The sequence below is a fragment of the Vicugna pacos genome, chromosome 32, assembly GCF_048564905.1.
Source record: "Vicugna pacos chromosome 32, VicPac4, whole genome shotgun sequence".
NCBI classification, from domain to species: domain Eukaryota; kingdom Metazoa; phylum Chordata; class Mammalia; order Artiodactyla; family Camelidae; genus Vicugna; species Vicugna pacos.
The window spans coordinates 10272994-10543976 of NC_133018.1; the positions used below are offsets into that span (position 1 = coordinate 10272994).

At 49.5% G+C, this 270983-nt stretch overlaps 6 protein-coding genes and 2 long non-coding RNA genes across 16 annotated transcripts; 4 read left to right on the top strand and 4 right to left on the bottom strand.

Annotated features, from left to right (window-relative positions):
- Positions 1-2049: 2049 nt before the first annotated feature.
- Positions 2050-22732, bottom strand: FOXN4 (forkhead box N4). Of its 2 annotated transcripts, XM_072952803.1 has the most exons (10): positions 22637-22732; positions 21723-21811; positions 10701-10846; positions 8719-8843; positions 8512-8622; positions 8069-8196; positions 7361-7457; positions 5627-5834; positions 3392-3784; positions 2050-2309 (listed from the first exon to the last, which is right to left on the bottom strand). In XM_072952803.1, exons 2-10 carry the CDS (start codon positions 21806-21808, stop codon positions 2050-2052), a joined length of 1554 nt encoding a protein of 517 aa, XP_072808904.1. In that variant the 5' UTR covers positions 21809-21811; positions 22637-22732. The 2 variants fall into 2 exon arrangements, with proteins under 2 accessions (XP_072808904.1, XP_072808903.1); XM_072952802.1 differs by lacking the exon at positions 22637-22732 and having other exon boundaries at positions 8512-8625; positions 21723-21808.
- Positions 22216-97047, top strand: MYO1H (myosin IH). Its single transcript, XM_006204899.4, has 32 exons — positions 22216-22239; positions 60721-60882; positions 63422-63537; positions 64805-65003; positions 65871-65951; positions 68386-68565; positions 69546-69644; positions 70551-70664; positions 71004-71075; positions 71760-71879; positions 72834-72901; positions 73324-73429; positions 73894-73974; positions 74709-74800; positions 76618-76712; positions 79266-79312; positions 81044-81124; positions 81798-81903; positions 82482-82599; positions 85415-85528; positions 86499-86575; positions 88011-88079; positions 89916-90000; positions 91132-91291; positions 91882-91965; positions 92686-92779; positions 92980-93035; positions 93831-93966; positions 94347-94417; positions 94575-94672; positions 95276-95375; positions 96372-97047. Exons 1-32 carry the CDS (start codon positions 22231-22233, stop codon positions 96393-96395), a joined length of 3114 nt encoding a protein of 1037 aa, XP_006204961.2. The 5' UTR covers positions 22216-22230; the 3' UTR covers positions 96396-97047.
- Positions 97048-97133: 86 nt separating this feature from the next.
- KCTD10 (potassium channel tetramerization domain containing 10) lies at positions 97134-121348 on the bottom strand. Of its 2 annotated transcripts, none has more exons than XM_006204758.4 (7): positions 121255-121348; positions 115158-115371; positions 106794-106963; positions 104098-104184; positions 103718-103770; positions 102273-102468; positions 97134-99876 (listed from the first exon to the last, which is right to left on the bottom strand). In XM_006204758.4, the coding sequence occupies exons 1-7, from the start codon at positions 121255-121257 to the stop codon at positions 99658-99660; spliced, it is 942 nt and encodes a 313-aa protein (XP_006204820.1). In that variant the 5' UTR covers positions 121258-121348; the 3' UTR covers positions 97134-99657. The 2 variants fall into 2 exon arrangements, with proteins under 2 accessions (XP_006204820.1, XP_015095139.1); XM_015239653.3 differs by having other exon boundaries at positions 104098-104187.
- A 111-nt stretch (positions 121349-121459) lies between these two features.
- On the top strand, positions 121460-168852 carry UBE3B (ubiquitin protein ligase E3B). 4 transcript variants are annotated; one of them, XM_072953713.1, is made up of 29 exons: positions 121486-121783; positions 124801-124902; positions 126187-126368; positions 126539-126659; positions 128007-128066; positions 128578-128682; positions 130150-130246; positions 131546-131631; positions 132503-132585; positions 138150-138255; positions 138553-138673; positions 139640-139817; positions 141677-141840; positions 142999-143166; positions 145888-146059; positions 147525-147643; positions 148280-148394; positions 149144-149243; positions 152120-152239; positions 156602-156778; positions 156908-157018; positions 158998-159168; positions 159276-159413; positions 159805-159870; positions 161659-161717; positions 164095-164277; positions 164746-164857; positions 165600-165692; positions 166632-168852. In XM_072953713.1, exons 3-29 carry the CDS (start codon positions 126208-126210, stop codon positions 166821-166823), a joined length of 3378 nt encoding a protein of 1125 aa, XP_072809814.1. In that variant the 5' UTR covers positions 121486-121783; positions 124801-124902; positions 126187-126207; the 3' UTR covers positions 166824-168852. The 4 variants fall into 4 exon arrangements, 2 of the variants coding, with proteins under 2 accessions (XP_072809814.1, XP_015095141.1); XM_015239655.3 differs by lacking the exon at positions 158998-159168 and having other exon boundaries at positions 121503-121783; XR_012066489.1 differs by lacking the exons at positions 158998-159168; positions 159805-159870; positions 161659-161717; ... (2 more) ...; positions 165600-165692; positions 166632-168852 and adding an exon at positions 158358-158414 and having other exon boundaries at positions 121460-121783; positions 159276-159370.
- Positions 156147-159224, bottom strand: LOC140691033 (uncharacterized). The gene is made up of 2 exons (XR_012066490.1): positions 158996-159224; positions 156147-156369 (listed from the first exon to the last, which is right to left on the bottom strand). It is a non-coding gene; the product is annotated as an uncharacterized lncRNA (long non-coding RNA).
- A 12403-nt stretch (positions 168853-181255) lies between the features above and the next one.
- Positions 181256-191879, bottom strand: MMAB (metabolism of cobalamin associated B). 4 transcript variants are annotated; one of them, XM_072953582.1, is made up of 10 exons: positions 191689-191705; positions 190388-190449; positions 190182-190299; positions 188517-188610; positions 185850-185907; positions 185293-185365; positions 184954-185051; positions 184538-184602; positions 183555-183614; positions 181256-181682 (listed from the first exon to the last, which is right to left on the bottom strand). In XM_072953582.1, exons 3-10 carry the CDS (start codon positions 190222-190224, stop codon positions 181583-181585), a joined length of 591 nt encoding a protein of 196 aa, XP_072809683.1. In that variant the 5' UTR covers positions 190225-190299; positions 190388-190449; positions 191689-191705; the 3' UTR covers positions 181256-181582. The 4 variants fall into 4 exon arrangements, with proteins under 4 accessions (XP_072809683.1, XP_072809682.1, XP_006204822.1 ...); XM_072953581.1 differs by lacking the exon at positions 191689-191705 and adding an exon at positions 191105-191619; XM_006204760.4 differs by lacking the exon at positions 190182-190299 and having other exon boundaries at positions 191689-191879.
- Positions 191880-192032: 153 nt separating this feature from the next.
- MVK (mevalonate kinase) lies at positions 192033-211396 on the top strand. Its single transcript, XM_006204761.4, has 11 exons — positions 192033-192183; positions 193127-193218; positions 194046-194193; positions 197340-197484; positions 199387-199542; positions 202014-202117; positions 202683-202728; positions 205978-206068; positions 206457-206573; positions 209608-209761; positions 210531-211396. Exons 2-11 carry the CDS (start codon positions 193141-193143, stop codon positions 210680-210682), a joined length of 1191 nt encoding a protein of 396 aa, XP_006204823.1. The 5' UTR covers positions 192033-192183; positions 193127-193140; the 3' UTR covers positions 210683-211396.
- A 9725-nt stretch (positions 211397-221121) lies between these two features.
- LOC140691006 (uncharacterized) lies at positions 221122-253552 on the top strand. Its single transcript, XR_012066447.1, has 3 exons — positions 221122-221266; positions 228982-229051; positions 253290-253552. It is a non-coding gene; the product is annotated as an uncharacterized lncRNA (long non-coding RNA).
- Positions 253553-270983: the final 17431 nt, after the last annotated feature.

Below are 270983 nucleotides of genomic sequence, written 5' to 3' on the forward strand. Positions count from 1 at the left end.
CCCACCTTGCTACCTGCTCTAACCCAGGCAAGCACCAAAGGGCAGCTCCAAGGAGCATCGCTGAGCTCGGGCTCTGGAGCCTGGCACACACAGACTCGGTCCTGCCTTTCCCCTGGACCCCAGGTCCTGCCCCACCTCTCTGAGCCTACGCCTTCTGAGCAATAAGCGGGGTTCACATCCCTACCTGAGCAAATGCCCATCCAGAGCCTGGCACCGAGGGACAGTGACAGGTGGTCATGCTTATTTTGCTGATAGTGACAAAGTCCTCCCCAGTGTCTGGCACAATGGGAACCTGGCATCAGAAGACCTGGCTTCAGGGTCGCCTCTCTGGGCCTCGGTTTCCCCATCTGTAAATGGGGTCTCTGCTGTGAGGGGTGCGTGGGTGGCACTGTCGTCCTTTAGCTCCATTCACCCCACCCTCTGAGCCACAGAGCTGCCGTTCGGCCTTTATTGACAGAAGACAGTCCTCCCACACTACGTTACATGGTCTCGGCGTCGCCCCAACGCTGGTCTTCACGAACAATGACCCAAATATCTCAGCCTCCCGGGGGTCACATCACACAAGGCATCTGAGCAGTGCTGGTTGGATGGGCAGCACTGGGCTGTGTGTCACAATGGTGATGCTCGGCAGAAAGTTCCAGAGTTAGGAAGAAATTCAAGATGGTCCTTCAAGACAGGCCTGAATGCCAAAACTCGCAGGTGGCTGGCTGCCCTGTTGATTAATCAGAAAATCCTGGCTCTGGGTTTGGGCGCCCGCAGGCGTAGGAACCAGACATCCAGTTGGTCAGGAGAGGACAATGGTATATAAGCCACCGCTGTAGTTTTCTGTCTCAACTTAGCTGGACGGTCCCTAGTTAATGCCTCTTTTCCCAGCCTGCTCACCGAGGTCCCCACTAACCCGACTGTCTGCAGAACCCGCCACTTGGAAAGTCAGTCACTGGCAACTAATGGGGGAAAAGACATAAGCAAGGTCATGGGGCAATGAGACAGGCCACCAGGTGCCCATTAATACTCTGCATCGCGGCTTCCTCAGCCCGAGCTCACTGCGTGGCTCAAGTGTTACCTGGTTCACAGTTGACTTTCTTACCATCGGGAGTGTCTTAAAGTCTAGAACAACCCTTCCCCCCACCACCCCTCCATTCCCACCCTGATTTGAAGCCCCCAGAACTCAAAACTCTGGTGCCTCTCCTCTTAGGGGCACATGGCAAGAGATTCAAATCATGGCTGAACAGTTGCAAAAATACTTGGTCTCTAATTGTTGAAAAATAGGATATTTCCCAGTATCAACAGTGCTTGTTTGCTCTAGAAACCAGCCCCAAGCTGCAAAGGGCTGAGCAGCTAGTTGGAGACGTGACTGATGGATAATTTGGGGCGTTAGGATTGCCAGGATCCGGGAGGGACCACGGCATCTCGTTCCAGGGGCCACGGGCTGGGTTGGAAGAGGTGGTGTGGGTGGGATCCAATAAATATAAATAAAAGTACACAGAGTCACTGTGCCCGGCGTGGCCCAGGGACTTGCTCTAGGAAACCCTAGCAGACTACGGGAGAAGGGGGCCTGGAGGCCGGCGGGGCGGGTGCCCGTTTCAGAGGTCAACCTGCTCTGGTCTAAGAGAATTTTGACAGTCAGCCAGCCCCACTCCCCAGCCTCAGGGCCTGTCTGCTGGTGGCTGAGACAGGTGTTTCATCCCATAAGAATAAATTAAAGGCCTTCCCGCTGGGCGTTTCTGTGGTGCACCAGTGTGTCCCAAAGTGGGCTGCAGGTGGTCTCAGGAGCCAGCAGGGAAGCAAGCTAGAGCAAACCTGTTCTCAGCATGACCAGCCCTCAGAGGAGTGTCAGGGAGATGGGGGAGGCCAGGATGCTTGTCCACTCTCCTCTGTCCTTCTGACTTGGAGAGGCTCCAGAAGCTTCCCGGGGAGGTGAGGTTCAGCCAGCAGCCTCACCAAACATCCAGAGGCCTGTGGAAGGGTGAGAGGCCTTTCTTCCAGGAGCACCTGGCTTAGTGAGCGTCCTTCTGGGGCCCAGGTCCTGGGGCAGGTGAGGCCGTCAGCTCAAAGCAGGGCTATGGGCTTGTTCCCCGGGGTGCCCAGGTACTGAGAGGAGGAGGTGGCGGCTGACGCGGCCATGCTGTCCGGGGTCGAGTACGCGGCGTAGAGACCAGTCACTTGCAGGTCTGGGAAGGACTGGTCGCTGCCTCCGGAGACAGGGGTCAGGCCCGAGGGCCCCAGCTCACAGCCAAGTGGGGAGTCTCCGAAGGCCCCCAGCGTGTCCAGGCTGAAGCCCTCATCCTTCATCTCCTCCCAGAGGTTCCCTTTCAAAGACAAGAGCATGTGGGTGAGCTGGCTTCATGTCAGACAGACCCGAGTTCGAATCTTGTCTTAAGAGGCAAAGACCAAGTGTGGGCTTAAAGTCATGTGTTTCAGGGCCACATGGAGGAGCCAGAGTGCCAGCCCTGTCCCTTCCCTCCCCACTGGGTGTCCCCGGGAAAGTCACTTCCGTCTCGGAACCTCAGGCTGCTGGGAATGAAATCAGGTAATCAGAGACTCCACCTCCTTGGACCAGAGGCTTAAACAAGGGGATGTGTGGGAAGCACTTAGCCCCCGTTAAGCGGTATCATCACGGTCAAAGCCAAGGTTTCCTCGGCATGTTTTATTTGCACAATAATCCAGGGGGAGAGGCAGGGTGGTTCAGACATACCCATATCATAACTAACTTACTGACTTGCTCACTAGCTGACCTGCTAACTTGTCCTTTTCCCTCACTAGTCATGGAACTCCTTGAAGGCAGACGATTTCTCGGCCGTTGGCCGGCACATAGTAGGTGCACAGGTGTGGGGGAATGGATGGGCCCTGAGCCTTCACTGAAGGCTAACTTCCCTTGTCCATTCATTCATCCATCCATTCATTCATTCATTCCCCGTGTAGTGAGAATGACCACGTGGCAGGCAGTGGGTCAGAGTGTGACCTGGCATGAGGTTGGCCTGTGCCAGTTGAGGCAGTTACTAGTTGAAAGACTGAGGTCAGAGAGACCTGGGTTGAAATCTCGGCTCTGCCACTTACTAGCCGGGCAGCCTCAGGCCAGTGACTTCTCTTTGCGTCGGTTTCCTCATTGGCAGAATGGGGACAGGAAATGGTAGTGACCTCCCGGGACTGTTGCCAGCTGAGATGGGCTGATGCCTCTGAAGTGCTTGGCACAAGGCCTTGCATACAGTCAGCGCCCATTAAATGCTTGCTGTAATTCGCTATGATTAGGTCGTTGGGAAGTGTTCGTTGAAGGAACAAACTGTGGGGTAAATGCAGGCAGTCCCCCTCTTCCTTGTCCTCCTCGATCTTTCTTGCCCCCCCCAGTCTACCTGTACCCCTCTGTTCCCATCAGCCCCTCCTCCAGCCTCACCCTGCAGAGCGAAGTCCATGATGCTGGGGTCCAGGGCGTCCACTTCAGTGTTCATGTCAGTGCTGATGTTGAGGAAGTCCACTGGAGCCCTTCCCATGGCGGGGTTGGGGAGGGGGCTGGGGCTCAGGTCCGGCAGGGCATGCAGGGGTGGGGTCTGGGCCGGGGCGGGAGAGTCTGGGGCAAGATGTGCCTGGGGCTGGACCTGGTGGTGCAGGGGGACTGATTGCAGGGACAAGGTCATCAGTGGCTGGGGTGGGAGCTGGGAGACGGCCAGACAGCTGTGGGCCATGGCCACCGTGGTGGCATGGGTCAGCACGGGGGCCTCAGGCTCCCCTGGCTTGCCGGAGCGTCGGCAGCTTTCTGGCCGGTCCGAGATCAGCTTGTCCAGCTCCTCTGCAGGCAAATGGGAGAGGTCACTCAGCAGAAGCCACCCTACAGTTCCTGGCCTGGATTCAAATCCCAGTGTTACCACCTGTGTGATTTTAGCAGCCCTCTTGGACTCTCTGAACCTCAGTCTCTTCATCTCCGAGATGGCACACACACTTTACATAAGGTTGTGGAAATGTAATGAAATCACAAATGATGTAGGGACTTTATGGAATGAGAGGAGCCTCAGAAGACATTGGCTCCTCTCATTGGGACAGCACCTCATAGGACAATCCTGTGACCTAGAACTTTACTTAAACCTCATAACAGCCCTACAAGAGGGAGATAAGGCAGAGATTACAAATTCCACCAGCCTGGGACAAAAGTTATTAACACACATGGGGCCCTTGCCACTCCCTGCTACTAAAGAGACATGAAGAAGCATCACTGGATTAGAAATTGGATCCTCCTTCATGCTCTTGGATATAAACAAGACTGAAATTACTCTTAAATTATTTTTGATGGTTGGCTTGTATCTCATGGACTGTAACACAGATTTGAGACTGGACCACTAGGCTCCCAGGATCTATTTGGGTTGCACCCATTTTAGAAGCAAGGATACTTAGAATCTAGAAGGTGAAACTGCCTGCCCAGGATCTAAGTATGTGTCAGGATGGGCCCTGGGTCTCAAGTCGAACCCCAGAGCTTTCCATGGGGTGGGCATCATGCTGTACCCCCTCAGCGGAGGGCCTCCCTGGATCCTGCTACGTTCCTTCTCTTTCTCATTGAATTGTTCCACAGACCCAAACCTCAAGCACCCAGATAGCCATAGGGCCAGGCCAAATATCCCTAAGGCTGGGTGGGATCAGCCTTCCATGTCCCTCTCTCCATTCATGTGTCACTTGTCTGTCCTCTGCTTCACATCTCTTAATTAAAAAAAAAAAAGGTGCAGCATTTTATTCTAATATAAAAGTAATTCATGAACAGGGTAGAAAATTTGGAATGTAGAGGTCATGTGAAGAATATGAACATTATCAGCGGTCTCCATTCACAGTAAAGATTTGTTTCTTCTAGTCTGTGTGTGTGCATGTGTGTATATGTGCAAGTGTGTGTGTATATATTTATAGATTTATACGTGTGTGTATATGTGTATGTATATATACATACACACACTATACATAGAGATGAGTGTGGATATAAATGCATCTTAAAATGTGATCATGCTGTGTGTGTAGATGCATAAGCTGCCTTTTTCCACTTATTGTATTGGGATCATTTCTTTATGCTCCAAAAATAGTTTATCTCTAATGCTTGCACGGCATAACATTTATATCTATTTAAATAATCCCCTAGGTTGCTTTCAATTTTTTGCTATTCAAAATAACTTCATGATGGATAACTTTGTTCATACACCTTTTGCTCCAATCTTTGATGTCTTCTGCATAAACGGCCAGAAGTAGAGTAAGTGGACCAAACTGGGGGACCAAGTTTGCAGGGTTTTGATAGATTCCTTTGCCCTGGAGAAGTTTCACCGCTGATGTTCCCACCCATTGTGCAGGATGATGCCTATTTCTCCACATCCTAGCCCACACTGGGTGTTATTGTTTTATTATTTTTGGAATCTGCACCAACATGGTCAGGCTTTCCCATGGTGGTTTCGTTCGGAATTTCTAGGGAAGAAACCAGGATTGTTAGTGAGATTCAATAGCTTTCCGTATGTTTCTGACCAGACCCTTCAACTGACTGGGAAGGGGAGGGGAGGAGAGGTGTATTTCACAGTGGGAAAGGGGGACGGTCACCAGGCAGAGCTGGGCGTGTGTGTGTGTGTGTGTGTGTGTGTGTGTGTGTGTCGGGGCGCCCGGGCCTCACCGGGGTTGGCCATGCTCCGGTGGATGGCGGCCAGGTCCTTCCTCTTCCATTTGTACATCTCCTCCTCCATCTTGTCGATGCGGGCCAGGTTCAGGGCCCACAGGCAGCCCTTGCGCGAGGAGCCACCTGTCTTGTTCTCCACCTTCTCGAAGCACTTGTTCAGGGACAGATTGTGCCGCACTGAGTTCTTCCAGCCGTCGGGCGCCGTCTATGGGGAGAAATGGGCACGTGGGGGACCCCCTGCAGGGATGTCCCTCTAAACCTTCTCCCTCCCGGGGGATCTCAGCCTCAGGCCTGGAGGGGCAGGGGGAGAATGTCAGTGTCCAACACTCAACCTCGAGCTGGGAAGACAAGAGAGAGTGGTGGGGATTGTGGCACGTGGAGGGTGGCGAGGAGGGGAGTGCACCCTGATTAAAGGGGCCGCCACACTCAGCTCTAGGCAATGGTTACCACACAAGGACCAGGCCCAGGGCTGCTGGATCTCTCACCCTCTCTCCTACTCAGGAAGCAAGCAAATGGTGATACTTGGATACTGGGTAACTGGTCGAGTATATTAAATGCTGATCATTTTTTCCTTGTTGATACAATTTTCTGTTTTTTTTTTTTAAGTATAGTTGATTTACAATGTGTTAGTTTCTGGTGTACAGCACAGTGACTCAGTTCATATATATATATATACACACACACATATACATATATACGTATGTATACATATATGTATACATATATATATACTTTTTCAGATTATTTTCCATTATAGTTTATTACAGGATATTGAACATAGTTCCCTGTGCTATACAGTAGGACTTTGTTGTTTATCTATTTTATATAGAGTAGTTTGTATCTGCTAATTCCGAACTCCTAATTTATCCCTCCCCCCCTCCCTTTCGCCTTTGGTAACTAGATATATTTTCTATGTCTGTGAGTCTGTTTCTGTTTTGTAAATAAGTTCATTTGTATTATTTTTTAGATTCCACATAAAAGTGGTATCGTATGATATTTTTCTTCCTCTGTCTGACTTACTTCACTCAGTATGATAATCTCTAGGTCCTTCCGTGTTGCTGCAGATATAAAAACCAATCATTTTTAAATGCTCAGACTTTGTTGTTAGGTAACCAGATACTGCCGCGCATCTCATGCCCTATTCATTTCATTCTGTCTCTCTCAGACACACACACACACACACACACCACTGTGCTGCAACATTTCTGCTAAGGACACTGTCCAGGCCAGGGACCCCCCTACAGCTTGGTACTCTGTGATCACCGTCGCCTTTTTCCTCTTTGATGCCAACAAGGATAACATTACTAATGGCCAACCAGGTGCCAGGAGCTGCCAGCGCCTTTACATGTGGATCCTCACTAACCTTGCCAGCTGGCTGGGCATTCTCCCCATCTTACAGAGAAGGAAGCTGAGGCTCAGAGCGGTGAAGGTTCTTGCCGGGTCTGTTTTGCATCATTATATTTTACTGAGTCTGTGCTGAATAACTAGGTTGGCCCTCTATCCTTTGCCCCCTGAGATACTTGGTGAACTCCTCTTCATCCGTCAGAGCCCAGCTCAAATGTCCCCTTTGTTTCTGGATTTCTTGGCCCATGTCTGTGTGAGTGCACATTGCAGGTGTCTATGGAGGACTGAAAGGGTGGCCCAGTTTGGCCCAGGGCCAGCCCTGGGTTGGCAGTGCCAGGGAGAGTTCGGGGCAGCTCCAGCACCCCTACCCTGGCTGGGACCCCTCACCTTGAAGTAGGGGAAGTGCTCCTTCATGAAGCTGTAGATCTCACTCACGGGCAGGCTGCCTGTCTTGCTGTTCTTTAGGGCCATGGCGATCAGGCAGCTGGAGGCAAAAGGCAGGGTGGGGCAGGCCAGGTGTGAAGGCATCTCAGGCTGACAGCCCAAGATCCTCTCTGCCGGGAATTCTGCCCTGCTGAACCCCACCGGTACTAACCCCTACATACTCATAGTGTTAGCCCTCAATACCTTTTCCTGTCCTCCGTCTTTCCCACCCTCTGCCCTTCTCCTCAGTCCTGAGTGCAGCCATAGGTACTGATTTGAGAAACCTTGTCTTTTCCTCTTTTAATCCTTCCCATCATCAGTGTCTGTAGGCCTTAAGATTTTAACAAGATTTCTTACCCGCCTCCCCTTATGAAGTGCAAATACTATTATTCTGATGACTTTTTACATCAAAGGGAACTGAAACTCAAAGAGGCCAAGCCACTTCCCCAAGGCCACACAGCGTGTGAGTGACAGAGTGGAGCGCCAGGCTCAGTGTCTGGAGTGGGTTCTCAACCCTGGGTGTTGACAGACCACGTGATGGCTTTTCTTAAAAATGGGTCCCTCTGGGGGTTCCCCACTCCCCAAAAGCCTGGGCCACCACACCCCGCTGTCTGGTGCCCTCACACCTCTCCTCCCCCAGCCCCCCACAGTCCTGGCCCCCCGGGACCTCACCTGTATGAATAGATGGGCTTGGGGTAGTGTTTAGGGTGCAGTTCCTGAGATGAATGAACAGCCATGCGGGGCTGGGGGTAGGGAGGCCGTGCACCAAACGGGGAGCCGTACAGGCCCATGGGAGCGCACTTCTCATAGGCAGGGACGGGGAGGGTGGCAGAAGAGATAGAGATAGTGAGAGAGAGCAGAAGTCACTCACAGTGACCGCACCCCCACCCAGTCTCGAAAAGCGAGATGCAGGGTTTACACCCCAGCAGACAACCTTGTCTCTGCCCACTGCAGGGTTCTGGGCGGAAGCGAATGAACAACCCCATGACGTGGGCCTACTGGAGAATGCTATTCCCGTGTTCCGGGTGGGTAAACTGAGACTCAGAGCGGTCCTAGGCCAGCCCAAACCAGGAGGGTCTGCCTTTGATTCCAGGGCCCCTCCAAGCCCCCGGTACCTGCTGGACACCCGGGTGTAGCGGGAACGGTGATTGGGAGGTGGGAGAGTACAGCTGTGGCGGGTCCTGCAGGCTGGATGAGGGCTGGCCCCCCACAGGGAACTGGTTCATCTGCTGGGCCCGGGAGAGAAGGAGACAGAGAGTTGGGGGAGACCCCAGCCCTGGAGGACACCCCCCTCACTCCCTGACCCCTGTGGTGGCACTTACACTGGCTCCATGGTTGGCCATGGGGCCCAGACCCAGCACACCTTGGGGGGCCATGCCTGCTGGGCCGTGGAGCAGGGGACCTGGGGCAGCTCCCATATGCAGGTCAGCTGTCCTGGCCAAGGCACCTGCAAGAGGGAAACATAGAGATGCCTGGGCTGGGGGATGGTGGCTGACGGCAGGGACAGCCCAGTCCCTGGGCATCCCCAGAGAATGGAGCCACCCCCACCCTTGGGATCAGGCACATAGTAGGTGCATGGCAAATCACTTCTCTAGGTATATTGGTATAGAGTGGGTTCTTACCAGCTGCAGGTTCCTACCTGCCCCTCTGCCAAGGATTAGCTCAGGAATAGCAGATGTACCCCCTTCTTCTGTGCTGGACCTGGGACAGACATTGCTAATCTATCACAGATTCTCCCTACAACAGCCTGATTTTAGGCAGCCACCACCAATCAAAGAAAGGATTGTCTTGATGTACAAGACAATTCTGCCCTGGCCTTCAGCTCTCCTCTGAGTTCTGGCTGCCACCTGGGCCCATCCTTTGTGCCTTGAAGGGTCTGTCTGCCTTGTCCTCTGTCTCTGACCAGATCCTCAGCTCCCCGAGAGCAAGGACCACATTTTATATGACTCAGTGCTCCTAATATCTGGCAGAGTGACAGGCACACAGGAGGTGTGCAGTAGATGCAGTGAAGGAAGGGGCTTCCTTATTTCACAGTTACCATCTATTGAACACCTACTGTGTGCAAGGTACTTTCTGCATGGTGTCCTCATAACACCCCATCAGGGGAATTCTGTTCTCTCTTCATTGCAGATAAGGAACCAGGTCAGAGGGGAGGGCACTCACCCAAGGTCACACAGCTTGGGGTCTAGAACCTTGGGGTTCTAGATCAGAAATGGACAGACTACTGGCCACCAGGCCAAATCAGCCCACAGCATATTTTTGTAAATAAAGTTTTATTGACACACAGCTACATCCAGTCATTTACAGATTGTTTGTCTGTGGCTGGTTTTGTCCTGCAGGGACACGCTGAATCGTTTCAGCAGAGACCACACGGCCTCCCGGGCCTAAAATACTGAGCAGCCCTTTACAGAAAAAGTTTGCTGACCCCTGCTACTGATGTTTAAGGCGAGAACAAGTTGTCCAGTGAAAGAAATACTCCTAGACATTAATTTTTCAACTACTGGTACTTTTTAAAAATTCAAGTGTAGTTGATTTACAATGTTGCGTTGGTTTCTGGTGTACAACATAGTGATTCAATTATAGGTATATATATATTCTTTTTCGTATTCTTTTTCATTATAGGCCATTACAAGCTATTGCATACAGTTCCCTGTGCTCTGCCGTAGGGCCCTGTTGTTTTCAACAGTTGGTGCTTTTAATGTACTGCGGTGTTTGTTTCTGGTGATAGGTTTTCTTCAACACTTTCCACGTCCCTAAACGTTTAGTCCTCTTGCTATGACTGCAACTAACTGCCATTTATTGAGCACCTACTGTGTGCCGGGCCCTGTGCCCAGCACTTTCTTTGAAGAAGTCAAAGTATGTCCGTGAAGAGTCAGAGAGCAAATCTTTGCGGCTTTGCCAGCCACATGATCTCTGTCTTCTTTGCTTTTTCATAGCTCTTGAAAAATGTAAAAGCATTCCTAACACAAAGGCTGGACAAAAACAGGCCAGCGGCTGCACGTGGTTCTGGGGACTGTAGTTTGCCGACTGCTCTAGGGGTTCGGGGTGTCCCAGGGAAGGGGGAGGGTCTGTCTTTTCTGTTCACTGACACCTGAGCGCACATCGGGCCTGACACACAGCAGTGAGCAAATGAATGAACACATCCCTCCGAGGAAGGCAGGAGTCCCATTTTACAGAAGGAGAAACAGGCCCAGAGAGGGAGAGGGAGTAACCTGGCCAGGGCCACACAGCAGTGGTTGTCAGTGCTGGGTGTCACCCTTCCCCAGCACCACCCTCACACCACCCACCTCGCCTCTGAGCCTACCTGGGTGTGCATGCGGTGCACTGGGGCCTCCCAGGTCCACGCGGCCACTCGCCATCTGCTGCAGTCGTGGCACGTCCACGGCCGTGAGCCATGACAGTGACTGCAGGTCCCCAGGAAGGTCGTCATCGCTGGTGGAGGCCAGGAGTCTGCAGGGAGGAGCAGGAGCTTGAGTGGGGCGGGGAGCTCGGGCCAGCCCCTGTGGGGGGCTCCCCTACCTCTGGAATCACCCCCTTGGTCTCTCCCCTCCCCAAGCCATTCTAATCTTCCAAGCTGCCCATCCCCAGGGATTTCCCTTGAGCAGCCAGCTCGCCCATCCTCAAATCTTCCCTTCATTTATTCACTTAACATGTTGTACTTGGTTCCCATCCCCCAATACTCAACACTAAGGTTTGTTGAGCACTTACTATGTGCCAGCCACTGTATCAATTCCTTCACGGGTATTAACTCATTGAACACACCCAGTCACCTGATGGAGGCAGGTGTTATTATTCCCATTTCACTGATGGGGAAACTGAGGCTCAGAGCACTGAGTCACTCACCCAAGGAACAGGAAGTGGTGGGGCTGGAAGCCGGGCCATGTGGCCCGATGCCTGAACTCTTCACCGTGACCCCAGGCAGCCCCTAGAGGGTCCAGTTAGTATCCACGCTCACCACCCCTCAACCCATTCATGAGCGAAAACATTGCTTTCTGTGGAAAGACAAAGCCTGCCCATCAAGGATACCAGGCAGGTACCCCAATTTGGGGTAACTGTGGCTCCCCAGTGCCCTTGAAGTCATGCTCACCACACGCCCAGCAGCATCTCGTCCACGTTGTAAGGTGGCAGCAGAACTGTCAGGAGCCCATGCTAGGCCCACCACGCCTGCCACCCGGGGCCAGATGAGGCCCTGCTGGCCACACACTTTCTGGTCTGATGCCCAGAGGCCCACTGTCCGAATTTTAAACTCCAAGTTTCAGAAATAGGCATCCTGGGTCCAAGTAGAGCCGGGGTGAGAGATGCAGCCTGTGGCTTTTCTCCCGCACGTGACAGTGGACCCTGCGGGGGCATCCGTCTCTACCCACTCCTGCCACCTGCATGGCTGCCCCAGCCGGTGTTCCCTCTCCTCCTCTTCCTCCGTCTCTCTTCCCCCCTCCTTCCCATCTCGCCCGCTCTCTCTTTCCCTGTGTTTTAGGGCCACAATTAGCGTTGCCATGGCTCCCGCTGCTCGGTTGTCGCAGGGCCTGGGCCCTCAGCCCACCAAGCTGGCATCAGGTGACGGCCTGGCTGCCCCAGCGATTGGCTGCCTCGTAGGAAAACAGGGCCTGGAGATGATTTGAAAACCCAGCCGGCCCGTGTTGGTGGCAGCAGTTGGCCTGGCTGCTGTCCCCTGGTGGCCCATTGTGTGACAGACGACTGTTGCCCCCGTGGCACGTGGTTCCTATTGTCCTGGGGTCTCCATGCAATTGTTTTTACAGCCCCCCCCAGCTGCCGCCCATTCGACCCGCTCATAACTCATCTGGACGAGTGACAGCCACGGGCCAGGCCTGGTGGATGCCATCTGTCCTCTCGGGCCCAGGGAGACCATGGGGTGAGGCTGAGGGGCAGGGCCTGGTGTGCCGCCTGCCGTCGGGGAGCCTGGCCGGCCCCACCCCGCCCTCCTCATCCCACAGCCCGCCGACCTCCCAGCATCTGGTGATGCAAGCCCCACTCCTGCCCAGTAAACTGCTGTAGCTCCCCACTGCCCTTGCTGCTCTGCCTGACACTGAGGCCACAGGGAGGAGTGAGGATGAGGCCCTGCTGGCAAGTTTCTTAAGGTGGGGGCCCCACCAGCGCCCCCAAATGGTAGGAAGAGGGGCTTGTCAATCCCCAGTCTCTCTGGTGGTGGGAGAATCTGAAAGGCAGTACACCCACTGGTTCAGAGCGTGGGCTCTTTAGGGGGAGGGTGTAGCTCAGTAGTAGAGCGTGTGCTTAGCATGCACGAGGTCCTGGGTTCAATCTCCAGTACCTCCATTAAAAATTTTTTTTTCATAAATAAGTAAACCTAATTACCTCCCTCCCCTAAACAAACAAGCAGACAAACAAAACAAAACAAAAAACAAAACCGCGTGGGCTCTGGTTCTAATCCTGATTTTCACTTCCCTGTGTGTCCTTGGGCTACTGACTTAACCTCTCTGAGCCTCAGTTTTTGATCTGTACAATGGGGATAAATAAGAGTTCCTATCACATAGGATATTGTGAGGATTAAATGTATTATTGCTTATCAAGCCTTGGAACCATTTCTGACTTCGCTATCATTAATGTTAATATTAATGATAGTATTAGTCAGGTCCTCAGGGACCAGAAGTACACTGAAGCTCTGGGCTGTGACATCAGATGTACTTCCAAACCTCCCTGAGCCTCAGTCTCCACATCTGCCAAGTAGGGTAACAGTGACAGAGGCAAAGCACTCATAAGAGGCTCTTAGTGAATGTCCATCCTCCCCCTCTGCCCCTTCTCTCTCTGACGAGGCACCCGGGGCTCCCTAACCCCCCCCCCAGACACGTCTTCAACCCACACACTCATATACCCATCATCTCTGTGTCCCCACCAGCAGGGATGGATGTTCAGAGCCACTGAGTCAGGCTTTCAGGGGATGAAAGCAGTTAACCCAGGCTCCCCTCGGCCCAGTGCTGGGGAGCCATGGCCCCCGCCCCACCCTTCAGCCAGCTCAGGTGACCGTGCTTTGACACGGGCATAGCCCATGCCGGGCCCTGGGGTTGTTCCCACCTCCTCCAGCACACCTCCATCGAGCCTTCCTCTGCACCTGCGTACCTTGCATTCTTTCACAAAGGATGCCTTTCTTTCTCCTTCTCTGGATCTGTCAGCATCCCCCCACCTGCACCCCCATTTCTCTGAGGCCCAGGGAGCACCCTAGTGGGCCACCAGCCTCCACCTTCTCCTGGACTTGGCTGATGTCCCCAGAGAGGGCAGGGGCTTCACCCCCAGGTCTGGTGGGGAGGAGGCTAGGACAGGGTCTGCGTCCACTGCTGGTTGCAGGCGGCCTCAGGAGAGCCTGATGCTGAAGCAGGAACCTCGCACCCACCCCCTGAGGGACGAGCAGTACTCCCAGGGCGCATCATGATGGGCCGGGCATACAGTGGGTGCTCAATAAATACTCATGGATTGGACAAGTGAGCAAACAGATCTGACTGTCCAGATGCCCCACCCTCACTGCCCTGGCACCTAGGCAGGGGGTGAAAGGCCCAGCTTAATTTTATTTAATTTTATAGTTAAATAAAATTGAATTTCATTACAGCCTGTGGACACAGTTTGGAGTGAGTGAGCCCCTGGGGTGCACCCCACCCTGAACTGAAGTGGGTAACACGACTGATCTTGTGGCATCCTCACAAGAGCCTGATCAGGTAGGGATGTTACCATTACTGCCATCCCATTTGGCAGATGGGGACACTGAGGCCAGGGAGAAACAGGCCCATCTACACTGGGTTGATTTCAGCCCCACCATCCTCTCTCCCTGCCTGCAGGGTATGGTTGAAGAACTCTGTTCTGTGAGTTCTAGAAAATGCTGACACTGTGCTAGCCAATAGGAAGCCACATGTGGCTACTGAAATTTAAATTCAGTAAAATTATAGATTCAGTTTCATCACGCCAGACACATTTCAAGTGCTTGGCGGCCACACGTGGCCAGTGGCTGCAGTACTGGATGGCACAGATGGGGAACACTTCCAATATCATGGAACATTCTACGAGGTGGCAGTGTTCTGGAACATTCTTTAATCTTGATGGACAAATCTGCAGTGTTTTTGCCTTGCCTTTTTTTTTTTTTTATAGTGCCCTCAGGTTTTATTAACATGCTTGGTCTGAGTAACTCATCTCCATTTCCTGATGGCCAAGTAGGATGCTGACAAGGCCCCTAAGGCAGCTCCAGCCATTATGGCTCCGGGGAGGCCGGCCACCCACAGAGCCTGGGCGTCTGCAGGAGACCTTGAGCACTTCCTGAGCTTCTCTGAAGAGTCCCGAGTAGCTTGGAGTAGAACCATGGGACCCTTGCTAGAAATAAGGCAAGGTAAAAACAACTGGGTGTTTGATTTGGATTTGGACATTTTAGGGGCTGATTTCATGGAAGGTTAAGTTTTATTAGATTTTGTTATAAAAGAGTCATCCACCCCACCCCACACCAGCAAGGAAGTTGGGGGAAAGGGCTCTGTAAAAATGGGAGCCACATACTAAGGCATCTCATGAGGTAGTGAGCTCTCTGTCCTGGGAGCATTCAAGTGGGAGCCAAGGGATGACCTGTCTGGCCCCTGTTAGATGAAAGATGAGCTTAAGCAACCTCCAAGATCCCTTTGGATACAAAGACCCTGTAACTCCTGGGAGCCGTCTGCAGTTAAACACCCGGTTGCATTTCCGAAGTTCTATCATCTTGGACAAGCCCCTTCCCTCTCCAGGCCTCAGTTTCCCCATCTAAAGCAGTCGTGGCAGAGGAGAAGTTCGCTCAGGGCCCTCGTGGCCCAAGGGCTCTAGGAAGGCAGAGTAGCACTCTGGGGAGGAGCAGGTGTGAGCCCCAAGGCAGGCGGGCCTGGGCCTGAACTCTTCCTGGCTGTGTGACTGCTGCCCTGGGCCTCAGTTTCCCCGTGTATAAAATGGGAATAATAATAGCACCTACCCGTGGGGGGCTGAGGAGAATGTAAGAGTTCACTTAAGCATAAGATCAAATGAAGCACCTAGTTTTCTGCTGAAAAAACAGGTTCAACTATTAGTTCCCTTTAGGACCCCTGAGGAGGCATCTGTCTCAAACCAAGTGGGGGATTTGCCACCAGCAGGGGGTCCTCATTAGTCAATGGAGAGCTTTGGGGGCAAAACGAAAAAAAGACCTAGGGAGCATGCCAGGGTCTTCTTCTGAATAAAAGAGATCACGCCCTACTCCCCGCCCACACAAGACGGACTTCTCTCCAAAGCTCTGTTACATCCATCTTTTCCATGTTAAAAAACACACGCACACCCCTATGGGGCATCATCGCCCCCTTTCACAGGTAGGAAAGGTGAGGCCAAGCCAGGTGAATTCGCCTCAGCAGCCTCCTGGCAGTGGCCCCAGGTACCTGCCCCAGCAACTCCCCTGGGCCCCAATTTCCGCACCTGGAATGCAAGGGGGTTGAGCCCATCCCAGTGTCTGGGGGGGGGCCACTGAGACACACAACCCCTAGGGCCACCCGGGGTGGGGGACTTCAGAGGTGGGCAGCCGACCTCTGCTGGGAAGTGGGATGCTGAAGGGTCCGGTCCCATTCGGAAGGAGTCGCAGCGTGGTGTCTGAGAGGGGGCAGACCCTGCTCAGGAGCGAGTGGTACCTTGGGGCCATCAGTATCAGGATAATGCTCTGTCATCAGTGCAGTAATGGTGTTGCCGATTTTCAGGTGCCTACTATGTGCTCATCACTTGACCCATGTTCCCTGTGTGCCCTTGTGAGTTTTGCTCTGAAGGCGCTGGGCTTATCAGAAGGCGCGGGTCCTCCCATCCCATATGGAAAAAGCCTGTGCCCAGGGCTCACGCGTCCCTCTTTTTGTAGCATTTCAGTGTAGTTGGTTATGGTGTAAGCTCTGGGGTCTGCCACACCCGGCTTTGAATCCTAGCCAGCCACTTAGAAGCTGTGAGATTTGTCTGCCATCAGCTGCCTCTCTGAGCCTCAGTCTGCTCATGTGTACAATGAGGGTGCTAACCCCTGTATCCACCTCATAGGGTGTTGTAAGGACTGAAGAAGATAGTTCTGTTGGAGGGGGGCGCCTGGGTCATCACTGCATTGCACGGTAGGGTTCATATTCATGTGAACATCCTCCAGGGAGTATGAGTTCAGCATGAAGAGGGCTCCGTGGAGAGGGTCACCCACAGAGTATCCAACACTCAGTAAGCATCTGCTTCATTCCACAAATACTTCCTGAACTCCCACCTGCCACGCCTTGTTCTGGCCGGCAGACAAAACTCTTTCTGTCCAAGGAGAAAACTTTCTAATTGACCTAGGGATGCACAGGAGGGGAGGTCTGCCCCATGACATGCCCACCTTCCTGCCAGCCCTCTTAGGTCTGGACCTCCCTTGTCTCCTGACAGCCTGTGGGGTGGCTACTTAACAGACCCATTTCACAGATGGGATGGTTGAGGCCCAGAGAGGGGAAGGGATACCCCTCAGCCTCTCAGTGCATGGTGACAGGGCCACTGGTTGGGGGACCCTGCGGTAGCCCCGGGCAAAGCAAGATACCACTGGAGTCCATGACTACCATTCTGCACCAGCCAGGGGACCAGGCTGAAAATATCAGTTAACAATAGCCGGTGGGGAGGGTATAGCTCAAGTGGCAGAGTGCATGCTTAGCATGCACGAGGTCCTGGGCTCGATCCTCAGTACTTCCTCCAAACACAAATAAATAGATAAACCTAATTACCTCCCCACTCCAAAATATTAAAAAAAATAGCCTTAATTGATCAGCTGTGCTGCTGGGGGGATGGAAGATGAGCCAGGAGAGTGGAGTGCTGGGCGAGTAAGCCCGGGGAGACCTGGATTCCAGTCCTGGCTCCACTCTTATTGCAGGCCTCTGTGCAGGTGACTGAATGCCTTTGAACCTCAGTTTTCTCATGTGTGGAACAGAGGTGATCACAGGGTCTGCCTCTGGGTTCAGGGCACGTAAACCACTAGAGGGCATGGTTCAGTGTTTGGTTTGAGTGCTAGGCAAGTGTTTGTGGAATGGATTTCAGACCCAGCAGTCAGAGTCACTTTTCAAAAGGGACATCAGAGCCTGTCAATGTCCTTAAAACCCATCGGAGTTGTAAGAGTTTAGCTCCCTGCCACAAACTGGCTCTTGGCTATCTCGTTCCTGATCCCCTCTGCTCTGGTAAACCTGGCTGTCTTTCAGTTCCTCAAACATTCTATGTTCTCTTTACACATGCTGTTCCTTCTGCCTAGGATGTTGTTCCATGCACTTATTCATGGCTGGCTCTTTCTCATGCTTCTGGTCTCAGCCAAAAAGTTCCCTCCTTGGAGAGGCTCTCCTTGGCCACCCCCACCCCTGGTGGTCCTTCCTTTGGTTCCTTCTGGAGAACATTTTGACAGTTTGCAATGAGGTATTCGTGTATATCTTTCCAATCTTTCTGTTCTAGGAGCACAAGGGCAGGGAAGCCCTGTATTTTGTTCAGCACCTGGCACAGGGCCTGGCACCCTGTGGGCATTTATTACATACCTGCTAGGGTAGGAAAGGGAATAAGGATCCTCCTTGACTCCAGCCCAGTTCAGCTCCAACCCATCTTGCATCCCCCAGTCTCTATCCATTTCCTGCCCAGCCTCCCCCAGACACCGCCTCCCCCAGGAAGTCCTCCTAGACCAGTCCAGCATTTCCCAGTCTTTCCATCCCCTGAAATGACATGGCAAAAACTCCCAAGATCACTCGTTAATTCTCCTTGGGTGTCTCTGCTCTTATTTCCCCCTGCCTTCTAAGTCCAGAGCCCACATTTAACCCTTTATTTCCTGTCTTGGTGTATGTGTTGGGGGTTGCTTAGAGTTGATACAGCAGTTGTGCCATGGAAGGAACATCTATTGTGGGTTCAAATTCTATCTTAACCCCTTTGGAGCTGTGTGACCTTGGATAAGTCGCATCTCTGTGCCTCAGTTTTCCCATCTGTAAAATGGAATAATAATATAAAAGTAATAATTATATTATTATTATTCCCACCACAGAGGGCAGCCATGAGGATGAGATCAGATAACCTGTAAGACAGGGCCCAGCACCCAGCAGGTATTGAAACCTCGTTTCTTTCTTCTCTCCTCTGGCTTTTCATGGTCACTAGGAGGGCGTTGCCCAGAAAATATTGTCACAGCAGGGAGTGGTGTCAGATCACCATCCCCGCGGTGCAGAGGCACATCCACCGTGATTATAACCAGGAGGTTTTACCTGCCGTCTCCAGTTGGGGTTAGTAAGAACTTGTTACATCATCACAAACTGTTTTAGTTTCTGGTCCAACCTTTACACAAAAGGGATTAAGCATTTCACGGAGCTGTTTATTTAGCGAACATATCTTTTGTAACTGTTTACAGGAAAAAGCGAATCAAATGCCATTTTAGCAAGCTCAGAAATCCCCAGATGGGCCAAGAGTGAGTGTAACGTGAAATGATTTGATTAGGAATTTGGAAGAGAATCTTTCCTTCCTAGAACTTGGCTTGGGACTTGGTGTGCATGCTCATGCTCTGTGTATGTTTCTGGAGGTGGAGACACAAGATCCCAGAGGAGGGCTGCACCCCAGAAAGGCTACCTCTCTCATTCCTTGCCCATCAGTAGCCTGAGGAGCTGTTCTGGACACCCTGAACACCCTAAAGGGTTGTAAAGATGTTGAGGTGGTCATTGCCCCTGCTAGATGAAGCTCTCCACCAGCAAGGAGGTTATAATGGGTAGAGCTGCTCTGAAATGGGAGTTAAACCATTCCTATACTCTGTGCACTCAGAAGCTTAAGAGAAAAGGCAGGTGATCTGCCTCCCCTGGTCCACAGGACAGGATTTTGTCATCACTTGAGTGTGAAGCTTCCCTGAGTTTCTGTGGACATGCTATTTCTCACGTGACATTTGTCTATCCATCCATCCATCCAATGAGTATTTATTAAGTATTTACCATGTGCCCGGCACTGTGGCTCACTGATGAGAAGACCATTGTCCAGAGAGGGAAAGGATTTTGCCCAAAGTCACCTCCTCTTTTAGAGGAGGAGCTGCAGGTTTCAGGAGTGAACACTTGGCATGAGGATCTGTAAGGATAACCAATGAGCTGCATGGCCCGGGGGAGCCTCAGTTTTCCAATCTGTAAAAGGAGACTGTTGGATCCAACCTCCAGATAAGGAGTTAGCAGGTGCCTGGCACACAGTAAGTGCTTAATAACTCTCATGATTTCCTAGCACCTTGAAGAGTGGATTCCCTCCTAGTTCTGAGCCAAGGGAAAACCGACTAACCCATGCTGAGCAGGAGCTGTTAGCCGTTGCCCAGGTCAGGGCTGCCCCCATCCCCCGGCCCCCAGCGGGCTGGGATGCTGCTGCCAATTTGCTGTTGAGGCCCAGCCACTGACTCCCGACAGCTCCCTGGGGACAGGGCTGCCGCCTCCAGCTGCTGCCCGTCCAGCCCCCGCCCACCCTGCACACAGCCATTGAAAGTTAACGGCCAAACTCAGCCCCTGGGGATGGAGGCACAGGCGGCTGCGTGAAGCGCTGCATGGGGGCTGGAACCAGGCTGCACCAGCGGCCTGAGTGGTCCTCGCAGCCATTCTCTGGAGACGTGGGAGGGGGAATGAGAAGCCCATAAACTCCTGGGCTATTATTTGGAGGGAAAAACAGGAGTGGTCGGAAGGGGTGGGGGTGTCGCTGCATAATCATAAAAGCTCCCTTCCATGGGAAAGCCCTCTTCCCCAGGACTGACAGTCACCTCCCACTGACCTGTGAATTGGGCTCTCTCATTGCTCCGTTTCTCAGATGAAGAAACTGAGGCACAGAGAGAGAGGGGCAGTGACTTGTCCAGGGTCACACAGCTGTAAGGTGGTGGAGCAACTTATTCTGTTCCAGTGCCTGTGACCTTCGCCAGTAAGACACAGGGGTGGTGGCCATGGTACCCTCTGGTTGGGACAGCCTAGGGTTCAAGTCCCCACTGTACCCATAACTAGCTGCATCATCTTGTTAAAGTCATTTAATCTGGCTGAGCCTTGGTTTCCTCATCTGCCAAATGGGCACAAAGGTGCTACTCTCATGGGTGGTTGCAGCACAGGGCAGGCAGGTACTAAAGGGTTAGGAAACCACCAGCTATTATTATCATTATTATTATTATTATTGCTGTTATTTTATTATTCTGCCTTCTGTTTATGCTGTTTAACACAAGAAAACAGTCCTGAATCCATGTGAATAGGAAAGGCTGGACCCCTAGGATCTACCCGGAGTTGAAACTGTTATTGAATCTTTATAACAACTCTATGCAGTAGACACTATTTCTGTCCCCATTTTATGGATGAGGAAACTGAGGCTCAGAGAGGTCCACACAACCAGAGAAGCTGGGGTTCTAACTGACTCCAGAGCCAAGCTCCTAACCCTTTTGCTACCGTCACTCCACCTGCTGTAATGTAATCCTTTCCAGCAGAGAAAGGAAAACCAGAGGTCTTTGGTTGCGCGATCTTGGGAAAACCTTTTCACTTTTCTGAGCCTCAGTTTCCTCACCTGTACGATGGGGGCTCATCAGAGCAGCCTCCCAAGCTGGCCATCCAGTCAGTGCCCTCAACTGTGTGCCTGGCCCGCATCTAGGGTTCCAGCCCTGTCCACAGCTATCTCTCAGCAAATATTTGTTTGAATTTGTGACCTCTTCTGGGTCTCAGAAGGCAGCCTCCAGGCCCACCACCTCCCTCTAATTGGAGGCTGTGGTCTTCCCCAAAGGCACGGCTGGTGAGTCGCAGTAGCCCCGGGAGGCCAGACAGCCCCTGGGTAAACAGGGCTGATCTGAGGTGACAGCCGGCTCTTCCCAGGCCAGCCCCTGTCCTGTCCCCACTCCATAATCTGGGCTGTGCCCCCTCAACCCATGGACACGGTGCTTGCCTTGGGGGCGGGGCACTGGGAATCAGATCAGGCCTTCCCTGGCTCAAGAGAGAGAGGCCCCTGGGATACTTGTTTCTCCTCCTCTGTCTCTTTGCTGTGTGACCTTGGACAAGCCCTTTCTCCTTTCTTGGGGGGCATTTCCTGGAGTGCTGTTAGGACCACTGGAAGAGAAGGAATAGCTGCTACTGTCATCTTAACGTCCACCCGGATGCCCAGTCTCTCACCCAGGGAAGGGGCTTCTCTTGGAGGAGAAGAAAGAGTGCAGGCTTTCAGTGGTCCCACTGCCCAGAACACAAGCCATACACTCTCTGAGAGACCACCTTTGAAATCGAGACCTCCTGCAAAGTCACAGGATTTAATATAACCATGGTTCTTGGGCAGTTTCAGAAACCGTAAACAGCACAGAAACACTTTAAACACTTACAATATGTATGTCGTTCGTTAGTGTTGAAGCCCTCACCTGTATTCCTGTGCAGAGGGGTGGTGATTCTGCGCTGAGTTTCGAATAATTCCTGACATCGTAGATGAAATGTCACTTTCTATCATCTCCTTGGGGAAAAGACAAGCAGAAAATAGAGCTCCCATCAGCAATGATGTGGACAGGGCAGAAAACCCATAGTTTTCCCACAACTCAGGACAGAACTCAACAGAACATTTAAAAAAAAAAAAAAAGGCGGGGGTACTAGGGGAGAAAGTACTAGAGAATTCCTGGGCGTCACAGGTCACTTTCCCAGGCAATTCTACGGGTTTTAGAAGCAAATGAAGAGAATGGAATGAAATTCCAGGTTCTTTCGAATTAATGGGGGAAGGGCAGAGGGGCAGAGAAGGGCTCTAGATTCCAAATGTCAAGTCTTGGAAAATGTTGATTTGCAAAATAGGAATCAGAAAAACCTGATTCCCTTCCAAGTCTAGTACTTTTCATCCGCAGCTCTCTTATGGCTATTTTGGAGATGGAAAAGGACAGCTTGATGTGTCAGGTACGTTTCTCTGGGGAATCCAAATTCCCCTTGCAAAGGGTAGTTCCCCGCAGGGATCCAGCCATGGAAATGCCTTCAGAAATGCCACATGCCCTTGCTGGAAAACCATCCCCACTACTCCACCTCACACCCCCATTCCTGCTACACACAAACACAGCCTTTAAAAGAAATCTTCCCTAAGTTTCTCAAACTCTGAGCCTGAAACGAACACAGAAACCCACTAAACACTCTCAGATCCGCCCGAAAAGTCATTCAAGGACTCCTGGAAAGGAGAAAAGGGGAGTCGAGAGAGGTAGCCCCCGCAGAGAGAGACCCCTGCTCCGGGTATCCCCCCAGGAAATGCAATGCAGGGCACTGCCCGGGAGGAGGGAGCAAAGCCGACCCTGCAAGGCGGTACCTGGAGCCGATCCTCGCCGGGCCGCCGCTGCAGGCGCTCCTGGGGAGGGTGGGGGTTTCGGAGGGGGGCTCCCTCGCGCTCGCCCCTCGCGTTCCGCAATTTGGCCGCCGTCGCAGCTCGAACCGTTTTTAAATTTCCCTCTCTGGAGCTGTCCAGCTAAGAGCATGCGCAGTAGCCGTGCGGGGGGATTTTCCCCAAGGGTCAGTTACAGGGCAGGGTCAAGGGGATTGCAGCGGGCGTTTCTCAGCAGCAGCGAGCCTTGCGCGCCCCGGGGCTCCGGGTGGGGTGTGGCGCAGGGGTGGGGACACCCCTCTTCAAACTTTGCCAACAGTGGCCGCAACTGCATGCCCGCGAGCATGCGTTGAGGAGCAGTGGGAGGGTGATTTAGGCAGTAAGAATTAAGTTGCAAAAGGATGCTGAGTGCATTAAAACTTGCAGTCCGTCACTGCCCAGGGAAAGGAGGTGGGTGGCAGCGGAGATCCGTTGCAATCCCTTCTATCCCCCAAAGAGGGGATGGGCCAGGAGGCCGAGTCGTGGCCCCAGGTAGACGCGGATTCCGGCCACCTGTCCCTTTAAGAAAGTTGCGCCCGCGCGGCTTGGCGCGGCGCGCGGCGGGAGGGGGCAGCGGAGCCGGGAGCGCTCGCGCCGGGCGCCTCCACCTGCGGGGACCGCTGGAGGGGGCGCCGGGCCGGGCGCGGCGGCCGAGCGCGGGGGCGGCCGGGGTCTGCGCGCCGCGCCCCCCTGTCCCGCGTGGAGAGTGAGTCGGCCCGGAGCGAGCGTGGCGGGGCCCCGTGGCCCGGCCCACGGCCGCGGGGCTCGGGGTCCCGCGCCGCCAGCCGAGCCGAGCCGAGCGGAGTCGTTGGGGACCGCCGCCCGCCGGTGCGCCCGCGCTCCCGCCTTCCCCGCCGCCAGGCCCGCGCCGCCCCGCCCCGCCCCGCGCCCGCCGCGGGAAAGGTGGCGCGGATGGCGGGCGGCGGCGGGGACGAGCGCGGACAAAGGTCCCCCCAGTCGCCTCAGATGGGCCTTGACGTAGTTTGACCCCCCGAGGAAGTCTGCATTTTCGGTCCCCTCCCTTTTGAGCAAATTATTGGAGTAATTTGCAATGATAACAACAATAATAGTCACGGCCATCCTTTATTTATTTCCTTATTTCTGCCGCCTCATTTATCCCTCGCACCAGCCCCGTAGGGGTTAGGATGGTCCCCTTTTTGCACGTGGGGAAACTGAAGCTCTGGGCGGTAATGAGTGGGCCAGGACGCACGGGCAGACTCGGGGTTCGAACTTAGGCCACGGGGACTGCACACCCCCTGCGCCTGTATGTGGACGTTAGACTCAGGTCTGCACCTCTGGCCGAGTCAGGCTCGGCATCCTGAGATTCTCGAGGCTGTCTTCACGTTGTTTATTTGTCCCGTAGCGGGCAGGGGAACCGCGCCTCCGCACCTGTGGTAGGGAAGCCTTTCCGACCCTCTGTTTCTGTTCAAGCAGCAGCCAGGGCTCCCTAGGCTGGGTGTACCTGGATTTCATTTTTCATTCAGGTAGGCTGGGACCTTGGCGCTGGTCCATGTCCCCAGTGTCTTTCTTGTAGCACCTGGTCGCCCTTACTCCTTTCTTTGCCAGGAGTAAATAGATCACCTTGCATTCTCTAGGGGGAAAATGTAATTTACAGATGTTAGTGAAGATCATGGTCATGAAACTTCGGCAATTTCCATCTCTCTCCGACCTGCATATATTGAAACTGTGTTTTGATCAGTTATAAAGGTAGTTTATATTGCTCTCAATGTCCCTGAATGACCTACAATTAATTCAGGGGTTAAGTTGTAAGCATTCAAAGCATTTGGGTTTATTTCTGTTAATCCTTAATGGAGTTGTCAGTAAATTGGGGGAGGGGTGACTTGACAGCCTCCTTTTGAAGTAATAGTCCTTTGTATTTCAGGTATGATTTTGTATCTTTACAGTGGCTTGGAAAGAGTCTTCTGAACCTTGATGGATTCAGTAAAGCTTGGAAAATAACAGGCAGACAGTCTGAGTTCTGTAGACTTAGTCACTATGGAAAAGAGTAGCAAAGACCTTTCACTAAAGGACAAAACATTTTTTAAAAATAGAGATTCAGGATGTTCTGGGCAGCCCTCAAACCTCAACCCCCTTTTCCTTGGGAACTTGGCTCTTCTGTGTGGATTTTTGGCTGGTGACTGTATCATTTCCCTAAAGGGTTGAGATTTTGAGTTCTTTGCTTCAGGATTGCTTGGTGAAAATATTGCCCCCCAAACGCCTACTGTTAGAGTTATTCAGAAAACCGTGGTAACTTAGCAGAAATTCTTCTTTTGTTAGGTTAATGTAGTTTTCCCTTTTATAAATGTATGGTATTTCTCAAGCCTGATGAATTATAAGAGCCACCTGGGGTGAAATTAGAACTATAAAAGGGAAGAGCTGGGGAATCCTTGTTTTTTAACAAGAGTCTCAGGTGAGTCTCTGATCCAGTAAGTGTGGGCACCTGTACCAGGTGAGCACCTTACCTTTTTTAAGTAAAAGAAAGTGAAATTCACCTGTTTTCATAGGTGTATAGCACGTTATCATTTGCTTCTGGCCTCGGAGAGCCTCAGATTGGTTCTGAATTTGCACCCGCTTCCCTGCCAACAAGATTTCCAGAAGGCTCAACAGAAACCCAGTTCATCAGTCTTCTAATTATACAGGAAATGCAGAAGGAAGCAAAAACAATAGGTACATGGCTTTTCTGTTTACTCTCTGGTTTGACGTAGAAAAGAATGTTCCAACCTGGGCCAGTATTTCTGAAGTTTTGGTAGTTGAGTGGCATACATATATTGTTTGCCTGGTCTTTCCAGAGCTCGGGTGCCCAGGGCTATGTAAGAAATGTTTGTTTATGATATTGATGGTGAGCTTAAAACCAACACAGTCATAACTGGGAAGACCAGTTCCTCATATGCAACAGTGTTGATATAGAAGGATTGAAAACAGCTAACTGGCTTAGCAAGTTTAAAGCAGATTTTGTTTGACCAAGAAGAAGCTCAATTTTATTTCAGGCTGTGACTGTTTCTCCTTTGTCGTAAGTTCTTGATTTTGGGGGGGCTTTGCTTATTGTTCTGATTTCTGGTAGCGAGGAGTCGAAGGGAGCATGGTCAGGAATACATGATTTGCAGCAATAAATCAGCCCTTCCTTTTCTCCACTCTGATTCACTGGCTGGCAGAGTGAACCACAGGGCTTCTCTATGAAGCAGAAATATCAAGGCGCTTTTTCACAAATGACCTCTCTAGGCCACAACGCCCTGAGCTGTGTCTGACACACAGTAGCTACTTTAAACCTGACTTACAGGTTTAAAAAAAAAAAATTGTTTCTTGCTTTGTCAGTTGCTAAAAACTAGTCAGGTGGCGTTTTCCCATAAAAAGAAAAGTTCTCACCGGAAGGCTTATCCAGTTGTTACTCCCCAAGGTTCATGCCACCTCTGAAAGTAATTTCTGATTCTGATTTCCTAAGATGTTGGTTCCACGTCACTGTGAAGCCACTGTTTGGTGTCTAAACACAGCTTCTGCAGATGGGAGTGCAGAACCCCGGGCATTGGTCTCTTTTGCTCCTGTTGGCATGACTGCAGAATGATTCTTCGGGCTTGCCTTTGTAGAGGAATTGCTGCTTATCATTGCTGGCCTCCCTCTTACTTAATCAAAGGATGCTAAATCCTTGGATGTTTCCAGGAGGGGAATACTGTAAGGTTTCTGTATCTTGATGATATTCTACTGCCTCCGCCCCCAGATCAATCAATCACTGTCTGGTTCTGCTCCTCAGAAAGGTGGTTGATAGCTAATAAAATTTCACTTTTTAATGAGTGGGACCCTTGAATGTGTTCCAAGCAGGTTGTTGAAGCTCTTCCTTCTTCCCTTTTTTTTTTTTTTTAATATATTTTATCTTTTTAGGGGGGATATAATTAGCTTTACTTATTTATTTTTAGAGGAGGTACTGGGAATTAGGTTTAATTACTTATTTTATTTTTAGAGGAGGGACTGGGGATTGAACCCAGGACCTTGTGTGTGCTAAGCATGCACTCTACCACTTGAGCTACACCCTCCCCTGCTTCTTCCCTTTATAATAACCTAATTTAGTTGTTGCTTTGGGCACTATGTCTCGGCATTTCTTTCTGAAATTTTTTTTTCACTTGAGTGCTTTTTTTTTTTCTTTTGAGAATTTTTTGAGTGTCAGGAGGATAAAACTCAGAGACCTTTTCGTCTGTGATGTCCCAAAACCGAATTGAGGTCACCAGGTTGTAGGTTCCAGGGCTTATTTTTAAGGAGGATAAGGAAAAACTTTCTAACAAGAAGAGCATAAATTGGGAGTTTGGGGGTTTGTAGATACTAACAACTGTGTATAAAATAGATAAACAACAAGGCCCCACTGTAGACCACAGGGAGCTCTACTTAATACCTTGTCATGGCCTGTAATGAAAAAGAATATGAAAAGGAATATATATATATATGTATAAATGAATCACTGTGCCGCACACCGTCAGTTAACACAACAGTGTAAATCGACTACTTCAGTAAAAAAAATTTTTTTTTAAATTTTTAAAGTAAAGTAAGTTTAAAAAAAAAAAAGAACACTCCGAGGCCAGCCTGTCTCCTCTGATGGTGGAAAGTGCCCTCGATCTAGCTGTTGATGCAGAGACCGGCAAGAGGTAAAGGGGTTCACAAACGAGAGACAAGTCAGCTTAGACCTCTGAGGTCCACCCTCTGCCCAGATTCCATGAAATTCTACTCTTCATTCTTGAATTTCAGTGCCAAGTCCATGTACATCAGTGGCAAACTTTCCGTTGAACGTGGACAATCGAGTTTCTGTTCCTTTAACAGATGACCACATTTGAAACTACTGGCCAGTTGTCCTTCCATTCGGCTTCAAGTTTAAAACCACAAAACAAAAATTTTGAGACTAAAACGGGTTCCTGGAATGAGAATGTTTTAAGAAGCTGCGTTATCTCTTGGCTTGGTTATCTCCATTATATTGATGCTAACTGATGCTCATCTGGCCCTGAAAGACTTTTGAAATACTTTTGGACTCAAAAAAGACACATCAGATTATTTGGCGTAATCTTAACCTTAAACATATTTTATTTGTGGAAAGTAAATAATCACAATCATTTTAACACAGCAGCCGATATAAATTTGAATATTTAGAACCACCCGTTCCCTGCAGACTCTGCAAATGTGGTGACAGCCCCCTAGGAGGAGCGCTTTGTAGTGGCTCAGCTGTGAGGCCAACCAGGGGTCAAGTCTCAGCGCTGTCCCTCCCTTCTGAGTGGCTTTGGGGTAAGTTATTCCCATAACTTTGTTTCCCCACTTCTAAAAAAGAAACATGACAAGACCCATCTTTCAGGTCTGCGTGAAACTTGGAGATGGCGTTTGATGTACAGAAGGTGCCCAAGCCAACCAGGGCTGTTTCCAGGTGGCTTCGTGTTTCTTAGAGTTCTCATTGCTCCGTAGCTCGATTCTCTGGGAGAAACAGAGGAATCAGTGGACTTACTCTGGGAAGCGGTCTCAACTTTTTAAATCAATGGAGTCTGGATTTACCATAGTTCTCTAGTCATCTGAAGGGTTGGACACAGCCTTTTTCTGGCATCCGGGGAGGAACTAGTGTAGATTCCCTCAACTTAATGCTGTTTTCAGTACTAAAAAAATATCCAAGGCCTTTACCTTCTGCCCCAATTCATAATCTTACCCAGTCTAAGCCCTTACCTTCATTTATCCACCAGGAAATGCCGTTCCGCAATCACCATTTGGGGAAAACTCTTGCCCCTAGATTCTGCACTTGATTTAATCTGCCTGCTGTATATACTTTGTAATGTGTGTGTATTTATTTTCTCAGATTGCACAGGGTATATTGCTCCAGCCTCTAGATCTATGTTATGGCTGCAGTTAAGTGCAATTCCACATCTCACCTGAGTCTACGTTATTAAACAGAACTATGGTGATCACACTGGACTATATTCTGTTTTCTTTGCATGTCTTTTTCTATTGGTTTCTGGCAGGCATCCTCAACCAGGGGTCTGCAGGCCCCACGCAGGCACAGACAGACTTTGTTTGGCTCGTGGGCTTTCTTTTTAAAAAAACCTTGAATTAGAAGCCAGGCTGTAAAAAGTCCTTCAAGCTGGGATTTCCAGCTTTTCTTGAAAAATCTTAAAAATTGACCACACTCGGCCCACTGTCCCCAGAGGGAGCCCTCAGCTGGGATCGAATGCAGCTGCCCCTGGTTAGAGGGACAGTCACACCCTCTCAGGTTTGCCGCAGCCTCCACCACTCCTTGTCACCCAGCCCCACGGCCAAGGTCTCTGCCATTTGACTCTGACCATGTTTTCATTGGTCTTTGTTGTTTTTCTTACAATAGTGAAGACTATTGTAAAGTGGTTTGTGTGCCCATGTTGCTAATTAAACCCTCCGAAAGACTGTCAGTAGCTAGTAAATCTAATGAGCTATCCTTTTTGGACAGCTTACTCTGCTCAACTTGTGCTAAGTGCTTTGCACATCTTTCTTGGTCCTCACAATGCTGTGAGGTAGGTGTGATTATGCCCATACGAGAGATGAGGAATTCTACCTGATGGCAGCAGAGGATGGAGACATGATCTGCAGGTCCCCGTCTTCCTACTTTTCTGCACTGAGTGGCTTCCGATGGACAGGACAATTTAGACACCTTTTTTTTTTTTTTTATGATGCATGGCTTGGGACAACGCGTGTCCCACTGGTAAGGATTCAGCTCCACCCCCAGAAAATTGCTGGTTCCCATACTGGTTCCATAAATGTCATAGACAGTTAGTTTCTGGGGTAGATCATAATCAAAATGGAATTGAGCAAACTTTGTAACAGTTGAACAGGATCCAGCATCTCAACCATCTGATCCCTAAAAGGGAACATTTGACCCCACCATAAAATGTTCAGGAAAATAAAATTGCTGTATTCGTTTCAATCTAATGGAAAGGCTTAAAGGCTTCATTCTTAGTAAAGTATACAAAAATGGCTCAGTGTTTGGGATCCTTGCCGCAATCAGTCTTGATTACGAGTAACATGCTCTTTGGGATCCTATATGTTAAAATTCATAGCATTACAACTTTTGGAATAACACCTTTTGCATAACAGACTGAGACGTGAAAGGGTCCCTCTTAAAAAGGAATACATTCTCTGCACGCTTCAAGCCGGCTCTTTTTAATATCACAGACTGATTTCTGAGGCTCCTCATTTGTCTACCAAAAGCTTTCAATAGTTCTTTGCCCAACAGAGAATCCAAACTCAGATTTTTTTTCCCCCACAAGCTCCTTTATTCTGCGAACACCAAACAGCCCTGAGTGGTTTTAAAAGACTACTCAGAGAACGCTTTGCCGTTCAGATCCTGTCCCCCAGTAACAAAAAGCAATGTGTTCCCTTGCTAAAACCCCCTTCCCAAGGTTCTGGACTGGGTTGCTTTTTCTCCCCCCATATCTCTTTCTATTTGTGTCCAAAGCAAAGTGAATGTAAAACAGCACACAAACTTTCCGCTTTTTATTGCAAGGTAACAATCCTGGCTGTTTGTTTTAGAAATGGTAATGTTGTATCATTGTAACAAATTATACTTAAAAATCATTTAGTGTGAAATTGCAGATTAATCCCATAGGGACGGGGTATTAACAATCACCCAGCCCTTTGGAGCATACAGATGGTGAATCTGGGATTTACAATAGGAACAATCGCTGATTACATGCATGGGTGTAACGGACAAAAAGACCTCCACAACTTCAGCCTGGGGAATACGGTGGAGGTCCTAGCGCCTGACTTGTTCGGGATGCCCAGTCCCTAAGAATGCCTGCCTGGGTTTCATCGCCTAGGCTGTGTGAGATTCTGCAGTGCCTTCTGTGTGCTCTGAAACCTACTGGGTGCCTATGCAGAAGGCTCCTCCCAGTGTGCTTAGCTTTACCTCTTCTAAATTCCATTAGAATGTGTGTAAAGAGCGACTTCACAGTGGCAGGCAGTGGGAATTTGGCAGATGTGCCCAGTGGAGAGAACTCATTATCAAAACCAATACCTGCTGTTCACTGATCTCCAGGAAGAAAGTTGTCGTGGACTTGGGGCTGAGGTTGGGGCTCTCTGCTTCGGAAATTTATCTGCACCAGAGATGAAAAGGACTCCTAAATACAACGCCCCTGATTATGAAACTGTCATTCTGCCGAGTCACAGACTTAAAACCCCACGGCATGCTTAATGCTGACATTTAAAATGGCACACTTGTACACACAGTCTTTTTTTTTTTTAATTTATTTTTTGTTTAGGGGGGAGGTAATTAGGTTTATTTACTTATTTATTTGTTTTAATGGAGGTACTGGGGATTGAACCCAGGACCTCATGCAAACTAAGCACGCGCTCTATCACTGAGCTATGCCCTGCCTCTTAGACACAGTCTTGAATACAGCCCACATTACAGCAGTTGACCAGCTAAGTTCATTCTTGGGACTTTGAACTAAAGAAGTAAGGGTATTTTCTTTTATTATATTTTTAAAATAAATGTTCACAAAATTTTAAAATCAGAACATAGCCATTTCAGTGGTAATTTAGATTCATATGTAACATCTGTATGTAACAACGTAAGTTCTCCCCCCCAAAATCTCTGGTTTGATTTTAGCTGCAAAGGTGAGAAATAACTTTCCAATCAGGAAAATAAGTTGTCTCAGGGAAAACAAAACAAAACAAAACAAAACAAAACAAAACAAAACCCAAAGCCTGAATGCTTAAAAGAACTTAAGTCTCTTGGCTTTTTAGGACTTGTTTCTCAAAAACCAAACAAACCCTTTTATCCAAATGAACTGTTTATGCTGCGTATCCTTTCTCCGAACACTGTTGTGTTACAGAGCTCAGAACAGAAGTGCAAGTGAATGCTGTTTTCCTGTCTGGCTGCAAAAACTATTTTGCTTTTAGGCATATGCACCCTACGTGGATTTTATTGCTTTTCCTGAACCTGGGGATTTGTAACAGTGATGGGCGAGCTGAGCGATAACGGCCATGTCCTCTATTGGACCAATTAATTACCCTCCCAGAAGGGTTTGGCAGCCCTGTCTTGAGGGGATGCTTGTAAGCTGCTCAGGATTATTCCAAAGATGCTTGGCAACTGGCCCTTACTTCAGTCCTGTTTCTCAGGCGCTGGGTTGGATCGTGGCTTGCTCAGAATGATCAATGTGGCCTTTCTTGTCACCATTATCAATGACATGAGTAACGTGGACTGAGGCAAGACTCATTCCTTGGACAAAGTCTGTCAGGTTATGCTCTGTCACATTCCTTGTTGGGGTTTTAGAATTCACATGTTAAGTCACCAATACCTTAATTTATCCACCTGATTTTCTCCAGTCTGGACAATGAGAACAGCAAGCAAAAAAGAACTGGGCTGTTGGTGGGAGAGGGGCCCGGAAGGGTGGGGGTTGGGGTAAGGTGTCTGTAAAAACTTGTGTCAGTGAAATACACTTCACAACACTGTATTATATAGTTAAAACCTTAGTAGATCTCATGTTAAATGTTCTTTCTACAATAAATAAGTAAGAAGTAAGTAAGTAAATAAATGTTGTTATATGCTGCTTAAAAAAATACTGAATTAATCCAAGATTGGTTTTTTAAAGCTTTTGTAAAGTCTAATTGACAAAATTACAAGATTTAAAGTGTGCAGTGTTGGTGATTTGCTCTGTGTATATGTTGTTAATTAACTTGATTCCCTCCATCAAGTTAATGAAAAATCCATCAGCTCACCTACTTGCCCTTTTTGTATGTGAGAACATTTACCATCCACTCTGCAGCAAATTTGCATTATACAGTGCAGTGTCATCAACTGTGGTCGCTATGTTTTGCATTAGCTCTTCAGACCTGATTCCTCTTGTAGCTGAAAATTTGCACGCTTTTACCCTCCATGCCCCCTGCCCCTGGCAATCACTTCACTCTCTGAGTTTGACATTTTTTTCTTTTTTAGATTTCACCTATAAGTGATACCACGCAGTATTTGTTTTTCTGTCTGGCTTATTTCACTTAGCATAATGTCCTCTAGTACCATCCATATTATTGCAAATGGCAGGATTTCCTTCTTATTTAAGGCTCAGTAATATTCCGTTTTGTGTGTGTGTGTGTGTGTGTGTGTGTGTGTGTGTGTGTGTGTGTGTGTGTATAGATATATATATATTACTGAGTTTATCCATTCATCTGTCAACAGACACTTAGGTTATTTCCGTACCTTGGCTACTGTGAATAATGCTGCGAGGAACGTGGGGATGGGCTCAGGAATCTCTACAAGACAATGATTTCGTTTCCTTCAGATACAGAACCAGCAGTGGGATTGCTGGATCGTATAGTCATTCTATTTTTGGTTTCTTGAGGACCCTCCATACCGTTTTCTTCGTACAGGAGGTGGCTGTGCTAGTTAACATTCCCACAGACAGTGCACCAGGGTCCCTTTTCTCCACATCCTCGCCAGCATTTGTTATCTCTTGTCTTTTTGACGCTAGCCGTTCTGACAGGTGTGAGATGATGTCTCATGGTTAATTTGATTTGCATTTCCCTGATGATTAGTGACGTTGAGCATCTTTCCACGTACCTGTTGGCCATCTGTTAGGTCTTCTTTGGAAAAAAATGTCTGTTCATTTTTTGTTTTTTGGTTTTTTTTTTTTTGGTTTGTTTTTTGCTCTGAGTTGTGTGAGTTGCTTGTATATTTTGGATATTAAACCTTTATCAGATAATGAGGTTTGCAAATATTTTCTCCCATTCCGTAAGTTGCCTTTTCATTTTGTTGCTAGTTTCTTTTGCTCTGCAGGATTTTTTTTTTTAGTTTGTTGTAGTCCCACTAATTTATTTTTGCTTTGGTTGCTTTGCTTTTGGTATCAAACCCGAAACATCATTGCCAAGACCAGTGTCAAGGAGCTTATCCCCTATGTTTTCTCTGAGGAGCTTTACACTTCTAGGTTTCATGCTTAAATTAAATGTAAAACTAAAAGTGTAAAACTGTAAGATAGGAGTCCAGTTTCATTCTTTTTATGTGGCCATCCAGTTTTTCCAACACCGTTTATTGAAAAGGACTGTCATTTCCGCACTGTGTGTTCTTGGTGCCTTCGTTATGAATTAATTGACCGTATCTTTATGGGTTTATTCCTGGGCTCTGTTCCATTCTGTTTGACTATTATGGCTTCGTAACATAGTTTGAAATTAAGAAGCATGGTACCTCCAGCTTTGTTGGTCTTTCTCAACATTATTTTGGTTATCAGGGTCTTTTGTGGTTCCATACAAATTTTAGGATTTTTTTCTATTTCTATTTCTGTTAAAAAAAAAAAAAGATGCCATTGGTATTGATAGGGATTTCATTGGATCTGTAGTTTGCTTTGGGTAGCACAGACATTTTAACAAAACTAATTCTTCAGTCCATGAACATGAAATTTCTTTCCATTTGCGCATTCAGTTTCCTTCAATGTATGATAGTTTTCAGCGTGCAGCTGTTTCACCTCCTTGGTTAAATTTATTCCTAAGTGTTTTATTATTTTGGATGCTGTTGTAAATGGAATTGGTTTTCTAATTTCTCTTTCTGATAGTTCATTGTTGCAAAAGACTTTAATGGAGTATGGTTTCAAAACCTTTTAAGGTCTCAAAAGAAGGCAGGAATAAATGGAGATACACCTTTTCACAGATAGGATAACTTATTTATGGTGGTAAAATATAAATAACATAAAACTTACCATCGTAACCGTTTTTAAGTCTACAAGTTCTGTAGCATTGAATACATTCACACTGTTGTGCAACCATCACCACTGTCTGTGTCCAGAACTTTTTCATCTTCCCCAACTAAAACTCTGTACCCATCAAACCCTAACTCCCCCAAGTCTCTGGCAACCACCATCTACTTTCTGTCTGTATGAATTTGACTTCTTAGATGCCTCATGAATGTGGAATCATACAATATTTATCCTTTTGAATCTGGCATATTTCACTTAGTATAATGTCTTTAAGGTTTAGCCATGTTGTAGCATTTTTTCTTCCTTTTCAGGGCTGAATAATAATCCAGGGTGTGTGTGTATATACACACCACACTTTTATTTATCCATCAATGGACATTTAGATGGTTTCTACCTTTTGGCTGTTTTGCATAATGGTGCTAGGATTATTAGTGACTGGTTGAGTTCCTGCTTTGAAATCTTTTGGGTATACACCCAAACGTGGGACTGCTGGATTGTATAGGGATTCTCTTTTTAATATTTGGGGGGGGGGGACTTCCATACTGTTTGCCACAGCAATTGTACCATTTTACAGTGTTCCAGTTTCTCTACATCTTCACCAATACCTGTTGTTTTTGGTTCTGTTAATACTAACCATCCCAACGGGTATGAAGAGATCTCACTGTGGCTTTGATTTGCATTTCCCTCATGATCGGGATGTGATGATAGAGCATTGTAAATATGTCAGTTCGCTTTAATTCATTTGATAGAATTCCAATCAAAGTTGTGATTTTGCACACTTAAGGCGTAATGCGAGTGCAGTGGTGCTGCTACGTGAACAAACAGGGAAATGGAATAGATGAGAGACCCAGAAGCAAGTTTCTCTGCCTGCCCAGTGAAGGTCTCAAACTTCACAGTACATGTCGGTCACCTGAAGATCTTATCAAAAGGCAGGTTCTGATGCAGGAAGTCTGGAGCGGGGCCTGAGATGGCACAGTTCTGAGTGTTCCCAGATGGTGCTAAAACGGCTGGGGCCTGGGCCTTACATAGCAAGCAAGGTTCTACTTGGCAGAAGGGACACCGCGTGGCTTCCGGGGCTTGGTCAGAGACGCAGCTGCCACACGGCGTTCTGCTGCTTGCGAGAGTTCAGCTGGCCTGGGTGCCATCAGTGGGTTCAGCAGGGTGTGGAAAGCAATAGCTGGCCTTGGGATTCAGTCCATGGAGGTCCGTTAAGCGAGGATACCCCTCATTGTTCTGGTTGCTACTGGGGAATAAAAAAAAACACCCCAAATTTAGTGGCATAAAACAACCACGCTTTTGTTATGCTCACTGATTCCGTGGGTGATAAATTCCAGTAGCGAACAGTGGGGTGGGCTTGTCTTTGCTCCTCGCTGTCCGGGTCCTCGGCTGGGAAGACTGGAAAGTTGGAGTGGGAGTAATTTGATAGGTGGCCTTAAACCGTCGGAAGACTCAGTCACTCTCACGCCTGGCCCCTGGCTGGGGAGGCTGGAGGACGGGGGCTGCCAGCCAGAAAGGCTGCAGTTGGCCTCTCCACGTAGCTGGGCTTCCACACAGCATGGTGGCCGCAGGGCAGCCAGGTGCTGTGCTGGCGGCTGTGTCTTTGACTTAGGACACCGTGTGGCTTCTGGGGCTTTCTGCCACATTCTGCTGGTTCCACGTGAGTCACAAGCCCACCTAGATTCAAGGGAGGAATTAGACTCCACCTTCTGACAGGGGAATAGAAAGATCTAGATGAGCAGGTGGAATGAGAGATACTGTTGTGACCATCTTTGGAAAATCCGATCTGCCAAACTTATTTCCAAACCTTTGTTTTCATCTTCATGGTTAAGATAATTTTGACAAAACACAACACCTTTCCAATATATCTCTTATACAGATATTAAAGTTGCCATTTTATTAGAACTTACAATCTTGCTCAGGGAACTGGGGGTGAAGATGATGGATTCCCATTGAATCTTTCGAAATTTATCAACCTGAGAGTGCCTTAACTCTCTCTTCTTTAAGGCTTACCCAAGACCAGTTGCATCCTTGCTAACTGTTCTTCGTTATAGGGTAAAGATTCTGCCTAGAAAGTGTTTCTGTGCTCTCTGAGGTCCTGTCCACTTGCAGCAGACTTTGCCACAAGCGACTCATCAGACACCTTGGGCACAAATTGCTTGCCTGTCTGTACCTGTCCAGGTGATCTTCCCCACCTGGTGAGTGGTTGCATCATTGTCCCAGTTGCCCAGGACCCCAGCAGTTTGTACGTTCCTGCATTACTTCCTGCTGCATTCCTGCCCCCCTACTTCAAACCCATCACACCATCTTGGTCTCTCTTCTCCCAGTCCCCACCTGGTAAGTCTAGTTGGCAGTAATGTTCAGTTCCATTTCTTAGTTGTGCCAGATTATATACGACGTTTAGGGGGAGACTAGGTGAAGATTATACAAGAACTCTCTGTACCATGTTTGCAACTTTTCTCTAAGTCTACACTCATTCCAAGTAAGAATTGCCAATGTGTGTGCACGTAGAGACACACACTTAGACAGACACACTTCCTTTCCAGTATTTTTTTAAAACAATTGTTGACATGATATGGTCGTTATTAAAAACTTTTTAATATCAATAGTCACCCTGTTTGGCTAACAATGTAGATTTGGATGTGGTGGGGTTGTAAGTGGCTGCTGAATGAACGATTTGCGGGGTGATTCCTACTTCCTTATTTAATAACTGGATTCGTAAGGGCTCCTTAAGCCTGAGTGACCCATGCTTTGTTGCCAGGCCCTATCCCAATGACCCCTACCAAGACCCCTGTCCCAATTCGTCTATCAGAGAAAAATGAATCTATTTCAGGAGCTATCAGCCCTCATTATCCCTAATTGGGTCTGGCGGCTGGAGACAAGCCTCATTATTTTTAATTGGGGCCCATCGTTCTAGAACAAAACGCCACCCAGTTTCATGCAGATCATGCCTGGATATTTGCTTGCAAGTTCAAAGTGAAATTGCATTGTGGGATTTCCAGGAAATCACACTATGTTTATCCTTTTGTTTCACCTGGCTTTATAGCTGCAGTCTGGGGTTGTTAAACCCAAAATAATCATTGGATTGGGACTATCTCTGTTGATGTCAGAGGGTTGTTTTTGAGTTTTTTTTTTTAGCTTGTGCATAGTATTAATAGATGTTTTTTCTTTCAGAATGAATGAATATTATAATACTGGACACGATTTGACAGATTGCTCACTTAGGTATCATTTAAATGCTGCTTTGGGCATGGCGGTATGCCATGGATAAATTTTCCTTGTTGAAAGGGAGAATTTTTTTTTTTTGGCTAATTTTTCTCATTTACTATAAAATAATTCTTATATATATAATATAATGCTATACGCTTTAGTGTTTCTTTATTGTTACCCTGATGTTGCCAGACCATCATCGGTCAGCACCTGAAGTAGGAAGTCCATCTTCGAAAAGATGCAGGCATGTCTGTCACCTGTTGATGTTTGGAGTTTCCAGTTGTCCCAACGTTCGGGGGGTTTTAATAATCCATGATGATAGGTAAGGGCTTCTTTGACCAGCTCGGTTGACTTGAAAAGGCTTTTTGAGGACTGGTTTCCAACATGTTGGAGGTAGAAGATGTAAGATCCAGCCTGAGTCATATCTCTTGATAGAGTGTGCCCATGCGAGGTGGGGGTCTCTGAAGTCCCCAGACTCCTTGCCAAACATTCAGATACAAAGTCTGGGCCCTCCTCAGAGCCGAGAACTTCTTGGGAGAAAAACAGACACCCCCCCCCCCCCCGTGGAAGGAGAAGGGCCAGGACAAACCTTCCACGCAAGGTGGAAGGATCAGCATGGCAGAGGTCAAGTCCTCCAGTCCCTACGCGATGATTTTTACCCTCCTGCCCTCAGCTGTATAGCCTAGCTCCTGTTTTAAAGCTGAAGATGAGTTGCTTCTGGGCTTTTTTTTTTTTTTTTTGGCAGAGGGGGTAATTACATTTACTTACTTATTTTAATGGAGGCACTGGGGATTGAACCCAGGACCTCGTGCACGCTAAGCATGCGCTCTACCACTGAGCTCTACCCTCCCTCCAGTGTGCACCTTAACTGAGGAAATTTGCCCCCTTGCAGAGAGGAAGAAACGTAACCCTATGTTCTCTAACTTACGGGAAAACAGCTCTTTTCATAGTATAAAAGGAATCAGATGGGAAATAACCCTACCACATACGCAACCTCACCAGTATTCTACAATACATTTTTTTCTGTTCCCTTTGATTTTTTAAAAAATCAATTAACTTAGGTTCTTTTCCATTATCAGTTATTAAAAGATATATAGCTCTCTGTGCTATTACAGTCGGCCCTTGCTGCAAAATCATTTTCTTTCTAGCCTCTTTTTCCCCTCCAGTGCAGGATTTAGTCTAGGGTCGGGTTTTCTGTTTAGTTATCACCTCTCTTTAGCCTCCCGTAACCTGGAACTTTTTCACAGCCTTCCTTTGTGTTGATAACACGGACATGTTGGAAGAATACAGTCCCTCTCACCCCACTTGATTGATAGAATGTTGCTCATCTTGTGTTTGGCTGATGTCTTCTGGCGACTCAGTTCTGGTTATGCATTCTTGTCCACAGTACTGCAGAGGCGATCAGCTTCCTTCTCAGGGAATTGAATCTGGAGACTCACCGTGTCCCTTTTGCCCCTTGTTGGTGATGCTAACTTTTGGCTCCGGTGGAGGTGTTATCTGATTTCTCCACCGTCTAATGACCACTTCCTCCTTTCTGTTAATATGCAGTCTGTGGGAAGGCATCCTGCACCTCATCGAAACTTCCCCCTCGATTCAATACCCACTGAGGATTCTAGCTTGATTCAGTGTTTACTAAGATGGTGGAAATGCTGGTTTAACCTCTTAAATGTTGCCTGAAGACAATAGAATAGAAAAGAAAAGAAAAAGTGATGGAGGTTTTTGTTCTGATTATACTGGAACCTGCTAAACAAGAACTGGCGACACTCTCCCAGCATCCGGCACAGCGGTTAAGGGTATCAGCTTGCATGTCTACCCGATATCACCTCTTACTAGCCCCGGGACCTTGACCTTGGGCTAGTTACTTGGTTTCTCAGATCTGTAGCTTACTCCTCTGCAGAATGAGGTTATTCATACTTGACTCAGAAGTTTCTCATAAGGTGTGATGGTTAATTTTATGTGTCAACTTGACAGAGCTAAGGGATGCGCCCGGGGAAGCTGGTAAACGTAATTTCCGGGTATGTCTGTGATGCTGTTTCCAGGAGAATTAGCATTTGAATCAGTAGACTGAGTATCGATCACCCTCAGTAACACGGTTGGGCGTCATCCAATCCTCTGAGTGCCTAAATAGAAGAGAAGGGTGGAGGAAGGATGAATTTGTTCTTCTCACTTGAGCTGGGGCACCCATCGCCTTCTCTCCTCGGACATTAGAGCTCCTGGTTCTCAGACCTTTGGATTCAGACTAAACTACAATACTGGCTTTTCTTGCCCTCCAGCTTACAGATGGCAGATTGTGAGCTTTCTTGCCCTCCATAATAACGCGAGCCAATTCCTGTAACAAATTTCCTCTTGTGTGTATCTACATAGCCTATCGGTTCTGTTTGTCTGGAGAACCCTAATATGTAAGAACTAAGTGCAGAATGTCTATATGTTGTTTGGCACCTATTGATTTCTTAGTAAGATGATAGCTGTCACTGGTTTACACCCCCAGTAGGAAAAGGCTGGGGGGTTCATATTTTTACCGTCTAAACATATTCAAGGCAATTATGAATGAATCATGTGAGACCAAGGTTAGTTATGTTCCAGTTCCGTCTTGAATATATTATCTTAAATCCAAATAACAGTGGGGTTGGAAGGAGGAGAGCCAGCCGCATCTGTGTGAAAATGTTTAGAAATAAGCTTTGTTTTAAAATGTGACTTTTCTAATGCCAGATTAGAATGCCTGCTTATGTCATTGATTACCATAAAAGTGATAACAAAATACCAGTGTATTTCTGTATATTAGCAATGAGCAACCCAAAAACGAAATAAAGAAAATAATTCCATTTACAAAAAGTATCAAAACAAATAAAATATTGAGGAATAAATTTCTTAAGAAGCATAAGACTTGTGCACTAAAAACAATACAATATCATTGAAAGAAACTGAAGAAAGCCTAAATAAATGGAAAGACATACTATGCTCATGGATTGAATGATTTAATATTGTTAAGATGGCAATACTCCTAAAGTGGTCTACAGAGTCGGTGCAATCTCCATCAAAATCCCACCTGGCTTTCTGCAGAAATTGACTGACTGATCCTAAAATTAATACAGAAATGCAAGGAACTCAGAATAGTCAAAACAGCCTTGAAAAAGAAGAATGAAATTGTACAACTTCCACTTCCTGATTTCAAAGCTTACAGTAGCTACAGTAACTCAGGCTGTGTGGATCTGGTATAAGGACAGACATGTGGATCAATGGAATAGAATTTAAAGTCCAAAAATAAACCCATATGTTTATGATCACTTGACTTTTTACCAAGATGCCAAGACAATTCAGTGGAGGAAAGAACAGCTTTTCAATAAATGGCGCTTGGACAACTGAATATCACATGCAAAATAATGAAGTTAGACCCTCATATCATATTTAAAAATTAACTCAAGTGTATCAACTAAAATATCTCTTGGAAGAAACATAGTTGCAAATCTTTGTGGACCTTGAATTAGGCACTGGTTTCTTAGATATGGCAACTAAAACACACAACCAGAGAACAAACAGATGAATTTGGCTTCATTGAAATTAAAAACTTTTGTGCTTTTAGGACACTATCAAGAAAATGAGAAGACAGCCTACAGAAAAGGAAGAAAATATTTGCAAATTATCTATTAAGAGTCTGGTATCCAGAATATATGAAGAACTTCTACAACTCAGCAATAAAAACACAAATAGCCCAATTTAAAAATGAGCAAATGATTTGAATAGGGCATTTCTCCAAAGGACATATACAAATGGCCAACAAACACATGGAAAGACACTCAATGTCATTAGTCATTAGGGAGTTGCAAACCCAAACCTCAATGAGATACCACTTCACAGCCACTAGGATGACGAAAAAGAAGAATAAGAAGTATTGGCCAGGATACAGAGAAATTGGAAGTCTCATACGCTTCTGATGGGAACATAAAATAGTGCAGACATTTTGGAAAGCAAGTTTGGCAGTGCCTCGAAAAGTTAAGCATGGAGTTGCCACAGAACCTAGCAATTCCATTCCTAAGTCTGTGCCCAAGAGAAATGAAAACATATGTACAGAGAAACTTTTACATAGATGTTCATAGCATCATTATTCACAATAGCCAGAAAGTGGAAACTATCCAAATGTCCATCGGTCGCGAGTTCAGGTTTTTAAGCATGATCCGGTGAAATCCTGGCAGGGATTGAAATAACAAGAACTCCAAGCTGAATCATTAGGCGAAAAAAAAAATCAAATTGCAGAACTTTATATACCACATGATAACAGTCGCGTAAGTGTGCATGTATGATCACACCCCTACACATACATCAGCACTGTACTTGTTATGGGTACTTACGTAAGCGCATATATACTTAGGAAAAAGTTCAGAGGGAAACAGAGCAGGATAGTAATAGTGGCCCCTTGCAGTGCGGGGCCGGCAGAGGAGGTGGGCTCAAGGACATCAGTCTTCGCTACCTCATCAGAACTGGCACTTAGCGGTGCCACTGGTACCAGGCACCCTTCTAATTACCTGTATTAAAATCCTTGTAACAGCCTGGGGAGGTGGTACCATAATCCTCCCAAGTTTTAGTGAGAGGAAACCGAGACCCAAGAGGTAAGCCACTTCCCCGTGGTCCTCTAACATCCAATAGGGATCCAGGCAGGGGGTATGAACCCAAGCCCCTGCTCCATAGAAGTCTTCTAAATAGAGAGAATCCAACCTGACAAACATAAATTTAGTTCTAAGCCTGGAAGGGGCCAACTTTGAGCTTCACAGCAAAGACACCTGCAATTAACGCTGCCTCCGACAGCCTGTATGTTGTGATTTTTTGATGAGGAGGCACGCATGCATTATATTTGCTTCTGAAAATTAATAATAATAAAACAAAAACAAAAAGAAATCTGGGGATGGCCAGAGTCTCAGTATTATGTATCCTGACAGTCAGTTTGCGAGGATGTCCAGTTTTCCAAATGGGGCCAAGAGAGCATTCTAGGAGGATTTCTGCTGAGCTGGGTCTAGGCTGGGAGGTCCAGGGAATTTTTATTATTTCTGCGAAGCTCACCGAAGGACCTGACAGCGGCCTGTCAGGGACGTAAGTGACTAATCAAAGATCAGCAGTAGCTGTAACGTAATCTCGAGGGAGGTCCGGTTTCCAGTTCTTATCACTTCCTAGCAGCCCTGTGTACCCACCGATGGGCGGCCATAGGATGCAGTCACTGCCTCCCGTGATAAATTATTAACACGGCTCTGCCCAGCGAGGTAGAATCACCTCATACGTTGCTTCTGAGCATCATGCGCTTGCAGGAGCATAAGCCTGTGGGAAGCAAGCTTCAAATGGCTTGAGAGAAATAACCGATCTCTTCCATGCAAGATGGAATCCAAGGTAAGGTGACTCGAAGGTGGCCTCAGGGTGGCGTCCTGTCTTCTCCCTGGAGCCATCTAAACACAGGACCTCCAGGAGGCATGGGGAGAGCATGGGGCTCACGGATGAGATTCTGAATTTGTTTGATGAAAATTTTATTTAAGACCATCTTTAGCCGCCGCCTCTTTTGTTGGCTGTGGGGTGTGTGATCGCCGAGAACCACAGTGCGGGCCGTTACAAATTCATTTCACATTGAGCAGTGCTGTCAATCACACATTCTGTATGACGGAAAGTCTGTATTCTCCACGTCCAGTGTGATAGCCGCTGGCTGCGTGGGACTGTTCAGTGCTTGCAGTGTGGCTAGTGTGACTGGGGACTTCTTAAATTTTTCTTGATTCTAAGAGCCACAGGTAGCCAGTGGCTACTGTGTTGAGCAGCACAGGTGAGACCTTAAATGATAGATGGTGACCCAATAGTGAAAATCGGAGGTAATTTTTGCCCTTAGATGCAAGACTACTTGTAAATTTTCTTTTATATCCCAGGTAGATGGTGTTTATTCTTAGATGTGGCAACTCCAAGTTATCCCAGGTTGAAAAAAAAATCACCTTAAGAAGCAAACACTAAACTATTTTCATTGGCCTATAGACAATGAAAAAAAATTCTCCTGGGGTGATGGACGACAGAATTTGAGTGTCAAACCTATTACCTTTCTCCAGGAGTTAATTAAAGGCATGAAGATCTCGAAGGGCAATTTTTTTCTGTCCCCCACCCCCCTTTTTCTGCATAACCGTCTCATGTTTTGACGATTTAGGAACCATTATTTGTTGAAGGATGATTTCTTCTTCTCTTGACAGCCGAAGAGGTTACCGAAGCATTTATAGTTGGAATAATTTAGTAGCTGGCCCCAGAACCTTCCAGGACAATGAAGAAACTCTAGCTACAGTCTGTCATCAAGCCATTCAGTCAATTATCCATTTCTGTAGCACCCAGTACCGTCACCTTGGCAACCGGGAACTCTAAATGGCCCTGTCCTTGACTGAAAGTATATTTGAATGCCCAGAGCTCCTGGCTTTACTTGCCATTCCTGCATTATGTCTCAAAGGAGGAACTCGAGAAAGCATGATTCTGTGGGAGAAATAATTTGGTTGATGGGTGGAGAGATGTATTCATTGTGGATCACATCTCGCGGAGGAAATGTCACAGGTAGACCTGTCCTCAAGCAAGGTCATGTGTGGCATTCCCTTTTGTCATGGCCATATGAAATTCAAGTAGGTTTATCTGTATGTAGTTGCACTTTAAAAAAAAATGAAGAAAGCTTTCCTACCTTAACTGGTGAATTATTTCCCAGATTCCCTTGGTAAACCATTATTGGAATGAAATACTACTCTGTAAGGAAAAAGAGCAAACACTGATTCATCCAACGACTTGGGTGGATCTCAAAGGCATCGTGCTGAGTGAAAAAAGACAATGTCAAAAGGTTATATACTGCCTGTCTTCATTTGTATTTAATTTTCAAAATGACATGATTATAGGGACAGAAAACACATTCCTGGTTGCCAGGAGTTAGAGAGAGGGTGGTCCGTATGGAGCATAACCTTAGGGATAATGGAGCGATTCTGTATCTTGATTGTCATGGTGGTTACATGAATCTATACATGTGATAAAGTTACACAGAACTACATACACACACACACACACACGAGTGCATGTAAAAACTAGTGAAGCCTGAATAAAATCTGAAGATTGCTCTAGTGTCAATTTCCTGGTACTGAAGTTACACTTTATATTACCTTTGGAGGACTTGGGTAAAGGTTACATGGGATATCTCTGTGTTACTTTCGCAACTTCTTACGAGTCTATAATTATTTCAAAATAAAATGTAAGACTTATTTGGAAATATTAGACGTGGAGTCATTTAGAAATGACCTCAGAGGGAGCTGGGTTTGATGAGCGAAGCAAAACGAGGAGCTGAAGCCACATGAACAATGATGCTGATAATAAATGAGCACTTGTTTCATGCCACTTGACTGGGTACCATCCATATATGGATGTTTCCATATGCTGCTCAGTATATGCAAATCATCTGGGCAGTTGCCTCTTTCCTTCAGGTTAAGTAGATTGTAGGGACTTGGTCAGCCATCCGAAAGCTCTCCTATCACATAAAAAGGAAGAGACTCGTGACTTACATCCATGTTCAGTGTTTAGAGAGAATGGCTTTTACCATGTCTCAAAAAATCAGTACTTCGCCATGGTTCAAATGTATTTTGTAATTTTGTACATTTTTGTGCCTTTATGATACATCAGAGTCAAAATGCAATAGGTAATTAAAAAAACCTTTTTATTTTTAAAATATAGACCATAAAAAGGTACAGAAGTTGCACAGAGGAAGTCCCATGTACCCTTCACCCAGTGTCCCTCTGTGGTTACATCTTACACAGCTGTAATAGAGTATTTAAACCAGGACAAATGACATCGGTACGACGTGTGTGTGTAGTTCCATGCCATTTTATCACATCTGTAGATCCATGGGACGAACAACTGCTACAATCAGAAGTATTTATTTTTATGCCAGTGTCTTAAGTGCTAATTGATTAAGCTCATTGATCCTTTAATAGACTTATTCTTCTGTTTGGTTAAGATTCTAGAAGTTTCTCTAGAAGATGGGGGAAGTGGCTTCGGAGTAATATTCTGGGTTCAGAGAATAATTAAGTTAGCTAGGTGGCTTCTTAGATCTCATTTCCAATAACTTCATTTTTAATTTTGTTCCTAATTTTTTCTGTTAGCAATTTTGGTATGGCTTTTTTTTTTTTTTAATGGAGGTACTGGGGATTGAACCCAGGACCTCGTGCATGCTGAGCATGCGCTCTGCCTCTGAGCTGTTCCCCTCTCCCTCCTCATACACATATGCACAGGGGTGGGAAAGGCTAGAAGGAATATTTCAAAAGGAAATCAGTGGTCGTTTCTGAGTGGTGGGATTATGGATACTTTTCGTGGTCTTAACTGGGTTTTTCCCAGAATGTCTGAAATGAATGTGTAATTCTTTTATAGTCAGACAAGAAAGAAAAGAAATAGCATCTTAAAGAGCTATATTTATGGGGGAGCGTTTCACATTTGTCTATTTAATGAATGTCTTTTTTTTTTTCATCCTCATCTTCCTACTCTGTCTCATCATAAATCCTTCCGTGTTAATAGCAAAATTCTGGAGAAGTACATTTTAAAAAATTATACATATTGATCTTTAATTCTTGCATGTTCCTTGCATATTTGTTCCCAAGGGGTACATGTGCAGTGTCCCCCTTCCCTCTTGTCCCCTCCCCCTTGGGGAGCCCTTTTCTCAAACCTAATAGCGATTAGAGTTTGCTATCTCCAGTTTCACATTTGTGCTGCTTCAGGGGGGAAATGACAGTTTCCCCTTACTTTTCATCTTTCTTAATTTAAAAATTTCCCCCAGATGACTGGGACTTAACGCTGGTGTTTTTCAAGCAGTAACATGTATTCAAGTGATCACATAGGAATCTTGCTAAAATGCAGATTCTGACTCAGTGGTTCTGGGGCAGGGCCTGAGACTCTGCATTTGTGACAAGCTCCCAGGTAATGCTGATACCACAGGTCCTCAGACCACTGTGTCGAGGAGCAGAGTTATAACCGTGGTCCCAGGCTACCATCATTGGATGACCTGGGGTACGTGCTCAACATGCAGATTCCTGGGCCCACCCTCCACATCTTCCTGGGCTTCACTAGGAGAGTCTCCTGCTTGTTAGAGTCTGAGAGCCACTGCCTTAGGTTTAAAAGTGATTTCTAAATGGGCTGGAAGTCACAGCCATTTTTACCTGAGTGTTCTGTAAACACCCCTCTCAGGATGGGGAATAGTTTAAAAAGCCACACTGAAAGTTATCTGATTCTGGGCCATCTCTTAGTTTCCTCATTGCCCCAGAGGGACGTGGACTGAGTGGAGAGGAGCATCCTGTGAAAATTCCAGGCCACGCTTTAGCATTTGCCGTTCCAAATAGACTTCAGTATAATCTGTGGTCTGTATCCAACGTCCGCTGACTGTTTGCAAGGCTCCCAGACCGTGAACTATCATTCTTTCCAGGGAGAGACAGCTGAGGATGCCAGGAAGATTATCCTCAAGGCAGGAAAATGCCTCTTTTATAAGTTCATCTGTAAACTCAGGGAAACGGGACTTCAAGAAAATTCCATGGACTTCAGGAAAGGCTAAAAATAATTAGAATGGATACCCTCCATTCAAAACTGCTGTGTTGTGCCCCCACATTCTTTGTGGCATTTGTAATAGTTAAGACACAGAAGCAACCTAAGTTGCTTGATGAATGGATAAAGTGTGTTGTGGGGGTACAGTGTAGCTCAAGTGGTAGAGTGCGTGCTTAGCACGCATGAGATCCTGGGTTCAATCCCCAGTACCTCCTCCAAAAATAAACCTAATCACCACCCCCTCCACAATAAATAAATAAATGTTTTTTTTTAAATGTGGTGTAAATGCATAACAGAATATTATTCAGCCATGAAAAAGAAGGAAATCTTGCTGCTTGTGACAACAACGTGGACAGACCTTCAGGGCATTATGCTCCATGAAACAAGTCAGCCAGAGACAAATACTCTCTGAGATTACTTGCATGTTGAATCTTTTTAAATTGAACTATAGTTGATTTACAATATTGTGTTAGTTTCAAGTGTACTGCAAACTGATTCCGCTTTTTATACATATATAGTCTTTTTCAGATTATTTCCCATTATAGTTTATTACAAGATATTGAATGTAGTTCTCTGCTTTATACAGTAAACCCTTGCTGCTTATCTACATATAGTGGTGTGTATCTGTTAGTCCCATACTCCTAATTGATCCCTCCTCTCCCCCTTACCTGTTGAATCTTCAAAACAAAACAAAACAAAAACCCAAGCTCGTAGATACAGAGCACAGATCGATGGTTATCAGAATTGGGGGTTGGGCAAAATGGATGAAGTTGGTCCAAAGATACAAACTTCTGGTTACGAAAGAAATAAGTCATGTAACGTACGGTATGGTGACTATAGTTAATAACACTGTATATTTGAAAGTTGCTCAGAGAGATCTTAAAATTTCTCATCAACGAAGAAAAAACTTTGTAACTATGTGATATGGGTATTAACTAGAGTTTGTGGTGATCTTTTCCCAACATATGTAAAAATCAAATTATTATATTGTACATCTGAAACTAATATAATGTTCTCTGTCAATTACACCGCAATTTAAAAAAAAAAGTGTATGAAGGAAAAAAAAAAGTGCTGTAAACTTCCAAAGGTCTTTCTTCTAATATTTATTGATTTAATTTACTTACTTATTGTTGGGAAGTAGTGAAAGTGATATTTTTCCGTCCTCTACTTTATGCTGAAAAATATATGCTGTTACGTGGCCATTTCTTTCCCCGCCTGCAACTCCCTATGGGGCAATTAATACTCCGTGAACTGTTCTCATTCTTACTAGGAGACCATCTAATCCGTAAGGTAATTTAGAAGCATTATTCTGTTTACTGATATTCATAATTATGCACATTCATGGGTGATTAAGAGGCTGCATTTGGATAATCAGAAGCTAACAGTCTTTTTGTCGTTCCTTGAAGAGATGGTCCATCATTTCAGCCGTTGAGCAAATCAGATGCATAAAAACTTGCAATGTGATGATGTTCTTATCACTCAAGTTTGATCTTTGTCGTCTCTGCAACTGAGACCCCCTTGAATCAAAATAGCAGACCGCGCTTTCTTTCTGGATGTACGTTTGGTTTCAATTTTAGCTGCCACTAAGTAGTGTCATTCAGACTTGGGGACGGCACCTTCAGGGAGTTCAGCACGTCCACGTTCGTCTGCACGGAGCAAGCGCTCGTTAAGTTCTGTGCGGGAAACTGCTACCTGCTGTCTGCACGGTTGATTTTTTGGTTTGTGTCTGGCGAACAAAGCAGCAACAGGGCTCTGGAAAGATAATGTTTCCTCTAGAGTTCTCAGCCACCTTATTTTTCGACATCTAATAATGCTGGATATAAAGAAGACCTTGATGTGGAAGTAACTCTGCTCCGCGTTTGAGGGATGGATCCTAAACAATGACACTTTTATTTGGAAAGTGTTATGTTTGCAGTTCCACTTTGCTTCTCTTGGTGCGTGAAGTTTTTACATAACTCTTTGATTCAGAAGTCTGGTTCCTAAGGAAGAGAGAAATGTGTGCCAGACAGGATATAGAGCAGGGATTGGCCAACATTTGTTGTTGTTGTTTAGGGGTGGGGGGGGGTAATTAGGTTTGTTTGTTTATTTTTAACAGGGGTCCTGGGGATTGAACCCAGGACCTTGTGCACGCTAAGCATGCGCCCTACCGCTGAGCCATACCCTCCCCCCGGCGAACATTTTTTATAAAAGGGCCAGATAGTCACTATTTTAGCTTGTGCGGTCCATACAGTATCTGTTGCAGCTCCTCAACTCTCCGTCATAGCACAGAAGCAGGCGCAGAAAGGTATACATGATAATCATGACCATAAATAAATATTTATGGGCACTGACCTTTGAATTTCATATGATTTTCTCATGTCTTTTAAAAAATTGTTTTTTTGTTTGCGGCAAAATCCAGCAGCTGTCTGGATTCGGCCCCCTGGCCATAGTTCGCTGTATTCTGACATAGAGCATCCAATCTATTTTGTCTTTAGCATTTCATGACCACTGACGGGGCCTCTGTGACTGGCTTCATGAGGAATTTTGCCTTCTCCTTCAGTACGCACTGATGTTTATCTAGCGTGCTCTTGCTTTCTGACTCTGTGACCAGCGGCCGTGTCTGTAACACATCAGGATGATAATCAGAAGTAAATGTAACGTGCGGACAGCAGGATGGCTGTAAAAATAACCATACGGTGACATGAGTCATTTCTGAGAATCTAAGAAAGCCAGGCCTCTCTGTGCTGACTGGTTTCTCATCGGTGTATTCTGGAAGCATCCCTAGGCGGTATTCTTCATGCAGTTTGCAAAGGAGAAATGACACCAGGGGTGTTTTAGATTTTCACGTATTCCTGTATGATTAGCTACATCTTAATCTGGCCAGGCTTTCAAGACTGGATTTTCCCCACCACTTTAGGGAAGGACCCTCTGACGTTATTTTATTCTGTTGAGGACTTTTGAAAAAAAAAAATGGTTATAAGTATTCCCAGCTTTTCCGACAAACAGGCTCCTGGGTCTTCAGGTTGGAGAGCTGAGTTACATTTTTAAAGGTATAGACATTAAAGAAATACACACACAGCCCATCAGAGTTGGCCTGTGGTTTCTCGCTGATGTAGCAAATGTTTCGGACTGTTGTTATTCAAGATGGTTTTCGGTGTCCGTGCCCGGGAGATGGCCCTTCACTAGGGGAGGGTGGGAGGTGACTGGGGAGCCCCACTAACTAACAGAACTGCGGGCCGGATTTCTGGCCTGAACCCAGACGTTTGAGCGCCTCATAGCTCATAGGGAACCTGACAGGCAATTGTATTATGAAAGCTGACATGCTGAATGGACCGCTTTTAACGATATTCTTTACCTGTCTCTTTGTGTTAAAGTGGGAACAAGCAAAGTAGCAGAGGAGAGAGTCGATGGAGGCGGGAGGGAGCTGGCAGGTGGAATAAAATATCGGGCGGGTTTCATGTGCGGAGCCTGATGTGGACTGCGTAACCCGAAAGGGTTGCACAGAACAAATCTCTTTTGTTCCCTGTCATCTTTAAATGAGTGTCAAAGTAGGCAGGGGGGCTTTGACCGTTAACCGCACAATTTAGCCGGCCTGTTGTGTCCTGCGGGCCCCACCTCCTCGGAGTTTCTCAGATTAGAAAAGAAGACCCCAGCCCCTTCTAAATGGGCCATCTCTTGTTCTTTGTGTCCAGACTGCCCAGTGTGAAATCCGCAGTGACGTTAAATGTTTTCTAATGAATAATTACTGAAAGGAAATGGAGGACTATATGTGTAATGGATTGTAGCGCATTAAAATGTTTTATTTGGTGCACAAAAATGTTGTCCTTCACGAGCACCATGATTGTTGCGAAAAGGCCTTTGTGCCGGACCTCTTTCAATGGATTATCCGCAAGCGTTTCCATCCCAAATGGGAATCAAAGGCCGCCTTTGGCAAACTACTGTTTTTCAAGATGGCAGCCATGAAACATATTTAGTATTTAAAGTTGCGGGCTTTAAAGGAATGTTTGAACTCGGGAGATTTTCTCACTTGCTTTCCCCTCTTTTGATTTGGGAAAGTGTAGCGGCTCCCCCCGCCCCAGCCCCGACCTCTGTCCTGCTCGGGCAGCCGGATGGTCAGCCTTTACGAGACTCTCGGAGCCTATTTCTTAGAAACAAGCAAGAGATCCCAGGAATGGGTGGCTGGCACGTTATCTCTGAGATGAACTAAATTTTTTCCCCCGTGGATGCGTGTAGATAAATACGAGACTGCAGGGAATTTCAAATGTCACCTTGCCGTGAACTTATTAAGAATTTCCCAGTGGGTTTTACTGGGGAAACTGTTGGGATCTGAGTGGCTATTCAGTGTCTAAGCATTGAGATCCTTGGGTCCGTGCGCCAGCTCTAATCGGTTTATGGCCAAACTCATGGGAGTCTCTGTGCTGCTTGAATTGGTGCGGAGATGTCAGTTTCAGAGCTTCAATACTGTTTTGTTGCCAGTAAGACAACCACCATCGCAAGGGTCTTCTCTCTCTTTCCCGGGGGGGTTTGCTAATAATACTAACGAGAGAGAGCTGGAGACAGGAGAGCTGTGGGGTTCTGATGCTCGTGAGTGAAATTTTTCTGGAAGGTAGAATTTCCTAAACTCTTGGGTCATGTGCCCAGTAGAGGGTAATGTGTTTGTTCTCTGGAAAAAGTCTCTCTCTTATCTAGACACATCCGGGGGAAAAAAGTCTCCGTGGGATTCATCAGATTGAAGTATTGTTCTAAGAAAAACACCAGATGAGCATTTCTCACCTGTGAATTAAAGATGTCGATAGAAGTGGGTCTCTACCTGAAATCCTTGGTGGTTTTTAAGCTTTAGACGTGAGACGCAGCCACTGGATTCTGTGTTTGAGGAGAAACAGATGCAAAAGTCATCACTCTTAAAAGGTACAACAGAGCACTAATCTCCTTTCCAACATGTGAACATAACTTCCATCTCCCAGGTCTTTCTCTCTTGGTTTATCCTATTGACCTGGTCTCCACAAGTCTCACTGATGTTCCAGGTGAAACAAGACTTCTCAGTGAGTTGGTTTTCCCAGCGACAGTTTTATAGAGAATAAATGAAAGGCAAATGTGGAGTTCCTCACAGGCACTGCTTGTCTACATTCTTTGCCTTGAGAGGAAACACAAAGGAACTAAGACATGAGGTTTGAAAAAGGCTTTTTATTGTGGGATCTCACCCAGCTACTGAAAAGTGCATAATATGCCTCGGTGAATTATTATAAAACACACAGTCGGGGGATAGCGATGACTCTGACCGCCTATCTCAAGGACTAACTGAAATTACTTCCCCATTCCCCCTGAGAATTTTCATGGCTAAGCAGAATCTTCAGAGATGGTTTTAGGGGGAAACTGCGTCCACGAGATTGCTGGCATTCTGATTAAAAGCAACTTTCCTTTTTGTTACCAAGGCTGCTGCCCCCAAGATCATCCCCCTGCCCCTCCCTTGAATAGAAACCAATTACTCTTCTCTACATCTCGGGAGGCAAAGAGAAGTAACAAGAGCTGGTGAGTACCAAGCTGGCCCAGTATGGCGGCAGTTTTGACGCCCAGCAGACCTTGAGCCTCATTATATGGTCATTATAATGTATTGGCATGCTAAATGGCGCACCCAGCCAGCACCATGACAGTTGATGGTTGCCACTACAACAACTGGAAAAGCCTATACAAGGACGGGAAAAAAAGGCGATTGGCTCCAGCACACCCAGAGGAAAGACATAATGGAAGAAGCTCCCAGTGGAAGTCCACGTGGCCCAACCGAGAGCTGCAGAGGTCTCCACCAGCCATCCTGGCTGACGGCTCCCTGCTCGAGCACTTTCTTGCCTTTCCGTCTTTGGAGCCATAGGGCAGCTTTTCGCCTGGTCCCTCTGCCTCTGCTGCAAATTCTTTCACAGCCAGCGGCAAGGACTCACACTTCGGTAGGCTTCCTAATGTAGCGGCCTCACCATCCACTAACAGTTACCCCAGACACCCCTCATGCGCCTCCTTCACTCCACTCCCTTCATACCCACTAAGAGAATCAATCACTATTTGGATTTTCATGACTGGTTTTTGAATCACCCATTAAGCATTTGCAAACAAAAATAACAGCTTTTTTTTTTTTTAAATCAGGCTAGTTTCACAAAGTGGAAGCATCTAGTTCAACGGGATGAAGTAGTGTTGGAGCACTGAAATAGATACAGAAAAACACTTGCATTTCCTACGCGAGAGGCCAAATTGAGTAGAGAAAGAAGGAGTTTGGAGTGACTCCCAGCTCGACCCCTTATGGGAACTTCGTTATTTCTCATGATTACTGCAGCCATTGTTATTTTATTTTACCTACTACTTCTGGGGAAGGGGACGGTTTTTTATTTGGTGTAATATCTATAATTGCCTCATATCCTCACAACAAATCTGTTAAAGACACATTGTGATCTCATGTTATACAGGAAGAACCAGAGGATTCTACTGATCAGTTTCAAGGAATAAAAGTGCAGACAAGTGAATTAATTTTGTTATAGAGTCAAAAGAAACTCAGAGGGATCCAAGAAGAGGTAACTAGCATGAGTCCTAGATACTATAAAGAAAAAAATGCATTTTTTTCATAGTCAATCAGGTATTTCTCTGCAGGAAAAATTCCATAAGCAAAGTCAAAAGACAAATGGCAAACAGGGAAAAATATTTACAGCACATGGCAAAGGGTTAATGTCCTAACATCACAAAGAAGTTGTTCAAATAAAAGACAAAAGTAAGTTTTCTGTTAGAATCTAAGGAAAGATATGATTGGGCAGATCATACAAAAAGAAATACAAAAGCCCCAATAAGCTTATGGACATAAAAAGTCTGAATTATATGCAAAAAGATGCTCCCTCTTGCTTGGAGTTCATGAAATGTTCTGTCTCCGTCTATGTGACTGGTGACAATTTAAAAGGCCCATAATATCAGGACTGGAGAGATTTGGGGGGAAAATTGCATTTTCACACCCAGTTTGTTAGAGGGGAACTTGGAGTGATCTTTTTGATGCACGGTTCCTAAGCTGGCTCTCCAAGCTGTCTTTGGATCCAGCAGTTCCTCCATGGCCAAAGGCGCCCACCAGGACCCTCTAAAAAGAGCCCAAGTTACGAATGGGAGGATGCCCGGGACAAATGGTTTGTGACCCTAAAAACTAAACAACCTGTGTCCATCTGTAAGAATGCTAGCTGCTCAGGGTCAAGAATGTTTTTCTGGCTTGTTCACTAATGCACCCCAAGCAAAGTGCCTAGAAAAGGACCTGACATGTAGAAGGAATGCAGTGCTTGTCAGAGGATAATTGAAGGTCATAAACAGTGAGAGAGATCTATGCAGTCATTAAAAAGAATAAGGTCGTTCTTGCTGATATAAAAAAGATATCCAGGAGATTATATATATACATATATAAAAAAAGGAAGATGCTGTGTGCCGTGTATTATGTGGTTCTGTCTATATAAATACAAAACTCAAATGCAATACATTTTCAGAAAGGATGCGCACTAAACAATAGGAAATGTTTGGCCAGAGGGACTGAGGTTTAAAGAAATGAGAAAGGCTTTTGCTTTTATTTGATTTCTTTTTGGACCATTTGACGTTTTAAAATTGGACAGGTATTAATTCTTTTTATATATAGATTTTTTTTATTGAAGTATAGTCAGTTTACAGTCTTGTGTCAATTTCTGGTGTACAGCACAATGCTTCAGTCACATATGAACATACATATATTCGTTTTCATATTCTTTTTCACCATAAGTTACTATAAGATATTGAATAGAGTTCCCTGTGCTGTACAGTATGAATTTGTTTATCTATTTTATATATATTAGTATCTGCAAATGTCAGACTCCCGATTTATCCCTTCCCAACCCCCCACCTCCGGTAACCATAAGTTCGTTTTCTGTGTCTGTGAGTCTGTTTCTGGTTTGTAAATACGTTTGTCTTTTTCCTTTTTTTAGATTCCACATATAAGTGATATCATATGGTATTTTTTTTCTCTTTCTGGCGTGCTTCACCTAGAGTAACAATCTCCAGGTCCATCCATGTTGCTGAAAATGGCATTATTTTTATTTTTTAATGGCTGAGTAGTATTCTGTTGTATATATGTACCACATCTTCTTTATCCAGTCATCTGTCGATGGACATTTAGGTTGCTTCCGTGTCTTGGCTGTTATAAACAGTGCTGCTATGAACATTGGGGTGCATGTATCTTTTTGAATTAAGGTTCCTGCAGGAGTGGGACTGCTGAATTGGACAGGTATTAATTCTTGAAAGAGGTTGTCTGTCTCTTTGTCTCATGCGCATGTGTACCATGGTCTGATGGGAGCCAGGAAGTTATCAGAGAGTTGGTGTCTGTCTGTATGTTTTTCTTTCTATCCCTGGACTGCCAGTTGATGTCTTTGCATGTAAGTGGGCTAGCATGGCCAGCAGTACTGTTTCTATAACCGTGCGATTCACTTCTCCGTGACAAAATGAATTAAGCCTCATAGGCTCTCTCATCCAGATTCCCAGGCTAGATTCTCTCTTGCCCAGTTCAGGTCGGTCTCCCCCAGTTTAGGTAATACAAATACAAGGTACAGAATTTTAAAGGCACAAAGAACTGTACAGCGAAAATTAAGCCTCCTTTTCCAGAAGCAACCAATGTTGCCAATTTCTTGGGCATCATTTCAAGGAGATGTCATGAATTTATAAGCATGTATAACATGAGCTAACACCCATGTATGTATATGCATGTATTGTTTTTTCTTAAAGATGGTAGCAGTCTATTCAGAAAATTCTGTACCTCAACAGTGTTCCATTGTACTGCATGCACCGTAATTTAATTTACCCCCTTCCCTATTGCTGAATATTTGGATTTTGTCTATGTGAGATCATATATAAAAGGATATCTATAAGTGAAATCACAGCATTAATGAATATGTTTTATTGATTTATAGAAGCTCTTTATATATTAAGGAAATGAGTCATTTGTCTGAGATGTGAGTAGCAAATATTTTTTTCCAAAAATTATTTTTATCTTTTGACTCTGCTTATGATGTTTTTCCTAGGCAGAAATTTTTCTATGTAGTGGAATTAATCAATCTTCTATAGCTTCTGAATTTTGTATCATACTTAGAAAAGCATTCCTTCCTTCACCTATATTTTCTTCTAGTATTTTTTTTTAATTTTATTTTCTAATGTTTGAATCTTTTATCTGACTGGAATTTGTTTTGCTGTAAAGTATAGGGTAGATGTCCAACTTATTTTTTTAGGGACCCATCCAGTATCCTCCCACTAATTTTGAAAGTTAAGTTAATAAACCTATAATTTTCATACAGTAAAATTTATCCTTACATGAGCAGATCTCTGAGTTTTCACAGTTGTGTGATATCATATATGGACTAATTCATTTTTTACCATGAATTTGAAATGCCACCTTAATCATTTAATAAATTCCCCCATATTTATGGGATAAGCTCTGGCTTTTCTATTCAGTTACATTGACTTGCTTGTCTATTCATATACCATTGAATTAATGTACCTTTATGTTTTAATATCTGCTAAGGCTGATGCCTTCTCATTAATCCTTTTGTTTCAGAAATATCCTGAATATTCTTCTTTTCCCAAGAGAACTTGAGACTCAGATTATTTAATGCTCCCAAAGTTATGCAGTATTTTAAATAAGATTTTATTTAATTTATAGATGAATTTAGTTGAATAGCTATTTTTATCATATTAAATCTTCCTATTCAAGAACATAGTGTGTCTTTCCATTTGTTCAAATCTTTTATGTTCTTCAAGGGCATGTTAAAATTATCTTTATATAGATCTGGCACATTTGTTAAGATTATTCTTTTATTTCATCTCTTTTTATGGTATTTTAAGTAGAGTTTCTGCTTCCACTACATCTTCTACCTAATAATTATTTGGTTACATTAAAGCTATTGATTTCTGATTATTAACTTCATATTTGGCCTGAATTTGCATATCACGTATGATTTTTGGTTGATTTTCTTGGATTTTCCAGGTACTGGAAAGAAAGAAACTTTGTGAATCTCTTCACCCTCCCCCCAAAAAGATCCGACTGCAATAATATTTGTGGGTGTAGCTCCAGACATTACTTGACTCCAGCCCAACCCCAATATAATATGGGCTGTTGACGATTCATCAGCAGATTTTTTTTTTTTTTGCGGTCTTGTTTCTAATAATCATGTTATTAACACTAATGAAGACAGAAGCAAGTACTCACAGAGCTGACATGGTGTCTGGCACTGTTCCAAGAGCTTTCCATGGTTCTGCTCAAAGCAACAACCCTATGAAGTAGGTACAATAATGGTTCCATTTTACAGACATGAAACAGAGAAAGGGACTTGGAGAGGTTGAGACTTTCCCAAAGTTCTCAGGAAGCGACAGAGATGGAATTTGAACCCAGACAGACTCCTGCTCCAAGTCCTTGCGCTGAATCACTATGCTATACTGTCTCTCTCATACAAAAAAACAAAACAAAAAGAAAAACAAAAAAAACACACACACTTTTAAAATGGAAATATTTGGAATTACTAAAATATTGTTTGATCTAAATGCATCATTTCATCCTTAGCATGTGATTACTCATTCTAGCTCCATTTGGCTAGTGTAGGGAGACACCTGGTGGTGATTCTGCTTTTTAAAACCTTCTCATTATGGAAAATTGTAAATATACACAAAGTAAAGAGAACAGTATAATAAATCCCTCCTGTACCCATCACCCAGCTTCAGCAATTATTAACATTTTGTCGTTCTCACCTCCACCCATTCTCCAGCCCCTCCCCATTGATTATTTTTAACAGTTCTTATTAAACAATTAACATGCATCAAAATGCACAACATTGTAACAATTTATCTTGACAAATAGATACACCCATGTAACTCACAGCCCCATCAAATTAGGGAGTGTTTCCATCACTCCAAAAAGGTCTTCAGCCAGGCAGTCCCCGCATCACCAGGCAACAATTGTGATTTTCACTGTAGATTAGTTTTGCTTGTCCTAGAATTTCATATAGATGGAATCATACCGCATGCAGTCTTTTGTGTCTGAGTCCTTTTGCTCAGCCTAATGTCTGTGAGTCATGTGTGTCATTGTGCACACCTGTCATTTCTCTTTTATTGCCGTACCCCTTCTATTGTATAGATGTTCCACATCCATTCTCCAGTTGCTAGGAATTTGGATTGTTTCCAGTTTGGGGCCATCATGAATAAACTTGATTTAAACTTCATGTTCAAGTCTCTTTGTAGACATATGTCTACATCGCTCTTATGTAAACACTTAGGAATGGAGTTGCTGGATCAGAGAGCAGAGGCATGGTTAACTTCATTAGACCCTGCCAGACCTTCCCCCAGTGATTCTCTCATTTTACCTTCCTGCCAGCAATGTATGAGAGCTCTGTCTGCGCATCCTCGAGAACATTCGATGATGTCAGTCTCTTTCATTTGAGCTCTTCTGGTAGCATCTTTCACTGAGGATCTGATTTGCATTTCTCTAATGACTAGTAATGTTAAGCACTTTCCTATGTGCTTATCGACCGTCTCCCTTCCTTTGGGAAGCATCCATTCAAGTCTTTTGCCCAATATCTGTTGGGTGTGACTTTTTATAACTGAGCTGTGAAAGTCTTTTATTCTAGATACAAATTCTTTGCAGGTATATAGCCCATGAACAATTTTTGCCAGTCTGTGGCTTGCCAATTCATTTCTTTAACAGTGTCTTCTGATGAGAAGATTTATATTTGATGATGTCTAATTTCCTTTTTCTTTTCTCCTCTTACAGTTATTTCTTCCTGAGTCCTAAGAAAATTTTTACTTTTCTCTGGATGTGAAGATACCCTACTCTTGTTTTCTCCTAGTAGCTTTATCGAGCTAACATTTCTATCTAGGTCTAAAATCTATCAAAAAGTAATATATATTAACTATACATACTTATATACACATATATAAGTATATATTTTATGTAGTATAATACATTATATTGTGTTGTATATTATATATATACACATACATATATAATGTATGCACTGTGAGGTAGGGGTTGAAATGCAATTTTTCTTTATAGATATCTAGTTGCTTGTATACCATTGGTTGACCTTTTCTGCACCAAATTGTTTTGGTACCTTTGGCAAAAATCAGTTGATATAGTCTTTTTTTTTTTTTTTAAACTAAAGGTCAGTTTATTCAGAGAGATACATACTCCATAGACAGAGTACAGGCTGTTTCACAAGGCAAGAGAAAGGCCATGCGGTGTGGGGGTTGAGTGCTCAGCTTAAAGTAAGGGTAGATACACACCCTGTAGACAAAGCGCGGTCTTGGAAGGCGAGGGAGTGAGAGGCCAATATGCAGTCTTGGTCACTTCAAGAGGTGTGAGTCCTCCTGCTTTTTCTTTTGCAAGGTATTTTTGGCTATTCTAGGACCTTTGGATAGCCGTAAGTGCCAGGTGTCCAGTCACTGTCTCTCAGGTCCGAATTCACCCTTCAGTATGTGCTCTGGGATAATGAGGTGGGCACCTTAAGGAGTCGATTTCTCCTTGAAGTGGGCTTGATGTTCACCTTTGTCAGTAGAAGGCACTGGAAGGACACTGCAATTGCAGAAATTTTCTCTGCTTGGCTCCTTTTGCTGTTTTGCATTTCCTTGCCTTTCAGCTGCATTCAGCTGCACGGTGGGACGTGGGTGGGACATACACTAACTGTGTCCCCAGAGCACAGAGTCCCCTGGGCGCTTTGCTGCCCTGGCCTGGTGACCACCTCGGCACAGTCTTCCCAACACAGACATCACCCACCCCAGGCCTTCCTACTCGCAGTAGTTCCGCAGCCCCTCCGCACACCCTCCAGCCTCCGCATACCTGCGTCCTGCAGAGCTGTTTCCCATGGCCCTCCCAATTCAGACAGGGCAGCACCAGCTCTCCCTCCCAGCGGTGATCTGACTCCCTTTACTCATCTGTCCTGCTGCCTGGTGATCGTGGACCAGCTCTGGTCCTAGTATCCCAGCAAAGTTCTCCACCATCCCGTGGGCTGCAACCAGCCTTCTCCAAGGAGGTCTGAAGCCCAGCCTTTGGAAGGAGAGCCTCCAAGTTTGCCCTTCCTTGAAATACCCCTCTGTAACAAGAAACTCTTTCTGACCAAGCTTGTCATCACTCACCTGGGAATTATATGGCACCTTTAGACAACTAACATTCAGTGAGTACGTGATGGTCAGGAAAGTGGGCTGTGGGACCAGGCAATCTATCCTGGCTCTGTCTTTTAGCAGGTCTGTCTTAAACACATTTTACAATCTGTGTGTCCTCAGTTTTCTCACCTGTAGAATGGGCATCATAACAGCACTCCGTAGGATCAGAATGAGGACAGACAGAGATAATACATGTCAACATTTAGTGTAGTGCCCAACACAGTATATGCTCAGTTCCCGGCAACAGCTGCTGTTAACATTGTTACTGCTTTTACCATCATTCCTTGTAGCCCTAACCAGATCACAAATGCTTAATGAAGAGCGCATAGTTCAATCTCCACTCTGCTATCCCCCAGGGTTCAGGATCCTGCTAGTTCCCTATTAGACGAGCAATAAAAATTACAATAAAAATAAGTGAGTTGCTGAGGAATGTTCTGTTTCCTGTAGAAAGAAGAAGTGAGGCGGAAGCAAATTCGTCTGCACATGGAAGGTGCGCTGACCGCCCGGGACAAGGTCGGGGTGCAGGATTTTGTGCTGCTGGATGCCTACACCAGCGAATCTGCTTTTCTGGACAATCTTCGCAAGCGTTTCAGCGAGAACCTCATCTATGTAACGTAACTCATTTCTCAGATGTCTTTTTCTAAAGTGGTGGTTCCCATCTTGTCGTCGGCCTTGGTGATCGTGAGCAGTGTCACTCTAATTAAATTAACCTTGAAAAGGAGGTGTCGAGGGACCACTGCCAGGGCACTGTGATAAAGACCTTTGTGACTGCCAGGGACAGACCCAACTTAAGTCGGCCTAAGCCCCAAGAGTTACTGCACTGACCTATGTTAACTTTAGGGGTCAGAAATAGATCTAGGGTCTCGGATGCTGTCTTAAGGACTCTTTCCCGTCCCTCTGCTTTCTTTCGTTATCTGTTTCCTTCTGGGGCAGCCTCTCTTCGTGGTGGCGAGATGGCAGCCAGCAGAACCAGGCTGGTATGTTGTCCTCTTAGAGCTGCTACTGGGTGGGGAGAGAGTCCTCCTGGAGACCGGACCTTGGTTGGCTCTGATTGGCCCGTCTTGGGTCATGTGCCTGTCTCTGAACCAATCCCCATAGGTAGGAACGAGGAATATTCTGATTGGCCAGAGTCTTCCCCAGCCCACTTCTGGAGTTGAAGGGTGCGGCCAGTGCCCCCTGACCGCTTGATATGGTCTGGGAGCTAGAGAAGGTTCCTCAAAGGAATCTTTTGGAAGAAGGGGAACTTGATGGCAGGCAGGCAAAAATAAGAGATGTGCACCACATCCCAGAATTCTTCAAGGGTCAAGATTGCAGCCCTTTACCAGAACTCTGCCCAGGTTGGTTGTCATGTTTAAAATTAGGTTCTCCATTTATCACCCCAGTTTGTTTTTTTGTTTGTTTTTGTTTTTAAATTTTTTCCTGTCTTTATTCTTTTTTTCTATATATATATATATTTTTTAATTGAAGTATAGTCTGTTTACAATGTGTCAATTTCTGGTGTACAGCACAGTGCTTCAGTCATACATGAACACACATATATTCGTTTTCATATTCTTTTTCACCATAAATTACAGTAAGATATTGAATATAGTTCCCTGTGCTATGCAGTATGAACTTGTTGTTTATTTATTTTAGATATATTAACCCCACTCTGGCTTGATTGGTCCATTTTCAGGTAAATTCCTCTAAGGGTACACTCCACAGTGTTTGTGTGTGTGTATGGAGGGGGTGTTATTAAATTTATTTAATTTTATTAACTTTTGCTAAGAGTAAATGAGGTGATCAGAAGCAGTTTACAAATATTAAAAAATAAAAAATGTTTGGTAGTTATTTTGTTTGTAATGGTACCCATGACGTAGTCTGCATGTGGAAACTGAGGTTACCATGGGAAATAAGCAAAGTGCTTCTGAGATTATATACTTGTCATCGTGGGAATAGGTTTCAAGGATACATTGATTTATGTATAAGCAGAGGAGAAATATATGGTTTGGTGAAGTACAAGTTGGGTGACAGGATCATTGGAAATAAACAAAATGTTTCCAATTTGAACAGATAAATTTCAGAAACTTACGTTCTACCCTGGAAGATTTCTACCAATTGGAGCAATGTGGAATTTTAGTCGAAATACTCATCTGTGTTTCGGTTCTCTGTTTGTCCTACACATTGGAAACAACAGTTGGAAAGATTGGAGCATAATTTAATGTAGAGCTGAGTACTACCGCCAGCCTTTGAGACGCTGAAATGAAAAGGAACAACAAACTCAGAATCTGAAAATACCAGATGTATTTTTAAGGGAGCCTAAATATTTATTTTTTTATAAGAGCTTAGAACTTTTATTCATGAGTGTATTCCAAGAAGCTTTACATGAGCGATTATATTACAAATACAAGTACTTCAAACACTTGAATATCAACAGAATCCAACACTGAGATCTAGGGAAATACATGCCAGTATTTTGCCAGTGTTTTCCCAGTTTTAGGTGGCGAGGGTGTACACGCACTCTGCTTTCACTCAGTCACTGGAAGGACCTTTGTGAAACATGAATCAGTCAGATGGTGGTGTTCCCCACATAAAGCTGTCCATTTTACATAACAGTTCAGGGCAGGTGTTTCATTTCAGGAGCAGGAATGTTGTCTCCAATATCCATTGCATTGGGAAGGAACCCCCAATTCTTGACCCCCTGCATGATCTCAACTCATCCCCTCCGCAGCATCCTCACTACCGCCTTGCATTCTCTCCTCCCTCACTGGCCTCCAGTGCAGAGGCAGCCTGCCACACCTGTCCCCTCAGCCTGAGATGCCCTTCCTGCCCACTGTCATGACTCACTCCTCACCCTTCAAGTCTCAGCTCAAAGAAGCCTCCCAAAGCCCACAAGCTAAGGGGGCCTCCCTTCATTGCTCACTCACTCACTCATAACCCCACTTACATCTTTCTTAACACACTCAGTGAGGCAGCCTTGATCCCTTGGTTGGTTGTCTGTCCACCCATGCCATGTAGGTTCTGTGACAGCAGACTCCCTCCTGTCTTATGTATCATGTTACAGCCCCAGCACTGGATTAACATGTGGGGATCATAGCATATGATGGTCTTTCGCTGTAGCCATTTGCACCCTGGAATTCCTCACTGGTACTTTGGTCCATTCCTCTAGACATATATTGGGACCCTCCTTGTGTCTGTGAACCCATACCAGGAGCTCGGAATCTACACTGTGAGCCAGATGGAACTTTATCAAGGGGTCAATTTCTTTGAACTGCCACCACATGTGTAAGTAGCACCCGTGGGGTCAGCAATAGGAGTATTTTTCTCTTTCTGCCTCTCTTTTTTTTCCCTCTCTCCCTCCTCCCCAGGCACCTACCACCCTCCCACTCATTCACCTATCCATTCATCTACCCATCTGTACACCCACCCACCCACCCACCCATCCATCCATCCATCCACTCATCCATCCATCCATCTACCCATCTGTCTGCATCCTTGATGCATGCTCATTAGGTTCTGTACCTCACTTAAACTGCTGCCTTCTTCTGAAATAAGTCTTTCAACACAGTGGGAAAACATCAGCAGATCATTATCAAATCTCAGTTTAAATGTGATGAAAAGTAGAATCTTTGTATGGCTGCTGAGAAATCTAAGAGTGGCTAGAGAGGTGTCTTTTCGGGGAAGTGGATTGCTATAGTGCCATCTACTGGTGCCTGAATATCATGGCAGCTGAGGAGAATGCCCATTGGTAGGAACTTAACCAGGGTTGCAGATCCATTCTGCAATTTCCTGCCTATTCTGTGTGTGACTCAGGCTTTGCTGAATTCCCCAGCTCCTCTCGCTGGTTGACTTCTGGGCTAATATTTAGATTCTCCCTTCATTTTTCTTGGTGACTCCTATTCCACCTCCTAGGGCATTTATGAACCCTTCTGCATCACCGCCACCAGGGATTTCTGAAATACTCAGCTTTCAAACTCAGCAGGATGCTAAGATTATACCCTTGGGAGATCTTCATGCTTTGGTTTCTAATCTTGTAGCTAAAGCCCTTATAATAGTTCTACCTCTTGGCCTAAAGTGGAAAGTTTTAAAATCTTTTTGGTTTTCTGTCTCTACATTCCTAGCACTTTGAAGGAAAGGAAACATGAGATCTTATATCTATTGAATTATTTAATATTTAGACAAGATGTTATTTCCACCTACAATTAATAGACCATCCCTTGGGGATGTAATTTAGTATCTAGCTTATTCGTATAAGAAATGTTGATAGATTTTTACAGATGGGTAAATTTTGAAAAATATTTTTTATTCCTGCTTAAATTCTTTACCTCTTCTACTATTAGAGTTTTGATATCTAGTACCCTTCGTGTGTGCTTAGTCAGTGGGTCATGGTGGAGGTTCGACACCTGTCTGAGCTCAGGGTCTTGTACCACAGCCTGGATATGGCTTCCTGGAGGCAGCGTACTTTGTCCTTCCGCACTGGTGGGAGTCGGAGCCAAGTGGAGTAGCATCACAGCCACTTCACACTTCTGTTTCTGCCTTGCTTCCTCCCCAGCTACGCCGTGGCCGACAACGCTTACCGCATGATGTGCTCCGAGCTTAACAACCACTTCATCCTCATTTCCGGGGAGAGCGGGGCGGGGAAGACGGAAGTCTCCAAGAAGATTCTCCAGTATTTTGCAGTCACCTGCCCAATGACCGAGTCACTACAAATAGCCCGTGACAGATTACTGCTCTCCAATCCAGTGCTGGAGGTAAGCGGTCTTTGAAGACCTAGGGCGGGGAGTTCCAGGGAGGTCCCTAAGGAAGAAGAATTTTCTGGGAGTTAAGAAGAGGGGTCTCATGGGCAGTATTGGGGTTAAGGGCGTGACCTTGAAGTCCAACAGTCATGGATGCTAACCCCAAGGCAGCCACGCACCAGCAAACTTCCACAAGTCACTCCGGATCCCGGAGCCTGTTTCCCTCCCTGTGGAGTGACTTGACTCATAATACCTCCCTCTTCGGAAGTTTTGAGGATTCAACGAAATGAATGCGTAAAAAGCACACAGCAGATTTAGTAAGCACCAAAATAAAGCTCTATTATTTATTAATGTTTTTACTATTTAAAGTCGTTTTGATGATCATTTCTACGGTGGTAATTCATTGACTTGCGAGATGATTTTGAACAAGTGCCATTCTCCTGTGTTTCTTTCGTCCTTTGTGTAAAAGTTCTTTATGATTGAAAAGAATTTTCCCAGTAGACCTTCAGGCTCAACGATTTACCTCTTTTATATAAGGAAGGGCCTGGTGCTGGGGGCCGTCAGGGGTGCCTTCTAGAACAGCCAGGGCCTCGGGTCCAGTCTGCTTCTCCTTAGGCTGTTTCTAATGTATTCCTAGATTTGATTCTAAGGAGAAACCATTTTTCCCTTTTCTCTGGGTCCAACCCCAAGTATTTGGCATCAAATCTTCCATAGTGTCCCCTTCTTAGAAGACACAGTTTGGCTTTCATTCTTGGCTGTCCATTCCCTCCTCCATTTTCATAATAAGCAAGTCATTTAGGGTCAGGAGTCTGATGAGCACAGTGAGCTTCAATGACAGAGAATGACAGTCTGGCTCAGCCTCCCCTCTCTTTGTATTCCAAGGCTTTTGGAAATGCCAAAACCCTCCGGAATGACAACTCCAGCAGATTTGGAAAATACATGGACATACAGTTTGACTTCAAGGTACGCTGCAATTCCTATCGCTGGTTCATGGGGACCCCTGAACGTGCCAGCAATGGAGACCCAACCCAAGGCACTGTAAGTGGGGGAGGAAGGGCATTTATTGGCGCAAACAGTTTAAAAAAAAATCCAAGATCAGTGCTAGTTTTATGAAATGCAAATAAAGACCGTGATGAGATACCATTTGATACCTTCTCCACGGGCAGGAAGTAAGTCTGGTGAAGTTGTGGCTCATTAGAATCTCTCAGCGTCACTGGTGGGACGTACATTGGTGCAACCCATTTGGAAAACAATAAATCACCTTGTGGCGTTGAAATCACATAATCTAAGATGGAGCCATTCCACTCCTGGAGATATTCGTACAGCTGTGCAGGCACGCCCACAGCAGCACTGCTCATGATGGTGAAGGGACTGGTAAGACGTGCTGTGTGCCAGTGGGATGCCATTTCTTACCAAGCTTGAAAACATTCGAAAGTAAACAATACACTGCTAAGGCGTACATAATTACACGGCATGGATTCACAAACTTATTTGGATAGGACCAGATAGTAAATATTTTAGGGTTCATGGACCATACAACTCAACTCTGCTGTTTTAGCATGAAAGTAGCCCGAGACAATACATGATGAATGAGTGTGGTTGTGTTGTACACAGAATTCAAATGGGACTCAGGCAAGTGGGAAGGGTAGACCAGTTCTCAAAGACATAATTCCAAGTGACAAAGTGACACTGAGGCTGGAGAGCAGTAGTCGGCTGAGCATTGAGTGTAATGAGGATGAACTGGCTCAGGGTTTCCTAGAGGCTGGAACTCCTGGTGGTGTGTGTGCATCCACTTCAAAAAAAAAATTTGATAGCGATACATATTTTTGAACTTTTATTGAAATCCAGCACATACTGAATGGAAAGGACACAAACCATGAGTAGAGAACAATATATTTTTACATACGGACTTTCCGTGTAACCACCACGCAGATCAAGATATAAACATTTCTAGCACCTAGAAACTTCTACCTTTCTGTGACAAGGCCCCCCCGTTCCCAAAGGTGATCACTGTTCTGATTTCTGTAATCACAGATGCATTTTGCTGGTTCTTGATCTTCATATAAACGGCATTATACACTTGTTCTATTCTGTGTCTGGCTTCTTTCAATCAACATGTCTATGAGGTTCAACCATGTCGTTGCATGCCACACTTGTTCATTTTGTTTTGTTTTGTTTTTTAAGTACTGTCGGTTACAGTATGTCAACTTCCGGTGTACAGCACAATCTCCCAGTCATGCGTACACTTGCATGTATTCGTTTGCGTATTTGCACTTGTCCATTTTTTGACTAAAGGACTTTTATCACCATGTATCTCTTATCCTGTGATGGACAGTTGGGTTGCTTTCCAATTTGGGGCTATTGTAAATGATGCTCTGAACATCCTGACACTTTTTTGGTAGACCTAAGCACTCATTTATGTTGGTTATGTACCCAGAAGTGGCATGGCTGCGTTCTTACCAGCAATGTTATGATAATTGATGGCAGTTCCAGTTTCTCCACACTCTTGCCAACATTTGGTATTGGCAGTCCTTTTCATTTTAAGCAGTCTGGTGGGATATAGTGGCTTCTCACTGTACTTGAAATTTATATCTCCCCGATTTTTAATGATGTTTTGCTCACTGGTCACTTAAAGACCCTCTTACAGGGAAATATACACAAAATGTTATGATAAATCGCAGAGAAAAAAATGTGACAATGAGTGTGTATATGTCCATGAATGACTGAAAAATTGTGCTGAAATTTGACACAACATTGTAAAATGATTATAAATCAATAAAAAATGTTTAAAAAAAAAAGACCCTCTTGTGTGTTAAAATCTTTTGCCCATTTTCCATTGGGCTGTCTATTTTTCTCTTATTCATTTGCTAGTGTTCTGTATATGTCCTGGAACACAAATCCTTTAATGGATACGTTATTTAACAATAATTAAGACAGTGTGGTATTGACACAAGAATATTAACTAAGAGGGTTATGGACAGAATAGTCTAGAAGGACACCCTCCCCACCATATATGGTCACCTGACTTCTGACCAAAGCACCACTGTGATTCAATATCAGTAGGATTAGCTTTCCAATTAATGGTACTGATCAACTGGAAACCCATACGGGTAAAGAGATCTTTGGCTCCAATCACTCCATATGCAAACATTAAATAATGATGGATCACAGTCCAGAATGCAGGCGGTAAAACAATCCTGCTTCTAGACAAAAACGTAGAAAATATTTTCATGACTTTGGAGTAGATAAAAATCTTCCCAAATGGAACCCACAAAACACTCATCCTTGAAGATGGATAAATTGGACTGGACCCAAATTCGGAATTTGGAAGATACCCCAGTAAGAGAGCAGCTGGATTACTGTCACCTTTGCCATATTTTTTTATTCTCTTTTGAAGGGCATTCCTGTAGGAGGGCGTATCATCAGTTACTTGATAGAAAAGTCTCGAGTCGTCCATCAAAATCACGGTGAGCGGAATTTCCACATCTTCTACCAGCTGCTGGAGGGCGGAGAGGAGGAGCGCCTTGCCTACCTGGGACTTGAGCGAGACCCCCAGCTGTACAAGTACCTCTCTCAGGTTGGAAGGACAAGCACCTGGCTCTGCTGGCTCTTTGGCGGGGGTTTGCGGGGGATCAGGCGTGCTTGTGGGGGGCCTGTATCATCTTGGTAAAGTAACCAGTAGCAAGGCGAGTGGTTCTCAGCCCTGGCTGAAATTAGAATCGCCCAAGGAGTTTTTTTTTTTAATTAATTAATTTTTAAACTGAAGTTCAGTCTGTTGCAGTGTGTCAGTTTCTGGTGTACAGCATAATGTCCCAGTCGTGTGTGTGTGTGTATTCATTTTCATATTCTTTTTCATTAAAGTCTATTACAAGATATTGAATATAATTCCCTGTGCTATACAGAAGAAATTTGTTTTTTTTAATCTATTTTTATATATAGTGTTTAACATTTGCAAGTCTCAAACTCCCAAAGTATCCCTTCCCACCCCTTACCCCTAGTTACCGTAAGATTGTTTTCTATGTCTGTGAGTCTGTTTCCGTTTTATAGATAAGTTCATTAGTGTCCTCTTTTTACTTCTTCCTTCCTTCCTTCCTTTCTTTCTAGATTCCACATATGAGTGATATCATAAGGTATTTTTCTTTCTCTTTCTGGCTTACTTCACTTAGAATGATGATCTCTAGGTCCATCCATGTTGCTGCAAATGGCATGATTTCATTCTTTTTTATGGCTGAGTAGTACTCCATTGTACAAATATACCACAATTTATTGAGCATAGGCATATGAGAAAATGCTCGGTATCACTAATTATCAGAGAAATGCAAATAAAAAATCCCAGATTTTTAAACAAAGTTCCAAATAAATTTGAAAAAAGCAGCAGGTGGCAAGTTGTCAGGTGCTAGACAGTTAGAACACAATTCATTTTTTCACAGTTCAGAACGCTGAAGAACTAGCTTTCTCATGCTTGTAAAGAGAACCATTTTGATTTAGGAATAGGTGTTTACACACCTAACCGTCCTTATAAAAATGCCATTAAGCGACCCGATTCTGTGTTAACAGGGTCATTGTGCCAAAGAGCCATCTATTAACGATAAGAGCGGCTGGAAAACTGTTTCCAATGCCTTTTCCGTCATCGATTTTGCTGAAGATGACCTTGAGGTATGGGCCCTGAGGGCGGAACTGCCAGTAGTCAGGCCTGAGCTTGAGGAAACCATCCTGGTTTCTTGGTGAGTGAGTGCACAGTTGGGTTGCCAGATTCCACAAATAAAAATACAGGATGCCAAGGTACATTTCCATTTCAGATAAACACTAACTTTTTAGTAGAAGTGTGTCCCAGCATTGCACGGGACAAACTTAACACTAAAAAAGTAGACATTTGCTTATTTGACATTCACCCGTGAACTGGGCATTCTGCATTTTATCTGGCAACCCTAAATTGTCCCAGTGTTGTGTGACAGCAGGTGTCATGTTTCCTCTTCCCTTGAAACCCAATCTCAAATATTCAGTCGCCTAGAATTATAGGAATATCATTTATTGATGCTTCTGTATTGGAACGAACTGGACCGAACTGTAGGATTGATAAACATTTTGCTTTGGTATCTTTTTGTCTTTGGGGAGTGGGATCGTTCAACTTCTGACCTTTCAAGGACCAGAATATAATATCTGGGGCCATGGTACTTGAACGTTAAATGGTTTATTGGCAGGGGGCAGGGGAAGATAGCAAAATAGCAGTGTCTTGTGCTGGAGGTTGAGTGAAGCATCTTCCCAGCCTCCACCGAGGCTCTTTCCCCCTTCCCTTAGTATCTGAAGTGGCTAAGAGCAGGGAGGGGATAGCTCAGTGGTAGAGTGCATGCTTAGCATGCACGAGGTTCTGGGTTCAATCCCCAGTCCCTCTGTTAAAAATTAAGTAGCCGAATTCTGGGGAAGGAGGAAACCCATTCTGTGAACTCAGGGCTGGAATTCGGGAGGGGCGGTTCCCCTCGGGTATCTCCTCTGATGACATTTATCAATTAGGCGGCCACCGTCTTCTCTCCCCGCCCTCCTCACCACTTCCCACGTTCCTAGAATCTCTTTGGAATTATTGCCAGTGTCCTGCACCTGGGGAACATTTGTTTTCAAGAGAGCCATCAAGGCTGCGCCACCATACCAGACACCCACGAGGTCAAATGGATCGCCAAGGTGATGGATGGACCACTTTGGAAGAGGGTGGGAGGCAGGGGGGTGCCCTTTCAGAGGTGGAGAGGTGAGGGAGAGGAGGGGGCACTGGATGCCCGCGCCCCAAGTGGCGAACATCATGTTCTCCCAGCTGACACTGGTGAAGGGGTTTAAAGCACATGGGGGTGGGCGAGGGAGTGGGTAAAAGCCAGTTGGTCCAAAGACTGAATGTGGGCTGTTTTGCATCAAAGCATAGTTAGCAGTCAGGGCAGATAAGTCAGGGCCTGAAAACTCCACAGACTCTTTACAAGCTAGCAAGTGACGTTGGGTCCCTGGATGGCATCTTGATTTCTGCTTATTCAGCTCCTAGGGGTCCGCCCGTGGGTCCTTCTGGAAGCTCTCACCCATAGAAAGATTGAAGCCAAAACAGAGGAGGTAAAAATGGCTCTGGGTGGAAATGTGCCCCCCCTTCCTCTCCACCCACCACTGCTGCCAGCAGGATGGTGGCCCTTGGAGAGGCCAAACCCCTGAATCCTGCCCACCCGGTCCTGCGTGGTCCAGCTTCTACCAGAGTCTCCTGCCTTAACCTCCCCATCCCCCAACGTCACGCCATCCTGAGCGCGCCACACCTCACACTCGCCCTGCCTTCCCTCTGTGGGGTCTTTGCACCTGCTGTTCCCCCTGCTGGAACACCCTTCCCTATGCTTTATATAGTTAAGTCCTCCTCATCCTTCGGTTCCCAGGGATCACTTCTTCCAAGAGCCTTCCCTGCTCACCCCACCTCTGCCTTCAAGCACCATCTGTATCTCCTTATGTAGCACTGTGACTCTCAGCTTGAGAGCAACACGACTTTTCTTTGTGTGACTCGTCGAATGTGCCCCGCCAACAAACGTGAGCCCCCAAAGGCTGGAACAGTTTGCCTCGGTCGTGGCTGTATCTCAGCCGCCCCGCACGCTGCCTGGCACTCAGGAAGTAGCTGCTGCATGAACAGCGCAGGCGGGAGGGACATCTTCCCCCCGCAAGTATCCTTCCCGTGTCATCATTAGAGGCGAGCTTGCAAACTCAGGGAGCTTTTTTTTTTTTTAACCTCTATAATGATACACCCATCATCCTTCTCAGGTGATATGCCCATTGACGCTAGAACTCTCTGCCTACGCTAGGGACGCGATGGCGAAGGCTGTTTACGGACGAACATTTACTTGGCTGGTCAACAAAATCAATTCCTCCCTAGTGAACAAGGTTGGTCCACGCATAATTGAGTGCCTTGCTCTCACTACCATGTAATGTTTTATAACCAACATCATTACTGTAAAGAATTTGTGAGAATGGACTGTAAGCTCCTGGTTGGCAGGGATGGTGTCCTTTCCTGTGTACATTTTCAGCGTCTAGCGCACAGCTGGCTCACAGAGATGCCCGCTGAATGATCTCTGCCGTGTGTCCGCAAGTGTGGGATGCACACTGTTTGAAATATGCCAGGTGGCTTTAAGTGTACGCAGACACTGCTCATTGTAACAGCAGTACATTTTAACGTGTGTAAGAAAAAACCAGACGACTCCTTTAAACTCACCGTAAGGTCATGTTTTCTTTTTAAGTGGAAGTATTTAAATAAGGGGGGGTTTATTCGAAGCTGGAAATTAAGGAAATGATATGAAGACATGCGGTACATGGATGTGATGAGACTCTTGGGCGTCAGATCTGGAGACACTGACTCAGGACATCATACAGAAGGTTAAATTGTGTCTCTTTAAAAAAGAAATAGGCATAATCTCTATAAATGGCCATCCTTGCCTCACAAAGCTTGGTCCTCTGTTTAAAATAATTCCTAAAGTACGTGTCTTCTTTCCTGGGCAACCCTGTCTTCCTGCTGTCCGTAGATTTCTTTCTCTCTCTGTCTTTTGCATTGAACATGGGCTTGGGAGGCTCAGGAGGGCTGAAAGCAAGGAAGTGAATCAGAAGAGGAAGGTCTCACTGCTTAGGTGATGGATACAGAAGCTGGGATGGGATCTGGGGGCGCTGCAGGCAGGAGGAGCAGGCTGGGAAAATTATTTCTGCTCCAAGGTCCTTCTGTGAGCCATTGTTGGAGAGAGAAGGCACGAACTTTATAGCCAAGCCCCACTTTGAGGGCCGCTGCCAGGTTTTGAGTGACACGGATTGAACAACCTAACAATTAATGGTGTGTGTTACTTTGACTAGGATGTCCCTGGGAAAACTGTGATCGGATTGCTGGATATCTATGGGTTTGAAGTCTTCGAAAAGAATGGGTGAGTTTGTCATTACCCACTGGTCCTCTGATTTACAGCATCTCTGATGTTATTGGAATTCATTTTCCTATTCCTAGAAATCTCCAGATTTGCACAGCCCCTACTTCATAGATTTTTCTAGCAGTAGACTAACCATAAAAAATGCAGATGTCTTTTAGCTCTGAATCTTCTCATCAATTTATGAAATTATTTGATTATTAATGGCTTGGGTTTGTCTGCATCCTTAAAAATAAGTAAATTTAAAAAAAGATTTAAGAAACACATCAACTAAATGCAATATGTGGACCTTGTTTGGATCTTAATTTAAATAAACTAATAGTTTTTTTTTTATTATGAGACAATCAAAAAAATAAGTAAATGCAATTGTTTTTAACTCAGTTTACTCACATAGCTTTAGTTACTTAAATCTTTTGCATCTCTAGTTTTGAACAGTTCTGTATAAATTACTGCAATGAGAAACTCCAGCAGCTATTAATTGAGAGAACCCTAAAAGCGGAGCAGGCAGAATACGAAATGGAAGGCATAGAGGTAAATATTTCAATGTTTTCTCCTCATTTGATTTCTTAACCTAGCAAAACACATTTACCGGAGAAATTTTTTTTTTTGGAGATTTTTCCTAATTCGTATTAAGAATTGTTTTTCACTCCTTCTCTGCTTATTTCCTGGGAAATTATTTGGATATTCAGCAAGTATTCTTCATAATGTTAGAGATAAAAATCAGATTTGGAACACAAAAGTTGGAAAATCAATGTAAATCACTCAATCATCCATTTAAAAACTGGAAAATAATCTAAAGGAAATGTATCACCAAAAGGGAAAGAGCCGGGGAGGGATAAATTAGGAGTTTGGGATTAACAGATACACATTACTGTATATAAAATAGATAAACAACAAGGACCTACTGTATATAGCACAGGGAACTGAGGGAAAAAAAAAGAAGTTTGCTCTTCTGACTCCTTCTTGGAGAATTTCTTCCCTCTTTGTCATTTTAGTGGGAGCCAATTCAGTATTTCAACAACAAGATCATCTGTGACTTGGTAGAAGAGAGACACAGAGGAATCATTTCCATTCTGGTGAGAAAATTGATACTGACTTGGAGCCTATTCAGTGGTGTCTACAACACATGGGAGAACTTTTTCCCAGGCTTTCAAAGGGTTAAGAATTTGCAGATACTAACTACTATATAGAAAATAAATTAAACAACAAGGTTATATTGTGTAGCACAGGGAAGTAGATTCAATCTCTTGTAGCCACCCACGGTGGAAAAGAATATGAAAAGGAAGATATGCATGTATATGTATGACTGAAACATTGTGCTGTGCACCAGAAATTGACACAATGTTGTAAACTGACTACTTCAATTAAAAAAAAAAGAATGCAAAAATTAATAAACAAATAAACAGAGAGAGTGGAAGCCCCTGGATTATTAAAGAGTGAATCAGAAAGCATAGAAATACCCTCTGTAGGGTTAAGTTGGTTAAGATTGGTTATGAGACAATGAAGCTGAGCGTTTAAGCTGGTCCAGGAAGCTGCGAAGTGTCCCCAGGAAGGCTTTGGAAGTAGGCATTAGGTGGGTGGGAGAGTTGACTTCATGGGATTTCTAGTCCATCTGGTTCCAAGGTTCCCTGATGAGATCCGAGAAGCGTAAGTGATGGATTACCCCCTCTCCCCTTGAAAAGCTCACCCAAACTTGTGTGAGATGGTGCATTTCAGTCCAGTGCCTTCTGCCACAGCTGGTGAGAGCGTTTGAACTTGGAATTGATGGAGTGTGGGGCTGTGAACAGAGACTTCTCTTTCTGTGTTGAAGGATGAAGAATGTATTCGTCCTGGTCCTGCTACAGACTTGAGTTTCCTGGAGAGATTGGAAGAGAAGGTGGGCAAACACGCACACTTCCAAACGTAGGTATCTTACTTGCCAGGCTGTTGTCTGGGGCAAGGTCACTGTACAGTTGACCTTTGAACAGCATGGGTTTGAGAACTGCACAGGTCCACTTATAAGCAGATTTTTTTTTTGTTTCAATAGTAAATACCGCAGTACACGTGATCCCATCCCCTGTGGGTTGAATCCACAACTATGAGTCATACACAAATTTTTGACGACGTGGAGGTTGGCGCCTCTAACCCCCATGTTGTGCAAGGGTCAACTGTATATCCATTTTCTCGGGTATGTGGGCAGTGCTCTCTGAGAGCACAGCTGCTGCTTCGTACATAGACATATCATTATGACACGCCACCTGCACACATTTTGTTGGTAGAAGTCAAGCTCAAGTGACTTCCAAGTAGAATTTTTTTTAATTTTGTATCTTTACTCATCATCATTTCATTTTTGGACGTGTCCACATGCATGAAATAGTCTTTTTTTTTTAAAAAAAAATTCAGGTACAGAATACATGCAGTGAGGTGTGTAGATCTGAATTATACAACCAGACGAATGATCATATTTGTGCCTACCCACATCACCACACAGAGGAAGCCACAGGGCACTGACAGCATCCCAGGAAATCAACTAGAAATTGACCTTAGTCTTTGAGACGAGGAAGAGAGAATTTAAGAGCGTGTGCTCTGGAGTCCCAGAGACCTGGTTTTGAGTCCCAGCTCAGCCACGTATTACACACGTGACTTTGGGCATCAGGGTCCCTGAGTGTGCGTTTCGTCTTCCTCGCGATGGGGATATTCACATACCTGCCCTACAGCACTGTAAACAACTACGTAAATCACCTGTTGCAGCTTCTGGCCATCGCAAAGATTCAGTCAATGGTAATGGCTTTATCAAACCTGTTGTAGAATATTGAAGGGATAAGTAAACTGAATCGGGTAAGTATACGGATCCAGAGGGGAAAAGCAGATTGTAGTAGCTTCCCAAATGGGATAATACGTGGCCGTGAGGATGAACAATCTGCAGTACATGCAATGATGTAGGTAATGTCATCAAGAGGAATTAGACACAAGAGAGTACTTACCGTGTGATTCCGTATCTGTAAAGCATAAAACCGGGTGAAGACAGCCTATTCGGCAAGATGCCAGGTTGTCCCTGGAGACGGCTCCAGGTGGCGGGTTCTCAGACACTAGTCACGCTCTGTTTCTTGATCTGGCGCTAGCTACACAGGTGTGTTCAGTTTGCAGAAACTCACTGAGATGTGCACGTAGGATGTGGGTGCTATCAATATATGTGTGTATATATAGATACAAAAAAAAGTTACAAGAAAGTATGAATTGCCAGAATCTGAAAAACGATGTTTCATGAGTATTTTAGTCTCTCCACATCATAAAAATATGAAGTAGTAAAACTGGGTTTGAAGTGGAAGTCACTTCATTGTAGAAATGAACGTGTTTCTTTGGCTCATGTATTTTTTTTTTTAAATCCTCCCTGCTTATGAGAAGGAAGGATCTAATTTTAGACAGACCTCGGTCTGTAGTCAGCTGAAATAGGTGGCAAGGTTTTGCTAAGCAATTGTTTGCTTTTAAATTTTTTTAAATGAGGCTTTTAAAAATGTTTATTTATTTTTATTTTTTGGAGGGGGAGAAAATTAGGTTATTTATTTACGTATTATTTTAGTGGAGGTACCCAGAATCAAACCCAGGACCTCAGGCGTGCCAAGCACACACTGTACCACTGAGCTATACTCTCCCTGACTCCTTGCTTTGTATATTGTTGGTGCTTTGCATTGCAGTGAAGTAGAAAGGTTCAGTGTGTGTCTGTTTCTGTCCTGCTGTAGCCGGAAGCTGGCGGGTCCCAAGGGCCGAAAGAGGATTGGCTGGATGGAGTTCCAGCTCTTCCACTATGCAGGGGAGGTCACATACTGCACCAAGGGTGAGTGTCCATGGGGGGGCCGGAGGAGGCAGGTCACAGGTCACAGCCACGCAGGTGCCCCCGCCTCCCCTGAAGAAATGCTGCACTTCTATCTCAAACGCCCCCCAGCCCTGCATTCAAACATGCCATTTAAAAGTCTTCTGAAATTTTTATTTATTACTTTCACATATAACCACTTTATTGAGATAATGTATATACCATATATTTCACCTTTTTAATTCCCAATTCAACTATCCAGTGTTTAGCATATTCACTGTGCAGCCATCACCACAGTCCATTTGAGAACCCCCAAAAGAAACCTTTTGCTCATTAGCAGTCACGCCCCCATTTCCCCGCCTCTCCGTCTCCCCTCAGCCCTAGGCAACCAATCTATGTTCTGTCTCTGTTTCTAAGGAAATAGATTTCCCTATTCTGGACATTTCATAGAAATGGAATCACACAATGTGTGTGGGCTTTTGTGTCTGGCGTAATGTTTTCAAAGTTCATCCACACATACACACACACCTGAACAACACAAACACATACACATCTGCATAACACAGATTGCTATTTTGTGTTTTCTCTTTTGCACTTTTCATTTAACGGGTATTGGCGGTCGTTTGGATTCCAGTGAACGTTCATTGAGCAGTTACTCTGGGCCAGGCAGTCCCGAATGCTTCACCTCTGTTGCTCCTTTAAACCTCACACAACCCTGTGAGGTGAGTAGCATTGTTACCTGCCCGCCCTACTTTTAATCTATGAGGCGCTGAGCTCAGAGAAGTTAAGGAACTTGCCCAAGGTCACACCGCTAGTAAGTGGCGGAGCTGGAGGTCAGACCCAGGCCTCTTGCCTCCAGACCTGCATTCGCTCCCCGTAGCAGCAAACAGACTCCACCTCATTTCATACGGAAATCTCCAGGCACTCCCCATGGGGCTGTCCTGTCATCTGTTTGATGGACTCCAGGTGTTTCCAACTTTGTCTCTTGTAAACACAGCTGTGTTTGACGTCTTTGTCTATTTCGCTTGGCCGGTTTATGCCCATTATACACACAGGGTAAGTTCCCATGGCATTGCTACGATAAAGGGTCTATCAGAAGTTAGTTTTTACCACTTCTGGGTATGTACCCAAAAGAACTGGAGGTAGGAACACAAACAGGCATTTGTACACCTATGTACGTAGGAGCATTATTCACAAAAGCCAAAAGGTGGAAGCCACCAAGTGTCTATCAGTGGATGAATGGATAAACAAAATGTGCTTATACATACAACGGAACGTTATGCAGGCTTAAAAAAGGGCAGGGGATTCTGACACCTGCTACGACATGGGTGGACCTTGAAGACATTATGCTACGTGAAATAAGCCAGACACAAAAGGACAAATACGGTAGGAGGACATCACCTACTTGAGGTGTGTAGTCAAAGTCAGAGACAAAGCAGAAGAGTGGTTATCAGGGGCTTCGGGGAACAGGAGATGGGGAATCCATGGTTCACGGGCACAGAGTTTCCGCTGGGGAAAATGAAGAGAGTTCTGGGCATGGGTAGTGCTGATGGCTGCGCAACAGTGTGAGACTTAATGCCACTGAGCTGTACACTTAAAAACAGTTAAACTAGGGGGGAGAGTATAGCTCAGTGGTAGAGCACATGCTTAGTATGCACAAGGTCCTGGGTTCGATCCCCAGTACCTCCATTTTGAAAAATAAGTTAAAAGAAGACTGAATAATTAAAATGGTAAATTTTATATTATGTATGTTCTGCTGCAATAAAAATGGTAGCCTTCATAACTCCAAATTGTCCTCTAAAAAGGACAGTTGCATCTTCAGCTTTTTTGACGCATATCTTTTTTTTTTCCTTGATGCATATCTTCTTTAGCTGGTTTCAACTTTGTAATGCCATTTAGCTACTGATTTATTTATCAGCTGACTCGGTTTTAAGCGAGCATTTATAAGCCAAGTTTTAAAATGAAAGAAATGGAAATGATGTATCTTCCTTTGTGCAAAGATGCCATCGGGTACCACCAGCCCCGCTGCTTGTTTGATTTGTCTCAGTGGTGGCGGTGCTTTTCGCATCCATCTACGTCATCTCACCTGGCCACCCTTGGAACTCAGCTCCCTCCCCGTTGTTTCAACATCTTTCCTTATCTGTGTCGTTCTTTCCTAGGACACACGCACAATACGTAAAGGCTCTCCATGCCTGTGACAGCTCTTCGGGGTTTAGAAAGTAGGGTGTAAGCCATAAAATCGGTTCTGAGGACTTCATTCTCAACTAGGGGTGGGGTTACCCCCCAGGGACATCTGGCAATGTCTAGAGACATATTTGGTTGTCACAGCTGAGAAGGGTACAACTCACATATGGTGGGTGGAGACCAGGGATGCTGCTAAGCACCCTACAATGAGCAGGACAGCCCCCACCACAGGGAATGGCCCAGCCCCAGATGTCAGCACTGCCGAGGCTGAGGAACTCTGATCTCATCCTCAGAGGCTATTTTTTTAGGATTTCCTTCCGCTGTCCGTTGCGACGGAGTCGTGCATTTAGGCAAAGCCATTGATTCAAAAATGTTTTATTCCATGTTTTACAGGATTCTTGGAAAAAAACAATGATCTCCTCTACAGACATCTGAAAGAAGTAAGTCTGAAACTTAACTATATGTATGTCTGATGGTTATAAGGCAATCACCCCATGTCACCCCATGATTTGGGGGTAGGTTTGTCCTAGATTCTTCTCTTCATTGCATTATGTGAGAACTCAAGTTTGTCATGCCTGGAACAGACATTTAAGATCATCTGTATGAGCCCTTGACTCAGCAGACACATTTGGGGCTGGAGGGAGGGTACAGCTCAAGTGGTAGAGCACATGCTTAGCATGCACGAGGTCCTGGGTTCAATCCCCAGTGACTCCTCAATAAATAAACAAATAAATTAGAAAACCCTAATTACCCCCCCCATTTAAGATTTTTTTTTCATTGTGGCAAAATAGACATATGTAACAAAGTTTTCCATGTCGGTCATTTGTAAGCGTACAGTTCAGTTGTGTCAAGTACCTCCCCTTGAGTTTTTGCACAGTCCATCTCCAGAACTCTTTTCATCTTGCAAAACTGAGACTCTGTCCCCATTAAACCCTAACTCCCCTATTTCCCCTTCCCCCCAGCCCCCGGCAGCCACCATTCTACTTTCTATATGAATTTCACTACTCTGGGTACTTATATAGGTGGAATTACACATTGTTTGTCTTTTTTGTGTCTTTTGGTTTATTTCACTTAGCGTGTTGTCCTCAGGGCTCATCCATGTTGCTGCATGTGTCTGAATTTCCTTCCTTTTTAAGGCTGAATAATACTCTAGTGTATGGATATAAGGGAAAAAATTTTAGTGTCAAATTAAGTTTTTTTTAAAAATGTAGATAATTTTGAAAATGTAAGCACAGGAGGAAAACGCAGAGGTTGTATCTACAAAAGTTGGTGTTCTTATGTCACCAAGTCCCTCTCCTGAGAGCCAGCTGCTCTAACCTGTTTGTTGTGTATCCTCCCAGAGCTGGTACAGACCAAGATGTGTGTGTGTGTGTTTGTGTCCCATTTTCTTTTCTCTTCACACAATAATAACACCCTATGCATGTGGTCCTGCATCTTGCTTTTTTTGACCTAACACCAGATCTTGGAGATCATTCTTAAAAAGCTGGTTTATCCTGTAGAAGCTGGGCTGGACTGAAACACTTATTGCTTCACCTTGTCAAGGGAAAAATCATCAGATGGCTTCCCCACGTAGACAATGGGTACAATACAGATATTCCTCAACTTACAATGGGTTACGTCCCAATAAACACATCGTAAATTGAAAATGTCATACGTTGAAAATGCATTGACTACACTTAACCTACTGAACATCATAGCGTAGCCTCGCCCACCTTAAAGATGCTCAGAGAACTTACATTAACCTAGAGCTGGGTACCTAACACAAAGCCTATTTTATAGGAAAGTGTGGAGTATCTTGTGTAATTGAATACCCTACCAAAAGTGAAAAACAGAATGGTTGTGAGTGTTGCGGTGGATCGCCCTCATAACCGAGTGGCTAAGAGGCCTGCTTTGCTGGCCCAGGAAGAGGTCAAAACCCAAAATTCGAAGCATGGTTCCTACTGAATGTGTATCACTTTCACACCACGGTAAAGTCACATTGTTGTAAGTCGGGGGCTGTCTGTATCTGAACATTTCCCTCCGCATTTGGTTGTGTTTTTTCCCCTCTACTTCTTCAAGTGCTCCCAAGGCAGGTGGCTCCAGTCCGCCGCGCACCCTTAGGTGAACGTTCCCAGAGACCCTGATTAGTGATTTCTGAAGCAGCAAATGTGCTCATTGCTCTTTTCCTACAGGTGTTGTGCAGGTCCAAAAACAGAATCCTGAAGGAATGCTTCCTGGTGGCTGAGCTAGAAAACCGGAGAAGGCCGCCAACAGTGAGTTGGGAAGTGCCTGTGCGAAATTGGAAAGGTGGCCAAAATCACCCAGAGGGGGCAGTGGCTTTAGTTACATGTACTTTTTCAGCCGTCCTCTCCTTTTTCTGGAAGTATCATCCTCTAACAGGTTCTACTAAATATATACTTTTCAAAGTTAGCCACCAGTGTGTTCATCTGCAGACATTCACTGAGCACCTACTGTGTGTCAGGCACTGTGCTGGGCACAGGGGAGTCTAGCGATAACAAAACAGGGTACCTGCCCTCACGGGCCTTACAGGCTAGTGGGGATGGTACAGGAAGATACCATCAAATAAAGAAGTTACAGTAGCACAAGTGTCATAAAGGAAACCTGATGACAAGGAAACAGGACGGTGGTGGAGGGTGACTGGCTCAGCGGCGATGTCGGCTCCTATGAGGTGCGCACTGCATATTCACTGAGTGAGAGAAGCATCCTGGAAAGATGTTTGTGCAACCTTGGCTTAACCAGACTGAGCCTGGGCTTCTCAGGCCGGGGCATCCACAGCCTTCTCTGTTTGGGCAAAACAGTTCATGAGAGGTGAACAAGTAGAAGAGTCAGTATGTCAAGAGTTTGGGTCTGAAGGGCCAGAGTCCAGTCTTCTCTGTATTAATGGGGAGCAGCACCACCTGCGTAGCTCATTCTCTCTCCCTGCAGGTGGGGACGCAGTTTAAAAACAGTCTGAGCAGCCTTCTGGAAATTCTCATCTCTAAGGAACCTTCTTACATCCGTTGCATCAAGCCCAACGAGAGGAAGGAACCCGGTGAGTTGTGAATCGTTCTGAGCCCTGAGCTCAGGGAATTGGGGGTGGGAGGGAAACCAAGATGGAAGTGGGTTAAAATCCTAAAACCCATCACAGGCCTGCTCCTTGTCCTCTGTGTTAAATAACAGGTTAGTGAACAGTCTTCCAAGATGGTCTGTGACTTGGGTGTTTTCTAAGCACGTGCCATGGTCTCATAACAAAGTCGTACAGTCGAAGGCTGACAGAAGCCAGGCAGGAAGAGCAAAGAGTATAACAGCCTGGGTGTAAGGCAATAGGGAATGGAGGGGACTGCGGCGAACGGGAGAGGGCACGCCCTGTCTAAAAGGGCAATACTCCTCCCTTCCGGCCAGTTGTTGCCATGTGGACTCTACACCCAGAATGGCCAGATCGCATAGTTTTCCAAGAGAAACCAGAAATTCAGGTTTTCCAGTAAAATCCTCGCATTAAAAGAAACACCATTAGGACCTAAGAAACATGTCTGTGGCCATCTGGTCCAGAGATCGTTAGCTTGCAGCCTCTGGTCCGCCTCGGTTGAAACAGGGTCCTTTACCGTCACTCTTCCTTCTGTGTTTCCCAAGGCAAGTTCGACGACTTCCTCATACGGCATCAGGTCAAGTACCTGGGGCTGATGGAGCACCTGAGGGTGAGGCGGGCCGGCTTTGCGTACCGACGGAAGTACGAGCATTTCTTGCAGAGGTAGAGTTTGTTCTGCAGATCTGAAGCCAGCGCAGCAAGTGCGAGGCTCTGGGTGTGGCGATGAATAAAAGGCCGTCCCCCGGGGAACTCAGTTTGGTTTTTAAGTGCTGTGGCTCTGACGGTGATGAACACTGACATTTCAGAGAACAGGAAACTGACTCAGTTTACCCTTCCTTTCACTGCGCCTCCTACTTCTTGGAACCCAGGAGGCTTGCAAGGCCCAGTGCACAGACCTGCCACCAGGGGGCAGGCGTGGGCAGTGCTCCGGGTAAGCAGCTTTTGAAATACAACCATCTCCCCGCCACCACGCACGTGCTTTCTATAACTGTAAGGTTGTATTTCAAAAGAAGCCTAATGTTAAGTTAAACTATCAAATCGCTGATAATCAGCCATGGGGTTGAGTAACAGTCCGTCCGTTGCGTGGTTATACGGCGTGTTGTGTATCCGCTCCTCTGTTGATGGCCGTTTGGGTTGTTTCCATTACTTGGCTGTTATGACCTACGCTGCAGGGAACAGTCAGGTTCAAGTTTTAGTGGGTCCGTATGTGTTCACGTCTTTGGGCACACACCTCGGAGTAGATTACTGGGTCGGAGGATAACTCAGTGTCTAACTGAGGAATGGCCAGACTATCTGCCAAGTTTTGAGGGGGAGGGAGGAGGGGGACCCTCCTTTACATACCATTTTTGCTTATCAGCTAGCTGTCACTCATTCACGCTTCTCATCCGTTTTTCTGAATCTGACCTCTGGTGAGGATGGCAGGAAGTAGTAGCCACCGCCCACCGCACCCCCCAAAGACACACGCACTTGAGGTTCCCATCTCACTGCAGGTTTTTGAACTTCATACATCTTTTTTCTGCTCTGCCGCTCTCAGGGGCTTGTGTGTTCTTTCTGTAAATCCTAGTGAGCACTTGCTCTGTACCAGTGCCGTCTGAGGTGCTGGGTGACAGCAGAGACCAGGACAGACCCCGTCCCTGCCTGCATGGGGTTTACTTTCTAGTGAGGGAGGCTGGCAGTAACAAGGAGATACAGGAGGTCAGGTGGGGATACATTCCTTGAAGGAGAATGAATCTGGGTTGGGGAATCAGTGATGTGGGAGCGCCTCTCCAAGTGAGGAAGGGAGCCGAGAGGGTATCTGGGAGCAGCCACCCAGGCAGGAGAGCCTGGAGGTGGGAACTGGGCAGCCTGAGGACCAGCTAGAAGGCTGGAATGGATGCAGGTCCGTGGCCCAGAGGGGAGACATGAGAGGTCCCTGGGAGTGGGCTAGAGATGCCTGAATGTGTGCAGCCTATAGGGCACTGCTTCCAGAGTTGAAAAGGACAGAAGTTACTAGTCCCGTCACCTGCAGGTGTTTAAGGCATCTTCCCACTCCTATGTAGACAGCCTTGACGCTATGTGCTAGTGACAGGTGTGGACCACACAGCTGGGAGCAGGGCCTCAGGCCATACTGCGTTCCCTGGGGTTGGCATGCGTCTGTGCCCTTGTGTGTGTGGAAAGACAGAGGCGGGAACTCAGGGAGGAACAAGTGACACCGAACGCCTGTCTTAGTTCAGGCTGCTGTAATGCAGCACCATTATTAACAACAGAAGTTTATTCCTCACAGTCTTGGAGGCTGGAAATCTGTGATCAGGGGGCCAGCACAGTCAGGTTCTGGTGAGAGCCCTCTTCTGGGTGGCACGCTGCTGTCTTCTGATCACACCCTCTCCTGGTGGAAAGAAGGCACAGGAGCTCCCTGGGGGCTCTTGTAAGGGCACTGATCCCAACCACAAGGGCTCCACCCTCCTGACCTAATCACCTCCCAAAGGCCCCTCCTCCTAAAACCATCAGGGGTTAGGATTTTTCTACATGTGAATTTTGGAAGAGAAGGACACGAACATTCAGTTCATTGCAATGCCCTTAATGGATCTGCTCATAAAGTATACAGTTCCAGGAAGAGAAACATGTTCTCCTAACAGTTTAAAAATTGATTTTGAAATAATACAAACCATGTAACAATCTTAAAGGGAAGCAGCACACTAAGAAATCTGTAGCTAACATTTTTTTGAAGTCTCAGACTGTGCCAGACACTCTCCACCAAATGATCTCATTTCAACCTCGTGACCACCCCACGAGGGGGGTCCTGTCATCATTCACACTGCAAAGTGAGGAGGTGAAGCGGCTTGTCCAGCCCCTGAGCTGGGCTCCAACCCAAGCGGTGCGGTTCCGGGCCAGCGTCTCCAGTTGCCTTGGTCCACAGGCACTTCTGAATTCTGCATTCACTTTTTCCATTATAGTACAGACATCATGGTTATATTTATTGTAACCACATATGAGAAAAACCACATATTCAGCATTGTATACTGAATCGGGTTTTTAAGTCAATGCTGGGTCCAGAATTACCCTTAAAGAATCTCTCCTCACTCACCAAGCGTGGTACCTTTTCTTCCCATGCTGGACCACATTTGTTTATACATTCACTTGCCCGCTGATGGACGTTTGGGTGGCTTCCACCTTTTGTCTGTTATAAATAATGATGTTCTGAATGTTCACGTAGAAGCTTTTGCGTGGATGTGTTTTCATGTCTGTTGCATATATACCTAGGCGTGGAACTGAGTTTCTTGGGTAGAGTGTCTGGTGACATTACTGTTCTATGAAGATAAGGTCAAACGTCACCCCCTATTGGAACAGTTTCTCTTTTTTCTTTCTTGTCGAGTGCATATTGTTAAATTCCAGGAAGTTGGTGTGATGAGTGGCTGGCACGCCCAGCGGAGCGCGGCCGACCTCCAGGGGAGCTAGTGTAAGGTCTGCGGCTTTCTAGGCGTGCGTCTGCTCTCCTTAGGTACAAGTCCTTGTGCCCAGACACCTGGCCGCACTGGCACGGGCCTCCAGCAGAGGGCGTAGAGCGGCTGATCAAGTACATTGGCTACAAACCCGAGGAGTATAAGCTAGGGAGGTAAGTGGCGGGGAAACCGCTGTCAGAATGTTTTGAGCATCAATCCGTGTCCATCTTGAGCCTGGAGAGTCATTCTTAAGTTTACATAAATGTCTTAGCAGATACTGCTATCCGCTCAATTTCAATGCAGCTCTGTAAAGAAAATTTTCTGTGTGTCTCCTCCACTCTCACTCAGAACACTCCATCACACTCTGACACCAGCTGGGTGTCCCACAATTAAACTCACTTCTGACACCATCTACCTGGAAATAGTGTCAGGGGTGTATCTGTCCCCCGTCCGTAATCTTAGATGAGAAAGTGGGTTCACGCGGAGTGGTGCACTGCTGCACCCTAGTGGCTGCCCTTGGAAGTTTCCCTCAAAGGCCGTGACAAGCAATATGAGATCAATATTTATAGTTTATCATTGCTGGTTGATGGAATCTTCTCTTAAACGTAGACCCATATTCTTTATCCTCACTTTTTAAAGCCCAGGGAAATAACTTTGGGTTACGGTGGAGTATTAATTTCCCAGGACTGCATAACGAATTAACCACAGACCGGTTGGTTTGAAACAATGGGAATTTATTTTCTCACGGTTCTGGAGGCTGGGAGGCCAAAATCCAGGAGTCTAGTAGGGCCATGCTCCCCGTGAAGTCTCTCTGGGAAGATCCTTCCTTGCCTCTTCCAGCTTCTAGTGGCTCCTGACATCCCTTAGCTTGTGGTAGCATCGCTCCAGTCACTGCCTCCGTCTCCCCGTGGCCTTCTCCCCTGTGTGTCTTTTTCTGTTTCTTACAGGAACACTCTCATGGGATGTAGGGTCCACCCTAATTCAGTTTGATTCCATCTCAATCCTTACCTTCGTTACGTCTGCAAAGACCCTAATTCTGAGGATCTAAGTGGACATGAATTGGGCGGGGGGGGGACCACTATTCCATCCACTACAGATGGTAACTGATCAGTTAATAATTAAGACTTCTTTTTCCATTTCTAGAACCAAAATATTCATTCGCTTTCCCAGAACTCTGTTTGCTACTGAAGATGCCTTTGAATTTAGTAAACACCAATTAGGTACGTTTTTGTTTGTTTTTCTGCCCTGATTTCATTAGAATGTGAAATGAACAAGCTTAGCTTAGGAAGCATTTTAAACATGGGTGTTTGACGTAACGTTGGAAGCATCAGTGGTAGAGCGTGTGCTTAGCATGTACAAGGTCCTGGGTTCAATCCCCAGTACCTCTATTTTTAAAAAAAAAAAGGGAAGTACTTGCTTTGGAAATCCAGAACAAGATACGGGATTATAAAATACAGGGGAATTTATACCTTAGTGGATATTTGGAGGGCTGTCATGGATGCTCGTGGAAACTTAAACACTGCAGCTCTGCCCCATTTCTAATTTGGATCCAACTCTCTTGGTGCTGCATCAGGACCTAAACCCACAGAGTTCATCTCTCTCTTGAATGAAGGTTTTAAAAGCTTCATTTGTATAAGTCTCTGATGTTGGAAGGTGGAGCTGCAAAGCCCACAGCCAGAGTGTGTGTTGTGAATGGTAAATGAGAAAAGTTAGATGGAAGGAAAGTGCAAAAAATCAAGAATCAAAACTACAGGGGGATACAGGCTTCTTCCCCCACTGAGCTCTCAGCTGGCCTGTTGAGACAAGCTCTGCTTGAGTAATCTGAGCGCTTGCTGTGTGCCAGGTGGCTTCTGAGTCCTTTGCACTCATGATCTCATGGTATACATGTGGGGATGCTAAGGCCCAGAGATGTTGGTAACTGGCTGAAGGCCACACAGCTCAGAAGCAGCAGAGCTGGGGTTTGCACGTGTGTCGGCCTGGCTTCAGGGCTGGAGCTCATAACCACTGTGCTCGGCGGTCTCAGCTTTTGACCCCTCTGGCAGCAGGTAGCGGTCACCAGGATCTGGCTCATGGGTGGGCGCTGAACTCAGGGGGCCTGAGTCAGCATTTCTACCCAGCTTCCAGGGGATGTGCAGGACCCTGGAGGAGCTTAGCCTGTGGTGGGCCCCCGTCACTGTGTGGAGGAGGTGGATGGAGAACAGAGCAGCTACAGGGCAGGTGTGCATGTGGTCTCGCAGCCCTGCGTTCACGCTCCTGCTTAGCAGTTGCGTGGTTGCTTCACACCCAGCCAGTCTTCACCGCCTGGGTCTGCGATCCGCTTTGTAAAATGTGCTGGCTGGGCGCTGGGGTGAAGATGCAATACAATGCCAAGCACAGAACCAGGGACCAGCGAGCCCTCTAAATGGTGGCTCTGTTTCTTCCCTGGGGGAAGGCAAGAGGGAGCAAAGAAAGGCAGCTCCAGTTACTGGTCAGCCCTGGCAGCCAGGCTGAATGGAACCTGCCCGCTCTGATTTCTGCCTGTCACATCCCATGGCTTCCTGTGTCACCCCTCCCCTGCACGCCCCCAGGGCCACAGCTGACATCCCTTGGGAAGGTCACAACTACAGAATTGCACAATGGGAAGGTATTTCACCAAAACTTTTGTTTCATTTTAAGTCGCGAGAATCCAAGCCACGTACAAAGGCTGCCGAGAAAGGAAAGCATATGTGAGAAAAAGACGAGCAGGTAAGAAGTGAGCGGGAATCCCCCGCTGGCCTTGGACCTGGGGGCACAGGACCCTTTGAGCATCCTCTCCCCCTGCCCAGCCTTGGAACCAGGGTTCGAGGCAGCCATGGGGTCCAGTTCCAGGACCTCATCTCATTTTTAATCTGCTGATCAGAGATAACACTACAGCCTCATTTGTCCCACAGACATGTTCTATTTGATCCACAATATACGCATGTGAAAGGATAAATTTTTTTAAAGGTGACTAACAGCAGAGCCCCTACCCGCTGTCCCTCCCCAGTGACTTCTCAGCCCTTGCCACCCCTCACATACACCACTCCTCTGAACTGTGCGTTTATCATTTCCTTGTTTTTTTTTTTTAAATTTTACCATCTGTGGATGCCTCACTGAACAATATATTTGTAGGCTGGCATGTTCTGAACTCCATAGAATTATACTGTGCATGTTTTTCTTTTGTGACATTTTTGTTTTGGAAATTCAGCCAGGAGATGTGCGTGGATTGTTACTCATTGTCACAGCTGCATGGTTTTCCACCATTCGCAGGGGGTGGCAAACTTTTTCTTAAAGGGTCAGTCTGGCACAGCTACTCAGCTCCACTGTTGGAGCATGAAGGTAGCTCTAGGCAAGACGTAGATGAACGGGCACAGCTCTGTTGCAATAAAACTTTATTTACAAAAACGGGCGACTGGCCTGAGGGCTGCAGTTTGCTGACCCCTGTGCGCTGAGTATACACAACTGAGCTGTTCCACTGATGGACACTGGGGTTGTTTGCAGTTATTTGTTTCTGTAATAAACAGTGTTGCCATGAGGAATAAAAGAAAAGCATTCTGAATATCATAAATAACTGAAAAAAATCTGAAAAGCATTAAAAAATTAGAAAACATCAAAAAAATTTTTTTAAATTGGGAAACAAGCAAGAAACCTAAGTTTTGTGTCTCCACTGACGTATCCCCATTTTAAAAATTTGAATTATAGTCCATTTACACTATTGTATTAATTTCTGGTGTCCAGCATAGTGATTCATTTATATACGTATATATATATATATATATATATATATATATATATATATATATATATATGTATTCCTTTTTATATTCTTTTTCATTATAGGCTATTACAAGGTATTGAATACAGTTCCCTGTGCTGCACAGTGGGACCTTGTTATTTTATATATAGTAGTGTGTATCTGCAAATCCTGAACCCCCAATTTATCCCTGCCCACCCCCTTCCCCCACTCTTGTAAGCGTAAGTTTTGTTTTCTTTCTTCCGTTTTTTTTTTTTAATTCCACATATAAGTGGTATCATATGGTATTTCTCTTTCTCTTTCTTTACCACATATAAGTGGTATCATATGGTATTTTTCTTTCGCTCAGTTAGTAAGATGATCTCGAGGTCCGCCCTTGTTGCTGCATGTGTCATTTTTTAGCGCAGAGAACTAGATAAACACGGGGTGAGACAGAGGGAACACAGGGGTGAGACTAATCTGCCGTTAAGGGCCACTCCTGTCCCTCAAAAAGACCTTGGGGAACTGACCCCATGGCATAACTTTGGGGCTTCCCTGGTGCTGCCCGGCCCCCTCTGCACCTCTGTCACCGGGCTCAGCTGCCCACCTGGGTACCTCCAGGTGGAAACTGACAACTCTCATCCACTTCCCATCTCTGGGGCGAGCGGAGTGCTCGGTGGCATCTGCGCGCACGCGCGCGCACACGTGTGTGTGTGTGTGTGTGTGTGTGTGTGTGTGTGTGTGTGGAGTGGATGAAGAATGCCAGAAAAGGCTCTGGTGTTCAAACACGATTGTGCTCACCTTCTAATGCCAGCAGTGAACTCTTTCAGCCATTAAACTTGAAGCCCACTGGCGTGGCGTCCTGGCTCGGAAGGAGGCCCAAAGGAGACGGTGGGCTGTGCGGATTATAAGAAAGTAAGTTCTCAGTTGGGTACGGTAGCGGGGAGAGGTCTCTAAATGCTGCTGTGCTGCAGGGGGTGGTCGGGGGCTTGGGTGAGGTTCAGCTTTGTGCAAAAGGTAACCTTCCCTTCAGGACGTCAACCCTTAGGAATTCCGTTATGTGTCCTTCCTCTTTTTTTAAATTGAAGTACAGTCTATTTACAATGTTGTGTTAGTTCTTGGTGTACAGCACAGTGATCCAGTTACATATATGCATATATATTCTTTTTCATTATACGTATTACCTGTTGTTTATCTATTCTGTATATAGTCGTTTGTGTCTGCTAATTCCAGACTCCCAGTTTATCCTCACCCCTTTCCCCTTTGGTAACCATAAGTTTACTTTCTACGTCTGAGTCTCCTTCTGTTTTGTAAGTAAGTTCATTTATGTCATTTTCTTTTTAGATTCCACATATAAGTGATACCACATGATACTTGTCTTTCTCTGTCTTAGTATAATAATCTCGAGGTCCATCCATGCTGCTGCAAATGGTATTATTTTATTCTTTTTATGGCTGAGTAGTATTCCATCATATATATATATAGACCACAACAACTTTATCCAGTCATCTGTTGATGGACATTTAGGTTGCTTCCATGTCTTCGCTATTGTAAATAATGCTACTGTGAACATTGGGGTGTCAAATGCCTTCTGATGCCAGGCAGGTACAGTGAGTCCCATGAGCTGGGATAAGACAATATGGCAGGGTGGGGATTGTGGCAAACTGGAAAGCTCAACCCACCTCAGAGGGGCAGTCACTTCTCCAGCTTTAGCTGACTGCTGCCATGGAGAAAGGCCAGACCAGCATTGCCAGATCTTTTGATTATTTTTAAGGAACGGTAGAGATCTGGCTTGCACATAATACCTCCCAATTTTTGTTGTTGTTGTTGTTGGCAACGAATTCAAGTTACTCAAAAAACAAAACAAGACACAAAATAGTGTGAGTGAAATAAAACACCTCTTTGGGGCAGATCAGGCCCGTGGCCCTATGGGGCAATCAGCCCCATAGACCGTTTTGGCCTCCACTGAATCAAACAAGTGGGCAGAGAACACAAGTCTCAGTGGTGAAATGGGCCAGAAAACGAGCAAAACTCTCTCCTGTGTAGGTTCCTAACGGGATTCATCAATCGCAACAAGCCCCTCTGTCCCGACAACGAGGAGTTCATCGTGTTCGTGCGTAAGAATTACATCCTGAACCTTCGGTATCACGTCCCAAAGAACATCTTGGACAAGAGCTGGCTGAGGCCTCCTGGCATCCTGGAAAATGTGAGGAGGGCGCCGGGACTCGTGCTGCAAGGGACTCAGGCACCGATGGACCCGAATTTGTGTATTTCTTTTGCTGCCTCCGCAAACAAAGCAGTTCCTTGCGAGGGTGGTGCCCAAGGGGTTTAACTCCTCAGAATTCGTAACATCCTCTCTGGAATTACAACGCCACCGGCGGTCTGTTTATGCAGAGCACTTCTGAATGGTTACTTTCCCTGAGGTGGCCTTTCAGGTGGGTTTAGGGACTGCTGCCCAGAACAGTGTTTCTTAAAAGATGCTCCGAGGACCCTCTGTGTTTGGAGTGCAGAGAAGGGGCTGCTGTAAGGTTGGGTCCCAACCCGGGCCCACTGGGTCAGCATCCCTAGAGACCTCCTGGCCAGCTCCTGGTGACTCAGACTCATCCCAGTTTAAGGACCACTAGTTTAGCGGTAGCAGAAAGTGAACACAAGACCAGAGAATATTAACCCTGTACTTTAAATCAAACTGAATTCAGCTGTGCTTTCGACGCTTCTGTTGTGGTGGCCGCAGCCCACGACGGGAGCGGGGCAAGGCGAGGCAGGCAGGTGGATAAGAACCGTGTGCTCCCCACACAGGCCTCGGAGCTGCTCAGGAAGATGTGCACGAGGAACCTGGTTCGGAAGTACTGCCGCGGGATCACGGCCGAGAGGAAAGCCCTGGTAGGGACACGGTGTGTGGGCAGGTGGCGGGATGGTGGGGGGCAGGGGGGTGCCAGCCCTGCCCATCATTTCACCTGTAAGTCAACGGTCACAAGAGGCCCTTACATTATACTCATTGAGGATTAAACCGCATGCAGACCACTTAGCACAGAGCCCTCGTTAACTGACAGCTGTTAGAAGTAGCGTCACTTGCGATGTTACCATGGGAACACCCTTGGGCTGGCCTCTGGGCTGCAGAGCACGCAGGGCGCCTTCTCTGCTGGAGGTCTGGTTTTGTTTATGCTCGTCTGCAGACTTGCTCTGTAAAGAGCTACAGGCTCCTATCGTGGGCTTTGTGGGCCACACCACGCCGCCGCAGCGACTCTGCCGTTGCAGCACGCGGGGTGCCGGGACACAACCTGTAGGTGGGTGACTTGACTGCGCTCCAAAAAACCTGACTTACAAACTGTACTGGATTTGGCCCGTGGGCTGCACGGGACCTCTGACCTAGAAGAAACTGCTCTCTGAAACTCTGAAAATGCCGCTTCTGGGCAGCCGGTGCAGGTAGAGACCAGCTTAAGCATCAGTCCAGTCTCTACCGCTGTAATTTTAGAGCATTTTGGTCGAAGCCAGGAATGTGTTCTGACATCCACTCAGGAGGAAAGTAAGCACTAATGTGGACCTCTTGGCGTCCGTCCCAAAGAACCTCATGACTCCCATTTTGTAATTATGAATTACCAGATGCAGCAAAAGGTGGTGACCAGTGACATATTCAGGGGAAAGAAAGAAGGCTATGCAGAAAGCTTAAACCAGCCCTTTGCCCACAGTCGGATAGGTGAGTCCAGTCTTCCATCTACATTCTCACTTCCCCTTTTTTGACCAAAGTCAAAGATGGTTGACCTGTAGCGTTTCCCGACAGCTGCTTCCCAGGTTGAGGTCTTGGTCACACAGGGTCCCGAAACTAGCAGGTGCCGGTGGCTTCTGCCCGGGGGTGGTATGTCACGGTAACTGGCTGTGTTCTGGTTGCCTCCCTAGATGAAGGAGACATTAATCCCAAAGTGCTTCAGCTCATTGGCAGTGAGAAAATCCAGGTAAGGAAGTGTGTATCCTGGCCGGAGACAGGGTCTCCTTTCAACAAGAAGGGTACGTAGAGCCCCAGTTTAAATGCAGCGGTGTGCTGTGTCGAGCCTGGGTGGGCCAGCCTCCCAGCTGTGATGCTTTGGGTGTTAAGATTATGGGGACTGAGTGACTTTTGGGTACCTGTTGCTGTTCTTAAGGTCTTTATCTGTCACTCTAGCAACTGGTTTTCTATGAAATTGAGTGAAATGCAGCCATAAACTCAATCATGAAACATTCCCTGCTGGAAGCGGCGTGGCAGAGTTGCCTGGGCGCCGACGTGGGCTTGGCAACTTAGCTGTGTGATCCTGGGCGGGTTACTTGGGCTCGTGGTGCCTCTGTCCTCCTGTGAACGGGGAAGGTGGAGGAGTCAGTGGTGTGAAGTGCGTGGCTGCTGCCTGGCATGCAACAGCTGGTGACCTTGGCTCCAGTGGTGGCTGTCACTTTGGTCCCCGGAGGACACCTGTGACTGGGCTGGATCACCTTCTGCTGGTGAGGGCCTGACCACCGCCAGCGGCTTCATCCCTGCTGGCTGCTCAGAGCAGCCCTGAGAGGGAGGTGGCCGTGGCCTTGAACTCCTGAGAAGGGCAACGCCACAGGCAGAGCCAGGGTTCTCAGGGGAGAAGAGCCACCGCTGCAGTCTGCCTGAGCCCCCTCTGTTGGGGTGCTGGGAGCGGCGCTGGCGGAGTCTGAGTAACGGGGGGCTCGGCGCTGCGCCCCCTCCCCCGTGAGGCAAGCTTCCCTGCGTAGTGACGGTAACCTCCTTGCAGTACGGTATCCCGGTCATTAAATACGACAGGAAAGGCTTCAAGACCCGGCAGCGGCAACTCATTCTCACTCAGAAAGCGGCGTACGTGGTGGAACTGGCCAAAATCAAGCAGAAAATAGAGTACTCGACGCTCAAGGGTAAGAAGCAGGCAGTCCTAAGACAACTCACAGGGTTCACTGAGCTGCTGGGCGCACCGGCGGCGCAGTGGCCCTTCCCTGGAAGGCCTGAGCCAAGGGCGCCCGCAAAGCCCTGGGTCTCGTGTTCTGACGTAAATGCCCACGGTACCTACGCCCAGCATCCAGGTCGGGCAGCTGTCAGTCACCTTCAACGGTGACCTGTTGCTTATTCAAAAGCACAGAGCCTTGCAGCCCAGACACTGACTGCTGGGTGTGCCCTCCATCCTCGGCCCAGCTGGGAGGGGACGGCGTGGGGCTGGGAGCGCCCAGGCGGGCCTCTGTCCTCTGTACGAACATCCAGCTGTCCAGTTCCTGGCCCCTAACTTTGGATCTGTCTTCAGGTGTCTCTACCAGCAGCCTCAGCGACGGAATCTTCGTCATTCACATTTCGCCAGAAGACAACAAGCAAAAGGTAACTGATGGCCCCCGCGGTGCTGGGGGCTAAATGAGGCAGACGCTGCCAAAGTATTTACCTGCCTCAGGGAAACCTCAGTTGTAAAAGAGTTTTTTTTTTTTTTTCTTTTGAACTGCTCCCACTGAAACCACCGGGCCTCTCCTTGCTGCCTCAGGGGGATGCCGTCTTGCAGTGCGAACACATATTTGAAGCAGTGACTAAGCTCGCCATGCTGGTTGAGAAGGAGAACATTGTAAATGTTGTTCAAGGAAGGTAGGTGGCTTCTCCTGTAGCTCGGGAAGTCACCCGGTGTTAAATGTTCGTTATGAGCAGATCCAGGAAGATGACAATATGTTCATTGTCTCACCCCTGCCTCTCCCTCCCCGAAATACAAGCCCTGCCTACCAGCAAGGGGTTGGGTGCCCTTGCTCTGGCTGATAAAGGACTTTCTTCCCTCCTCACCCCCTATGACTTCAGCTCCAGAGAAATGCAGTCAGCGATCACTAGTTCACCTTAAGGGAACGAACAGAGGCCGTCCTATCACCTAGTGTTCAAAGGAGGTGCTTATGTTCCTAAGGGAAGCTGTCACCCAGTGACAGGGGGACCTCGGGGCCAGAGGTGACAGCCACACCTCTGCTGTTGACGCCTGTGCAACTGACCATGCTAAGCTGATCTGAGAGTAACTCCAGGCAGCCACCCCAGCTGCAGAAACGGTTATGTTCTGCTTACTCAGATACGCGCTAAACCTCTGGAATAAGACAGGAATCTGACCTGGAAACTAGTAAGCTTCATGGGGGAATGTCTTTTGCAGACCAAAAGCTGAGGGAGAAAAAATTAGAGAGTATGTCGGTAATTCATCACTTTGTGTATTTTAAGTTTACAGTTTTATATTGGTCCTGGAAAAGAAGGCACCATAGTTTTTGACACTGGACTGGAAGAACAAATCTATAAAGATAAAAACGGACAGTTAACTGTGGTGAGTGGCTGTGTTTTGGGAGGGAGGGGTAAGCAGTTTCAGGTGAGACTATAGGTTAAAATTCTACCAATTGCAGCCCTCCTGTAGCTTGACTGGAATCACACTCTATAGTTTATTTCTCCCTCAACTCCTGATTCTACATTGAAAAACAGGAAGAACTGGTACTAGAGGCATGGAGTCACAAACACTGAATGAAAAAGGGAACAGTTTACCCACCGTATTTTGTGGATGGTGAACCGGACGTTGACGGTAAATTCCTCCCAGTATTAAATGTCAACGCCCATCTCTTCACTGGATGGCGAAGCCCTGATGCCCTGTCACGTGGTTCTCAAGCGAGTCTCCACATTGGAAACTCCTGGCGAGCTTCAAAAAAATACATTTGTGTCTCACCACCCTCTCTGCCCCGTGATGTAATCAGCTGGGGGTGAGGCTGGGCTCACATAACGGTCCCAGGTCCAGTGAGCAGAGATTTGGGAACCACTCCCATCTTAAGAAGGTCAAGCCTGGGTTCTCTGTGCTTTGCCCTCCCCTCGAAAGCTTGATCCAGTCTTGCTGGGAAATATTGAAAGCCGAGGGGGCTGAATCTCTAGGATGTATTTTGTATTATAAACCAGGTAGTTGTAGTTTGCTACAAACTGATTAAAAAGTGGTCTAACAACACGGAGTGTCCCACACAGTTACCTATGAGGCTGTTTCGTGGATGTAAACAGTACGGGTAATCGTCCCTGAACACACTTTACTACTCTGGGGACAAGTTAAACTATTTAAGTGTGATTTTTAATGTAAAATATAAGGTGGTTTTTCAGTTTATATGCTGTCTGAGAACTGACACCCTGCCCTCCTTCCTGGCGGGCTGAGGCTGAAGCTAACAGATTCCCAGACCGGGCTCGTCTGGTCGGAGTGCGTTGCTGCCTGCAGTCTGTCTGCGCTCACGGACGGACGGCTGGGGTGGTAACTGCGTCCTCCCAGCTGAACCTCTCACATACCCTCTCCCAGGTGTCGGTCCGAATGAAGTCCTGACAGAGGATGCCATCTAACCTCTCCTGTCACTGTTTCTGCTCCGACTGTGGAAAGCACCCAGGAAGTGGGATTTGATCCAGCTTGGCGACACCTGCAAGCGAAGGTTACATACAGCAGCTCCAGGAAATGGATCGCCCCTGAAGATACGGAGTGGCTTCTTCTTATGCCAAAGCCCAACCCCTCAGGTGCTCCGTGGCACTAAATTGAAACGTCCTCTTAAGGGAGCCAACCTCAGGTCACCCAAGGGGTGGTTTTAACATCTCCAGTAGGACCTACACTCTGTGCGTACTTGAACCTGTCACTCGGGATAGGGAGAGGGGAAAAGGGGGTGACTGCCCTTGAGGCACGATGAAGTTACAGTCTGAAAGCATAAAGCTGCAAAATTTGAATTTTGCTTTAAATAAATGGAAATTACTTCAACACGTACCCAGCTCCTTCACGTCCTTAGGTCAGGTGGTGAGCTGTAGCTCTCCCCACCCCAAATGTTAAATCAGAGGTGACACCAGCTGATGGTCCGATTTTTCACAAACTCAGGGGCATTTTCGCTTGAGACTTCCTTTCAGTGTTTAAATTCAAACCTTACAAAAAAAAAAAAAAGACTCATCTCTTTCACCCTGAGCAGCTTTCAGGTGATAAAAGTCGAAGGTGGGAACTCTGCCCTCTGCTGTAAACTGCATTGCAGTTCAGTGGCTGGACTGTGCTGGGCGTCTCTGAAAAGACCCAGAAAACAGATGGAAATAGAAGCGTTACACAACCTTTATTTTACATATGTCCAGAAATGCTTGTACAACAGTGACTACGTCTAAAGCTCAGAGCATTTTTTTTCCATCGTACAGAGAGACAAAAAGGTCCAGGACATACACGTGTTACAGTGACTCTGGGTGGAGCCCTAGACAGCACACCCTCCAGAGGGAGGGGCCGGGGTCCCTGGCCAGCGACCACCCAGCTCAGCTCCTGCAGGAGGGCGGCGCTCAGACCTGTCTTGGGCTGAGGCCGCCAGGCACCCATCAAATGACTTATTTGAAAAATCCTGATTACAAGGGACCCAAAGCTATTCCGCTTTTTACACTGTAATTTATTAGCAGGTAATAAAACTTTACTCTTTACCAAATCTTAGGCCAGTGTTTTACTTGGATGGTTCTTAAATGGAAATATTGACTTTTGTTTGCCCTTAGTGCTCATAAAAGAAATTGGCTCCACGTAGAACATACGTGATAACAGAGCTTGGCCCAGCCAACACCGTCGGCTCCTGGCTGTGTGCCGCTAACAGCATCGCTCACCGTGGAATGTGTTACGAACTCGTTCATATCCCAGGGAAGCAAAGACTCCAAGCTACAAGTTCAAAGTTGGAGGAAACACGGAAGTAGAGAGACGGCCAGAGAAACATTAGGTCTGGGGGTGCAGAAGCCCCAACAAATCAGACTGCTCCACAGACTCACTCTTCACATAAACATTAAAAAAAACAGATTTATGCCACAGCTTTTCCCATTCCTACAGGAAACATCAGCATTGACATTCACTTTCTAAAAAAGTCCAACCCAAACAGCAGGGTGGATATTTAAAACTTCAACAGTATAAAATGTTTATGAAATAGTACTTAAGCCCCCCCACATCCTTGTTAGTGCTTTATAAAATCCAAATGGCCTAATATGAAAGTTTCCCACATAACAGATTAAGAAGCACCTACCCTATCCGTGATTTTTAGGTTCAGTCATGATTGTTTGAGGGTTTTACTGTAGGCTTTGCTGCTGGATACAAAATAAAGGCGTACAACTGTCACAAGTAGGGCGGTGCGCAAAGTATGAGCTGTAAAAACCATTTCAAAATATAAACTCGTTTTTTTGGAATACACTGTGTCAAAGGCCGCCTGTATTAATACCTTTGGTATAAAACAGTAACTTTCCCTTGAAGAGCAGACAAAATCCATCCACTACCTTGCACACATTCACATCTCCCTCTAACTACTACACCTAGTCTAGTCTCAACCACCCATATTCGTCACAACTTCCCTTCTGTCCCGTCCCGGGCACAGAGGGGACTGGGAGGTAGGTAACCGGGAACGTCCGTCCCACATGGGCGCTGTGCAGACAGCAGCCCGACCCCACGAGCACACATCCTCATCCAGTCACACACATCCCTGAACCAAACACTAACTCAGACACTGACCAGACCCCACAGGATCTGCACATCCTCCCCCTCTGCTTGCCGATGGCCACACTCCACTGTGTACAAACCAGAGGCAAAGACACGGCAGGGATCTCCAGGTGAGGGGCTGCGTTTACGGCAGGCAGCCATCCTGAGGCTACTGGTTTGAGGGGTGGTGGTCCGGCTGGACACCAGGACAGAGAGTCTGGGGCCACAATTTAATTTCTTCTAAACAAAGGACAGGGCGTCTGCTTGGGGCAGTAAGCCCCACTTAACAGGGAAAAGGCTGAGGAGGGAAGAATGGATCCCAAAGGGGAGTGGTGTGCGCGCCATGCCCGTGGGCAGGCCTGGGGGCCTTCCCGGAAGAGAGCGGTCAACGGGGAGGGCGGGGGAGGGGCAGGAGCCAGACCGACCCGGGTCCCCACAGACACCAGACCACAGATCAGCCCAGGGGCTGACGGGCTTGCCTCTTCCACACAGCTGGGCACCTACAGCTCTGCAAGCAACGGCAAGTGAGCGGCAGGAACCCCCAGTGCCACCCCCATCGCTGCAAGCTGCGGTTATTTGCCAGCGAGCTCTAGGTGTGGAGCCCGCGGCGGGCCGGGCCGCTTGTTAGGCGGTGGAGACTGCCGGGGCTGGCGTGCTGGGCTGCAGGGCTGTGAAACAGGGAGATCGCAGACACCTCAGGGGACCAGCAACTACAGGACCCTTCTCAGCGCCGACAGACTGAATGAACCCCAGAGGGAAGGCTACCCAACAAGCTAAAATTAGAAGTCAACATCCACAAAAATAAATACTGCAAACAAGCTCTCACTTACGCGTCACCATTCACACCCTTCCTCTGAGAGCCCAGACAGCCCAGCTCACGGGCTCCTCGGGTTCTCGGGGAAGCAGAGACCTTGGACCCAGCTTGTTCAGCGGCAGGGGTGCATTCACCTGGGTAAAGACAATCCATTCACCTGGTCAAGAAATACCAAAATCGCCATCTGGCTTGTTACAAAAGCATCTCTGGCCTCCGAGGGAAGCGAGAGGTGCCTGGGGCTGGAGGATCTGAGTGCACAGCAGGAGGAGGAGGGCGGAGGAGGGCAGAGGGGGCAGCGCGGGGCCCACTGCCCGCTCACTGGTGGAGGTGGGCCCGGTCGTCCGGGCGCTTGATGTGGATCCGCCGCACGCGCTCGATCCGCTCCCGTTCCTCATCCTCGTCTAGGTGGTGGGAGCGCCCGGCTGCCCCGCCCGTGGCCTCCAGGAGCGCGTTGTCAGGTCCCCGGCCATCCTGGGCCTCGTACAGCAAAATGTTCAGGGTCTCTTCATAAATCCGGGCTTCAGGGAACTCCACCTGCATCCCCACAACACACAAGGCAGGTAAGTTAGCGTCACACACCCCACCACCTCTACCGCCGCCGGGAATGCATGCAGGGCCGCCCAGCTAAACCAGGACCCCAGGGCTCCCTAAGACCGTCATTTTTCAAAGCTGTTTTTACTTTCAACAGGCAACACTTATACATGGCACTAAATTCACAATAAACAACAGGGGTATAGTGGAACAGGTCTCGCTGCCCCCTCAGTTTCCCTTCCTGTAGACATCTACGTCATTTTCAACACACTGCTTCTAACAGACAGAGCTGTACCCTCGCACACGAGCCACTCCACACCGTAAAGCAGCCTTCTTTCCCAACAGGGACCAGCTGGGGACCCTCATGAAATGGACACGACAGCTCCCGCTCAGTAAAGCACGTGTCCGCTTGCTGCCCTCGGGGGTCAGGCACCACGAGCCAGAGGAGGGCTGCCCGAGTGGGCCGCAACGACTGGACCCTCACCATAGAGGGAGTCAGTAAGAATCGATAAAGTATGTGAAATGCTGCCCCGAAAGGACGCCAATTATGCAAAAACTCAAGTGGAACGCCTGGAGTCACTTAAGATGGCAAAACACGAGCATCAGCTGCAAAGCACAGCTCCCAGAAGTTTGAACAAAAGGAGGAGGATCCTGTTTCTACAGGGCGGCCACCCCAACACCACCTCCGTGCACAAAGGAGGCAGCCCTGGGGGACAGGAAGCAGAGCGCACGGAGCCATGGAGAGGGGCCCGGGCCTCGGTCCTGGCCCTGCCACCAACCAGCTGCACAAACATGAGCTCCGCTAGCTCAGGAAACCGGCCGCAAACCTAGACACAGATCAGACCGCGCGGTCTCTAAGTGCCTTCGCTCCCTGCTAAGCTCTAAAAACACCAAGTCACTGTGTTAAAGTTTAATCAGTGTGATGATTGGCTTCTAATATCCAAGGGCAGAGGCACTCCACATATATAAAAAACCAAACTGTGACAAAATGGGGAGTCAAGTCACAGGTGAAATTCACAGCCCTAAAAAAAAGTTCATTGTGCAGGGGAGGTATAGCTCAGTGGTAAAGCATATGTTTAGCATGCACGAGGTCCTGCGTTCAATCCCCAGTACCGCCATGAAAAAACAAACCTAATTACTTCCCCCTCGAAAAATAAATAAATAAATAAAAGAAATAAAAACAGTTCATGGGCGAAAAGAGGCATGTGTCTTGCTAATGTATTAGAAAGAGGGAACGATTCTGTTCCCCACTACCTTTGAAAACAAAAAAAGAACCTCTAAGAGTTTTTCCCTTCCTGGCTCCCTTGAAACAAGGTGTGTGTTTTAGGATATGTTCTAAATACTGAACAAAATGTTTTAAGAAGTCTGAACTCTGGTTTCTACTTCATGGTCTGATTTTCTCTCATTTGTGCTTTGCTTTTGAGGCTGCTCTAGGATCACATGGAGCTGTGGGCTCCAAGGGCTGCAGAGCGATAGTAACCTGGGCAGGTGACCCACGGATCTGTACGAAGGTGACCCGATGCATGGAAGTTGGCCCTCAGGAGACCTACCGTGTGTGTCCCTGATCACCAGATTTCCCCTCGATAGGTTGAAAAGGAAAACGACAGAGTGCATGGTATGACTTAAAAACACACAAAACCAGACCGAAGGAGGGCAGGCAAGCAGAAGCCCTAAAGGGCGGGAATGTCCGTGAACAGTGGACCCACTCTCCACCGCACTTGGCGGTGTGATCTAGCTTTGCAGAACAGTGCAGTGACAGGCCAAGGGAGAGGGCAGTTCCACTGGCTTGGGAGGAGGACATAAAAATGGATCCAGAGTCTGGATCCATCAGGGAGTCGTGTGCTGGGAAGGCAGCCATCGAGGTTCATGAGGAGGGCCGAACGGGGCCTGTAAGGGCGGAAGGCAGCTCCAGGGCAGTGGGTAAGACAGGAGGACAGACAGATGACAAGGAAGTAGCAGGTCATGACAAGGTCAAGATCTTGAAGGCAGCACTGCTCCTGAGGAGCGAGATGGACGTGGCCTGGCAGGAAAGGATGTGGCATGGGGGACACAAGGAGCAGCATGGGTGTCGGAGCACCGACCGCGGAGGAGAAGATACCGACAGCGGGTACACACGTGTACCAGGTCTGAACCAACACTTATGGCAAAGGAACTCGGGTGCAGCACGATCATATCTACTTACTCAGCATCAGAAAGGAAAGGCCATCATTTTCCCAAGATCTACACCTGGATCTCTCCAGGGCCCAAGAGATAATATTTTAACAATGAGAAATAGTGAACCAAGGAAAGCATTTTTCAGGCCTTCCCCTCTTTGAGAGTATTCTGCTCAAGTGGAAAGCAAAGTTGTGCAAGTACAGATCTCAGACCAGCCACTCAGAACGTCCTCTGGAGGCCCTTACCTTGGTCTGTTTCTTCTCGGTGGCGTAGACGATGGAGGTACAGCAGACTTCGGCTATCTTGCGGCCCTGGCCATAGAAGGACCAGCAGCAGATTTCGTCCCCGATCACATCCTTTATGAACAAGACCCTTCCGTTAAAGCGCAGAGACAGCTTATCAAACAGTTCGATGTTTTTCAACATATTGTCATCAGAATTGCTGCAAAAGAGCATTTGATAAGGTGATTACAAGCTGGTATTAACTGCCACCACCGGTGGAGTGTTGGCACACACCGGGCCCGTTGTCCCCACCATCTCTTTTCATCCTCGCGATAAGCCCGCAATAGAAGCAACTACAGTCCTCTTGCTCAAAGGAAAGAGAGGGTCAGAGAAGTCAGGAAAATCACCGGAGGCCAAATAAATGACAGAGAGAACTCCGGCCTCTAAGCCTGTGCTCCTAGCTGGGTACCAGAGGGGCCGCTCCCCTGTGCAACAGCCAGAGATGGAATGCTGGGAACGCGGGGCCTGCGGGCACAGGCGCCAGGTGGGGACACTGAAGGGGGTCCCCCAAGCCACATGAGTAGCCGAGTGAACCACCCAAGGGAGACTTTATCCTGGGTCCCTTCATGGGTCTTGAGTAACTGTGTCAAATACCCCTATATCCCTTAAGCTCCTGACTTAGAGCCCCATGTTCCCAGGAGCCAAAAAGCATTCTAGAAACCCATCTATACCGCTACCGGGAACACGGAATGGTGTAGCCACTTGGGAAGACAGTCTGGAAGTTCCTCAAATGATTAAACCTGGAGTTACCACATGACCCAGCAATGCCTCTCCTAGGGCATCTACCCAAGAGAAACGAAAACGTGTGTGTGTGTGCACGAAAGGCCACAGCAGCATCATTCCTCACGGCCCAAAAGTAGAAACAACCCAACTGTCATCAACTGATGAATGGATAAAACGTGGTCTCTCTGTACAATGGAATATTATTCAGACATAAAAAGGCATGAAGTCCTAATTCATGCTCCAACACGGATGAACGTTACACTAAGTGAAAACAGCCAGTCACAAAAAGCAACCTATCGTACGACTACATTTATATGAAATGTCCAGAATAGGCACATGCATGAAACAGAAAGCAAAACAGCGGTTGCCTAGGGCTGGGGGAGGTGGGAAGGGGCAGGGAAATGGGGAGCGACTGCTAATGGGCACAAGGTTTCCCTCTAGGGTGATGAAAATGGTCTAAAATGAAGTGGTGGTGGCTACACAACTGCGTATAGTAGAAACCACTGAACTGTATATTGCTAGAGGGTGAGTTTTACGGCATGGGTGAACTGGGTTTCACACCCCTCGGGGCATTCTAGAGGTGCAGAAGGACCATTCTCAAATGAAGGGAGCAGGGCAGCTGGGCCCGGCTGGTGCGCGTGGCGGTTTTACTAGCGTGCGGATTTCTTTTCTGGCCAAGACCTTACCTGGTATATGAGTATTTGTTGTTACTTCTGTTGTAGAGCAACTTCACGGCTGGCTGTGGGTTGTTTTGAAAAAGGAAGGAGAGAGTTACTCGGCGTGCAGGTGCATGCAGTGAGCCACCGACCTCCCGTGGTGCTGGGGCCCCGCCCTCGGACTCTGGAGGCAGGTGAGCAGAGCTCGCAGCTGGCTGGGGTGGGGCTGGAGGCAGAGACCGCATGACCCAACACCAGGGGCAACACAAGATGAGCCGTAGGTTCCCATTCCTGACCTCTTCTGAGGCCTTGCTCAGGCAATTACACATGGTTTTCTTTCAAAACTTATTCAGAAGAACCTCGGTCATTTTGGGAGCAAAAGAAATGCCACAAAGGTGCCTCCAACATACCTTATTTGAAGTCGCTATAAGTTTCTGTTCTTCCTTAGATGAGGTGATGACAGGAACTTTGCAGAAAGGCTCATAAGTATCTTTGTTCTGCTGGAACAAAATGTGCTTTCAGCCTGGGGGGCCTGCTGTTTAAGCGGGGTCGGGGGGCGTTGCTGTTTAAGCAGGGGGGAGGGGGCCCTGCTGTTTAAGCTGGGGGGGAGGGTGCCTGCTGTTTAAGCGGCCTGCCAGGCAAAGACAGGCTCTGGTGAAGGGAGATGGGGCAGCCATGGCTGGGAAGAGAGGAGGACTCCTAGCACCAGTGAGTCAGGGTGGGGGCTGACCTGAGGGGAGTTCTCCAGTGCACCTGCTCTTTGCCCAGGACTGTTACATGCCAGGGTGCTCGGTAAACACTAACAACAATGACACATTTTCACAACCCAGGGAGCCACTCAAAAATAAACCTTACACATGGCAGATGATATATGACTGCATCAAAGCTCCTGAAACCCCATGGCAGCGACTTCAGAGGAATAAAAAGGTATAAGCCCATAAGGAGAAAAAGAACGGGAGAAGTGAGGTTGGCAGGCAAAAGATGCCAACAATTCAAGGGTGGAAATCAGATCTCAGGTGAGTGATATGCAAGGAGGAGGAGAAAGCAGAAACCTAAGTCAGTGGATGAGAAAGAATTCTGGAGACTTTCCACGAACAGCTCTGAAGGCTGGTGGGCGCAGGGCAAGAGAAGAGGACTGCTGGCCAGTCGGCAGAAGCACTGGTGAAACCCCCAGTTGGACCCCTGCCCAACCCGGGCCCCTTCCCACCCCCAGATCTCAGAAGGCAGCCAGTCAGGTTTATACCCACCAGGCAAGAGAGTGTGTGGAGGATTCCTCTACAAGAACCAGCTGTCCAAAAAGAGGCTTACAGATTCTGACATGGAGGGTTCCCACTTAACATCTGCCACTGAAGCCCACTGGACAATAAGGACCAATACATACAGCCTGTTAAGAGTCTTACTCTTAAATTTCAACAGACCAAGGACCATCAGATTATTCTTGTAAAGGCTCTCAAATATGAGACCAAAACAAAGAGAAAAGGTAAGGGAAGGAGTCACACAATGAAGGCCGCAGAAAGAAAGCTTCAAGTAGCATCATCGGACAGACACGAGGAGATACCGCATCCTATGAAACAAGATCAGCCTGCTATATGAAAAGAGCACTCAAAGGACAAGAGAAGGCTCTTGGGAATTAGAAACACGATGGCAGAAATGAAAAATTCAACGGAGGGTTGAAAAGACAAAATTGAAAAAAACCCTCTGGGAAAACAGAATGATAAAAGTGACAGAAACTAGGATAGTCCTGGAGGCTTAACCTCAGACTAACAGAAACCAAAGAGGGAACCCAGAGGGCATGTCTCTAAGACAAAGGTGAAGTAAGATTCCCTGCTGTGTCTGAACAGACCAAAAGGAGACGAGGTTTCTGAGGATTTAACGCTGAATTAGGGATACTACTCAGAAAACCAAGTAGACAAAAAACAAAACAAAAAAAACAATGATGCAATCACTAACTCTGGCAAACTGAAGTCACACAAGAAAGGAAATAATCACTGTATACTCTGTGGCTCAACTGCTAACGATGTTTGCATAATCCAGTGGGAACTCTGAATACTGATTTAACCAAAACTGTGATAAAACGACACAGGGAGAAGGCACATGTGCGTGCCAAGTGTGGTAGTGGTTGGGGTCATTCATGAACTAAGTTTTAATTTTCTCTAGTAATGCAGGTAGATAATGCTGAAAACCGAAATATCAAATAAATAGCATAAGAAATATGGGAATAAAGAGAACTGATGCGAGAATTAAGAGGCCACTTCAGGGGTGGGAGTGGGTGGAGGGCACACGGGAGTGTTTTTGACATTAATCTTGCTTATAATACTAACTTGACTTTTTTTTTTTTTACCATAGTTTACTTATGTATTTATTTATTTATGTTTAATATAACTTGACTTCTTAAATGCTTTATGTGCATTATTTTAATAAAGAAAGTGAAATAAAAATAATAAAGGCCACAACATTGTTAGATTTACAGTAGAGGCGTTGTGTGCAAACGGCAGTTCCCTGGGGAGCCGGGCATTATGGGCACCACTCCAGGGTTGGGGGGTACACAGACACGCGGCTCGGGGGCGGCACAAACAAGACCTCCCATAGACAGATCCGATTCCCATGACAACCCAAAGGGACTCCTCCGATGCTCTGCCATGTCTTAATTAGCCTGGAAATCAATGGCTGCGGGCTGTATCCAGAAGCATTTTGGTTTTGTAGGGACTTTAATCACTGGACTGACCCCCGTGGTCCTGCCCCAGGTCCAGCAGAGGAGGGTGTCTGTCTGAAGGGATCACGCTGGGCTCTCAACAGTGACTCACCGGACGAGACCAAGTCCCAGATATGCCCAGAAAATGGATCAAGTTTTATATCCCATGGCTCAACACTCAAGGGCTGCAACGCACTCAGGACCCAACACCACGGGGCTGAAATAAGCCCAAGAGCAGTCAGGTGGCCTAAACATTCCAGGGGAGCCTCTCACGGGGCGCTCTGGCCAGAGGGGAGAGGCCCCAGGTTAACTCATTAACTCACAGCAGCTCGTGGAGGGAGGACCCACCCTCATTTGCAGAGGATGAGGAAGGCAGGTGGGTCGGCCGATAAGGGAAGAAAGGCTGACACCTACTTGTAGGGCTGCCTGGCACTCTTCCACCAGGCCCTGCACCAGGTAGTACTTGGCTTCTGCCAGCAGCTCCTCGATCTCCCGGCGACTCTCGGGCAAGGGGACCGCCCCGTCACGAAGGTAGTTGAGTATCGTACCAAAGTGCTTCCCGCACCGGTCAATGAGGATCCAGCCTGCGGTGGGAGGAGTGGGGGGTTTGTTACCTGGGTGCTCCTTTTCGAAGGCGCTGAGGACTGGCTCCCTCCACCCCCTAGGGGAGGACAGGGCCACAGAGGGGGTTGCCCACCTACCAGCAAAGGCCCAGATCCTGCTGGCCCCGACAACCACACCCTGGACTCATGGATCTTGGCCTCTTTCGGATGCCAGGGCCCCTGGATCCTAAAAGTATGTTTCTAAAGTCCCCTCAAAAATCCCTTTGCCAAGAATATCCTAAGGGGGCCTAGTGCACCACACCCAGATAAAACGGTCCAAATGACCACATCCCAGTGACAGGGAAAAGGCTTCCGGAGTGAAAATACCTACTCCCTTTTCCAACAATGCTTTCTTCAAACTCCCGAATAACAGAGCCACTTCTAAGGAAGCAGAAGGCTCACTCCCGCAGACTGTGTCCTCTGGCTCCCAGCGGTGACCCCCAGACACTCACCAGCACCACCACAGGAAGTCCCATCCAGAACCCCCCAAACAAGCCCTTAGTGGCTAATGACAGCTATCAGAGATAAAATGGTAAACCAGACAGACGCTGCCCTCCAGCAGTTCAGTCTAACATGGGGGGGCGGTGTTTGCATTTACGAGCTATGGAAACGTGTTCCAGCTGCTGACCAGAATCAGACACGGTGAAAAGTTCCTGGGGGTTGGGGCAAGGCAAGCCCTTCTGCTTCTCAGCATCCTCTCCCACCTCCCATCTGGGCACTGGCCTGCATGCCTGCTACTCCTCCACAAGACTTCATCCATAGCTTTTCAAAATTCCTCCACTGATATGCAAATACTATTGTGAGGAGGAAAGAGGACTGGAGCCTGGAAAGAGAAGGCGGTACCAGAAAGGGCAGTAGGGATGGAACAAAGATCAAGTACGTCTCAAGAGAAAATGTGAAGCTAGGCAGACAGCGAAGCCCCAGCCATCCGGACCAGCAGGGCCACCTCAGGAAGGGGCCCCAAGTCTCCTGCTGCACACTGCAGGGGAGACACCGCCAGTGCCCAGGGCAGCGAGGCGGCTTACACAGGAATCAGTCATTCTCTGCCCCCCGCTCCCCTCTGCTCTCAGTTTGGGAAAAGGGCCACATTTCCACTCCTAAGGCCACTGTGTCCTCCTCAGTCCTCCCCTCAGATCCCGGGCCCTGGATCAGCAGCAGAGGCCAACCAAGGCCAAGAGCAGCCTTGACACCCCGTCACATCCAGAGTCAAGAGTCGGCCCACCTCCCCGAGATCCAGCCCTGCCAAGTGTGCTCTCGTGTTTTGGTGCAATAGTTGTGCTCTTTGCCACAATCACCAGGACAGTCGATAACAAAGCCATTTCCACGCTCCCCTCCAGCAACTACTTCTCCAGCCCACGGTTCCTGGGCCTTTGGATAAAGGTCTGATGTCGTCCCTCCAGAGTCTTCTGCTTGGTGCTTACTTCCATGCCGCGATGGTTTCCTAAGTACAGTGGGGCAAACACAATGCAACGAGTGGCCTGGAGTCTAACTCCGGTTCCAAGGAAGGGCGAGGCCTTCACAGTGTCATAAATGCCCTCACCTGACAGCACCACTGACCATCATCCTCTGCTTCTTTCTCCACTTGAGACCACAAAGCATGGACTTGGTACCTGTCATACAGCTCAGGTGCCTACAGGGGCCCTGAGCAAGCAGGACAGCCAAGGGAGGGCAGGCAGGCGGGCTGAGGCCGGTCGCTGATCAGAGCACAGGCCCGGCCCCCTGGGGAACGGGGCTCTTTCTGCTCCAACCGAGAGTGGCCAGGCAGTAACGAGGCCCAAGGGAGCAACAGCCTCTGATATACCAGGCAAAGCCAAAAATGCAGATTTCCCGTGAAATCTCCTAATTTTTAAAGAACAGTAAGCTAATTTTTTTTAAAAGCTGGTCCTTAACCCACCGTAGGGCAGCCAAAGCACAGGGCCTACATGCTACCAGCTCATGAGCTCTGTGTTACCCCGGACCATGTGCTTTTCTTCCAACGCGCTCTCAAGGACAGAAAGACTGTATCATCTTCCCAACAGTTCTTCTTGAGGGAGGCGCGTTCTCCTGCAGTTTCCACGGATGAAAACAGAGGCACAGAGAGGTTCAAGGACGTTCCCGAGTTGAGGAGGCAGAACCAGCCCACAAAGAATAAGCAAGAAACTGTAGGAAAACTCCTTTCACCAGAGTTGAGAAGTCAGGTAGAACCTCGGTCTTTGGGAGAAATGGCAGCGGACTCTACCCTGCTGCTCCGGGAAGAAAACGTCCTCATCTGCCTTTGATGCGTGGACAACCCTGCTGCTCAGAAAGAACGAAGGCCCCTGAAATCAATTACCCAAGTGAGGTCCAGAGTTTCCATAAACGAATAGGCAGACCGTGACACTGGGCTCCGACTCAAGAATGCCGCCAGGAAATGCTTGCGGCGAAGGAATCATACTTTGGACAAATAAGGGCAAAAAAAAAAATTGGGCAGACCCAGGCACACTCTCCATGAGGTTTCAATTAGCATTTTGACTTCAAAATAGTTTAGTTGCTTTCAAAGCAGGAATTGATCCCTTTCAAAGAGCTCCAGTCCCTAGCATGAAGAGCTAATGGAAGCCAAGCAGCTTCTTGCTTGTGGGGCGTCCTTCCTGCACCAGGAGCAGCTGGGCAGTTCAGGGAGGCTGGTGGGGTCAGGGCAGACGGGGGCTGGAGAGCAGTGCGGGGGGCGGGGGCAGACACAGAGGCTCCCGCGGGTCTGTGCTGGAAAGCCAGCTCAGCGCCTACGTGCTGGGTGACGTCGGAGTCTCACTTAACCTCTCTGTCCGGAGGTTTCCTGTTCTAAAAATGGTGCCTCAGGGGCTGGCATAAAGGTAAGATGAGAGAGCACACAGGAAGCACAGAGCACAAGGCCAGGGCTACTGGCAGGACTCAAATCAGGTCTCTGACGGTCAGCCTGACACACGACGTCAAGGCTGGAGAACAGAGAGGAGTGGCTTCCAGAGGCGACGTGATCCAGCCCCAGGAGGGAGTCTGCCCGGCTCTCCCATACCTGGGAGGAGGCTTTTCTCAGGGGTGGGCGTCTGGGCCGTGGGCTCGCTTCCTCCCAGCAGCAGACATGTACTTCCTCTCTCCTTCTCCACCCCCCACCTCCTCCAGGGAGCCTTCACTGACCTCGCTTTCACCACAGTACCATTTATATTTTTATAGTCCTCAACTTTGTTCATAAGTCGCCTAAGGTACTTGTTACAAATTCAGACTCTAGGAAGCCGCCCCATTCCTGAATCTCTAGGGCAGGGTTCCTCTACCTTTCTCTGCACTACTGACATTTTAGGCTGGGTAATCCTATGCTACAGAGGGACAGTCCAACATATTGTAGGCGACATAGCAGCCTCCCTGGTCTCTACCCATGAGACGCCAGTAACATTCCCACCCCCAAAATGACACCCAGAAATGTCTCTGGACATTGCCTATCATCCCTGAGGGTCAAAAATCTCCCTGGTTGAGCACCACTAACTGAGATAGATCAAAGACCTACATGTAAAAAATGACGTAAAAACTGAGGTATCAAAAGACACCATCAAAAAAGTCAACAAGTCAGATTGGGAGAAGATATTTACAACATAAAACCATGAAGAAAACCGGAATTTTCACTTCTACAAAGCAATAAAAACAGAAACTGGGAAAATGTGTAAACAAGATAACTGTCCAACAGCTAAATGATGAAACACAAGTGACCAACAAACGTAAGATGTTCAACACACTAGAAATAAGGAAATGTTAAGGAGGGAGGGTATAGCTCAGTGGTAGAGCGCGTGCTTAGCATACACGAGGTCCTGGGTTCAATTCCCAGTACATCCATTAAAAGACATTAGGAAATGTTAAATAAAACAACAGAGTACTGTATCACAGCCATCAGACTGGCAGTAAGTAAACGCTGACAGTGCCCAGACCCTGTGGGGAGTATAAATTGACACAACCGCTAATATCTAATCAAACTGAGGCTATGACCCCCAATTCCCTTCCTGGGAATAAACTCTAGGATAGAGCTCCCACTGTGGGTTAAGACCTGAATGCTGCAGCCCCTGGGGTGGCAGGCTGGCTCTCTTCATTTACCAAAGTAAAAATACAACTTTCTGGGCGTGCCATGGTGTGGCCAAGCTTGGGAAGCACGGCCCTGGAGAAACTCGCACATGCAACAGGGACAGCGTTTAAGAATGACAATCTTCCTAACACTGAATGCTGGAGACCGTCTAAATAACCATCATAGAACACGACCCCATAAACCGTAGGATACTCCTAGCGTGGAACACTCCACTCCAAGAAGATGTCTGAACTCGTGCTATCTTCTTAGGGATCAATCTCAGAAGCGTAAATGCTAACAAAGCAAAAGCAAAAAGCCTGCAAACTATGCAACACCATAACACCGTTTATATAATGTTTAGAAATGCACCAAGCCAGGGGAGGGTGGCGCTCACTGGTAGAGTGCATGCCTAGCATGCAGGAGGTCCTGGGTTCAATCCCCAGTACTCCTATTAAATAAATAAATAATAGACCTAATTCTTGCCCCCCCCCCATTTTTTTTCTGTTTAGACACCATAACATCTTTGGAAAAAAAACAAAAAACCTCCAATGAATCACTGTTTAGGGACCTCAACAGCTGTAGTAAAGTAATTGATGGGAAGAGCCAGCCCACTGGTTCTCAGTCCCGGCTCCTGTAGCTCTTAAAGTCCTAATGCCCACCACATCCTGTCCGGTTACGTCGGACTCTGGGGGCCAGGGCAGCAGGAGTCAGCTCCAAGGGCGACCCACTCTGCAGCCAAGACTGAAATCCACCCCAGGGACTCCACAGTCAGGCTACTTAGCGGTTACCTCTGGAGGGGAGAGCGGCCAACAGAAGATAAAGAGAGGCCCCGTCGGGCAAGGGCGTGTTTTAGTCCTTGTCCAAGTCGGGGCACAGGGGAGTTTATTACATTATTCACAGTTTAAACGCTTTCACCATATTTCAGAGTTTTTGCAAAAGGTAGAAGGCCTGGGAAAGATCTCAGGGAAAGGGGTGATGCGGTTTTCCCACCTATTACACTGACTTCCCCACTGGTTTTCTAGGGAATGTGTGCTGATACCTGGATTAATGACACTCTTCTAACCTAGTTCACGTACTTCGTCCTTACATACTCCATTAGCAAGAAACCAGCCGCCATTCAAGGGGGGAAAGTACTACACCAAGCCACAAGGATGAAGCGGGTAACTGCGGGTGAGTGCCAGACAGAACTCGTACTCCCAAAGGTGCCACATAAACCCACCTGCCAACGACGATGTTGACAAGGGCTCAGGGAGAAATTCAAGCACTGTAAGAACTGAATCTTTCTGAGAAGTCTGGGCCTGATCCCTGCCAGTGGCTTCTCAGAAGAGCGACCTCTGTAGGGGTAACGTGGAACTGCAGCACTCTCATTCCTCAAGGCCAAGGTGGGCCCCACGTGCTGAGATGGCTCCCCGCACCCCCCCCACCGCACTCCGCCACCCTACCGCAGGGCTTCCCTCCACCTCTACCTCCAGCCCAGACAGGACTAAAGCAACAAGGAACAGCTCCCATTCAGTCTCCCCAAGTGTCAGGCACTCTGTCAAGGGCTTTCTGCCATCTTCACGTAATCCCCATGACAACCCCGAAAAGCATTATCATTCACAACTCTGAAATGAGGAAACAGGCTCAGAGAAAGTCACTCGCCCACTGCCATGTCACCAGGGAAGGGCAAATGAGCCTAAATTAGCACAAAGCCCAACAAAGAAACAGCTCCATAGGTGTGACCTGGGACTGTTATCAGGTGATAGCGGGACACAGACTCAGGTCCATCTCACTCCAATACCCACGTTCTTCTCAGCTGAGGAACTACACACACAGGGTATAAAACTCAGATGGGCAGGAGGGCACAGAGTGCAAGAGAGTCTGCCCCCAACCTGGAAGCCAGGGTCGCCTCCCCAGAAGCAACCAGTCCCTCGGGCATCCTGCAGAGATTTCTGGCAACAGAGCGCATGCTTGTTGGGTACCTTCAGAGCCCTTGTCCTTTACCAGCACACAGTGCTGCTGGCTTCCCTCACCTGGATGAGCTGCACCTGGTGTTCTGGCCGGTCTGTGGCAAACCACTGCCGCTGACAGGCTTCCTGCTGGGAGGCCAGGGTGAGCTGTGTGACGTGGGCAGACTGCCCCATTTTGTAGATCGGAGGGCGTATGCAGGCTGCGAGTCAGGCTGTGCAGGGCACTCGCCAGGGGCTGACAGGACTGCTCTGCCAGCACAATGCTGGCTGGAAGGCTGGACACCCAGCCTGACATCCCAGTACTAAGCCAGTGGCTGGGCCACATGGCCCAGGGGTGGGACCCACACCAAACCACGGACAGCAGACCGAAAGAGCCAGCAAGTCCTCGGTACAGCATCAGCTTTTCTAGCTCCATAGCTTTTGAAAAAGCATCTCACCTCTCTGAGATGCACATCTCTCACTCACCAAGCGGTAACAGCAGCAGCCGCCCCTCAAGGGGTTAAGGTGAGACTTGAATGAAACACCACCCATAAAAGGCCACACCGTAAGCTTTCCTCACCGATGTGAAGGTGGGGTGATGGGGGTGGGGGGGGCTGGAGTGCTTGTGAAAACCACTGGGGTTCAGAGTGTCAAAGACAGCACTGCTTCCCCAGAGATGCTGTGTTTTCCAGGAAGCACCAGGAAAGGACATCCTCCAGCAGCTGTTTAGAAGCCCGCGCCCGCCCCCTGGTTCCACTCCCCTGAGTCTCCAAGTTGGGGGACAGGAAAGCCAGCAGGCTCTCTTCTGCCACCTGGCATCCGGCCACCAAGGCAACAACTTTCAAGGAGACGAGGTTTCCTCGCTGCTTTCGAAGTGACTCAGCCTCAGCCCCACCAGAGACTGGGGAGGGCGGAAGAAAAGCCACAACAATCCTGGGTTCTCAGATAAGGTCTGTTTCCTTAGGCAGCTGGGGTGCCATTGTCTTGATTTCCACAAATACTCCCGGGCAATGCTGGGTGTGGCCCCGCGGAGGGGATCCTCCCACTCATAAAAGGCTCTGACCTCACTCACCTGCTGCTGGGCTGGAAACCCAAGTTTCCAGGGAGCCCAGAGAAGCTGAGGTACAGGCCTCCAGCATGGCCTTCTCCGGGACACAGAGGATAGGCCTCAGCCCTCTTTGGATCAGAGAACACACTGTGCCACCAGCCTCGGGCCCCTAGTCCCACCCACTGTGTGAAAACCTGCCACCCTCCTGGGAACTACCATCCCAAGAAAGGCAGACACATGGGCGTAGAGGCCAGCCTCAGTAACAGGTGAGAGAGGGTCAAGCCAGGCTGCGGTCTGGCCTGGTCCTAAATTAGCTCAGGCCAAGGAATGAAGGAGGGGGCCACCTTTAAACCCCATGGGACCTGCCCCATAAACCCAGCCAGGAAAGGATGTTCCCTCTAGGAGGTTCTAGCTTGAGGGGAAGTGGTTATGGCAAGGGGGACCATCTTAAATAATTATTTGCCCTTTACTAATGTGACTTTCCACAAAAAAGAAAAAAAAATGCATTGAATATACATATATTGAGCACTTACTGCGAGCCAACAGCCCCATGGGGTGGGTATCACTGGGCCCATTCACCAGATGAGGAAATGAGACAGTAACAGATTAAACCACCTGACCGGGGCCACCAGACACTAAAATGGGGAGCTGTGACTCATATACAGGTCTGTGAGTCTTTGTCAGGACCCCATCCTAGGAGGACAAGGGTCCAGAGAAAATGCTCACAGCTCTGTCACACATGAGTTTCACTCTGACGTCACAGAATCATCACCGAGAGAACTGGCAGACAGCCAATTAGGACACCAGGTCCAGCGTCCATTGTCCAGAGCTGAGGCCTGGGGCAGGGGAGTAACTTTCTCAAAGTCACACTGCAAAACAACAGTGAAGTCAAGTCTGTGATACCTCCCCCACCTGCAGCTGACTCTTACTCATCCACAGGTCTCAGCTTAAAAGACACTTCCTCAGGGAAGCCCTCCTTGACCACACCCCCGATTAGATCCAGTCTCCCTATTACTCACTCTCAAGGTTCCCTGCATGCCCGATAACACTGAGCAGGACAGAAAACCTGGGCCTGAGTGCACTGCCTGTCTCTTTGGATTTCTGAACTAGGAGGAAGCCCTCAACTGCAGGCACGACCCCGGCCCTGGATGCTGGGCTTACCTTCACTGTCGGTGAGCACTTCCATGCGCCCGCTGAACATGGCCTTCAGCATGGTGTCCTGCTTGGTCAGTGTCTGCATGGTGGTGTAATACAGGGCTCCGCCCACGTTCAGTTTCACGTACTTGGAGCTGGGGCTGGTGCCCTTGAAGGAAGTGGTGCGGGTCGCAGCCGCTGGCACCGCTGAGCTCACCACACTTTCTCCTGACATCTCTTCCTGCCAGGGGACAAGACACGCGGTCAGCAGGGTCATGGCGCCAGGCCTGGCTTACTTCTTTCAGCCAGTGGGCTGCATCTGGCCTCCAGATGTGTTTTGCTTAATCCAAGTGTATAGTGCATTGAAAACAAAGTTTTTCCAACACTGACAACTCGGAAGAGTTTACAGGAAAATCTGGATTTCTGGCTTCTCTTAAAATCAGAGGCCAACGAGGCTAGCAGGGAAACAAGTGGTGGGAGCTGGGGTGTCAGATGACCCCTGGGGAGGGGCATGCATCCCCTAATCTGCCCCGAACTCCACGCAGACAGCCTCCTACACTGACTTTACCGGCAGACCCTGCAGGTTCAAGTCTGCACCAACTCTTGTGTTACCGGGACTTCCTCTGTGCCCGCTACTTGTATAAATGAACACCCTGGCTGTATTCTAAAACAGCCGAAAGCACTGCCCAGGTCTCTGTTTCCTTATTGTCATGCACCCTGGAACAGCTGAAAGCACCACCTTTCAGTTGAATTACAGATGAAAACAAGCTTTTATGAAATCGAATGGGATCTCAACTACCATCCCCTGATAGGGGAAAAGTATTTCTAAGCACTCAACAACAGACATAAAAATTCAAAGCAAGTTATTGCAAAGTTAAGAGACTTCTTTAGTGTCACCTCAAATAGTAAGATCTGAGGACAGCCTCCCTAATAGCACTGCCAGTTATTGTGACCACCTCAAAGACACAGACGTAGTGCCTGGTTTAAGCAGACATAGAAAAGGAGACTGGTACCTGGCACAGGTGTACTCAAAGAAAACATTTCTTGAATAGGTAAAATCCTATAGCTGAGAAGATGTCCAAGAGGAGGCTAAGTCCTCACTGAACCTGGGGCACAGCACTGAGAAAGCAGCCCGTGACAGCCAGCAGCTGGCCTGGCCCCTCTAGCGAGGCCCCAGGGTTCCCCCAGAACATGAATGATTTCACAATACATCACCGTCAGACAAGGCGGTCGGATCAAAACACAAACGAGGCCACTCTGTAATTATGCCTGAACACACAAAAACAAGAACATTGTCCCTCCTGAAATGATCAATAAGAACCATGGCTGCTTCTTTACCAATTAGAGCGTGAGCCTCATTCTATCCTCCCCGCTCCAAGGAATTACTAAGACCCAATCAGAGAATCAGCCCTGTTTCCCGACAGCATCCAATACAGAGCAGAGCCCCACTTCCCTGATTTCACCCCAAAATCACCTGTCACAAGCCCGAATCTCTTTCTGAGATGCCCCACAGGTCTCCCTCAATGCATCAAGGAAATAAACCCAACTTTGTTTGACTACAGACATGCTCTTGGTAGTTCCACCTGGAGGGCACTGACAAAACAAAACTTTTAAAAACTAAACCCTGATACTGGAAAAGGATTTTTAAAAAAATCCTTTATGTCTGTCTGTCTTTTTCAGCTCTCCCACGATGAACAGGTATTATGTTTATAACTGATTAAACACAAATGTTATTTTTTAAATGGGATAAGGGGCCAATGGGTGGCAACCTGCCATCCACCGGTAACAGCAGAGACAAGGGCCAATTTGCCTGACCCTCCACCCCCTCAAAAGAGTAGCCTGGAAATCACCCAGTGGGGAACTGGTGTCAGGGCCCTGCAGAGTGTCAGAGGAAGAATGGCCTCCTGGAGAGAAAAGTGTTTTCTCAAGAAACTGTTTCAGCTTCATCTAGCAAAAACATCACAAGGTTTGCAGAAGCTCAGGCCTCGCTCACCTGCGGTCTCTAGGACCTGATACCAAACACAAAAGACAGAGGCCAAGAGGAAGCCGTGGCTCCTCCCTCCCGCCTTCCTTTGAAATCGGTCCCAAAGACCTGACACTAACAGTTACTATCAACCATCTCCACTAGAAAGACATGTTGTGTTGTCCATGGGTGACAGAAAGACCTGATGGGAATAAAGAATTTCTGAAAACTTTGAAGACCTGGAAGGGGGTGAAAAAGCTTATAGTTACGGGTTTGCGTTTTTGAGCAGGTGGGGATGGGTTAGTTAAGAAAATTTGTCCCTAGATGGAAATACCCTTTTCTGATCTAAATTTACACAAAAATAAGTGTTTTTGGAAAATGGTGTATTTTGTACATTTTGTAAGGCACCTACCATGAAAGAGACCAGAAAAAGTCATAAAGGACACTTCTATGTATTGTACTTTTTTTTTCTTGCTTTCTGATACCTAATTTTTAAAGATAATTTGCATTCAGTTAAGTGTATTTTAAGTGTAGAGTTTGATGAGTTTGGTCACTTTATGCATCTATGTAGCCCCACTCCAGTCAAGACAGAACAATTCCATCACTACATAAAGCCCCTCTAAGGCTTTCCCACTCCTCCCTTCCAGAAGATAATTTTAATTTTGATCAACACATACAATCACTTAAAATCCGAACAATGCTGGAGGACAGCTACCATTCTTTCCATCTTGTAGATTCTGATACCTGGGCACACAGACATTCAGTCACTTCCCAAAGTGCACTGGTGACAGAGGTGTCTTGGTGACAAAGCAAGTGAAAGATGCGGGCAAGTCCTGCCTGGCCTCAAGCCCATGATCTTATCAATGAATGTGCTCTGTATATATAGAGCTATGACTTATAAACTGAGTAAGAAGGCCCCACCCCTCCTCCAGAAAGTACAAAAGAGCTCTGAATAAAAGATGGAAGGCCACCTGTGGTTTAGAGCTTGGTTTTGGAAGGCAGACCTGAGTTTAAGCCCCCGGCCCCCGCCATCTACCAGCTGCAGGAGCCTGCAGGAGCCATCTGTCTGAGCCTAGTCCGGGCTGTCAGGTGGGGACCACCGCCACACCTCCCTCCCAGGGCTGCGGGGAGGGAGGCCACAGAGAACGCTCAGCCCCGCCCTTGGCTCAGAGCAAACACTCCAACACGAAGCACTCAAACTATGATTATCTGAGAATGCTCTGAAAGTCTTAAATTATCTTCTCTTTGGAGATCATTTCCAGCTCTGTTGACATTCACTGAATTACTAAAAGATAAAAGTAGAAACCATCCTGATTTAGCTTGAGACTCAAGAATAGACAAAGAAAGCCCTGAGCCTTTCTGGAGCCCACCCTTTCAAAGGTCCATCAATACTAGGAGAGGCCCTTGGAAAAAAGGTTCTGGCTGTGCTCACATCCCTAAGCCTGAGTCACAGGGAGTGGAGGACACAAAGCAGCAGACAATGAGCCTCTCTCAGCAAACCTCTCCACGGAGGACTCCCCAGCCATCCCTGCTGAGAGTCTGCCTTTTAACTTGCTTTAAAGGCTTGATTTCATTATTAACGAGGCTGGGGAGGTGGGCAGGAGAGAGCAAAATTGGTAATTAATACTTGAGGTATTGGTTACCAACTCTATTCAGTTTATTCCAATTAGATGAAGAAGTCAAAGCTTCTTTCCCATCTCCCTTGAGCACACCGTAGAAGGCTCTAAACACTAGCTTTCCACTTAAAAAAGAATACTGATGCCTAGGCCCTATCCATGGAAATTCTGATTTAATTGGTTTGCTGGGGCGGGGGGGGGGTCCTGGACAATAGAATTTCTGAATTTAAACTCCTTAGGTGATTCCAATGTGCAGCCAAGATTGCAGCCCACTGTTCCAAAAGCTCTATGTAGCCCTCACTCCAATCAGGCTACATTTAACTTCATGGTCTTGGGAGAAACTCCCCAACCTCTTGCTCAATGGGCCCTGTGAGTTCCTGACCACACATAAAAACAAACCAAACCATCAAAAACAAAAGCAAGCCCCTATTTCTCAGCTTCAGAATATAGACAGGAAGCAACTCTATGCAAGCTTAAAACATAAAAATCAGCCCCAGGGGAAAAACCCTTGACTTGAAATGAGACCCAGGTAAGTACAACAGGGAAAAAAAAAAGGCCCCAAATCTGTCACTCTTGGAAATTTCCTCTACATCTCTCTGTAGCACTGTCTCCCATGTGTGTATGGTCTGAACGAGTTTAGCAAACCTGGACCACAGTCCTGTGTGATGTTCAGACAAACAGTTTCACTGAGTCTCAGTTTCCTAACTTGTAAAACGAAGTTAAAGCCATAATCTTCACAATCTCTCAAGGAGTAAATGGGAAAGTATTTCGTGTGGTTTCCCTTCTGCCTCTCAATATTTAAGACCAGAGGTTCCCAGCTCTGGCTGTACTGGAATCACCTGGGTGCCTTTAAAAAGTACTGCTACAACTGGCTTCACTGCAGAACAATTAAGCAAATTGGGGAGGGGCCGAGCAGCTCAGAAACTACTGTTTAAAGAGCTCTTCAGGTGATGCTAATGTTCCGCCAGCGCTGAGAGCCACAAGGCTAAGGTGTTTCTTTAACCAGCTAGATCTAAGAGTCACTGCCTTGAGGCTAATTATAAACTGGTTCCCCCTCCAAACTGAGGGAATTTCTACAACTCTGAAAAGTCTGCTGTTTCATTTCAACCAAACTAAATTCAATCAGATACATAACTGTAATATCATTTTGCATCTAAAACTTAACTTATAGGACAGCGACTGCTATTTCCAAGCGTTCTGGTGATTACTTTCTCTTCCTGTGCTGAGCACACAAACCACTGGCCTATTTCTCTGAACAGTGTAGTGAGTAAAATGTTTTCGTCAATCCCATTTTTAAGGGGAGAAAAGTATCACAACTATTACTCCCACTCCCCTCTCATTACATATCCCAAGTCAAGAAACCATTACTCTTAAGCTCCTGCAGGGCTTGCTGAAACAGACTGCTTGGCCCCACGCCTAGACTGACTTTATGATAGGGCTAAAAAATTTGACCATTTCTAATTAGTTCTCAGGTGATGTTGCTGGTCTGGGGAACCACAGTTTGAGAACCACTGGTTAGAGCCTTCTTCCTTTCAGGTGGAACTTATTTTGCACAAAATGGAGCCATCCAAAGACAGAGGTTGAGTCATTTTTTCTTCAGCAGTGGCCTTGGGACGGATATTCCCTACAGGCTACACTTACCAGGGAAGAGATCCAGAACAGACAAGTAAAAAGAGGGTCTAGGTTGAACTTTGGTCATTCCTACCCAGAGAAAAAGAGGTATTCAAGGAACAGACCCTTGAAGGATTCCAAGCACAGAGAAACCTTCCAACAGCTAGGAGACAGAGTGAGGAACCCCAGCTCCTTAGGTGTAGCCATCTTGGGCTTCAACAGAAGTGACTACGTAAGTATTCAGGCTCCTATTAAGGTGCTGGTCTCTGTGGGGAAGGTACCCTGGCACCCCTCTACAGAGTCACCAGCATCAAACGCACACCTGCCCTCCGGCTCCCTCTATTTCTTTCCTCCACTCCACTGGACCGTGTATTCAGATGCACCTGGAAGCTCCTTTGCCACTTTCCAGAAACCCAGCAACTCTTGCACAACTTCCAAAATACCCCAAACGCGCCAATCCAAGGAATCCCACTTCGCCCTCTCATAACCTACCCATTCTCCTCCACAACCCTCTCCATATCCTCATTTTCTACCCTAAAAGTCTGTCTTCAATGACATCTCTTTGTTCTCTTGACAATCACCAAATTTCACTTCCAACAAACACTAAAGACTTAGAGATTATTCCCCCTACTCACCCACGCACACACCTACTCCCCAAGCCCAGACGACCTTATTGCCAGGAACTCCCACCCTCACCCCCATCCCAGCGCGCGCGCGCGCGCACACACACACACACACATACACACACTTCTCCACTCAAAGCCCTTCCCCCAACCCTCGGCCTCGCCCCCATCCACTCCCCCAACCGCCTGTCCGCTATCGCGACAGCCCGCCACCACACCCCCTCCTCTCGGTCCCTGCCTCCTCTGCTCTGCCTCTGCCCCGCACTCTCGGCCTCCCAGAGACCCCAGTCGGTGGGCACCGCCCTCCTTACCATGAAAAGCCGGAGGACGCCGGAGTCTCCAAACCCGGACTGAGAGAGACAGGAAACACCCAGCTCGCGTGAGCCGGGGCGGAGGCGGGACGTGGGCGGGAACTTCCGCTGTCTGAGCCCTACTTCCGCCCCGCAGAGAGCACCTTTCTAAAGGATCCGTTGTGCTCCTAGATATGGGCTGATTTCCTTCCAAACTCCCCGGCTGGAGTGGGTTGCTTCGCCTCTCGGCTATGTCAGGCATTTATCACTCTCCTGAATGCTCTGCTTTTTCAGCTTCTAGAGAAGAGGACAAGGTGCAGGGAGTTTTTCCTTCCTGGACAAAGTAGCCCTACGGAACTGTTGTTTCCCGCTGCTGGATAGTTTCCCGACGGAGCCCTCAGAGAGAACACCCCGGGGCAAGATGGCGGTCGGGCCTGAGCTGCTGTCCCGGGCCTGGGATACCTCAGAGGTATTGGACTGAGGCGGTGGTAACTGTAGCTCCGACCCCGAGCGCCGGGACATCGAGTGGATAAAGGTCTACGGCCTGCGGGTAACTAGTGGGAACGGGATCGTGGCTTCTCCGGGTGTTGGGACCGAGGACTTTGAGGGAGGTGGTCCTAGGGCCGGGTCCCTGCTTCGCCTTTTTGTAGGGGCAGGTGCTGGGGGCTGGCTTTTGGACTCCCCAGGGGACTCTCCGTGGCCTTTCTGTCTCTGAGGCAATAAGTCTTTATGAATGGACTAGTGCTGGGTGAAAAAGGTGTGTTATTTTGGTTGTTGATGCCGAGGAAAGACGCCGGGCCTCAGGAATCACCCAAACCGGAGTTCTAATGCTACTCACTCTGACCTTGGGTGAATTTTCTCCCTTCTCTGAGCCTCGGTTTACAACTCTGTAAAATAGAGTAATTAGCTCGTTTCACAGAGCGTGTTGTGTAATTTAAGTTTTATTACCGTGCCTGACACTCAGCTCTCAGTAGAAGCAGGTGGTGTTAGTGATATCAATAAAGAAAAACTTGGTAGTAATTTAACTCTAACTTAGTCCCACCGGCAGCCTTGCATTCTCGACTTTCTTTGCCTTCCCTGGGTCTTTGTTTCACATAAAATAAATAATTGCTTTGGAGTTAAGAGATGGGTTCAAATTTAGGAGCCTAGTGACCTCTGACAATTCATGTCCCTCTCTACGTTTCATTTTCTCTGAGTGGAGGTAGGATTGATAATGGCATGCACCTTGATAGGCCATACCCTTCAATAAATGATAGCTATTAGTCATAGTCTAAGTCCGGTTGCTTATTGTTAAGGAAATTAAACTATTTAGACCTGATAGAGCTGTTAAAAGAACAGAGGTGGTTAAATACCTGTACAGTGTCTGATACGTGGTCAGCCCTTGGCAAGTGATGATGGTCATTCAACCTGGCTGTCCAGCTATTCCCACTATGAGCAGAGAATTCTCTTGGGCTCAGTCAGCAGTTGGCATTTATGGTGCTTCACCATTAGACAGTCCTCTTGGGACCATCATGCTTTTTCATAGTTCTCCATTGAAGTTGGCCTCATCTAGAAAAGATTTTGAACAATCTCATGGGAACATAGTCATAGAGAAGAGTCCTGTCTCTTAATGCTAAAATACTGGCTCTGCCCCTTACTGATGGTCTAAATTGGACTATGGGAGATTTATATATACACACACATACATATATATATATATAAAGTTAATGATCTTATAGGGTTGCTCTTCTGGTTAAATGAGATCACATAGAAGGGACTTGACAGGCAGTGCGTACTCAAATCAACATGATTCCTTTTGCTTTTCATACCATCTTGGTTATCACCATCTCTTGTTTCCTCATCTTTCCACCAATATCGTTGTTTCCCTAACTGGCTTGTAAGCTTTAGGACGATACTGTAAAGTTCACTTATATGCTATCTGCTTTCAGATACTCCGTATGAATATTTTCCCATTTACTCCTAATTACAGTATCCTGGTGACTAAATTGAAATAAAGGAAGGGTAAATTTTTATCTAATCCTTTTAGCAACTCTAGGAGGTAGGTACTGTTATCCCCTATTTACAGATAAGGAAACTGAGGCCTAGAGAGGATAAATGAGGTAGAATCAGAACAACAACAAAAAAAACCAAGGCCTATTTTGTCCAATCCAAGGCTTTGTCTTCTACCCACAGCCTTTTCTTTGATTCTCCAGGGAATTTAACAGAGTAAGTAATAAATACTTCATGATGTGTTTTTGTTTGATTGATGAACGATAATAGAGACTGCAGGCAGAGGAGGTTAATAAGAAAGAAGTCAAAAACTGTAAACTATAGATCCTTATGTGGTGTAAACAGAGATGAGCATATAGCATTGCCGAGGGGATGATAATCGCTTATCCTACAGGGCTCCCTGGGAGAAATGTACGTTTCAGGGTAATCTTTAGGTACTCATCGTTTGCATTCAGTCTCCTGTTTTTCTGTTGGGAAGAGGCTCCCTCTTTTTCTGCCACACCTCACCCCCCACCCCGTGAGGGACTGTCTCCCTGTTAAGGAAAGATTACACCACTGTGCTCATGGCTTGGGCCGGCTTGTTTGCAGCTCTCAGGAGCTTGAAGCTGTTACCCAAGCTAAACAGGACCAGGGCTTCATAGCCCAAGTGACAGGACTGGTGACTCTCAGTGTATCCAGGAATAGGAGAAGCTTTAATGGGTGAGAAGTGTTAAGGGTCCCAGAATTATTTCCTACCCAAAGAACCATAATGACTGTACAGATGAGGGATTCTGCCAAAGAGTTAAAATAAAGAAACCTTTGTGTCTATACAATAACATGCTGAACAGGCTTATTGACGTGCACGCCGTCAGCCACCTCGAAAGGTGCCTGATATATGTCATCTCCTTCAGTCCTCGCGATCAGCCTCTAAGCTGATTAGCAGAGAAGACACAACAGCTCTGAGACATCTCCCCGCAGTGCACGGTGGCTCTCTCCAGCTCTGTGTGACTCCAGAACATGCATGCCTGTCACAGAGCCATGTTGCCTCACCACGTGCCTTCTGTGGTGAATCCAAAAGAGACTTGTTAGGGAAGCAAAATTCCCACAGCTCCACTGCCTCAAAACAACCATTCTTAACGTGTTGTATTTCTCCCAGTTTTGTATCTACATGTGCACGTGCATTTTTCTTTTTCATCATGTAATTGGGATCATGTTGGTTCCCAGCCAGCCCCTCTTTCATTTCTTTAAGCATAAACATGTTTCCAGGTCACTAAAAATGTCAAACATAATTTACAATGGCTTTTCCACATTCCATCCCCTCTGGCATTCTTGGTTGCCATTACAAAGTATGTACAGCTTTAATTCGGCAGCTTCTTTGGCCTTTTTTTTTAACCTGTTCCCTTTAAACTATGACAGGGAAGGTACTGTCTACCATTTAGATCCAACATTAACTAAAGAGGACATAGGTTTTTTTTTTGTTTGTTTGTTTTAAACCAGAGGCACTGTTTTTATTACTTTTTCTCAACAAGAAAGATCTATGATGCTCTACCTCTAAAACCTGAACTTCAGTCTGGACTTTTTTTTCTTCTGCTTCTCCAGAAAAAACAAGCTCCTCTGAAGAGAGAAGCTGCCCTCAGCTGTGAGTCCTGTGCAAGATCCTAATGATAACCTGGCATTTCTGCATCACAGGCAGATCCTCGGGTGAGCGCTCCAGACCTCCACTGCTGGGCAGAGTGAACGGTTCCAAAGGCTGATACCTTTCTCTCTCCTGTCTTTTCATGCTCCCTCCTGTGATCAAGTGAAAGTTTCGAGATAGTCTTACTGAAAGTTGGTCACAATCTGCATGTAACCTGTTTTTCTGTGGGGAAGAGGCTCCCCTCTCTGCTCCTTCTTCCCTGCCCCATGAGGGACTGTCTCCATATTCATTTATTTTGAGAATCACTCGTGAAAGACCCACATGCTGCAAAAGCCTTGTTAATTAACAGATGTGAATCAGTGTTGAAAGGGGCCACAGAGGCCCCTCAGTATGTTGACATAGGGGGCTCCCCACATGAGCTTTTTATTCTTGATGTGTTCATGTGGGCACTGCTTTGAGTGAAGTAACCCAGTGAAGAGCTGGTTTTCCAGAAGGGTGGATTTCTGAATAATTCATTTCAGTGCTTGTGTCATCTGGGTTGATGGACCAGTGCTGTGTGTTCTAGGCTTATAGCCAAAACCATACCTTTGGGAAAAGACAGTTACCAGTGATTTTGATTAAAATCTATCTAATGGATAATTTAGAGCCTCTGTCCAAAAAGTGCCAGTCAGTGGATGGGAGCAATTCTGCTCTAAAGTCTTCATCAGCCCTTGGCAGGATGGGAACAGTAAAGACAATAAGTTATACTTAAAACCAAACATACTCGATTTAATGGGTTGTCTTGCATTCTGGAATCATGCATCTTTGGCTATTTTAATGTTTTGATGGCCCTTTAAAAAAAAATGTCAGGCTTCTTTTGTGCTAGGCACAAAGTAAGTATCAATAAATATTTGTTAAGTGACTGGATGAATAAAATAATGATGATACTAAATAATTATGTTTGATGTTTTTTCCTAGAGTCTTTCCTTGGCGAAATAAAAGTTGACTGCTCAGTGAAATATGCAGGAACCTTTGACTTAGAGGATGCCTGCTTTGAATTAGAGCTTTTTAGATGAAATCGATTCATGCTTTGTTTATTCATTAAAGGATTACAGAGCCTGTACCTTATGCCAGGCACTGTTTTCTTTCTCTTAAGAAAATGTAATTATTTAATACAAGAAAAAGCATCGCTGGTCTGGGGAGTTGCACAAAGGGACCTGACAGGAAGCTGGGACTCGTGCCAGGAGAGCTGTTGGCCCTTTAGAGGGTGCCAGCGGTGTCCTGAGTAGTCAGCTTTGCTCCTGAGCCTCTTTTCCACGTGTGTTTTTCACATAATGACCCACATCAGCCACTTGCCATTTTCCTTGTAGGGTTTGTGCACGTTTGCAAGCATGTTCACCGTTTCACAGACCTCGAGAGCATGGTTCATTGACAGAGCCCGTCAGGCTCGAGAGGAAAGGCTCGTGCAGAAGGAGCGGGAGCGGGCAGCCGTGGAGATTCAGGCCCACGTACGGAGTTTCCTCTGCCGGCGTCGACTGCAAAGAGAAATCCGGTGGGTGTAAGGAACCCCTCAGCACGTTTTCTCTTGTACCCAAATAATAGCAAAAAAAAAAAAAAAATATATATATATATATATTGCAGTTCTCTTAGAGTTCTTGAACAGCCTTCCAGCTGTTGTAAGCTCCTAGTTAAAAATGTCTTTTTTCACCCTTCCCTCCTTAGGAGAGAGATTGATGAGTTTTTTAAAGCAGATGACTCTGGGTCCAGTAAAAGAAGCGCACTTTGTATTTTTAAGATCGCCAGGAAACTGCTGTTCTTGTTCAGGATTAAAGAGGATAATGAGGTAAAATAATAATAGCAAACACACATCGTGCTTACTATGTGTCCATTTTTTAAAAATGAATATTTTATAAATATTAACTCATTTAGTCCTTACAGCAGCTCTGTGAGGTAGGTTTTGTTACCCCCACGTCCTGCCCCTTTTATGTACTTGGAACATGTTTTGTTGGGATCATACCCAGCGCTGGGGACCATTACAGTCCTTTTCACACTGACTATTACTCACACTTGTCCTCAGATCCAAACAAGAGGCAGGCAGATAAGTGAAAGGAGCCATTTACGAGACAATGAATACAGGCCATAATAAATGGCAGCTGACAGGCAGTGGTGGTGAAGACATCGGGGGTGGGCTGTTGCTTGCCCATCCAGACAGGTGGCCGCTCCTCAGCTCTAGCCACCGGTGGACTGATAGTCTGAATTTTTTTTTTTTAAAGAGGTGTTGGAGATCTTTAACACTCAGTTTTCTAATTTGTAAAAATTGGTAGCTAGTCCTGCAAGCAAACAGAACATGCTAGTTGTACCTTTGGGATTAGAGTTATCAACCTAGAAAGTACCATTCCAGGGAAGCAGCTAGTTACCTGGAGCAGAACCAACGATCCCATTGAGGAGCACCTCTGTCTTCTTGGGGGTTAGACATCCGTTACTGCTAAGCTTCACATGGTGCCAGACCCTCTTCTGGGCACTGGGGCCCCAGAAGGAAATAAGATGGGCAAGGTCTTTACCCTCGAAGAGCCCGAAGCCCAGCAGGAGAGGGAGGGGTACGCTGGCAGTGAACACACGGTCACGCAGACAAGGACAGCCAGGTGCAGTGGGGTGACCCCCGTTTGCAGAGAAGGAAACTGCAGCTTGGTATGGTAAGGCGCCCAGGGCCACACCACTTTTAAGAGGGGATCCCGGGTTGGTATAGCCAGAGTGTAAACTGGGTTCCAGTCTCCACTTGTCTTCCTTTTGCATTTCAAGGTGGCAGTGATGATGTGACAGTTTGTGAGTTAAAAGCAGGTATTCATGGTGCTCACAGAATGGCAAACGGCTGAGCACAATTTAGAAGACAGCTGCTGGTCCGCAGGAAGCCAGGCCCAGCTTGTCAGTTTGATCTTGTTTTTCAAAAGGAGCCTCGGTCTAAAACACGGGTCAGGCTTATCCAGCCTCTGGGCCACCGGATTAAGAGTCTTTCTTTCGCCTTTCTGGTCCTCAGTCTCCACACCTGTAAGAATTAAATAGGATCCTGACGTGAGTCATCGGGCATCATGCCTGCACATGCATGCATGCTGGGTGCCCACCAAACTTCTGCTACTTTCTCGTTTCTCCATTCATCGTGGGAATTTAAAACCCCCGTTTTGCTTCTTTGCAGAGATTTGAGAAGTTGTGTCGCTGCATCCTGAGCAGCATGGATGCTGAGAGTGAACCCAAGGTAAGAGGGGCAGGAGCTAGAAAGTCTCCCATGAGCTCTCAAGCCAGCCTGTTTGGCTCTGAAGGTTCCTGTTGGATGTTCTGACTGTTGTATATGACTGCGTGTCTTCACACACATGCAAATAAGTAATGGATCAAGGGGGACGGTGTGGCTCAGTGGTAGAGTGCATGCTTAGCATGCACCAGGCCCTGGGTTCAAGCCCCAGGATCTCCATATAAATAAACAAAAAATAATTTAAAAAAAAAGTAATGGATCGAAAACATTAGCAAAGTCCCACTGATTTTCTTTGTCTCTGTACTATCCAAGAAGCTGTGTTCTGCTCTTGCCTCTTACTGAGGGTAGTAAATTCTTTTACTAGGTTTTTACCTTTGGGTTTACTGTTAAAATAAGTCATGTTTGCTGCTCATTTATCCATTCATCCCCATCCCCACTGCCTTATCCGGCTCTGGACCTGGGTCATTGGTCCCATTCAGGTAAGCCGCCCATACGTTGCTCTTTTTCCTGCTTTTAGGTATGGTACGTGTCCCTGGCTCTTTCCAAGGATCTCACTCTCCTATGGATTAAACAGATCAAAAACATTCTGTGGTATTGCTGTGAGTTCCTTGAGCAGCTCAAGGTAAAAAATAAAAACAAAACTGTAAATCTATCCTTCCCATCTGAGACCTGTAGAATGTATTGTCAGGGGCTTTGTGATTCCCTCCGAGGTGACACCTTTGTGATCTGTCAGTTGGAGTTTGGAGCCCCTGTTCCTGGAGAGAGTGAGTTAGATACTGTTCCCACTATGAGCCCTTTCTTCACGCACAGCATTTTGAATATTGACCTCCACTCACTGCGGGCTTGATGCCGGGGAATCTGTTGTTTTCCTTTCCATGCTTTTAGTATAGTGGATGCTTCATTGTTTGTATTATACTAGTCAGGCCTCTTGTTACAAGTGCAGAAACCAAATGTGAGTGCAGCTGGTCATACATAAGAGCTGAGCAAGAAAGAGAATATTCTGCTGTAGATTATGTTCCCTAACACGGCAGCTGGGGGTGATGAAGCCAGAGTTTTCCCTCTCGTTCCTTTCTCTCGTCGGTCCTGCCCTTTGAAGGCACCTTGTTCTCTCCCGCTGGAATCGTGACAGCCGGCAGTTCTGGCCCCATACCTTTTCTCTGTCTTGACCAAAGGGAAAAGGGAGGCTGTCCCCACCAGTTCAAAAATCAGGAAGGACTCATAAAGGTCCAGTGGGATCCTGAACTGGTCACAGTGGCAAGACGGGTGGGGTCCTGCCACCGGCCTCACCTGATCCTGTGCCCACCCTTGTGTTATGGGCAGGTGGGTGGGGGTGTGAGTGTGCACAGACAGCGAGGGTGAAGTTTTGGAGCAGAGACTTGGCAAGGATTCGGGTAGCTGAGCGACGGAGCAGATGTCCCCAGACCCCCCAGTGATCCATTCCCACACATTTCTCTTGAGGGGCTTGTGAATGTCTCTCTTGGCCTTGACCCAGCAGGCACGAATTATAATCATGATTATAGTCATAGCCTGTGTTATACAGCATTATTTGTACGCCAGGCAGTGTTCTTAGTCCTTTATATACATTAATCCATTTATTTCTCACAGTAATCCAATGAGGAAAGTAGCATTACTGTCCCTAGTCAACAGAGGAGGAAGCTGAAGTACAGGGAGGTTAAGAAACTTGCCCAAGATCACACAGCTAGTAAATGGTAAAACCAAAAGTCTGAGCCCAGAGTCCTTGTTAATGTTCAATTGCATTTCTGTTCTGTGGCTCCAGTGTACGTTACATACATGCATTAAATATGTAAAAGCATACGTATAGCAAGCCAGCCCTGGTCATCTTGTTTTCTAAGAATTCTCAATTCTCCATTCCCAAGAGTATTTCAGATTCTGTGGTCAAACACGAGTGTGCCAAAATCCCCGCCATGTAACTCCTGAAGTGGTCATTCCCCTGGAGAAAAAGAGTAAAGACTGACTTGTAATCCTCAGTCCCTTGTTTGAGCCCGAGCGCTTTCGGAAAAGTTGTGAAATGCTTGCTCCACTGTCTTGGGCTGGAGGGTCTTAATCTTACTGTCTTTATTGTTTCTAGCCTGAAATTTTACAGGACTCCAAACTCATCACACTGTACCTCACGGTGCTTGTCACGTTCACAGACACTTCAACATGGAAAATTCTCCGGGGAAAAGGTCTGTGCGACTTGCTTCAAAAATCTTCCCTGAGTAGCATTTCCATAGGGAGTTTGGGGACTTTCTCACCTTTTTGAGAAGCGTTTTGCCACCACAGGCCTCGGGGAAGACCCCGAAACCACACACACGGGGATGCCCTTGGCCCTTCCTGTCACACTGCACTGTAGTACCCAAAGTACGTTCAGTGTTGCCTGCTCCAGTGTCTCCCATCTTGGAATTTATGTTTGAGGCCCAGGCCCTCTGATCTCATTTGTTGTGACTCCCGCAGCACCTCAGCCTCCAAGTGATAATATTCCCTTAAGCCTTGTCATTTCATTTAGAGAATGTTTGGCAGTAAATAGTTGTATTTTACCCATCAAATTTGCATGGGAAAGCTGCCTCCTTCCCTGAGTATTGTCCTCAGCCTTCTGTGTTTCGTGTGTTCACTTCATTCATCCACGAGTGGCCTGCTTTGTGCCAGATACTGTGTGGGCCGTGGAGATCCAGGAAAGGCCAGTGTCCTCCAGTGGCTTTAGGTGCTCAACTACTGCGTGCCCACCCTTCCTCATAGAACTTGGCAGGGGGTGGGGGCGGTGCGCAGGGAGGAGACAGGCATTAAAGAGAAGCAGATATAGGAATATGTGTGCATATACAAGTGGTACGTGTGAATACGTACGTGTCATGACAACAGTGTGGTAAGTGGTGCTTGGAAGGAAGAGCACAAGAGAAACGAGAGTGTCCAGTGGGGCAGGGAGGCCTTGCGTCGTCTGGGGCTCCGGCTCCCCTGAGGAGGTGATGTCTGAGCTGAGAGCTGGAGGGAGAGTTAGAGCTGGCGGAGTGAAGAGGAGGGACAAAACTTCGAAGGCAGAGGAAACTGCCTGTGCAAAGGCTCCAGGCCAGGAAGGAGGGTTTATTTTAAGGCATTATCCTGGACTCTGGTGGGGAGTGAGTTCAAACTGGGTGCTTTCTGGGTCCTGCCAGGGGGCTCATATCCCACCGGGGAGAGGAGGTAGCCACAGCAAGGAGAAGGTGCCAGGCCCTCTGGGGGGACTAGAAAAGGTGCTTCAGGAGCTTGGAGGCTGGGGATGTTACTTCTGGGACGATAAAACCCGTCACCTAAGAGGTGACACTGGACCCAAGCCTGCCAGAAAAGACGGAGTTCCAGAGATGCGGCATCTCCCTGTGCTCTGGTACCAGACGGAGGGGAGCAGGAAGGCGAGCCAGGGGATTGCTTGTTTCCTTACGGCCTGCAGCACATAGCACATAAACTGTTCACCTTACGGCCAGAGGTTTTTTTCTCAGACTCTTTTCTTTGTTTAGGTGAGAGTCTTCGACCAGCCCTGAACCACATTTGTGCAAATATAATGGGACATCTCAACCAGTGTGGATTTTATTCTGTGCTGCAGGTCTGTGACCCTATTCCTAAAATGCGACCTCATTCTCCAGTACCTGCACTTGGATTTTTACCTCTGGTTCCGGCATACCAGCTGCCCTCCTCACAGAAACACGTTCTGCAGGAAAGGCTTAGGCCGAGCTTCCTCTCCTCCTCCCCCGCCTCGAGACACTGGTGGTTTGTGAAAAGGGAGGACGGTGACTGGGGTCCCTTTATTGTGCTACATCCTTGGCTACAGAGATAATCCAGCCGCTTGAAACTTAAACTCAGGAAGGAGTCCTCAGGACTCATTTCCGCAGGTTCCTTCCTGGTTGATGTCTGGATTCTCTTTCTGGCTCTGTGTCCCCAGACAGCCTTCCATCCACACAGCATGTTACCTGTGCCAGTTCATACATCCAGGGAGTTACCAGAAATCTAACCAGTCACTGTTGAAAAGGACTTTGGAATTCTTGAGTGTGCGAAGTGACGTTGACTTAGTCCTTCCTCCTGCCCAGTACCGAGATGGGCCCTTTCCTGGTTTGGTTTCATTCCCTCCTCACAGCAACCCCGCGAGGCAGTGTGGCAGCCAAAGGTGGATTATCAGCAGAGCGTCTCAGTGGGAGCTTCTGCCTGACACTGTAGCTCTGAACTGCTCCTACAGTAATTGAGGTTTTAAATCTGGTATTTTTATCAGCTGTGAATTTTTGCTTAATTGTGTATATTTTTTAAAACCTGAAGCCTCATATTTAAAATCGAGAGAGAGCGGTAAGGTGAACGTCCACGCCCATTACTTCTCTTTCATTCCAGTACAGGTTTTTATCTGAAGCACTCACTGTACATTTTTTTATGGACAAATGAATATAAAGTTGGCATTGCCCCCTGACCAGTTACCATGTTCTTTTCAGGTGCTATTAACCCGTGGCCTGGCGAGACCGCGGCCTTGTCTGTCCAAAGGCACTCTGACGGCGGCCTTGTCCCTAGCGCTGCGGTGAGTAGGTAACCATAGCTGAGGAGCTGGCGTGCCTCTGAAGCCGCCTCCGCCTGCTTTTCTCTTCTCTCGTTGCTTGTATGAGGGATGAGCTTGCCCCCTTTGTTAGAATTTACAGGAAGTGTTGTTCTTGGTGACAGTGGACACATCTGTGTCTGCTCTGCTGCTGAATCTTCCTACCCCTGAATATTTTTGCATCCTGGTTTGAGGGAAGGTATTCAAAATGATTTGCTTTTATTCTTCCAGAGGCCAAGCGTAATCATTTTTCCTTTTGAGCTTTTAGTTGATAAAAATAAAGGAAACGTTAAGAGCTAGAAGAGGCCCCCAGCAAAGGGCTGGGTGTGAGAGGATTAAGGGAATAGCGTTGTGAACACGGGTTTAGAACGTTAGAATTTGGAAGACCGGAGAGGATGTGATATTTACCTTCACTTAGTCGTTTGGAGATGTGTAAAGTACTTAAGATGTTAAATATTTCCTAATTAAAATCATACTGGCAAATCTGAGAACCACCAAGTGTAAAGAGCTATGCTTGTTAGTGAGTCCAGAACCTTCTTTAACCGTTGAGAAGAATAGTAACTTGGGGAGATGTTAATCAGATAGCTTGATAATCTTAGATAATCTTAATCCCCAAGATAATAATAACTTGAGAAAGGAGCATTGTGGTCAGACCAGCTTAGTAAAGCTGCCTGTCTGCCCCTCCTGCTGATTCACAAGGCACCTTCCTGCTGAAAGCTCTCAAGTCCCGTGGTAGCAGATTCTTTGGGCTTATTAACCTGACATTGACCTGACCCAGACACATCTGAACATGGAATACTCTTGTGCAATCTTTAGAAGGTGGAATATGTCTTAATATTCCATGTAATCATGGGATACCAGTTAGAAAAATGATGGCCTATATCATAGATTGGCAGACTTTTTCTGTAAAAGGCCAGCTAGTAAGTATTTTTAGTAATGTGGGCCATGCAGTTCTGTCACAACTACTTTGCCACTGTAGCCGCCAGGCAGCCATAGACAATACTTATGCAAATGAGAGTGGTTGTGTTTTCCAATAAAACTTTATTTACAAAAACAGGCAGTGTGCAGAATTTGGCCTATGGGCCATCCAATCCCTGGCCTAGACTGTGCTTTCCAGTAACCACTAGCCACATGGGGCTGTTTAAATGGAGTATTATAATTAAATAAAACTAAGAATTCAGTTCCTTGGATGCATTAGGCACATTTCAAGTGCTTAGGGGCCACACATGACTATTGACAACTGCATCAGACCGCACAAATTTAGAACATTTCCATCATCACAGAAACTTCTTTTGGACAAGGCTGGTCCACAGCAGCACTGTCCAGTAGAAATATATGAGAGCCACATTAAAAAAGTCAAAAGAAAGGGGAAATGAAGCTTAATGATACATTTTATTTAAACCAGTATATCCAAGGTATTATCATTTTTGCATGGAATCAAGACTTTTCAATTATTTATTCTTATTAAAATTAGATAATGTAAAAAATTAGATAATGTATTAATTTTTCATACTGAGTCTTCAAAAAGTGGCGTATATTTTACTCTTACAACATAGGAATTTGGACTAGTCACATTTCAGTTGCACAGTAGCCAGTGGCTCCTGTATTGGACAGCTCACCTCTGGAGGCTCGACCTTCATAACAGCAACAGAATCCAACCAGTTATGCGATAATTAGTAATAGAAGTAGCACAGATGATCTGGTTAACAGTCATACATTCGTTTCATACTTTGAGAGGAGTTCCGTAGAGCTGTATTTAATGAGTCATAACGTCTAGGCATAGACAGGTTTGCCTTGAAGCAGGTTTACTGCAGCTCCCTTTCCTGGGTCCCCTTCGAGGCAGCTCATTCCAGCAGCATCGCCTGCCCTCTCCTCTGTCAGAGGCAGTGGAGGGTCAGCCCACAGACGCCTGCACTCAGGCTCAGCAGTGGCTCCGTCTCCTCCTTCAGCTCCCAACGGCACAAGTCATCCTTCTCCCTCCCCCGATGTGGCTGCAGCTCACACTTGATTCACAAGGAGGGTCACGTCTATCATTCCATCACGTTACTTCTCCTTTAAGAATGTGACAGCATCCATCATTTTAAGTTCTTTCTTTCTGTATGTCAGAATCCATTGACTCGGTTGTTAAGGCCAGGCTGCTCTAAAGCCTTTTTCTTACACAGCGTACTTTTTTCCTCCTCTGGGTATTTGTTCATAATTGAATATGACCAGGACCTTTTAAAACAAGGTATTCAGTGGTTTTGTCATATAAGGATATGCTACCACTGAAAGTCTGTAAAGTCGTAAGTGATGTGTTTAGATGTGATCACCAAATCTTGTAATACAAATAGTTACCATTCATGGGCCACACATTGTTTTAAGACTTTATACACATTAACTGTCTCCTCACCACATTCTCTTATCTCTGTTTTATTGGTGAGATAGCTAAGGCCCAGAGAGGTTAGGTCACTTGGCCTTGGTTGCACAGCAGGGAGTGGCAGGCCCCAGAATTAAACCTGGGCTGTTTGACTCCAGAGTCCACTCTCTTTACTTCTTATTTATACTTGCTTCACATGTGGTATACATTTTTATATTCTAAGATCAATATATATTTCTTGAATTAATGGCATGTGGAACTCTTCCCAAACTTTCCCTGTTCTGTTTATTATCCAGGCCCCTTGTTTACACAGGTCTACCTGCTCGCCCTGGTTTCTGTTTTTCCCCGTGTGCCTGTCCAGCAACCTGGTTGCAGCGCGAGCTCTCCGTTGGCCAGAACTATGCAATGAGTGTCTCTTTTACCCTCCTCCCCACTATGCTTTACACTGTTGCCTGTGTAGAATGTGTACCCTGTTAAATGTACAGCCAGCGGTACATTTATAGAATTTGACGGGCCTTACCTGCAACAGCTGTAAGTAAGTTCAAGAAAGATCTTGATGACTTCATGCAGGGGAAGTAGATAATAGGAAATTGAGGGAGACAGAGTGTTTGTGTATGTGTGATCTTGTGAAACTGGCCTCCTGTGAGGCTACCCTGTGTCCTCACAGTGTCCCCTGATGCCTGGCTCTCAGTTGGTCAGGCTTGTTTGTTACTTGTTAACAGGTCCACTACTTAGGAGTGTGGCTCAGGGTGGAATCCTTCTGGTCCTGTGAAAACCCCCAGAGAAGGCACCTGCCCTTTATGCCTCTGTGATGATGCAGTCACTCCTTTGGAAGTGGGAAGTGACGAGCTGCAGTTTCAGCAGCGTTCTGCTGTGGTGTGCTGTGTCTCTGTCTAGGGAATTGTTTAGTCTTGATTTAAATCTCTGGATAACATGTGGAAAAGAACTTGATTCTCTTTTAGGGAATTCTCTTCTGTCCAGCTTAGCTCAGAGAATTTAGCTTGGCTGGCCAGCCCCCTAGACAAGTAGTTAATGATGCTTTGAGCATTTCAGCCTTAGAAAATTTTCTTGTCCCAAAAATAGTACTCTTGAAAGTTAAAGTTTACAATATAGATTCTGGCAGTCTAAATACCAGAAGCATGTTTGCTCATTGCTGTTGGAGCACATTAGCTAGAAGAGATCATTTTTCCCCCTGTCAGTTGTTCTCAGCATCTATTTTTTCTCTATATGGGCCTCTGGGTGTTTTTTTAAAGTAATAACTTCATTGAAGTATAATTCACGTATCATGCATTTCACTCAATTAAAGTTCACTGAGTGTTAGTGCATTGACAAGAGTTATGCAGCCATCACCACTGTCTAGTTCTAGAACATTTTAATTACCCTGAAAAGAAACTCCATACCCGTCAGCAACTCCTTTCCCCACTCCCCAAGGCCCCCAGGGGCAGCTCATCTACTTTCCCTTTGGATGTTCCTGTTCTGGACATTTCATGTACATGGAATCCTTCGTTACATGGTCTTTTGCAACTGGCTTCTTTCCCTTTGTGTTTGTCTGGGTTGTAGCGTGAATCAGTTCTCCAGTCCTTTTTACGGCCAAACAATGTTTTGTTGTGTGTGCAGGTCACATTTGGCTCATTTCTACTTTTTGACTATTACGGATAGTGCTGTGAACACTGAGGCACAGGTTTTCAAGCGGGCATGTATTTTCATTTCTCTTGGATGTATTTCTAGGAGTAGGATTGTTGGGTCATGTGGTAGCTCCATGCTTAATTTTTTTAAGAGCCGCCAAGTTTTTCCCAAGTGGCTGCACCATCTTGTATTCCTGTCAGTAACCTAGAGAGTTCCAGCTTCTCCACATTTTTTAGCCGACACTTGTCTTTTTCATCCATCTTAAAGGGTGTGAAGTGGTATCATTTTGATTTGCAGTTCTCTGATGGCTAAGGATGTTGACCATCTTTTTATGTGCTTATAAACCATTTTGTTTATCTTTATTTGGAGAAACATCCCTTTAGATCCTTGGCCTGTTTTTAAATTAGGTCATTTGTCTTTTTTTTTTCAGAGAGTGTCAGACAAACTTTTATTAAATTATATTTTAGAGGAAGGAGACAAATGCATAGCTGCCATCTCAAACACCTGAGAAGTGTCCCTAATTTCTTTTTTTTTTTAATTGAGTTATAGTCAGTTTACAGTGTTGTGTCAATAGGTCATTTATCTTTCATTGTTGAGTTGTATGAGTTCTTTATGTGTTCTGAATACAAGTCTTGTAGCAGATACATAATTTACAAATATGTCCTCTCATTCTGTTTTTTTTTCCCACTTTCTGGATGGTGTCTTTTGAAGCACAAACGTTTTTAATTTTTAATTGTAATTTTAGTGTCATACCTAAGAAATTGCCAAACCCAAGGTCACAAAGATTTACTCCTGTGTTTTCTTCCAAGAGTTTTATAGTTTTAGTTATAAAACCAGCATTTAGGTCTATGATCCATTTTGAGTTTACCTTTGTACATGGTGTGAGGTAGGGGGTCATTATTTTAATAATATTTATCTCTTTTTCTGATTATGGGAGTAATACATGCTTATTGTAGAAAACATGGATCTAAGAAAAAATATAAATAGGAAGAAAAAAGTGTTTCTCATTCTACAACCCAGAGATACATTGTTAACAGTTTTTAATCTGTCTTCCTTATTTTTTAACTTATATATTTAGATGTTTGTGTATACGAATTTATATATTAGTATCAACATTTATTTAACGTCAGTTACTTAATTGAAGTATGAGTTAGTGGTAAATTTTCACACAATAAACACATCCATGTAAGTAAGCACTGCCCCAATTGAGAAATAGAACAGCAGTACGAACATTCCAGGAGCCCTTCTTTTCTTCCTTTTCAATCACTAAACCCCTCCTTCTCCCATATATATGGTTTCTTATTCTGCTTTTAATTTTTCTAGTTGATTATAGCACGAGGACTCTCTCACGTCAGTAAAACTTCAGGGCTTTTCATAGCTGCATTATAGACTGTGCTGTTGCTGACTCAGCCCTTCCCCCAGTGGACGGGCCCATTTTGAGCCTCTATTTTTCCTAGAAATCCTGTGAAGCGTAATTTCAAGGGATTTGGGGGTGTTGGTAGGGTTGCTCTTCTGTTCCGGGTTCGCACGCAGCCGTGTCTGAGTGAGGCCATCTGTCTGTGTGCAGCCCTGTGATCGCTGCACAGTTTTCAGATAATCTGATCCGGCCATTCCTCATCCACATCCTGTCCGTGCCAGCTCTCATCAGTCATCTCAGCACGGTGACCCCAGAGGTAAGTGGGCTCTGTGAGCTCCCCCGATGTCATTTTTGCCTTTCTCCCTAGAAATTGGAAAGTAAAATGCTTTCTCTTCTAATTTCCACCTGTTCTCCTGATGTTTCTTCTAAATCAGTAGCCACTTTAGACACACTGATGTTGGGGGCTCAAAATATAACGGTTCTCGTCTTTGTTCATTTTCTATTTGGTGACATGTTTGCTGGCTAGGAGGTAATCTGCAGGTGATCAGGTTCATGCTTTGGTGGGAAATTCTTTTTGTCAGCTTCTGCTTTAACAGTCTGCAGTTGTTTGCAGCGCCTCACTGTTTTAGAATCTCACGACATGCTCCGTAAATTCATCACATTTTTAAGAGACGAAGATCGATGCCGTGATGTGTGTGAAAGTTTAGAAGGATGCCATACACTTTGTCTCATGGGTGAGTGTCTGTGGCTGGAATTTGATTGTGTTCTGGGCGTCAGGAAAAGCCCAGGTTTTTTGCTTTCCACCCTTCTGGAGACCACGAGCTGGTTAATGGGAATTGCTTACGATAAAAGACATATAATCAGATAGACAGTTAAAGTGAACACATGAAATTGAAAATCACATGGAAACTGTATCAGCCTGGCAGACCAGCTGAGTGACGGAAAATGAATGATGAATGTCGGCCCCTGGCTTTCTGGCAGCCAAAGGAAAAATGAAAACACGATGAGTTGCCTGGATAATTCTCATCTCCAGAGAGAAGGGAGAGCACAGTTGGGTGGGGTTTAGATCAGAGTAGGGTCTGCAACATCTGTTTTATAGCATTTTCATTTAGATAAAGAAAGAATTTGTGGATAGAAGCATTTGAAACAGCAGAGGTACATAGTTCTCATTGCCTAAATAGAAGAAATTTATTTTACATAGAAAAAGTTTCTCTGGGCTGCATTTTAAGGGAGTTAATGGTAAGAATCTTCACACAGGACATAGTAACTTTGGTGAACACTGAATGACAGTGATTTTCCAGGACTTTCAGACATTCTTCAAAAGGTCGTTTCTTGTATTGACCCTTGATTTTAGAATCTTGGTACAATAAAGTGTTATACCAACTTAAAAATCTGTATGCCTGACATTTTGCACGTTACTTCATATAATTCCTCGCATCCAGTCTTACAGATGAGGAAGTGGTTGCAAGAGGTTGGTTGAGGGTCACCCAGCTCGTCTGTGGCAGAGCCAGGATTTGAGCTGGGTCAGCGTGTTTTTAAGCCCTGCACCACACTGCAGCCCTAGCACCGATGGTCCCCTTTATGTGGAATTTCTTCCTGCATGGAGACGTGGCCGCTGAGCCCTAGGCAGAGAGCAGGGCGGGGCGGGTGACGAAGCCCGTCTGTCTGGGCCCCTCACACTCAGCCTTCTCTCCTTGTAGGCAACCTCCTGCACTTGGGCTCCCTCAGCCCCAGAGTGTTAGAGGAGGAGACGGACGGGTTCGTGAGTTTGCTCACCCAGATGCTCTGCTACTGTCAGAAGTATGTGTCCCAGAAGAAGTCCAACTTGACCCACTGGCACCCTGTCCTTGGCTGGTTCTCCCAATCCGTGGACTATGGGTGAGTCCCCAAGGCAGAGCACTGTCTCTCTTGTCTCCTCCTGCCTCTCTCCCACCACTTCTCCCTCTGTCTTTCTTGCTCCAGTTGTTTTGTTTCTTATTACAACAGCAGTATATATATATATATACTTCTAAAAATTGAAGTACAATCAGTTACAATGTGTCAGTTTCTGTGTGTGTACAGCACAATGTCCTAGTCATGTATATACATACAGATATTCATTTTCATATTCTTCTTCATTAAAGGTTATTACAAGATACTGAATATAATTCCCTGTGCTATACAGAAGAAACTTGTTTTTTTTTAATCTATTTTTATATATAGCGGCTAACGTTTGCAAATCTCAAACTCCCAAATTTATCCCTTCCCATCCCCTTTCCCCAGTAACCAAAAGATTGTATACTATGTCAACAGCAGTGTATATTATTGTACAAAATATAGATAAGGCCAAAAAAGAACAAAAACTCTCCATTAATGCTATTACCCAAAGGCAACCTGTGTGAACATCCTTTCAGCCTTTTTCCTACCTATAAATATAATAGTTCTTTCACAAAAAATGAGGTCATATTGTTTTTTATTTTGTTCTTTTCCTGTAGTAAATTATGTACCTTGTCTATCAGTACCACTTCTACTGATTGCCTAGACAGCCATATTTTGGAGCTATTAAAATAAGACACATGATTCAAAGGGAATAGAATTCACCTCAGAACCTTTTCAAGAGGTAGAATGTAAATTTAAATTTTTTAAATTAAGAGCACAAAAATATTAAAAAGGAGAGAGATTAAGAAAGGTGGCATCACAAATTTGAAAATAAAATGTGCACCCTGGGCTGAGATGAAGCAGGTCTTGGGAGCTGAGGCAGCTGCAATGACTGTTTTCCTGGTCAGATATCTGCCTGGGGCCTGGGGTCCCTGGCAGGGAGGGCCCTTGAGGCAGAAAAGTGAGGGCCAGGGAAACAAACTCCTAGATTCGCTCCCTTTAACTGGTACCTGAGTGGCATCAAGTTAATGTTGCCAGCTGGTGCCCCTGGAGACTGCCCATCTGAAGAGGCTAGAGCGTGTGCTAGAGAGTCAGGAGGGACATTGTGGGGAGGGATGTTGGGGGGCGAGATGGGCAGAATTGTGCAGTGGTGAACAGCCTGGTCTCGGCTCCACTGCCTCTTCACTGAGGGACCTTGGACAAGTCGCTTCACCTCACTTTCCTCATCTGAGATATGGGTGTAATTTTCACAGCCCTCTGATAGGGTGGTCTCAGAGGACTGAATGCAATAATGCAGGTAAAGGCTCTGCCGCTAGACCTACCCATGCTTGGGGGAGGGGGGTGGCTGTCACCACTGTGATGCTAGAAGACTGGGAGCCTTACAAGGTCTGGAACAGGGAGGTGATGAAGGCTGGTTTCAGGAAGGTGCATCGGGTGCTGGGGGTGGAGAATGGTGCACTCCAAGGCAAGGAGACTCTTAGGCTGGTGAGTCATGGAGCCGGTGGGCCAGGCCTGCAGGCCAACTACGAAAAGGAGGACAGCACAGTTGGCCTCAGACAGCTTTGTCCACTGGGTGGTAACCAGGATGGAATTCAGATGAAGAACAAATGGAGGTTGTCTGGAAGGTGACTAGGACACGTGGAGCTGGGGACCAGGGGAGAGCAGTGACACTGCTGGCCGCATAGGAAGCCTGGGTGGAGCGAGAAAGACGTCCGGGCGTTAAACATCCTGGCCTCAGCGGCAGTTTGCAGATCCCACTTCTTTATGATCACATTTGCCCTGCTGAGTGGCTGTCCCTAGCTACCCCTCCGAGTGGCCGTGTGGGCCTTCCCTGGCTGTCCGTCAGGTGGGTCTGACGCGCCCGCTCTCCTCTCTCCTAGCCTTAATGAGTCCATGCCGTTGATCACCAAACAGCTGCAGTTCCTGTGGGGGGTGCCTCTGATCCGGATCTTCTTCAGTGACATCCTGAGCAAGAAGCTGCTGGAGAACCCGGAGCCAGCCCATGTGCAGCCCGCGTCCCCACAGAACGTGCTTCCCGTGAAGAGTGAGTGGGGGAGCCGGCTGGCCCGGGGCTCTCCTCGCCCGAAGTGCAGCCTCCGACTGCCCTGCGTGCCTGCTCCCCTCTGTCCTGTGACCTCCAGCTTTTCCCACGAAGATTCTGAGACTGCTTAAATCAGGTTCCCATTTAGCAGAACAGTGACAGGGAGTCCTTAGGGACGGGAGACGAGGACTAGGGAAATGTAACTGGGTGAACAAAATCCAGGTCATGTGTAGAGAAGGTCCACAGGTGGTCCCTGAGGCCCACCATGCTTGTCTCTGAATGTCCGCTTGGCTCTGAAATTGTAGTAGCCAAAAATGAAAAGGGGTTGGTGGACACTTTTTTCTCGTTAATAGAAAGGAGGAAGAAGACTTGTTTCTTAGGGGAGGTAGAGCTTTTCTGAGTTCCTAATCATAAAAGACATCTCCCACGTGGGGCTCCTTATACAGGGGACAGTGGTCACTGACCAGGCTACCACCTTGGCAGCGTCCCCATCTCAGGGTCAACAATGGGTTCCATGGAAAGATTTCTTATTTCCTACTCTGATAAAAGGAAGGCAGTGACGTTAACACATAATTCAGTGCAGTTACCTACCTGTGACAGATTTCCAGGTTCAGGGTGGCTTTTCTTCCGCCACCCAGTGTGTCACAAAGCTCCATCTTACTAGCTGTCACTGAGCACGGACTCAGTGTAACTTCAACAGGATATAAATGGGAAGGTGTAAAACCAAAGAAAGGTGCAACCCCAGAGTGAATGTGAGCATTTGATGATGCCGCTGCTCCTGCCCTCTAAGAGCGCAGGAAACGGAATCAACCAGGCCCCCCCCACCCTTGCCCCTTTCCCCTAATATAGTTTTCAGAAGTTTTACTTTCGTGGGTTCTGAAGTTAATTACTACGATAAAAGAAGCTGCCATGAGAATCAAATATGCCTGGCTTGTTTGGAAAAATCTTCTGATATTCTGAAGCAGTCTTTAAGTTCCAACTAGAAACCTGTTGTAGTGTTTTTCTAATTTATCCCAAAGAGATGGTGTGAATCAAAGCAGCCGTCACCCTGTCTGGCTCTGGCTGGAAATTAGGAGCTTTACTAAGACGCCCTTCCCTTTCCAGGGTGGGGTTTGGCAGGTGGCTGAACTGCTCACACGTGCCTTCTTTTCTACGTGCCAGCTCTCTTGAAGCGTGCGTTTCAGAAGTCCGCATCAGTTCGGAACATTCTCAGGCCTGTCGGGGGTAAACGTGTTGATTCCGCGGAGGTCCAGAAGGTCTGCAACATCTGCGTCCTCTACCAGACCTCGCTGACGACACTGACCCAGATCCGGCTGCAGATACTCACAGGTCTGGAGTCCCCGGGCCACCGCTGCCATCTCTCATGTGTGCCAGACAGGTTTTCCTTAGAAGAGGCTGATTTTTCTCCTGGCTTCCTTGATTCAGAAAATAGATTTTGAAGGATAGTTTTGAGTTGTTCTTCTTAGAAGTCAGTCTACCTCAGTTAAATAGCTCAAGCTCTCACCTCAAGCCTCACACTTCTGGTCCATTCCTGTGACCTCGCTTTTATTTTCATTGTGAAGTATGACTTGCTTTTTTTTTTTTTTAAGTTCTTTTTTTTTTTTCTGAGTAGAAAACTGGAAAAGACAAGGAAGGAGAAAAAAGAAAACTTAAACTGCTCTTAGCCCCGCAGCCCATGATGACCACCTGTTCCTGAGTGTGCACATACATATGTATTTAAATTGAAATACACATAGTTTTATCCTTCCCTTTCCGTTAATCACTTTATTGGCATTTTGTCATCTCAAAAGCTCTTTAAAAACCTGTTTTTTATTGGCTACGTAGTGTCTCATTGCATGGATATGCCCAGCAGTTTCCTTTCTAGCCGAGCAAGGAAGAAAGTCCTCACTGTGAGCAGAGATTCAGGCATCAGGGCTTGGAAGCTGCAACGCAGGACTTGTTAGTCTGAATTGGTATTATGAAGACAAAAAGTCCGTAGGCCTTGAAGCTGTTTACTCCATAAAGGGTTAAGAACATGTCTATTGCAATTTACATCTTTTTAAGTCAAACTGCTGCATCTGCCTTTCCCACTACCTTACTCATCTTCAGATAGTTATAGAGCACCTGTACCTCCCAGGCATGTGGACCCTGAGGGGAAGAAGACAGCCAGGGTCTGTGTTCCCAAGGGGACTACATTCTAATAGTAGGGAGATCGGTCACAAGCAAGGGGAAAATGTATTTAATATAACGAAGGGCACTGTGACAATAAAAATAATGAGAGACGTCGAAGGCCTGGACTAGAAAAAGGTTTCTTAGCTGTAGCACTGTTGACGTTCGGGGTCAGATAATTGTTTGTTATGGAGGGCGTCCTTTTCTGTTGTAGGATGTTTAGCAGCCCCTGGCCCTTACCCACAGATGCCAGCAGCACCTCCCCTCAACTTGTGACAACCATACATGACTCCAAATATTGTCAAATGCCCCCTGGGGGGCAAAATTTTCTCTGGTTGAGAACCACTGGACTGTAAAGATGGAAGCAGGAGGGTTTATGATATGTTGTAGAGGCTGAGTCTACGTGTCTTACTGATGGATTTGATTTAGGGGAGTGAGGCTTCAAAGTTTCAAAGATGATGCCAGATTGCTGGCCCAAGCAATTGTACGGATGATGGGGCCGTTTGCTGAGCTAGGGATGACCAACTTGGGTCAGGGCGAGGCTTGTGGGCATTGAGAGTTCTTTTTGGCTCTGATGAGTGAAAGGTGCCTACTAGGCCTGCAGCAGAGATGCCACACCCCATCCACGAGTGTCCTGTGTGAGGGCATGAGCAGAAAGGTGGTGTGGAAGGCCTGGGGCCTCGGGCCGCTCCCTGAGAAGCGTGGTGCTCTGAGAGTGGGCATCTTTGTCTTGTTCTTGATAGCAGAGGGAAAGCTTTTAACTTTTCACAGTGGTGTAGCTGTGGGCTGGTCATACATGGCCTTTATTATATTGAGGTACGTTTCCTCTATACTTACTTCATTGAGAGTTTTTATAAGAAATGGATGTTGAGTTTTGTCAGACGCATTTTCTGCTTCCATCGACACGATCGTAAGATTTTTATCTTTCATTTTGTTAATGTGGTGTATCACGTTGATTGGCAGGTGTTGAACTGTCCTTGCATCCCTGGAATAAATCCCACTTGATCATGGTGTATGATCCTTTTAATACATTGTTGAATTTGGTGTGCTAGTATTTTCTTAAGAATTTTTACATCTGTGTTTATGAGGGATAGTGGCCTGTAATTTTCTTTTTTTGTGGTATTCTTGTCTGATTTTAGTATCAAGGTAATGCTGGCCTTGTAAAATGAGTTTGGAAGCATTCCCTCCTCTAGTTTCTTGGACGAGTTTGAGAAGGATTAGTAAAATTCTTTTTTTCCTATTTGGTTGACTTCACCATTGAAGCCACCTGGTCTTGGACTTTTGTTTATTGGGGGGTTTTTGATTGTTGATTTAATGTCTTTACTAGTAATACATCTTCATGATTCTTTCTTGGAAGGTTGTTATGTTTCTCGGAGTTTCTCCATTTCTTCTAGGTTGTCCAATATTTTCATGTATAATTGTCCACATTAGTCTCTTATGATGTTTTGTATTTCTGTGGTACCAGTGGTAACATCTTCTGTTTTGTTTCTGATTTTGTTTAAGTTCACTGATCCCTGATTTAAATGATAAACAGGCAAACCTGGGTTCTGTGCTGGGCTCTGACTCTTACTGGCTGTGTGATTTTGGGCCAATTCCTCCACCTCCCTGTGCTTCACTTTTCTCCCTTGTGAAATGGAGATAACACTGGTTTTCATAAGGTGGAGAGAGGATGGTGCCTGTAAAGCATGGTACCTGGCACATAGTGAGCATCCACTGAATGCTAGGTGCTTTGACCATCGTGGTTCTCATGGAGATGCTTTTCCTTGTAACTGCACCTTTTTTGTCCCACACACATTAAATGATCACAGATTGGTTTAAGTGTTTTATTTTCCCAGTGGCTAGGAGAGATAAGGGACCGGGTGGAGCCCCACCTGAAGCTTGGGTTTCTCTGTCCTTTTCCAGGTCTCACTTACCTTGATGACCTGCTGCCCAAACTGTGGGCGTTTATCTGTGAGCTGGGGCCCCACGGAGGGTTAAAGCTCTTCTTGGAATGCCTCAGCAGTGACACTGAAGAGTCCAAGCAGCTCTTGGCCATGCTGATGCTGTTCTGTGACTGTTCCCGGCACCTCATCACGTAGGTTGACGGCTGCGAGGCTGCATTCTTTTCCTAGAATGTGGAGAGACCAAATTACAGTGTCAGCAAGGAAGCAGTTGCTGATGCAATTACTGCAAATGTTTGGGCCTGTCCTTTGACGAATTAGACAGGACGTGTACAGAGTGGGTGGCACGTAGTAGGGCTTCAGCAATTTTTAGTTCCCATCCTTTCAGGGCAGCTGGGACAGTACCACTCAGTGTGGGCTTTGGGATCTCCTGGAGCTGGATTCAAACCACACCTCAGCCATTTATTTACTCGCTGTGCTAGGTAGTTAACTGGAAAATTCCAGAACCAGGGTGCAGGACCTGGCTCAGCCAGTCACTGAGACACCCTGGGCCAGCGGGGAAGGGGCTCTGCCTCTCTGGCTGAGTTTCTTCATCTGTAGATGGGAATTCATAGCACCTGCCTCTCAGCCCTGTGAGAAGATGTGGAAGAGATAATGCTCACACAGTGCTGGCAGAGGCCCTGGCACAGGAAGAGCTCGGTATGTGTCAGCTGTCCTTCCTGTCATTATTGTCAAGCTGACTGTGGGCAAGTGGCCTGACCTCTCTGAGCCTCAGTTTCCTCAGCATAGAATGAGGACGATATTACCAATCTGGAGAGGCAGTAAAAGACAAGGACTGTCAGGAGCATGGTGCCTGGCACTGTGGGAAGTTAACACACGTTAGTCCCATTCAGTTCCTTTTCTTTAAGCTTATGTGCCTACTTGTGTACTTGGGATTCTTTTATTCCGCTTTTTCTCCAGAAGGTTGGTGAAGAATTGTAAGATAGAATGGACCTCGGGCAGTTACATTCAGGTTAGAAGGCGCTGGCCGGAGGGGATTAGGGACATGGAGGTGGCAGATTGGGTAAGAATCACAGAGGCAGGGCTTAGTGAGCAGCTGGAGGCGAGAGTGGGGGTCCGTAGGGGCTGGTGAGACACCCTTTAATTGCGGGGTCGAGGGTGACCCTAGAGTGAGTCAGGCTCTAAAGTGAATAGAACAGTTATAGGAAATTTTCAGATAGAGCCACATCTTAGGTGGTTCATTTATTCCTATATTCTTTCAGCCATTTATTCATTCACTCTCAAATATTTAACAAGTAGCTACCAAGTGCTCCTAGTGTCTGTTAGAGTAGAGCTTTTTATTTTTTTCTTAATTGTATTTTTTAACTTTTTACTATGGCCAATTTCAAATAAATAGAAAGTGGGGGAAATAGTACAATGAGCCTTCGTGTGCCTGTCACCAGCTTCAGTAGTTATTACCAACTCAGGGCCATTTTTGCTTCATCTCAACCCCCCAGATTATTTTGAAGCAAGTTCTAAATATTATATCATTTTATCTGTAAATTTTATCTGAAAGGTAAAGCTTGTGTCTTGACCTTATTTTGTCTAGTAAGAGGTACAGATTTTCTTTTCCCGCCTTTTCTCAGTGGGAAATTGTGAATAATTTTCTGTCTGATTTAGGATCCTTGATGACATCGAAGTTTATGAAGAACAGATTTCATTCAAACTGGAAGAGCTGGTCACCATCTCCTCTTTTCTGAATTCCTTTGTGTTCAAGATGATCTGGGACGGAATCGTAGGTAAGGTGAAGACGTCAGCCATCACTTAATTGATGCCACACTGGGGAGTTCAGAATCTGAAACATCAGCTGATTCTTAGCCTTACTACCTGTCAGAGTTCACTGAAAATGCACATTCTTCACATAATTAGAAGTTTTATTTCTTCATTCTATCTGTGACCTCTTAAGATAGCAGTGTGGTGATGGAAGTCTCACTCTCCTGGGCATCCTTCAGGATTGGCGTGCACGTGTAAAGGATTATTCATGAGGATTAATTTTGCCCTGAGTCTCCTTTTGATTCTTTGAGTTGATTTCCACGAAGGTGAAACATGTGCCTAGTCACGCTTCAGGTTACAGTCCACCTCTTGAAGTGTCTCCAGTTGTTTGTACAAAGCTTCGATTGAAAAGATCCTCGCCTGACCCACAAGTGGGAGGCAGCATAAGTGATTGTGTCTAAGAAATTCCCAGATCCTGCAGGCCCATAGAATGTGCCCAGGGAGCCTTTTAAATCTGTTGGTTCCGTATAAAGTTCAACATAAGGGAGATGAAGGCGTCGCTGGGCCTGAAGGACCGCGGGAGGAGACATGGGCTGTCCTGCCACCCCCTCCAGTTCTGATCAGCCCCACGACTGTGCCTCTCCTGGTTGTATGCCCCACAGAGAACGCCAAGGGCGGGACCCTGGAGCTGTTCCAGTCCGTCCACGGGTGGCTGATGGTGCTGTATGAGCGGGACTGCCGGCGGCGCTTCGCCCCTGATGACCACTGGCTGCGAAAGTGAGCTCGGGATGCAGAGGGGTTTGTGGAGGCCCGAGTCCCTCTACTCCGCTGCCGGCAGCGGTGCTGCCTGGGTGCTCAGTGCTCATGTTTTAGGGCAGAGAGGAGTTTGCCCCTCTCTTCATCCTGTCCTTTCATCTGCCTGAGGAGCGCTGCTGTTCCCATGAGGCACCTGTCAGGACAGACACCTCGCAGGCTCGTCTGTTAGGACTTACGCCAAAGACAGTAGAGCTCCATAATGGCGACAGAGCCCAGTTGCATTTAGCGGATGTTTCTTGTGCAAACTGGGGAGAGGAGTTCTTTCAGCTGAACTAAGCCACAGGCTAAGATCATTAAATGGCAGTTTCTATCAGCAGAATTAGCAGGGTAAAAACCATAGCTAGGTTTTTGGGAGGTGGGGTGGGGAAATCCTCTTGCAACAGCTAAACATAAGATCATGTCTGCCCTTTTTTTCCCAGTGACACATCAACTCTTAGGTAACTCATGAAGTTGTGGCCCTGGGTGGGGACTGGCACATGTTTTCTGTAAAGAGCCAGATGGCCAGTATTTTAGGCTTCGCACACCAGGCAGTGTCTTTTGCACCAACTCAGCTCTGCCTGAGACAGTACGTCATGGATGGGTGGGATGGGGTCCATTCAAACTAGTTACAAAGACGGGTAGCAGGCTGGACTTGGCTGCAGCGGGCTAGCCCTGCACTAGAGAATGGTTTTCTCATTTTATGATCCCAAACCCATGTCTTTGATTTTAAGGGATCTCAAACCCAGTGTGCTCTCCCAAGAACTCGACAAGGACAGAAAACGGGCGCAGTTGATCCTGCAGTACATCCCGCACGTCGTTCCTCACAAAAACGTGAGTTGCGCCAGAGCTGGGCTCCTTATGCGTCTTTCTGTTCCACCACGTGATTCCTGACTGTCCGTCTTCCTGAGAGCGACTGGGAAATGAGTAGATGAGATGGTTCATTCGGTAAATGCACGTGCTGCTTGGCTCTGACTCTGTGCCTGGTGTTGTGCTAAGTGCTGGGGGTACAGACGGTGTGAACTGGCAGTCCGGGTGCTGGGCTGCATGCTCTGGGGATGGGTGCTGTGGGCCCCCAGGGAAGGGGGTCAGGAGAAGGCTCCAGAGGCAGAAGTGGACAGTGTTGCCGGGCCCCAGGTGAGAGAGAATATGGTGCTGTTCAAGAACCAGGTGGATGGTCTGGAGAGAGCATATAGGAGCAAGTCAAGAAAAAAGGCTGAGGATGTTGATCGGAGCTGCAGCCTCGTAAACCAAGGGCTGCAGCTTGGATTTTGTCCAGAGCCGTTGGAGAGTTTTCAGCTTTGGAGGCACCTGTCAGCTCTGCTTCAGAAACATCCTCTGGCCGTAGCGTCGGGGACTGGCTAGAGCAGGTGTCATGGCAGACTGGCCTGGACTCGGTGGCCACAGGAGTAGAAGGGGGATCAAGAGATTTTTAAGGAGGTGGCATGTCTTTAAAAGAGAATAATGACATTCAGGAGAGGGAGAGGAGTAATGCAGAGGATGCTCAGGGTTTGGCTTGGGTGCCCAGATGCTGCAGAGAGTGATTCCCGGACGAAGGAGCACAGACAGGAGCCAGTCTGGGAAGCTGGTCAGGTCAGCTTTGCACAGGTAGCACGCGATGCGTCTGCAGCTCCTCAAGACCAACAGACGTGTGGGTCTGGAGCTCAGGGGAGAGGTCTGAGCTGGAGGTAGACTCGACACACAGACAGCACCCAGATGGCCTAACTGCATTCACAGGTGGGGACAAGGTGGCCAGGAGCCCGAGGGAGTGGGAAGACCAGAGGACGGAGGCCGGAGCCCAGGCCTGCGTTCTCTCATGTGTTACCGTCATGCCATCTGCCCTCTACGCTGGACCTCTCCCTCTTTCTTGATCTCACTTGAGTGGTTGGCTTATATAACGCCTTTATCATTTTCATTAACACTTGTAAAAGCCTTCACTCCACCCGCTTCACACACAGCACTTCACCCTCTGCGCTCTTTTATGTTGCTTTTACACGTTTATGTGCACTCCATCTCCCCACGGGGACTTGAGGCCTCTCTCTTGTTCTGGCCTAGAAGCCTAGCGCCACGTGCGGCGGGCAGGAGCTCTGTAGTGTGGTGGTCTGTGCGTGGGCTCTGGTCCCCCATCCACCAGCTGTGTGACCTTGAGTGACAGTTTCTTCGCCTGCAAAATGAGGGTAACGATCCTTATCCGCATGTCCCCTGTGGTCACCAAGGTCTTCTCCCCGTGAGAGCTGGTTAAGGTCGCCCCACACCTTCTTCCACACCCCACGGGAACCCACAGCCTCGTCCAGTCTGCCTGTGATTCCTGGGAGGCCAGTGTTCCTGTGGTCGCCTCTGTAGTTCTGCCTGTGTGTCCACTGTCTCTGCCCCGTACTCAGCCTGGATGTGAGGCTCGTCCTCTGCGTCACGTTCCAGAAAGCAGCACCCCTTGTTCAGGTGATCACGCTAAAGATTTGGGGGTCACAGGAAGCGATTGTGCCACCTGGCCCCACACCCGTTGAACAACTGCTTGTCTCCGGTTCCCGTACCGCGGAGCAGAGGCGAGAGTGCCCTCCGTCCGCGTCACCAGCCTCCCTTGCTGTTCCTCAGGCCACGCTCTCCCTTTTGCGTTGCCCGGATCCCCGAGAGCTTTGGCCATTACTCAGAGCACGTCAGGCCTTATTTCTGTAAACCAGCCACATCGCGCTCCTTCGCTGGGTAGTCCCTCCGTCGATGCATCCCCCTTCTTCCCAGATTGTTGGCGATTGCTTTTTCCGGTAGGCCGTGTTCACGTCAGAGCTGGTGGGGTGACCACGTGAACGTGCTCTGGCCGCCCCTGGAGTACAGCTGGCCTTGTTACTGACGCCGTCGTCATCGTTACTGTTACCGCTGCTCTTATTCGTAGTTAACGACGCTCTTGACTTTGAGGGAGGTTTACATTTTTCAGAAGGCAGCTGTGGCTGGAGTTATTTGTCCATTCCGCTGCCATGATTTGGGTGCCGTTCCTGCGGTGGTTCTGAAACCCAGGATGGGGTCAAAGGTCATGCTCTCCTAAAGGGACTTGTCAGAATCTTGAGAATGGGAGGGAGTTTTGTTTTTGTTTTTAATTGAAGTGTATCAGTCTGCAATGTTGTGTTAATTTGGTGGGGGGCAGTTTGGTTTTTTGTTTTGTTTTTTTTTTTTGGAGCAAGTTCTTTTTAAATGACTGTTGAGAAATGTTACTGGTGGGACTGCAGTGTGCTTGAGGACACAGAGGAGGCAGATTAAAAAGTCAGGGACCTTTATACTGTAGCAGCATTTAAAATTTTTCTGACAGTGAGGAAAATTCCCTTTGAAACATTTCTGTTTTTTAAATTCATGATATAAATGTCCTCTAAAGCAGGCACGGCTCTATCAGCAGCCCCTGTAACTCGTGCTGCCGCCAGGTTTTTATGGTGGCTCGTTGACTAAACCAGGTGACTGGTCATAGCTGGGCTCTGGCTGCAGCCAGACCGCCCCTCCCAGAACCTCTCTCCCTTGGCACGTATTCGGCTGTACTTCTCATTCCCAGGAGCGTTTTGGGGGCAATGTTTACTGTTCTCACAGGACACTTCTAACCTGTAGCTCACATCAGAGTGGCCCGTTGTGGGGGCCTCTCACATGCTTAGATTTCGTTGATTTTGTACAGTGTGCCCTGGGTGATCCTCAGTTGCTGACCCCATTTCTGGTCTCCCCTTCGCTTGTTCCAGAGAGTTCTCCTGTTCCGCAACATGGTGACCAAGGAGAAGGAGAAGCTGGGGCTTGTGGAAACCAGCTCCGCCTCCCCTCACGTCACGCACATCACCATCCGCCGGTCCCGGATGTTGGAGGTGAGGCGCCTGCGGCAAGGCAGTGTGTTCTGTGCGTGTGTGTCTGTTCCCTCTGAACTGTTCTTACTGCTCCGGGACCCAGTGACACTGAAACCAAGGCTCTGGGGGCAGGAAAGGGCCCTTTTGTCCTGCCACCTGCTCTGAGAGCTGCTTGATGAAGCCTGTCCTCAGTGCTGGAGACCCACAGCGCAGCACCTCCCTCCCGTGACCCCACGAGGGCAGAGCATCAGACGATTTGTGCCTCTGAAATGAGGACAGACATTCTCGTGTTGGTGCCAAGTCCATTTGTCCAGGCAGGCACTTTGCCCAGACTCCAGTTCTGAGCCTGGAGGCTGGAAGCGGGGGTTAAATTACTGAGCTGTAATGGGAAGTCCATCCATCACAGAGCCACGAGTTCTTTGTGGACATAAACTTAGGAGAAGCACGTGAAGTGGCTGACCTTAGCCAAACCCAGCGTCCAGGGTTTCCACTGTGCGGCTGCTTCACGTGAATGAGAAATAGGGGCCTGTCCTCACAGTACTGTCCTCCGTATGTCAGGAAATTGTCATAACATATCGATTCTATTGGAACAATACCTCGTAACATTGTCATAATAAATGTGTGCAACTGCAGTGTCCCCGTTATGTGTCCACAGCCTCCCCAGGGTTGTGCAGTGCACAGCCTCCCCGTTTGTACTGCTCCTGCACATGTGGTGACTGAGCCCCAAGCACCCATTCCAGGAGCGGCTTGGCTTGATTCGTTTGCCCATGTTTACTCCTTAGACCTTTTATCACACACCAGCCACGTTCTGCAGTGTAGGACAGTCACAGGATCCCAGGACAGCACACGGCCGCATCGCCAGCCACCAGCAAATGAGCAGCCGCCCTTCTTCCCCACCCAGTTTCAATTTCTCCCTCATGGCATTTGTACCGTGTTTGTGGCTGCTTCCTCAAGAGGTTGTCTCAGTTCTCTGACCACTGGTGGTTGACACTGATGTCTGCTGGGGAAAGGCAGCGTGCTGTAAACAGATGATTTTGACATTCTTAAAAGTAGAGATAAATGGAGGTGCCCCCAGGGGCGCCACTGCCATGGGACTGAGTAATGCCAGCTGGGAGTGTCTCAGCCCAGGAGCCTTTTGTGTGTGTGCTCAACAAATAGAATTATCCTCCACTTCCACTGCTCCCTCCTGTTTTTCTGGAAATATAGCCCTTGGATCAACCCCATGAGTGAGTTGATAAATGACAGCTGACAACCAGCGTCAGCACTGGGGCATAGGAGAGGGTAGGCAGGCGGAGAACACGTGCCCCTAGGAGAGGCCGCCTGACCTTGGCCATGTGGAGATTTAAGCTCCATAATGCTCTGGCTTTTTAAGAGAAGACCAAAATTCAGGGTTTTGGTGAAATCCCCAGACTTTGTAAAGTACCTGGAAGGCCAGAGAGCACCTGTCTGCCCACTTGAATTCGTCCTGCAGGCCACCAGCTTGCAGCCTCTGCTTTGACTCGAAGAAGGAAAAGCCCAGTTGGAGAACTCCCTTCTCCAGTACTTTCTTCGCCCAGATGCACCTCTCCTGCCTCTTAAACGCCTCCATTCCAGCGCCTGCCACCCTGACTCCCATGTGGCCAGCACAGCGGGGAGTCTGAAGTCGGGGAAACTGATGTCTCCTGAGAGCTGCAGAATCCCCGACTCCCTTCTTAGGTGTCTCTGGGAGATTCACCAGATATCCACTTAGCCTGGGCCTGCTTTTTTATTTTTATTTTAAAATTTGTGTGTGTGTGTGTGTGTGGAGAAGGCAATTAGGTTTACCTAATTATTTATTTAATGGAGATACTGGGATTGAACCCAGGACCTTGTGCGTGCAAAGCATGCGCTCTGCCATGGGGCTGTACCCTCCCCTTCCATGCTCTTTTAAACGCATCCCTCAGGGTCAAAGGAGGAATGTTTGCTTGGGTTTAGGCAAAGTCTGTTTTCCTCTTTACGTTTCATTGCAATAGATCATGTCGTGAAGTTGATCACTGGCACTCATATTGAATGAGGAAGGCAAGAGGGTCGTTCATTCAATTACCCAGTGGTCCTCCCGATTCAGTGGTTTGGTTATTAGAACTTGAGAGCCCAGTGGCCTTTGCTTGATTTGGACTCAAGGGGGCATCAAAAAGCTGATATGAGACTCCTTTTTATCCTGTCCCCTTTTTTATGGTTTGTACTGAAGGTGGGGCTTCTGTATTAGGCTCCCAGGTGACGGTCTAAAGTCCTGCAGGAAGGCCTCCCCTCACAGAGGGTGACCGGGGACTGGAATTCCAGCAGAACTAATAGGAACCGTAGACAAACCCTTGCCCTGTCAAAGGCAGGACTGGGGCCAGAGGAGTCACTTTGGTGTCAGTGACAGAGCTGGACCTGGAAGCTGGCTCTCCCGTCCCCAGGTCAGTGTTCTGTGTCTGCTCTTTGAGATGCAGTAGAGAAGAGGAGCGCCCTGTCCCCGCTCCCATGGGGCTCAGACAGAATTCTCTGTGCAGCGACCCCAGTGCCCAGAGGGCAGGGGTGCAACAGGAAGTATGTCAGAGGAGGCAGGCAACAAATTCCTCTCTACGTTTCAGAGGGGAGGCTGAAGTGGAGCTGATCCAGCAAAACTGTGATCTGAGTCCAGCCAGGATTCCTGGAGCACCTGCCGTGGTCTCGCCGCTTGTTAAGTGGGTTCACCTGCGCTGTCTCATTTACTCTACTTGACAATCGCGCACCTCCCAATGCGTGTCAGCGTTAGGGAGGCAGCACTTCAAAGCAGAATAGAGGGAATCCTGCAGGCGAGCAGGGACATGTTAGAATTCTCTCCCCGTCCCTGACTTGATGCCAAGATAATTATCTTAAATTTAGGCAGAATGATTTAAATCCTGCAGCAGCTGCATGATGACTTCCTGTTTTTCTCTTCTTTTCATCTAACTTAATGGTTTTTGAATTTCATGTGCATAAAAAGTACTTTTCAGGGTTATGTGATCAAAACCATGTCCTTGTTCCTATGGGCGACCTAGGGGACTTCAGAGGTCATTTTTTTCCCTTGCTCACTAACTTTGGAGCCCAACTCCGAAGTTAGGTGGGGAGCCACCGTGGCACAGTCCTTTGGGTCAGTAAGTGAGCACAAGGGAAGTGGGATCAGCAGGAAGGCAGCAAAGCTTCCCCAAAACAGGTCTTGCTGTCCTGGCCTCATTTGCTTTGCGACAAGGAGCCAGACTGGCAGACGAGTGGGTGCTGCGGATGTGGTCTGACATCAGCAAAGCATCTGGGAGCGCTGCCTTGTGACGGGAGGAGAGATGCGGGGTGGCCTCAGTAGGATGTTGCAGCTGATTCGTCACTTACGTGACAGTAACCTAAGGCATCAATTTGACCCTGGTTATGGATCCTCTCACGCTGGACCAAAGGACTTATCCCTGGGCTGTCCTGTTCTGCACTGGTTTTTGTAATCACTGCTCTGAAATGGAAACCTATGCAGCTTGCCTGTCAGCGCCCACATGCCCGGAATACATTCAGTGACAGAGTCAGGATCCTGGAAGACCTCAACAGGTCAGAATCAAGAAATGACTACACATGGTGATTTAGTGGGAGAACCCTGAGGTTGGGTCCTGGAGTCTAGACAGGGAGATGGGCCTAATGGCCGCATGTCTTAAGGGAGCTGACCGCAAGCCAGAGGTTGTGCTGAGGGCTCTCCCCGCCCTACTCCTGCCCTCCTCCAGGCCCAGCATCACTCCTGCACCCATCTCCCTTCTCCTGCCATCCCTCTGCTTTGCTTCTGACAGAAGGCTCTCCCTGAGACAAAAAGCTAGCCATGTCACTTTCTGCCTGAACTCTTCTATAGCTCCCTATCACCCTCAGGACATAACTTAAATTCCTCAGCATGACGCACAGCCTTTCACGATCTGGGGAAAGCTACCAGGAGCCAAGCAGTGGGGCGTACTTTTATTTTTTCTTATAGCATTCTGTAAATTTGATTGATTCGGTTTTTTTTTTTTTTTTAAACTGTGAACTAGAAGAGTCTTAGCTTTAAAATACAGGCGATCTCATCTCAGTTTCTTCCATCCTTTGTCTGGTGGCCAAGAGCTTGTCATGACTCATCTTGTCTGATTTCTCCGTCTCACTGCTCTGCATCCTCTGGAGGGCAGTCTCCCCTAACCAAAGAGTGGTAAAAGTCACATCCTCAAAATGAATTTTTCTTTTAACAGGCTCTCACTGAGAAGCAGGTGAAAACTGCTTGCTCTTCTCACACACCCATGCATCCTGACACACTCAGTAATGACACTCAGAAGGCTTCACCCAGGGGAGCGGGAGCTCTGAGGAGGGAGCCCTGAATTATGCAGAGGGCCTTGGGTTCCTAATGGGCTATCATTCTGCCCCTGGCAGGACGGCTACGAGCAGCTCCGGCAGCTCTCCCAGCACGCCATGAAGGGCGTGATCCGCGTGAAGTTTGTCAATGACCTCGGGGTGGACGAGGCAGGGATTGATCAAGACGGCGTTTTCAAGGAGTTCTTGGAAGAAATCATCAAGAGGGTGTTCGACCCGGCACTCAACCTGTTCAAGGTATTTAAGGGGAGCAGGGGCGCGGCTGACAGCAGCCAGATTCCTGGTGACAGACGAGAAGTGAAGGCCTGGGCTTGCTCGTGGCAAGGCACTTCACCTCCCTGCCTCTGCCCTCCTTCTGCCTTGCAGACAACCAGTGGGAATGAGAGACTCTACCCTTCGCCCACGTCCTACATTCATGAGAATTACCTGCAGCTCTTTGAGTTTGTGGGCAAGATGCTGGGGAAGGCTGTGTATGAGGTAGGCACGTTGAGGAGCGTTGAACTTGAATGGAAAATAAAATGGTGTAAGTGCCTGAGGTATGTGTGCAACCAGGCAGAAAGTGTCAGCCACCTGTCGTTAGATAAAGTCAAGGAAAAAGAGACGGGAACCAAGATCACTGGGCAGAAACACTGGGTGCTTTCCACGCGTTATCTCATTTAGTCCTCTCAGCAGTCCTGTGGGGTGCCTGCCGCTGTCCTGTTCACATCTGATTGAGATAACCGAGGCTTAGAGAAGTCCCTGGTCCACAGTCTCATGGTTAAGAGGGAGAAGCTAAATTCGAACCTGCCGGCGCCAGGCTCCCAGAGGCGCTGTCCAGTTGCAGAAGGGCAGCATCTCATAGGGTTTGGTGGTGGTTAGCATTGCTCTTGGATCTTTGGTTATCTGAGCGAAGGCTTTGACGTGGGCCTGAGGTGCCTGGGACTGGGGAATGGAGCCCACAGCCCCTGGCCGAGACCGGCCTTCCCCACTCACCATGTGACTGCCGGACAAGTCGCTGTGTTTCTTTAGACCCTTGTTCCTGTCAGTGAAGTGGGGGTAACAGAGCTGGGTGATTAGGGCGCTGGGGGTGATAGATGAGGTGATGCAGCTAAGACACCCCCTGTGGTGCCTACACCTGGTCACAGGAGACGTTAGAGCTGCCTTCCTCACTGCTGTTAGGAGGAAGGGGCTCTGAGTGTCCCCTCCAGCTCCCTCCATCAGGGCGGCATGGACTCCACAGGCTCCTGATCCCCTCACTGCTGAGGAGGGCACTTGACTCCCTGCCTTGAGGGCCCTGCTCCCCGGGAAGGAAGTGAGGCTGTAGCTCAAGCTCAGCAGCAGCCCGTCCTTGTGGCCTTCGCAGCGGGCTCCAGAGCCCAGAAGACTGTGCCCCCCGCCCCGCGCCCCCAGGGCTGGGCCCTGCCTAGCTCCCAGTCCAGGCGCCCAGGAGGCGGGCAGCGCTCACCTCACACAGCCCGGCAGGGGTTAGGGGGACCAGGATGCCTTCCAGATGCAAAGAGCCCACAACACAGCTGGGGCAGGCTGAGAGGGAGGCTGTGGGGGGCGAACATGCTTGGACTACTTGAATAATCCCCCGTTCTCTCTGTGTAAACAGCCCTGGTCCTGCTATGATGATGTCAGGTGCCCCATCTGAGTCCAGACACCTGGACCCCCTCCTGCCCTGGTGGGGTGGCCTGGGCTCATTCTCTGTGCTTTTGTTTCTGCGTGTGCAAAATGGAGACAATTTCTCATTTGATTCCCCTTTAAAACAAAACAAAATAAAAAAACAACGGGGCCCTGCTGGAGCATATGCCATGTTTTTCCTTTGACCGTGTAGTTGTGATGAGACGTGGAGGAGTCTGGGCCAGCTGAAAAGCGTGACTTCCTGGCTTTTGTGAGTGTCCCCCCTGTTTCCTGGGCCTGGTCTCTGTCTCCTCCCTCTTCAGCAAAAGGACATCCTGGGCCCTGGGGAGCAGCTAGTGTTAACTCGCTTAACCCTCGTGATCCTCTGGGACAGGCTGTCCTAGAATTTGATTGCCTCTCCCTTCTAAATCTCTCCAGCACATACACCCTTCTCCACCCAGAACAGCCTGCCCGCAGTTCCTGGTGTTATGTAACGGCTTCCTGGCTGTATCCCTGCTTCCAGTCCATTCCCCCAGGAAGTACATATCCGGCACTTACCTGCTGAGAACCCTTCCAGGGCCCCCTGCTGCCCTCAGGATAGAATCCAGACTCCAGGAGGCTTATGAGCACTTCCTGATCCGGCCCTGCCTGCCTTCCCAGCCTCTTCACTCACCTCCGTCCCACATACACTGTGCTGTGGCTGACAGATCTATGTTCCAGCCCTGGAACACACCTGGGCCTCGTACACATGGCCTCGTGCTCCTCTCGGTCTAGCTCAACTACGTCCTCCTGGATGCTTTTCCCACCCTGCCCGTCAGATTCTTAAAACAGGCTGTGCTGGTCCCCACTTACAGATGACAAAGATCAGATGTCCTCTGGCTTGGCAGCCCCAGAGCTGGAATTTGATCCCTGAGCTGTGCGGCCGCAAAGCCCAGGCTCTTAACCATGGTGCTGTAACGCCTGCAGGAGGCACTGTGTGTAGGCGACAGGGAGGTGTTGCTCTCCAGATTATGAAGCGTCTAGAGGTGTCCTTGGTGCCCTCGGAGCCCCCTCTGCAGCCTGAGCCACCCCGGTGAGATGACCAAGACGGAGCACTGGCGGCAGACGACGAGCTCCTGTCTCTCTCTCCCAGGGAATCGTGGTGGACGTGCCCTTTGCATCCTTCTTCCTGAGCCAGCTGCTCGGGCACCACCACAGTGTCTTCTACAGCTCTGTGGACGAACTGCCCTCTCTGGACTCCGAGTTCTATAAAAACCTCACTTCCATTAAGGTCAGTGTGGAAGGCGGATGGCTTAGCTGAGTGCTGGTGTGAACTCAGCACAGGGAAGGCCCTCGAGATTCAGCCTTATCCCAGCGTTGTGGGTGGGATGAGATTTCCTGCTCTGGTGAGGGGACCTGCTCCATTCCAAACTGAGGATTATGACTTAAAGACGGGGAGGAAGCCACCTGACAGGCTCCTGTGTCCCCTTCTGAGCACTTCCTCCCAGGACCGACGCCACAGCCTCCTTCCTCCCAGTCGTGAATGGCCTTTTCCTCTGCTTCAAGTTGTACGGTCATCACAGTGGTTACAGTCCGAGCAGATGTCACAGGAGGGGAGTGTTAAATTCTTCAAGGACACAGCACTCCTTGGCCCCTACATTGTCCTTTCTCTATTGCTTTAGCGGTACGATGGGGACATTGCTGACCTGGGCCTGACACTGTCATATGATGAGGATGTCATGGGTCAGGTAGGTGGGCCTCTGTGGCCAAGCTTTCTTCCGCCTTCTTCCATTGGCTTCCTGAGACCTGCCCTATTCTGGGTGTTTTCCGCAGGAGACCCACAGACTGGGGCTGTCTGTCTGTCTGTCTGTCCGCTCTTCTCCTCTGCCCCACCCGGCCGGGAGGGAGCGCGCTCCACTTCCCTCCCCAGGTGATCCAGCTTCGCCTGCTTGCCCCCCAAGGAGTCCCCACAGAGACTGTGCTCTGCTTCGAGCTCACTTCAGGGTCGTTCCTCATGGTCGTCCCCCTTTGTAACACTGCTCTGTGTTACCATGGTGAGGATTAGCCGTTCCAAATGGAGGATTATGACTTAAAGACAGGCAGGAAGCCACCTGACAGGAAGGGCCTTGAACAGAATCCTGTCCTTGCGTCTACTCTGCACAGAGAGCGGAGCAGGGAGAAAAGACCCTTGAAGCCGTGATGGCAGAGGGCTTCCCCCAGACTTTCTTCTTCCCGCTTTTCTCTTAAGGGTCCCCAACGCCGCCAGTTGCATCCCCGCACACCTGCGTGAGCCCGTGTGCATAGGGTCTGAGGGCTCCTCTGGCTTGTTGGCGTGGGGCCGGCTTCTTGGAGCCTCAGAGAGGTCACTTGGTCCCCCTAAGCCACATTTATCTTAAAAAGTGCTATTTGCCAAATATGAGTCCTTCCTGGGACCAGTGTCACCAGATGCTCTCTAGACACTTGCGTGCCCTGCCCTCCTCCCAGAGAGCCACCGAGCACACTGGCAGGATGGGGCGCTGGGACACCTGTGAGAACCTGATGTAGTTACGTCAGCCTCAGCTTTCCCCAGTCGTCCGGTCACAGAACTCCTCTTTCAGGGAAGGAATGCCATCTCCCAGACTGGTTCTCCAGATGAGAGCGCACAGACCAGGTGTTCCCTGGAACCCTTTGTGGGAAACACCAGGCTAGGCGATCCCTCAGGGCCCACCCATCCAGCTTTAAAATCCCGCGGCGTGCCCCGAGACATCATAGCGGCGGGACTAGCGGGCACTGGTTTCCCTTCCTACCTGCTTCGAGTTACAGTGTATCATAGTAGTAGAATCTTTATTAAAATTCACTTTAAAATTATGCATTCTTGGATTTCGAAAGTTGAGGAAAGCAGTTGATCTAGACCATCTTCAAATCTTTAATCAGATTTGAGCCTTCTCCCTGACATTCTCAATTTTCTGTCCTGACTATAAAAATAATGCAAACTTCTGACCAAAAATTCAGCTCCAGTATGAGTGGAAAGGTGAAAATGAAAACCACCTAGAGTGCCCAGTGGCGAAGAGGGCCCCCGTCAGCACGTGGCCTGAGCCCTTTCAGGCTGCTTCTCCTTGGACACGTGTATCATTTTTTGTAGAAATGATACCATTTGATGCATCCTGTTATATAAGCTGCTTTTTCCCCCCACCCCTTCAAGAAATACACATTTTCACCTTATTTTTAATAGCGGCACAGCATTCCAGGGTATGGTTGTCTCAGCTTTTATATAACCGTCCTCTGGTGCTCTTCGTTGCTTACACTTTCCCCTCCACGACACCCCAAAGCCTTAGGACAGATGTTTGCAGAGAGAACCGTTTGTACAGCTCACACAGGGCCTGCTTGTGGATACCTAATCCCCGGCTCTTTGTGAAAATGATTGTCCCCAGATACGTCTCATCTTCATTCTGTCTTCATTATGGATGTTGGCGTCGGGCCCTTTCATCTTCAGGAAGCTTTATTTCCTCATTAGAATTCTCTCGAGTAATTGTCCCCCCTTCCTCTCTCTCCCCCAGCTTGTTTGCCATGAACTGATTCCTGGAGGGAAGACCATCCCTGTTACAAATGAAAATAAGTGAGTATAGCAATTAGATTTTTAAGGTCACCACTTGAGAAGACTTCATTCTGGCTCTCCGGGCTTACTTTGAGAATTTATTAAGATAGATTGAAGTAGAAAGAGGCCATAAATATCATAATGGAATTTACTGGTTACAGTTCATAGGCCGAAATCGTATTAAATTCGATTTGCAAAGTAAGAATTGACAATTCATTTTTTGCAATAGCACTTCTGAGGTCAGAGGCACCCGGGCCGCGGTGTTCCTAGGAATTCAGTGACAGCTCTAGACGCAGACAGATGGATTCTGAGCCACTGGGGCACACAGTCCTGAACCCAGGAGGCACGGAGGCAGAAGACTCCTTGGAGGGGCAGGTCATTTTGGAATGATGGCATGTGGCAGTTGTATAAAACACTGGTCTTGAGAAGACACAATGATGAATTCACATGCAGCAGACGGGTCCTTAGACATGGCGAGGCTCTGAGGCCCAGCAGCTATTGTCACAGATAACAGGCTTTTCGGAACGTATCATAAATGTCAGCCTCTTTGGTCCCTCGAAGCAAAGCCCCTTGATGCGCATCTCCACCCAGCCCTGTTCTCACCTAATTAAAACTGTAGGACCTGGCAGAGGAGTAGATATTGGCTCTTTGTCACTCTTATCAATCTTCTCCTGCCACCAGGCTCAGCTGAGCATCTGAACTGTTAATCTGAGCATCACTCCCTCAGTGACAGGTGAGAACTTAGTACCAACCCAGCAAGTCATTTGGATCAGATGCACGTCACAGCCCAGGGTCCCTGAGCATCACCTCAGGTCGGATGGGTCAGTCGCGCTCTTGGGGAGCTTTTATTTAGGCTGTCAGCGTAGTCAGGAGAGCAGACCCGATTCTCATCATGACTGAAATACACCAGTTTTGACTCTTGGCCACAGGGCGTTAGTGTGACGGCCGAGAAAGAACAGGGAACACAGATAGGGAGGAAGCTGCCCGGGGGTGTAGGAGAGCAGGGGTGGATCCTGTGCCTACCTGCCGTGTGCCTGTAACCGTCCCTTCAGAGGGCTTCACCGGAGAACACGTGTGAAATAGCTTCTCGGACATCTGGCTCAAAGGAGGACCTTAACAAATGAAAGCCATGAACAACGGCGTCTCAGATATATGATCCCTCGGGGTGGCCCTGCTTTACCAGGCGTTATGGCATGGGATGATGACAGGAGCTGTATGTGCAGCAGCCTGAGACTGACGCAGCCCGTGTTGGAGTGAAATTCCTGTCCTGCCGGCAACCTACATGGAAAGTCATTTCACAAACTCTTGCATGTTCCTAGCATGAAACCCAAGCCTGAGGGCAGGGGTATTCAGTTCTGCAGACTCTCTTAAAAGGCCTGGCAACGCCAGTTCCCCCTCCTGCGGGGTGATACTTGATCTTGCTCTCCCTGGGTGGTACCTGGGAAAGTCTTTCAGGCTCCCCCGCTCTCTCTTTGGGGAAGATGGAACGGTACCATCAGAACAGCAGCCTCCCTCAACGCGGACATGAAAGGAGTGGCAGTGATAGAAGAAGTTGTATTTTAAGTGTTTCAATGTGCAGGTTTGCCACTGGAAAATTTTTCTTAAATAGGGATATTTTCAGGGCCAGTAAGTCAGAGCTGAGCCTTGTGGGGTAAAACTAGACTGTACTAATTTGGAATTTTGAGAGTTGGACCTGGGCTGGGCTCTCATCTCTTGAGTAAACGGTTTGCTAAGAAATCAGTAAAGCTGACAAGCCCGTCGGAACGCATCTCGCCCGGTCAGAAGCACTGTATTACATCCTGGAGCTGTAGATGAGCTCCTTGTCTTTATAAAAGCAGACCCGGAAAACCGTCTGCTTGGAACTGTTGTTAATGCTCTGAGTTGTTCATTGAACCTAATCAGCGAGCTGCATTTGGTTAAAACTTTTTGCAGTCTTACCGTTTCATGTTCTAGATTCTGTCCGGTCTAGCAAGGTTTTGATTGAAGTTTCAACATGAAACAGTTTTTCTCTGGAGGACTGAGTAATACCTTAATTGGTTTACGTCCCAAAGGATGAAATTAAATCAAAGTCCCTTTGTACTAAGAAGGGCCCTCTCCTTAGCTGGAGAATGTCTCATTTTGATTCTTGACAGTGGAGTGTTACCCCGATGTCTGATCCGCTGGTTTTTGGGAGGATGCGTGCGCTGACGCCCTTGAATGCTAACGCATTCACAGCAGCACGCCATGTGCCAGCCAGCAGAGCTGTCGTCCATGTCACCGTCGTCGTTCTGGTGAAAGACTCCGGTGCTATTTGTGCTTTTGTAAAATGGTTCAGAACTGACTAGACTCATCTTTCTGCCCATTGGCAGCTGCCTGCCCTGTCTTATTAATTTCCATTGTTTTCTCTTGTTGGCTACAGAATTAGCTACATCCATCTGATGGCCCACTTTCGAATGCACACTCAAATCAAGAACCAGACAGCTGCCCTCATTAGCGGATTCCGTTCCATCATCAAACCCGAGTGGACCCGGATGTTCTCAACCCCTGAGCTCCAGCGACTCATCTCCGGGGACAATGCTGAGATTGATCTGGAAGATTTAAAGTAAGGAGCGAGTATGGGGGCGAAGGCGAAATTCTTAGGCCTCCTGGAAAGCAGGCTGCTCCTTTGCTAGAGAGTGTTCAGGGTCCCATCTCCAGATGTCCTCCTCTGCCCTGGTTCCTGGGTGAGTTGCTTTGGAATAAAAGCTCAGCCCTTTGTCTGCCTGGAGCCCAGGAAGTGGATGCAGCTCTTGAGGACCACAGGGCTCTCCGAAGTCTTAGGAAACAGTCACAGGATCTCCTGTCGGCTCCTGCTGGGGAGCAGCAAGGCCTGTGCACCAAGTCTCCACCCATTTAGCTTCCGGGGACCTGGGATTATTAAGGCGTGAACTGCTGGCTTAGGAGAAGCTGGCTGTTACCCAGGCCGGCCAGAACACAGAGTACCGCTTGTCTGACTAAATTCCCTGCCTGCCTGTGTCTGTCGGCGCCCGTCGGAGTGTGTGACTCAGCCCATTGTCTGCATTGTTTTCAGGAGGCACACAGTGTACTATGGTGGCTTTCATGGAAGTCACAGGGTCATTATCTGGCTCTGGGATATCCTGGCGTCTGACTTCACGCCCGACGAGAGAGCCATGTTTCTGAAGGTATTTTATACATTGCCTGTACTCGCGGTCATGCGTATGTAGATGCTTTCATAGACCTAGGAAGCCAGATGGGATACATTACACCGGGAAAAAGTGAAATTATTAAGAGGTTCGCTTATCCAAGGCAGGGTACTGAGCCCAATTTACGTCTGCAGATGGCACCACACCTGCAGTTCCCTGTCCTATGTCTGCTCTTTTCTGCGGCTGCTGACGGCCCAGGGCAGGGTAGGAGGACACAGAACTGTTGTACAAGAGTGCGTGTGACTGGGCTTTCTTTCAAAGTAACGACAGTAGAGCGGTGCGGCTTCCCCGCCCTCTGATTGTCCTCAGTGCCAGAAGGGTGACCACCCCTGCCTCCTTGGACCAGCCCTGGCTGGCAGCAGGCCTGTGGAGCTGGAGCTGGGCAGGGCACAGACTCTTCTGCCTGTGCCTCCTCATCCTTAAAACTGATCAAGTCACACAGTCCCCATGGAGTGATGAGATGAGGTGGGTTTGTGAAGAACTCCAGACAGTGCTTCTAAATAGGATCTGCTGCCTGGGTCAGCTGAGAAGGAAGCCGTCATTGTGGTGTGACCCGCACCTGTGCTCCCTGCACCCTGGCTCCAGGCCTCCCCCTGCCACCCTTACTGGCCAACCAGCTTCTCCCTCTCCCGTCCTCTCCGGAGCTCTCACTGCATCATCTCCCCCTAACGACAGGCCTTGGTCAGCCCTTCTCTGTCCCTGACCCTGCCTTGTGTTGTAGTTTGTGACCAGCTGCTCCAGGCCTCCGCTCCTGGGATTCGCCTACCTCAAGCCTCCTTTCTCCATCCGCTGCGTGGAAGTGTCGGACGATCAGGTAACTGGGGGGGAGGAGTCGGCCCGTATCGGTTGCTGTCCGCTGCACCTGCTGGGTGGGGCCCTCACCGCACACGGGTGAGTGGCGGGGGGAGAAGGGGCCGTGGTCCTCAGGCCAGGAGAGCAGGCTGGCTTCACAGAGGGCGCCCGAGGAGGCGGCTGCTCTGGGACCTCAGCTCTCGTGGAGGTCCTTTTCTCTTCACTCCCTCAGGGAGGAATACTTGGGGGCAGTTTTAGTAGCTACTGGTCCGGCTGGGGCTCCGGGTCTGAGAGGCAGTGCGGGAGGGGGTAAGGACGCGGGCTTAGGGACTCGACAAGCATGGGCTTAAATGCCAGCTCCTCCACCTGCTGCCGGTGCGCCTGGGCCAGCTGCCTCACTTCCTCCTGTGCCCGGAGAGGAGGGACGCCCTCCGAGTTCTCGTTTTCAGTGTGCCGTGAGCCTAGCCATAGTGACTGCTCAGACGGCAGCTGTTAGAAGTTTCTCATCTCCCGTAAAAACCCAACAGCCTCTGAGCGTAGCTGCCATCCATGATGCCATAGTCTCTGCTCCGGTCCCTGCTCTCAGGTGACACTGGACCATCCTCAGCACCCCCTACTTAAGGAAGGCTGCCCCAAGTTACAGCTTGCCGCAGGCCACAGCACTGGAGAGGTCTGGGAGGAAACGTTGAGCTGCATTCAGAAATGTTTTGTTACCAAAATATTTTTGCAGTATTCCAGCTCTTTGAAAATTGATTTACCGATAATTAGCGGTTAACCAGAAGGCCCTGTTTCCAAGCACTTATAAATGCAGGCTTCCCCTGCGAGGGGCTTGAGGAGCCAGGCTTGTTTCTGTGCACCCAGCTCTCCAGGCTGGTTGTCCTCCTCGTGGGGCCCGCTGGCCCTCTCGCCCGGCACCCACACTGGGCACCCCCCTACCCGAGGCTGTGGGATCTGCTTGCAGGACACCGGGGACACCCTGGGCAGCGTCCTCCGCGGCTTCTTCACCATCCGCAAGCGGGAGCCGGGCGGCCGTCTGCCCACCTCCTCCACCTGCTTCAACCTGCTCAAGCTGCCCAACTACAGCAAGAAGAGCGTCCTCCGGGAGAAGCTGCGCTACGCCATCAGCATGAACACGGGCTTTGAGCTCTCTTAGCGCCTGCTCTCGGGGACTCCTGGGCTCCTGGGGACCCTCTGCCCCGGGAGGCGGCGTTCCCCTGGGAGCACAACCAACAGGTCAGGGGACAGCGGCCCCCAGAGCCTCTCTATAGCCATGAACTCCACTGAGGCCTCAAGAGCTTTGGATGCACTTGACGACACTACGCAGCCTCTCCAGGCGACACTAATGGGAAGAGAGTGTTGACAATAAACCTCCAACGCTGCCAGCACTGGTCCTTCTTTCCTGCTTCCCAGGGGTCTGCAGCCCAGGCCTGTGATGGCATTGGGGCTCCTCTTTTTGATAGTTTGGTCTTTTTTGTGAGTCTTTTTCTTCCTTAACTTTCTGAGCGAGCTGCACATGAACAAGTCCCAGGAATTCCAAGGATCCGTAGTGGTTTTCGGGACATGAGCCTGAGGGCGCGAAGCCTAGCAAGAGTGAGAGGCCCTCCTTCCGTTTCTGAAAACTTCTCAGGTTAGGCCTCACCAAGCCTCTATGCACCCACCAGAGTCTCCGCCTCCGTCCTGTCCACGCTGCTTCTCTCGGGGCAGCCAGGCCCACCTGCTCCCCGGGGAGGCAGAGGCGCCTGCTGGGAAGGTCACAAAGCACGGGACGTTCGGGGTGCCACTCCCACCTCAAAGCCACGCATTCCACACGGTGGCAGCCCCCCTCCCCGCTCTCACCTCGGATGCTTTGAATCCTAAGCAGGCCAGGGAGCCCCCACCAGCTCACTCCCATTGTGGGCATCCTGGATTTGGGGGAAAAAAACTTGGCCCTTAAGAGCAGCTCTGTTGCCAGAAGGCAGCAGCTGTTTCCTCAGAACCTGCTAATTCCCAAGGGGCGGCTGCCTTTCCCCTGCTTGTTTTCTGCACGTGTTGTCCCATGAGGATCAGACACCAGCCCAAGGAAGGAACCTGTCCCGTCTGGGCAGTGGCTTTACTCCGTAGACTGTAAAAGTCCCAAGAAACTTGGGTCTTGTTTGTCGTCCTTCCTCGGCACTGGGAACGCAGGAGCCCTTTGCGCTGACGGAGGCTCATGGGGCTGAGGAAACTCACAAGCCCTCCGGGTTGGTTTTTTGGTTTTTCACTTTGTTTTCTCTTCCAACCCATCATGCTCTTCTGTCGTCATTCTTCACCTTTATCACCAGAACTTTACTCTAGATCCAGAGACTTGAGGCAGAGGCCACGTTAGTGATCTGTTTTGACAGCCATCCACCCTCGCCCACCTCCCCATCCCACTTCTGGTGCATCCTCGCTACCCAGATTGAAGCCAGACTAGAAACCTGGTCCCTCCTCCGCCCTGTGGAGCCGGCATAGGGCTTGCAGCTTTCGTCCAAGCAGCGAAACACCTTCCAGAGAGAACCTTAATGTTGGCAAAGCAGGCAGGACCTGTGTCCGTGGCTTCCAGCAGCAGGTTTCAGCCGGGTGCTGGCGTCCTGCCCAGGCCCGAGCCGGGTGAAGTTAGAGCCCTTGGGCTTCCAGAGAACAGAGTGCCTGTTACCTTGATGGAAAGACGGCAGGGAGTTTAGACAGACAGGAATTTATTATGATTATTTAAGATTCGTTAGGAACCTCTCATTCTGTGGACTTGCCACTATCTTTAAACACTTGACTCCTTTGAAAATTTCTTCTGAACGTGCGTGTCATGCATGGAGCAGGCTGGCATGTTTATACTGGTGGCTAAAGGACTGTCAACCTGCACAAAGAGGTTTGATCCCATCACAATTTTCATTCCCTAGTAGTCAGCCAGTGTGCGACAGGAGAGGAGAGTGGTTTATATGCACCAACATCAACTTCGCGCTTTTCTTGAGGAGGGGTAGTGTATAATTTCATTTATCTTCTCTCCAGCAGCTGGAGGGACTGCACTGTCTAAAACACTGAATCTGTGCTGTTACACCTGGTGTTCACCGACACCGTGATGGCTCTTGAGGGTTCTAAAAGGTTGTGGGTTTTTTTGTTTGTTTGTTTTCATAGATAACTTATGGATTAAAATGTGATCAAAGGCTTTATTAAATTTGTACTTCAGCACAGTGGCTGTGTTCTGCTTCTTATCTCAAGGAGCACTTTCTGATCGTCTCCTGGGAGAGCTCAAGATGAGGCGTTGGGGGCTTAAAGAGCACGGAAGCTCCCACAGTGGGAAGGAGGCACGGAGGACACAGCAGCCGGCCAGGGCTCCCTGACTCACCCAGGCCGGCAGTGGTTGGCAGTTTGTAGTATTCACTTCTGATTTTGTTTTAAGAAGTAACACCTTTCAGGTAAAGTTCAAGTACCCTTAGCACCCTCCACGCTCCCTTCCCATCCTTCACATGCACTGCCCACGGCAGCCATCACCCCAGGTTACACATTTTACACAATTACTTAAAGAAGTGATAGATGTTTGCTGAAAAGAATTCAGTTAATTTAAAAGTGTTTGAAGTAAGATTTTACAGCTACACCCGGGTGTGCTCAGCTTGCCTCCTTTACTGAGAATCGTGTTTGCAGGACACGCCGGCCGCGTCTTGTGTTCAACAAGCGCAAGTTTACACTCAGCAGAACACCCAGCTCAGCTCTGCCAGTCTCTCTTGCTCCTCCTGGGGTGGCCTTGGCCCCACTATGGCAGCTGGGAGCTCCTGTGCGTTCTCGCTGCCGTGGTTGGGGCACCTGAGGATCTGAGCATCAGGAAAGAAGTCTTAAAAGCCCGACAGGCCCTTTTCCAACAGTCAGGCCACCTGGGCTCCCGAGGGGAATTCATGCACGCGGACCTCCTCCCACGGGGCACTTCTGTCCTGCGAAGGGAAAAACCCTGGAGTCCCCAGATCCGCCCGTGGCCTCCAGCGTGAGACCCACACACCTAGAGAACTAAAGCCTCATTCTGTGATACTTCGGCTTTTAATTACAAGTTAGCACCGCAAAGAGAAAGTCTGTCTTTATAACCAGGAAAAATAAGTGAGTTTTTTAAAAAATTATTTAAAATGACCATTTTAATGCACTGACAGAACTTGCAAGTGCCTGAGAATGTTCAGGTGGAACACAGTTTGAGAAACACTGGTCACCACTGTTTCTGACTGCATTGAAGCCATCAGCCTGCCTTTGTGCTGCTGATCAGCAGGTAGCACACGGCTGCCTGTGTGAGGGGCACGGACAGGCGGGTCATCCCTAAGCCTGGCTAACGTGTGGATCCAGGGCTCCCTTCGACCAAAGTCTTATCTCGTGGAAACCTCTTCAGTCACTAAGAGTGGCCGAAGAACTGTGAAAAGTGGTCTATTCGGTGCGCTTTTCCCAGGAGCACACACACATGTGCAAACACAGTCCCTCACTTCCTGCTCTGAGTCAGCCTGGGGCGGCCTCTTGGGGGGTTTCTGGGAGGCTTGGTGCTGCTGCCCGGGCTGAGAACTCAGCAAGGCGGGCTGTGTGCCCAGCACAGCTCCCGGCTCCGAGTCGGACTCAGATACCAGTCCTCTTCCTGCATCTCCTCACCTTTCACTGGACGAACACCGGGCTGCCCACTGCCTGTTGCCCGAGCTCTGGCCAGGCTTCCAGAGTGACTGCTTCTGGGGCTGCTGACAGTCACAGCAGGGTGACGGGGGATGACATGGAGAAGGGCCACCTGAGATCTCTGCAGAACGTGTGCGGGGCGCGGAAAGGCACACCCGCTTCCCTACACTGGCTGTGGCCCTTCAGCCCAGAGGGATGGGACACGAGCAACGAGTTCTCCAGCCAGAGGGATCCTGGCCCAGGTGTTTCCAGGCTTGTGTGGCCCTGGGGTGCTCCCAACCACCACACACACACCACCCACCCTCTACACCTACCTACCCACCCAGCCAGGGTAACACTGAGAAGGGGTTGCGCTGAGTCCCAGGCGGGATCCACGGTTCTCTCCAGCCTTTGGAGCCCGGAGTCCAGACTGAAACAGCCTCCTCATTTTAATCATCATGATGGTTAACATTTGTTACAAGCACGTGCTTAACAGATGGCAGCTGACTCCAGGGCCCGGCTGAGTATTTACAGATCTAACTGAGGGTGCTAGAGAGAGCTCAGGCTTGGAGCCTCTGGAACTGGCTGGGTTCATGTGCCAGCTCTGCCTTCTACTAGCTGGGAGGCCAGGGGTCCGGCCACTTGCTTCCCTGGGCTTCCATCAAAGAGGGAGAGTGGCACCCACCATGGCACGCAGAAGGAGGAGGAGGAGGAGGAGGCCTTGACGTCCTTCCAGGAGTTGTCTGTTTTCCACCTGTGGCGCAAGGAGGCTCCTGCTGACATCAGCTGAACCCTGAGTAGCTCCCGCAGGGCTCCACTCTCAGCCCCGGGTGTGCAGCTCCTCCTCTGCCCGAGCCCTGACCGAGCTCCAAGCTTCCACATGCACTTAGGTGCAGCATCTCCCCAACCCGGGACTCGCAGCAGCTTTCCCTTCGTGGTTCTCTCAGCCCTTGAAAAGTGGATGTTTCTGAGCAGTAGGGACACTCAAAGGTTAAGGGGGTCTGGAGTGGATCTGTCGGTTTAAAACCCCCCCACCAAGAAGCCAGAGTGCAGGAATCCACTCAGTGACAACAGAAGAGACCCTGCTGAAGATGGGCCCCCCTGGGAAGCCGCAGAGAAAGCCAAATCAGAGCTTCCCAAGCACTTACATGCACCCGAGTCCCCAAGGAGATCCTGCTTGGCAGGTCTGGGTGGAGCCCCGCCCCACAGACCACACTGTGAGGAGCAAGGGTCAGACTGTCGTCCTCCAAGGCCCAGCTGTCAGGCAGGTGGGCTGACCCTGAACTTGGCTTCAAAAACTGGCTCGGATCAGGTGAGTGACCCTGGGCAAGCTTCCAACTCCCTGCACCATGTTTCTTCATCAGTATAATCACCCCAGTAATAGTAGTATCTGTCCTGAGTACTGTGAACAGCTCCAGGCAGTGGTGGAAACATGGGCCATGGGGTCAGACCAACGTGGATACCAGGCCCAGCCCAGCCACTCACTGGCTGCGGGAGCTTTGGCCACTGCTGCAAGCCTCACTTTCCTTATCCAAGAAATGGGCATAATGGGTCTCATCTTACAGAGCATCTTTATGGTAACGGGACAAGCAGTGCGTGGGGGTCAGAGAAGAGGGGGCATGTCTGTTTAGGCAGAAAGGGGCCACAAAGAATGTGTTCCTCTTATAAAAATGTTTTTATTGAAGTATATTTGATTTACAATGTTGTGTTAGTTTCTGGTGTACAGTACAGCACAGTGATTCAGTTATACATATATACTTTTTTATATTCTTTTTCATTATAAGGTTATTACAGGATATTGAGTATTGTTCCCTATGTCATACAGTAGGACCTTGTTGTTTATCTATTTGGTATATCGTAATTTGTATATGCTAATTCCAAACTCCTAATTTATCCCCCTCTTTCCTCTTTGGTAATCATAAGTTTGTTCTCTATGTCTGTGAGTCTCTTTCTGTTTTATAAATAAGCTCATTTGTATCTTTTTTTAGATTCCACATATAAGTAATATTGTGATGTTTATCTTTCTGACTTCATTTAGTATAATAATCTGTAGATCCATCCGTGTTGCTGCAAATGACATTATTTTATTCTCTTTTATGGCTGAGTAGTATTCCATTGTTGGGGGGGGTCTCACACACACACACACACACACACACACCCCATGACTTCTTTATCCAGTCATCTGTTGATAGACATTTAGGTTGCTTCCATGTCTTGGCTATTGTAAATAATGCTGCTATGAACACTGAGGTGCATGTATTGTTTCAAATTAGAGTTTTCTCTGGATATATGCCCAGGAGTGGGATTGCTAGATTATATGGTAAATCTTTTTTTAGTTTCTTAAGGAATCTCCATACTGTTCTCTGTAGTGTCTGTACCAAATTACCTTCCCACCAGCAGTGTAAGAGGGTTCCCTTTTCTCCACACCCTCTCCAGCATTTACCGTTTGTGGACTTTTGAATGAGGGCCATTCTGAGTGGTGTGAGGTGATACCTCATTGTAGTTTTGATTTGCATTTCTCTGAGAATTAGCAATGTTGAGCATCTTTTCATGTGCCTATTGGCCATCTGTGTGTCTTCATTGGAGAAATGTCTATATAGGTCTTCTGCCCATTTTTTGATTAGGTTGTTTGTTCTTTTGTTATTGAGTTGTATGAACTATTTATATATTCTGGAAATTAAGCCTTTGTCAGTTGCATTGTTTGCCAATATTTTCTCCCGGTCCGTAGGTTGTCTTTTCATTTTGTTTATGGTTTCAAAAGGATATGTTCTTTTATTTCACTTGGAAAGAGGGTTTCCCCTTTGGAGACAAGAAGGGAGGCATTTGGGGCAGAGGTAGTGGCCAGACCAAAGGTGTGGAGGTGAACGGCATGAGTTAGAACACATCTGTCACCAAGGGCGGCAATGGAGGGCATCACACGGTAAATGGTAATGGCAGTAGCTGCCGTCCCCCGGGACTTCGCCCAGGCCCAACACGGCACTCAGCCCTCTCTGCACCAGTGGCCACATTTAATCCACCCCAGGGACTCTGGGCACTGGGAGTGTAACCAGTCCTTTCTGCAGATGAGGACACAGAGGTTCAGAGAGGTGGATTCCCTGTAATAAGATCACACAGCTAGAAAGTGCCAGAGTGGAGATCCGGCCCTGTGCCTGTGTGACTACGAAGGCCCCCCTTCCACCTCCACTAGCGTTGCGGGGGATGGCAGAGGCCGCCCCTGAATCTCTTCAGGACTCTGTGAGCGGGAATGACTCAGCTCCAGCCAGGAACCTGTCCTCATTCAGATCACGCAGGGGTCTTTAGGTAAATTCAGAGAAACACCAGGGGGAGAGAGTAGATTGGGCAAGACCCAGAGGTTATTCTTTCATTTATTCATTCAACAAATATTTTGGGGCACCTGCTGCATGCCAAACACTGTTCCAGGCACTGGGATACAGTCTGTTTTGGGAGAGACAGACACTAAATAGGAAACCAGTAACATTCCTAATGTGTTGAAAATAAGACAAATAAAGGCCGTCACGGAGATTGTATTCTGCGGGGGAAAAGTAAGTCCCAAAGGGAAATAGAGGCATGACTGTCCAGAGAAGGAGGAGGGGGCGAGTCCCCAAACACAGCAAATCTCCACCAGACGGTTCCTGCTACTTTCAGGGCTTCTAAAGCCTGCTCTGGCCCCCAGGGCAATGGGAAGGATTCGGGTTCTGGAATTAGACAGAATAGGATTCAAATTTAGCCATGGCCTCTTCCTCTCTGTGACTGGGGGCGAGTCATCTACCCTCACCAAGCCTGCAAAATGGGGGTGATAATTCTCACGTAGGGTTGCTGTGAAGTTGAATGATACATACATGCAGTGCCTAGCATAAGTGAGCACTCAAATATACTACAAATACTTGATCACATCCTGGCTGCGTGCATGCATGTGTGTGTGTGTGAGCATGCACACGCAGAAGGTGGGTCACCCAAGCCAGCTCCTTGGGGATGGGGACTGTGCCTGCCTGACCCTCCAAAGTATTCCTTTACAGCTTTAGCCTCATCCTTTCCTCCCTTCCTCTTAGACGTTTATTAAGACACCCAGTAATAGGATACCCCTGCTTCCTTGAACCCTCCCCAAAGCACCCAACACAAGCCCAGATTCTCTAAGTCCTTTCTAACACCCTCTTCCTGAAACACCCTGCAGTTCCCAGCTTTGTGTGCTCTCTCGTTGCAACAAGACAATCTGCCTTTGCTCAACTACAGGTGCTTTCTTTGGCTGGAGGGCATGGTACATGGGAAACCCAAAAATGTCCGTCCCCTTAAAAAATGCAGTTGTCTCAACTAAACACAGCCCCGAAGGGAGGGCAGCTGGACCTGGTCGCTGGCACAGCAGGATACAGCCCTGGAGGGAACTGAGAGAAAAAGCAGCCAAAGGAAGCAGCTTCTAGAACTACAGCCCCTGCCCCTTGGAGACCTCTCCTCTGGCAGGAGGAGGGACAGATGGACAATTGTGGCGAGGTTGGAAGTGGGCTGGGGCAGGAAGTGTCACGCCATTTCTCACTGGCTTTCATTTTAACTTTGCATGTTTTAATGTGAAATGTAATTACAGATGCTGAATTACAGTGGCGAGCTTGTCAGGGCTAACTAATCAATCAGTCAGATTTATAAGTATTTTGGTTCTTGGAGATCTATGACCCTAATGTGTCATCTCAAAGCATGAAGAAATTCCTGTCCTGCTGGTTTGCTCTCTTGGGGAGCTGTAGGGTTGGGAGAACCTTAGGCAGCCTGAAGAACCATACCTACCTCTGAGGTCCCACCATTTTGAAATCTGTGTAGGCTTTGGCGTAGGAACCCAGAAATGTCAGGTACACACTCTTCCACTACCTCTGTGGGAAGCCATGGCAGACATTACTAATGGATTACCAAACTCCTTCCTGCTGAATCTGGATCCAGCCTCAGGCTCCTTCTTACACAGCCCCACACGCCACCACTACCAATCAGTTGGAATTGGCATTTCTTGCCCATCCCTGGGATAAGCTGCTCCCCTGTCTCAGCGGAACAGGGCTGGGGAAGGAAGCTGGGTTCCGCTCTAGAAGGCCCAGGTGAAGTACTGGGTTTTCAGCTTGCTGACTACTGCACATTGGATTCATCACTCTACCCGAGGGGGTGCCAGTTTGTCCAGGAAAAGTGAGGGTGATAATCCAGGATGAACAGCCATATGTCAATGAAATGTGAACGTCCATTGCCTACTCTCAAATTCTGTACAAGTTAAACATGCAACAGAGGAGAAAGAAGGATGCCAGCAATTCCCAATATCTTGTGAAAAGCTGGCATGATTATCCGCTGGGGGCACCTCGGCGGAGCCATGATCATTTTTCTTCCCTCTGCTGTTGCCCCAGAATGGAAGCCAAGCGTCCACATTCAGGCTGCACAGGGGCTGCACTCCAGACAGCCAGCTGTCTCCAACCAAAGGAACACAAGGCGCATTCCCCAGGCTTCAGGACTTAGGAGGGGCCCCGTGGCTTTGGCTACTGGTGGATGCCTTCCCCTTGGGCTGCTCTCTTGGCTCCAAACATCCCAAGGGAGGTAGATGATTTATTACAGGCAGGGAAAGCAGTTGTCAGTTTCTTTACACTTTTTCAATCATGTTTATTACACAAGTAAGCCTTTGTCAAATCCAACGCAAATTCACTGTAAAAAAAAATTAGAAAATTGAAACAAAAATAAAGTTAAAATCACCCAATAATCCCGAGATTTAAAGATAAGTATTATTAACAAACAGAACAGATCCTTGCATTTTTTTTCCCTGTGGTATACAAACACACTTTTTTTTCAAGATTTGGATCATTCTATACATACCATTTTATAACTTGGATTTTTTTTTCACTCAATAGATAGTGAACACTTTTCCATAGTAATAAATACATAGGCACCATCATTTTCAGTAGCTTTATGATATTTCATATAGTCCCTTATTATTAAATATTTCTTCTTTAGTCATTAACTCCCTACTGGACATTTGTTTCCAATTTTTCTTTGTAATGAGCAGCATGCACTCATGATAAAAAAAAAAAAGAAAAAACTCTATGACTCCACTGACAGATGTATTTCCTTCGGAGAAATTCTCAGACATGGAATTGCTGGCCAGAAGGATGCACATTCTGAGGACTTTAATAGGCGTTGCCAAATTGCCCTCCTGAAAGGTCGGACCTGTCTCCAGTCCCCTCCACAGCGGAGAGTCAGCGTTTCCCTCTCCCCGCTGAAGTCTGCAGGTGGAGAACCACACGCTCCAAACTCTCTCCAGCTGCCAGTCCTGCAGCACATCCCTGAGGGCTGCAGGAATCAAGTTCCTCCCCTCCCACACCCAAACCCAAAGCACCCAAGAGAGCCCATTGCCAGGCAGGATCAGGGTCCTGATGCCACCCAGCATGTCCACCCACAGACCCTGACCTCCTCCCCTTCCACGTAGGTGCCTGAATGTCTTTTCTCGGGGCCTGCCGCCCACACCTTGTGACGGGACGGCGCACTTCTGAGTTATCGGCAACCTTATTTCCTTCTACAGCTCCTACGGCGTTAACAGATGTACGCCCGTCTGAGGCAGTCATGCGGCAAGAGACTTTGGGGCCAATCCTTTCCGTTTTGACAGTGTGTAATCGAGGTGAAGCCATAAATTTTATAAACAAGAATAAACGACCCTTAGCAACATATGTCTGCTCGACCCTTCCAAGGTGATCGTAAATAAAAGCACCTGCTGGCTAGGGAGGGACGTAGCGCTGCAGATGGCCGCAGACGAGGGCCGGAGGATCTGTGCTTTGGGAGTATCTGGTGGGGCTGGGGGGAGGACCCCCAGGTCCTGGGTCAGCTGGACGCCTTATTTAATCTGTTCCCCAGGCTGCCTTCGTCCCTGTGCCACCTGCTTCGGAGAGGTAGCTTGCAGCATGGTCCTCCAGTTTATGGTCCCCTCGCCTCCTGTGCCCCGCTTAACTGTCGATCACGGCCTCTGTCCCCCTGTGGGACTCTGAATACCAGGCTTCTTGTCCCGGCTCCTCTGCTGCTGCCCACAGAGGGCCCTCGGGCGTTGATCCCTTTTGATCCTCACTGTTCTATGACCGGGTCACCCTCCCTTTTACCTTGGCATGGTGTTCCTGCAGCCACGTCCGCAGGGCTGACTGGGCCCAGCCCCCCGGAGGCCTCCCATCTCCCGCAGGCAGGAAGTCTAAGCAAACCAGAGGCACAGCTCAGTGCCTCTGCGCTTCACCTGGGCCTGAGCTATTTGAAAGTGCTTTGAATCTGATTCAACTAGAGCTACAACTGGGTTTTTTTGGCCAGGCCCACGGACATATTTCCTGAACCTTTGGAAGTTGGTGTATTATCCCCAGCAGTAACAGATGAGGATTCAGTGATTATGTGATTTCTTCAGGGTGACTCAGCTAGGAAGTGGCAGAGCGGGAACTTGAATCCAAAGAAAAACAAAATAATAATAAAAACCAACTGTAATAATAGCAGCTAACATGTGACGGGGCACGCTAAGCCTTTTAAACTTTGCCTCATTAAACTCCCCCCGTGGCCCTGTGGAGTAGATGTTTTTATCATTCCCATGTTACAGATGAAGAAGCAGGTCCAAGAAAGATGGAAGGGCTTGCCCAGAGTCATGACACTAGAAGGTGACAGAGCTGGTCTTGAACCTGAGTCGGCCTGAGGCCCACACCCACGCCATGTGTTTGATTGTTGCTCACACAGTCTTGCAGGCAGCAAACGTCCTCCGGCGGCCTCCCCGGCCGGCTCCAACACTCCTTCTCACACCGCGAGTCTGGAGCCCTGCACACCCCGCCACGAGGCCGTCCAGCGGCCTTGTGAACGGACTCGCTCCTGAAGCGGCTGCTGCCCTGGTTCACTTAGAGCGGTCGGTCTTCTCCTGGGCTTCCACAGACTTCCTTAGATTGGATGCGGATTGTGTGCACGTGTGTGCGTCTGTCTTGGGAAAGGGTGCATCAGAAGTTTCTGACTCTGTGGAGTAGGAAAGCACTGGGACATCCCCAAAGTCCCCGAGTGTCCCCTGAACTTCCAAATCCTGTGTCCCCAACCAGCCCGTCTCCTGCCTCTGCTTGTGCCCAAGCGGTGTCTTCCACGATGGACTCCCAGAGGAGAAAAGTGACAGGCCAAGGCCATTGAAAACCGCGCCCAGCTGGGCTGCAGAGAATCCAGTCCTCTCCCTGAGCAAGATCGGACCAGCATGGGTCCAGAATTGCCAGCGAGACTCCTGGGCCCGGCCTGAGGGGAGGGATGTGCCACACATCCCCCCCGGGCACTGATTTATGTAGCGTTCATGTGGAATTTATTAGACAAAGGATTTTATTCAATTAAACTTGAAATGCATCTGGCTTCTTAAAGGTTCAGTAGTGATAACTGGGACAGAGTGATCATAAAACTGGATGGGTTGTCGCAGGAAGGTGTGGGGGAGGGAAGTGGGAGATGAGGGTGACATTGCAGCTCACGGGAGATTTGGAACCGGGGACGTTTGTCATTGGGATGTGTTACAAGTTCGGGCTGCGAAAATTACTCGGTGAAAAATGCACGTTAACAATAGCCATGAAATATCAGTTAAGGGAAACTAGGTTGAGAAATGAGACAGCAGAATCTATTAGGACCTGACATTGTTCTCGGCGGCCCGGGTCGTGATTAAAATGACTGTCAAGTGGCGGTAGGGGGAGGCAAGGAGCCCTGGGCCCCGAGTCACGGGGCAGCGTCCTAGGCCCACATCTTGGAGCTGACTCCCTGATATAGGTGGTTCCCGAGTCTGTTTCCTCCCTTCCAAAGAGGACAGAGAGGGTGCCGCCCTCAGGGTTGCTGTGAGGTTTTAAACCAGATGATGTCTGTGGAGTCCCTGACCTTGGGCCTGACACATGTCAAGCCTTTGACAGTGCCAGCCGGCATTATTATCATGGTGGCTTCTTGCCACTGGAATATCCTTCTGGCTGTGGCAGTAGATCCGATCCCAAGAGCCAGACCTGGACCAGGGGGAGGCAAGTGAAGCACTTTCTTGGGTGCGAAATGTATGGGAGTGCCCCCCAAATCCAGGTAGCAAGAGAAACACTTTCATGCAATATTTTAAAAAATCAAAATTATGTCCCCTAAAATCTCTGATCCACAAGATATTACAATTATAAATGAAACAGCCTGCTGTTTCTCTCCCAATGTGTGTCACTGTGCCACAGGGACAGTCATTTAAAATGAGGGTGACAGTGGTTACAAAACGGCTCGCTGTACAGTAAGGGGGAGCTTTGGTTAACTTTTCCTGCTGGACTGGAGACCCGGGAGGATGTTTTGGTAGGTGTACAGGGGGAATACAGTCTTCCTTTTGCTTCCGGTTCCCACGTGGCTGTGTAAGGCACTGTGGAGGAGCAGGCATTTCAAACCAGCCCGTCTCCTGGGCCCCTCAAGCAGGCTTCCTCAGTTCTCCCCAGGTGGCGGCCCAGGAGACACCCCTGCCTGCACGTTTCTCGGGGATGTTTGCTGGTGGAAAGGAAGATGCAGAGGGGGCAGGGCCCGGGAACCCGGGGTTCCCAACTGGCCTGCGACAGCCCCTCCCGGCAAGGGCTGGTGGGTGTGGGATTTGGCAAGAGGCAGAAGGCCTTGTTTCAAGATCATCCTGTTAGGATACTGCAATTGCTCAAAGAGCTCCTCCCGTCCTTTGCAGGATGTTTGACCACGGCGGGGACTGCAGGGCTGTTGCTTTATTATACACGTCTTGCTTCTTCCGGAAAGGTGTTGAGGTGTGGGCAGGATTGAGGGACGATGGATTTGCTGCAAGCTCTTGGAACACACTCCTCCCCGGCCCAGCCTGAGTGCCTGCCTGGCAGTGAACCGCTTCAAGCCTGTTCTGTACTGTGTTCAGTTTTGTTCACACCAACAGAGCGCCTGCCCTGTACCCAGCCTGGCACTGACCCCTGGGCGGGGCGGGGCCATGTCCCGGAGGGTTTTCACTTGTGCTCACGGTCACCTGCATCATCTCGGCCACTTGGCCCGAGGCTTAAGAGGGCCACTGCAGCCTGCCAGGAACGCAAGGACCCAGAAGGAACGAGAGAACATATTCCTCCAGCACAATGAGCAGGCAAAGTGGTGGGAATAAAAGCAGAAGCAAGCGCAGAACTCATTTTAATGTTCGCTGACTTGCCGGCAAGGACAGCTGGAGTGACCAGCCTTTCCAAGCCTCATGCTAATAAGCAGGCGCTCAGGAAATAAATGATGACCCGACGGGGTTCACCAGGCATTTCCACCCTGACAGTTAGCAAGGGCCTGCCCTTCCCTAGTCACTTCCTGCAGTTAGCAGCGTGGAATCTTCAGGTGCTCGGGGCTGCCTCCTCGACCTTCATAAGTATCCCCCTTCCCAAGGACACAGCTGGCACTGGCAGTGCCATTTCATGGCAGGAGGGCGCGTGGTGACAACTGAAATGAAATACAGCCGTGGCCTGGATCTCAGAGGCATAAACCAGTCAAGTGCAGCATCAGAGAAGTCACTCTGGCCTGGGTCAGTGTCCCTGGAAGCAGAAGATCTCAGCGCCTCAAGCTGAACACGGTCCACCTCAGACCCTGGACCCCACCCCGCTGGGCAGGGCGTGCCCTCCTTAAAGCGGCGATGCCCCTCTCACCGGGTCTCCGCTCCTTGATGGAGGAAGAGTCCCCTTGAGGGAGGGTTCTCCGGGCTGCACCCCCGCCGTGTACACACTTCAGGCCAAGTGTTTCCAAGGCCTCGCCTGTCAATCTGCAGCTGTCCTCCCCTCATGAAGATGGGTGGCTCAGAGGTGACTAAACTTCCCAGTCCTGTCTGCCTTCCCCTTTATAAATGTGACAGTTAAAGCCCCTTTGGCACAGGTAAGTCACAATTACATTTCCGAGGGCCTCTGGTACTGTTCCAAATCCTCACACAACGAGCTGGCAGTGGAAGGACCTCCCCTCTCTCCCTCACACACACATACATATGCACACACACGCACACACATGCACACGCACACCTCAAGCCTTTTCCACTTTTATTCTTTTTTCTGTGTAGCTCCTCACTGAAGCAATCACTTCATCTTTCTTTCCTGCAACACTCAATTCCTTCCCACTTCCTGGAAGCCCGAGGAGAGCCCAGGGGAGCGAGAGCAGGACCTCCCTCAGCCACAGCTCCTGAGGGAAGTGGCGAGGCTCCGAAGGGAAGCCAAGTCTGGATGGAGGACCAGCCTCCGGCCCCGCTGGGTTTGGTCTTCAGGAATCAGGACACGGAGGGCAACTCTCCTCTTCACCGCGTCACCACGGAGGAGCCTGCAAAGCTCCTTTTTCCTGTGATTTCCAAGTGCATCAGGCTTGGTCCGACGGGTCATTTTTCTTGTATATTGTTTCTGGAATCCCCTCCTTCATGGCAGCGTATCTGGCTAACGTGAAGAGATAGTCGCTGAGTCTGGAGGGGCAGGGAGAGGCAAACACAGTGATGTGAGCTGAGACATCAATGCTAACTAGGTTGTTCCTCTATGAGCCTTCAAGGAGGACACATCGGTCCCGCGCCCCCAGGAGCATTGGGCGGGACGGTGGATGCTCAGCCAACCTGGGCTTAACAGACGGCGTGTGAGGCCAGCTTCTGGGAGAGCCCAGCACCTGACTCTGGCGCCAGGGCTGGGGCGGTTCCTGCAGGACCAGGCTGCTATCATGCCTGACCTCACAGGGCTGGCGACTCTGGGCCACTCACTGGTTTCTGCACTTTCCAGTGACCAGGACTGGCGGCTCCCAAACTGGGGCGTGCACACGAGTCCCCCGGCATCCTGGGGCTGTGCAGTTCTCATTCAAGAGGACGGGCTGGGCCAGGCCTGGGATTCAGCAGGTCTACACTGCACCCAGGGGATGCTGGCACTGCTGGTCTGAGGACCCCACTTCGAGGAGAGGGGGCTGGGCGCAGGCTTCTCAGCCTCACCACCTCTGGCATTCGAGATCATCCCCTGTGGCTGGGTAACTCCTTGTGGCGGGAAGGGGCTGTAGTGTGCATTGCAGGACACTGGGCATCACCCCTGGCCTCCACCCACTCGATGCCAGTGGCGTCCTTACCCAGCTGTTTCTAGGCATTGCCAGATGTCCCAGTTGAGCAGCACTGGCCTGGAATGTTCTAGCGGGCTAGACTCTGGTGCCCCTCTTGCTTCTTTCTCTGACCCACTGGTGACGGGGCCTCGGGGCAGGGGTGGGCGTGGAGAGAAACCAGAGAGGGAGAGAGCCTGCCCCTAGGGAGCTGGCAGCAAGTCCACTGAGTTGCCGCCTTTCAGCTGTCCTGTGCTCGTTTCCCTCTGAGGCCAGCTCCACGCCAGGTCCTGCTGGAACCTACCCTGACCCATGCCCCTCCTGGTACCAGGTCCCCCTCCTCCCGATGTCTGCTGTCTCACTGCGGGGGAGGGGGAGGGGGAAGGGGAGTGGAGGACACTGCTCCTGCTCTGAGTGTCCCCCCTCTCCCGCCCCAGGTGGTCATGTGCTACTTTCTTATCTGCTGGGTGACGCCTTCCTTGCTGAGGGAGTGAACTAGCTCAGCCCACACAAACTATGTGGGGCCACTGCTGTGACATGAATGGAAGGGTCCCCCCCTCCCCTTGGGCCCACTCCCCTCCGAGGACGAAAGCAGCTGGTCAGGACCCATCAAAGGCCACACCATGTCCCAGAGGGAGGAGAAGCCAGAGTAAGGGGTAGACCCTGGCCGGGAGGTCACTTTCTGGACCCTCAGGTCAGCTTCTGAGGTCCCTCAGCTCTCACCTCGCCCCTGAGCCCTGGCCTGGCCCACACTGGGGTTGCACAAACCGGGGCTGGAGCAGGACCCGGTGGAGCAGGCCAACTGCGGGGCAGCAGGAGCCCTTCCTGGGCCGGCCTGGCTCCCTGGGTCCTGCGCTGATGGGCCCGCGCTGGCTGTGCCTGGCTGCCTCCTTCGGTTCACCCTGGCCTGGGGCCTTGAGTGCAGGGGAATTAAAGAGGGTCTTACTCCTGCCGGGGCCCCCTGGTCAGTCACCACCACGGTACCTCCAAGTGGACCCCTGCTACCGCACCCGCCGGCCTTCTGTTCTTATGTTTGTTTTTTTTTTGCTGGTTTTTACAGTAGCCTGTCCTGACAAGTTCTTCCCCTCACTAGGGACAGGGACGGTCCCCACTGTGTCCTCAGCTGCATCCCCTTGCCCAGCACAGCCCCCAGCACACAGCAGACGCTCAGTGGATACGAGGCAAATGAACGAGAGAATGAGCCCTGTTCTGTTGTTACCTCCCACGATGTGCCCACTTTTTCAGAGAGAAAGTCTTATCTGAGTACCTGTTTAAGAACTTGGCCACATTTGCATCCGTCTCACCTGTCTGGACAAGAGGCACGACGCTGGAAGAAGGAGACACAGCATCACACTACGTTCTGGGCTCAACACGCTGTGGGTCCCCGGGCTACATCCCAAGCCAGCATATCCCGACCCCACTGCCACCTGACCGCACGGCCTTGCAGGATCTTTTAGGGGTCCCTCCTCTCCCTGATTCTGAGTTGGAGGACTGGGGCTGCAAGTGGCTGGAGAGCTGGCAGCTTCCACCTAGGCTCCCCACGGCCACGGGGTCCCTCTGGGCCCTTTTCCACCTGGCAGCCAGCACATCACCCCATGGCTCAAAACCCATCAGTGGCTTCCAGGAAAAGGCGGAGCCCTGAGGGCACAGGAGGCCCTGCCTGGCCTGGCCTCGCTCAGCCTCCGGCCTCATCATGCCCCACCCCAACTCTGGACCCTTTCTGTGCTTTCAACACAGACTGTCCCCTCTGTCCTTGCTGCCCCCTCGCCCTGGACACTGTCCACCGCCCCCCCAAGGCTGGGCCACTCTGGCACCGAGCACCCTCTGTAACGGCCCTCATCACCGCTTGGAGGTTTGGAGCTCTTTCATTGATTCTGCTCGGCTCAGAGCCCCTCCCAGGAATGGGAGCTGGGACACAGGGGACAGGAGTCTGCACTGAACGTGCTTCTGAGCTTCCCACCACGTGAGTGTTATTATCATTACAAGTAATCATCCAGACCCTCCGGGCCTCCCCCGCCCTGTTCGCAGAAGCCGCTTGCTTCTGCACCGGCTCTGATCCGGATGTGCGGTTACATCGCCTGTCATCTGCCTGGTCAGGGATCACTGTCTCCCCTGCTCAACGTAGGGCTCTGAGGACAGGGACTAGGTCTGGCCTGGCGTCCATCCGGCACGGGGAGGGCGCCAGGAGGTGTGTGGGTGAGCGGCTGGAGGGCCCGGCTCTGACCAGGCCCCCGGCCCTGGCCCCCTTACCGTCTCTCGGCTCGGCGGCACACGGCCCGACAGAGGTGCAGGGCGGAGCTGCACTTGCCTCCTGACTGAAAGGAGAAAGCGGGCGTTGGCTGGAGCAGAGGGGTGGGCGGGTGTGCCCACTGCGGACAGGGAGCTCCTCGGGCAGATGGATGGAAGGATGCTACACAGGCCCCGCCCCCAGCGGGCACTGTTCCACCTCCAGGGGGCCCTGCCAGGACGCACCCACAGGTATCCCCCCTCCAAAGTGGGTAGGGCTGGGGAGGGACTGGTGAGGGTGTGGAGGGGACCTGGGGGCTGGGGGACAGCTTCTGTCACTGCTGAGAGTTAGGGATGGACTGAATCAGTGCCTGTGTGTGTGCCTTGGTCAATACACTTGGCCTGCAGCCACCCCCAGGTTGAGGCGATCCGGTACCTACGGGCAGGATGAAAGCCGTGAGAGGGGGCAGCTGGCTGGAGTATCTGTCGATCCACCGCTCTAGCTCCAGGATGGGCCCCTCCTCAAATGCGGCGAGTTCTGCGGAGCCAAGAGGAGGCTGCTGCTTCAGGAACATGAGGGACCCGCCCCCTGTCCCTTCCGCCCAGGTGCCCCGCACACCATTCCACTGGATCAGAGGGCCCTTCCCTCTCAGGTTCTGCAGGCCCGGTGACAGAGGACCCCCTGACACTCAGGAGACAGTCCCCCCACCCCCTGCCCTCGGGCTGAGGCCCCCTCTGGGCCCGCTGAGCACACACAGCAGGTTCAGGGAGAGAATTACTTAAGTGAGCTTCCCTGGCCGAGGAGCGTGGTGTCGCCAGGGCAGAGCCGACGTCCTGCAGGGAGCACTGGATCTGGGGAAGGAACAGAAGGCGCAGATGAAGACCTAGTCCCGCGGGCCAAGCGGGGTCACATGAGTCCATGTGCGGGGGGCACCGACGCCCCGGCCAGGCAGGTGGGGCTGTCAGACCTCTAAGGAGCTGGCATTAGAGGCTAATGAGCAAACTCTGCCTGAACCTGCAGCACAGCCTGCCCTGTTGAGAGGGGACCTGGCTCCCTTGGGGACATCTGGGTGATGCAAGGGTAAGAACAGCCCTGGGTTGATACCACTGCACTTTACATCTTCCTCCCCGAGTACAAGCCTCACCGCTTGCCTGCAAAGGAGGGTGATGTCTGTACGTCCCCATTTTACAGATGAAGAAACCGAGGCTCACAGAGGGCGAGGGACTAGTCCCAGGTGACACAGGGAGGAAGTGAAGGTCAGATGACAAATCCAGTTACAGCCACCAGGCCTTGGGGGTGAAAAATCCCAGCTTGGGGTGAGACAATGTTACTCACTTTCTGAAGCTCTTCAGCAAATGGGTGGCCCTTTTCCATGATTAATTCCATAGCAAACCTATGAGGAAAAAGGAAAAAGAATTTGCTGCAGGCCCCGTCTTGCTATAAAGCCACGCATGCTCAGGTGACAGGCAGGCTAGCTAACTGAGCTGTCATAGGAAGGGTGTCATTTTCCTGCCGACAGTCAGAACAGTGAGGGGTATTTGTTTCCTCACTGCTCATCCAGTCAACAGCTCCTCTTTGAGTGCCACTCTGGCCAGGTCCAGGCGATTCAGTCTGAACCGAAGTGACACAGACCCTGGCCAGCAGGAGTGGGAGACATGAATTGGATACCACATGGCTGAAAGTGAAGCTGCAAACTGAGGTCAGTGCTCTGAAGGAAAGGGCCAGAGTCCTAGGAAACTTGGCCTTGATCAGGGTTCAGGAAGGGCTTCCTGGAGGAGGCGATGCTGGAAGCGGGACTCTGAAGGCTGATTAGGAGTTCCCTGGTAGGGCCAGGTCGGGCAGGGAAAGCAAAGTGCCCCTGATGCAGGCCAGGACCCTGGCTCTGGCCACCCTCGGAACCCTGCAGCCCCTTCAGTCTCAGTCAGGGTCCTGGTAGGGAACAGTGGTGCGTTCATAGGGTTCCCAGAGGAAAAGGGCCATAACAGAGTGGGGAGGGTTGTGGGAACTAAGGATGGGTGGCAAAGATGAGCAGAAGCAGGAGCCTGTGGGGGTTGGGGAGGAGGGGGAAAGGCACTACTGACCCTGGAGAAAGCTGGATGCTGGGCAGGGGCCACCGCCAGGAGCCTGGCAGCTGGGACAGAGCCGGCGGACAGCCCAGATCCCGCCAGAGCCACATGCGGCTGGGGACGGGGTAACACGTATCCCCCACCTCTCACTCCCATCCGATCTCCTGCTGGTGCCTCCCGTGGGCTGCGCCAGAGGCAAGAGACAAGGGAATCAGGGTGAAACCATCACCAGGGGATGAAGGCCAGCCTCCCGGGCACAGGAGAATGGCTTTGACGGGGCAACAAAGAACTACAGCGCATCTTCTAGCCCATCTTACAGTCAGAAACTAAACAAACACACATGGAAGCTGTCTAGTGTTGGTCTTCCCCTCTGGATGGCAGGGAGGGGGTCTGTGGGCTGGGACAGGGGTGGAGGCCTGGCACACATGAGGGATTCGTGGACATAGGCCAGCTGGTGCCCCTCTGTGCTCACTGCAGCCCAGCTCCTATCACAGGTAGCTGCCCCTAGAGCATCTGTCTGCTCCACCCTCCGCACCCCACCCGGGCTGAGGCTCCCTGCTCAGCAGTGGGGGACTGGGGGCGGGGGAGGGCTCGGAGATGCTCCATCAACATCTGACAGCGGGAGAATCCACAACTGAGCTTTTGCCAGCCTCCTGCCCCACGTCATTTGAGAGATGATGGCTGGCTGGCTTGCTCATTCTAAACAGCCGATGCTGGATCCCACCTTCCTGCCCCTCTGCCCACTTCATCCTGTGTCTGCCTCCCCTTCCCACACACACCAAGCGTCTGACTTCTCCACTCTGCTGGCAGACGACCTACACCTTCCACTGTCTGTCCTGCATATCTCCCTTAGGCCCATCACTGAGAAATGGCAGCCATGGACAGGTAAGTTTTAATAATTAATAATAACAATATCTAGCATTATTATTACTGGTGCTAGGCACTGTCCTAAGGGTAAAACATGGAATTATCTCATTTAATCCTCACCAGAAGCCAATGAGATGGATACTATTACTATGATCATTTGACAGAACAGACAACTAAGGCTCAGAGAGCCTAGGTGATTTTCGTGAAGTCACACAGCCAGTCAGCTATGGGAGAGAATTTGAACCCAGATGTGTCTGATTCCCACGACCTTCACCCACAAGGCCACATTAGAGCTCGGAACCAGTCACTGCAGCTCACACTGTCAACAGCTTGCAGAGCACAGTGAACTGTACTTTGTTCTCAAATATTTGCTGCCTCCCCACCCCCACCCCTGCTGCTGTCTGATGTGTCCATGTGCCTGGCTCTGGCCAGTGAAATGTGAGCAGATGTGATGTGTCACTCCATGGAAGCTTTAAGGGCCAGTGTGGGCGTGACCATGATCTCCCTTCCCTCTGCCCCAATTCCGTTCCAGGCAGAGGCTGTCCGGCCAGCCCAAGTCCCAGAGTGAAGGCCACATGGAGCAGAAACACACCCGACCCACCAAGAGGATGAAACAGCCATTGGTGGTATAAGCCATGAGATCTGGGGATTGTTTGTTACCCCAGCATGGCCTGGCCGATCCTAATCCTGAGCCCACCTTCTAAGCTCTGACCAGGTATATGATTATTCAGAAAACAAGATTCACAAAAGGAATCACGTCTGATGCACTGGATACTGTGCTCAACTCACCTCTCACTTAACATGTGCACCTCAAAGGCACGCACATACTCACGAGGACAGCGAGGGAGCAGGGACAGAGGGGTGAGGGACCGAAGCCGGCACGGAAGCAGACGGGAAGGGCGTCTGCAGCCCTGCAGCCTTGCGGAGGTGACCAGCTGCCCCTGCGCCGCCAGGACGAGGCGGGTTCGTCAAGGGCTGGCAGCCTCTAGGACTGGCCGGTGCTCTGGAGAGCCGCGTATCAATCACATCCGCTCAGACCCAACCTCAAGGCCAATCCCATCTCCCTTACCCAATGGCTGAACTTAATTCATCTGTAGTTCCCATGGCTTCAAACACCTGGTCATCTTTCAGTCTCCTTTCTCCAGTGAAGGTGCTAGAAAACCCTGTGGAAAATGTTTTGCCGCTGAAATTAAAGATTTTTTTTCCCTGATGTGCTCTTTTAAAAAATTTTCCACTCGAGGTATAACAAACACAGAAAAGTGTTCAAATCATAAGTGGACAAGTTGATGAATTGTTAGTAACTGAAATATACCTTTGTGATCAGCACCTCGATCAAGAAACGGAATATAAGCGTCACTCTAGAAGCCCCCGTGTACCCTCTTTCAGTTACTATCTCCCAAGGGTAACCACTGTTCTCTTCTTTCCTGATATGCTTTCATTTGAAACCTAAAAATCATGGACTAACCATCCTCCTAGGGAAATAAAACATGTACATGTTGTATGCACACTATAATGACATTTCACATAAAATCCAAGTCCTCTGTATCTTTACCTAGGTCACATTTCCCACCTTGCTCTCCCAATCACCGAGGAAGAGAAAACCTGCTCCTGACAGCCTGGAGCTGGCCCGGCACCATTAGACTGGCTCTGATGCCGCCAGGCACTGGTCCGGCACTCACAGGTAGGCTGTGAGCTTCTCCTGTTGAACACAAACGATTTCACAGAACACCATCAGACAGGCCACTTTATGACTGGGACGGATTAAGACCTAAACAAGACCACTCCATGATCATGCCTGAGCACAGAACATGGTCCAAACTAAAAAAGGTGACCAAGCGTCCCCCTTTCCCAGCTAATGTGACTGCTGCTTCTTGATCAATGACAGCTCCAGCCCTCTTTGTCCCTTGCACCTTCTAGATAAAAACTATTAAGATCCCCAATGACCATCAGCCCTGCTTCCTGACAGCATCCGATCCAGAGCAAGGCCCCACTTCCCCAAACTCTCCCCAAATCACCTAATACCAGCCCAATCTGATAGATCTGATGATGTGCCATCTCCCTAGTTGTAATGAGTTAACAGACCCTTTTTGGGGGGAGGGTGTTAATTAGGTTTATTTATTTATTATTTTATTTTTTATTTAACTGATACACTGGGGATCGATCCCATGACCTTGTGGATACCAGGGATGTGCTCTACCACTGAGCTATACCCTCCCCACCTTGACCCTTTTTTATTTGACTAGACTGTCCTTGGAGTCTTTGGCTGGAGGGCATCATCCCTGCCTTCTGTTTGTCATGCCTTTCCATCTTTTCTTCTTTTTATCGTGGTAACACATAAATAAAAATTTACTCTTTTAACCATTTGTAAGTGTACAATGGCATTAACTACATCCTAGGCATGTTTTTAACCTTTTTACTACATAAAATATACCCCCAAAGCAATACATACTAGTAATCTGCCTGGTTTTACACTTTAGAAAATGATACATTCTTCTGCATCTTTTCCTATACAACATCACATTCTGGTATTTTTTAAATTATCAAAGTTAATGTATGCTCATTACAAAAAAATAACAGCATAGGATAAAAGTGGGTGCAGGAAACAATGAAAACCTGCCTGTTCATTCCCCTCTCCCACAATTCAATCTCTCTCCTGGGTAATAAATAGTTCAAGGTGTAACCTTTCACAATGTTCCATGCATATCTGGACACACATATAAATACACACACATACTTTGATCCAGTGGACTCCAATTATTTGGATTCTTTTGCAACATGCTTTTATCACTTAATATATCTTGGCCATCTTTCACTTTACATCACATTTTGATCTGTCACATAGTTTTTAATGTCTGCAAAGAATTGGAGAGAACTTTACGGTGGAAACTGCTATTTTGGGAGCCTGTCTTTCTTTGCATTTTTCACCTGTCCCCACCATACCTTTGTCTCCTGTTTTAGTGTAAATCTTGGGGATCTTGGGTGTCTTCGAGGAAGGCTGTGGCCTAAGAAGAAATAGACATCAAGAGGTGGTGAGTAGGGATGGTGCAAACAGTGGGTCACCGCCTTTAGTGGGTCACAGCTTGCTACCCGAACCCTCAAAGGCAGCATTTACCACCCTCTGCTGCGATCTCTTCTGCTTATATATTTCCCCTCCCTCTCTCGTAGTTTTCAGCACTTTGTGGGCAAGCTCTGTGTCTTGCCACATCGACAGCTGCACAGTAGCTAACGTAGTGCATTGCTCAACACAGATGTTCAATAAACATCGGCTGAAACAATGTACTGATCACTCCCCATATTCCCTGCACTGTGGTATGTGAATTACTGGCATTATCTCCTGGAATTATCCCTGGAATCTCTCCCAAGCCCTAAAGGGAGCCGTTATCTATGACCTTCATTTTACCGTGGAGGAATCTGTAGCTCACAGGATGAGATTCGCCTTCCTAGGGCACCCAGGGAAGAATTAGTAGGGCTGGGGTTCTTGCCCAAGACTATCTTACTCCACACCCCAAATTGTTACCGCTGCTCTACCCAAACTCTGATCCTCTACTCCACCAAGTCAGAGCCTCTTAGTGGAAGAGAGGGTACAAGTTGGGGTAGAGTACCCAGGACCACTTCCACACCATGAGGCTTCAAACATACTCCAAAATGAAGAATTACCAAAACAGGGTTCGAAAACTGGCATTTTCAAGTAGCAACATAACACCTTTAATGCAGACTTCAACATTAAAATGTGACATTAAGAGGTTATTCCAGGTTAAATTACTGGAGCTATGAAATACATTAATCCATTGTTAAATTAGGTTCTGAGATCCAGGAATGGAGTGCAGGTTTCAAGTTATATGATGACAGCCATCTTTAGATCGCGTTGGTGTATCTCTTCGTGTTGGTGTATCTCTTCGTGTTGGTGTATCTCCGCCTCGAAAAGTATACACTGGTTTGGAGACAGGTCAAAATCTGAATTGAGGCCCCTCCTGATTGTGAGGCCGGGCAAGATGGTCTTCCTGGCCCACATGGGCTATGCCCTGTCCTGACTGATGCTGGGCTTCGTTTGGACTTGTCTTAAGCCAAGAAATCTTGGTCTCCCGCTTCGAAGGTGCCCACGTTGCCATGGTGACGTCAGGACTAAAAGAAGACGTTACCTGGCAATTGCTGCGGCGCCCTCCCAGTGGTGTGACGTAACCATGGCGACGACAACACAATTTACGACAGGTATCTGAACTCCCTCCCAGCCAGGCACTCACCTGTCCCCGTCTCCCACGCCCTGGGGGCCACGGCTCTGGAAACGGGGACATAGTAGCCTGCGGGCACCGAGGCACCCGCGCAGGCCAAGGCGACCTCCCGGGCCCCAGACCGCCATGCGCCAGGCCTCTGTTCGAGAGCTGACCCCGCCAGGCTCCCATCCAGGTTGCGGGATGACTCCACCTACCGCCGGCCGCGCCACCGCTCAGCCACCATCTTCCATTGGTCCGTGGCTCTCGCCCCAGGGCGGGGCACTTCCAGAGACTTGCTTTCCATTGGTTTACGGAAGGAGATGGGCTGGGAAACCCGTGAGGACTTGGTTAGCAACATCTATTGGTCAATACTCAAGCCAATTGGCAAAGGAACTCCCGGTTCGCTCTCTCTGATTGGCTGAGCTTAAGGAAGAGTCCGCCTCCCCCCCAACCCCGGCGCCCGGGCGCTCGGGGATGGAGCTCCGGAGCGGCCCAGGCTCGGGAGCAGAGGGGCAGTGGCAACAGGTGAGAGGTCGGGGTGTCGGGGCCGGGTGGCTCGTGGTCCAAGGCTGAGACCTAGGACGACCCTGGGTCGGGCTCCCGGCTTCTCTGGCTCAGTTTCCCCAACTCTGAGATTCCTTCCTGAGGGGTTGGCTACCTCAAGTCTGACAGGCGGGATTTTGAGTTTCGGAAGCAAGCAATAGCTTTCCTTGCTCCGAGCCTCAGTTTTCCCCATTAAGAAACGGGGATCACAATAGTACTTAGCACACAGTGCGGTTCAGGTTTTATAATGTTGAGATAATGCACGTAAAGCCTTAAATGGATGGTAACTTTCCATTATATAAAAAATCTAAAATAGGCACACCATACACCCAACAAGTCACTTTCTAGGATTTTGTCTTGTAGAGATCCTCGCTTACGTGTGCAAAAAAAGGTGTGTAACAGCTGTTTTCTGCAGCCTGTTTATAATTGTGACAAGCTAGAAACAGCCTAAATACCCAGGAAAGAGTCCTTTCTGGTCCTTGATTTTATTTAAATTTCCACCTTTTATAGTACTAATAGTAAAAGCTGGAAGCAAGAACAGAGCCAGTAATAAGAAGCTATCCATAAACAAGTGATTATGGTGAGCCAGACACTGCTAAGGGTTTCCCTTGCATTAGTTAATTTAACCTTAAAACCCGTTGAAGTAAATAGAGTTATTGTCCTCGTGTAACTTAAGAGGAAGCCGAGGTTCATAGCTATTTGAGGGAGTTCGCCAAGATATCACTAGGTAGTGGAGGAGCTAGGTTTGAACCCAGATCTTTCTGATGTGTCTCATTGACTGCTGCCCTGCCTTTTGGGCACCATAGCAAGTGCTGAGTGGTATAGCAAGTGCCTTTTTTGTTATAATGATGAGCTGGAACGAGGCATTCTCGAAGATCTCCAAGGAGTGGGGACCTTCCATCCTCTCTCTGGCTTTCCCTTTCAGGATTTCCAGGAGCCATGTTGTCAGAAGTCCTGCTGGTGTCCGCTCCAGGGAAAGTCATCCTTCACGGAGAGCATGCCGTGGTCCATGGCAAGGTACAAGCCCCCAGAGCCTTCGAGGGCTGGGCACCACTTTTCCCTGACACTAATCTTAAAGGAAGCTGAAAGGAGGCCTTGAGGCATAGCCTGGGAGTAGCTCAGAGAGGTCAGTTTCTCCCCAGCCAGGCAAGGAAAAGACAGGTCTTAGGGCCTCTAAAGGGCTTCTGTAGACCATCCCATAAGATAGCAAAAAGATGACATCCCTGTTGGTGGAATGAGGTCATTTAGGAAGTGAGCTTCAGTGGGGAAGAGATTAAGTTTAGGGACCAAACCCGGGCATTTCAGAAAAAGACTCTGAAACATGCATTGTCTCATTTAACTCCTACAACTCCCCTCTGAGGTTAAACTCTTATTGTCCTTTTTTTGGGGAGATGTGGCAGCTGAGGCTCAGGAGGGGCTTGGTAATTTGATCAAGGTCCCATACACCTTGGTAGAGCCAGGAGTGAACTTAAGTCTGTTTGAACCCAAAGTTTGTGCTTTCTTCACTCCACCACCCTGTCTTTACATTCTTATTTATCTTTGAAAGTGTGATGATTATTGGGAAGCCATTCCTTGGAGTTGAGAACTTTTGGAATTTTTTGCGGAGAGAGCAAACAGAAATAGATACTAATTCCTAATCGATTGGTAGTGGCTGTGCCCAGTTGTATGGGAGAGCGTGCCAAGATCGATTAGCAGTGTCTGCCAAGGGCATGGGTAGGAGTGGCCTGTGTGCTAGTGTTTACTCTCTTCTCAGCTCTTTGGCAAGGGCCCTTTGTTCCTAAGACAGGAGCCATGCTCGTTGCTACTCACCCTCAGGCTGACTGCTTTTACCTTTAATTCTACAGGTAGCCCTGGCTGTGGCTTTGAACTTGAGAACATTCCTCCGGCTTCAGCCCCACAGCAATGGGAAAGTCGGCCTCAACTTACCCAACCTTGGCATCAAGCGGGCCTGGGACATGGCCAGGCTTCAGCTGCTGGACACGAGCTTTCTGGGTAAAGGCGGGAAGCAGGACCCAGGTGCAGGAAGAGCCTGGGCCCTGATGAGACGGGGAAAGGCCAGCTGGGTTGTCATTCCAGGCTGTCCCCAAGGGACCAGAGGCCAGCCACTCTGGGGGTGTTTTCTCTTCTGTTCCCGTAAAGTTAACTTCAACTGTTTATTAATTTCTCAAAATGTAAAAGCGTACAGTGACGCACTAGGTTTGTGTGAGCTGTTGCGGACAGATCATTAAGGCCTGCCGTTGAGTGGAAAAACACAAGGTGCAGAACAGCATATATAGTATATGAGGAAGGGCTCAAATTAAGTATCGGTAGGTGTGTAAATGCAAAGAAAAAGCCTGGAGAGGTATACATCCTGCTGACAATGGTGATAGTCACCTCTGGGAAGGTCCTAAGGTCAGAGAGTGGACAAAGGGAGCCTCCCTCCTCCAAAGTTGTTTTAACAAGGAGAATGTTTTGGCGTTTCATATAATTTAAAGTTATTAAAAATAAAAGCAACTTACGCTTATTATTGAAACACCATCAATGCCGAAACATTGCGAGTTAAAAAAAAATCTCCTATAATCACTGCCTCCCACTTCACCCCTCATGACAGTGCTAAGCATTTCGGTGTTAAGCCTTCTGGATTATTTTCTATAGACCAGTAGTTTGGTTGAAATAAGGAGAGAGCTTGTTTTTTAACCAAAATTGGATCAGACCATAGAAAGTTTTTAGAATTGTGTGGGGGTTTTTTCTTCTTCTTCCATGTATCAGGACGCTCTTTCCATGCCAAGAAACAGGCCTCCGGGCTAATTTTTGCTGCTGTTGGGAAGGTCTTTTCCCACTCCTGAGCAGGCCTGGTTTGTCCATCAGCAGAGTCACCACCCACAGCAAAGCTGGAGTGTGTTCCCCATTCTCAGTGTCTCTTCTCTGGGCTGACACCTCGCCCTTCGGAACAGTGTCCCCCAGCCAGGGTGGCGCAAGTGAGACTCTTCTGGGGTCTTTTCCAAACTGCACCCTGTCCCCCATGAGAATTAATCCACAGCAAGCCACGCAGTCCTTCCCAAACACCGTAGAGAGATGGAGGAAGAGTTGCAAACCCCCGTTTTCAAGCTACCATTTTCAACCTCAGTCCTGCCTTGAGATCCCCCAGGGCGGTTTTTGTCCTTGTTGTTTTAACAGTACAGATGGATTCCTGGCGCCCCACCCCTCCTGTTGAGAAGCGGTAGTGCTGGAGGGGGACTGGGCATGTGTATTTTGAAAGAGGTTCGGCGGAGGGGGGAGGATGTAGCTCAGTAGTAGAGTGTGTGCTTAGCTTGTTCCTGGGTTCCATCCCTAGTACCTCCATTAAAATAAACAAACAAAGAAATAAAATAAACCTGATTTCCACCCCCCAAAAAAAATAAAGAGAAAAAGAGGTTCTCTGGGTAATTGCAGGGACATCTTCAATTCAGAGCCACTGCTTTGGGGCAGCTGTCCAGAGCAGCCTTGGCCTGGCTCTCCGCCGGGCAGAGGGCCACCCAGCCAGGTCGGAAACGTTCCCTGAAAACTGAATGCCGCTTCTGTACGTTCGTAGCACGGATGATGCAGCGGGGGTAGTGGGACATGTCTCAGACCACTCGCGACTCCCTGTGTGCGCCGAGGCAGGGCACCTACCGCTCTGAGCAGACTCGTGGTGCCTGGGGGTGTTGCTGTGAGGGTCCCACAGGATGGGAGGTGGTGCAGAGCGCAGCCCGTTCATGGGGGCGCGTTAGTCTGCTGCTCCAAGGAGACAGAATCTGAGCCTTTTGGAGTCAAGGTTTCTTTTCTTTCTTTTTTTAATGTTTTTATTTTGCCTTCATTTATTAGGGATATTTTCAATGGACAGAGATTTCTAGGTTAACAATATGTTTTGGTTTTGTTTTACCGGCACTTTTTTTCTTTTTTTTGTTTTTTTAATGGAGGTACTGGGGATTGAACCCAGGACATTGCACATGCTAAGCATGCACTCTACTACTGAGCTATACCCTCCCTGCTGGAGTCAAATTTTCTACTAGGTTGCCAGGCTCTGCCATCTTTTTCTTCCAATGTCCTTTTGTACCCTTCTAATCATCCTAAACACAGTGAACATTTGGGCATTTATGTGTGCCAGACACTGAACCGATGTGTTACGTATATTAGCACTATTCGAGTTCTCCAGTCTTGCCTGAAAGTATGTGGTGTGATTCAGCCCCATTTTATGGATGAGAAGATTGAGGTTCAGAGGCCGTGTGTCTCAGGTCACACAGCTTGTCAGTGATACAGAAAGGATTCAGACCCAAATCTTTCTAAATTCAAAGGCCCAGGCTCTTAAGGCACCGTTCCCTCTCCACCACAGAGCTTAGAAATGTCCGGGCTCTCAGTCACACTGTCTGGCTTGGTTGTCTCCAGTGGATTGTTAACTCAGTCAGTTAATCCAGCTCCACCCTGAAGTTTCCTAAGACTGGCACACCAGCTCAATTTCAGGTCCCCTTTAGAATTTGACTCAGGACTCGGGTAATTCATGAAGGCAGGCAGATCAGACTTGCTCTGCTCCTTAGCCTCAAGGGGAAGTGGCCCAGCCTCCTCCGTGCCCTGTCCTCTCCCTTCCACCCAAGCAGATGTCAGCCTTTCACGTTGACTGGTTTTATTTGAGCCTCCTGTTCTCTCTAATTATGTTTTGGCAGAGGGAACTATTTGGGGAATAACTTAATACTGCCTTTGGTTTTGTACTGTGGGGTCAAACCCAGGCCTTTGAGTGGTTTTGTGTGTATGTGTGGGTGTGTTTGAAAATAACTCAGGCCTTACTAGAGTCCAGGAACAGTGCTAAGGATTTTCTGTACCTGTTTAACTTTATCTCTATGACACCCCTTAGGGGGAGGTACTGCTCTTACCTCTATTACCAAGGAGGGAAAATGAGGTGCAGGAAGGTTAAGTCACCTGCTCAAGCCTGCAGAACAAGCAGTTAGCAAAGTCAGGACCCAAATCTGAGTCCACCCGCCTCCCAAGCCCAAAGTCCACTGACAGCATTGACCACGGTGCTCGGACCCTGAGTCCACATCCGTCCAAATTCTGACTCCTGTGACTGCTCGGTTTTTTGCATCCTGTTTGTAAAAGTGCCGAGGCCCTCTCACCCACACGCGTGTGCTTGTCTGCCTGTGTGACAGAGCGAGCGGGCAACACGGCGCTCACCCCAGAGCAAGTGGAGAAGCTGAAGGAGGCGGCGGGCTTCCCCGAGGACTGCACCGACCACGAGCACCTGGCCGTGCTGGCCTTCCTGTACCTGTACCTATCCATCTGCCGGAGTCAGAGGTGCGTGCGGGGTCTGGGCAGGGAGACTGGGTTCAGCCCGCCCCGGAAACTGATCCAGGGTGGCTGTGGTTTTGGTGCTAGACCCTGCGTATTTATGATCTGCTTTTAATATTCACGACAACCCCTCGAGAAGGACATGCCCCTCATTTTGCACAGGGAAGAAACTGGAACTCAGAGAGACACTCAAGGCCATGGAGCTAGCTAGGAAGTACTGAGGGCTGGGAAATCAACTCAGTTCCCTTCAATACCAATGTTTGTCTCTTTAACCCCACCCTGCCTCCTCAGGCCTCTCCCATTCAGTAGAACCAAAGCCAGATACTTGGATCCACTGTGTGGTATCTCTGCGCCAGGCCCAGAGAGGCACCCTTGTTCCACATCTCACAGGCTCCAAGGGAACCTGATTGGCAGAGCGAAGCCTGTGTTCACTTCCCCACTTACGATCAGATCTGGGTCATCTGGCCCCAGGGAAGCCAGCTCCTAGAGGAATACTCTACTGTTGAGGCAGTGTCCCATGGTGAGAGAGGGCTGAGGGTCAGATGGCAGTGGTTCAAACCCCAGTGCAGCCACTTACTAGCCGGTGTGAGGTTCTCACCTTTCCTGGGCCTCAGTTTCCTCATCTGTCAAACGGGAGTAGTAGTGGTACCTACCTCATTAGTTCCCTGTGAGGTTAAATGAGTCCATTTACCTAAAGTGTTTGATTCAGAGGTGTTATTATTATTATTATTATTATTATTATTATTATTATTATTATTATTATTATTATTATTATTACATTCCTGGGGAAAACTATCTGAGGATTAGAAACATTATGTATGAAATGGGCCTAGCACCGTAAGTGGCACACAGTGAGTGTTCACGATGATTTTTTTGGTCCAGAACCCAAAGGGACAGCCTTGAGGTGCAGAGTTTCCCTGGTTAAGCAGGCACTGGGTGCTAGGTGCTGTGCTGAGACCACATTAAAAAATGTCTTATAACTCAATAAAAAATGTTAATAAATAAATAAATAAATAAATAAAATCAATTAATTAAAATAAAATGTGAAGCAAAAAAAAAAGTTTTGACACTTGCTGTTGTGTGCCAGGGTGTTCAGCTAGAGAGGGGCGTGTCCCTTTCCAGAGTGGGGGCTGCAGGCACATTTCAGAATCTCCTGATTGAGGGGAGGCAATGTGTAGTTTGAAAAGGCAGATTCAGTCCTGGAATTTTATATTTGGAAAACGGGAAGAGTGCTTAGATGACAGAAGCTGACCTCTGATGGTTCTCCCTGGGTACAGATAACAGGTACGATGCAGTGATTCAGAACTTTCTGTGGGTCCAAACCAGGTCTGGGTTACACGCAGTTGGGAAACACTGTCCGATGGGAGAGGCTTCCCATGAACGCGCTGTCAGCGCCCTGCGTGTGAGGAGGCAGCAGTGGAGACAGATTGTGTGCTGGGGTCCTCAGGGGAGCTAGGGATGGCCTCTGGGTGGTCCAGGGAAGTTTCCCAGTGGGAACAACGTGCAAGGAAGGTCTTGCAGGATGGGTAAGAATTTCCCTGGGGGAGAAAGGGGTACAGAGCTGATCTGGGCAGGGGGACCAGCGCATGCTGAGAGCAGGGCCTGGAAAGAGCCTCACTTGGGAACAGGAAGGAGTTTAGAGGAATGGTGGTTCTCCAGGCACTGTTAGGAAGAGCTCCGGTTGGACAACATAGAGATTTAAATGATCCTCTACGTATTTTCAAGTTGTCTGAGTCACCGTGAGTTCCTGCCATCTGATAACGGATGCCTCTGGGGTTGGGGAATCTCCCTGAGATCAAAAAACTGGGCCAGACACTTTGAATCAGGCCTAGATCTGGGCCCCTGTTTCAGTGCTGACACATCACGGCCCTTCAGGAGGGTCACACTCCGCTTCCTGGTGTGTTTCAGGGCCCTGCCCAGCCTGGACATCACCGTGTGGTCGGAGCTGCCCCCTGGGGCTGGCCTGGGCTCCAGTGCCGCCTACTCCGTGTGTCTGGCAGCCGCCTTCCTGACTGCGTGCGAGGAGATCCCAAACCCGCTGAAGGAAGGGGAGGCCACTGGGAGGTAATCACGGCCCTCGCCCCACTCCCTGCCCTTCCTGGGCACCGTGCCCCAGCTGAGAACTACCCCCCACCCCATGAGATGAGAGGTGTCCCGTGTCCACCTGACAGCTCGGGAAGCCAAGGCACAGGGAGGCCACGCGGCAGGCCCAGGCTACACAGCCAGTGAAGGCTGGGCAGGATTCAGACCCTGGCCATCGGATTCCAGAGCCTGAGCTCTTCGCACTAAACTGCCTCAGTTCCCCTGCCCCTCGCCCCCTCCTTGCCTCTTGGACTCAGGTGCCCATGGTATGGTAAAGAAACCAGAGCCTGGATGTAGAGGGCCATGGATTAAATGAGCCATCGGGCCCACCTCTGTCATCAACTCCCAATGGGACCTTGACTGCCCCCTGGGAGCCTCAGTGTCCTTTTCTATAAATGACAGTACTTACACCCAGGGGACACTGCCTGGTCATACCAGATGGTTAGGGAGAAAACGTACACCGTGCTGAGAAATAAACAGAGGAGGCGTGTCTATCAGATCACAGCAACCCCTCCTCTGAGTCCTCCACCTCGTCTCCAGGAGGAAGCGTCACCTCTGCGGTTCTCATTGTGTGTCACTGAGGCTTGTCCGGGCAGGGTTGTGAGCGGACCATTTCTGTCTCTTAAGGAGACTGGAGGAACCACCCTGAGCACCGGTCATGTAGTTTGCCCTGGACCGCCCCCTAGAAGTTGTGGGTGAGGCCCTGGTATCCCACCCAGCAGCTTCCTGGTGAAGCCTGTACTGGGCCCTCGTGTCTCCGGAAAGCCTTCACACTGAGGGGGCCTTCAGTACCAGGCACGTGGGCCCAGCTGTGCCGTGTCGGGGGACTGCTGGCTGACCCCAAAGGTCGCCTTGATCCCTGTGGCCGCAGCAGGTCTGGGGGCCATTGATGTGATTCCCCGTCTGCATTCCCCAGAGCAGCTCTGAAAGACTCATGCGTGCAGAGGGAGGTTGGGGGCGGGGGTCAGTGGCTGTGGGAAGCATCCAGCAGGTAATGACCAGGTAGGTAATGATTGCACCTTCAGAGACGCAGTCAGATCTGCCTGTTGACTCTCTTCTCTCTGGGGCTCCATTTGCTCTTCTGAAAGTGAGGGCCTGCACCTGAGGCCCCGGGGCAATTGGGGGGGGGTGGTTCCAGCCTTGACATTTGCTGATCCCAAGATAAGATCGTGACTCAGACCAGAGGCTTCAAGACCTCAGGACTGTGCGCCGATCGCTGATCTAGCGCAGAGTGGTGAAGGCCTGGTTGTCCTGGGCCTCCCACATAGACACCTCCCCCCGGGCCAGCAGCCGCCTCTGCCTTTCACAGGATATGGGTGATTGTGGGTGCACAAGGAAGTGGGCAGTAACTGTACCTTCCCTGAAGGGTCATTGTGAGGATTACGGATGGCCCATTAGAAAGAACCTTTAGCACAGTGCTTAGCGCTGGGTAATCAGTAGCTTTGAGCCATGTTAACTATTTAAAAAAATGTTTTTTTCTAATGGAAGTACTAGGAATTGAGCCCAGGACCTCACCCATGCTAAACATACAATCTACCACTGAGCTATACCCTCCCTGCTTAACTCACTGTTAATCATAGCCTCACAACCACCGTGAGAATCTCAGGTCCATAAAATCCCCATCTGACAGGTGAGGAAAGAGGCCCAAGTCTCCACAGCAAGTGAGTGGGTGGCCTGGGCTTGGAGAGACTTCCAGAGCCGTGATCCCACGTGGCCTCTATCCCCTGGGCATTTTACAAAGCATTGGAGTGTCTTTTCCATTTCACAGTGTCCTCTGTGAGGCAGACACGCTGCTGTCCCAATTTCACAGGTGAGCACACAGAGCGTCAGAGCTGCAGCGGTTGCTCAGAGACCCTCAGTGAGTCGGCAGCAGAAGGGGGTTCAAACCAGCTCCCTCCTTCACCCGCTGCTCTGCCTCTGAGCTACACTCTCAGAGGCTGCAAAGCCCCTGTTGGCTTCTGCTGTTTCTTGGGACAGGGACTCAACAGAAACAAAAGCTGAGAGAGAAGGCGGGGGAGTGGGGGGGGAGGGTGTCGAGCATTTGTCCTTGTTCAGTGCACACGTCTCTTGGGTCTGTTCACGTAAACTTGTCAGTGAGCCCACATCCCTCCCGGGGAGGGATCCAGAGATGACCCACGTGCCTTCGAGGAGGGAGGAGTTGCCATCCTGCAGATGAGGAGAGAGGCTCAGAGAGGGCAGGCAAGGGGCCCAGGTCACTCAGCTTGTAAGAGGCAAAGCAGGACCCCGGGAACTCACAGCCTTGGCTCTTTTCACCACGCTGGCCCAGGGGGCCTGCTCTTTAGCCAGAGAGGTCCAGAGCTGTTTCTTCTCTTCTTTCCAAGTTCAGAGGCCTACACCCCTTTGACTTTTGGTCTCCACCACTCCCAGCCTGTGGCCTCTGCCCTCTGCTGCCCTCAGTGACCCCCGGCCCCCCGTTTCTGTGACTTCTTCAGGTGGACCACAGAGAACTTGGAATTAATTAATAAATGGGCCTTCCAGGGGGAGAGGATGATTCACGGGAACCCGTCTGGAGTGGACAACGCTGTCAGCACCTGGGGTAGGTGCTGCCTCAGGCTTGTGTCCTTTATTTTTATTCTTTTAAAAATTCTTAGGACAAACGTGGCTGCCCATGCTCTGTTGGTTTGGGATGAAGAGATCCAAAGAATTTGGAGGGAGATAGCATTTTCCTGTTTTGAGGGGGATGGGGGAGGACTCTCAGGGATCTGAATCTCTGGGGGCTGGGCCGGGCCCAAGAAGCCATGGTTGCAGTGAGTCCCCCGACCCCTCCATTGGTGTGGAGTTTGCAGATCACGCAGGCTGGGCTCCCCTCTGATGGGGTTGCTTGCTTCCTGGCCCTGGACACGGTCTGGCTCCCACTCTGCCACGTCGCCATGCATCCTGTTGGAAGCTGGGCGCTGGACAGAAGGGAGGGACCCCAAGTCCTGGAGGGCTCCCCGGCGGAGCACCTTCGTGCCCTTCTGGGCCTTCTGTGCCTGAAGCTGAGACAGCTAGCGATGGTGTTGGTCTAGTTCCGGTGATACTCAGCCCCACCCCAGCCCCTCTCCCCGGAGGCGCAAGTGCAGGGCTTCCCTCCAGCCCTGACCCCCTCCCCTTTTCTTTAGGAGGAGCTCTCCGATACCAACAAGGGAAGATTTCATCCTTAAAGAGGTAATTCTGGGGCAGAGCCGTGCCCTCCCGAGTGGCTGCGTCCATGCATCCGGGGGGGGGGGGCCCACTTCTTTGTGAAGGAGGTGGGGGCAAGTGCCCCTGGGCTTTCCCTCCCCCATGCAGCCCCCATGCTCTCCCTCCCCACTTCAGCTCTTAAACTGGCAGGAGATTAGAGGGGGAAGTCATGTGAGGCTGCGCCATTCACCTTCTAGAAAGTGGCTGTTCCCCCAGACCCACGGCTGCCCGTTCAGTTACCCTTTAGTAAATGAGAACTGATGCCTTCCGTGTTCCCCATGACACTACACTGGGGCTAGGGGTATAAGGATGGCTCTCCAACATGGTTCTGGGTGGCGGGGACAGACACAGAAGCCACTGAAAGACATCGCCGGAGTAGCCACAGTGAAGACCTCAGGGCCGAGCAGGACCAGAGCCTATGGGAGGCTCAGAAGAGGCTGACAGTGGAGGGGACTTGGGGCAACTTTCAGCCTGTTTATGTCTCCTGGAGGCATTGGAAATTCCAACTCCCTCTGCTCTGTTTGCCCTCAGCGTGGAAACGTCAGGGGCTGGGAGTGAAGCACGTGGCAAGCGGGAGCAGGGTCCTCTTGGCTGTTCCCTGAACCCTCCATCAAGTCGTGGTGTTCGTCCCAGGGCGCCCTGCTGCCTCAGAGGGCCCAGGGCTTGCCCCCACCTTCTTCAGCCAGGGAGACCTTTCCGGCCTGGCGGCAGGTCCCAGGCCTCTGCTCTCGCCTGCTGGGCTGCTCCATTTGGGGCTCAGTGACCTGGCCTGCCTTTCTGAGTCCCCACATCTGCGTTGCTTAACTTCAGCACTACAGGTGTCTGGGGCTGGAGAATTGGGGCCTGTCCTGTGCAGTGCAGGGTGTTCAGCAGCGTCCCTGGGCTCTGCCCGCTGGGTGCCCGTAGCAGCTCCCCTGTCTCCCAGTTGCGACAGCCAGAGATAGCTCCAGGCGTGGCCACCTGTCCCCTGGAGGGCGAGTCCCCCTGGGTGACAACCACTACTCTACATGGAGGAGGAAGCAGAACCACTTAGGAGTGTGGAGCAGAGCTCTCTGGCTGCTTGTGGAACTGATGGTGGGAGAGCCTGGTGCCCTGAATCCATGTGCAGGATCCAAGGGAGGGGATGCTGAGGTGTCCAGGCCCTCGAATGAAGGCATCCTCAGGGTTCTGAAGCTGCTGGGACAGCATGGAGACCGTCATAAGTCGGGCTGCAGATCTGGGGCAGGAGCAGTTCATTTCACTCCATGCATCCTTAGAGTCTGTTGTATCCTGAGCATTGAACTTGGCCCTGGGAGAAGTGGCCGGGCACATGCATGGTCTATGGCGGGGCAATCAAGAGCCAAGCAATGGAGGCTTTCCCAGGCTGGGGGAGGTAGGTGGAGAGGCTCACAGTGGCCGGTGGTGGCAGACATTCTGGGGTCCACCGGCTCGAGTTTGAGCCTGGCTCTGCAGTTTGCCCACTGGGTGCCCTTGGGTGAGTCACTTCTCCTGAGGCCTCGTTCTTCTCATTTACACAATTGGGATCCTGAGTATGAGATCAGAAACGGTATCTGTCAAGGGCTTATTTGCTTTTTCCTGACCAAATTTATTCATCCAGCCCACAAATATCTCTGAACAGCTAACTACTAGGTGCTGGGGCCTCAGCAGGGAACCGCAAGTCCTGCCTTCATGGAACTATTTTATGGGAGGAGAAACCCACTGGCAAATGGCCAAGGGCTGGTTTCTGGTAGTGGAGATGGACATGCAAAGGCCCTGAGGCAGGAGTGTGCCTTGCATGTTGAGCCACAGCCAGGAGGCCAGGGTGGTATACGTGGAGTGAGCATCAGGGAGGTGGAGATGAAGTGAGGTTGGAGGCGTGGCCAGGCTTAAACCACCTACATAGCCCCTGAGGGGGAGGTCACTGGGTGTCACTGGAGCCCTGGGTTTTGTGGGGCCAGGAGCAGGTCCAAGATCGCAAAGGACTTTATCTAAGAAAGATGAAGGTGTAATACCCAGACTCCTCCTGACCTGATGGCTGGGAACAGCGAACCGACCTTTGCTGCTGGCTGCGAGGCGCCGCAGTGAGCAGGTGTCAGACTCCTCATCAATCCCGCAGATGGCTTAAAGAGGAGCCCTTTCCCCTCAAACCACACGTGGGGCTTTTTCATTAAAAAAAAAAGGCATTGTTTGTGAAGCGGATCAAGATTTGGCCTCCCAGAACGCTGCCCTTTTGAGGAACAGCTTTTCTTTAAAGGGAAGAGAAAAGCCAAATAGAATGTTCATCTTTTGTAAAGAAAAAAAAAATAGCCGGCCTCCGAGGCTGAGAATCGATATTAATTTCATGGGCTTATGGGCGGTGAGATCAAGCAGGTTTCTGGCAGCCTTTCCCAGCCCTGTTGGATTTTACAAGCTTGGTCTGAGACAAGAAACTCGAACAAAGGTATCAGGTCTGTCTGTCTCCAGCCAGAGCTCATCTGGCCCCCCTGTCCCTGGCCTGCAGCTCTCTGAAAGGCAGGTTCGGATGGCAAGAAACGGTGACTTGAGTCCCCTAAAGACAGCCAACCACAAGGACAATTGGGATTGAAGCTTTAGGAGAGATTATAAAGCTTAGAGGGCGGGTGAGGGCAGCAGGGTTGGGCTGGAGAGCCGGCTTCCTGTGGCCACCCCGGGCCCTGTGTTTTGTTCCCCAGGGACGACTGGCTCCCTCTAACTGCATCTGGTTTCGTGCCAGGGCCACTGGTCGGGGCACCATTGATGCAGGGCAAGAGTGGGTGCAGCGCTGGGACCCTGACTCCTCCACAAGCCTGTCCGTCCCTCGCGCTCCTGTGCTGATGACACTGGCTAACCCGGGCACCTCCCCTCCCAGTGCTCCCTCCAGAATTCAGCCCCTTCTTGTACTCTTTGCTGTGGGCGACTTTGAACTTTTAAGTCCACAAGTGTGCCGTGCTCTGCCACCTCCAGGCTGGGCTGGGCCCTCATATGTGCACATTCAGTCGTTAAATTACTAAATAAGTGAGTCAGTGAGTCACAAGCCAAGGGAACATGTCCATCCGCCCAGGGGCTGACGCAGGGGTTGGCAGCAGGCGTCCCAGGCTGGCCGTCAGGAGCCCATGCTCCAGAGCCCGTCCCCAGCCTGCTGTTGACTTCACCTCCCTGGGCCTCCGCTTCCCCGGGGTGAGGTGGAGTCCAGGCATGTCCCCATCCTCGACCCAGCTCCTCTGTCACGGGCTCAACTGTGGATGCTTCACCCGACAGGCCGCCAGCCCTGCAGATCCTGCTGATCAACACAAAGGTCCCTCGCAGTACCAAGGCCCTGGTGGCTGGCGTCAGGAGCAGGCTGCTCAAGGTGCCGTTTGTCCCACTCCTGGACGGGTTCCCAGTGGGGCCGCGACACTCACATTTGGGCGTCCAAGCTCTCCGTCTGCCTTGTGGGTTTTTTGGGGGTGGTGGTGGGGACTCAGGGAGGCTTTTTGGCAGAAGGGGCACCATCTGCCCACCCCTCAGCCAGGAGGTAGGACAGAGGGCATTAGACATGCTGGCTTTGCAGAGAATCCCCCACTTGGGTCAGGGGTGGCTGGGCGGGACAGGGACCAGGCCGGAAGGAGAAGAGGGTCCCTCAGAGGGTGGGTGTGGGCCGTGGGGACACCTAACCCCTCCACCCCGTTGTCCCGGGCAGCTGTCCGGTGTCTGCCAGCCCCTCAGCCTCACAGGCCCTGGCTTCCTTTTCCTCACAGTTCCCAGAGATCGTGGCCCCCCTCCTGACCTCCATAGATGCCATTTCCCTGGAGTGCGAGCGAGTGTTTGGAGAGATGGCAGCAGCCCCGACCCCGGAGCACTACCTTGTGCTGGAAGTAAGAGCCCGTCTGCAGTATCAGGGTCACTCATCCACATCACTGCCTAAGGCAGCGGCTCCAGTCTGCGCTCGGAATCCCCACGGAGCTAACAGAGAGGCCAGGGCTGGGTCTGGGGGCCCATGTGTGCCCCCATGAGCATGTGTGCCTTATTTTTAAGCCTCCTCCCAAATGATTCACAATCATTGTAAGAACCCAGAGAAAGCACCTGGTGTGTGCTGAGTGCAGTGGGCCAGGTTGGGGGTTGTGTGATGACACGGTCTTCCGTGGGCCCAGGAGCAATTTCTCACCTGGCTGCTGCTTTCCTGCTATTTTTGCTAAGTGCATTTTGTTTACTCAGTACCTATTTCTCATCCACATGCATTGTTTGGATCAGATGTAGTCTAAAAGTGTCCTTTCACCCTCAATACTCCAGCCACCACCCTCTGAATAATTCTAGCGTAGAGGCGGAGATCTCATTCTTTGAATTTCATCAGGCCTGGGTCTGAATCCTGGACTCCCTGGGGTGTCTTAAGAGTGCAGTGGGGTCTTGTGGGTGACGCACAAACACAGTGCCGGAGGAGCCACCAGCTCAGGCAGAGGGCCCAGGCTCATTCTCAGACCTGGTCCATCTGGTCCAGTGAACGTGGATGGACATTAAAAAGCCATCTGGCTTCCCTGGAAGAATCAGGGGATCCAGCAGCCCCGTCTGTGTGGCTTTGTGGCAGCAGTCAGCTGAAGGTGCCCAAGGGGTCCTCTTGAGCCAGGCCGTGGAGTCTCCATTTCTCCACAGTCCCCACCACTCCCTAATCAGTACCCACAGCCACTTTTGTCTTTGCCTGGTGCCTCCTAGTCCCGCTGTAGGTATTTGAGTGCAGCCCCTGTACTGTGTGGGAGCTGCTACTCGACCAAGCCTTTTCACAAATGACTTCTTATCTGCTCCCTACAGCAACGTACCTGTGACATGGGTACCTTGCCCCCATTTTTATAGATATAAAAGGCCTAAAGGAATGACTTTCTCTGAGGTTTTCCAGCTAGTAAGGGGCTGAGCCAGAGGTCAAAGACTGAATTGTTTATTCATTTAGTCAGCAAATTTTTATGAGTGCCTCCTACGGGCCAGGTGCACGGACTCCATCTCATTTCTGGGCTTTTGCCCTCATTCCCCAACCATCTCCATCCCCCAGCCTTTGCCTGGCTGGCCCTCAATTCCTTTCACGTAGAAAGGAAGGGAACAGAGTCCTCCTGAGGAGGAAATTAATAATGATGGAGTGCTGCCTAAAATATACCCCGTCGAGCCCCCGGAGGATGCCGCGGAAGAGCATGTTGATTATACATTGTGTATATTTTTGGCTGCGGCAGCCGCTGAAATGTGCAGCTTGCCTCCCGGACAGCTCTGCACTCAAACCAGCGAGCTGTTCTCCTGTGTCACAGCCTGTCATCTGATCCGTGACAGATTTTGGATCAGAATGTGACAGGTGTCTGGAACCTGCCTTGGCAACATGACACCTGGCGCTCAGGCGCAGAGAGAGGCAGGCCCCCAGAAGTTTGCCCTCCCCTCCTGCCCTCGGGGCCGGGGAAAGGCACCTGGGGCTGCCACGGGGCCATCACGCCTGTCTGCTTGTTTGTCAAAAGTGCTGGGGTGTGTGAGGCAGGCTGCTGGGGCAGGGCTGACCCAATCCTGCCCGATGGCCTTGGACAGGAGAACCAGGTGGGCCTCAGCAGACAGGTCCGGGATTGGCAGCCTGCAGCCCTCACGGTGCATAGGCGCTCCCAGTAGCCTGGGGCAGAGCTGCACGCTGTCAGGCGACACACAGCAAGAAGTGGGTGGCGGCAGGGATGCTGAGGGTGCTCTCAGAGGCGGGGTAGACACATGCTTCGCATTAGGCAGAACCAGACTCCAGTGCCAGCTCTGTACCTTACTAGCTCAGGGACTTTAGGCAAGTCACTTTCCCCTCTGAGCCTCAGTTTTCCACTTTGTAAAATGGGGATGGTAGTAATATAACCATAAAATACTAATAGCAGCTGACATTTGCCGAGCACTTATCCCATGCCAGGCATCATGTGAAAGACACCTCATTCTGTTCTCACGGTGACGAGGCAGATACTCCTACAATCCTTGTTTTACAAGGGGGGAAACTGAGGCTCAGAGTGGAAGACCTCATCCCAAGACACCCAACCAAGAAGTGGCAGAGTGGAGACTCAAACCCAGGCCCACCTGCCTCCAGATGCCACATTCATCACTTCCCGACAGTAGGGCCATAGCTCATTCTCAGAGCCCCAGCATCTAGCCTGGCACCCAGCATGTGGAAGGGATTTGCCAGACACCAACGGAGTAAATGAAATATAAATAGAGAACGCCTGGGCAGTGGGGCTGTTAGCTTTTTCATCAGCCTGCGTCGCATTTGATCCACAGGAGAACAGAAATTTTGTTATGCATAATCAAAGAAACCTGAACAAACATTTAGCAATTTCCCCCATTTGTGACCTTGTTAGAACTACAAACCTGATCTTACTCTGAAAATCAGTACCTGAGGCGGCTGTAGGATGGCATATTACTTGAGACTTCTGCAAGTGACAGATATCCATCTCAACCAGGCTTTAGCAGGAAAGGAATTTACTGGCTTATAACAGAAGGCCAGAGGGGACAGCTTCAGGTATAGCTGAATCCAGGGGCCAAAACAACCTAGTCTGAAATCTCTCTCTGTCTTCCATGTAATCTCTGAGACCATGTGCAGTGCAGTCAACCAGTTTAGCAGCTCCAGTGGAACGAGGCAGAGAAACTGGGATGGCTCTGATTGGCTCAGCTGGGGTCACACACCTGTCCCACACACACAGCCTTCTGTAACCAGGCCTGGGTCAGATGTTCACTACCAACTCCACCTTAGCCCCTGCAGGTGTCCTGCAGGAAGGAGAGGGTTCTTTTATCAGTGGAGAGGGACAGTGTGCTGGGTAGTCAAAGCCATTTGTGGTCCCAGACCAGCGACTATCAGATGTGGTGGGCACAGGACCTCGGCCTAAGGCAGGCCAAGCAGGAACAGAGAACTTTCTCCCCCAGGAGCTAATCGATATGAACCAACACCATCTGAATGCCCTCGGTGTGGGCCATGCCTCGCTGGACCAGCTGTGCCAGGTGACCATGGCCCACGGACTGCACAGCAAGCTCACGGGTGCAGGCGGTGGGGGCTGCGGCATCACGCTTCTCAGGCCAGGTACTCGGGGGGCAGGCGGAGTTGCCAGCTTGGGATCATACAAAGAGTCCACCTGGGCAATTCCCTTGGGAGGAGGAAGAGGCCTGTGAACAGTCTCGCCTTTGCTGTGTGGCCTTGGTCAAGTGAATTAACCTCTCTGGACCTATGTTGTCACATTGGTAAAATACGGATGGCAATATCTAGTTTATATAAGATTGTTGCCCAGAATCAAGGAGAAAAAATGTATTTAGAGAGCCTGGCATAGGGCTTGGCTGCCTACTGCTTCTTTTCCTTGCCCTGCTTTTCCCGTTTGCTTTGCTGTAAGCCCACAGTGGCCCCAGAGGCCCCCTCACCCTCAGTGGGCCTCCTGGGCCTCACAGAGTCACCACATCCTAACTTCAGCAAACCTGGGCTTGGGGCTTAGTTCAGGGGCAGTGAGATGATTTCTCAGGCGTGTGCGGTATTATCAGGCACTGCACCAGGCTCTCCACCTGCAGGAGGCCATGTAAGCCTCACCGTGACCCTCAAGGGCATATCTCATCATGTGCCCCATTCCCAGATGAGAAGACTGAGACTCAGAGAGGGGAAGTCATTTGTCTGAGGCCCCACAGCCAATATGTGCCAAGGCCAGGTCCATGTGACTCGGGATACGTAACCTTCCCGGGGAGGGTGCACAGCTCTGCATTCCAACAAGCAGACTGGTCTCCGGGCCTGTGCCTTGAGTGGGGATGAACATTTTCCAAAGGAGTGGACAGTTGTCAGGGGTGACCTGCTGCCCTTCCTCCCGCAGATCTGGAGCGGCCAGAGGTAGAGGCCACGAAGCAGGCGCTGACCAACTGTGGCTTTGACTGCTGGGAAACCAGCATCGGTGCCCCTGGCGTCTCCGTGCACGCGGCTGCCTCCCTGGACGCCCCTGTCCAGCAAGCCCTGGACGGCCTCTGAGATGAGCCCACATGGCTGCAGCCCCACCATGAAGCCCTTTCCGGATTATTCTTGGCTCTTGAGTTGGTGTCTGTGCTGGTCAGTGGGTGCCCAGCTCCTGGCACTGATGGGGGGGCCCCCAGCTCCTCTGTGATGCCCCTCCTGCTGACAGTCCCCGCCCTGAGCCAGGCAGCCCAGAAGACGTGGTCTGTGTTCTACAACGTTCTCTTGAGCTGGCTGGGCAGCGGGGCTGCGTGGGGACTGAGACTGCAGACCTGAGATGTGAGGGCCTCTTTCCTGTCCTCCCCGAAGCTCCCATAGACCCACAAACTCCCTGGCTGAACTGCTTGGACACCTGGATGCAGGACTCTGGTTCCTGGAGGAGTCGGCTTTCTCCCTCCTTCCACCTCTGCAACACTTACGTGTCTGTCCCTCAGGGCCCAGGCCCCTTCCACCTCCTCCAGGAAGCCTTCCCTGACACCCCGTAGGGTAGCCCTTGTCCCAGCGTCCTCTCTTCGCACCTGCAGCCTGTTTGAACCTTCAGCACTTTGCTGGGCTGTCCTCTCCAGGTAGATTGTGGGGCCCCAGGAGGTGCCCAGGTGGTGGTCTTCGCCTTCTGCCCTCCGGCCCGAGGCTGGGCGAAAGGCAGCATCTGCGGGTGGTTTCTTCCAGCTTGTACCCGAGGGGTTTGCAGAAAAGATGGCAGTGGGGGAATAAAAAGCTCTTGAATCATCAGTGCTTCGCTCTGTGTCCAGAAAGAAGGGGGAAGGTCCGATAGTCTCCACCCGCCCAAACCTGCCTCCCCTGGCCTGTCCCTTCTCCAGCCTCTTTCTCAGTGGAAAGTAAGGCTTTGGGCCACGTGGTTTTGTGTCTGGGGGATGGGGCGGGGTTTTCGCAGGTGGCCCTGGCTGGACCTGGATGGATGTTGGGACATCTGGCTCTCAGTCCATCAGCACAGCTCCAGCCCACTTTCCTGAAAAGGGAGATTTAAAGCTTCCCAGCTCCTCAAATCGTGAGTACCCATTAGTTCTCAGACTTCTGTAAGCCGCAGAAACAAAACCTGCTGTGGGCCATGGACTATTCCTTTTTGAAATTACCAGCTGGGTGGGGAAAAAGAGACCTGGCACCTGCCTGGCCCTATTTGAACTTTATATTACAAGTCAAGGCTCTTTAAGAAATGGCAGAATCCATCCAAAGATCCTTGTAGCTAGCACATTGCCTCCAGAAGCCCTGAGCTCTGGGCCTGCAAGAGGCGGGACAAGAAGGCAGGGGCTGGGGAAGGGTTTGGTTAAAATGGCTCTGCGCTTCTGCCCTCGGCCACTAGGGGGCAGCTGGCGCCTGTCCCAGCATCTTCACCGGAAGGGTGAGTGGGAGGCTGCCTTAGAACCGAATCAGCCTACCCACAATGCCAGGCCTCTCTCCCAACTCTGCCTGGGGTCACTGCCAGGAATCTGAGGGCAATAGGACGAATACCTGCCCCAGCTTAACCTGTGAAAGTGGTCCTAGATTCACTGATGGGGGCGGGGAGGTTGCATGCCTCCACCCTTCGAAACAAATAATGCATAAAATGATAATATTAATGCTGAACACTGACCTTGTGTCCGGCACTGTTCTAAGCACTGTACCTACATCATCTCTTTTCATCTACACCAACCTTGGAGAGTAATTGCTAGTCTCAGCCCCATTTTACAGATCGGGAAACAAGCTCAGAGAGGTTGCCTGACTCGTCCAAGGCCACACAGATAATCAGCATCCGAGGCAGGATTCCAGCTCGGACTCCAGTGCCTGCCCTCAGCCCCTCCGTGCTTCCGCCTGGACACAGGTTTGTTGTGATTCTTGCTGTTTTCCACGCTCGGGCTCCTGACTTGCTCTGGACGCCGAGGTGCTTGGTCAGAGTGGGGCTTGGGCCTGGGTGGTTTTTGAAAGTTCCCCATTTGAAAGGTGTTTTCTTGGAGGTGATGGTGGTTGAACTCATTTCTACACTGCAGGAGGCGGGCCTGGGAGGAGGGTATCCAGAGGCTGAGGCCTCCAGAGCCCACCTGCCCTTGAGTCACTCCCTTTTCCTCACTCCCTGGTGATCGGGTGTCCCTCCTGGATCAGATACCAACTCGTTACTCTTGCCCCAGTGAAGTAGCCACCTGGCCTGCGTTGGCCAGCACAGCCTCTCACCCCAGCCACCATCACCGGCCACCATATGGGCCGAGTGGCACCCACTCCCTGCCACCTGTCTGCTATCCCGTTTGTAGACGATGTGCATTTGTAGCCTTGCCCTTCTCCTTGCCTTCCGTGGTCATTCTCACTCCCAGCTGTGCCTCAAAACCACCCCTGAATGCCTCGCCCCACCCCCAGCTGTTCTGATTTAACAGGTCTCAGCAGGACTTAAGTCATGGGTGGTTTATAGAAGTTCCTGGTTGATTCTAAAGTGCGGCCAAGGCTGAGGTCCCTGAGCAAGGTGATGTCCAGGGTCATTTCTGCAGGCCATCCTGGTGCTGAGAAGTTTCTTCTGCCTGGGCTCCCAGTCAGCTCTGCCACGCACTAGCCCCGTGACCTTGGGCAAGCCAGTCCAGCTCTAGAGCCTGCAGGCTCCTCGTCTAGAAGATGACAATAATAGTAGGACCCACCTCATACAGGCCCAGGAGGACTGAGGAGAAAAGGCACGTAGCGCCCTTGGCTCAGTGCCTGGCACAGCGTGAAGCACTCAGTAAACACATTATCAAAACTGTCCTGCGCTGAAAGACAGAAATTTCAGAACCAAGCTGCACCAAGCTGGTTAGAAGCCCCCAGCCCCATCTGTCCAAACCCCCTAGGTTGAGACCCCTGGGTTTGCTATTTGAGAAACACAGCTAACGTCAACTGGCTTCCTCCCCAAAGAGGCAGTCTCATAGTCCCCACGCACTCTCCGCCAGCCCAGAGGAGAGCGATTTCTCAGGTCAGCATCTGGAGCAGCTCCCAGCCTCTGCAGCTGATTGTGGATTCAACACCCACCCACATAGCCTGAGGTTTGCAGGAAATTTCCCGGGTCTGACCGAGGTCTTGCGTTGGGAGATACTGGGACCCCCAGCAGACAGAGGAGCCGCAGCGGCTACACCCACGTTTTATCTGTCCATCAGGCTCTTTTTTTCCCCGAGACTGTCTCCTGTGGGCCGCTGGCAGCCTGTTGAGTTAGGTGCTGGCTGCAGATCAGCAGGTGTGATCGGACCCACCCTGCCATCGGAGTACACTTGGGCCCGCCCCTTTGCTTCTCGAGACCCCCATTTTCATTCTTGTTCTCTGGCAAAAGCTTTTTGTTTTTTTTTGTTTTTTTAAAAAAAGCTAGCAGGCACTTAGTGGGCATCCCCTTCCCTGGCCCTTCCTGGCTTCCAGGCTCATTTTGGACCAGCTCCTTGGCTGTCTCTTAGCACCTACTGTGCACCAGTCCCAGTCATCAGCTCGGATGAGGAAAGTGAGGCCCAGAGAGGCTAAACAACCTGTCTGCGGAATGTTCCCATCGTAGTGCTCAGGCCAGAGTCACTTTTCCTCCCATTGTCCCCCAAATGTCCAGAATCCTGTCCAGGACCACACACCTGGCTCTTGCAGCCTGAAAATCGTTTTTAATCTAGCACAGCAGCCAGACACCCACCCCCCCCATACACACTTTTTTTCTCCAGTGCTTGGCTTACTCGAGAGACCTGGCCGATCATCCCGCAGCACGTCCCAGCTTCTGCACTGGGCATTCAGGGTCAAAGCCCTTCCCTGAGCGGCCAGCAGCCAGCTTTCCTGAGTGGCTGCTACTGGGCTGCTACAGCATGGCGCCTGGTGCTTCAGGTGCCTTCTCCTTGCAAACCTGCTCGTTGCAGTGAGATAGGTATCGTTCCTACGCCCAGATCGTTGATGAGTAAACTGAGGCCCAGGGAATGGAAGTGACTTGCCCAAGGTCACGAGGCAAACAAACGACACACAGGTCTGTGCGACTTCAGAGCCCTGCTCTCGGCCACTGTTCTGTGCTGTTTCCCCGGGAGATGACCGGTGACCTCCCAAGTCCCCCTCCAGTCCCTGCCTCGTCATAGCTGAGTTGTCACATCCGCCCAAGAGGCGCCAGCTCAGCGCACCCACCCAGCCCCACCTTGGCCCTTGTTGCTGCCCACGCCTTGGACCCCTGTGGTCCTACCAACAGGACAGGTGAACAGGCTGACTGAACTGCCGAAGAGCACGTGTTCTCCTCTCGCAGGACTGTGCCCGGAGCCACCTTCAGCCACGTCCAAGGGAAACCTGGCCGCTGGGCTGAACTATCTCCACAACCCCATGTCTTCTCAAAACGGAAACAGACAAAGGCAGTTGTCTCCAATGTCACCCAGGCAGATGTTCATTTGATTGTAATTAGAATCCCAAAGCATCAGGGTCAGGAGGCCCCTTGGAGATCACACAGTCCAACATTTCACTTGCTGTTGATGGGGAAACAGTGACCCAGAGAGGGCAAGAGATTTGCCTAAGGTCACACAGCAAGCTGCCTTTTGGTTTTCTCCTCACAGCCGGGGCAGCACAGAAAGAGCACGGTACCCGGAGTCTAGAGACCCGTCTCAGGACCTCGCTTCTACATCTGCTGACTGCGTGGCCTGGGGCAGGGGATCCCTCTGAGCCTCAGTTTGTTCATGTGTAGAATGCCAGGCAGCGTGCTAAACCCCGCAGACATCGTCACATTCAGTTCCCACAGCAACCCTGCGCGGACAGGACCACGGTGCCTTACGTGAAACCCCGGGACCACGTGTGATTTGGGATTTAGCATTTTGCACCCCACGTTTCAGCCTTTGTGGCGTCTGGGGCAGCCCCACTCCGGACTCTGCAGCGACAGGTGTCAAGGGTGAAGATCATTCACTGTATGTCAGCTTGTGTTGCATTTGCTACCAAGTGGGTTTTGGTGCCAAGCTTCTGGGCTTCAGAGTGTCTTGGATGGTGGGCCTGAACAATCCTCCCGTTTTGCCAAGAAGCAGACAGATACTCCCTTAGAGAGACGTTCGGTGACCTGCCCAACTCCACAGAGCTGAGAGGGTGAAGCCCAGGCGTGAACCCCATCCATCAGGCTGGACATGACCCCCCTCACTGCGGGGTCTGACCAGGGCCCGTCTTTGGCCGTCGGGGTGAGAGGGCCGGGCTCCGGCTTGTAAGTCAGACCAGAGTTGTCCATCTTGGTTGTGTGTTCTCGCCGTAAAGCTTGTAATGTGACCACAAGGCTGCAGGGGATGGCCCAGGCCAGCTGCTGGGCCCTCTTGGGGGTCTGCTGCTTCCTGCAAACCAGGGGCAGAAACGGGGGACCACAGCCTGAGGGAGAGACAAGGGCCCTCCCTCTCCTCCTGGGCCACCCCCACCTCCCTCCAAGCAGCAGGAAGGAGTGGGGAGGCCCGAATGCATCAATCCTCACCACGGAGGGGGAAGCCGCCTAATTACACACACAGGGGAGGAGACGGGAACTGGGCCTCTTCACAGGCTGCTCTGCCAAACCCCCCTGGCACGGGAGATTAACTGGGTCTGTCCTCACACAGTGTTTTAAATCTGATAAGGAAAACATCCATTTCGATGCATTTGCATAATGTGTTGGCTGAGGACGAGGTGTCCCCTCGAATGCTGATGGGGGCCCCCCGAGGCTCTCCTGAGATGCACCTGGCCTCCCCGGGGCATCCTCCCTGCCCGGAGAGAAGGGAGCTGCCCTCCTCCCCATGACTGCCACGGGCCGCCGGAGAGAAGGGAGCTGCCCTCCTCCCCATGACTGCCACGGGCCGTAGGCAGATCCTGGTCCCTGCGCTCACGGACTCTATTCATTCAGATGTGAAACGTGCACCTGTACCACATCCCAGGATCCGGGCCGGGCCAAGGGCAAGTGAGGGGGCTGATGGAGGCATGCTGGCCGGTGGCTCCGGGTGCTTTCACGTTCATTCTTCCCACCTGTACCTGCAGCAAGCCTTTGAGGCAAGTGTGGTGAGCCCCATTTTACAGATGAAGAAACTGAGGCCCAGAGGGAGTCCCCGTTCCAAGCTGAAAAGTCAACAGGTGCAGAAGCGAGGCCCTGAGCTGGGTCTCTAGACCCCAAGTACATCGCTCTTCCTGTAACGCTCGGGCTGTGAGGGGAAAACCAAAAGACCACTCGCTGTGTTATCTTAGGCACATCTCGCCCTCTCTGGGCCTCGGTCTTCCCATCCATGGAAATCATGGCGCCCATTTGCTGTGTTGGGAGCTGTGCCTTGGTGCCCTCATTTCCTCTTCCCAGTTACTACTATTTTGTGGCCTCTGCGGTGAGACAGGTCTGGCCTCATTCTGTGGCTTCTAGCTGTGGGACTTGAGCTGGCCATGTCACCACTCTGAGCCTCAGGCTCCTCATCTGGGAAGTGGAAATACTAGGTAAAAATGCACATCAAACTCTTAGCCTGGAGCCAGGTACGCAGAGTGAGCATCCAATAAATGGGAGCTATTATTATGAGAGATGGAGAAACTGAGGCTCAGAGAGGTGACAGGACAGCTCGGAGGTGGCCGAGCTGGGATTGGATGGAACCCAGCCTCGCCCGACTCCAAAGCCCGTGGCTTCCTCCACTTCCCTTGCTGGGGGAGGCTGGGTCTTGCTGATGCGTCGTCCTGTCCCAGAAGAGGAGATTGGGGCCCAAGGTGAAGAGGCAGAATTGGCTGGGCTGCCTCAGACGGTGTGGTCCTCACCACAGTACCAGCCGGTGAGTATCACGTGACCCTGGAGGAAGCGGCTCCCCTCGAACTGCACACCTGCCTTCTGTTGCCGACACAGTGGCACATCTGCTCTGCTCCCCCTTTGACTTTCATGGGGCCAGGGGAGTGCTTCACCACAGCCGGGCTAGGGGTGGGGAGCACATGGAGTGCCCCTCACACAGGCCCACATTGGCCCCACTCCGTGCACACGCCTGGCCTTGACCTTGGCGGGCAGAGATCAGCTCTCACTGCCCAGTTCCCAGGTCCATCCCTCTGTCTCAGAGGCAAGTCCACACAGAGCTTCCCCTGATAGAGCCACAAGGACCTACACTCTGAGGCACAGAGAAGGGGGATGACCTGCCTGCGGCCACACAACACATGTGTGGGAATACAGGGATCCTAACCCAGGCTTGTGACCAGCGGAGGGCGCTGGGTCAAGACCGGGTGTTCCAAGGCCAGGAAAGGAGGCAGGAGGGCTGCTAATGTGTCCTTGCTTGTCCGGGGAGATGCTAGGACCTCCCCCAACACCCTTAGGGAGCTTTGGCCAGAGCCTGCTCCCAGGAAGGGTGATGTGATGGCACACACAGAGATGCAGAAGTCTTAATGATTTTGATGGGGAACAGGGAGGGGAGGTGTGGGGCCAGAGTCAGGATCCACTCCCCACCATCTCCCCACCTGCCTCGTGTGGTTGAGGAGAATACTACCCAGGAGTTCGGAGATTTCTGAAATGCTGTGTGACTTACAGTAGTGGGTTTCCCTCTCTGGGCCTTGGTCACAGTCATTTCTAAGGATATTATTTTCAGCCCCATGAAAAGTGCCCTGAGGTTTTCCACCTGCCCCTCAGCACCACTCTAAGGAACCCTAGCCACCCAGGGGTCTCAAGTTCACAAGCCTCCTGGGATTTGCCAGGCGACACAGGCAAGTCAGACTTGGGGGAGGATGCAGCGCCCCCTCCCCAAGCTCCAGAGAGTTGTTGCCCTGCAGGGTGGTAGGTCCACTATCGCCCAACCTTTCTGTTTAGTTTTTTAAGAGAATTCCGAAGTCTGAAACTTCGAGGGGTAAAATATCCTGGTTTTTAAGTACTGTCAACCAGTAAAGAAAAACAATTAGAAAAAAAAAAAAAACCAAATAGCCAAATCAAGCTCTTCTGCACCCAGAAAACTGCCCGGGGTTGAGACCTCTTTCAGAGACCGTCTCCTGGGCTCTGGAGAGTGAGCTGGGGAGTGGGGGCACCACCTGTGGGAGGGCGCCCCCCCCCGTGGAATCTGATTACCCCTTGGCACCCCCCCAAATAGCAGGTGGGCGGGGGCGCCAGAGGTTGGGTTGAGAGCGCTTCCCTGTCAGGCACAGATGGTTTTTTTTTTTTTTTATCAGCGTCAGCATTGGCTTCTTTCTGCTCTGATGAATAGATTCTAAAGAGGCAGTGACATTATTCGAGATAACAGAGGGAACAGAAAAAGGGTCAACGATGGAGAGAAAATGGCAGAGCCAGCAGATAAAGGGGAGGCCGGCGGGGGCGGAGTGCCGAGGCTGGGGCGCCTCCCCCCACCCCACCCCACTCCCGAGCCCGTTGCTGGGATGCTCGCTGCCCCCCAAGCCCTGCTCCCTGCAGCGGGGGCTGCAGCGCCCCGGCCCAGGGCAGGGGCAGCCCAGACAGCTGCGCCGCGTCCGCTCCCTCCTGGCATCCCATCCCGCCTCCGCCGCCCGGCCGCCCATTCCGCCTTTTCAATTCGATTCAATTAGGCCTCCCGCTCGGAAGCTTGTCTCCTCTGATATCCAGTTTAACTGACAGGGGATTAGAGCTGTTTGTATTACACACACACACTCGCCGGCTGCTAAACCACAGGCAGGGCCCAGGGACCAGGGTTATTTATGGAGCCTGCAGCACGGTCCCTCTCGACCTGCTTCCTCTGGGGGATGCCCGGGGGCCCTGCCATCTGCTGCACCCCAACACCACCACTCCTGGCCTGGGCAGGGGAGCAAACGAGTCCGGGCAAAACTGAGTTTGAATCCCAAACTTTGCTACTCACTGGCTGTCTGGCCTCAGTCAGGCCTCAGTTTCTTCATCTGGAAAATGGGACGACCAACTCCATCTCCTCCATTAAGACGGTTGTAGGGATCCCTCGAGGTAACAGGTGTAGGGCGTTTAACACAGCGCCTCTATATTCACTTAGCACATCACTCCACACATATGACTCAAGGACAGCTCTGTGCCAGGTGCTGGTCTAAGTCACCAAGGAAGTAAGGCCCCGTGCCTGCCTTCAGGAAGCTTACCTTCCAGTGCAGGAGACAGAAAGGAAACACGGACCCCCTCTCAGTGCTCCCTGAACCCGGCAGGTGAGAGCGAGGATGACGACGATGATGTGATGGAAGCAAGTACCACTGTGGGGCCTTTGCCCCTGCTGTTCCCTCTGCACAAAACACCCCCATGCCACCCCCACCCTATCTCGCCTTTTATTTCCAAACTGTGTGGTAATTTGCTGTCACATCCCCTTCTCCCCAGTGAATTGCCCTTGGAGGGCAGGCACCGTGGCCGTCTTGCTCATTGCTACCTCCCCAAGTCTAGCACAGTGCCTGGCACATGGTAAGAGTGAAGAGTGGTTGGATGGATGGATGGATGGATGGAAGGATGAATGGATGAGAAGGAAAGGAGACTGTGGCCCCTCTTCCCTACTCAGCTTAGGAAACCTGGCCACCCAAGCCCACCTCTCCAGACCACCTCTCCATAGGGGTTTGCAGGGTTTAGGAGTGGGCAGGGGTTGGGGTCTTGGTCAGAAGGCAATGAGCCCTTCCCTTCTTGTCCTATTTTCAGGCAGAGGAAAAGAAGGACCTCCACAGACCCTCCATCTCCCAGCAGCCAGGGGGCTGGGGGATAAATAGCATTTCTAAATTTCTTTGAAGTGCTGGGGGGGAGACGTAGGCAATGTCCTCTTTGTTGGGGGAGGAGCGATTCTGCCAGCACCTGTCTGTACCCCTTCCTTACTCCACTTACCAGATCTTGAGGTGGAGGGGACAGGACCTCGGGGAGCACAAGTCTAGACATTCATAAAATTCAGTGCAATAGAATAACAGCCCCCAGTAAACCCACACATTCCCCATGTCAGGCCTGACGTGCAGGACCAAATTCATCCTCACAACAGTTCTCAGTGTCTCCATTCTCCAGAAGAGGAAACTGAGGTTCAGAGTGGTGGGAAGGCAAGCCCAACATCACCCAGCCACAAAGGAGTGGTGTTGGGATGGCGCCCAGGACTCAGGTTAAATACCTGCTCGTTCATCTCACATCTGCTGTGTGCCAGCCACCTTCATGGACATTGTCTGCTGACATCCTAAGAAGTGGGGACTCTGTCCCCTATTTTACAGAAGGGAAAACCAAGGCTCAGGTGAAAGGGCAGGCCCTCAGTCTCACAGCCTGTTAGAGGCAGCACCAAGTGGAAACACAGGTCTGTCTGACTCCAGATCCACTTTGCAATCTCTGCCCTGCAGTTTGCTTCTCAGCTCAAGTCCAGATTGTTTCAGATTTGTATTAGGCCCTGGGTGGGCAGTGAAGGGGCAGATCAATCAACCAGTAGTTGTTGGGTCCCTCAAAAGCCCCTGAAGTATGATACTGTCCCTAGAGGTAAGGGAGATGTCATCCAATTGGGAGGGTGATATATTAATATGTAAAGAGTTATAAGAATTAAATGACAAACAGAAACTCTGGGCACTCTCACAAGGGCATGTGTACGATTCTGTGGAATTGGTCAGGGAATCTGGCCTTGATACCCCTTACAGTGACAATGAATCAATCATCATTGTAATGACAAAAACCATTCATAATCACTTTAATTAAAACTTACATTTTAAGTTTTGCTTTTTCCATTTTACAGACACAGATGCTGAAGCTCAGAGAGATAAAGTGACATCTCCATTGCCAACCAGCTGGTAAGTGGGACTCAAGTCCACGTCCTCTGACCCCAGAGCCAGTTTCTCTTCCTCTACCCTGGGTAATCTCAGCGTGTCTCGAGCAGAAAAGTGACTGGCCCGGGTCCAGGTGGCTGAGCTAGGATTTGTTCCCAGAGCCAGCTTCTTAGCCAAGGCCTGAGTTTGGTTGGGCCAGAGGGGGAAGTGGAGACAGAGCTTGCACTATGCACTGGGCACTGGGGTCCCAGGGGTGAATGAGATCCATCCCTGCCCTCCAGGGCTCACAGGACAGAGCCCACTGAGAAAACTGACAATGACAGTAAGGAATGGCAGGCTCCAAGTTACCATGGAGCCCAGGGAGGGGTGGTACATATCCCAGCTGAACTTTAGGAAGAGGATCAGGAAAGGCTTCCTGGAGGAGGAGATGCCTGGGTAGAATTTCGGCTGAACTGAGAAGTAAGTGAGGGCATTCTAGGCCACAAAGGCACTGAGGGGAGCAGTGCTGGAGCAGGTGCAGGGTAGCCACATGTGGTTTGGTGTTCAGATGGCGCCCATGGTATGAAGCAAGGTCTGGGCTAACACGAAGCAAGGTTTATCCTGAGGGCTCCGGGAGCCACGGTTGGTGACATGGGAGGGCAGGTCACAGTTGCGCTTTAGAAAGTCCTCTGGCTGTGATGCGGCGGATGGAGGGGGATCATGAGAGGTAACAGCTGACAGTGGCTGGAAGGGTGTGGTGTCCTTGGGAACAGAGAGACTGGAGATAATAGATGGGGGGAGGATTACCCGAGTGCCTGGAGGGGCCTTTCGGTTTTAGAGTCCAACTTACCTCCCCTGTTCAGGGAGCAGGTCTCCCCTATTTTGATAGTCTCCTGCCAGGGGTGGGGCCTCTTAGCTGATTCTTCAGTGGTCGTGGAAGCCTGTGTGGTAGTGTCCTAGGCTGCTGGAACACAGTACCGCTCACTGAGAGGCTGAAAACAACAGAAATTCATCATCTCACTGTTCTGGCGTCCGGAAGTCTGAAATCAAGATGTCAGCAGGGCCACGCTCCCTCTAGGACTCTAGGCAGCATCTTAAGTAGGCTCTAGGTAGCCTCTTCCAGCTTCTGGTGGTGGCCGGCAATCCTTGGCTCACAGATGCATCCCTCCAGTCTCTGCCTCTGTGGTCACATGGCCGTCTCCGTCTTCACATGACATTTCCTCTTCTTATAAGAACACTAGTCACGCTGGATTTGGCCCCACCCTCATGGCCCCTCGTCTTGATGGACACCTGCAAAAGACCCGTTGGTGAATTAGGTCACGTCCATGGGTACCAGGGTTTAGGACTTCACCACCTCCTTTGGGAGGATGCGACTGAACTCACAGCATTCTTCAGGGCAGGGGTTTCCCTGACTGGTTTCTCCATCTGCGGTCCCCGGCACGGAGCCTGGCATCTGTCGGAGCTTGGAGGGGAGTCGTGGGAGGAACAAATGAGCAGACAGAGTCAGGGCGTCCAGCCTCTCCTCCGTGCCTGACCCCAGCTCCTCTGGCAACCGCAGCGGCCCTGGCCTGAATGGCATCCGGGCCAGGCAGGCTTCCGGGGGCCGCCTCTCCCGCAGGTTGTTCTCCGAAAGAAGTGCTGTTGATGTCAGCAGATGCCTATCACTTTCCTTCCCCGGCAGAGTCTCAGCTGTCAGAGTAAGTGAAATAGTCATTGCCTATCCTTGCGTCTGAGATTTTATTGACAGTTTCATTGTCACCCCAAAAAACCTCCTTTGCTCCGTTGGCATTTTCATCAGGAGCGCCTGGGGGCAGGAGGGGACGCAGGGCTGGCTCCGGAAAATGGGTTTTGGCAGGCGATGGATGCTGGTTCCGCTGGCCTGAGGTTAGTGGGGGCAGAAGACCCCCGTGGTGCGCTCTGCCTCCCCTTGGCTTCAGCCCTGCTCAGGAGCCCCCTCCAGGGGGGCAAGAGGGAATGAGAAGTGGGAGAAGAGACCCCAAGGACCCCTGGAAATAGCCATGGTGGCCAAATGGGGCGGTCCAGACCCCACAGCGGGTCCTCAGGCCCTTCTCCAGCCCTTCCCCGTGGGCATTCTGGTGGCATCAGGATTCTGGGTGAGAGCACAGGCTGTGTGATCAGGCCAACCGGGGTGCAGCTGTCAGCTGAGTGATATGCACCCTGTGGAGCCTCAGTGGCCCCATCTGTCAAATGGGGTAGTACCTTATAGCTTCAGTGGCCGAGGCTTCATCTGAACCAAGCACCCAATACCCTGATCAGTTCTCACCAGAACCCAGAGAGCTGGTGCCCTCAGGATCCTTACTTTAATGATGTGGAACCAAGGCTCAGAGAGGTGGGGTGGCTTGGCCAAGGCCTCCACTGCCGGGAAGTGACAGAGGCTGTGTTTGAACCCAGCTGTCAGATGCCACACCCGGCTGTGAACTACCTCAGAGAGTCAGTGGGAGGGTGGAGGCGTGAGAGTGTCTGCTATCATAACTGTTGTTAGCATGGGGTGGGAATGGGCCCCACGGCAACCACTCTGCCCCAGGGACTCTTTGGACATCACTGGGAGGTGTTGGTCACCGGTCGAGGTGAGCTCAGGACATGGGGTGAGTTCAAGGGCTGAGGACCCAGTCAGAGGTCCTATCCCACTCCATGCCGCAGCCCCCTCTGTGGGCCCCTTCCCTGGCCCCCAACCAGGGCTTCCGTCAGGCTGTCAGTTACCAAGTGGCCAAGGGCAGGGTCAGCTGGCCACAGCGTCAGCCCAAGACCTTGCAAAACCACATCCCCACGTCCAAGCCACACAAATGGTAAAGGAGGGCTGGACAGCCACTCCTGCTCAGAGCTGCCTAGCCCAGCAGGTGGATACGGCAGTTAAAACCACGGATCCTGGAGTCCACAAGTTTTGAGCTCTGGTGTGGCCACCTCCTGGCCAGTGAAAGTTGCCAAATGTCATTGAGTCTAAGTTTTATCCTCTGTACCATGAGATAATAAAAGGTCCCCCACATAAGGTCCTGGGGCTAAATAATCCTGCATGGAAACACTTAGCACAGAGTCTGGCACACAGAAAAGAAGACAGAATTTTAGCACCTGAAGGCTTCTTAAAGGATCTCGGGCTGCAGACCCCTCTGTGATGCACAGGAGGAAACAGAAGCCCAGGGAGGGGAAGGGTTTCCTCTTAGCCACTGCACGGAGCAGGGCTTGCATCTTAGCCTCCGGACTCCAAGTCCAGTGCTCCAGCCACCTCTCCGCCCAGCTTGTCAGCCCAGCCCCTCCAGCCCTCGCCCATCCTTTCCCCCGTGTCTCCGAGAACCCGAGCCCTGGGCCCCGCCATTCTCCCTCTCCCGGGCGCACTGAAGGTTTTGAAAGTTAAAGTATTACCGTTGGCTTTGTTGTTGCCTAACTACGACAGACAAATTGAAAACCAGTTGTCAAAATGTCAGTGCACAACAAATCAACATGCAGAGCGAGTGGCGGCCCTCTGCGGTGTATAATTAAACAAAAAATCCCTTTTAGAAATTTCAGCGAGCGTTGGTTCCACTTTATATTTGTCTGTGTGATTAATAAAGGCAGCTAATTTTCAGACTTTAAAAACAGCTAGAAAATAGCTCCTAATTACATATTAGGTTCCTAGCGGCCCCCGCTGAGCTGCGCCGGCATTGGTGGGCCGAAGAATTTGGCAGAGCCTTAATTGCATTCTGAGCATCATCTAATTTTAGTTAAATGTAATGTAATCAGCAGCAGATGTCTGAAATAAAATATGAATTATGAATATGATGAAATTTCATTCTTGAATAAAAAAGTAATTTGCTATTTAGTTCATTAAAGTCTTAGAGGTTTATTAAGAGCAGGTATATATACAGCCCAGCGAGGGGATGTATTAAATAATATCTGGGAGAAAGCAAGAAACCCCAAAGGGATGGGGAACTTTATCCAGGAATGTCCGGTTATGATTAATTACTGTGGGGCCTGCGGGAGGCCCCTGGGGCCCCAAAGAGTCTCTCAGCCTCTTTAAGGTGGTTCCAGAGTTTTAGGGCAAGGGGCTTGGAGTGGGAAGTCCTGGGTGCCTCTGAGGGCTGTGCCCCCTCCAGCATCCCACCCGCATCTCCTTCCCACCCACGGCTAGCATCCCCTGGCTTCTGAGATGAGCACGTGGAGGACTTGCTCCTCATGATGCTGATCTAGGCGGGGCACCACGCTGGCCTCACTGACACTGCGTGAGGGAGCCACCAGCATCCTGGGCACTGAGCAGGGATTCGGTCTCTGCCGCTCAGTGTCTCTGCAACCTCAGTTCAGGGTCTCAGTTTCCCCCTCTATAAAATGGGCATGGTAATGGCACCGATCAGACACTCTGAACAATACCCAGAATGTGGCAAAACCCCTGCACAGTGTTGGCTGTTGTTATTGGAGTTATTACTCATAGTGGTCCTAGTAACTCAGTATTAAAACGTCTTCCTTGCTTTTGTCTGCCTGTGATGCAGATGATAAACTCTATTTCGTTTTTCAGTTAAGGCTCAGAGAAGTTAAATAACTCATCCGAGGAGGTTGCACAGCTAGTAACTGCCAGAGGCAGGATTCGAACCTGGGATCATTCCTGCTTCCAGTGTTTCCTATGGCATCCCAGAGTGGTGCCCAGAGCTGGGAGAGCTGGCCTGGTAGGAGGCCTGGGCTGAGGATTCTAGAATGGGGCTGAGCAGGCAGCGGGAGGGAGCAGGGCTCATCTGCCCCAGATTGGAGACAGAGAGAAGTGGGTCAGGGGCGGGAGGCTGGGCAGAGGGTCTAGGCCGGCATCCTGAGCTCTGCCAGAGGCTGCTCTGGGCAGGTGGGGGACTGAGGCCGCCTCTCCACCCCCACCTCACACCACCCAATAATTTCCTGCAATTATCTGGAAAAGATTAATTAGCAAAGTGCACCATATTGACTCGAAGCCGCCCTGGAAATCGATAAACCTGGGACAGTCTCCCAGGGGCCTGGAGAAAGGACCAGAAATTGAAAGTGAGGGAGGAAACCCTCCATTGGTCAGACCAAGAGTTGAGTTGCACAGCCTGGTAGGGGAAGGTGACAGGGCTGGAGGTCAGGTGAAGGATGGCTCAGGTCCTGACTCCCCCACCTCCCCGTTGGGCGCCCTGGCCAGTCGCCTGACCTCCCTGAGTCTCAGTGCTCCCCTCTGGAAATTGCACACCCCACTGAGCTGTTAGGAGTTTCCAATGAGCCAGTGGAAGCCTGCTGCCCAGCCCAGGGCTGGCACAGGGCAGGTGTGGGGAGGTTGCAAACTAGTTTGCACCCCCATCCCACATGCATCTGTCAGCATCAGTCAGACCCAGCGTTCCACCTGAATGGTACAGCTGAAGAAAGTTCAGTAGAGGGATTCTGTATACAGAGGTGCAAGCCAGCCAGGGGCCCCCAGATCAAATTCTGCTGCCAAGAATGTGAGCGAGGCAGAGCGAGGCAGACATACCCCAACTCTCTCTCCCCATCCCGACCCCCAGCTACCCGTCAGATGATCCTTCCAGGAAACCAGAGGGTGGGGAAGGCTGTGGAGGTCAGCTTCCCAGGGCATAGAGCTGGGCTGAGAAAGGGGGGATTGGACAGATGGGAAAAGAGAAAACAAAAAACCCACAGCCCTTCTTCCCAGGACTTTGGAGAAGTACTGGGGTGGGGAGGGAGGCTTTGGGTGGGAGTGGGGATGAGGGGGTCCTAAGCAGGCATGGTGTTTGCCCCATGTTGCCGACGCCACTCCCCCCATGACCTCTCCGCAGGGTTCCTCCCCTCTCCCCACGGGGCATCATCCTGCCCATGAGAATCTCACTTCGCACTAGTGCTCCTGAAACATGCTCCTTGGGCAGTCAGAGAGGATGGCTTGACATACCTGGGTTCACCACTTCCCAACTTGCTCGGGTCCCCAGGTCTCGGCTCCACCTCCCTGAGATTAACTGAGGCCACATCAGGAAAGCCCCCAGCCCAGTGCCTGACACATAGGAGGTGCTCTGCAAAGCGTTCCCTTTCTCCCCTCACCACCCTTTTTCTAATCAGCTACTATGGCATCATGCAGTCATCTGATGGCGACAGGGCTCCTGCCATGTGCCAGGCCTGCACCAGCCCCTGACCCAAGCTGCAGCCAAGCTGAGAGTCCTTTGTCCTTCAGCAAAAACTGACAGAGCATCTCCTACTCACTGGGCTCTGGGAACGTGGCCATGACAAGACAGGGCTGGACTCTGCTCCTGTGAGGTCCACGGTGCCTCAGGGAGGCAGACTTGAAGCTGGAGTTTCCAAAGTTTGGGATGCGGTGGCAGGGGTGACCCAGAGGGCTGCAGCATGGGGGCCCCTGACGTCAGCTGGCAATACGCTCCCAGGAAAGAACCCCTCCTGTATCATTAGCCTGGGGCCTGGGAAACTATCCTTAGATGGAGATGGGGGGCTCAGTGTGCAAAGCCCCAGGAGGTGGGTCCAAACAGCCCTAAGTCCTGCGCCTCTAGGCGCCCAGGAAGCCTGGACGGCTCTGGTGCCTCCCTCTCCACTCACCTCCTGGGTCTACCCACTCACCACCTCACCTCCTGCCCCAGCCCGGAGGCCGCCTGCCTGCCTGCTGCCCTCTGGCCACTCCCCAGCCCAGGTCAGCCTCTATTCATCAAGGGCATGACAGCTAAAATTCATTTGAAGATGAAGAAAGTGCCCGCTAATCCGTTCTGCAAGACATTGATAGACTAGCAGCTCAGGGAGAATTGCACAGCAGTAATGAAATTAGGCTAAAACTGCTGGCGGATTGCAGATAATTGCCCTTGTCTGTCACTAGGAATAACATCTCCCAAATCCAACACAAGGATTGTTCAACTTGCAGGAATTTCTTTTCTTTTCTCTTTTTATGAAGAGAGGCAGGAGAAGCAAAGCCAATCGGGGCTTGGAATCTTTGGGCAATGGCCTTGGGCCACCCGGGGTAGGGGGAGGCAGTGGGCATCGCCATGGTGACTGCCTCCCCTGCCCCCTGGAGGCCCCCAGGAGCCACAGCCACAGCTGGAGGGATGAGCGGACAGGAGGAGGGGGGCTAAGCCACCGTCCCAGGACATTCCTCCACAGCCCTCTGTGGGTCCCATCCTGAGCCTTGGTTTCTCCCTGATGCCCGCCAGCATGGTCCAGCTGGCAGGACCCTGGGTGGAAACTGGGAAGCAGGGAAATCTTAGGGGGCTGCAGCTACCGTATTGATGGCTCTGGATTTTGAGGGGACAGAATCTGGTTGGAAGAGGGCCATGCAACTTGTATGGAAGTTGCCTTTGCATTATGTTGAGAGAAAATCAACCCTTCATACGAGAGATTGGACTGTGGGAGATAGGGACAGCTAAGATCTCCTGAACCACCAGGGGGTCTAGATTCCTGGAAAGGAAAGTTGGGAGAAGGGACAGTTTATGGACTGATAGGTTTCCCTGGGCTGTTGGCGTGACCGGCACACAGCTGGCACTCAGTTCACACTGATGCCATAGAGCATTCTGTGTCAGCCCCAGCCTGTGAGAATGTCAGCACCATGTCTTTGCATGTGTTAGCATTAGAGACTGTTTGATGTCATATCATTGGATGATGTCACAGATCATTTGAACGTCAGTGCCGTGCTACATTCAAATGTCAGTGGCCTGGAAAGCTTGAATGTTTCTCCTACAGGAGATCGGAGTCTCAGTCAGCTTATGGACTGTTAGCACGTGAATATCATTGACTAATAGAATTTGGGAGCTGTAAGGAGTCTTAGGCATTGATCTAAATTCTTCATTTGACAGAGGAAGAAACCATGGCCCAGAGAAGTTAAGTGATTCGCCAAAGATCACACAGCAAAGAAGGACCCTAAATGTAAGTTTCATCATGGTCACAGTTTTGTCTGGGTCAGCCATTGGAGAACTTGTAACCCCTTCCTCTCCTCCAAGCCCCACCCATCCCAGTTCCCCTGGGGTGCTGGTCCCTGGTTCTGCTCTTGGGGATATGCCTATGTTCTGGGGTTCATAGCAGGATCTCCCAGGATCCTCTGTCCTGCTCACCATTGTTAGCCAGTGTCACTAATCAGCTCCAGCCACAGGCAGAGTGACACTTTCCATCTCCTCATTCCTTTGGATCAACGTGGGTCTGCTGGGGGGTTATTATGTCTGAGGAGGGTACTGGGAGTGGATGAGGCTGGAAGGGAGATGCTGACTGGACAGGAGGTTCCGAGGAGGGAGACATGATCCCCACTGAGGACTATGTTCAGGAAGAACTTGACTTTGAACAGAGTCTTAAAAGAGCCAAAAGTTTTCCATTAGCAGCTTTACTTAGAGTTGGGATTGAAGGAGGAGCTGTATGTGGGGAGAGAGGACACCTGCCCCCCGAATGTGGAGGCGGCCCCAGAGGATGGGGGCAGGGACAGTGCTGCCCGATGATGGACAGCAGCTCGTTAAGGTCCGTTTTCCAGTTAGATTTCATCCGCGTCTTCCAACACCCCTGGTGGTCCCGGGATCATCACCGTGGATCAGTGGTTCTCAAAGTGGGCTCCACAGACCCTTGGGACCCCTTTCAGGGGGCCCATGAGGTCGAGACCTTTTTCCTAATAATCCTAAGTCATCACTGGCCTTTTTCACCGTGTTGATAGTGTCAAAGTCACAGGGTGGGTAAAACCCGCTGGCCTCGTAGTGGGAACCACAGCAGTGACACCAACCTGGAACAGAGATCGTTGCATTCTTTATCCCCAACGCTCCCTCAGTTAAAAATTTAAAACCTAGTTTCACTTAAGAATGTTCTTGATGAAAAACAAAAACTATTGATATTTTAAAAAATCTCAACTTTTGAGCACACATCTTTTAAATATTCCATGTGACACAGTAGAAAGCACGTTCGGAAAGGGACCCCGCTCTACCGTGAGTCACTGCAGAAAACCACCATGTGACTGTTTGAGTCGCGAGCGGCATTAGCCCCTTTTTTTCACGGAACATCATTTTCACTTGAAATAATGACTAACCGACACACGATAGCCTTGCAGGCTTGGTGATTTGGCAGATATTTTCTCAAAAATGTACCCAGTTGCCTGTCAACTGACAGGATCTGTTGTTGCCAATGATAAAATTTGACTTTCAAGCAAAAATTTGAATTTTGGAGAACTTGTACCTGCCACTCGGGGTTTGACAGCTTCCTACTGAAAGACTTCCCCAAAAAGCTGGGTGGTAAGAGTGAACGTGACTTTTTTTTTTTTTTTTGATATTGTCTAATGAAATATGTCGACATTGGGAAGAGCTACTCAACTCAGTAAACCAGTCCGTTCCCAGGGACCGATGCAGAGTGTTAAAGAAGGAGTGAAAATCCACTCAGAGTGCAAAATAGACCCAATGGGTTTTAATTGAACAGAGTCTGAGAGTTAACGGCTGCAGTCAGGTTCCATATTACAGCTTCACCTTTAGCACACCATCACGTAAGTAGTTTTGGTTTAATATCAAAGAAGAATATCGGTAATTATCCAAGAAGGCTGCTAGAATGCTCTTCCTTTTTTGAGCTGCGTGTCTGCGCCAGGTCAGATAGCCTTCATTGGCTTCAAGTGAAACAACACGTCACAATAAATTGAAATGCAGAAGCAGATGTGGGAATCCAACGATCTGGGTAGGCTGATGTTAAAGAGATTTTTGCAAAATGAAAACATTGAATAAACCTCTCCATTTTACAGATGGAGAAACTGAGGTTCAGAAGGCAGCAGAGCTAGGCTTTGGACCAAATCCCTTTCCCTGTCTGGGTCTCCATCTCCCTCCCTATCTGGTCCCTGACCTCTAAGAATTCACTGGCCAGGGGTCTTCTCAAGTCTCTTGCCCAGGCATCTGGGAGACAGAATGGCATGAAACCAGGTCCTGCCTCCTCCCCTGCCAGCCCACTCCTCACCCTGCTGCCCAGCGTGGGTGGGGGCCAGGCCTGGACTGGCGAGGAGGTGACCAGGGCCCTTTGTGGTAATGGATTGCGGGCGGGTGGCGGCTGGGTGAAGGAGTGCGCCGGCCACGGCCCGTAATGCCTCACGAGCCGGCTCTGGCACGGGTAATTTACTGCTGCCGACAATAACATATTTCACTTCCCGTCGCCCCGATGAAGATTAGTTGTGTTTGAAAGTGGCTGAGTACACAGTCAATTCCGCTTAAACGTTTACAGTCAACTGAGCACAGATAAAGCCCCCTCCGAACATGTGTCTGGGCCTCCTGTGGCTTGGGGAGGGGCTCGGAGCAGGGGGCAGGGGTCTCGCCCCAGGAAGGGGCTGCAGCTGCACGGAGGGAGGGATTCGGGAAGGATGGCTGGATGGAAGCCTCTAGCTTCCTTCGTCCCCAGTTTTCCGATCATCTTTTTAAATCATCCATTCAATAAATGCTTCCCCGGGACTGGCCAAGGACATTTGTGTAGATGTTGGATACAGGGAGAATTCAAAGCCGTGATTACTTTTCATCCTGACAGCATCCCCGAGAGGCAGGTTTTATCTCCAGTTTCCAAAAGAAAGGCTCAGAGAAGCTCATTAGCTTTCTGGATGTCACACAGCCAGTACTAGATGGAGTCGTGGTTTGAACCCAGGCCTGATGGAGTTTCCGAGTCTTGAATTGTTCCTGGTGACCTGGATTCTACAAGCCTGAGCTCTAAGCTGGGCAGGCTGTCTGTCCAGGGCTTCTGGATGAACTTGTGTCCTCTGTGCACCCATGTTTGGGTCGACCAGCAAGGCTCCAGGGCTCCAGCTTAAAATCCCTGGATCATACGACGGGTCCCATGGCAGGGCTGGGGTGCCAGGAGCCTGATGGGGTTTGAGGCTGGACAGGGTTCCAGGCCCAGAATTTCCCTTAGTGGGGAGGGGACGTTTCCCCTGACAAGTAGGCTTCTTGCTGTCTCTGGCAGCAGAGTGGTTTGAGGGTTGCCACGACCAGGCCTGGGCGCAGCTCCCCACCAGGCCTGCCTGTGACACTCGCAAGAGTCTGGATCGGGTACAAATGGTGGCCCAGGACCAGCCCTCCAGGCCTTCTCTTCCCAACATGGGCCATGTCCAGGACTGGAAGGGCCTGGCTCGCACGTGTGAGGACACCAGCCTGCCAGGGGCCATGGCAACCCCCTCCGACAGCCACCCCTTGACCACCCTTTGGGCCTGGGGGTGCTCACATCAGTGGCAGGTTTGTCCTGGGAGGACGGACCTCAGATGGACTTGGGAAGGATGCCCTCTAGGCTTTGGAAATGGGCTCGGGGCTATCAGAGGAGGGGATTCTGGGATGCCGGCTTCTGAGTGCGGTCAGCAGAGGGATGAGCTCCCCTGGTGGGCACGTCCCCTGGGCCTGTAGCTACCTCACCCTGTGGGCAGGGGCGTGGGCAGCCATCTAAGACATGGATGCTCCCCCTGCCCTGTCCAAGATGGTGCTGCCGCCCTGCCAGCCTTGCTCACGGGGGCAAGTGGGTGCCCTGGGCTCCTCCCCTCTGCACCGCTGCTGGGGTGACACTGTCCCAGTTGCGCTATGTTTTTCCATGTCTCGAGGACATGGCCACGTGACCCTAAGTTGTTTATGCGACACCATCTATCCATGTCTCATGACATGGTCCGGGTGACATGTGTCCGTGTGACCCCATCTGTCCATGTCTCATGACACTGTCGGGTGACCTTGTTGTGTCCGGCTGGTGCTGTCCTCTGCGAGGGGTTGTTACTGGGTAATTCTCAGGCTCGAGAGCCCATGCTGGGCACTGGGTGCTGGCAGAGCTTGGTGGCTGCTGGACCACCTCTGCAGCCCTGGCCACCCCGCCCATCTTCCTGGCCATGCCCAGACTCTGAGACCTGGGCCCCCAAGTTGTGGGTAGAGGTTCTTGGCCACGCTGACCAGAGCGCCTGCCACTGGGCAAGGCTGACCCCATGTCATTTTGTCATCCCTCCTCACCAGGGGGTACCTCTTACTAGCAACTCTCTGTTCTCAGCGGTGGCTGTGGCAGGGCCCTCCATCCCGGGCTGGAATGCAGCCCAGCTAAGTCTGGCAGCTCTGTGGGGCTCCCAGGACCCTCCTCCCATCCACTTATCAAGTTCCAGTGAGCCAAGCCTGTTCCAGGCACTGAGGATTCCATCAATTCCTTGCCCTTCCCAAACACAGTGAATAGATGTGCTCAGGCCAGGAGTGCCCGCATTAGACCACCCCTGCCCCCACGGTGTCCACAGCACAGCTGAAGCCTCCTGAATTGGAGGATAAGGGACTCAGGACAGCATCTGTGAGCCTGACTGATGTCCCCTCACTGTGCGACCTTAGAGATATTGATTAACTTCTCTGGTCTGAGACATGACATGACCTATGAAAGGACTTGAAGGTTTGGAAGGGCAGCAGAAACAGCAGACTGCTCTGCATGGCCCAGAGCCCCGTGGCGTTCAGAGGACAGCTGCCGCCACCGCCGATGAGGACAGAAATGGCCACTTCTGTCTCTTAGCGCAGGCCCTGGGCCAAACTCTGCATGTTGTATCTCCTCGGAGGCAGGCCCTCTTTCATGTTGACTTTGCAGATGTGGATGTAGGTTCAGAGAGGGCACATGACTTGCTCAAGGCTGCACAGCAAGAGACTAAGGGAGTTAGACCAGACCTGTACTCAGAACAACTCCTACATCCCCTGCTGTTGCCTCCAACATGAGCGGGGCATGGCAGGAATTCTTATCCATTTTACAGATGGTGAAACTGAGGCTCAGAGAGGGGATGTGATGTTTTGGGGTCTCTGGACTCCTGAACCCGTGCTCTCTCCCGGCCCACCCCAATCTCTCTACCATCCTGAGTACAGATCACCCTGGTGGGAGGGGGAGAGGGCCTGGGCAGACAATGAGGGAGCGCCTGTCAGAGACAAAGCACTGCTGTGGCTGCACAATGGGGACAATCCAAGCCAGATGACAGGCTTGGAGCCCACCTGCAGCTTCCTCCAGACAATGGAAGGCCTGTGCTCCCAGGGCGGGGGGTGACACAATAGGCACCCTGTGTTTGGGGGCCTGCCTCTCTCTGCACCACTCCAGACGAGAGATGGTCCTGGCTGCCACTGCCTGGCTTAGGAGCAAGGGGCAAGGGGCTGGAGAGCTCACACACAGTCATGATGGGAGAGGGGGAGCTAGCAGCCCACCCACATGGCGAGATTTGGAAGGTCTCTCTTTCCTGGCCCAAACCCTCCCACCATAAGTGGCCTCTCACCATGGCTGAAAGTGTATAACCAGCTCTCCATTCCCTTGCCTCTGGGCAGGTGACTCAGAATGTCTCACAGCTTCCGTTTCTCCATCTGTAAAATGAGGATGATAGATTTTACTTGGCAGAGGTGCTGTTAGAATTAGATGAGGGAGGCACATTGAGTGACACATAGTAATGGCTTGAGATGTGTGGGTTCCTTTCATGATGGGTTGGAGGATGGACAGGTGGATGGGTGGGTGGGTGAGTGGGTGGATGGGTGAATGAATGAATGGATGGAGGGAAGATGAGTGGAAGGATGGATGGATGGATGGATAGATGGGTAGATGGATGGTTGGATGGATAGATGGATGGGTGGATGGATGGATAGATCAGTGGATGGATGGGTGGATGGAAGATAGATGAGTGGAAGGATGGATGGGTGAATGGGTGAATATCAGATGAGAGTCCAGGTAGCAGGGAGATGGAGGCATGGTGGATGGAAGGAGGGATGATGGCTGGGAAAGTCAAGGAAGGCTTCTAGTAGGAGGCCTGGCTGCAGATAAGCAGAGAAGCGGGTGCTGTGTGTTCCTCAAGGGCAGGCGATGTGCATCTCTCAGCTGTGAATCCCCAGCTCCTGGCCTGGGTCCCTACACAGAACAGGTGCTCAGAAATCCCCTCTCCCTGGATCTCAGGTGTGTGCCGATCAAGGCCCCAGAGTTTCCTATCCCTCACCAGGCCCTTCCAGTGGGCGGGATGGGGACTCCAGGTCCCTCTCCGTCCTTGGTGGAGATGGCAAAGGCAGGAGACTTGGACTCAGGTGGCCCTGAGTCTGAGTTCCGGCTCTACCTCCTACTTGCTGTGTGACTTTAGGCCCATTCCTTCCCCTCTCTGAGACTTAGCTTCCTCTGCTCTGTAAACTAGACATCCTCATCCCGGCATCACTGGCATTATGGATAGCAAGAGAGATGATGGAGATGGAAGACCCCGCCCAAAGTAAGTGCACGGTTAGGAGTCTGGCTGAGACAGAGCAGGGGAGGAGCAGATGGCAATGAGGGGGCTCAGGGCCCCAAGCTCCCTCCACACCTGACCTGGCACCACCTAAATCCTCATAGTCCCCTGCCTCCTGTCCCCTGACTCCTAAAACTGGAAGGAGCCGATGGGACATTTCATCATTTAAAGAGAAAGAGCAAGAGACTCTGGAACCACAGCTGCTTCTTAATGGAATTACCAAAAAGGGCTTTTTAATTAAAAACAAGAAGTTGGGGACAGGTTCCTATCCATAATTCAGGGCCCCGGTGTTGCGGCTGCCCATGGTTTCATTTCCCTCTATTTGTGTCTCGCTCTCGGCATGATCTATATCGTTAAAATCCTGCATGAAAAATGGGCTCGGCTTTTCAGGTGGAGCTGTAAATATTTACCCTGCCTAACGCAGGTCCCCCTGTTGCTGGAAGCTTAGGGGCTTTTACATGCAGCTGAAGACATCCCAGAGATGGCTCATTAAAACTTAGCCTTGCCTTTTCTGTCTGCTGTGATCAAAGCTCACAGGGTGTGGGAGAAGCAGCTGGGTGGGGACATAGAAGTTGAGAGGCGGAGCGGGTTAGAGGATCCTAGGTGTGTGAACCTGACGCCATCCCTCGTGGGGTCTCGGGCACCCCAGCCCGGAAGGGCCAGCAGGGCAGTGGAGGTGGCCAGGAGCTGGTTCTGCCTCCGCCTGTGGGCTGCGACATCTCCACCTCCCAGCCCCCTCCTCCCAGAGCCAAGGTCTCCCCTGGTCCCACCCCGCCTCATCCTGCTCTTTCTTCTTCTGAATATGCCATGCCCTCTAGAACCTCCAGGCCTTCCCATCTGCTGTTCCCTCTGCCTGGAACACTTTTCCACCCCTGAACTTCTTCCCATCTCTGCCTACACGTCTGTTCCTTGGGAGATTGCACTGGACCTGGGCTGGGTCAGGGGCCCTCCTCTCTGTGCTTGCCAGGATCGTAGCAATGTCACACTGGGCTGTCATTTCTGCCTACTTGTTAGCCCCACCCCTGTCTGTCTGTCTGTCAGCTTCCTGGAGGTAGGCAGTGTTTCTTGCTCCCCACCAAGTCCCCAGTTCCAGCACAGAGCCTGGAATGTACAATGAATGTTGAACAGTCATCCGGGTTCAGGGACCAGCACAGAGTGTCCCCTGTGGCAGTTCCCTGTGTCACCTCCGGGGCTGTATCCTGTGGCCCTGCCTAGCTTTGGCCGGGAGTCTGAAGGCCTGGGGACACCCCGGCTGGACTCTCCCCTCAGCCCAGGTGCAGGGGGTAAATCAGAGACTTTGGGCAGGGGTCAACTCACCAGGGGTTTTGGAAACAGCTTCAGTGAGATGTAATTCACACATTGGAAGGGTCTCATTCAATGGTTTTCAGTGTATTCACAGAATTTTGCAACCAGCTGCGATTTTAGAACATTTCCCCTGGAACTCCTTACTCGTTAGCAGACACACACACACACACACAGACACACAAGGCCTCTGGCTACCATTAGTCTTTCTGTCTCATGCATTTGCCTCTTCTGGGCATTTTGTATAAATGGAATCATACAACATGTGATCTTTCATGACTCACTTGATATAATGTTTTCAAGGTTCATCCACATTGGAACATTTCATTCCTTTTTTTTAGTTTAAAAATTTTGAGGGGTGGGGTAGTTAGGTTTATTTGTTTGTTGATTTCTTTTTAATGGAGGTGCCAGGGATTGAACCCAGGACCTCGTGCATGCTAAGCACGTGCTCTGCCACGAAGCTACACCTTCCCCCCCATTTCATTCCTTTTTAAGGCTGAGTACTATTCTGTGGTGTGGAGGGACCACATTTTGCTTATCCATGCCTCAGCTGATGGGCATCTGAATTGTTTCTGCTTCTTGTCTGTTACGAATAACACAGCCGTGCGCATTCCTGCGCGAGCTCTTGTTGTGGACATGTGTATTCACTTCTCAGGGGTAGACACTGAGGCGGGGGATATGCTTGGGGTTCATGATGGCATGTTGGCAGCTCTGAAGTTTTCTGGCAGCCTCCTGGGTGGCGAGGGAGGGGTCGTGCTGAGAGACGGTGGTGGGGAGGGAATGAGGGCTGGAGAGGAGCGCAGCAGTTCCAGCCTACCTACTGTGACATCTAGCAAGTCGCTCCATCTCTGAGCCTTGGCCTCCCCACCTGCCAAACTGGGACAATCAGGTGCCTCCCAGAGTTGGTAGGGGACCACAGGAAGGGACGAGGCTGCAGGAAGAAGGCTCGCTAGGAACCACTCTCCTTTGCTGGGTGTAGGAAGGGCCCTGGAGATGCCATGTCAACTGCCCAGTGCCGCTGCCCCTGCCAGCAGAGGATGAGGTGGAAGAGCCAGGCTTGATGGCACCGACTGTGTTGCCCTAGAAGGGAGGTGTCCTTACAGCCCCCATTTTGCAGATGAGAACACTGAGGCCTTGGGAAGCAAAGTCACTTGCCAAGGCCATAGACCCAGCTTCCAGTCTACCAGATAAAGTCCCTTCCCTCAACCTGCTCCCAGCCTGGCCCTGCCTCCTCCTGGCTGCTATGGGAAGCAACAAGAAACCAGGTTCCACTTGTGGGTGTGAGTCCCCAGAGGACTGAGATCCTCTGTCTTGTCCTCTGATGTGGCCCCAGTGCCCAGAACAGCCCCTGGCACAAAGCGGGAGCTTGGTCATTTTGCCACAGGGTTGTGTGATTTGGAGACTCAGTTTCCCCATCTGTGAAATAGGCATAACGTCCAGCCCCCTTCAGGCTTGTGAAAGACCAGGGCGCAGAGCCTGAGCTTTTCAGACTGTTCCCACCTCCCCCTCCTGCCCCACAGGGATGGTGTCAGGGTTGGTGGGAGACCAGCTCTCCCCTGGGGGCAGGTCTCCTGGGAGGGGAATGGGACAAGAGCCGCAGTCCATGGCTGGTCCTGCCCTAGAGCTTGTGAGCGCATCTGGCGCCTCTTCTGCTGCCCGACCCCTCTTCCCAGGTCCTGGGACCATGTCAGTTAGCTTCTGCACACCTCTCTGGGTCTTGGCCCCACAGTTCTGCCCATTCTGGGGCTGCTGAATGAGTGTGTCTGCTGCACAGAGATGCCCTCGCTTCTTTTCCGCCTGATGGAGCCAGTTAATGATGTCAGGAGACCCTCTCCCCTGTGATTCCGTTGCAACAGCCTGATTTTTAAAGTCTAGGTTATCAAATGCCCAGCCCGGCCCCTTGCTCACGCAGAAACAGTGGCAGAAGGAGGCGTGTCCCCAGGGTGGGGTGGTCAGGGGCCTGGCTTCAAGAGGACCCTAGCTTCCCTCCCTGCATTTGCAGGCACTCCTCTGCCAGGGAATTGGCCACTGTGGGCTGCAGGCTGGTGGGGAGGGGAGGGGGCGCGAGGCCGCCCTCCTTCCTGATGGTTCACCTTTCCCTGCTCCAGCTCACACAGTCCTCACTGAGGCAGGACGGTTGATGGTAGAGCTGAAATTCCCCCGGGGCTGCGAGACCCAGAGCCCGTGCTTTGTCAGCGTCAGTGACAGATCCTTGCTGTTATTGTGTTATTATTATTGACAACATCCCCCACAGATTCACTTTACAAATTGCTGCCCTGGTGGAAAAAGTCAGGGGTGGGGAGTGAGGGGCCTGGGTCCTGGCCTCTATCTGCTGTGGGTGGCCCGAGGGTGGCCCTGGTGACCTTGGCGTATCCCGTCCTTCTCAGTCTGGAGCCGCCATCCCTACAGCGACTGTGTCTCGCAGTGGCCGAGGCCCGGGCTAGGGGCCAGGCTGCCTGCTCTGCCCTGCACCAGCAGGGGAGCTGGAGCAGGTGACTTAAACATGCAGGACCTGTTTCCTCATCTGTAAAATGGGAGCATAAGAGTCCCAGCTGGGTGAGGAACTCTGTCGGGGTTACGTGTGCAATGCCTGACTCAGAGCGATTGCTATGCAGTGGACCAAAACGGGGGTAACAGGAGGGAGACCCCCCCCACCCCTTGCCTGTGGCAGCTGCGCAGGTTGATGTGTGAGAGGGATGGTCTGCCCGTGTCACCCAGGGGCTGCGGTTGGAGCTAGCCCTCGTTTGTGTCATTTTCCAGTCTGGCACGGGGAATCAAAGGCTCTGACGGGCCTGTTAGCGCCCATTCTCCGGGGATCACTCAGACAACTTCCGCAGCGCTCCGTGACAATGGGCCGTAATTAAGGTGTCAGCATATCATTTAGCCCTCTCAGCGCAAAGCCCAGAGACAGGCTGGGCAATCTCCAGCCTCTTTAATGAGAGATGCGCAGAGGGAGTGGGCGTGTGGGAGGTGCGCATGCGCGAGGGAGAGGGCGGGTACCCATCCCCCAGGAGCCTTCACTGGCCCAAAGGGAAGGACCAGGTGGGTGTCTGAGCCGTGGAGGTGGGCAGGAGATGGGATGGCCCCAGAGGTGAAGAGGGGCACAGAGGACCAAGGAGAGGCTGGCTCAGTGCATCAACTGTGCCCTTAGGCCCCTGAGATCCTGTCGAAGCCCTCGTGAGGCTGCTTGGCCCATGGCCCGTGCAACCTCACTTCCCCTTCTAGGCAGTGAGCTCTTTGAAGACAGGGACCACAGGTCCCACAGGTCCCACCTCCATCTCTGTGTCTCCGATTCCCCAGCACAGAGCTTGGCCGAGAGTGGCACTCGGTGAAGGCTTCAAGGGTGTAGGAAAGAATGGAAACAGGGAGGGAAAGAGGGAGAAAGAGACAAGGTAAGAGGTAACCAGAGGCAAGTGTTTGATAGCACAAGGGATGTGATATGAAAGTGATAGAAGCCTGGGAGAAGGTGAAGAGAGGGGTGTGTGTGAGTGTGTGTGTGTGTGTGAGTGAGTGTGTGTGATGGGTTGAATTGCGTCCCTCCCCCTCAAAGACATGTGAAGTTCTAACCCCCAATACCTGTGAATGTGACCTTTTTGGAAATAATCACTGCAGATATAATCAAGTCAAGGGGAGGCCATTAGGCTGGGCCCGGATCCAGCATGACTGGTGTCCCTCTAAGGAGAGGAGAAGAGACACAGACACACAAGGGAAGTGCCATGTGACGTTAGAGGCAGAGATCGGAGGGGTGCAGCCGTGGGCCACCATCGGAAGGTAGGAAGAGGCAAGGAAGGATTCCACCCAGTGTCTTAGTGGGAGGATGGCCCTGCTGACATCTTGATTTTGGACTTCTGGCTTCCACAACTGTGAGAGAATACATTTCTGCTGTTTTGAGCCTCCCAGTTTGTGGGACTTTGTTATAGCAGCCCTAGAAAAATAAAATAGTGTGTCTGCATACATGTGTGTAAGAAGAAAGACCAGAGAGAAGAGAGAGAGGTGAAGATGCAAAAACACCGTGGATGTAGTGTCTGGGGAAGACCGTGTCTTCAACACAGCCTGGCCTAGCACACTTTCTGTGCTGAGAGACTCTTAACAGCAGCACCACCATCCCCGTAACCACCGCCACTGCCATCATCACCACTGTTACCATCACCATCATGACCACCATCACCGTTTCCACCACCATGATTACTACCCTCACCCCCATCATCACCACCATCACTGTCGTGACCGCTACCACCATCACCGTTACCATCATGACCACCATCGTCACTGTTACCGTCAACCACCATCATGACCACCATCACCAAGTGTGGGAGAAGAAGCAAAGAGGGAGAAGGCAGAGTCCTGGATTCGAGAGGCGGGCAAAAAAGGAGGCGGCTGCACATGCAGACAACCAGGCAGTCACATTTGGGTGGGGTGGGCAGGAGAAGAACAAGAAGGTATCTCCGGCTTGAAGGGAGGAGAGAGTTGCAAGGAGGGAGTTAGAAAAGTTGTGCCCCAGCGTCTTCAAGGTGAGGCTGGTGCCCACCCTGGGGGTTGGGGAGAGCATCCTCAGGGGATGGGGGCTCAGAGTAGACTGCAGTGGGTTGAGGAGTGAACAGCAGGTGGGAGTGGGTGAAGGCACCAGGCTGGGAGATGGAAAGATTCCCCTGGTGGCTGGGTGCAGGATGGATGTGGGAGACAAGCCTGAGACTCTCAGGGAGACTGGAGAGGGGCTGGTTTGGTCCTCTGGATGGGGGACAGGGCAGCCACACCTAGGACAGAGGCCTGGGGGGAGGAGGCTTGGGAGCCTGGAATGAAAAAGCCTTGGCCAGGCTGGCCAGCTGGACGCCCCACCCTTATCCCCACTGGACTCGTGTCGTAGGGCTGCTGTAACCAAGTACCGTGAACTGGGTGGCTTCAGAAAGCAGACATGTATTCTCTCAGAGCTCTGGGGGCCAGATGCCTGAAATCAAGGTGTCAACGGAGTTGGCTGCTTCTTGGGGCTCCGAGGCCAAAAGCCATCCATGCCTTTCTCCTGGTCTCTGGTGGCTGCCAGTAATCTCGCATCTCTGGGAGTCTAGGTGCATCACCCCCGCCTCTACCTCTCCTCTCAGTGTCTGTGTCTTAACTTATGATGCCAATCACTGGATTCAGGGCCCGCCCCAATTCAGTATGATCTCATCCTAACTGGATGACATCTGCAAAGACCCTATTTCCAAATATAGTCACGTTCACGGGTCCCGGGGGCTGAGGGCTTCGACATACCCTTTTGGGGGAGCACCATTCTGTTCACTACCGCCGGGGCTCACTGTCACCTCACTACCAGAGGCATTTAGTAAACACCTTATTGGCCCCAGAGCTGGCCCAGGCTGGGGGCTCCTGGTCCCACGAAGCTTACAGTCTATGAGCGGAACGCAAGGCTGAAGCTTTGGAGAACAAGGCTGGGGCTCACAGGGCAGGCGAGTGCCTGGGGACCCTGTATTGAAATGCCATCCTCAGAGCTGGACTAGGGAAAGGAGGCAGGCGAGGCGGAAGGAGCTGCAGCCTTGGCCCCCAGCCCATCCCCTCCTTCCCTGGCATTTGGATAAATCCACAGAGGAGCTTGTGACATCTGGAGCCTGTGTAAACGGAGCGTAAATTAACTCTAACCATCACATCTGCAGCCGCCACGCTGCAGTCTGTTTCCTACCAAACCCTGGGTGGGCTTGGGATGGGCAGGAGGGCAGAAGCTGGTCCTGTATACGCCTGAAACCTTGACTTTTAGCATCACTGGGTTTAGAAGCTTCTGCTGAATTGTGTTCCTGCTCATGACACATGGGACACAGGATTCACTTCCTAGATTGTGGAATTGGGGACCTAAGAGATGTGGACATAGAAAGGACAGACTTTGAAAGGTAGAGGAGGAGGGATGGGACCCCTCTGAGGGTGAAGGAAAGTGAGGGCAGGACCAAGTGACTAAAGGGTCACGGAGGGAGGAGCACAGGCAAGGACAGCTTCACACCCTCATCTATGCTCCCTCCCTCCCCTACCCCGCACTGGGGTCCTAGAGCCAACCAGGGATAGGGGGAAGCAAGAGGCCACTATGGACCAGACGTCTATGTAAATTAACTCATTCCACTTCATCTAGCCTTGACCCTGTCCTTAGGAGGGTGCTTTGTATCATACCCATTTTACAGATGAAGAAACTGAGGGGCTGAGATCATACCTTTAAAAGGCATCTGTGCCAGGACCCAACCAGGTGCTTCAGCTTCTCCTCATCCTCATTGTCTCGCCCTGCACCTGATCAAGAAAGGTTGTTGCATGAGTGTGTGCATGAGTGTGTATAAGTGTGTAAGGGCATACGCACTCATGTGTGTGTGAGTGTGAATGTGGGGGGAGGGCAGTATAGGAACCAGAACTGCCTTTTCCCCTCCTGACCCAATCAGTGGGGCCACCATGGATCATCATCATCCAGTCTTAATCACCGACTGTATACAGGACCAATGCTTTCTTGCTCACAGCCACTTACCCACCTCCTCATTCATTCCATTTCACGGGCCATTTCTTGAGCACCTACTACGTGCCAGGTCCCACACTGAGGACACGAGATGAGGCCACACTCTCTGACCCGAAGGCGCGCGCTCTTCAGGAGGGGAGGAGGCTGTGGCACAGCCGAACCTGGCAGCAGCCCGTGGTAGGCGTCCTAAGAGGCTAAAGAGGTAGGTTTCCAGGAGGTGGCACTTGGGCAGTTGTTCCCCAAGCACAGGAACCTTGTCTGTGTGGTTCGTGCTGAACCCCAGCTCCCAGCACAGCGCCAGGCACACCACAATTGTGCCTATACATATTTGTTGAATGACTATTGATTGAAAGATTTGCATTTTCTCAACAGGCAGAGTTGGGGTAGGGCAGGTCTCCCTGGTTGAGAACCCCAAGGTGCAGTAGTGGGGAAGCACTGAGATGTTTGGAGGAACAGCTTTAGGGGGAGGCTCGACTGGGAAAAGCATTTCCCTGAGAATCAAATAAACCTGGGAGAACTCTGGCCCCAGCACTTACGCACTGGCTGGGTGAGTCTGGGCAGGTTTCTTAACCTCTCTGATCCTCTACTTTCTCATCTCCAAAGTAGAACCTCATATATTTGCAGGGTTATTATTATTTGCAGCAGGGAAATTTTTTCCTTTTTATTATGGAGACTTTTAAACTCATGAAAAAGTGGGCAGAATAGAATAATGAACTCCCATAACCCCATCCTCCAGCCTCAACACTTACCAACATTTTGTTATTCTGGTTTGATTGTATTTAGATTGCGAGTAAACCCAGGTTGAGTGGAGACAGTAGCTTAACTCTGACCGAGTTAGGACACACAGGCATTAGCAACTCCACTGTCACTGCCACCTGACTCGGGGGGGTACTGGAGGCCATCACGACTGCAAGTCGCACCCGGATTTCAGAGATGCTCAAATGTGAAGAAATGTGTGAATTCCCGAGAATGAGTGCAATGTGGCAGCAGTGAGGCCAGGCTGCATTTTACTGGTGAGACACGTAGTTCGTACCTAAGTTGGAGTCAGGGTGTCAAGATTTCCTCCCTCAGTGTTTTGTGAGTTTTCCTGTGTTTTTGTTTTTGTTTCTTTTTTCAGCCTCTTTCCACAACCCAAACACAGAGATGAGCCCCTTTGGGGGTTATTAGGATCAGAAGCGATAATGGGGTGGGGCAAGGCAGCCGTTTCAGTGTGGTTGGGTATGGAAGTCAGAGAGGTCTCCGGGAGGAGGTGACGTTTGGGCTGAAATCTAATTAACTCATGAAGAACATTCCAGGCAGAGGGACGGGCCAGAGCTGACCTTCAGGTTTAGAGATCTGGATAAAGCTCGGCGAGGTATTGCCTGCAGGATCATGGGGACGCAGGAAGGAGTGGGAAATGAGACCGGGCGGCAGGGGAGACCACGCTGGGTCTTGCAGGCCACATGAGAGGCTCTGGCATCGTCCTGAGAACAATGGAAGCCTATGGAGGGTTTTAAGCAGAAGAATGGTGTCCAGGGATAAAATCATGGCCTCCCCCGCCGCCAAAGATGTTCACATCCTGATACCCCAACCTGTCAGTCTGCTACCTGACATGGCAAAGGGTACTTTGCAGATGTGATTAACTTCAGGGCCTCGAGGTGGGGAGATTCTCCTGCGTTATCTGGTGGAGATCTGGTAGAGCCAATGGTGGAAGTTCCAGCCCGAATTGGAAGGTGGAAGACAAATGTCCCAGGTCAGAGACAGGCAGGCAGAGGGAGAAAGAATTCCTCTCACTCAGCGTTTTTGTTCCATTCAGGACCTCAGTGGATTGGATGGGGCCCACCCTCACTGGGGAGGGCAGTTTGCTTTCCAAACGTTCAGCTCGTCCAGAAACATCTTCACAGATACACCCAGAATGTTTAACCAAATGACAGTCAAATTGACTCATAAAATTAACCATCACATACCCAGCACCCAGGACCATCTGACACAGAGTAGGAGCTCAGTCCGTATCTGAATGAGTGAATGAATGAATGAATGATGGAGTCGGAGAGACTTGACTTGGACGTGGGACTCCTCAGATGGCTGAAGCCACTCTTGCTTCAAACCCACACAAAGGCCACCTCCTGGTCCAGGGCATCCTCTCTGCATCTTCCCTTCCTCTCTCTCCTTGGACCTCCCAGAACCCTGGGTCACTTTGTCTCTGCTGAGACCCTCCAGGTTGTCCCCAGGGGTGCCACCCCTGGTAGGCATCCTCTGGGGCGGCATCTGGATCCCGTCCACCTCTGCACCTGAATGTGCCAACAGTAGGCACCCGCTCCCTGCCCCAGCCCCACCTCAAAATAAAGGATTCATAGGGTAGGTGCTTTGCAGGATCTTCTAGCCCCGAAGGGCTCCCCGTTCCTCAGAGGGTGCCTGGAACCCCCTGGAGCATCAGCATGAAGATAAGTGTGGTGTCCCCCGAAGGCCCCCTGGGAAGATGTAGAGGGCTCACTCACACGGGCAGGCCCCTGGGGTTCGTGAGCGTGTGGATGGCGCACAGGCAGGCTCTTGTGCCCTTTTGATCCCTGGGAGACAGCCACAGCGGGTTTTGCTGCTCGGCCCACGTTGCAGATTGGGAAACTGAGGCTTACAATGCTGAGAGTCCAAGTGACCTGCCTAAGAGTTCCCTGCTGCTTCTCAGGGGAGCCCAGGCTCCAACCCAGGAGCTTCTGACTTCAAACCACATTCTCTTCATCCCAGACCATTTTGTGGCCCATGTTTGGGCGCTGGTCCAGCAATATTAGGTTCACCGAGGGAAGGGGTTTGCAAAGGCAGAATCCCAGGCCTCTGGAGATTCTGTTTCAATGGATCTGAGTTGGGACCCAGGACTCTCCATTTTTAGCCAGCTCCCAAGCCAATGCTGATGCTTTCAAAGTGTGAGACCCTCGGTCTACACTCTGCTGCCTGTCAGGGTGTGAGACATGCGGTTCAGGACCCAGAGGTTTGAAAGCCAGAGTGACCCAGTCTCTGCCTCCCTGAAGGTTGCTGGTCCCCTGGAGCCCAGTTTGATGGGGACTCAGGCTACTGCCACTGTCCCCCTCCCTCCACGGGGGCTGCTGCCAGCGAGTGCAGCTCTGCTGGTAAAGTCTTTATCGGGAATGTCGCCTAATGCATTCATATCAAACAATAGCGCCTCATACATCATCCCTGCCAGAGGCCACCTCCGCTAGGACAAGCACAGTCCATTACCCTGACGGGCGCAGGCCGTGCGCAAAACAGATAACGGGTCCCAGCCGTGTGGGAGGGAGACACAGGCGGCGAGTTGTCATTGCCCCGGCGAGCACCAAGGGGGCCCTGGGCACCTGCCACTCCGAGCAGGTGCGACACAGGGTATCTGAGGTTCCAACCTTACAGGGCAGTAGATTTGGTTGAGAACCTGGCTCTGCATTTTCAGGGAAATAACTCAACATCTCTGAGCCTGGTTTTCCCATCTGTAAAAAAAAAAAAAGGCTAAGTATAGTACTTGCTTCACATAGATCTGTGGGCAGGCTTAAAAAGAGGAGGCTGGTGAAGTGCTGGGCACGACGCCTGGGGAAGACGAAGTGTCCTGTAAATGGGAGGTGTGACCGGTGCTTTATCAGCAGGACCCAGTTCGCACTGGCCTGCCCCTTTCCAGGGACGCTCGTCAACAGACTTCATCACCTCTGAGCTCCCAGGGGCACCGAGGGACGGTCACCCCTCGGTGCTGGCTCCCCAGACCCTGACACAGGGGTTTGCAAGCCTGCAAGTCATTGATTTTGGAGATGAAACTCACATCAAGAAGAGAGTGGGGAAGGAGACCGCCAATAAAAAGCGTGTGATAAAGTCCAACTCTCACTGTGGCGAGTGGGGCGTAATCCTGCCGGGGAACTCTGGGACACAGCGTGGGACGCACCAGCTCAAGGAGCTGGGCTATTTCCAGATCAACTGCCGTCACCACTGGGGTTGCTCCAGGGGGCATGAATCCCCTGGTTTGGCCTACAGGTGGCAAAGCAGGCATCAGAGAAAGCCCCGGGGCAGAGACAAGCTGGCTGGAGGCTGCAGTCAGGTGCACCCAGGTGGTAAGAGTGAGGGGATATGGATGGGACACTGCTGTGGGTTGAATCATGTCCCTTCCCCCAAATCCATATGTTCAAGTCCTAACCCCCAGTACCTCAGAAGGTGAGTATATTTGGAGACAGACCCTTTACATAGAGAACTAAGGTAAAATGAAGTCATTTGGGTCACCCCCACTCCAATATGACTGGTATCCTTATTGGAAGTGATCAGGACACAGACACGCATGGGGAGAAGCCCATGTGAAGACACGGGGAGAAGACGGCTGTCCACAAACCAAGGAGAGAGGCTCTGAAAAATCAAACCTGCCCACACCTTGATCTCGAACTGCAGCCTCCAGAACTGTGAGAAAATAAATTTCTGTTGTTTAAGTCCACACCCTCTTCCCCCTACTCCTGCCACCTGTGGTATTTTGTTACAGCAGCCCGAGCAGACTGCAGGCACAGTAGAGTATGCCACGCCAGCCGCCCCCTCCTCTTTTGCCCCTGACCATTTGCCCTCTTTGCTGGCCAAGAGGCACAAAGCCAGTCCAAGGGGCAATGGACAGTGCTTGTCCCCTGCTCTTGATCCAGCCACCCCAGCCCTCTCTTGATTCCCCATGTGTCCCCAGTTCCTTTCCACCTCAAGATCTTTGCCTCTGCTGTTCCCTCCACCGGGAATGCTGTTCCCTCAGATCTTCACAGGGCAGCTCCTCATCCTTCATGCCTCCGCTTACTGGTCCTCTCCTTGCGCAGGTCCTTCCTGACCCCTTTATCGCTCTCTTTCACGTTACCCTGTCTAATTTTTTTCTGTGCACTGATTGCACTGGCCTTTCTTTCTCTGTTTATTATCATCTCCCTCCTTTGAAGGCAGAATCCTTGTCAGTCTTGTCTTCTGCTGTGACCTCAGTGCCCAGAATGGTGCCTTGTTTATATTGGGGCTCAGCAAATTTTTGGTGAGTCAGTGTGAGTCCAGGAGTAGAATCAGGCCACCCAATCCTCCCTGTAAAAATTTTGTCTCCCAGGCACAGGGTGCTATGGACTGAATTGTGTCCCTCACCACCCCAGATTCCAACGTTGAAGCCCTTACTACCCAATGTGATGGTATTTGGAAGTGGGGCCTTTAGGAGGTAATCAGGGTTAGAGGAGTTCATGGGGATGGAGCCCCCATGATGGGGTTAGTGCCCTTATAAGAAGAAACCATCATGTAAGGACCCAGTGAGAAGGCAGCCATCTACAAGCCGGAAAGAGGGCTCTCACCAGAAGCTGACCAGGCTGGCACCTCGATCTTGGCCTGCTTTCCTCTGGAACTGTGAGAAAAATTAATTGTTGTCATTTAAACCACCCAGTCTCTGATATTTCACTATGGCAGTCCCAGCCGACTAAGACACATGTTAAGCTCTTAAGAGCATTTCAAAGCTGTTTGCATTTCCTCCTTTCCTTCAGCACTGTGTAGGCACACAGTAGGTGCTCAATAAATCATTAAAAAAAGAAAACCAGAGGGAAGGGTATAGCTCAGTGTTAGAGTGCACGCCTAACATGCATGAAGCCCTGGGTTCAATTCCCAGTATCTCCACTAAATAAGTAAATAAATAAACCTAATTACCACCCCATAAAAATTTTTTTTAAAAACCAGAAAAGCCAAGGTCTGTGGGGCCATTTGTCTTTATTCACCTGCATGCCTGGTGGGTTTTCCTTGTTTTTCACCAGCAAAGTGTAAAGATATAGAATACTCTTTCCCATCTCCTCCTCTTCTAGGACGGGGTGACCAGGTGGGCGCCCAAAGAGTGAGGGAGCAGATGCCCCATTAGTTCAGGACCAGGAAGTAAGAAAGGCTGTTGGATTCTACCAGAGGGGCTAGGAGAGAGAAACACTTAGGCTAGATTAGCCACTGAGGATCGCAGGAGATTCTGCGGATGCTCCTAAGAGGAGGTGGCGATATTGGTGCCCAGGATGAGGTAAGAAGAGACTTCTGTGTCTGCTAGTTCCCACTGAATCTTCATCCTAGCTCTGGGCGATGGCCTAGGGTGGTGGCTACACCAGGGACTCTGAATCCCTGTCTCCTGGGTTCAAATCCCAACCCTGCAACTTACTGGCTCTATGTCTTTGGGCAAGGTTGTGAAGGTCTCTGGGCCTCAGTCTATCTCATCTGTGAAATGGGATAATAGTTACTGTCTCAGATGGTGATTGTGAGGACCAAACATAAAACCTGGCTATGTGAGTTTGAATATGATAGAACGGGTTTCCCAGAACTCCCTGTTGGCTGGCTCTCGTCATCTGGCTAACATCACACATGACTTTGAACTGTATGCAATTGAATGGTTTGGCTCCTACATTTAAATATTATGGCAGGGGCTTTACAGCTTAGAAAGTATTTGAACAGTACTGTGTAAGTGTTAGTTATTATTATTGTTAGTCCCATTTTAAAGATGACAAACCTGGTGCCAGAGCTGGCAGCTGGCAGAAGGCTAAGGGCAGGAGAGGGCATTTTGGTGCCTCTTGATGTGTGAGGACAGGGTGACTTCAGGTACTTCTGCCTTCTCCGAGGGGCAAGGGGCAAGGAGCAAGGGTCTCCAGAGTCAGCAGCTTCATTAAATGCCCCAATCGCTCCATCTCATCATGAGTTAAGTGAAAGAATGATAAACCAAGGTTTTATTAGCTGCCCTATTGGTGGCTGGGCTGGGCTGGAACTCCTCCCTTTGAACCCAGAAGCTGAGAGTCTGATGGCCACAGCCCACAAGGCCCCCTGAGCCCCTGAACAATCCAGGAGGGATACCTGGGGCAGACAGGAGTGGAGGTTGGGTGTGGGGTTGCATAGCAGCCCAGAGAGTAGGGAAGTGGGCCAGGGTCTTAACAGCATATGATTGAAGACCCTAGTAATTGTGTCTGACGGGGGACTCATCCCCAGGGCTGGATAGAGGGGGATCTCAAAGCCCAGATGTGGCCCGGGGTCAGAAGCTGATGGGAGTAGGGGAGCAGCCCCCTTGGAGCTCCTGAGCAGTGAGTCCTGTGGTTCTAGAGGACGGTGCCATACATCACCCGACACGCCTTTCTGTGGGACCGGCCTGGTTGACAGCAGCCATTTATCTGAATGTCATTGGCAGTAAACTGGTGCGGGGGAGAGCCGTGAGGAAGGAGGGGGCTGATGCAAAGAGGCGGGGTCTTTGGGAATTTCCCAGAGGCCAGTCCACAGCTTGAGCCTTGAAGGGGAGCAGTTATAAGCTGGGAGATGGCTCTGTCCGTGGTGCTGAACCTCACTGACCCACTTTCTCTTTCTCCCTGGGGACAATGTGGGTGGAGGTGGGGGAGTCCTGCGAACTCAGCGCTACTTTGGAGTCAGATGTGAGCTGGGGGCAGCTCCAGTGGTGAGACACTAGCAGGGGAGGAAGGTGATCGTCATATGGTTATGGACATGAAATTTGGAGCCATAATCCTAGTGTGTTCATTCATAAAGGATATTTATTTATCAAGAACAAGTTCCCCAAGACATAGACCCTGAAGATATCGATCAGTCATACAACCTAAGGTAAAATTTTCTACACTAGCTGGGTGGCCTTGGGCAAGTTACTTAATCTCTCTGTGCCTTTATGTCCTCATCTGTAAAATGAGGATAACGATCATAGCCACTTCATGGAGTTGTGAGAGGATTGAGATAATGGAGTTAAAGTGATTAAAATGGAGCCTGGCTCAAGGAAAGTGCTTAATAATTCTTAGCTCAAGTTACTGTCATTGTTAACACTATGACGTGTACAGGGAGTTCTCAGAGGCAATACCAGGGGGAGCCAGACATTGTTCAGAGAATCAGGGAAGAACTGAAGGATGATGAAAGCTTGCATTGAGGAGGGTGGAAGACATTCCAGGCAAAGGGGACAGCATGGGCAAAGGCCCTGAGTTAGGAAAGGGACAGGATAACATCCAAGAGCTTAAAAAAAAAAGCCACAGGGGCTGGACCATTGAGAAAGCTGACAGAGCCTCAGTTTCTTAATCTGTTAAATGGGCATAATGGTAGAACCTACTTCCTCTGAAGCTGTGAGGGTTAAATGAGATGGCTTGTTTAAAGTTCCCTGTACAGAGAGCCTAAGCACTTATGATTGGTTAGATTCCTGGTTCCAACCCCCAGGGAGCCACACCCCACATTATAGCTGGAAAGGACTTCAGAGGCCATTCATTTTACAGATAGGAGCATGGAGGACTTTAGAGAGATCTACTGCTGGGGCTGCCTGTTCCAGCCTCCTTAGATGGAGAGAGTGGGGGGCAGTAGAAAGAGTAGGGGCTTAGAGAGGCTGAGCAGTGGGGTTAAATCCTGACTCCAGTGCTAACCTGTTGTGGAACTTGGCGTGATGGCTGCCTTAAAGCCCTCAGTTTCTTCATCTGTAAAAATGGGGATAATAACACTTACTGAGAAGGCATTCATGGTTATAAGAGGGGGTCAGACACTCGGATGCCCTAGAGGCCAGGCAGGAAATGTAAAGGACACTTCTCAAAAGAACTCTAAATCCTGATTTTATGTAGGATGTCCCTATTTTTAAGTGTTAGAAACTAATTCAAGGTTTTTAAAAACACAAGGTGGGTCAGAGCTACCACGTTTGTGGCCTTAGTTTTGATTTGTGGACTGAAGGTGATGCACTTAGTAGGTGCTTAATAAATGATGTCCCTTTCTCTTGGGAAGTCACTCTCTGCCCCCAGTCTCTGGTGCTTCTCCCTCATCTGTCTCTATACCATCACCTGCCTGCTTGGAATTCAGACCGTAGGCCAGGCTGGAGCCCACAACCCAAAACTTAGAATCCTCGAATTCAGGAAGGGGCTGAGTCCCACTCAGCTAAGCCTCTGGCCGTCCTTACCCTCCTCTGTCCCCATCCTGGGAGGTCCTGTCTTACCAGGCAGGTGCTGCCTGCCTGGGGCCCCAGGATCACAAAGCATGCAGGTGGTCGGTGTAGGAGGCATGTGTCACAGCCCTGTCACCCCCACAGCTGCTCCCTCCTCCTGTCTGTGTCATCAGGAAACCCTGGGAATGAGATGACACAACTCCCTGGGGAGTGTACCTGCCTCAGAGAGTGGTGCTGTGACTCAGAGGTGCAACCAGGCTCCAGTGCCTGCACATGCATCAGTGACACAGACAGAAAAGGGGTGACACCAGGTCGGAGCTGCATGGGGCTTTGGAGGGCAGCCCAACAGTGCTCAGTGGGGAAATCCAGCCCAGAGGGAGGAAGGTCACATGATTTCGCCTGAATGCCCTTTCTGTGACATCTTCCTGCCAGACCAAGATCTAGAGCAGGGATGTCAGAGCCTGGAGTCTTCACATCCCCTGGATCATGGGAAGAGGAAGTCTACAGACATGTCCCCATCCTGCTTCTGCCACTTACTGTGTGTCCTTGGGCAGCTCACATAGCCTTGCTGGTCCTCAGTTTCATCTGTAAAGTGAGAATAAACACTTTGCCAAAGTTAGAATGAGAACTTGTATAAAATTCCTGGTTCATAATGGATGCTTAAAAGTCTTTTTAAAAAGGCACTTATATCTGGCCTCATTTCAAAAAGGCTTAGAAGTGGCTTACAAGTATACACTGCAGTGCCAATGCAGGAAAGACCTAGATGAGAGGACAGGATGACGGGATGGTGGGGCAAGGTCTTGTATGGTTGTGAGCAGTGGGCTGCATGTCTGGATTAGAGTCTCCCAGCAGCCACAGCAAAGAAAGAAATGTGACCATTATGTAACTCTTAGTATCCATAAGCTGAGAAACTACCACTTGCTTAGGGGGAAAAAAACTTTTCTTGGTAATGAGATGTGAGCAATTTCTCTTGTGAGTCTTTAAAAACAGGGCCCTGTGGGACAAGGTCATTCTCTTTCCTTTCCACGCCCTCCGTTCCTTCTCCAGCTATTCCTTGGCGTTACTCAAGCCCTACAACCGTAGCTGATGGCATAATGATTAAGAGGCCCAGATCTGAAGACAAAACCAGCCTGCACCACTGTGCAGCCTTGGGCTAGAGACTCTCTGAGCCTGTTTCCTCATCTACAAAACAGGTGGTTATAAATGATAACCACCTCCAGGTTCTTGAAGATTGGAGGTGGTGAAACAGCACATAAAACACTGACCAGCTTAAACTGATTTTGCTTCCTTTAAACAGGTTGTCGATCAATCAAGCCTGGAGTTATTTTATAAGAGACAGCACTGCTCATGTACAAGACGGGAACTCCTGTCTCCAGGATGACTCTGGAACCAAGAATCTTAAGTCTACAGAATTTAAAGAATAGAAATGTTGCCCCTGAAGCCCTTTATGAAGCAAGAAGTCCTTCGATAAGGAAAATCTAGTTTCCAGCAGTAGCTTATTTGGACTGATTTGAGGTTAGCCAATCAGCTGCAGGTTTGAAGTTCCCCTAGCCTCTTAAATTTCACCCGGAAGCCTGGATCAGAGAGACGTATTTGAGAGTCTTGCCTTCTGTCTCCTTGCTGATTGACCTCGCAGTAAAACTTTTTTTTTTCTCAAAAGCCAGTGCCGTAGGATTGGTTCCTAGAGCATCAGGCAGCCAGCCCTTGCTGAGAAACAGCAGTATCTTCTATAAAGAGCTTCAAGTGGTGTTTTGCACGCAGTAAGTGCTCCATTAATGGTGGCTTCTCTTCTTTACAGCAGGAACTCAATAAATGTTCAGTGAATGAATATCACAGGACAGTGAAAAGCCTTTTATCTCCCAAACCGTCCCCTCAGTGCTTCTCAGCAGTGGGCTTTCTCCCCCAAACCAAATTGCAGCTGCGTATGTGTTTTAATCAATTCCATGGTTTGTGGGAGCCAAAAGAGCCCAGGTTAATGGAACACAGCCGAATCCCCCATGAATTTCAAACCCTCCTTGAGAGGCCTCTGCTTTTTCCGGCGCAGCCACTGGGAAGCCGCTGCCTCCACTCCACTCGGGGAGGAGAAATTGAATAATTGATGCAATTTGAATAACACTAGGATTTGTAATGATATTGAAATGTAAAGATAAAAAGGGGCGTGAATGGGGGCTGATAGCGGAAGAGGCAAGTTGTTAATAGGCACTTAGGGGCCAGTGGGGTGGGGGGAGCTCCACTGGAAATGTGTGCTGAAAAGGCATTCAAGAGAGGAGGTGCTGGGAGGGGGTGGGCTGAGAAATCTCCACCCGATGAGGGGGAGAAACCATATTCATAAATAAGATGCGGAAATTTCTCCCGACTCAGCATCACTAACAGTTAGAGAGTGGATAATTATTTAAATGCCAAATCATTCTGTTCATTAGAATCCCAAATCATATCTGAAGAAACTGATTGCCCAGGGCAGGAAGAGACGGGGTGGAGGAGGCAGGGGGTTGGGGTGGCCAGGAAAGCAGGGAATGGGGGGGTATCCCCAACTTCTGATCCAGGCCAAGGGGAAGGTTGAGTAGAAGGAATGACAGGATAGTGGGGAGGGTAGGAACACAGGATGGAAAGTCAGACAGACGTGGGTTGAAGACCAGGATCTGATACTTCCTGGTTGTGAGTCTTGAGCACACTACCTGACCTCTCTGAGCCTCCGTTTGCTCAGCTGAAAAATGGGGTTGACGTCAAGATCCACTCTGCAGGCAGTGAAGTTATTTTAGGGAAGGCTTCTGGGAGGCAGAACGGAGAGTGGGACTGGGAGGAAAGTCGACTAGGACTGGGGGAGGTGGGGTAGAAGCTTCAAAGAAACCTGAAGCCAGGTTCCTTTTTCCTCCCAACTCCGACCCCATATCCTACCATAGTCAGAGAGAGAGGAGCAGACTTGAGAGTGGAGACGGAGTCCCAGAGAGGATAAGGAACTTGGGTCAAGATGACACAGTAAGTCAGTGGCAGAACCAGGGACCCCAAGTCCACACATATCCTGTAATCCCCACAGGACCCCAAATCCCAGCCTGATCTGGCCGCCCTCCCGGTCTCCAAGGTGGGAGCCAGCTCAGTCCCTGGGAGTGTTACCGTGTCTGTGGACCAGAGTCACAAGGGCAAGTCGATAACAATTCAATTATGCCGATAGATCCAGGGCTGTCTGGCGCCCCTCCCATGGCGATGACCAAGCCGCCCCTCGGAGACCAGCAAGCAAGTGGGGGTCCTGGAGCAGAGGAGCCACAAGGAGTGCTGCTGGGCTCAGCTGGGACAGGAAACCCCCAAGCAGGTAAGCAGCATGCACTCATGAGCTCTCAGCATCACACTCTGAAGAGTACTAGCAAGACATCCACACGCCTGTCAGTGCAATTGTGCGTCGGCTTTTATTCCATACCAGGCCCTGTGCTAAGCATTTGACATCCTTTAACTCTCCTAAGAACCCTGTGAGCAGAGATGATGGGGAAACTGAGGCCCAAAGAGGTTCACGCAGCCCAAAAGTTATGAGGCTAAGGTTTGAACCCGTCAGCCAGAAACCCGCAGGAGCTGTGGGCTGACCCCCAGCCTCAGTCCACAGCCAGATCCTGGCTTTCTCTTCACCAGGGCCCCCTACTGGCTTGCTGAAGGTCACTCTGGTGCTCACATTCAGCTGAGGTTGGGGGCCAGGCCTGCCCAGGTGCCCCAAGAAGTAATTGAAATATTAGCTCAATTAATGTTTCAGCGGCTCGGTCGCAGCAGGCAATGGCTGCAGCTGGGAAGCTGGGTTCTTTCTCTTCTCCAGAGGCCAGGTGGGAACAGCTGGGCAGCCTGGGGCTGGGGGCGATCAGAGGATCTGGGTTCGAGCCTGCCTGCATTGCTGTGTGGCCTTGAGCAAGTCTCTTTCCCTCTCTGGGCTGTGTCTGTCAAATTGAGACATCCGTCTTCCCTGCTTCGTAGCCTTATTGCAGTTGGCCTGGCGCCTGGCATACAGTAGGTACTCAGTGATGTTTGCTAGTATTCACAAGACCGGTGTCTTCCAAGGTGAGCTACCCATTCTACCTGCTCCAGAACCTCATGGGGGACTTGTTACGAATACAGACCCCTGGGCCCTGCCTGGACGGGCAGAGCCTGGATGCTGGGGCCCAGAGCCTGTATTTGTGACAAGAGCCCCCAGTGACTCCCCAGTACCTCTGCTTCCTAGTGAGGGAGGAGAAGCCCGGGCTCTGGGACAGACAGCTGAGCCTCCGTTTCCTTGTGTGTAAATGAGGAGAGATACAGTCACCTTGTGGGGCTTCCGGAAGTAATGAATGAGATACGGGAGCTGGCACATAATAGGTACTCAGTAAATGAGACTTCCCCTCTCGCCACCCTTGCCCCTGCAGTGGCGGACTGAGTGTCAGCCCCCTAAAGAGGGGATGAGGGAGTGTCCTGCCCCTGGGGAGCCTCGTCAGCAGGGCCTGCTCCAAATTGATCTTCCCCGCCCCCCATTTTCGCTCACGGTGTCAGCATCTCTTGGGGCAGGAGAAGAAAAAGCCAGCATCAGCACACTGTGTGCCCCAGCCAGACACCGCTGCTCTTTATTAATTAACCGCCAGATGTTAGTTTTGCATCTTTTATCAGAGGGAGGTTTATCACCGGGGCCCTGTATGTCAGGCCATTAGGGAGAGGCAAGAAAACATCCCTTGGGGGGCCCTGGACTTGGCAGGGAGCTGGGGGAGGAGGACAAGAAGCTCGGTCCCCAGCCCAGTGCACCCCTCTTCTCTGGCCACTCCCCCAGTGCCTCAGACCACAGTGGCCATTTGGCCCTTCAGAGGGCATCCTACTCATGCACCAGCTCACGGGGCCACCATGGTGAGCAAAACAGACCCAGTCCCGGCTCTCTGAAGCTCACAGTTGACTGGTGAGACAGCCACAATCCAGTAAACCCAAATAAATAACATTATGACAAATTGTGAGCAGTGTCATGAAGGAAACTGACAAGGTTTTCAGAGAGGGTGAATAGCCGCCAGGGGACCTAATTTAGATGGAGCGCTTTCCCTGGGGAGGTAACATTTAAGTAGCCTGGTGGAAAAGGAGCCAGGGGCAGAAGATTCCAGGCAAAGGGCACAACAAGGGCAAAGACCCTGGTGCAGGAACCGGCTCGGCATATTTAAGGACATGAAAAAAGATCTGAGAGGCAGCCAGCAGGTTGCTGAGGTCGACTGGGCACAGGACAAGGATCCTCGCGGGGCGCAGGGAGGGCTGTGGATTTCTTGTGTGGAGGGCACCAAGGAGCCACAGCAGGCTATGGAGCAGGGGCGATGTGTTGATGGGATTTGGACATGAGAAGGAGCCCTCTCTCTGCCCTGGACAGTGAGGAATGGGTTAGAGGGGATGGAGGGAAGCTCACGAGGGGGTCAGTCTGGGAGAGTCGGAGAGCGCTGAGCAATGATGGACAATGATGTAGCAGGTACCAGACACTCACAAGGTGCCGGGCAGTGTTCACGTGCAAGAAATGTTAGGAAGCAGAAACGGGGGGAGGGAGGTGAAGAAAGAAGGGTCTAGGGTGGCTCCAGGTGCCTTGCTCCAGACATGCCCGAGTCCTCTCATGCTCCCAGCGCCTACGAGACGGAAGGGGGATTATCTTCATTCCACAGATGAAGAGATGGGGGCCCAGCAAAGCGCAGCAGCTTGCTCAAGGTCACACAGCCAGAAGCAGCAGATCCCACACTTGAACCAGGTCTGCCTGCCACAGCCTCTTTCCTGCAAACAGCTGCCAGAGCTCAGGCAGGTGGCCGGTAACTGCTGTCTTCCTCCTGCTGTTTTCTGAATTCTGTGCTGCCCACCCCTCCGCCCTCCCGCCCCAGTTACCCTGTACACACCACTGGGCAGAGCACGGGGCACCTGGCTGACCTGAGCAGGCAGTGGGGCAGTGGGTCCCCGGTCCAGCCCTTGACTTGTCCAGAGCAGGGTACATCCAGACACAGGTCTATGTCATCTCCTTTCAAATGGATGTGGTGCTGTCACCCAGGGTTATTATTTTCTGCCTGATCTACTTGCCATCTGATAAACAGGTGATTACTTCTCCTCCCAGTTCAGTTTCTGATTTGCATACAATAAATATCACCCCCAGGAAGTGTGTGTGTGTGTGTGTGTGTGCGCGCACGTGTGTGTGTGTGTGTGTGTGTGTGTGTTAGGGGTGGAAAACAGGGCTCATGTCTTATTTATGAGAAATAAACAGGAGCACAAGCTCGCATAATCAAGACATATTTAATCTGGCTCTTTTCGTCCTTCTGACTCTAATCAGGCCAGGTCTGTGCATAGCTCTGTGTGTGTGTGTGTGTGTGTGTGTGTGTGTGTGCGCGCGCGCACATGCATGCACAAGCTGCAAGGGATAACCCCTGCCACAATCTTCACCCCTCCTGGTTGGGGCTGATGGTTGGGGCATGCATAAGAGGGCTCCTGACCCCAATACACACAGTAGTTTGGGATTCCAGGCTCAAGGTAGGGGAGGGGAGCATTTGCTCCCCCAACAACTTTGCAGAGGGAACCTTTTTTTTAATATTGCCAAAACATGTTTGAAGCGTCGAAAGTACCAGCAATATAAATAGTGCAGCATTGGCCACAGTTCTGTCAGCAGCGACATCCAACATTACATATTTTTCATCCAGATAGAAAAGTCAAACTGAAAAAAAAAAAAAAGAAAAAGAAAAAAGCCAAGCATTGCATGGGGAATCAAGGTCATATGCTCATAAATGCCAGAGCCAAGACTTGAAAGTCTTGACTACAAAGCCCAATTTAGTATCACCCCCTGATGCTGCCTTCTTGACATCAGAAAGAGTTCTGGGAGAAACCAGCAGTATGATCACCCACCGCCATCCGGCTCCTGTTCCCCTGATAAAGAGTCGGAGACTAGCAAAGTAACAAGACTTGCCCAAGGTCATACGCAAACCAGTCAGAGCTGGACTTCAAATCCAGGTCTTAATTGTGTGTGCATGCGTGTTTGTGTGTGTGTGTGTGTGTGTGTGTGTGTGTGTGTATTTAAAATTAACTGTCTTACAATTGAACTCATTTACAAAACAGAAAAAAACTCAGACATAGAAAACAAACTTGTGGTTACCAGGGGGGAAAGAGTGGGGTGGAGGGATAAACTGGGAGTTCAGAATTTGCAGATACTAACTACTATATATAAAACAGATAAACAGCAAAGTCCTACTGTATAGCACAGGGAACTATATTCAATAGTTTATAATAGCCTATAATGAAAAAGAATATGAAAAGGAATATATATAAGTGAATACACCAGATAGATTCAGAAATTAACCAGAAATTAACACAACATTGTAAACCAACTCTACTTCAATTGAAAATAAAACTGTCTTAGTATGTTGACTTAGGTAGGGTGTAGAAGGGAGAGCTGTGTTTGCTCAGTGACTGGCTCCTGATTTGAGGTGGTTTGAAAGGCTAGAAATGTGTCTGATGTCCCAGTTCTGACTGTCGAATGGGCTCCTTGGTTCTTCTCCAAATTGATATGCTGGGGCTGAAATGCCTAACATAGCTCTTTCACTCACAGAGCTACCCGGGCTCAGCGGCTGGGACAGCTGGAGCTGGCTGGATATCCCCTCCTCTCCACGCAGCCCCTCCACTTAGCTAGCTTGGGCTTCCTCACGGCATGGTGGTCCCAGAGGAGTCAGATGTCTTATGTGGCGGCTGACCTCCACCAGAGTAAGCATTTGAAGTCTAGGGTGTGTATTTTTATTTTGGTATGCTGGTTTGTTTTTATCAACACATCGTTTTTATACAATGACGTATGATGGATGTATGGGGTAAAAATTTAAACAATATGGAAAAGTGCACTGATTGGATGGAAAAAACCCTCAAAACCCCACTACCCAGAAGTTAATATTTGGTGAAGCTTTTTACAACAAAAAATAAAATAGAATGGATGGATGGATGGATGGATAGGTAGGTGGTGGGCAGTGCATGAGTAGGTGGAGAAAACAAAAGATAGAAAGAAGAAAGTAATTCTGACTGTTGAGGATCCTAACAGCTGGGAAGAGAGACAATTAAGGATCTGGGTGTTTGGAAAGTGATGGAGAGAGGCTTGTCACTTCGGACCCTCACTCTGTCCATCCAGCAGCCGTGACTGAATGTGACTGGCCGCAGAGTCCAGTTCCCAATGGGATGGTGGGATTTTCTGGAAACAGACCACTTCCCTTGGGTGAATTATCTAAGACGAGATGGCCAGGAACTGGGGCCCAGAACCCCGCAGAACTAGGACAGGGTTATTCTCAGAGCTTCCTCCACGCTGGTCGCCTCCCACATCGTCCTTGGACTCAGACGCTTACCCTTCCCTTCCCTTCCCTTCAGCGGCTCCCTCTGCCTACAAGGTGGAGCCCAGACTATTACTACTATTGCTATTACTGCCACCACTGTTACTACCACTATTACTGCTGTCACTAGTAATATCACCACTATGCTACTATCACCACTACTATTACCGCCATTAGGACTCCTGCCACCACCATTACTATTACTGTTACTATGACCACTATTGTTATTATTGCCACTAATACTGGTAGTACTCTTACTACCACTATTACTGCTATTGTCAGTACTATCACCACTGTTACTATTGCTGACACCATTATTACTACTACTACTACCACTGTTACTCCACTGTTACTCTGCTGTTACTACTATTATTATAACAGCCTCCACTGTTACTGCTATTACTACCACTATTACTGCTATTGTCAGTACTATCAACACTGTTACTATTGCCAACACCATTATTACCACTGTTACTACCACTGTTACTCCACTGTTGCTACTATTACTATAACAGCCTCCACTATTACTGCTATTACTACCACTATTACTGCTATTGTCAGTACTATCACCACTGTTACTATTGCCAACACCATTATTACCACTGTTACTACCACTGTTACTCCACTGTTGCTACTATTACTATAACAGCCTCCACTATTACTGCTATTACTACCACTATTACTGCTATTGTCAGTACTATCACCACTGTTACTATTGCCAACACCATTATTACCACTGTTACTACCACTGTTACTCCACTGTTGCTACTATTACTATAACAGCCTCCACTATTACTGCTATTACTACCACTGTTGCTACCATTATCAGTAGTCCTATTACTATTGCTGCCATGATCACTACTATCACTACTTCTCTTTTCCTCCCTTTTTTCCCCTTCTGCAGTAATTTTTACCGTTATTTTTAAAATTCCTATTATAAAGGTAACACATGTTTGTGATAGACAAGTTGAAGAATTAAGAGGTCATTTCAAAAACAAATGAAAGCTCACCCCCAAATACCACCACCCAGAGGCGTCAGCCCCTATTAGGTCCCATTCCTCAGTGAGGCCTGCAGGGCCCCTCCATGCCGGCCACTGCCCACCTTCCCCTCCCATCTCCTCTCTGACCGTGCGCTCCAGTCAGACCAAACCTCTAAAGCCCCCAGACTCCCCTGCCTTCTCTCCCTCTTGCCTCTGGGCCTTTGCATGGGCTGTTCCTTCTGCTTGCCGTGACCTTCCTCCTGTACTCTGTCTGGCTGACCCCCATGCTCCCTGGGCTCTGAGCAGAGACATGGATCACCTAGGGAGCCTCTCTGAGCACCCCACCCCTTAGACTGCATCAGGGGCCCCCTCCAGGCCCCAGCAGTCCCCAGTATCCTGTGCAGAAGCACATCTCACCCTGTCTCTGGGTGAGTCCCTGTTTACCCATCTGTCTTCTCCACTGCAGGAAGCAGGGGCCATGCTGGGTCTCCTGTGTGTGAGGCCTGCCGCATAGTAGGGGCCTCTGTAGGTGTTTGTTGAGTGAATGAGTGAACGCATCATTCTGGAAGGTTTTCTTAGATGATGTGACTTACGACCCATGCTCTCATGGTGGTTTGGGGGAAGAAAGCAGTCAGGGTGTAGGGCCAGACAGCTTTTTCTGCACCAAACGATAGCTTTTTGCATTAACCTTTGGCCTGGGCTGTCACCCTGGCCCAGAGGAGCCCTGTTTGCAAATATACCAGGCTCCCAGTGGTGTCTTTGAGGAGGCCAGGATGCCCTCACCCTCCCATACTACCAAACAGACAGCGTCAGACACAAGGAGCAGAGTTTCTCTGTGCTATTGATTTTTCATAACCCCCTGCTGGCAGATAAGGTGAACAGTTCTTTTATGAATCCTTGTTAACAGGGCGGCAAGAGATATTTCACTTTAAGTGCCCCCCTTTTGCTGAAAAAGAAAAATAACAGAAAATTTAAATTATCTCATCACAGAGAGATGCTGAGAGCTCCAAGCAGGGCCTTCAGAAGAGGCAGAGCAGAGGCTGGCTGGGATGAGAGGAAGGGAGGTCTCTTCACACCCCCCTAAGCTCAGAGCTGGCCCAGCAGAGGTTCCCAAAGCAGAGGCTGGTGGGGGAGGCAAATCTGGCATGGAGAGCGTGGCCATACAACAGAGGGCTGTGGAGACAGGAGGCCAAATGTGTGCATCCACATGGGCAAAGACAAAAGTACAAGGCTGCTCATGGCAACCTTAAAGTAAAACATAAAATGGGAATCAACCTAAGGGTCCATCAGCAGGGGACTAGTTAAATGTACATGATGAAACAGGCATTTGAATGGAATACTATGCAGCTGAGAAAAAGAATGAGCTTGTCCTGTGTGGACCAATAGAGAAGAGAGTATATGAGATATTACTAAGTGGAAAAAGCAAATTATAGGATAATATATAGTGTGCTCTCATTTACATAAAAGAAGGCATATATGTGTTTGGTGTGCATGAAAAGGATGTAGAAAGAATCACACAAACATCTATTCACAGTGATTCTCTCTGGGAAGTGAGACCAAAGAACCAGGGATCAGGACTGTTTTTGATTTTCATTTCATTCACTTTTGGGCTAGTTTAATTTACTTTTTACTATGTGCCATAGAACTTTTTATATTTTTTAAAATTTTGACTCTCTTAAAATGTTCAGCTTTGGGGGGTACTTTCATTTTTTCCTTTATAAACTTCTCTATGGTTTGAGTTTTTTACAACAACCAACTACTATGTCTATAAATATAAAAATAGAATACAACATTTTTTAAACAAGGAAACATTGGCTTTGGTGTCAAGCAGATTTGGTTCTTGTTCTCAATCTTTCCTTTACCAGCTGAGCGACACTAGGCAAGTCACTTAACCTCTCTGAGCATCAATTTCCTTCAGCAATATTGGATATTAATAGTATATACAGAAAATCTGCAAAAAAAAAAAACCACCTGAATCACTTTGCTATACACCTGAAACTAACACAATATTGTAATTTAACTCCGCTTCAATTGAGAAATTTAGTATATACATAGCAAGCATCTAGTGAATAGTAGCTTTAGCATTACAATTATTGTTATCCCATCGAGAGACATGGTAAGCCCTCGCATGCGCTCCCAGCTGGTGAATTAATACCCATCCCTGTGACGGACCCCATGAAGCTATTTTAAATGATCCTCAAACAGTGTTTAGGTATGTAATTCATTTACAAATGGAATCTTAGGTGGCAACTCAGTGGGTGTAAAGCAGGAATAAGAACACTTTAGAAGTTTTAGAAGTGTGGTATTTATACTCAGTGGATGTTTGTGGCTCTCTGGCCTTCCTGCATCCTTTCTTATTTTGGTAATAACACCTGAACTTCCTTTTGAGGGGATTGTCCTTCCCCCTCTCTCAGCTCCCCTCCCGCTCCACCCCCACACAAGAGGTGGCGTGGACCCAATGCCAAAGACTTCCCCTGGCCACAGCAAAAGGTTCAGGGGCTAGATTGTGACCAGTGTGAGCTAGTCATGCTTGTGGCTTCCATGCAAACCATAGAGGGAAAGAAAGTCGTTTTTCTTCTAGATTTAAACCTGGGATGGAGGTGGGGTAAGCCTAGAGCTGCCAGAGTTCACCCCCAGAGTCTAAAAATGAAGCCAATACCACGAAAGGCAGAGCTGAGAGATGGTAAAACATGTGAGCCCTGGTGATATCGTGAGAGCCCCTGAATCACGCTGTGCCTGAAGCCAGCCCCACCTCTGGAGATTTTTGTTGCAGGAGGCATTTCTGCTTCAGCCAGTTGGCTTTTCTATCACTTGCAACCAAAGATGGGCTCAATCCGATAACATATTTATTCCTAAAGCCAGTTAGGAAGAACAATGAAGTTGCTTTGACAGACATAAACATTTGGAATCAGGAGTTACGGATGACAGTCACTGTCTTGTAGCAACTCCACATCCAATATATTTCCGTATTTGGTTTTGGCTGCCCAGCATCAAGGAAATTCTGATTCACAGGTTAAGTATTGCAGCAGGGCTTAGGCTCTGGAGCAAGATAGTCTAGGTTCAAATCCCTGTCCCGACCCCCAGCAGCTGTGGGACCTGGGCCAAGTCACTTCACCTCTCTGAGTCTCCGTTTCCTAGCTCCTACCTCCTTGGAGGGTTGGAAGCGGTAGATGAGTTGCACCAGATGAAAGCGTTTAGCTAGTGCTGACACCTGGCATGGGTGATCTTTTATTATTCTGCCGCATTCCCACTCATCCGAGCACCTGTGTGCTGCCTTGGGCTGACAGCATCACCAGAATCAACTTCTCCTGTGACGTCAGTTTCACAGACAAACATCCGGAGGTGGCAGGGTGTGCTTTTACAAAACCCGTTGGCAACTGCTGATCTGTGACTTAGGGTTCTCTGGAGAGTGACCTCGGAGCTGTGCTGCAGGGGCAAGAGACCCCTAGAGAAGTTTAAGGGAAGTGAGCCGGAGCTTACAGGGGAATGTTCCGGTGCATGGCATTGTCTTGAGATGGACCAGGCTAGCCCCCAGGCCATGAGCTTCCTGTGTCTGAAAAGGGTTCACAGAGAGGCTGGACTCCCTCGCAATGAGCATCGTCCATAATAGGGATGGCCAGCGGCAGATGGAAGGCAGGCTTCAGTCACTCATTCATTCATCCCTTCATTAGATAGTCACCATGAACCAGGCACTCCGCTGAACATCCCTGCTCACTCAGATTAGACGATTTCATAAATGATTTCTTGCGAAGATAGAAGGACTCCCTCCGCCAGCCTCTTGGGGGCTGTTTTATTTTTAAAGAGAATCAAGTCAATGCTAAGGAATGGGCTTCTAACGGGGGACTCTCGGGCGCTTGGGTGTAGAGATGGGAGGTGGCCTCACTCATCTCCCGTTGTATCTGACCTGGCCAAAGAGGACGGAACAAGGGAGAGGAATGTGCCCCACGCCTCCCCGGCGGGGTCTCAGATCATGATAATGATATTAACGAGACCAGCTAGGCGTGCAACACATGTGACACTTCATTTCATTTCAGCTGCCTTGGGTTGCTTTGGGTGTCCCCCAGGCAGGCAATTTGGCCTCAGAGAGTCCTCCCCTTTCTGCATGCCCCCTCCCAATGGACGTCTTCACCCTCCTCTAGGGCTGAGGGAAGAAACAGGCAGGTTGGGAATGGCAAGTCAATCAAACTGTCTTCAGAGCACCTCTGGGGGGGGATCCTCTTCTCTTCCCGTTGTCCGATGAGGCTCGAGAGGGAAACGCCTGGCCCAAAGCCTGTCTCCACAACTCCCGTAATCCTCCCCAAACCTCTGAGGATGGTTTTATACCCATTTCATAGATGCAGAAATAGAAGCCTGGAGAGGCAAAGTCACTTGCCCAGAATCTCGTGTGAGCTGAGCCAAAGTTCAGCCTACTTCCATCAAACTTCCAGTCCTGGGGTTTTCCTTTCCTTGTAGCCTCCCTGAGCAAGATCATGCAGGAGACAGAGTGGGGTACACAGGCCCATTTCTTGCTCATGGGACAGTGTGTGTTGTTGCGGGTGGTTCAGGCCCATGGTGAGAAACCATGTTGACCCCCCCCTTCCTCTACAGCCCAAGGAAAGTCATGCCCCCCACAGGGGTTGTTGGTGTAGCAAATACATCTTTATATTCCTCCCTCTAAACGTAAAGAGCAGATGAGTGGGATGTTATCGGGTTTGGTAAAATCAAAAGCAACAGAAAAGTGATTTGCATTAGATATGTGACCAGATCTCAAGAGACAAGGGTGCCTCTCGGGTCTTGGTTAGATCCTGGTCCCCTACCTGGGAGGGTGGGGAGGGTCATGGAGGAATGGCCCGGCCCTTCACACCAGCCTCTCCTCTCTCCCTCTCTTCCTCCTCTCCCTCATCTCTCCTTTTGTCTCTCTCCCTCCCTAGCCTCTCTTCCCTTTCCCAGCTCTCCAATTTTCTCTCTCCCCAACCCCCAGAACCCCTCCGATGCGCTGCACCCAAGAAGCAATTTATAAAGCAGATGTTTATTGCAAGGTTTCACACAAGCTTGGTGCCTCGCCAAACGTGATAGTAATTGGAGGCTGTGTTTAATTACTGATCAGTGTAAAGTTGGGACGAGACAGGCCTGGAAACTGCCTTTGGTCTAGACTCTCCGTTTCAGAGAAGGCAGGAGTCCCTGGCCCTCCATCTCTCAGCCTGTCCTGGACGGCAGCAAGGAAGGACAATGTGGGCTTACAAGTAGCTGCTGGCCCACTGGCCTCTAGGAAATGGCTTTGGGGGAGAGGTGGCCAGATTCTGCTGCAGTCCTTCTCTGGCCATGCCATTACTGTGGATGCCTAGACTGTGCCAGGCACTGTGCTGGGCATTGGGGTCACAGGGATTAATGAATTTGTCCCAGTGCCTGGGCTGAGAGCTCTACATACATTGTCATTCAGTCTGACACAAGACAGATGTGGTAGCCAGGTTCCACGCTGGCCCCCAGTAATGCCTGCCTCCTGGTGTTCACCCCTTGTGTAGTTCTCTCCCACGTGAAGAGATGGATCTGTGTAACTAACATTGCAGAAGTGACAGCTTGTGACTTCAAGGCTTGGTCACTAAAGACATTGTGGCCTCTGCCTTGCCCTCTTGGATCACTTGTTCTAGGGGAAGCCAGTAGCCGTATCATGAGACCACTCAAGCAGCTATGGGGGGCTCCACATGGGGAGAAACTGGGGAGCCACTTTGGGGAGTGGAACCTTCAGTTCAATCAAGCCTTCACATGAGACCACAGCGCCGGCTGACATGATAGCAGCAATCTCACACTAAAGTTGCTCCCAGTTTCCTGACCCACAGAAACTATGAGATACTAAATGATTATTGTGGTAAGCCACCAAGTTTTGGAGTAATAGATCTCTAATATGATAGCCATGGGGAAGAAGGAAACATAAGGGAAACTGATAAAGAGGAAACAAAACAGAAGTGGCAGGAAAGAGTCCAGCCATATAATCACATAATTATATAAACACTATAGATGTGGATATAGATTTTTGATGGCATATATTTTACACATGATAATATAATCACAATAAATGTGAATGAGTTAAATTCACCAATTAAAATAAAAAATATTATTTTACTCTTTCCTCTGAATAATCCCATAACATAGGTATGATTATACCCACTTTACAGATGAAAGAGTTAGGCTCAGAGTGGGTAGGAAAACTCACTCAAGATCTCCCAACTCAAGAGAGACAAGGTTGGGATTCAAACCCAGGTCCTTCTGACTGTAAAACCCAAAGCTCTAACACCATACTGTATTGTTCGCTCCTTTGGATAGTAGAGGAAACTGAGACTCACACAGGGTGACTGACTTGCCCAGGGGCACACAGCAAGTCATTTCAAAACTGGAGCCAGAACCGGAGTAGGTGTGTGGTCTGGGGTCTGCCCCTATGACCTTCAGGGCTCTGCCATCAAAGCATAAAGATCTCGTGGGTCTTCTGTCTTCCTAGTTGCACAGGACAGCCAGGGATCTCTGTCTGTAGTCAGAGAGACCCTGTAGGGTCAGCTGGGGGAGCCTCCTTGGGAAAGAATACCAGCACAAGGCAACACGCAGGGGTACAGGGTGGGGGTGGCTCACACATCGAGCTGAGCTCTGGTAATTACATCAGGGCCGGCAGCGTAATTTGTATCTGGGTGATGAATGTCTGTGTTTTCGGGCCTGATTGCCCTATTTACATTTGGAATTTGCTGATCTATTATTAATGTCTCCTGGAGGCCAGGGCGACAGGCATGAGCAGCTGGGGAGTCCCCTCCCCCCCTGATTCAGGGAGCACCAGTTCTTAGGCCTTAGCTCCCCAAAGACCCACCTCAGCCCCCTTTGTGTGAGTCCGGCTTTCACAGGGCTCTTGGACCAACTGGCAGAGGGGCTGACCTGGGAGGCGGTTTCCCAATCTCTTATCTTATTTGCATGCACACACTCAGTTGTACATATGCACAGACACAGCATGTGCTTACATGCACACACTTGTACATGTATATACAGCCACATCTTATATACCCACAGGCACCTTTACACAAACATGCACATACCTAAAGTGCATGCATGGACATGGAGACACTCGTGTGGGCATGCACACTCATGCATGCACGTGTGCATGGTGTACAGTATACACACTGTTATGGACTGAATGTCTGTGTCCCCCTGCCCCCCCCCATATTTATATGTTAAAGCTCTAACCCTCAACGTGATGATGCTATTTGGAGATGATGTCTTGGGGAAGTAATTAGGGTTAAATGAGGTCATGACGGTGGAGCCCTCAGGATGAGATTAGTGTCCTTATTGGAAGAGATACCAGAAAGAGAAAATTATCTTTCTCCATTCCTGTGAACCAAGGAATGGGCTTGGTTTGCTCATATGGCCAAAGCCATATGAGCACATAGCAAGAAGGCAGCTGTCTACAAGCCAGGAAGAGAGCTCTCACCAGGAACTGACTACACCAACAGCTTGATCTTGGACTTCCTGGCCTCTCAATTATGAGAAAATAAATTTCTGTTAAGTCACCCAGTCTATGGTACTTTTACGGCAGCCTGAGCTGGGAGGGGTCCGTGGGCCATGGGCCCAGATGGCCTGGGTTTGCATCCTAGCCCTGCCACTTACCAAGCTGTGTGACCTTGAGCAGCTTACTTTTCCTCTCTGTGCTTCTGTTTCCCCACATGTAAAATGGAAATGATAATGTTACCATCTCATAGAGTAGTTGTGAGGATTAAATGAGTTGATGGAAGTCATTTGCCTGGGCCACCATAAGCAGTAGATACATATTTGCTGTGTTGTTTATGATCTTGTCACAAAATAGGTTCTGAATCATTTTGTTGAATGATGATTAAATACACCCTTCCACACCTATGTACTCATAACATATGGCTATGGCTGTGGTACCTGGTATACAGTAAGCATTTAATATAAGGCCGCCGTGTTTGAGCATCCTTGTCTGTGAAGTGTGAGGCTGGAGGGTGCGCTCTCTGAGCCCCCTGCCAGCTCTAAGGTCCTGCAGCTCTGTGAGTTGCATCCACCCCCCCAACTCAGAGCCTGTCAGCCATCCAGGCTGGAGGGTCGTGTGTGGGTTTCTTGGTTTCCCCCAAAATACGATTCTGCCACTCCTCGATTATGCTGGAACCTCTGGCCCACGGCACTTCTGCATACGATGCTGGCAGGTCCTGGGACAAATGAGGAAACTGAGCCATCCCAGAGCTGGAAGTGAGACTGACACCAGAACCGGGCTCCTGGTTACCTGGGGCTGGGCTCGCACAGCCAGATTTTTGGCAGCCTTCTCTGCTCAGAGCAGAAGCAGGGCCTGGGCCTGTTGGCCTTCTACTTCAAGATGCGTCCCATCCCAGGTCCCATCCCAAGCAGCAGGTCCAAGAAAAGAACGTACAACTGTATGTGAAAATCCCAAAGCTGCAATAACTACCCTGTCCACATCTGTTTTATCTCACTTCATCCTCATACCCAGGAAACCCAGGCAGAGACCCATACGTGCTTAAGGTCATACAGGTGGCAGAGTTGGGACTTGAACCCGAGTCTTTGCTAACTCCCGGAAGTAAAGCAGAAAAAAATGGATTTGCAAACTGCAACAGGCAGGTTCCCAGAAGCGATAGGCGGGGATGCATGGCCCAGCGGCTACTGCAGCATTAATTGCCCGCGGCGTCCTCCAGAACAGGCTCCTGGCTTCCCTGAGATCCCGGGGAAGGTCGGGCAGCGAGGCCATTAAGGAAGGCCATAAATTTGTCATGAAGGCCTGGAAATGAGCGGGGCTTATCATTTATGTATGGAATAATTAAGCCACCATGCTCAGCAGTTCACCAAGGCCTGTGCCCGGACGCCAGGCATCACCAGCTGCTGAGCTGGGGACCAGTTTGGGGTCTTCACTGTCGCATTCCCTGCCCAACAGCATGTCAAAACCCAAGCCTTGGGCATGCAGACTCCACCAGCACCAGAGCAGGTGCCTGCAGATGGCCCCGCCCTCATGATGTCATACCAGCCCTGGCCAATCCCAGGGAGGCCTCTCTCGAAGCTCGGCCCATGGGGGGGTGCCCAGCCCCTTAGATGGAGGTGGTGGGCCTGGCTTCTCTCCTTGGGCACTTCTCAAATGGTAGAAAGTGCGAGAAATCTGGACTGCCTTGGGTTCAAATCTTGACTCTCACAGTCCAGCTGTGTGTTTCTGGGCTAGCCATTTAACTTCTCTGAGTCTTAGTTTTCTCCTCTTGAAAATGGCCAAAATAATATTTTTTATGGGTTATGTGGTGGATCAATTAAACAATAGCTATAAAGTACATAGTGAGGGTCAGGCTTATAGTAAGTGCCCCACAAGTCCAGCGTTTCATGATTTTTTTCCCCAACAGAATGCTCAGGCAGGCAGGAATCAGAGGATCAGAGAGGCAGTTGGGTCTTGACCAAAGATGCACAGCAAAATGAGCAAAAAGTGGGTGCCTACTTTCTTCCCCTAGCGTTCCTGCCATCTGTCACTTGTGTGAGGGCTCAGCCTGCTCCCCAACAAAAGGCTGAGGCCCCTGTCACCTCCCTGCCTCCAACTGCTCAGGTCAGTGGAGAGGAGAGTTGACTATAAAGGTGACCGTCACCACTAACATTTACAGAGCTTTTGCAGTGGCCAGGCAATGTTCTAGATGCTCTGCAGTTAGGACTTCACTTTATTCTCCAGACAATCCTCAGAGATAGGAGCCTTTA

Excerpts from the sequence above, each read along its gene's own strand:
- MYO1H (XM_006204899.4), top strand. Across the intron at positions 69,645-70,550 it reads TTGCTGAAGATGACCTTGAG|AATCTCTTTGGAATTATTGC; the intron begins GTATGGGCCCTG and ends CCACGTTCCTAG. Across the intron at positions 81,125-81,797 it reads ACCGGAGAAGGCCGCCAACA|GTGGGGACGCAGTTTAAAAA; the intron begins GTGAGTTGGGAA and ends CTCTCCCTGCAG.
- KCTD10 (XM_015239653.3), bottom strand. Across the intron at positions 104,188-106,793 it reads AGTGCCAGGCAGCCCTACAA|CAGAACAAAGATACTTATGA; the intron begins GTAGGTGTCAGC and ends ATTTTGTTCCAG. Across the intron at positions 102,469-103,717 it reads AACAAATACTCATATACCAG|CAATTCTGATGACAATATGT; the intron begins GTAAGGTCTTGG and ends GCTCTTTTGCAG.
- UBE3B (XM_072953713.1), top strand. The coding sequence starts at position 126,208 with ATGTTCACCGTTTCACAGACCTCGAGAGCATGGTTCATTGACAGAGCC. Across the intron at positions 148,395-149,143 it reads GATGACCACTGGCTGCGAAA|GGATCTCAAACCCAGTGTGC; the intron begins GTGAGCTCGGGA and ends TTTGATTTTAAG. Across the intron at positions 159,414-159,804 it reads AAAACCTCACTTCCATTAAG|CGGTACGATGGGGACATTGC; the intron begins GTCAGTGTGGAA and ends CTATTGCTTTAG.
- MMAB (XM_006204760.4), bottom strand. The coding sequence starts at position 191,804 with ATGGCGGTCTGGGGCCCGGGAGGTCGCCTTGGCCTGCGCGGGTGCCTC. Across the intron at positions 184,603-184,953 it reads TCACGGCTTTCATCCTGCCC|TCAGGAGGCAAGTGCAGCTC; the intron begins GTAGGTACCGGA and ends TTCTCCTTTCAG. Across the intron at positions 183,615-184,537 it reads TGCCGCCGAGCCGAGAGACG|CGTCGTGCCTCTTGTCCAGA; the intron begins GTAAGGGGGCCA and ends TCCTTCTTCCAG.
- FOXN4 (XM_072952802.1), bottom strand. The coding sequence starts at position 21,808 with ATGATAGAAAGTGACATTTCATCTACGATGTCAGGAATTATTCGAAAC. Across the intron at positions 8,844-10,700 it reads TGCACCGCATGCACACCCAG|GTGCCTTGGCCAGGACAGCT; the intron begins GTAGGCTCAGAG and ends TCCCTCTTGCAG. Across the intron at positions 8,626-8,718 it reads TGGCCAACCATGGAGCCAGT|CAGATGAACCAGTTCCCTGT; the intron begins GTAAGTGCCACC and ends TCCCGGGCCCAG.
- MVK (XM_006204761.4), top strand. The coding sequence starts at position 193,141 with ATGTTGTCAGAAGTCCTGCTGGTGTCCGCTCCAGGGAAAGTCATCCTT. Across the intron at positions 197,485-199,386 it reads TCCATCTGCCGGAGTCAGAG|GGCCCTGCCCAGCCTGGACA; the intron begins GTGCGTGCGGGG and ends GGTGTGTTTCAG. Across the intron at positions 206,574-209,607 it reads AGCACTACCTTGTGCTGGAA|GAGCTAATCGATATGAACCA; the intron begins GTAAGAGCCCGT and ends TTTCTCCCCCAG.